We start from the raw sequence: 283275 nt of genomic DNA on the forward strand, positions 1-283275 counted from the left end.
TATCTTCAATGCTACATGTAGGACCTAGATGTAGATAGCTCCCCGTTTCAGATTTAAAAAAAAAAACATTTAGAAATATTATTTAAGTATTGACATTTTTTGGTTTCAATGTTAAAGACCCATAAGTGGTTAGCCCTTTACTGTCCAAGAATGATCAGCCTCAAAATTTCACTTAGTCAATACAAACACATGAATGTCAAGCAAATTCTTTCAACTAGACAAATGCATAGAGACCAATAAGTTGAGAATATATGTGTTGCTAATTTATGGGGTTAAGAGAGTTGAATTCAAGGAGCTTTGTTAATTTCTAAATTTTTATGGTAAATAATTTATGCTGGGCTGTCACTGAGGGACAACTACCCTGGCTGTTATGAGATTGAACCATAAATACTTTGCTTGCCATTCAAGTGATAAAAGGTGCAATAATACAATTACTGCTGATACATGGTAAAAAAGGTTTTCCCTTTGTTTTTTATTATATTTTCTTGAGTACCGGTAGATGTTTCTAAAGGCCTTTTTTTAATTGCGGGCTTCCTTGTAGATTGTATCACAATCCATGTTTACTGGGATAGCTTTTCACCTATGAGATAATATTAAAACCTTATTCTACTAAGCTTATAACTATAACTTTTCCTAAAAGCAACTCTTTGTTAATAATCAATTTCTTACTTTGTCATTCTTTTAAAATACAAAAAAAAAACTACCTGACTCGGAAATAAAAATTTAAAAACAGTTTGCAAAATTGAAAATAATTCCTGATTTGGGATATTTCTTACGCTGAAAACTTGTCAACAGTATAGCATTATTTGATGTAAAATATTATAATAATAATAATAATAATAATAATAATAATAATAATAATAATAATAATAATAATAAAACCTTTATTTGAGTGTCAAAAACTAAAATAGCAATAATAAAACCACTAAATGGGGACACTTTAAAGTAAAAGAAAAATAACAAAATCGAAATATCCTAATAAATGTTAAAATTGGTTAAACTATTTACAATATAAACAAGTTAAAATACAAGATAAAATATTTTCAATATATACAGATAAAATACAAGCTAAGAACTTACATTAAGAACTACATAGAATACAATTAGCGCAGCGGGCTTCCTTGTAGATTGAATTTTAAAAGAATGACAAAGTAAGAAATTGATTATTAACAAAGAGTTGCTTTTAGGAAAAGTTATAGTTATAAAAAACAACTTAAAAGACAACTTCAGACAGTGATTAGAAACAAGTAAACAAAAGTTTTGGAAACATTGCATATTAAAAACCTTTCTTAAATCCAACAGGCTTTCTCAGGAGATTTGTGAATATCTCCTTTGCTGTAATGATCCAAGCAAAGAACAGTTGCTTTAAAGAAGAAGAAATTGTCCTCACCATGCTGAAGTTTTATCAGGAGTTTTGTGAATATCTCCTTTGCTGTAATGATCCGAGCAAAGAACAGTTGCTTTAAAGATGAAGAAATTGTCCTCACCATGCTGAATTTTTATCAGATTACACGTTGGATTTATTCTTTGGATGTCCTTGTGAAACCGAAAAAAGTGATGATCCGTGAGAAGCTCCCTCGCCTTTTTTACAACCAAAAGTGGTCCAATATTTTCCTTACATCTTAGAAGATAACGAAGGAGCATTATTGGAATTGAAACTTACGCTCGTTTCCCCAAAAACGCGAAAAAAGACGAGCTAATTGCCAAATCTCACTGTAATGTGTCAGTCAATTCCAAGACCGCCCATCCCCCCCCCCCCCCCAGGCATACCCTGTGCATTTGACTTGAGGTTAACTGCATATGGTGGGGCATTTGACACAAAACTTCGCCCACCGGGTCGGGCATTTGACCATCGTAAAACATTAGTCAGTGGTCACATACTAAAGAGTTTTGTCCTGGTTTCATAATCCATTCACTCAGTACAACACAAATGTTAACAGAACACCTGTCATTTCACGATTCCACCTCTGTTTTGCTTGATAGCCTTTTGCCTTTTATTGCTGTGTTGATTCATTGTCACAAGAGATTTTATTCTAATGTTTGTTTAATATAGGTAAGCTTGAAAAAACGTTTTCAAGCTACATGGAGCAAAAGTAACATCACCATTTTCTTTCTTTCCTCTTTAAAATCTGGAAAGTGTGAGGGGATTTGACCCTCTTTGAAGCCCTAACCGGTGGGGCATTTAACCATGTAAGCTGTCAGCATAGTGGGAAATTTGACCAAAATTATTTAAAAAAGGTGTTTGCCCGGGAGGCCACGGGCGGTTTTGGAATTGACTGATACATAACCTCTCTTCACGCTCAAACACGAGTCAACTCTATCCTCGCTTTCATGTCTGCACGGTTACTATTCCAATATGGTGTCGGGAAATGTAATCAAAAGCCCTCTGGGCTTAGTGTCTCGCAAGTGCACAAAGTTGTGCGCGCTCTTTCGTGATGAAATGAAACAGTTCATAATACAGAAATAAAATAATGCCATTTACACGATACTTGGCGATTTTCCCGGCAATTTTCAATCAATAAAAAATTTGACCTCAAATAACCAAAAATATACGTCTAAACCCTGCTGGATTAATTTATAATAAAGTTAATAAATATTTTTCAAATCAAGTTTGGAGTTAAAGTTTCGACAAATGTTTGGCTTCAGGACTGGTAATTCTGGTCGCTGCATTGTTGATGAGATAAGTAATATCTCTTGCAGCGCCCCAACATAATGTCATTCCCCATCTATAATGACCATAGTCGTGAAAAATGCTTGGCTCATAAGGATCTTGCTCAATTCGAATGCCATGTTTCCTTGCAGGGCGAATGCCAACAGTGACCTGGACATCACTGTTTTTTAGTACTTCAAGGCGTGGACAGAGTTCCTTGCACTGTCTCAGCATAGACTGGACATATGGAGCAGAAACAGTTAGATTAAGGTCACCTCGATTTGGCTGATAAAAAGAACCAAGCATCAACCTGTCTTCACCTGTATGTATGAAAAGGAAATGTTAGGAACTAATTAAAATAGAATTTTTTTTAATTTAAATTATATGTTTTAAAATAGAGCTGCATTGTTATTGCTGTTGCTGTTTAGTGAAGCTCCCTGTAGTTGGCCGAGCTGTTTTAACTTTAAAAATCGTTAACGTCATATTTTACTACAAAATAAACGTTTCAATATGTTTCCAATGTCTGCAGGTATAAGAAGACTTCGCTGGAGAAGCGCCATTCCTGTTGTAATGAGCAGTTACGTTTGATAATAAATCAGGATCCTATGTGTACCTCTACAAAGGCTCTAGGGAAAAGATATGTAGTGCCGTGAATCTCCTGTCCTTTCTCGTCAAGACCAAAGCTAGTATGATCCCCTTCAACACAAAAGTCAATCTTGGGAAACAGACTGCCATCGTTTTGTACCATCAGGAGAGAACCTTTCAACAGAATGAAAAGATTACAGGCACTATAACGGCCCGGGGAGTATTCCCATAATAGTACTATACTCTATGGGGCGGCTCTGTCTGAAGGGGTAATTAAGTGAAACATTAAAAAAATGCAGTGACCCTTCTGTGGGTATGTGAAAAGGGTGCCATTTTCTATGGAAGGAATATAAACGGGTTGCCTTTTCGGGTACATGAAAGGCTAAGGGTTTGGAACTTGGGCAGAGCTTCCCAGTGAAAAACTATTTGTACCCCCTCTCCCCCCCCCCCTCAATATTATGGCGGGAAAAATGTAAGAACCCAGTAAGTTATGACTTTGTAGGGCTTAATGGTATCATGTAATTAACTTGGCAAGAGCAGCCTTGAGTGTGGAATTTGCACGTCAGTGAAAAATTAATCAAAATCAATCACAACAAGACCAATGGCAAATGAATTTATACTTTACGTGGAAAACGACTAAAGCACAAAAAGTGCTGGTGAAATGCATTGCACATTACAAACCTCTTACAGGGTACATTCCTTGATCTCCTGCTAACTCTATGGAGCCCAACCCAGAACAGTTGACAATAAACTAAACACCATACGTCATCTTAAGTGCACCAGCTTGCTCTGTCAGCAATCCTCTGATGGCACCTTGTATGAAGTTTGCCCCTTTTCTTGTGCGCTGTCCACAAAAGCAATAAATCAGTTATTAACTAATGTGAGCTCGATTGTAAACATATTGGTCAAGTTCTTTTTTTTTCGCATCTTTTAAAAGATCAAGCTGAAGGCAATTTATAATGCCTATCAATTGTTAAAAAGAGGTGACATGTGGCTCATGTTAGTTCTAAAGTTCTAAACAAACTATAAATGAACATACATACACATCTAACTTGTTTCAACAAAAGGTGCCAGGCCGACTGAAAAAGAGGCTTGAAATTCACCAACAGCCACCCTCCCTCCCCCTGAAGTCCCCTGGCTAGACCAGGACCAGGGGGGCCGAGCAGAGTGCCTAGTCCAGCCCGGTGACAGCCAAGCTGCCACAGGGCTGCAGCTGCCTGACAGTCACAAGAAAATACTCATTAAAATACCATGACCTTGCTGTGTCTGGCTAGGTCTGGTGGAAATGACACAAAAACACCACTATGCCCACCCCCCTAGAAAGGCAGCAATTCAACCCCTGACCCTGGGCTCCCTAGTGCTGCTAGCCCTACTACGCAGCTACCCGGCACAACCTTCCAAGACGTTGCCCAGCCCCACCCCCCCCCCCCCCTCAATTTTTTATTGTGGGACTGGCTTAACGTCGGCCTTCAAGCACGGTTCGCGGAGTCCACCTTTTGTCAAATCAGTGTAGACATACATACTTTATTTGATATAGAGTAAATTAAAGGCAGCCAATAATATAATAATGCCCATGCACAAGCCAAGTTATCAATCGTTTAAAGGAGGGTAATATGTCAGCATTTCAAGAAGCCAATCATATATGTCAGTAAGTTTGAAGGGCTCCTGGTTTGAAAGTATACTATACGTTCAGTGACTCGGTATCATCAGTTGTTTGACAGCTTTTAAAATGGACATCAAATTGAAATAATTTTCCTTAGGGAAAGGTTATAATTTATGATATTGGTCACATTTGGTGTTAACTCTCAGCTTTGGGTACCCCTCCCTGTTACGTTTTTCCATGGGAATCCGAGCGCACTGCCACCCCACCCTGCCCCCCTCCTCCTTGGGGCCCAGGTGATCAGTCCAACATCCATTCTCGTCCCCATAGCCCTTTCGTTTCTCTTAGCCGGCTGGGCCTTGGCACGAGGAAACAAAGGGCTCTGGGGACACAGGATTTCCAGTCCTAGATTCTAGGACTTCCGGTCTTTATGTATGCAGTCATGACGTTTCGAAAGAATGTATGAGAGAGTCGTTACGTTTACGACTTCCATTTAGGAATTCTTTGTTCCAAACAGCCAATCAAAAAAATTCGAATTAATTCAAAAATCCTATGTCCCCAGAGCCCTCCGTTTTCTCGTGCCAAGCCGGCTAAGAGAAACGAAAGGGCTATGGGGACGAGAATGTCCAACATCTGCAAAACGTTGCTAAGGGTATTATATAAAGTACAAACCTTTCTCCCTTATCAATAAAAAAGAATGTTGAAATCCTCTCATTTGCTTGTAACACTCCAGAGTAACTAAGTCTATCTGATAAAAAAAATAATGGGTTTACCAAATGGTTGACTGTGAGAGATGCTAGTCTTTTACATCTTAGAGATAGGTTTTTATTTGGACAAAAACTTGAACTAAGAAAAAAAAATTTGGACAAGAACTGATATTCCAACACATTCCAAAAAGGTTTGCGATAATTAACTCGCAGAGAAGTAAGAAAATTTTCATTTTCAAGTAAAGAATATTGGACTTCCTGAGTGGTGCTGTCATTTCACAAAGAGACGAAGTTTGTTTAGGAACTCGTACGAACATATCTACAAATTTGTCCGCGATTTTTGACAAGTAAGCCTTATCCCGCCATACCCTGCGGAAAGAACCAAGCATCATCACTCGCCAGTCCCTGACTTGGAACCCCCAGGGAAAGAGAAGGAGAAGTCGCCCCAAAAACAGCTGGCGTCGCGACACGGAAGCAGAGCTAAACTTATGGGTTTCGCTTGGCAAGATGTTGTGCGGAAAGCCCAAGGTCGAGCTCGCTGGCGAGCTGTTGTCAATGGCCTATGCTCAACCTGGAGCGATGGGCCTAAGTAAGTAAGCCTTAGCCCGGCAATACCATACCCGGCCATACCCTGCGGAAAGAACCAAGCATCATCACTCGTCAGTCCCTGACTTGGAACCCCCAGGGAAAGAGAAGGAGAAGTCGCCCCAAAAACAGCTGGCGTCGCGACACGGAAGCAGAGCTAAAGTTATGGGTTTCGCTTGGCAAGATGTTGTCAATGGCCTATGCTCCACCTGGAGCGATGGGCCTAAGTAAGTAAGCCTTAGCCCGGCAATACCCCGATTTACCAGGCACAAACTACTTGAACGGAGAAAAGTCTTTATCAGTCCACTTCTGGAGGAGATTTACTAGATGATATGCGGCATCAAAGAAAGAAATTCAAAAAAATATCGAGATAAGTGTTTAAGACTCGCGGCAGGCGTTTGTATTGACAGAGGTGAGAAATTCTTTCGGTATCCTTTCATTCTTAAAAGTTGATCATTCTCATGTCATTCTTTATGCTTGGGCTCTCGGCCCAAACATATAAAAAAGCAGCTGGGCTCAAATGGTAAAATGTTTTGCCGTTTCTAAAGTTTATCCTCGCAAAGATCTAGACTTGCCACAGTGAAGCGAGTTCGAGTCCGCAAAGCAACCCGGCCAGTGAGCGACCAGGTGAGGGACGGAGTCGCTAAAAACGAGCGACGTAAGTTGCGAGAGGTAGACCTTCATGAAGATGCTGCAGTCCCGTTCTTGAAATTAAATTTACGTGATCATTAATCTTTCCGAGTTTTTGCATAATTTTGCTTTGTTTTGTTTATTCACTTGACTTTACTAAAACGTATGTTCGAGTATGTCCTCTTTCCACAGGGTGGTAGAGGGGGTTCTCAATCACGAATCACGTACATTTTTTGACCATTTCTCGAGTTAAGTTTTTGGGTATTCATCATTAAAGAAAATGAGCTTTAACTGATTAGTTAATTCGTGTCGCATTTACCTTTCAATAGCCAAGTAGCAAACTGATCTCTTATGCGAGTTTTCAGTGTAAAACAAGACCTAAAATGCATTAATTGAGCCAAAAGAACATGTCCTTATACAATGTCAGTCTTTGGCTTTAAGATTCTTATCAATTTTGCTTTGATACCTTAAATTGATTTTTGATTACTTAACGGATCCAGGAACTCCTGAAAAGGGGGGGGGGGGGTTGTACACTTTTAATAGGTTTCGACATTAAGTGCGTGGATAGCGTGCACCACAGGCGTGATCTCCTAGGGGGGTCCGGGGGCATGACCCCCCGGAAAAATTGTTCCGATTTTACCCTCTAAAACGCCACTTCCAGCATTTCTAAGACTCGAAAGGCGTTTGTGAAGGCATGAAGTAAAATCTGGAGGTTACCTTTTCAACAAGAAAACCAAAATGAATAACGCATAAATTAAAAGTAGTAAAAACGATAGTTATAAGTCGTTTTATAATATGCCTTGTTAATCGAACAATGTACAAAGCCCTCGCATATCTCGTCTACCTCGAATCTCTGAGAGTAATGCATAGCAATAACAACGAGATATGAGAAGCGCTCTTTAGACAGTTTCATGAGCGAAAAAGACCACTTAGCTTTCGCACTACTGACTGGTAGGGTGCATACGATGAGGAGAAGACGATGGATGTTTGGAAAAGCATTCTCGTCACAGACATCAAGTGCTAGCAGAAGATTGCTTGGAATGCCATCTTCGGAAACTAAAGAAACGATTTACCCACCACTCACAGTGCCGTAGCAAGAATAAAATAAGTGGAGGGGGACGCGAGCGCCGGAGGCGCGGGCCGCTAGGGGGGATTTGGGACCCCCCTAGAAAATTTTGAAATCTAGAGGCTTGGAAATGCTATTTCCAGCATTCTCCAAGAGCTATTTGTGATTCACGCATATCGCGAATTTTTTATTTCGTACACCGTCTCAGCAAACCAATGCACATTGAAGAGAGTATAACACTTGCAACGTCAATTACAAAATAGAAAACCGACTGTCTCTGTATCTTGAAACCAGCAAATGTTTTACCTTTCAGAGTCATCTTAGTAAGTTCGTAGTTATTAAACTGTCTGAGTTGCCTTAGAGGCAAACATAGACTTCATAGGCAGGTCATTTTTTGAAAATTTCCCAAACAGGTGCTTGCTCCGCTGGTTGTCCCCCACAAATAAATTGGCGACCGTCAATAACATCTGCCAATTCCTTGTGGACATGCAGAAGCATGCGGTGGTTGAGCCTGCCCTCTCCCTTGGTTGAACGCAGGTCAGTAGGTCTTGACTCGCTTTAAGGCGGAGAAGGAGCGCTCGCTGACGGCATTGGTAGCTGGCATGACAAGCATAAGCTTACCAAGGGTGCAAATCTCACTCAGTAGGAGTTTGCGAGCATTTCCGAGTGACTGAAAAAAGTCCAGCAGATCAGTGATGTCGAATCGGGAGGTGTCGTACCCCATTGCCTGCACTATTTCTGGAAGCAGGGCTGGGCTTCTAGCTTGTACTGCTGCAGGTCAGTATCCACGTACACGGCCATAAAAGTTTTATTTGCAACCTTTTATATCTTTATACAGGTCTGATTTTATTTGGGAAAAAAAACTGAAGGGCACGGCACTGACTCAGTTTTCAAGATAGAGGCACTTTGTTAAAGAATTGCTCGAAAACCGATGGTATTCTAGTTGTTGCTCATATTGAACTGTCGCGAAATATACCCTATCCTTTCTTAACTTGACAATCAGTCAATTATTAGTGGAAGTGACACAACTACGTATGAAACAATTTTGTTCTATTACTTTTATGAAGAGCCAAACAAATAAAACAAATGCTGCTCAAAGGGGTGGTTGCAGCCCCCTCCCTGGATCCGCCTCTGGGTTCGTTTTACGCAGTTTTCGCTGTGGGACATTTCAATTTTGCCGAACCCCAAGGTAAGATCAAGACCAACCTAGACCTTTAGAACTTAGGGAATGGATATGAGAAGCCGCATGCCAAGTTTCATCACTTTATCTCGAAGCAAAGGCCGTCAAACCCGACAAGAAGTACGGCTAGCTAGTCACACCTACTCAAACAAAATCGGGCTCGTTTTATGCAGTTTTCGCTGTGGGACATTTCACAAGGTAAAATCAAGACAAACCTAATCATAACGTGGCAATCAAGACAAATTTCACAAGGTAAAATCAAGACAAACCTAGACCTGTAAAACTTAGGGAATGGATATGAGAAGCAGCATGCCAAGTTTCATCACTTTATTTTCACGCAAAGGCCGTCAAACCCGACCAGAAGTACGACAAACACTAGCATGATGGACTAGTTTTTTCAATTTTTTAAACTTTACATTTCCTTCAATTCAAGGCCGCCTCCGAAGTTGTTTTGACAGCTTTGCGCAAACTATATACAAGGATTTAAGAGATTTAGAATTTTTGGGATATATTTAGACTAATTTTGACGAATTGGGAAGATAATAGGCCATTTTCATAAATTGCTGTCTCTTCCGCAAGTTACATTTTTACTTCCGGTTTTAGGATGGTATTTCACTTCCGTGACCCTTAAGGTGGCTCGATCGGATTTTTGAGTGACGATACCTTTCAACTTTGAGCAACTTGTATGTCACCGTAAACAATCCGACTGAAAATCGATCAGTACAGCTGTACTAAAGAAAGATGAAAGTTTCGAATGAGATAAGTTTCATCGAAATCGGAGTAACTATAGCAACATAATGACGTCACCACCTATTTTACACGAGACCGATTTTCTTCTAATAGAGGGATAATTTTGAAAAAGGGCTTCTAGATCTTGGACTTGACATAGTTTTCTCAAGGTCTGCAAAGTTTGAAGAATTTTTATGAGAGCGTTTTCGAGAAAATTTTGGATGAAGTTTTCAAGTGCTAAAATACAACAAAAACAAAGCAGTCTTAAAACATTATTGAGAAAACGTTCACAAGGCCCGATCAAGTAACATTTTGGCCTTAAGTGAATCTTGTACTATCTAATTACCTTGGGAGAAAATCTCAGAGAAATCGTTTCATTTGATTTCTTGAAACATCGGCTTGAATATCAACTGGTATGAAGTGTTATTGCGCTCTTTTATCGAAAAAGGGCCTTCGCTTACTAAAATGATCGGAAAATAAAAAGCGCTCGATAGAATTTTTTTAAATTCGGCAGTCAAAGAGAAGAATATATATGTAATGAAATGTCCGACTTTCAAAATAATTGAAACATTCTAAGGCAGTTAATTTAAAGCCTTAACTCAGGTAAACATTGCGCTGTTTTTCACCCTACATCGGATTGCTGCCTCATTATAAGTCTCTATTGTGTCGTGCCCCGTGCATTTGTAAATTTTAGCACATCTTGAATATGTATAACAACTGCTTGTTTTCCGAAAACTGCACAGAAACAAGCTAATTTAACAAGCCAAAATACACTAACAACGAGGAATATGCTAGTAAAGCACTTGTATTATCTTCAGTCTCCTAACCAGTTTCAAGGCCAAGGCAAAATTGTCACAGAAATCTCCAGTAATAAATAATTAGTAATTCATGATCTACTGGAATTTACAAATGCACGCGGCTTGAGACAATAGAGACAGATAATTAGGCAGCGATCCGATGTAGGGTGAAAAACAGCGCAATGTTTACCTGAGTTAAGGCTTTAAATTAACTGCCTTAGAATGTTTCAATTATTTTGAAAATCGGACATTTCATTACATATATATTCTTCTTTTTGACTGCCGAGTTTAAAAAAATTCTATCGAGCGCTTTTTATTTTCCGATCATTTTAGTAAGCGAAGGCCCTTTTTCGATAAAAGAGCGCAATAACACTTCATACCAGTTGATATTCAAGCCGATGTTTCAAGAAATCAAATGAAACGATTTCTCTGAGATTTTCTCCCAAGGTAATTAGATAGTACAAGATTCACTTAAGGCCAAAATGTTACTTGATCGGGCCTTGTGAACGTTTTCTCAATAATGTTTTAAGACTGCTTTGTTTTCGTTGTATTTTAGCACTTGAAAACTTCATCCAAAATTTTCTCGAAAACGCTCTCATAGAAATTCTTCAAACTTCGCAGACCTTGAGAAAACTATGTCAAGTCCAAGGTCTAGAAGCCTTTTTTCAAAATTATCCCTCTATTAGAAGAAAATCGGTCTCGTGTAAAATGGGTGGTGACGTCATTATGTTGCTATGGTTACTCCGATTTCGACGAAACGTATCTCATTCGAAACTTTCATCTTTCTTTAGTACAGCTGTATTGATCGATTTTCAGTTGGATTGTTTACGGTGACATACAAGTTGCTCAAAGTTGAAAGGTATTGTCACTAAAAAATCCGATCGAGCCACCTTAACTGGCAGAAAGGTTCTGCCATTCGCTGTTTTCACCGTTCCCATAATACATCTTGTTTACCCCCTAAAATTTGTGCAGAATCATTGTTTTCAAATTCTCTTTATGACGTACAATCGTCCCAAAAGAAATTGAAAACAATGCTTATGCAAAAAATTTGGGGGTAAACAAGATGTATTATGGGATTGTGAAAAAAAGCGAATGAAAGCTGAGAGTTTCACCCCTTGTCACTATATACCACTCGTATAGTGTGATCGGATGTCGTCCCGGGAATTAAAATTTCTGACCGTCCCAGACCCCACACCTTTTTCGATTCCAGACCTCCAACCTGCTAGACCGAGTATTACAAAATTCAAAATGGCCACTATAAAGGTAAAAACGCGACACTCGAAAGCAAGATTTTTTTATTTATTGTCATAGCTGACTGTACACACTTATTGTAAGCAAAATCACGCCTTTTTGGCTAACATTACTTGCAAAAACCTCCCAACGATTTTAATGTCGGACAGTAGAAGTTTCCGAAATAAAACTGTCCGGAATTTTAAGCGTCTGAATTTTTTACAGTAATACTTAAAAGTACGTACTTTCTTGGGCGACGCAATTAGAACTAGAACTCGGAGTAGGCTTTATCAATTCTTTTTATCATGTTCTCTTTTAGGTTTTTAGCCTATTTGCTTTCAGCTTTCGTCGTTTTACAAACTTGTCCTCCCAGGCTCATTTAACAATCTTCCGATTTTATAACGATGTCACTTGCAGAGAAAAGTAGGACTACCGTTATGATTCGATTTAGCGCCCGGGGCGCTAATTTACTTTTGACACCTCGAGGGAGGGCGATTATTCGAGACAGGGCGCTTATTTAATTTTTTGAAAAAAACAACCAAATGTATCTAACAATAACAGAAACTGTAACAATTAGAAATTGTTAAAAGTTCAGTTATTTTTAAAATAATTGTTCATTTTAGCAGTAAATATATACATGAACTGTACGGTGAACGGTCAGGAGTTCATCTATCCACAATAGGGGCACTTATTAGAATAGGGGTGCTTATAAGAATGGGACGCTTATTAGAATGGGGGCGCTTATTGGAAGGAGGGCGCTAAATCGAATCATTACAGTAATCAACCTACCTTGCAGATAACTGTTTTTCTTCTCATTTCCTCTTACCCCGAACTCTTTCTAATAAATAGTATTTTGTCCTAGATTGACTTATAGGTAAATTCTACGGTGTACGATGAGTATCATGCGTTAAAATCTTGAAAAGTTACATGAAATCTTGAAAAAATACATAAAATCTTGAAAAGTTACATGATATCTTGAAAAAATACATTAAATCTTGAAAAGTGACATGAAATCTTGAAAAACACGAAAAATCTTGAAAACAAAGTGAAAAATCTTGAAAAACGCGAAAAAATTTTGGAAAACGCGAAAAAATCTTGAAAACGCGAAAAAAATCTTGAAAAACGCGAAAAATCTTGAAAAACACGAAAAATCTTGAAAAACGGTGACACGGTGAAGTGACACAACTACGTATGAAACAATTTTGTTCTATTACTTTTATGAAGAGCCAAACAAATAAAACAAATGCTGCTCAAAGGGGTGGTTGCAGCCCCCTCCCTGGATCCGCCTCTGGGTTCGTTTTACGCAGTTTTCGCTGTGGGACATTTCAATTTTGCCGAACCCCAAGGTAAGATCAAGACCAACCTAGACCTTTAGAACTTAGGGAATGGATATGAGAAGCCGCATGCCAAGTTTCATCACTTTATCTCGAAGCAAAGGCCGTCAAACCCGACAAGAAGTACGGCTAGCTAGTCACACCTACTCAAACAAAATCGGGCTCGTTTTATGCAGTTTTCGCTGTGGGACATTTCACAAGGTAAAATCAAGACAAACCTAATCATAACGTGGCAATCAAGACAAATTTCACAAGGTAAAATCAAGACAAACCTAGACCTGTAGAACTTAGGGAATGGATATGAGAAGCAGCATGCCAAGTTTCATCACTTTATTTTCACGCAAAGGCCGTCAAACCCGACCAGAAGTACGACAAACACTAGCATGATGGACTAGTTTTTTCAATTTTTTAAACTTTACATTTCCTTCAATTCAAGGCCGCCTCCGAAGTTGTTTTGACAGCTTTGCGCAAACTATATACAAGGATTTAAGAGATTTAGAATTTTTGGGATATATTTAGACTAATTTTGACGAATTGGGAAGATAATAGGCCATTTTCATAAATTGCTGTCTCTTCCGCAAGTTACATTTTTACTTCCGGTTTTAGGATGGTATTTCACTTCCGTGACCCTTAACTGGCAGAAAGGTTCTGCCATTCGCTGTTTTCACCGTTCCCATAATACATCTTGTTTACCCCCTAAAATTTGTGCAGAATCATTGTTTTCAAATTCTCTTTATGACGTACAATCGTCCCAAAAGAAATTGAAAACAATGCTTATGCAAAAAATTTGGGGGTAAACAAGATGTATTATGGGATTGTGAAAAAAGCGAATGAAAGCTGAGAGTTTCACCCCTTGTCACTATATACCACTCGTATAGTGTGATCGGATGTCGTCCCGGGAATTAAAATTTCTGACCGTCCCAGACCCCACACCTTTATCGATTCCAGACCTCCAACCTGCTAGACCGAGTATTACAAAATTCAAAATGGCCACTATAAAGGTAAAAACGCGACACTCGAAAGCAAGATTTTTTTATTTATTGTCATAGCTGACTGTACACACTTAATGTAAGCAAAATCACGCCTTTTTGGCTAACATTACTTGCAAAAACCTCCCAACGATTTTAATGTCGGACAGTAGAAGTTTCCGAAATTAAACTGTCCGGAATTTTAAGCGTCTGAATTTTTTACAGTAATACTTAAAAGTACGTACTTTCTTGGGCGACGCAATTAGAACTAGAACTCGGAGTAGGCTTTATCAATTCTTTTTATCATGTTCTCTTTTAGGTTTTTAGCCTATTTGCTTTCAGCTTTCGTCGTTTTACAAACTTGTCCTCCCAGGCTCATTTAACAATCTTCCGATTTTATAACGATGTCACTTGCAGAGAAAAGTAGGACTACCGTTATGATTCGATTTAGCGCCCGGGGCGCTAATTTACTTTTGACACCTCGAGGGAGGGCGATTATTCGAGACAGGGCGCTTATTTAATTTTTTGAAAAAAACAACCAAATGTATCTAACAATAACAGAAACTGTAACAGTTAGAAATTGTTAAAAGTTCAGTTATTTTTAAAATAATTGTTCATTTTAGCAGTAAATATATACATGAACTGTACGGTGAACGGTCAGGAGTTCATCTATCCACAATAGGGGCACTTATTAGAATAGGGGTGCTTATAAGAATGGGACGCTTATTAGAATGGGGGCGCTTATTGGAAGGAGGGCGCTAAATCGAATCATTACAGTAATCAACCTACCTTGCAGATAACTGTTTTTCTTCTCATTTCCTCTTACCCCGAACTCTTTCTAATAAATAGTATTTTGTCCTAGATTGACTTATAGGTAAATTCTTCGGTGTACGATGAGTATCATGCGTTAAAATCTTGAAAAGTTACATGAAATCTTGAAAAAATACATAAAATCTTGAAAAGTTACATGATATCTTGAAAAAATACATTAAATCTTGAAAAGTGACATGAAATCTTGAAAAAATACATAAAATCTTGAAAAGTTACATGATATCTTGAAAAAATACATTAAATCTTGAAAAGTGAAATGAAATCTTGAAAAACACGAAAAATCTTGAAAACAAAGTGAAAAATCTTGAAAAACGCGAAAAATCTTGAAAAACACGAAAAATCTTGAAAAACGGTAAAAAATCTTGAAAAACGCAAAAAAATCTTGAAAAACGCGAAAAAAATCTTGAAAAACGCGAAAAATCTTGAAAAACACGAAAAATCTTGAAAAACGCAAAAAAATCTTGAAAAACGCAAAAAAATCTTGAAAAACGCAAAAAAATCTTGAAAAACGCGAAAAAAATCTTGAAAACGCGAAAAAGCTTGAAGATTAATAAAGGTCAAATGAGATATTGATCTCACGTGAGACGACGTGCTTGCATGTTGAATACATGTCTGTTAGGCCAAACACTACTCCCTTTGAGCTGTTTCGGTAAAAGTATTGGTTGAGATTTGCGTTTTGGAACTCAACTAACTGCCTCCATTTTTTTATTCGTTTTGTCTCGTTACTTGCATCCAACAAATAAACTGAGAGATCAAGAGAGAGATCAAGATCTCATTTGACCTTTTCATGATAATTTTCAAGCTTCCAGCGTTTATATCAACATTTTCGCGTGATTTTCAAGATTGTTTGGCGTTTTTCACGTTTTCTCGCGTTTTTCAAGATTTTTTCGCGTTTTCAAAATTTTTCGCGTTTTTCAAGATTTTTTTGCGTTTTCAAGATTTTTTCGCGTTTTCAAGATTTTTCGTGTTTTTCAAGATTTTTCGCGTTTTTCAAGATTTTTTTCGCGTTTTCAAGATTTTTTCGCGTTTTTCAAGATTTTTCACTTTGTTTTCGAGATTTTTTCGTGTTTTTCAAGATTTCATGTCACTTTTCAAGATTTTTTATGTATTTTTTCAAGATTTCATGTAACTTTTCAAGATTTTATGTATTTTTTCAAGATTTTAACGCATGATACTCATCGTACACCGTAAAATTCTATTACATATGCGTGCTGCTGACAGCAAAGATAATTTACAAATGAGTGTTGTTGGTTTTGTTTATTCCCATGTTGCTTCAGACGCTGAGTTTGGCTTAAAAACGTACAGCAACCTAATTATAAAAAAAGCCGTCTCTTGTTAACATTTTAAAGTCCGATTTCAGTTCATTTCCTGATGTGAACAACTCCATTTTCCAGTGATATGCAGAGATAGTTTTTTTCTCGCTGTTAGCTGTTAAAGTTGCTTAGGATCTCCAAGTAGAAATTCACATCAGCTGCTGTGTCACAGTTACACATGTAGTCGATGCACCTGAACGGAGAACCTTTCTGCTTGTTCTATCTAAAGTCCACCGCTATGTGGAGCCTTGAATGATTTTTCTAATTCTATCTGAGTCCCTTTGCAAGTCTGTGTTCTGTGGATCAAGTTTTAGAGCTGATTCATAATCCTGAAGAGCTGTAAAGAAAAACAACGAGTATCAGCATGTAACCTGGCCGATAAACACCTTGACGTGGAAAAAAATAAATCTATAATTATAGTAAGCTGACGTCTCGTTAGCCTTGCTCAATGCAAATCCCAGGAGACTGTTTAAGAGGCTGTATCTGTAATAGTGGTCTGCCCGATCTGGCTTGTTAAATAGATTTCGCTCTTTTCTAGTGTGTTGCAAGACTTTCATGTACTTATACTAAAAACACAATTCACTTGACCGGATCATTAATTTTTTTCGAGTTTTTAAGGATTTTCGGTTCACCCGAACGAGCACTTGTAACGACCACTGTCAAGGCTTAAATTTACCACAACTTTGAAAATTAATTAAAAAAGAACTAACAACTTCTGTACCAAACAAATACTACAGCCTGTTAAATTATGTCTTTTTTATTTATCACACCAACTTTCACGAACATTGAGCTCGAATCAAGCTAGCAGCAAAACATTAATGACACCCCTATCATACACCTTGATGAAACACTTGAAAACGGCTCAGATTCAAACTTTATTTTTGAAAAAGTGAGGCGGTCTACTTCAATCAAACCAACGCAGCCGAAAAGTAGATGTAATAGAAAATGTTCCTATCGAAAAAAACCTTTTGGTATCGTCTTAATGAAATATTTACAGCTGTGTAAACTTGCCCAATTTCGAAGATCTTCATGTTTGCAGCCATTTTGAGGGACTCGTCGGGACGAGGAGTTTCATCAACTGGCCTCGCAGACATACCTCACACCTTCAGAAATAAACTAAGATTAGATATTAATGCAGTGCAGTTCAACTGAAAGAGAATAAATCGTGTTTAAAAATGGAAGCTCGACTTACATTTTGACTGTTACGGACGTCTACGGACGTACGGTTGTTACTATTGCAATTTCGCTCGATGATTCCACTAGAAATAACAATATTTGACATACAAACTTCGACTTAATGTAACCTATGAATCAGCTCAAGGCAGTATCTTTGTGCTTTTCCTTCCTTACTGGCGTACAGCAAAGATTTTCCATCGCAAAACGTTGAACGTCGAAGAAACAGCTGAAGAAACGGCCTGTCGGTCACTACTTCATGTATGAGGCACTATACGGTACACATACGGTACACAACGGTACTCCATACATGAAGTATATAACCGACCAATCGATAAACATGTCAGTTTGGTCTTCTTTACCTGATGCTTGCTGTTTTGTCGTGAAAACAACTTCGCTGTACGCCGGTAATGTAGGGAAAGCACTAGGTTACTACCTTTAACTGATTCAAACGCTACATTCAGTCAAAGTCTGCGTGTCAAATATTGTTATTTGTTGTGGAATCATCAAGCGAAATTCGAACAAGAATGACCTTACGCCCGTAGAAATCGTTGAAATGTAAGTCGAGCTTCCATTTTTAAACACGATTTATTCTCTTTCAGTTGAACTGCAATGCATTTATATCTAATCTTTGTCTATTTCTGATGGTGTTAGGTATGTCTGCGAGGCCAGTTGATGAAACTCCTCGTCCTGACGAGTCCCTCAAAATGGCTGCAAACATGAAGATCTTCGAAATTGGGCAAGTTTACACAGCTGTAAATATTTCATTAAGACGATACCAAAAGGTTTTTTTCGATAGGAACATTTTCTATTACATCTACTTTTCGGCTGCGTTGGTTTGATTGAAGTAGACCGCCTCACTTTTTCAAAAATAAAGTTTGAATCTGAGCCGTTTTCAAGTGTTTCATCAAGGTGTGTGATAGGGGTGTCGTTAATGTTTTGCTGCTAGCTTGATTCGAGCTCAATGTTCGTGAAATGTAGTGTGATAAATTAAAAAGACATAATTTAACAGGCTGTAGTGTTTGTTTGGTACAGAAGTTGTTAGTTCTTTTTTAATTAATTTTCAAAGTTGTGGTAAATTTAAGCCTTGACAGTGGTCGTTACAAGTGCTCGTTCGGGTGAAACGAAAATCCTTAAAAACTCGAAAAAAATTAATGATCCGGTCAAGTGAATTGTGTTTTTAGTATAAGTACATGAAAGTCTTGCAACACACTAGAAAAGAGCGAAATCTATTTAACAAGCCAGATCGGGCAGACCACTATTACAGATACAGCCTCTTAAGTTTCATGCCATCTTTGTATTTGAAAGAGGAAAACGTGGGATGGTTAGTGTACTTCACTCCGGATTGAGCAGTCTGCGTTGGAGCCTCTAGCGGAGGGGTTCGTCACGAGGGTCACACCCCCCCCCCTCCCTCTTGCAACTTTTTAACTCGCCGTTTTTCGTGCTTATCTCGCTTTTCGCGCTGCTTCCCAAAAAACCGAATACCTCTAACGGGCTTTGTGTTCTTAGGCTTGTAATTTAAGTTACTCTTATTAAGTGCCTCTCTCTTTAAAGGTGCTTGGAGGGGGGGAGGGAGGGTAAGAAAAAGAAAGCATCAGCCACGTCACGGACTTCGCATCTTAAAAACTGGCCGTCTTTCGTTATCAGATTCGTTATCGGTCTTATAACCCATTTATAGCACAACTTCTTTAAGTAAACCAAGTTTAACCAATAAAAATCATCAAAAGAAAAAACTGAGAGGCTGAATTTGACTTGGGGTGCAAGTAGGCTCTAACTTGTGCTTCCATTATACTAAATTTAAAGTCGGCAAACCGCAGAGAGAAACTTCTAATAATGAAGAAAAACAAAGGAAATCAAATTTAAACATTGTTTAACTAAACAGCTCTTAAACTTAAGCTTCAGTGTGAATGGGGCATTTATCTTCCTCAGTCTTATTTATTATCTGTGTATGACTACTTCTTTTCGATGCTTTGGTGTTTCTATCCGACGCAGACTTACGGGTAACGCTGTCTTTATAAGCCAAATACAGAAAAATAGACATTCGTCTTAGGGAATTTGCGTTTTAAAAAGGTAATAGTTTTAGAGGATACCTGTTTTCTCTTAAAGACATCCGTTTGAGAGAGGCATCAAGTGATCGCTTTGTTGCATAACAAGTGTTGCTTACCTAAAACGTATTCTTGCAGTTGCATGTAAGCAGTTCCTCTTCTAACATGCGCCTTACATCTGGATGCACAATTGGCCTGAACTGGCGGCACAAGGAGCTCTAATGACTGATGAACAAAACAAATACAACTGGAATTAACGAATGTATGGAACAAATGAACGTTTTTCAAAAAAGAGAGCTTAAGTAAAGAATCTTACACTTGTACAGTCTTGTATGCATTCTTTGTATTGTTTTAATTGAAGATGGCAAGCTGCTCTGTTGGAATACAATCTTTAAAAAGTTAAGGAAAAAGTCACTCTTTCACCTAAACTTGCTCCAAGTTGGTCGTTTACAAATCAGGGCACGTTGGATTTGCTTGTCAGACGTGCAGGTTAAAAAACGTGGAACACGTGCGCCTGGTAACGAAGCATCTCCAAGCCATATTGACACGCCTATTGCTCGAAAGATATATTTTAGCCTCTCGCGTGGCATTGACATCAACAACCTTCTGCCCTAAATAAGACCCACGAGCTTCACTCTAATAAACCATTGTACCCATTTATAGAGAGCTAATAACTTGGAGCAAGTCTTGCTTTCACCACGATCAAGCCATTGTTTGGTTAAATTCTAACAATCTAGTTAAAAGTCGGTGACCCTTTTCAAAATACCATCCTTGTAAGAAAATAACAAGCACAAAGTTATAGTGTTCATTAAAAAAGTCTTACAAAACTACTTCTCAAAGGAAATGCAACAGACAATTACTGGCAGTGAGTATTGGCCCAGGCGATGGCCATTAAAAAAGCTACTTTTATGCTCTTAAAGTGTACCTCGGCTGTAAAACAGTTCTGGCCAAAATAATGTTTACCACAGTCTAAAACCGTTTTGGTTATTAAAATTCGTGGACACGTTTTTAATTCGAAGACTGGGCCTTTGATTGGTCAATTTTTGTGCCAGCACGGGAAATTTTTTCCCTTGTCCAGTATGATTTGTAATTTAGACATTATTTCAAACAGCTCAACGTCAACTTGCCTCAAGAGCAGAACTTCCTTTTAATCTTTCCCCTTTTTGTATCCCAACCTCCCCCCCCACCCCCACCCCCCAAAAAAACACTTTGAGCAGTGTGGAAATAAAGGATACGATGGAATAGAGTCATCCAGGACAATGGCTGCAGTGAATGCGTTAATTGCTGCTACAAAGTTTCCTGCCTTGTAAAATCCACTGTTGAATAAAAATCAATAATAAGTCAGACCATCATAAAAGTGGGTTCATGACTCTTCATTAAACTGCAAACAAATTCCTTCTTCCATTTCAAACTTTCTATTATGTAATTATGCTTCAGAGATTTAGAATATTAGAGCGGTTTTCACTTGAGTGTCGAAAGTAAATTGCGTTAGCTTTGGATTTGCATTGCTACGCTCAGTGATTGCACCACTTTCTCAGCGAATCAGAACTAAAACCAAAACCAATCGCGACTAGCTCGCGCACGTTTTCCTGCCCTTTGTGCCGGCTACATGTAGTTTCTTCGAGTTTTGATTGGTTTACTGGATTGTCTGTGTCCTCTGTGATTGGCCAGAGTAATCACTTTGGTTTTGGTCTTACGACACTCAATTGAAAATCGCTCTATCTTCTGGATTTCTTTATCAAAGTCCTTTTTTGTTTACCTGATTTTTTGTTTGTTTCCTTTCTTTTACATTGGCTGTTTCATTTGCTTTCTTGAATTAATTTATTCATGTGTTTTCCCTATTTACCCAGCTCCATTCATTATACTGATTTGAGTGTACACTGAGGCAAATATCAAGAATTTAAACTCATCTAATAATACCTATTAGTCTTGCACTTAAAACCAACTCACATTCCTTTGTCTTTCAGCCATACTGGGTTCATTTCTTCCATATCAACAGCATCAGTGTTAGTATTATCTGTTTTGCGACCAGCACTGGCCATCTTTTTTAGCCACTAAATGAAAAACAAAGGTAGTTGTGTTGTTTATGGTTGCCCTTTAGTTCATTGTGGGTAACTGGTTAAGTTATGTAATTTAAATCTTACTTCTTTTTTCTAACATCTGATTAGAAGGGAATTGCTTAAGGTGCCCATGAAGTAAAATATAATTGCTGTATATTTTAAAGGCTTTTCAAAATAAAGTGGAAAGGGCGTTTTCCTTTTTGCAATATCTTTTTTAGTTTTAGAGATATTTTCGTTTTTGTATTATGCAAATGAGAAAAGTGATGATTTTATTTATTGTTCCACAAAAAGAAGAAGCACTGAATCAATAATATCTCTAGGAATATTTGAGCTGTGTTCATCAAACTTGGCACCATTTTTTACACCACAAAAGGCACAAAATGACACCTGTCATGCCATTGCCATGGCAACCATTTTGTTGCAAATACCTATTTTAATTAATACTCACATCCCCAGTTTTTGCTTAACTAAAGATGATCCACTCCCAACGAGCTAGTGAGGAGAGTTAGGGTAATATGGGCATCATGTGTGCTTCAAGCCGGACCCTCTGTCCCACATTTAAGGGGTGCAAATGGAGATATTCAGTTTATGAAAGAAAGAGACTGGATCCATGAGTGTTGCCATGGTTATGTCATAGTATGAGCAATCTTGCACATTTGAGGAAGGTCACTTCCGATGCCAAGTTTAAATAATATAACTGTTTTATTTTCAGAGAAATCTTTGATTTTGTGATGTATCTTTCAGTGGAACAATTTTATGACGTTATCACTTTCCTTATTTGCATAACATAAAAACTTGAATATCTCCTGAACGAAATAAGATTTTTCAAAACGGTAAATGCCATTCTTCTTTATTTGTAAACGTCTTTCAAATAAGCATCAATTAAAGTAATAAAGTTTCTAGATTTGCATTCCTATTTTTCTAATTCTATGGCAACAACCAGTGGAAACTCTAGAGATGGGCATTTTCTTGCTCCAAAAAGAGACCTAAAAATTTTCTGGGCCCTTAAAGGCTTGTCTTTTTCCATATCATAATGTCCTTGTGAAGTGAGGAGGGGAGAAGGGGAACACACACTGAAACACTCTCCAAATGCATCCCTGCCACCTGGTGAGTTATGCCCCGTGGCATCAAACATTGTTTCCAGGTATGGTGTTGTTCCAGAAAACTTCCATACTCTTTCCATGGGAGGTTAGTTGGTTTAAGTACCCCCACCCCTCTGGAAATTCCAGTTAAGATCCATACTTTCCTTTAAAAATTTTGGCATTTGAGACCCCACCCCCAGCCAGTCAGAATTTCCAATGACCTTCCATAGGGTGGGTATAGATACAGCCCATTCTTGTGATCTAGGACATTACGGACCTTCTCAAATTCATAAAAAGAAAAAATTAAAAAAAAGTGTACCCCCTTAACAAACAAAGAGGAAGGGGTATAGATGTCAGAGATGTGAGATGTAAAACAAACCTCTTCCTCTTCTGGAGCTTTTGACTCCCTGGCAGCTGTTTTGAAAACCCTTGGAGTGAATGACACTGAAATTGAACCTGATGACCTGGGTTCAGGCACTGGCTTCTCAAACAACTCTTTCCTTTTACCTAACAAACAAAATAAAAATTGTGAATAAAGGGAATGAAAGGGTTACTGAGAGAATTATAGACCGTAGGTATTGTTCATACCATTTGTTTGTTGTTTATTGTGAATTTTCTTTGCCGCTGGTTTTTTGTTTGTCTTTTGCATTTCTTTAGTTTCTTCAATGCTTGAATCAACATTTGTTTTCGACATGTTGACTTCCTCTATTTCAGTAATTTCTTGTTTTGATCTTTCTTGTTCTTTGCTGGATTGTACTTGTTGGTTTTCTTTCCATCTTTCAATTGCTTCTGTGGCCTTCTTACGTTCTTCTTCCTTTATAGCATCTATTCTGGCTCTTTCCTCCTGTTCTAACTGGTAACAAACATACGACAAGGGAATAAAAACATGAATTTAAAAAATCAAAACACTGTCTTATAAAGTATTGAGACAAAGAAGTGGACTAAAAGATTGCCTTCAAGGCATGGAAACAAGGGCTGGGAGTGTTTTGTTCCATAAAATATCCATACCCTTCCCACGGAACGTTCTTCGGTTAAAATCCTCCTCTCGAAATTCCATTTTAGCTTCATACTTTCCTTTAAAAAATTTTGGATTTTATACCCCCACTGCCCCACTCCTCCTCCTCTGAATTTCTAATGACCTTCTTTGGGGCAGGGGTGGATATTTTTGGAACCACGCAATTTCCCTTAAGCAAAAAAAATATATATCCCCCATTCTGTTTTCTCTTTCTTCCATCCCTGCCTTCCATTCCTCTCAAAGTCACTTTTGACTTCAGATTTTGTTCACAAATGATTCAACTAAGAAAGCTTCACCAAGGAGGGATAGAGTTCAGTGTTGATTTACATGCCGGCCAGGGATATATATGAGACAACCTTTTGAAGAAATTGCAGAAAAAATTATTTTAATGGTGGAAATTAAATGTACGTACATGTACATAGTTACAAGAAAGAAATCTGCCTCTGGATCCTATTAAAAGGGGGCTGATGGCTGGAGCCCAGCCTAAAACTTTCACTGTGGAGCCTGGACGCCCCATTGTTTTGCTGCTTGGAGCCCTTTGTTGCAAAACCCTGAGAATGTTTGTCACAGAACCTCAAACCCCATTTTTTGCCAGAGTGCATTTTACGTAGGTTTCGCCGAAGATCTTTAACATGGATTTCAAAATTGCGCGGAATACTGGCATATGATCATAGTCGGCACCTTTAAACTGTGGTACAGATGACCTTTTTTGTATGAATAAAGAAGGACCTTGGCGTAGACCTATAAAAAAACTTGGCGTAAACATGGAATGCAACCTGGCATTTTTTGGGTACCTGGGGCCTTGGAGTGCGGCTTCTTTGGGCCTGGAGCCCTGCCTCATATAAGACATAAAAAGTAAACTTGTCAGTTAAGATAATAGCTGTTAACGATTAACATGATATTATTCAGCAACAAACCTTCATTTGCTCTTTAAGTGCCAATTTCTCTTGTTCTCTTTTCTCTGCTGCTTTACGTTCCTTTTCTTCTTCTGCTCTCTTGTGTGCTTTACCAACAGCTTCTTCTCGTTTTCTTTTCATGAATTCTTTGTCCTCTGATTCAGAGACCAGTAACTGGTTCCATTGCAAAGGGCTTTTCTTAACCAGTTGAAATTTGATAACTCCATTACCAAAAGTCGCTTTACTTTTGGTGTCTTCAACTTCATTAAACAGACAGACTTCAAAAATATATGGTGGATAGCTAACCTGTGAAAATATAATATCAACATTTTAACCATTTTTATCCAAAGAAAGAGTAGAAAGCTGATCTCAATTTGTGATTTATTTATTGGCAAGGCAATTTGGCCCAATGCTAACTAACCTTGATGTAGTCATCAATCGAAAATATGTCTACTCGATTTGGGGGCACTCCTTTCAACGGAACAGTAATTAAAACTGTCTCACCGCTCTCCTCCCAATCGTAATCTTTCACCTGTATCGGCATTTTACCACATTTTAACTTCTAAAACAAGGTAAACGCTGTTTTTGAGTCATATTTCTCTTCCCTTACACAAAATCTACCAGGCGCGTTTCTAAATGGTTCCCAGACCTCTTAATTTTAGTCATATCGCGCCAACTTCGAATCAAACATGGCGGACAAGAATGTACGGCGTAAAGTCGGTGTTGGTATCGGTGTGTTTATAAGCTCTCCTGATCATCCAAACTGTGTCATAGTTGGACAAAGAAAAGGATCTTCTGGAAGTGGGCAGTATGGGCTCCCAGGGGGGCACTTGGAGTTTGGGTAAGACATATTCACAATATGTAATGCTGGTTACGCAGGGTTACGTGAAAAACATCAAGTTTTTGCGCGCATTTATTACCTTACTACATGAAATTTTCGCGACACGTTAATTTCGCGATTTTGAGGTGCACATATTTCGCAACAATTAAATTTCGCGATTTTGCGAAAATTTTGTATTTTGAATCACTTTAATTTCGCGTTTTTGAGTGAGACACAATTTATATTTTCTTGGCAATATACAGTATTTCGTATAGTGTGATCGTCCGGGTGAGAGTAGTTCTGAGAAGAACTGTTGTTGGTGACTGACGTTTCGACAACCTGAGCGGAAGTCATCTTCAGAGTCAAGTGAAAAGTTGTTGTCAGTCGATGATGTTATAAGTCTGGTCCGTTGAAGCTGATTGGTCAGTTAAGCCGTGATGTTATTGGCTGTAAGACTCGTGTAAAGTTTGTCATCAGTAATTGGCCGGTTTCGATCCGTCTATTGTTAGTCTAATTAAGTCGTTCTGTTTCGTCTATTGTTAGTCAAATTAAGTCGTTTTGTTGGCGGTTTGTTTGTCGCTTCTGTTTACGTCGTGAATAAGTCATTTGTAAGGTGCCGGTAGTTGTTGACATCTGTTGATAGGCGTCTGTTCTAAGTTTGTGTACCAGCTTTCCAGAGTCAGTCGTTGAAAATAGTTAGTACTGTAGGTTAAGCATTCAGCAGAGTCCCAGTCGATTTTGATGACTTCCGCTTAGGTTGTCGAAACGTCAGTCACCAACAACAGTTCTTCTCAGAACTACTCTCACCCGGACGATCACACTATACGAACTACTGATACTCCTGGGTTCAAACCATTTACTGTAATATACAGTATGTTGCCCTATTTCCCGGACACCCTAGCCTGAGTATCAGGCTTTTCTAAGGGGTAGGGGGGAAAGGAAGGAGCGCGGACGGAAAGAAAAGCCTGACACAGACGCTTTAATTCCAGTTTTCCACCCCTCACGGCGTGATAAGCGTCAACCAATCAAATTCATTTCCGGTTGTCACTTGCGAAGCCGGACCAAGATATAACTGATAAGACACAATACATCTTGCAACAATATTTATAATGCCGATCCCGGCATCAATAAAATGCAAGTAATCAACGTTTTCACGGAACATATATCTTGTCCTTACACGGCGAAAATTTCGAGAGTTTAAAGCATATCTTACAAATAGAATTGAGCAAAAACAAACTAGCAAAACATGTGGCAAAGAAGTGTGAAACAAACAGGAAACCACGCAGCGCAGACTATTATGCAATGACCTCTAGACATTTCCTTGGCCACAATCTTATAGCTCTATTCTGTCTATTTAATACATAATGCCTCTAAATAAAACAGTGCCCCTCAGAAAGATGTGAGAAGCAAATTACATTGAAAAACCGAATTTAACACAGAACGGCAAGGGTACAAATGTCACAAACGTAGGCCCGTCACCTTTATTTTGCTAAAACTCCGAGGACGTCGACTTTCCGTTTCACAAGCAGCTTTCGAGGCATAATTTCTGTCCTCTATTACGTCTAATTCCAGGAAAAACTGTAGAGCGCCTTCACGAGCCGTTTTGAAGTCGTCGCCTTCCATAAATACACTGAAATAACGCTGAATAACGTCGAGCGAAGTTTTCGTTCACTGTTCGTTCGCGTGGACATCGGTTCATAGAAGACGCCGTTATGAAATCTTTATTTCCTGCCGGTGGTGTGACGTCAGGGCCCATTGTGAATTACCCAATCAGCGCCACATCCAGAATCTGGATGTTCGACATGATCCAATCAAAGTGTTTGTGTCAGGCCTTCCTCTCCTCTTTCCTTCCCTACCCTCCCCCCTCCCCTTAGGAAGGCCTGATACTCAGGTTACGGACACCCCTATTTCCGGACACTTCGACTTAAAATTTTCGTATATCCTCGTAACAGTAAAATTAAGTTAAACAAAATTATTCATTCCTAAGCTTATTTAAGGAGAAATTTTACTTTCTGAGTCTTTAGCGCGAAATATACCCAGCAAAAAGTATTAACAATGATTTGCGAAGGCTCCACGCAAACGTTTTCATAATGACCTCGCGCTGGAATTGAACAAGCTTTGAGCTTTTTGATGTCATAAATTGGTGTTTCTGATGGCTTTGCGATCAAATTGCACGTGCACGCAAGGTTGTGTTTGGAAACAGTCATAAGCATTACCAGGATTTCACTCGCTGAGAGAAATCACATCTTTCACATCTGAAAATGTGAAAATTCGAAACATTCCTACGACCTTCCGTTCCGTTCCTACTATTATTCTTATTCTTATAACTCTCTTCGCAGCACTTTACTTGCTATCAGCAACTCCTAGTAACAAAATATATGGAAAAAAACCTTGATATAACAAAACCTCGATATAGTGAACACATTTTGTCAGTCCCTTGGCCCTTCGTTATATCAAGGTTCCACTGTACCTGGATGAGAGAATTCCCTACCCTTTCATATATCTAAACTTTCATATACCTAAAGCATGAAAGAGGTACCACTTTTGGGTGGAGCCTCCCCATATAGGCCATTATAGGGTGTACCCCCCAGACCTTGAGGAAAAAGGTATTGTACAAGAGGTATCCACTCCACTGTGGGTGTACATGTGGGTTGACCTTCTTTTTACAAGCATCACGTTTTTTATCCTCCTTGTACAGTGAAGAGTGGTCTGAATGTGCAATAAGAGAAACTTTGGAGGAAACAGGGCTTAAGATTAAGAATGTCTCATTTGCAACCATTGTCAATGCAGTTGTCCCTAAAGAAGATTACCATTATATAACAATATTCATGAAAGGTGACATTGATGTCAGCCACTCAAGAGAGCCAGAAAACACGGAACCAGATAAGTGTAACGGTAAGGAATAGCAATAAGGAAAGAAAGATGGAAAAGTTTAATTTTAAATGAAAATTTTTCAAAAGAAACTTAAAAATTTGGTAATGAAATAAAAAAGATATAATGTTCATCTTTGGTATTGGTTACCATGAGTCTTAGTGATTAGAGTGTCCATCCAGTGTTTGAGAGGTCATGACATTTTAATGTCAAAAAAAAATCCAATTGGGGAATCAGATTTTTCTTTGTCCTGCACTCATGACATGATGAACATTGCACCTTTCTCAAATCCCATTTTGTCTAGCAAAAAACACAACTGCAAGCATTCTTTTTACATAATTAATTTTATTAGATGTATCAACTTTAAGCCTCATTTTCAGCTGCCGCTTCTAACTCCTGAGAAAGAAAGCAATCAAAGGGGGGCAGCTGAAATTCAGGCTATCAATTGTTATGAAGCGACTGTCTGTGTGGGGTGGCCAAGTTTTGATAGTATACACATGGATCCAAGTTGCGCAGGTGTCAACTTTCTTGCATGTTGTCCCTATCTTTGATCACTGAAGGTTGTGAACAGGTTCCCTTGTGGGATTGGGGCAAGAGCAGAGCTCAACACAAAAATTGGCAGGTGGAGTGAGCCAAGGGTGGCCCAAGGGTGTAGCAAGATGTCTCTCCAAAGACCATGCTTGGCTCCCTCTGCCTGGCCTGGTCACACTCTGCTTGCTCCGCTTGCTGATAGTTTCTTTGTTTTTACCCTACATTCCACTCAGGAGTTTGTTTGTAGTTTTGACGCTGATTCTTTTTTGATGCTCACAGTTGAACAATTGGTTTACAAAGCCTCTTTTTAAAAGTCATTCTTGTTAAGCAGCCTCCTAAATGGATAGAAATTATTCCTGTCCATTAGGGAGGCAAAAAGAAATACAAGGCAAAAGAAATACAACAAAGTAGGCAGGCTCACAATAACGTTTATTGTTCTGTTGTTTTCAATAGGTTGGGAGTGGTATGACTGGAACTCTGACACATTTCCAACTCCACTTTTTGAACCTCTCAGAATAGCAAGACTGCAGGGTTTCCAACCATTTGACTGTAATGCACACGGACACAGCAACTCTACACTGTTCAGCATTTGTCCTCAGTAGAACCAGACAATGTGTTGACAAAACAAGAAAAGCGAACACTGTTTTTCTCATCTCCTTGATTACGAATCATATAAAAATTCTGCAGATGAATGAATGATATAGGTGCTTTTATAGCGCATTTACAAAGCTCAATGCGCTTCACAATTAGAATTTTGGGATGAGATCGGACATCAGATCGGACATCACAATAGTTATGAGTATCAGCTACAGATAATGCTTTTAAAAAAAACTTGCTACTACACCATGTAGGATTTGTTTTGTGTTAACATGGTACATTTGTTGCCAAGAAGGCAAATTTGGTGACCATGAACATTTTGCAAAAAAAAAAAAATAGTTATAACATTAATCGATGTTTCGACGTATCAAACATCATTTTCAAGATGAAAAAGTTTGAAAAAAAAACTTGAACACTAACAAACTTTTTAATCTTGAAAATGATGTTTGATACATCGAAACGTCAATTCACATTATTACTAACTTTTCTTGTAAAGTGCACAAGCAACTCATCATCCGATCAACATTTTGATCATCTACCGGTAATACACATTCTGAAAAGAATGCTATTTAAGCCTGTCACTGTAAATATTGCTGTTTTCAAAAAATCTTTTTATAAGCATTGTTTAAATAACAAGAATAGTTAGGTTTAATGTTATAAAAATTAGATTTTCCTAGCCATAATAGGATATCAGTCCTGAATAAAAAGGCAGCATCCTCTGTGATGAACACTATACTGAGCTGGGATAAGCTTGGTTTTGTTGTCATTTTTTATTTTTATTAACTATTTCCATCTGCTCCACCATGTGGTAATAAAGTAAAGTCCACTACATGACCAAGTGCAAGAGAAATCTCTGATGATAGTAGATTGTGTAGGCAGACACTATCATGAGTGTATATCCAGGAGCCATTTTGGAAATCATATCTCTTAGGTCCACTGAAATTTAAGAAGTAAATTAACATTATTTTTTCACTTCTTGGTAACATACTGCAGTAACTGGTGATTTCTTCAACTGAGACACTTAAGGTAATAATAAAAAAAGAACAAGTATAGAGTGGAATCCCAATTTCTTAACCTCCAAGGAAAACAAAAATTATTTGGAGAAATTAGAAGTTCGAGAAATTCGGGCCAAAATTGCAGTGTTGAACTAAGTGAAGCAAATCCAAGGGTTCAAGAGACGTATGGTTTGAGTTAGAAATACAAATACAAATGTTATTGATAACTCCCTGAGGGATCCCAGGGGCCTTTTATGTTATGAGGAGGTTGGAGAAATTAGGGTTTCACAACAATAAACATTTTAGTGAAGAAATTATTCTACATGACACGAGCGTGGGACAAAGAAAAAAATCTGAGTACCCGACGGGAATCGAACCCATGGCTTCCCAGATACCGGTTGGGCGCTTTAGATAGAGCGCCCAACCGGTGTCTGGGAGTCCATGGGTTGGATTCCTGTCGGGGACTCAGATTTTTTTCTCTGTCCCACGCTCGTGTCATGTAGAATAATTTCTTCACTATTTATCACCGAGCTTAAAATCTACCATCTTTATTATTTACAATAAACATTTTATGTTTACCTTGTAGGAGATGATAACCATATTTGCTTGTTAGGGCTTTGTTTGTTGATTACATAAGTACCACGTCCTGCTAAAAGTGTAAAAATGCAACAAATTCAGCCCATGCTTATCTTATGTATTCTTTGTTAGAAAAGAAGTGAAGTAGGAAAGGTTAACTATATAAAAACTACATAAAATTCATAATCACATTAACTGCAACAATTAAATTTTGTTAGACTTTGGCAGACCTCTGTAGCATATCAAAGGTGCCTATGAAAAAAATTGATGCAAATCAAACAGCACAGTTTTGTAGGGGATGATGCTCAGCTACACATGCTGTCCCACAAATGGTAATCAAGATTAGACCTCAACAAATCAAAATTAAGCATAATCCAAAATACAAAAAGGCAAACACACAAAATTTTTAGTAATTACCTCCTAAATTAACTGTAAGTACTCCATCCTAGAGGAACATTAACCAAGAGAAAGTAGATGTTAAATTTCACAATAACTGGGGTTAAATAACATAAAACAGAAGAAAGAGGACAAAAACAATATTCACTGTTTGATTTTAAAATATTACCAACATAATAAGTGTATGAAAGCAAATTACTCTAGCAAACCCCTGAAAGTACCATAATCTTTGGTTTTTTAAGGAAAATCATGAGCAAAGTGAATGCAGGGGTAATAACTTTGGCTGCTTGCACCCGTACTCACTTCATGTGATGGATTAGCCCCGGGGGGAGAGGGACGGGGAGCCGCGGGAGAACCCCAAGAGACCAACAGGCGTGGCCAGCAAGACCCCAAAGACCAAGAGAAGAGACCGGCACCCACGAGACCGACGGCAAAAAGTCGCACCCCAGAACACCCAGCGAGACCCAAGCGACGGAGACGCGAGCCCCCGCCTGGGAGTCCCCCCCGGGATTAAGCCCTTCCCAAATTTGCTTTGAGCCTCTGTAGAGAGGAAAGCCCCTATCCTATCATTAACTTACACTCAAATGAACATCATAGTCTGTGGGACTTGATGGACTTTCACCAAGGTCTTCAAATAATTCCGCTATAGCATCAAGTGTCTCATCTGCAATATTGTGATATGATAGCTCGTCTAAGGTGCTGAAAAAGAAAAGGAAAATTCTTGCATTGTACAGAGAAGATTTCTTTCTAGCCTGATACTTTACCCCCTCCCCTCCCCATCTTTTTGTGACACAATTCCCTTGCAACAACTGTGAGTCCCAACTGGACACTTAGCTATTTCAGTGACAAATACACCAAAATATAACAGGAATAAAATACCTTGCAGTGCAGAACTTCTTTTCCAAAGGGATTCCACTCTGGTAGAGCTGGGAGGGTAAGATATATAATTACAATAAAGTAAGAAATACCGAGCAAAAAATAATATGTAAGAATCTATCCGTCACGGATATGTCACGGATCCATCACGGACATAGCCTTCACGTGTTTTACCAAATTTGACCGTCACGGGTTTTACCAACAACTAAAAATGTTTGCAAATATAAGCTAATACGAAGGTCTTACCTTAAGTCTTGTTGAGAGCAGCGAATGATGTGATCTTTTGGGTGTCGTTGAAATTAAACTCTTTTTATTCAAAATTGAAGAACAGAACGCAAAAGTCTTCACGTCGAACTTTCTAAGGAGACTAATCCGTCGAATGGCGAACATTGCGGAGGGAAGCTTTCATCATCAAATGTCGAAATACGTCAGGCATTCCACGAAACTGGCAGCGGGGACCTGGATTCTATATTAGTACGCGGCCATTTTGAAAGAATGAAAGTCAAAGTCAAACGTAAGTTATATTTGTTGCAATATTCTCACGTTATTAAGCTGTATATCTTCTTAATTACCGAATAACTGTTGCGAAAAAATGAACTAACTTCTAATGTATTTTTTTTTCATGATCGCCGCACCGTTGCTGTTCAATCAAATAATTCTTTTTGCCTCTAGAGTGAGTACAAAACGTTGATGAAATCTGATCGAACTCTTCTTTGGACTCATTAGTACTTAAAATAATTTTGTAAAATTTGTACCACATGATCCCATGTGTTTATATTTTTTTATTACGTACCTACACTGAGCATCCTTGACGTGGACGCTGCAGGGCCATTCATGGTCAATTTATGAACATACCCCACCCCAAAATATTTGCTGAGGGGGGATCTCACATTTAAACCGTAGTTCCCCACAGTGACGTGAATTTACATGTGGATTTTTCAGGTGGATTGGTGTAGCCACATGGCGATGGGTGGCTAATGATGACAACTGTGGCATTTGTCGCATGGCATTTGATGGTTGCTGCCCTGATTGTAAAACACCAGGAGACGACTGTCCTTTAGGTAAAAATAGTCATGGTTGACGGGGTCAAGGCATTTCTGACAAACTATACCTTGCTGGTGCACGTTTCTGCGTCTATTCTATTTAGAACAGTCTCGGGCTTGATTTCCTCAAATGTAACTAGTATTACCAAGGGGGGGGGGGGGACTCGCATATAAAAGGGACGGGGATGCTCATCGGAAATTTTGAAAAAAAAAAAAACTAAAAGAGACCAATCTGGGTGTGGCTCAAGCTTTTCTTGACCCCTAAAAGATACCAAAAAAACTAAGTGTGGAATTTATATTTGTATATTTTTTCGTGTGCAGCCCTAAACGAGACCATTGTGGCTAAAAATTTTGGCGTTTTGCCCGGAACACCCTAAGCGAGACCAAAAATCTGAAATTTACACCCCTAAGCGAGACGACAAGCATCCCCGTCACTGTCATATGCGAGTTCCCCCCCCCCCTCCCTGGGTAGTACCGTATTTATTCGATTTACCGCCCTGGGCGCTTATTAAATTTTTGGACCTTGAGGGTGGGCGCTTATTCGAGGTGGGCGCTTATTCGAGGCTGGGCGCTTATTAAATTTTCACCATTTTAAGCAAGTAGCACGTTTATTTTGCAAGAAAACAACAATTATAATAACTAAATGTGAAGGTGTACGAAAGCTGAAATTTTTCGGGATAGTCATTTAATAGTCAATTTTAATCTCAACTTCAACAATAATCATCCTTTCTTTTGTGCCCTCAATTTAGAGGGGTGGGGGTGGGCGGTTATTCGAGGCTGGGCGCTTATTAACCCTAACCTAACCCTAACCCTAACCCTAACCCTAACCCTATTTGAGAACCATCCAGAGGTGCTCAAAAGGAGGTGTGTGTGTGTGTGTGTGGGGGGGGGGGTGCTGAAGAGAATTTGGGCTATTTCCTTGCTCAAAAAGCATAAGAGGTGGGGGGGGGGCATCAGACCTCAACCTTCTGTGTACCAAAAAACTTCAGGCATGGAGATTCATTAAACAAGACAGTAGAGACTGAAATAATGTAGGACATTTAACCACGAATTGACAAAATGTGGTCTTCTCTTTCAGTTTGGGGTCGTTGTTCTCATGTGTTCCACATGCACTGTATTCTCAAGTGGCTCAATTCTCAACTTCACCAACAGCTGTGTCCCATGTGCAGACAAGAATGGCAGTTTAAAGAATAAAATCTCATAAAAAAGCTATATTGTCACACTTCCAGGCTGGACCTTTGTATCTTTCTTCTAGAACTTTATCACTACATGAACAAAGAGGAAAATCAGGAACTGACACTTTGTATATAGTACATTCATGTAAGCAAGATCATTTTGTACAGTAGCAAGTCAAAATAAAATGTGGTGTAAATAAGTCAAATAAATATCAAAGTTCTTGACTTGTGCTATTAGATACCACAACATGTAAGTTGCGGTGAATGGAAAATGCTGACTTGTTTACTAACCTGTCATAAACACGAGAGGAATGAGTTGTGAGAACTTAAAAGTTTGTGTGAGGGACTATCAACTGTTTCCAGACTCACTAAGTGTTAGCATCAGAACATGAAAACAAACATCAGGTTTAAAGGTATAACTTCAGTGTTCTCCCTAGATACTTTAGGCCAGACGGGTCGCCTAGCTTGATTCACAGGAAAATCGTTGCCGCCTGGCTTAAAATTGAAGATAAAAAAAACGTTACCTTAAGTTGAAATCTGGAACTGGGAATTCCTATCCATAAACAACAAAGAAGTCGATGAAACTTTTAATACATTGATTAATTACCCTTGCATCAATATATGTTCAATCCTGTGATCAGGGTCTGGAAGGGTATTTTCGGGATCCGGGATTTGACTAAAATACAGTGCGGGATTCGGGAAAACGCAAGATATCTTGACGGGATTCGGGATTTGACTGCTCTCCGGGAAGTGGGATTAACTGAAATTTAGACACGGGATGCGGGATTTTTAACCTTTCTGTCGGGAAATCGGGAAGTCGTCACGACACAAATGGTCGTTCAAGCAGCGAACGCGAATCAAGCGGGCGTGGTGTCTCGCTTCAGATAAGACGCGGTCGACACTGTAAACTTCTTTAGTGCTCTTTCATCATACTGATGTATGAAAAGCTATTTTCGTTTTTTTTACACGCGTAAGTTCAAAATATCAGTCGAAAGCGCCAATCTACATCTTACTTTTTTTTTTATTGGGGGGGGGGGGAGAGGGGCTAAGAGAAAAAACGGGATTTGGGATAGCCATTTTAAAAAATGCGGGATGCGGGATTTTCTTAAAAAAGGAGCGGGAATGCGGGATCAGGACCCCCCTTCCAGACCCTGTGTGATGCATTCGTTTTGTTGGTCGGCAGCTATACCAATTAATCAAAATGTCATAGGAACACAACGGCACTTCAAGGTGTCGTACAAGTACGTGGGATACTAAACGAAATTCCCGCGTTCGTGGAAAGAATGGTGAACTCAGTCGACTTGGGTTGCTCGGAACAGAAACAAAAAGCTTCTCAAAGCCTGACGCAAAGTAAATAAGTTCATTTCTTACTCTGGAAATGAGACAGAAAACGTGTGGAACAAGTTCCACAGATCAGGTTTTGACATTTTAAAATCACAGTCAGAATACCCCCTGGCCTTCACAAAATCCTAGGGAGAACACTGAACTTGTCAAGCCTGTTTACATACAGTGGCTGGTAATCGAACCTATGTTTACATAATTTGCATTGTACAAAACATCTACTGTGGCCAAATTAGAGATCATGTGGATATGATAAAAATTTACGCAGCGACTCACCTCCAATGTCAAGCCATTGTGGTCGCTTACAGGTAGAGATCGCACCGTGGGGGAGTCATTTTTCGAAACAGAAGCTGGTTAATCAAGCCTAATGCAAGCAGTAAACCCCAAAATGCTTTGTTCACCATTCAGAGGTTCTGTACTGTTACCATGTACCAACATGCACTCTAGCGTGCAAACAGGCTACCTTGGAGGGGGGTATGGAGCAAAAATTTCCGAGTGGAGCAAGCCAAGAGTGGTCATAGAAGATGCTCGGCTTCAATATTTTTTCTCAGCTTCCTCCCAATGCTGATCCCACCTCCTCCACCATTCCTTGTAAGGGAGCCTGTTCACGGGCTGGTCACTCATGAATGAACTTTCATGTGTGTAGGTGGAACTCTCATGTGTGACCATTCAAGTCAAAGCTACTGAGCATAACTATTGTTTTCTAACATTTTAATATTCAAACCCATGAAGGTGAAACTGCCCTTTTCAATAACTGAAGTGTGTGGAAGAGAGGAATGATTGGACCTTTTCAGTTTGCTCATACTTTGCACTCTAACAGCCAGGGCCATAACCAGACCTTTGCCATAGACGAGGCAAGATCTTGCTAGATGGTTCTGGGGCATTCCTTTCAGAAAATTTAAAAATCCAAAAGCTCTGAAACTTTCAGAGTCATTTTTCATAATGTTTTCTTTATAGATTCAAAGAGGTCTATGACCTACTCGTGAATGTGTTAGATATATTTGAATCGTTCCTTTGAACAGTATAGTATCGATGGAAAATATTCATTATAGGGATTAATAATAATAATCAACTAATTATTTAAAAGAGGGTGAACATATAACAGGTCGCTTAGGTATAACAATTACTTTTTTTGTCATTTTAATTGCTTAGCAAACCGATGGCTCAGTGGTACAGCTCTGTGTTCTAAAGCCTGTGACCCGGGATCGAGTCTCATACCCTGTGGCTAAAATTCTTCTTTTCTTCTTATTTTTTTTCCACGGATGTTATATACATATCTGTCTTGTATAGAGTTTCGTTACTCCTTTACTGATTATCCTTTAATAAATCGTGCCGTGCTCTAACCTTCCCAGTCTTTTTATAACACATACATAAAGTCACTGGTTATCGTTTCCGAATGTTCGCGGTTGTTATATAAGAAAAGGCAATATTTCATCGTTTGGGACACGATTGTTTCTCATTTACAGGGGAAAAGTATTTTCTACACTTATTTCTTTGAAATGATACCTTTGTAAAGCTGTATTTTTATTCACAGCCAAGGGAAACGAAATTTAGAAGGCGCCGTGAGCATACCTAATTAGCATAATGTTAACAACTATGGAAAGATGGCTCAACTTCCCCACTATACTCGTTCATTATGCATTCACGAGTAAAAATCAATCTTGTTCATCTGGGGATTATTTTCCCAACAAAAGGTATTTTGTTTTCAATTTTGCATAAAAATCTAGACAGGCAAGTGCCTCGTCTTGCCTCTTGCTAGTTATAGCCCTGCTAACAGCTCAAAAAGAGGTTGCTTGTAGTGGTTTCAATCGCGTTTAAAATAAAAGTCACAAACTCATTGTAAATTATCCGTGTTTATTTCAAAGATTACAATCTGTAAAATGCTTGCTGTGGCTACCTAAGAAAACATTAAATTATTGCAAAACACATTTACATGCCTGTTGTAAGGGGGCCTGTACACATCATTTACATCCTAAAAGGTTTTGAAATAACATTACTCTTGGGAACACAATTCACACTAGTTTAGGAGGAACAGACCAGCACCGTATCAATATTACACTGCAAACTATCCTGTTTGAGCGCATCACATTAAGCTGTTATTGCCATTCAATTTGTTCCAGACCAGAAAGGCGATCCTTGGTAGCCACCTTGATGACCTTTATTTTGTCCCTGTTTAGGCCCCTGTACTTGAGACCCTCTCTGGGATGTTCCAGGCTGGCCTGCTTCCATATGATGGGCCATGTGGTGATGGTAGTGGGACGGCGGGTGGTGTTGCTGGACAGGGGTCATCATCGACATGAAGGGGTGTCCTGTATGAGGATAGCTGCTCAATGGACCATGTTGTCCAGTCATGGAAAGACTTAACGCCGGTGGTGGAGGTGTACCACCAATGAATGGTTTGTTTTCATTGAACTACGTAAAGGATCAACAAAAAAGAAAAATTTATATAACAGTAATTCACCAACAGAATCAAAGTGCACTATTTGTAATAAGACTACATAACTTCTATATCCCTGCAGTCCAGGGAGAGCTTAAAGTATCAGTAACTTACCTTTCCAACTTGAGGCTTATAAGAAGCTCCAGACAGATCTGAAGCACTGCTTACAACTGCACCTGTAGACAGATAAAAGAAAATCTTTATAAGCATTAACATGATCAATGGAAGGGACATGGTGGAGGTTTTAGTACAACTATCATAGTCTGATAGATAGATATAACTTTATTAATTTATACAAGATCGTAGTTAAGGCTGAAAGCTTATGGGGTTGTGTGATCATTTGAAGCAAGATGTTACAAACCTGCATTAGACTTGCTTTGTGATGGGGAAACTGACGTATGGTAACCAGACTTTCCAAAGTCATGACTCTGACCTAAATCGTCGTATCCTGTTAGAAAAGGGAAAAAATACAACTTTGCTAAGAACTAAAAACAAAATAAAACATTATTGTGCAATCATGTCTGTGTTTTATCATGAACTTGGTCATGTTGTTCAGTGTGAATGTTTTAACCCAGTGGTATTTGTTTTGATAATCAAGGTTGCCCAACAACTTAAATAAATCTTGAGACCAGGAATTATCCAATTGACTATTATACTTCATATTACAAACATACCTGATGCAAAATTATGAGTTCCATGTTGACCTGAGGTGTAAGCTGATTGGTATTGAGAAGCATTCCCATGTGTTTTGGTTGGCATCTAAAATAATGAACCAATAATGAGAAATGGAAAATAAAAAAGCAACTAAATAACAGCTCCCTGTTGTTGAGACGATGTAAGTAGTAGTCTACCTGATACATGGGCGTGGTGTAAGCAGGGAAGCCCCCAGCCATCATACCAGCTCCAGGGTAAAATGCTAGTCCACCGTAACCATAAGGGTGTGGCATTGTCGTAGCATTAATGTAGGCTTGCTGTTGCAGATGTGCCTGTGGAAGTGTCACAGTCTGGTTTAAAGATGTTGGAACTGGAGATGATGCATCGGTGCGTCCAAACTTCTGATCACCTATCAAACACAATAAAACCACAAATTATTTGAATTGTAAGAGAGAAAATCATTGTTCGGTTATCACGTTTGTGGGACAGGTTTGCTTTGGTCTTAAGAGTGTCTCCATCTACAGGTCAGAGTGACTTGCTTTATGAAACTTATTCAAATAACCATGTAACAATAACAATTCTCTATATGCACTTAATATATCACAGGCCATGTATGCTTACCATGAAATGTTGTAGACAGGCCTTCTCTTCCAGCTGCCTGGAAAGCAGGCATGTCATAGTAAGGAGACTGCAAGGAAAAAATGGATAATCATCAGCAAACAGATATCACTGACTGGGTTGCAATCCTCAGTCATATGCAGGACATTAGGTTATGATGAGAGATGCTTCTTGATATCTAAAACATTCCCAGGAAACCACTCTTTGACCCCATCTGTGTCACTAATAGGTGGGGGGGGGGGGGGTTCTTTTTCAGTGAGCATCAAATCCTTTTCTCATTTCTGGCATGAATAAGGTGGGTAAGGCAAAGTCTGTGTTTGGCCCATCAGGCCGCAGCTTATCCTGGTTTCAGTAGCATGAAGGGACTGGGAATATTTCTACTCCCACCTCTATGGGATGCTAGTCCATCAAAAGGTTACCCCCAGCATTAAATTCGCCGGTACCCATTTATACACCTGGGTAGAGAGAGGCACTGTGAGAGTAAAGTGTCTTGCCCAACAACACAACACAATGACCCCGGCCAGTGCTCAAACCCATATTATTCCACCTGAGAGTCCAGCCTACTAACATTCGCCTTCCATACCTCCCTCTGACATGAATGAACGGCATGAATTCAGAACTTAATTGTAGAAAAGAAAATGACAATACCATTGGTAACCTCTGAAGATCTTCATAGCCATATGGCAGGGGCTGCAAGGGAAATAAAGAATGCAATACATTTAAATTTACACACAGGACAAAATAATCAAAAGTGGAAAACTTGAAAAGCAATAACCAAGTACTAATGAAATTACTTACATAAGCATGAATAAGGCCTTGCTGCATGCCATAAAGAGTGTTCAGTGGCAATACTCCTGGAGGTAATGACGGTTTGGCTGAAAATTAAGAAAACAAGACACGCCAAACTTTAGCTGGGGAACAAAAATCGACTTACTGAACTGAATTATCATGATGCCCAGAAGAAGAAGAAAGGTACACATTCAAAAGTAATTACAAGTGTTTTTAGGAAACAATGTATCTTTATGTCATGTAAACTTACTAGTGTGCGACACTGGTTTGCCTGTGCCTGACATGGTGACTGAAGTGAAGCCAGATGATGTAGAGCTAGTAGCCTGATTCATTGTGAGAGGCACAGACACCCCAGGTGGAGGCTGAAGTGGTTCAACAGAGGACAGGTCATTCCTGGGAACACTGGTGGACACGACAGAGCTGCTTAGTGAACTGGTACCAAGCTTATCTTTTGTTGATGGCACTGTTGGCTGGGTCACATGATGTTTCTGTAAGTTTAAACATTGCATAGAGTGTAATTGAATCTCTTTAATAGTGACTGCATGATGGAGGTGCTGTATTACAGAGGTAGAGATTGTATGACCAGTTGAACTGTCCAATATAGGGAGGTCCATATTGAAGGGTATTCATAACTATAAGTATAAATGTACTTCAAACTGCAAAAGTGAACAAATACACAAAAGTCCCCTCAAAACAAGCAAACAAAAAAACCAGTGTGGATCTAAAAGATGGTATGATTTTTTCCATTCACGTGCTGGTTTTGTCTAGTAAGTTTAAACTTCAACAGCCCATTGAATAAGATTTACCTGATAAGCTCTTGTCTCTAGAGTGATATCTTTCTGCATCGTGGAAGACAGTGCTGGTCTCAATGGTGATGAAGAACCAGCTTGGTTGAGATTTGTCCCACTCAGAGAAGGCGATGGAATACCAGACTGTTGAAGACTGGCTGAACTCTGTTGATCAGTAGAGAGTTGTGGCTTGGTTGGAATGGAATTCTCTCTTGAATCCAGCTGAGGAGGCAGTGGGATTGGCTCTGGTGTGATTTGCTAAAGGAAGGGAACACAACGAAAATTAGATATTAAGTTTTGCTGGATTTGTTCTTTTTGCCAATACTTTTATTATTACCTAATCCTACAAACCTTAGTTACTTGAGGCACAAGAGGCTGTTGTTGTGCTCGAGGTGACGGGTGCTGGAAGTGCCGCGGTGAACTATCCTCTAATGTTGTCACACTTGCTGAAGCTGATGCAGTGGTTGCTATGGTAATGGGTGTGGCCATAGGAGAGGATGACAGACTTGTCACGACATGCTGTGTTTCCAATGGTGGACTTGGTGACTCACTGCTAGTGGTTGAACTAAAAGTGTTCATACTCACAGTTAACATAACAGCTACTGATAAAAAAGTTATCAACTTCTCATTTGACTGATATTAGAAAAATAATTCACCTTTGCTCATCAGATCTGGTGTCTTCTACTTCAGGCAGAGGTGCAGGGAACTCCTGGTAAGTAAAGAAAACAAACTGTCAATGTAGACTCTATGAAATTTCTTTAAAAAAATATCTACACATATACTTTTACCACATCTAAAGACTAACTGAATTCCAACTCACCTCCTTTTTCCGTGGGCTACTGACAGAATCACCACCAAACTCCAAATTTCCAAACTAAAATCACAACAACATCAAAATTTAATATGTTTGTATCAGTAAAAAATCCCACCAGTAAAACAAGTTAAAGAAAACCACTCAATATGTTTAGCATGAAAGCATGAAAGTCTTCAGGCCAAATTCAGAAATCTTTGGAAGACCTGTTCAACTTCTGAAGCATTCTAAAGTCTTCAGATCAACTTAAAAAAAAGTTGGGGACTACTTTTGGAAACCTTCAGAAGACTTCTTGTCAACTTTGGAAATCTGTCAACTCAAATGGAAAGAAAAGTAATAAGCACTCCTAGGACATACAATTTGAGATTTATTGTCCTGCCCTCCTCCAATCAGAATCCAGTTATTATGTTAAACACTTACTTGAACATCAAGACTGTCATTCATTGATCCAGGCATCTCCACAGCTTGAACAGGAATCTGGGAACACACATCAACATCAAATTACTTTGTTTGTCATCAAATGTATGTACATACATAGAGGTATTGCTGAACAGATTCTATAATGAATTTCTACCCATTTGGGAAGGTTACCTTCCATTCATGACAGCAAACTCACTGCATGGACATGTATGTGAAAAATTTGCTATAATTATTGTAGTTTAATAAGCTAAGTTGCTCAGAACACGCTTCCAAAATAATGATTAAATCTGACATCTCTTAGTACTTACTTGGCTTTTTTGTGACTTCTTTGTTCTGCTTGTCCGTGGCTGTCTTTGAGGCTGAGCTTGAACTGTTGTCAAAGAATTCTGAGGTGACACACCAATAGATGAAGACAGATTGACTTTGTCAAAGAGCTTACTGAGTGAGTCTTGATGGTTACGTATACCATGCAGCTCTCCAGGAAGTGGAATGCGAGGCATAGAAAACTCAACTGCAGAATACTGATCTTTACTTGTAGGTTGACTTGAAGCAAGTTTGGAATGTATTATTGCCATGTCAACACTAAAAAAAGGAAAAAGGCAAAGTCAGCCAGAAGTTACTACAATATTGGCCATAAAAAATGCAACACTTCAGAGATACACTCAAAGGATAAAGGCCCTCCCAGGGTTTTCAGCAGTTTTGTAAAGTAGCGGACATAGTTGAGAAAGCACCGGACTTGGAACTTTTCTTGGCGACGCAATGCGCTTCGCGAGTGCCGAAGGTGCAAGCACCTAGGGGGAGGTCTGCCCCCACGAAATTTTTAAAAAAGAACACTCAGAAATGCCGTTTCCAGTGTCCAGTGTTTCTGGAACCCAGGAATCAGTCTTCCAGGCAGGGCTGCAGTTAATAATAAAAATAAAAACTTTATTTATCCTGAAGGGCCAATCAGTGGGAGGGGGGAGGGGGGGGGGAGAATGGCAACAACAGAATTTTGAGTTGTTTATTATTGCAAATTGTTTCTGTTATCCTCTAGTCAGTAAGTTCATGAGATGCTTAAGTAAAAAAAATATAATGTTAAAAAAAACCCCAAACATTGTTATCAAAGTACTGGACGTGGAATGGGAAACGGCCGGACGATATGTCCGACCTCCGGCCTCAAACGAAAACCCTGAAAGTAACTGCAATGTGCCTAGGGTATATACTGTGCCTATACTCTCGGCACAATGCAGTTATTCAGAGTGACCTTTATCCTTCTGAAATTATCAACAGGAAATGGGTTTAAGAGATAGACTTGATTTGCTACTTTCTTATCAACATTGATCAGTTTCTTAAAATCAGGAGTCAAGAATGCTAGCCAAAGTTCACCTCTCTGGTGTAAAGTGAGCGGTATTCTCAGGAACCTTCTGTCTACTGTCTGTAGTTGATGTTGTAGGGTCTGTCGAGTTACTGACTGACTGTGTGTCCACATCCCATGAGACTACAGAGCTGTCGGAGTTTGTTGGCCAGGAATGCGAGGATGAAACTGCATTGTTAAACAACGTATCATCTGTGCTTGATGTTACTGACTGTAAAAGATCATTACATGCAGTATATTAAACAGCTGGATTTGGAAACAACAATGCAGTTGGCAGCAAATCAAAACTTTTAGCAGACAGAATATTCACTATGGAATAAAACGGCTGATCAAACCATTACTAGTAACATCAGCATTTTAATTAAAAGTGATTATAAAACGAACTTTTTGATTTTGAAACTTTGAGGCTAGCTATATCTTGACATTACCTGTTCCACTGGAGTCCATTCTTCAATTCCCCACTCTTCAGTGGTTGGTGGTATTAGATCTCCTGTGTCTGTTGATTCAACAACAAACTTGTCACAAATAAATTTTCCTGTCTTAAACCTGGTTTCTTTAGAATGTGCTACTCCTTATTCCCTTTAGTTGACATTTTAGAGTGGCTTTCAACTGAGTGTCAAAAGCAATCAGAATTTGCTTTGGGTCAATTTCTCACTAGTTCACTGGATTGCTTGTGTCTGTTGCAATTTGCCATGAGTTTGGTTTTTACAACACTCAGTTGAAAACCGTTAGATGTTTTTCACTAGAAAAGATATCAATATTTAAATGTCCAGAACAAATGAACCACAATGAAAAAAGTATCGCCATCAGGAAAGAGAAGTCTTTTACGCATTAGAACTGAAAGCGTATCTCATAGAGCTTGTAAGAAAGTCTCTAAACCATCCAATATATCTACTCACGTTCTGTCTCCTTCTCTTTTGAAATGTCATCTTCATTATCTCCCCACATCTCAGTACCTGGTCAAAACATATAAAACATTTATAAATCTTTTTGTTTAAGAACAGTATTCACATGTACAATGTAACTTACCATTCACTGATGGTCCATTTACGGCTGTGGAATTTGAAGCATTTCTGTTTCCTCCACCAAATCTGTTGGGTCGATCTCGACCACGAGATTGGAATGATCTCCTAAACATTTTGTGAACAAAAAACAATGTCATCAAACAGTGCATAATAGTATTTTAAGGGCCCTATCAACCCTCCAAGTTTACTTTTTTCCTAAGTGGCCATTTGGCCACCAACTACTCAAGTTTTGGTCGCCAGTGAAAAATTTTAGTCACCAAATTAAGCTGATGCTTTCAATCATTCCTCTCAATTTTAGTCGCCAGGCTGGCGCCCTTGGTTCAAATTTAGTCGCCAGCTCCAAAGTTTTAGTCGCCATGGCGACTAAAATGGTCTAAAGTTGGAGGGTTGCCTATGGGTATCTTACAGATTCAACATCCTGTATAATATTCAGCATAAAGTGATATCAGTCAAAACTCTGGCCCATTTCCTCTTTTAAGTGCATGGGATACTTATTTCTTTTGTATGCGATGTATCGAGTGTTTTCCCATGTTTGGTACCAGTGACAGCTGTAAATGAACCTGCTTCATGTTCTGATTGAATTCATCACATTATTATTATTATTATTTTTTGTGATCTGCCACATGTGGTTACTTTGCCATTGGTTCTTTGCCAGTCATGGAAACTGCTTTAAAAACAAAACACCAAACAATAAACAAAAGTAAATAATAAACAAAAGCCTTCTCACCCTGGCCTGCCACCTCCTCTTCCACCCCTCCTTGGTGGGCCACCTAAAATAGAAATGAAATCAATCGGTCGGTCGGTCAGTCAATACAGTGCCATTCCGATTTTTCAAAACCACTGATTTCTTGAACCCCCAATAACTCGCACCAAAAGAGTTGTTTCCCTTGGACTTGCTTCACTCAGTCAAACACAACAATTTTACTCCCAATTTCTAGAACCAATTTTTGTTTCCCTTGGAGGTTTAAGAAACTGGGACTCCACTGTATTTATAGAATCCAATCTGTTTCCAATACTGAGGATAAGTTTTGTGATAAACCAAACAATGGCAGTAGAGATACTGTTAAATAACAAACTTTTTAGCCAAGGAACACTATCATAGTTATAAGAAAGCAAGGTACAAGATACGTACCTCTGCCACCAGGTTTGCGATCATTCCATCTATCCTCCCTTGAGCCTCTTCCACGTCCACTCTCTCCAGCATTTCTGTCATTGTTGTTAACTGTTCCTTCATTCTTATTATCTTTTTCTGAACTGTTTTTGTGCTCTTCAGACTGTCTACTCCTCCCTAGGTACAATGCAGAACAAAAGGTAATAAAAGTTAACAACCACGCAGATAGCAAGCCAAATAAATACAAAAACCAAGGCACTGCAACAAATATGAAATACAGAATTTGTCCTTTAAGTAAGCTAATAGCTACAACCATAAGACCAGGGGTCACCATCACTTGAATTTTTTCACAGGCAAAAAAAACATTCAAAAAAATGTTTAACTTATTGACGTGCACAACAATGAACCACTTTTTACCAACAGCTTCCTAATAAACACAACTTTAATACAGTTTGAAAGACTAACAAGTGTTTCAAGTGTACCTTTTCCTCTAGGCTGTCGCGGCCCTCCTGGTTTAGATGATGTTGGTGCTGTAGTCGTCGGTGGTGTTGTCTGTGATGTGGGGATGATTGTATCTATGCCTTGAGTGACAGGAGTTTGATGTTTCTTCTTTTTGTTTGTTCTCATAACCCATTCAGTCTGCAAAAGGTAGGAATAAAAAGACTGTGCTTAAGCATAGAGAACCATCAGGTTGGTGCTACATGATCCCATGTAGTTCTTTTGAGTAAGTCGCTGTTAGCAGTGGTTCAACCATAATTAGCTTCAAGATTTTAGCATTAAGTATAGAGAGCTAAAAACTGCACATAGCAAAGATTGACTGTGTTTGTTATATAAAAGGAACTGGTACAAATTTAAAAAATGGAATGAAACAAATTGCCTAACATGATACATTGCAGAGAAGAAAACCTAATTAAGTTGAGGTGTCCAAAAATCAAACAATATCCCATACCTGATCTTGTCGTCCTTCCAATAGAGCATTAATTGCAGCTTCAGTGTCAAAATTACAATCATGAAGAGCAATGCTCACAGTGTCGTAATTAAAACCTGTCACATCAGACACCTAACGGAGAAACAATGTAAACAATTCTTTAGCAACTGCACAAGTGAATTTGACAAGCTGAGTACTTTTTGATTGCAAAGAAAACACATGGTCATGGGTGCACAATTAAAAAACAAAACTGGTGAAGGTGGCACAATGAAGCTTCATTTCCCATAAGTATGTTAGTTCTCTCTTGTCAATATTGCTAATGATGGACAGCCAAAGTAGTATCCTACAGAGTTGCTTACATAAACCACTGTGGAAAAATGCCCTTTGACCTTCTTTACAGGCCCTATTTCCCAGTTATGATTACTTGTATTGTGCTGCACCACTATCAGTTTACCTGCTTGATCTTGTCTTTCATTGCTTTGGAATCTTCTGTATTTAAAAGCTGGGCATATCTGATTTGTTCTGCAGTAGGCTGTAAAACAACAAAAAACCCTAAGCATACCAACAACACTATAGTATTGTCCATGGTACTTCTCAGATGCGCTGAAAACTTTGTAACTAAAGATGGTTGAGGCCTTTGTAAGCACAGTGCTACCAGCTCCTTATGAACTCACTCACCCAATCCAGTTATTTGGAGACAAGTTCTACCAAATAGTGTAAATCAACTCACGATATGACTAAAAACTCATGAACTGACTGGTAAAATCCCATACTGAATTTCAGTTGAAACATTGATTTCTAACTCCTTGCTTTACCATTTTTGTGACATATTTTTTGCATAATATTTTTAGGGTGGAATTCACTTGTCACACATGAATTTTGCTATAGTAATGAACAGATTACTGTATCATGTACACCAGAATACAATACAATTGTAAAGAATTAACCTGATGGGGGTAGACATAACTTAACTAAATGGTAGAGTATTTGGCTATTCAAACTTCCTAGTAGATGTCAGTATTTCAAATTTATCTTTGGAATAAAACCACAAAAGTGGTTGATATTTTCTGTTTTGTTTACATTAATGGATTAATTTAAAAGCTTTGAAGAAAGCTTATATATTCTACCTGTAATGAAGAAATTTCAAAGCAATTCATAAATTTTACAATAAATTTTTGGTTTTGTGAAGTTATCAAGTGAAGTGTCTGTGAAAATCAATTTATAAATGAAGTATAATTAGATACAACATGCCATCAATTATTATGACTTAGTAACCACCATCAAGAATGGATTTCAATATAGCTTAACTCAAGTTTAGTGAAATAGCTCGAATTAAGGCATGTGGATTAAGGGAACAGGCATATTTACCTTTTTAGTAGTCATACCGTCTGTGTGTTTGGTTTGTGATGTTGGTACTGCTGTTCCTCCTTTCATTTTGCTGGTTCCCTATCTGTACAGTATATACAAAGTATGTACAACGTTCCTGTAAAATAAAATAAAATACAAAATATCGAATGAGGACGTTCATAGGGTATTAGACATTAATTTCAAGGTTATATGGATTGAATTCTACCCTCCTGGCGAAATTCAGAAGTGAGTTGTTAGAACGGAAGTGCACACATACGTCAAAGGCATATTTAACAGTTCACCTTATTCCTTGCGAAATAAAGGCAGTCCTTCAATTTTTTTCTCGTGATTAAGGGAAAGGATATTATTCTATTTTAAAAGGGATTGAGAAAACAAGAAAATCTAGGCGTGTAGTCCACAGAAAATGACAACGAACTACGATTGAGTCACAAATCCAAAATGGTGAATGACTACCATCAAGAAGCTAAGTACACTCCGCCACGATGAGACATAAAATTCGACTTTTCAGGCGAGTCAAACCCAATCCAGTCATCCAATTCACTGAACATTATCCGTATTTAAACGGAAGGGGTAGCTATGCTCTTTATAAAGTAGAAATATCGTTCAAAACATCAATAAAATGACAACTTGTGAGTCCCATTGCATTGGCATTTGCCTTGTACATGTGCCGATCACTGAAGGCAAACTTTCGTTTCTTCGCTCCTCGCTACAGACCTCCACATTCAGGACGCGCAAGGCAATCAACAGTACAGACTTCAGATGAAGATTTCTTCCCATACCGAGGCAGGGTGAAATGATTAGCAAAGGATACGTCCTTATACGTGTTTCCTGCGTGGAATTAAACCCAGGGTGTACGACAAAAATGCAACAATATTTCTCCGCCTCGCGGCCGTAAAATCGCAAGATCCATGTAAAATACGTAAACTTCTCGGTTAACACTTGGTTATCGTTTAAAAATCCATGAACATGAAGAGATACTTACGTATAATTTTGCTGGAAATTAGAAGCGAAGACTTTTGCCGCTGCACAAGACATGCAGGACACAATACATGCGTTTGGCGAAATTTGTGAGGTCACGTGCTACATAATTTTGGCGCGCTCTCGCGGGAAACTGGTACCGAATAATCATCAGCAGGAAACATCACTGCATCTCCGGTATACCGGTACCCTCCCCACAACCCAAATCGCTAGTGATTTTTTGCTGGCTTCCGTTTTTCTCGGAAAACAATGGTATATGCGCCAAAGTTCCAACGTCTTGTGGGGTTGCAGTTTCTGCTGTGGCTGTGCAATCATATCCTGGAAACGCGCTTAGACATGTGCCTAGCTGTTCGGGTACTAATGTTGTCCTCTGCCTAGCCTGCGAATACAACCGCCTCTCATTCGCTCCCGCTACTACGTTCGCTCTTCGTAGCGGGAGCGATGAGAGGCGGCTGTATTCGCAGGCTACGAATACCCCCCCCCCCCCTCCCCCCCCCCCCCTCCCCCCCTCTTCGTAGCGGGAGCGAATGAGAGGCGGCTGTATTCGCAGGCTACCCTCTGCCGTTTACGCTCTCTCATCCTCTCGCTTGTTTATTAAAATAGCGCTTACAAACATCTTTGTCGCGTAACAGAGGCCTACCAGCAGGTCGTGAGCCTGTGGCAAGCTCACCGTACAGCATGTCCTTCAGGAGTCGGTTATCTATAATAAAACGGGTAATTTGATTCATATTCGAGCGGAAACTTAATTGTTTCGCCAATTTCTGTTGACGAAGAGTTAGTCCTCATGCAATCTCGTTCCGATCCCAGCACCACTTCCACTAATCATTACGTAGTCGAACCTTCAAACGGGTAGGCATTTTTGTCGCCGATCGTCCTCAAGTTGCTGAAGTTGCATATTTCACCCTTAATAGAAACCTCCCCGCAACGGCCCCTTATGGGTCCTTTGTAGCTTACGGTCTAGACTTTCAATAAAGTCCGCTTCGCTCGCTTAATTACCGTGTAAACTACTGTGAAAACTAGTGAGGTCGACTTGTGGCAAGTCTTCTTACGGTCATGCAGGCCAAGCTACGCTCTGGGACATTGACAAAGGGGGCGTGATAAAACCAATCAGGTTTGAAAATTTTGCTGATTCTCAAACCCGCAAGAGGGATTGGCGTACCATGGGCTCGTGTAGCCTGAATTTCAGACGTATGAACTATGCTTAACATACAGCTTCCTCAATGTCTTGGAAGGGGTGCTCGTGGGCGGCATCTCTGATTCTCAGAGATGCGTGCAGGCTTTCCCCTTTCATTTTTGCTCCGCCGGTCGAGCGCTACGGAAAGCCTGTTCGCAGGCTAGGAAATATTGTACCCTAGTTACTGAGCCGAAATGCGTAATCAGCCGTCAGAGGCTTTGTCTACTGTACTGATTTCCAGTGATATCAAGTCAATGACCAGAAGACATCATCACAGGGTTTTTAATGGGCCAAATTTGGGCACGGTTGATAACTACAGAATTAGTGGATATCACTGGGTGTCTGTACAGGATATGTAAAGGCACATTTGGAAGGCATCTTAGAAATAACCAACGCACACAACTTAAAAGTTGACGAGCTTTATTAAGTTTGCTGCAAACGGTCGTTTTAATATAACATCTCAAAGGCCTCAGCCCAACGTAAAGACAAAAAAAAAATGTTAAAAAAATTGCACTAATCACTTGACTATGTTACACATGATTTGGCGTCTTGCAGTAAAGCTTAATTTGGAAATCCTTGTTAAAAATCTGCGTTTTCCCCTTATATTTCTAATAAGAGTCCTCTAATGTTCAGATTTGATACACGAAGCGGACAGTACTTTAAAGATTCCCTGTTTTGTGAGAAATAGTGAAAGGGTATAATAAAATGAGCCAAGGGTTTAAATGACGTTTTCTTAAAAGTACGTTCTTACTAGTAAGAGGAGTGTTTAACATTCTTTAAATTGCCTCTTTCCAAAAAAAAGTTTAAAACAAAAAAACACGATTTTTCAGAAAAGCCCTCAGTAAATAGAGAGGATAAACAATTTGAGGTCTGGAGTCCTGTACAACTAAACATGTGACGGTAAAGATTCTTCCGCTGATCAGTCTCTAATAATTCTTGCCTGAATACTGTCGTACACTGCAAAACAAAAACAAATATCCTTAGTTGTACCTTACAGCTACACAGTTATCACAAAATACAAGTACAACTTACAATTAACTATTTCTGTCATTGATAGCATTGTCTAACTCAAAGTGGAATGAAAGCTGTTACCCAAGTTTAGCTGAAAATTCATTACTGATGAAAGTTGTTGCTATAAAAGTCTGTGCAAATTTATTTGTAAGTGCAGTCAGACCTCCTACATCCAGGAACCTTTGGGTGCATGGTTAAGTGTACAAGTTGAAAAAAAAAAAACGAAAACGAAAAAACTGTGCACTTATAAATGATCAAACAACTCAAAAAAGTTTATGGCAAAGATGTTCAGCTTAAGCCCAGGCCAAATGAGGATGAGAGTTGACAAGAGTTAACTCTCATGAGAGTTTTCGTCAACTCTCACTGACTGTCATCAACTCAGGCCAAACGAGAACGAGAGTCTGTTAAACTATTATCGACTCTCGTGAAAATTTGAGCATGTTCAAAGTCGATGAGAGCACATGAGAGTCGATGAGAGTGCATGAGAGTTCCATACCAAATGAGAGCAAGAGTTTGAACGCTCATCAACTCTCGTCCTCGTTTGGCACGGGCTTTAGAGAGGAAAGAGAATGAGTGCCACAAACAATCATACCCTCACCTTTGTTGGAGGAGAAACTGTGCAAAATTAATCTGTGATTGGTTGCCTCCAATGGTGATGATCCTGTCATTAGAGCCTGGAAGAGGATCATCGATCTTGATGTTTGCACCGCTACGCTGTCTGTAAGATAAACCAACAAATTAGCAGTGAGAGGAGTACAAGCAGATGCACTAGGTACTGACGTTATTTTCTTACCTTATTTGTTTGATTCTTTCTCCTCCTTTTCCGATAATGGATCCAGCCAACTGTAATAGTCAATAAAATACACATCACTGATGATTGCAGTTCAAAGTTCTTCATACACAATGTAGTCTATTCCATTTTACCTTTTTTGTCAGACACCACACACACAATGGTGAATGTAATTCACAACAAATTAAAATTATAATGGAGCAAACAAAAAAGGCCTACCCATGCATGACAGAACAACATAATTTAAATGGGTATATTTCAGATATGATGTGACTGAAAACATGAAGGTGAAGGTGCACCAGGGAAACATTTGCATCTGAAGTGAGTTGGTTGGTATTGGACTTTGAAATGTAACTATGCTAAACACTGTCTAAAAACATTCAAATTTGACACAATTCTGTAAACCAAACTGCTTTTGGTTGATAGTTACAAAAGTTTAACTATGCTACTTACATCTTTGGGGATGGTAACTTGTGTTGAAGTTTGTTCCCCTCCAGGTTGCACCCCACCTCCTCCTTGATTCCACTGACCTTCAGCCAAACAAAATAAAGAAAATAATAAAAAACACACATTCAAGGAGTTGCAGTGACCATTTTTCCTCTACTACGCATGTGCAAGTTTATTTTTTCCCGAAACTACAGAAAGATGTATCAATTAAACCAAAAGAATAATTAAACAAAAGCATTATCAAAGCAACAGAAACAATCTTTACCTCCCATATCTCCGCCCATGTTTGCACCACCACCCTGCAAGACAAAAAATAATTGCAATAAATATCTACAAAAGGATAACATCATAACCTAATAAGGGCACTTTTGAGATGACTCAACATCCTCTTGGAGAATGTCACTTTTGAATCTCTTAGAATGAGAAAACTGCAAACTGTGGAAATACAGAAAGGAATGTAACTTACAAAATCTTGTGAGAAGTTTCCTCCATATCCCATGTCGCCTCCGCCAAAATTACCACCACCGCCTCTTCCACCACGACCTCCACGTCCACCACCCCCTCTACCACCTCTGTCTCTCCCTCCACCCCTTCCTCCACCTCGACCTCGTCCACCGCCGCCGCCACCAGCTCCATAACCACCACCATAGTCCCAGTCATTCCCTCCTCTGGATGGATCATACAAAGACACTGGCCCTTTTAAGGGTGTCTAAATTGAAAACAAAATAACAAAATACATTTCAAAAACTATACGAAAACATTAGACAGGTTGTGAACTACATGCATCTTCTACAACAGGTAGTTGGCTAAACAACCATCTACTTCATGCTTCAACCATCTACTTGTGAAAGATAGCAACTACACTAAATTGTTGTAAGAACCCTTTAAAGCAATAGGAACGTAAATCAAGTGCAGCAACATCGTTAACATGTAGCAATAAAAGCATCAGGTTGCTTGGTCCAGCAATAACGTCATGAACTGGACACGAAATCCATACAACAGGGGGTAGAGTAGAAGGTTGTGATGCCAAGCTTGTTTGTTGCAAGTTGATTGCTATGAACAGAGTAACCAGCAACATTCACCAAGTAACAGTCGCCAGCTTTTTTGAAAACCCCGATACACTGCGCTCACTTGCTGAACTTGTAGCATGACAGTCTTTTGCCATGCAGATGTAAACAAACCTTTCAGCTAATACTTATAGTCAAATTAATTTGAAGAAGAAGACTATTGTGTTGTCCTTGACAAATCAAACCTGCCTAATGGATTAAACTTAAATACCACCAGTTTTCTTGCTAGAAATGCTTACTTCATTTAACTGGTTAATCACTTCCCGCGTGCAAGCCACTATCACATCATCAGTACCTGTAGAAAATAATCCCACAGTGTAACATCAGATAAAATAGAACAGCAAACAAAATGCTATAATAGCAATAAATTACTTTTTCTAATGTAAGCAGCACAACTGACAAGAAAAAAGAACCCACCACGAATAGAGACAATTCTTTCTGTTGAATTTGGTAAACAATCAGCGAAAACCTAAAAAATAATGATACAGAGTGCTTTATTGTTAACGCATGATGGTTTTCTGCAAACTACTTTGACTTTTCTGTTGGCCACACAATATTGTATACAGAAACCACTGAAGTTGGAAGAAATGCTCACCTTAATCTGTGCTCCAGTTTGCTAAAAAAAAAAACAAAGTGTTATTGTTATTTCGTTAACTATTTGGTAATGCAAACAATTTTTAAGAACGTATACAAGAAAAAACCTTCCTTCATTCTTTCTGCAAATTTTTTTTCCCTGTGCATAAATCATTGTCTTTTGTTGGAAATGGGGCTAATTAGTAGGTTTTAATTTTATTTATCTTTACTGTGTCATCAGTCTTTTTACGTTTAGTAATATTCATATTAAATAAAGTCTTTATCTTATTTGAAAACATTTCACAAACTACAGCTGAAGAGCAAAAATGTGAATGTCTGCATGAATGTTACAAACAAAATCAAATTGGTGTGATTTCTACATTTTGTTCAATGGTTGAATGTTACAAATCACATTAGCTACACAAGACTCTTCATTCTTTACCACACAAAATGTCTCGGAAATAAGATTTGTTAATATTCAAGTATGAATGCATGGTTCAAGCCATAACCTAAGTACCTCTCTAGTTTCCTTGATTTTATATCCACCTCGTCCAATTACACTCCCAACCTGACTTCTTTGGACAAGCATCTGAATCTCTTTGCCATTGGGATTTTGAGTTTGACGCTAAAATCAGAAAATATGGCAAACTGTATCAAATAGAGGTATTTACAGATAATTCAAGTAACAACTGACAAGAAATCCATGACTTTAAAGACTACATCATGAGGTATAGAGTTGCAGTTCTGTAACATTTTCTGTTAGTACTGGTGGTTTCTGTACTTGTTCAGTTACTGTTAGCAGTATTTCTGCCTGTATTCTTTATATCTTTGAAATCTCCTTTCTGACTGCCACACATATTTAGTGAAACATCAAGAAACCACCTTCTGGTAAATGTATAATCTTGTTATTGGCATCCTTGACATAAATTGAAAATTTAAGAAGAAATAAGAGCAGGGAAAAATTAAGAGAGGAACATCACTTTCAACGAGTGTTTTTGCATAAAAATTCCCATTCTTCTTAAAAAAAAAAAAACAACAACAACACAGAGGCAAGGGAAGGTACCGTAGTTATTCGGTTATAAGGCGCACTCGGTTATAAGACGCACCCCAAACTTGGCAACATTGTTATGCTAAGTTTACAAACTGAAAATTCTCCAAAAACACTCGGTTATAAGACGCACCATGAGTTGAAGAGTTGAAAAGATGTAGTGATCAATTTAAGGACAGTTTTTTCTTACAAAATTTGAATGTTTGAATGTTGTTCATACTCCTTGGACAATCTTCGAGTAAAAAGCTAACATTTCCTGCTAAAAAATACGTAATTCCACTTGAGCAAAACATCTTTCCATCGTTCATATCATGCTTCGAACTTAGCTGCTGAGTAACCTGGCAGATGTGTAGTTACCAGTGGCCACTGAGTTTGTAGCTTGGTTACCAAGTCCTCAAGCATGCTTCGTATCGCTACGAACTTTGTTTATCGAGTGTTTTTCAAAGATTCTCAAGCTTTTTGCTGTTTTCCTTGTCTTCTAAAGTCATTTTCCACTTTCCACGCTTAGAAGGTTTGTTTCAAATGAGTATGCTTGGTTTTTTTTGTCTAATTTCAACAAAATGCTGGCATATACAGGTGTTACTTAAACTCCTTTTATATATCCGCGATAAAAAACTTTGCGTTTAAACTAAATGTTTCTTATATCTTTAATACTGTAAAAGTCAATAAACAACATTAAGTGTTTTCATTTCTCTTGTTTTAACTGTAAGTTCCAGTAAAATGGCGGTAATAAGATTTTGTTGGGCGAAAATACTCGGCTATAAGACGCACCCCAATTTTCGCATGAACTTCCCACAGAAAAACAGATTTTTCTCGAAAAAACCGTGCGCCTTGTAACCGAATAACTACGGTACACTATATACATTTATTACCTCTCCAATCTTTGGTAAGCACTCTTGAAAAATACTTAAAGCGTCTTCTAGGGGAGCAGTTATTGTCAAGATACTGAAAGTAAATTGATAACGAAATGAGAAAAGACACATGGCTACAAAGGCTTAATAATACCTCAACACTATGTCACCTATGGTACAATTTCACAGTAGCACACTGAGTCTATTAAGCTATAGAGCCATGTTTGTTTTGAAAATTAACCCTATGTTTGTATTGAAAATTAAACCTCAACTTTCAAGAGTCCTGGTGAAAGGTTTAATTGAAGCATTCCAAGCCAAAATGTGAATGAGTCATAAAGATTTGTACTCAACAATCAGTTTATACTAAGGATTTCTTTTATTACAATATTAATTTAAATGGTTAATATTATTCACGCAAGGCATTTCAAAGATACCACATTGTACAACACATACACATCCACCACTGACATCGATCAAACAGTGTATAGTAGCTTTTAACACATTGAAACTAACTTTTAGGTTACTTCGGTTTATGATAGGAATTAATCCCGTTACTTAAATCAGCATTACACCGTAATGTCATGCAGTGTAACGTTAGGGACGGGAAGGACACACATTAACGTGAACCATGGGACATACCGCTCAGGGGAATTGGTATCCGGGACATTGACCACTGCTTTGTACTTGGGTGAGATCACGACAGGGACCAACACAGGGCAGGCAGGTGGATGGATGGACGGACAGACAGTTGGGCAATTGGGAACGGGTGGCAAGGGATGGGAGCAAGGAGGGAATAATAAGAGAAAAAACAACAACTTAGCAGGGATAACTATTATTCCAAGAGGCAGAACAGAGCATCTGACAACTACAAAGGTTCTTGATTAGCTGGATAAACTACAAGGGAAAGGAAGGAGTTAACAGCACGCATTTCAAAAGCCTTGGAAAATGAAGTATTGTAACTTCAAAAGTGACAATTCAATAATACATTTAAATAGATACTAGAATGGAGTGAACTTTAAAGATGACACTACCACCAAGATTTGTATAACATTTTGACAGATTAATCTTTCCCATCACTGTAGAATGCTCTTTGCAAATACTCATCCCTTTGCACAAATTTGATGTAACCTTGTCAATTATGAATACATGATCAAATTTTGCCAGTACAACTTATCTTGAGAGTTCCATACATTACAGGGATGCTAATGAATTAGAAGTAATGAAAATGTAACCAACCCTCAGCTTTTCAAATATACAAAGTGTCAAACATTGTTCTTTCAGTGAAAGAAGAACAGAATTATTTTATCATTCTGTGATTAAACTTCAATTGGAAAAAACTGTTTCAGAGTAAAGTATGTCAATAGATACTGGATAGCATGTGGCAAGTAAAAAGGGTATTACTTCATACCTCACTTCGTAATCTTTTCACATTCTGTCCACCCTGATAAAATAGAAAGTAAAATGTTAAATAGAACAAAAAGTCAATGCTTCTAAAAGAAGAAAAGACAAAGATGTTGTGATCAAAAGCAACAGGACTTAAATTAACAGACTCTGTGATGCACTGTATGAACTAAAAGGTATGATGTATAACCACTGATCATCTGCGTTAACATTCAAGTTATTTATATGTACATTATCATTACCAGAAACCTATCTGGTGATTTTTTTATATAAAAGGTTATTGTCAAACATCAACAAACAGATAAGAGTTATATCCAAATACTCTATCAGGAGATACGATGGTTTTAAAATACAATGCATATGTTGTGGTTTAATTGTATCTATGGTTTAAAATTTTTGAAACCAGTTTGATTTTTATTTCCCTTTGTTTCTGATTATGATAATGAACATAAGACAATGAAAAATAAAAATCAAGCTGGTTTGAAAAATTTTAAACCAAATATAAAATTGAACCACAACACATACATGTGTGATATCACTCAAATTAGTATTACCTTGCCAATAATACCACCAGCATCCTATAACACCAAAAAGAAATTTAAAGGTTAACATTAAAATTGAATGTTATTAGAAGTAAACAAAAACAAAGATCAAACAGGTTTGATAGAAAGCTACTTGACAATCAGGTCAGACAGGTATGAAGAATAACTGGAGAACGGTAGGACACATTTCGACAAAATACTTTATTAGGTAGAGTGGTTAATCTGCCACTGTTGGAGCTGCTGGTATAATATTAGTCTGACCTTGCTCTCAAGAAGGAAGCGTAGCGTTGCTGACTGGCCTGATCCATCTTCCTCGTCCTTTGATCTCTTAGCATGAACATTGCTATTGTAGTCCTCCTCTGCCGGTCTCTTCATCCCCATCCCTGTATTAGGCAAAAACAACAACAACACTAAATCAAAGACAGCTAGATGATAAGCTTTTTCTTTTATAGGTTTCCAGATTCTCCCCCAGTAGGTTAGTGGCATATGGCTACACATTGCTGGCAGTGAAAGAGCTTCTAAGATTATAAACTTTACTTTTAAGCACTAATGCTTGTACAACACAAGTGAACTGCACTAAAATACAACATATCCACATAATTACCTTGATCACCTCCCACATAATTACCTTGATCACCTCCGTGTTGTTCCATGATGAATGGCTAAAATGTGCGTTAGACAATCCTTGTCCTACAACAATAGCACAAAATAAGACAACGATTTTGCCAGGGGAGAAAATATGGCAAAAGTAGCACACATTACGAATCAAAAACATTCTTGTGTTTCAATAAAACTATAGCGGCACGAGTGAAGTTTCAGAGAACAAGAATGCTGTACAGCTTTTTGACCAAAGCCTATTATTTATACTGCAAAGATGCCAGGATCGGTTGAGATACCAAAGAAGTAAATTTCTTTTGTTCATGTGATCAATACATCAACTGCTCACAGTAGTTGTGTAGTTATTTTCTATTTCATGGCATATTGAAATTTCTACTTAATAATAACAAGGGATCACTCTGCAGCTTGCACTGCATTATAACCTATATTTCAAAGCACCTGGTAAAATTCTCAAATAACAAAACTACATACATGTATCTTTTAGCAGCTTTTAGTAACTTAACTTCTTCCATAACGCAGATACGTTTTAAAGCAATGCAAGGAACCAAAAGAAGCAACTCGACTCTCCTTGTGGGAAAATCAATTGTTTGCAAGAAAACATACGCGGAAAATTTCCATTTAGAAGACATGATTCAGCATACATGCATGCAATGGTGGATAAAGACGAAAGCATTAAGTGATTTCTGCAGGTGCTTACGTTTTCGAATTAATTGATTGCCACTCCAGTATTACAGAAGGGGCAAAAAACTCTAAAGAAAATAAAACTGTAGCTTTGCCAAATGATTTTGACCGCTTTTATCATACAGCTTCGGCGTGCACACAAATACAAATTGTGTGCATGCATACGTGAGTATTTTCAGAGGCGATTTCCAACAGTTTACGACGAGAAGCACGTTCTTTGATAGTTCTAAAGGCGGAACAAGTATTCAGTTGACCTTTTCATGCTATTTCTTTTCAGGAAGATGCAATAAAAATGTCAAATAACCAAAGTTCTACTTACCGAAATTTGCCTTTTCCGTTCCTCGCCAAAACACCTGGTGCACGCGTTTTGGGCGCTTGCTAAGCACTATGGGAATAACTCCCAGAATGCGTTGCCAGCGCGGGCAGTGTTTGTCACGTGACTGTTGAGGGCTCATCTTATATATCCCTCTAATCAATCAACACTGATTTACTTCGGGGATTCTGGTTCCTTCCCCTGGTTTAAAATACGCATGTCAGAAACATATGAAAAATTCATAGCGAAAATAAGTCAATACCAGGCATATCCATTCTTCCCAAATCTTTCCGGATCAGTACTATAAATAGCCGGGGATGACCCCCTTGCGTCACACTGGCTTGGTAACCATCCACGTAGGCTGTACATTGATTTCATGCAAGAAAGCAGGGAGTAGTGTAGCTTCGGCTTTCGGTTTTATTATACGTGTCAAATTTTGCCATGTCGCAGAGCGGTATTTATAGTCTGTTTTACTATCATGGAAGACAATGTTCTTACCGTCCAGTAGAAGTGCTTTTGCTCTGTATAACTGGAACGGTTTGTCTTCTAAGTTTGAACATTTACGATGCAACACACTTTGCAAGTCAGCAGAACGAAAGTTCCGGCGAAAAGGTCAGTGCTGTTTATAGTGGAAGTTTACCTTTGATTTACCTTCTACTGAGGTCCTGAGTAAGCTTTTGTATCAGTTTAGAGTACTACTACAGTCCGAGGTCCAGGACGGATCTGTAAAACGCGTTTTTAAGTGGAATTAGCTAATTTCGTTCACTGGACAGGATAAAGGAAATTCGCTTGGTGACACAAAATAATTTATAGTTTTTTCATGGAACTTTATCATCTTAACAACTTTTGTTTCGCAGAATCTAAAAGCAGCTAAAAGGAAATTTCCCTTTACACGCGTAAATTCTTCGGAAATATTTAGAATAGCGTGAATGTATTCTGATAGTTAATCGCATTTGCGGTGTAGTTTAGAGACTTGTCGACGGAAATTCTTCGTCTACGGTGTAAATACAATGCACCCCCACAAAGCTGTGTGTTATGTCAAAACCACAGAAAGTGATTATTTAAGTTCATAAGTGTAAACAGCCTTTCTTCCTCCCAAACATTTTTGTCGGTACTACATTAGCAGATGGTTTCCACTTACCAAACAAGGGAAAGACTCAAAACCACAGTCACAAGCATATTGGCACACTTGGCTAGTCTGGCACGAGATCTGAAACTCATATCTACAAAACCAGAAGTTGTAGTTATTTATACTTTGTTTAATATAAACTTGGTAAATAAACAGCCGTTTAGGATTAAAACAGCTGAGATGTCTACAGCATTTATCAGGCTTTATCCCAGCTCACATTCAAATGTGAGGTAATTTAATTAAAAACCCAAAGGAACGTTAATCTGTCACTCTTACAAAAGTCATTTAATCAGACTCGCTAATGGTTCATTCAGGAAAACAAAGGAAATTGATGTTTAATGTTAGTGAATCCGGATTGACGTAATTTTTGCCAAGAATGTGGCTTAGTACATGTAAATGTTTCATGTGTCAAATAAGTTTGTGTCCAAGTTGTAGCATGTTTACAAACTCTTGACTTTGACTGGAGTCTGTAAATCCAGTACAACATGGCCACATATTTACCTATTTGGTGTTCATGTATGCAGATTAATACATGTATTTGTATGTTGTAATTAAAATGAATAATTTTCAGGTCAAAATGATTTCAAAGTACTTTGGAACCATTTTGACCTGAACTTTATTTTAAGCTACTCTATGTACAATATAACTTACATAATCGAGACAGTTAAGTATACAATATTGCTGTGTATGATTTTTATGTTTATCGGTATGTATTTTGAGGAGTCTAAATGGCAAGTCAAACCACAAATGACAAGTAAAAATATAAGGGGTGGTGAATGGTCCTTCAAAAAATATGTGTCTTGCAAAATTTTAGCAAAATTTCAAGGATCTCATCCTCTTCAAGTTTTCTTTGATGCCTTCTCAAAGTCTTGATTTCTTTTGAAGGGCTAAAAAGGTCTTGCTGTCTCGCAAAGTCTGGCATTTACCATTCAACTCCCCTAATATATAGCAACACTACATAGACTTACTTATCTTCATTGGGCCCATGAGGACTGTTGGAGCCGGAGCAACACTACACACCAAAATATCAAGAAATAAATAATTTACATTTATGTAAGTGCATTATGTTTTGTCTCTGTATCAGATTTCATTACCAGCTGGCTTACATGTGGGTCCAACAAGTTACTTCTTTGCACTTGTGTGTATTTATCTTCAATGTAAAAAGCTTATCCATCAAGGATCGTCATATATATTAGGTAAGATAAAAATATTGTTAATTAGCTTTGCAATATAACTTGTCTACTTAACAGTAAAAGCTTTACTTCACTGTTAAGTGAAGTCAAATTGATGCAATATTTTTAATGCAAATGCCCAACTACTAACAAGTAGATTTTAGTCTCCAATTTTTTGACATACTTATCACCTTTGTAATAATTCCAGACAACAGTCTTGGTTTTCTTTTTATCCAAATCAATCATGTTTTTCCTTATTTTATTTTCAGGATTTGTATCTGTATTTGCAATGTTCTCTTGTGTGGTTTTCAGCTCTATAGTTGCCAATTTATATGGCAGGGACGTTTGGGTTGTAAGGTAAAATGCACTAATTAAAATAAAATGGTTGGAAAAACTATATTATTATGTTTATATCTGACTTCTTGTCTTTTGGGATTGAATTTTTTCTCAACTTGTATGGGATGTTTCTAACAGTGTAATGAACATACAATGTAGCTAGTTACATGTATGTTGTGAAACTCCTACAAATGGTATGAAATTCTGGTGAAGGAACAGGCTTTTAGCCAGGATTTAAGGCCTGACTTTGTCCCCATAGAAGGGCCTGAGGAGCATGCAAGGTGTTTCTCTGCAGTTATGAGTGCAAAGGTATCTCAAGATTATCAAATTTTCTATATAAAAAACCCTTGGTATACAGTAATTCATATTCCCTAATTTCCTCTGAAAAGTGGCCGTCCATATAGTACTCCTGGACTCCTACCTTGCTAAACATCTGTGTGGGAATGATCTAGTTACGACTTCTGTTTGGAGAATATTTTTTCCAGGTGGCTTGTGTAACTGACTGAATTAACAAATTTGTTTTTCTACTTTCTGTTTCAGGGAAGCTTTGCCATATTTCTTTCTTCTGAGTGACTTTAATACAGCTAGCTCATTAGTTAAACACACTCTTCAGTCTGCAACATATGTGAGTATACTTCACAGCATTTTACATTAAGACAGACATAATATTAACAAAGAATTGGTTTCCTTATTTTTCGTTGTTTGTATTGCATAAAAAGCTTGCACCATTTTTTCCTCACTTGATTTACTAATCAATCTTGTGATGTGTTATCAGGATGCAGTTCCTAACAGAATAGCTGAGAGTATAGCATCCCTTGGTCCTACTGTCACTCTTAATACCCTTGTTGGAACCTTGGTTATTGGTATAGGAACACTTTCAGGTTTGTACATTCTAACTTAGATAAAACAATTATTTGATGTAGAATCCAGTTGTTATCTTTTTACTATCACTGGTTATTATAATTACTTATTTGTCCATTTTTTTTGCTGTTGTTTTGCAGGAGTGACAGAGTTGGAGACCATCTGTCAATTTGGATGTTTGTCGCTTATTACTCATTATTTGATCTTCATGACCTTCTTTCCGGCCTGTCTGTCATTGTTTCTAGAGGTACCTGACTTGTATGATTCTAAAACTGCTGGAGCGATCTGTGGTCATAGCTTAAAATATAAAAATGGTTTATTTAAACAGATCTAAAAAATATAAAAAGGATACTCTAAATTTTCGATCGCCTTCTGCGGTCTTCTTCAGAGAATGATGGATTTTGCAAGGTTCGCAGAATTCTAATAAGTTGCATTGACGTTATTGTTCGTTGCCCCCCCCCAGGGAGCAACTAGCGATGCGTAAACCCTTGGGAAGGGCGCTCTTTCGTAAATAGTGTTTTTGTCAAGGAAAGAATGTAAAGACTCCAGAAACAGTCTTTTGTTCTTGCTGCTTACACCTGTTTCAAGAATTTCGGCGTAATTTGGATGTATGTCGTGGCCGATTTCTGCATGATGTTTAATCGCGGAGTTGATATTTCTGTTTGTTCCGGGCTTGTGTTCGGCTCCTCGTGCTTTCCAGCTTCTTTTGCTTTCCCCAACGTATGCAAATGAGCATGTCCTGCAAGTCACTTTGTATACAATTCCTTTCAACCGCTCTTTATTTGGTTGGTCCTTGGGCTTTTTGAGGATATTTCCTAACGTTCGTACTGGTTTAAACGCTGTCTTGATGTTTTTGCGACTCAAAAATGTATGATTCTGCATATTTATATCTACTCCTATGATGTGAATTACATTGTGTGATTTGTGTGGCTATTTTTCAGCCTTCTGTTGTTGTTTCAAGAGGTATAAACTAAATGTTTCTTACAGCACCCACTTGTGGTAATTTTCAACTGTATGTAATATTTTGCTTTGTTGTAGTTGTGCACAGGAAGAGGGCACAGCAGACCCAGGTGGCAGTTAGAAACCACAGATGTCCCAGTGGATGAACTTGAGCCCAACCCTGTGGTACAGGGTGTCAAACTTATCATGGTACTAACAGCTGTTCTTGATTATTAATCTGTTCTGTCCAATGGGCACAATATTAGGACAATTTTTTCCTTACATTATCTGAAATTTGATTTTATGAACTTACTGGAACATCGAGACAATATTCCCTAGTCGTCTTTCTGTTCTTATCACTTGTCTGAATGATCAAGTTTATTTCTAAGAAAAATGAGTTTTTGGTCAATATTGGGAATCAACAAACTATTAGTCTTGGCATCATTATGGTTACTGTGCTGTCATTAAACTTTATTTTTTTAGAAAGTCAACAAAAATTGGCCCAGTGATCAAAGTACATATATATAAAGGAACAGTTGTAATTAAAGTGGGTACATGTGTTGAGATTCTGAGGAGTAATTTTCTGGCTTTTGACATATTAGTCCACAGGTCTGATGTTTATTCATGCCCACCGATGGTTTATGGTTAAGGCTGACAACTATGAAAATGCTCCTGACTCCACTGTTGAGGAAAGCTGGTTTAAAAGGTACCGGGAAAAGCAATGTGCATCAGTTACAAAATCAAAGTTACTTTATGAAAATAAAAACTGTAAAGTGCCATATAAATAATTTTATTATAATTCATGCAGCTACATATATTTCTGTTAGTTTTGATATTCTCGTAACACCCTCAGGCTGAAGAAATGTTCATTTGTCGCAAGCATCGGACAAAGACAAGAAAAAGAAAAAATCTTAGTCCCTGACAGGAATCAAACCCATGACCTCCCTGATACTAGTTGTATAGATTTCCCAATCTCACAAAAACTTTCTTTATTCTTTACAGGTTTTTTGAAGGAAATACTGAACAGGTGAGGTATTTATAGAATAAAGAGTAAAGTGAAGTAATGATTGTTTATAAAACAAGGTTAAAAGTCATTTTTCTTATAAATCAGTTGCATGACTGCCTTGTGAAATTTTCTTGCAGATTGTTGTTATAGTGTTTGGTCTTGGCCTGGCTATAAGATACTTGTTATTGGATAATGAGGACAGAATTTATGATCATGCCGAGCAGAAAGAACACAAAGTGTCCTTTACTGTGGGAGCTGTTGACCAAGCTGACGGATCTGAACAAGCTTGCTCAAGCCAAAACACAGATAAACAAGGACCTTCTGCTTTATTATCAGAACTAAAAAATGCAAGTGAAAAAAGCATGGCTTCAGAAAAGGTTGCTGGAACAAGCTCTGAACTAAATTGTTTGCCAAGGAAAGAGACAGTTGATGGAGTCTTAAAAAAAGACTCTTTGACTAGTGCTGTTAATGTGAAAACAAAGGTGTTTGATAGAAGAAGAACAGTGAGTGAAGGCCATTGCCCTGATGACAATCAACCAAGTGATGACAATCTACAGCTCCTAGGGCTTATACGAGTAGAAAGCAGCCCACCAAGAATGGAACATAAAGAACGGAGTCTAGAAGAGTGCAAGTTGACGCTTAAGCAATCGGTATGTCGTACCTTGATTTCATGTCTGTTACTACCTGTATACATCTTAAGAGCTTCTCTCTTTCTTGTCACGCACGGCCATTTACCGGTCCTTTTGGACCGGTAGCGCGAAAATTCCTAGAAAATTTGCCTTACTTCGTTTTTCTTTCAAATTTGGAGAACAGGAAGCTGATATAATTAGCCAATTACAGAGCAATTTTGAGCCAAGACACTTGAATGTGCCTTACATGACCAATTTTTCCAAGCTTGACACGTGTTTGTTTAAAAATTCCATCATGGCGGCCGAAGTGGAATGAAGTTAAAACAGCTTTTAACAAACTTCAATAAACTATCTATCTATCTATCTATCTATCTAAAACAGCTTTTAAAAGGCGGTGAAGATGTTTTTTGAGGAGGAAGTTGATCCAGAATGTTTTTCAAGTCTCAAACAAAGTTATTTGGACAGTTAGCTTGAAATTCGAAGCGAAAAATTGAGGTAAATGATCTTTTATTTTGCTTCGCACATGTTTGCGTCTGTTCGCGATTTAACACATGTTCTGCAAAATGCGATAAAAAGCCGTTCGGATCGCCGTTTTTTATGTTTAGAAACTCGCCTTTATCATAAACAACTTGTCATTTGTCGAATTTGGGAATGTAAAGCTCAATTTCTTTGATAATCAGTCGTTTTGAAGGGATTATGCAGTCGTGAATAGCCGCACGTAACTTGAGCTCTGATAAGTCATTGCCATGGAAACTGAAATGCGATCCTTCTGTTTACGTAAGGAAAAAAAATAATAATTAATTCCCTGTTTGGAATTTTTTCATCCGGTTTTCGGGAGCAATTTTGTCTTAGAACACGGAAAATGATTACTTGGACCTTAAAATTTACCCAGTGGAGCGTTTTTGCACTATTTCAGTTTTGCCTTAATTTTGTGACTTATTTTTACTGATTTTTTGTGATTCAAAATTTTTTTTGAAACGTTTTAAGTATGCATGAAGGAGTTTATATTTTTCCTAGAAAGCATATTTTGTGCCCTTTCAAATGAGATATTGGAGATTTTATAGCTGTAAATACTTTTGGAGTTATTAAATAAAACGTGCGACATGGTCAATTTTGTATTATTTTTGTTGTGACAACAATGAGTTAAGTCTAAACATTTGTTGCTCTTCATGTATTTCTTCTCAGGATGGAGTGTTTAACTTAAGCGACAAAGAAATACAGATGTTGGTTGAATCTAAAACCATTCCTGGGCATCAGCTTGAAAAAGTTTTAAAAGATCCAGCTAGGGCAGTAAAGATTAGGTAATTATAATTATTTCTGGTCTGTGATTAAAAAAAGAAGCATTCCAATGGGTTTCCTGAGCAGTCTAAATTTTGCAATAGGGACTCCTAAGATGGACTGCTCACAAGTTATAGTTTCTTCTGCTTTGCTTTCTCAAACACAAAAACCTGTTTTATGTAATATATCAAACATGAGAGACAGTATTAGTGCTTCAGGGCATTTCCCAACACCAAGAAGAAAGTTGAAAATTCAAAGTGCAGTGGACAGTATATTTGATTAACTTCCAAGTGTCTGAGATATCTTCTCAATCGAAACTTAACAGAAGGATATACACATGTAATTGACAAACAAAAACGTAAAAATCAAATATAAAGAACTTAGTTAAATTTTATGCTATTTTTTAGACGCAATGTGGTATCAAAGAAGCTGCCAGGTGCTGTAGATTTGGATGATCTACCCTGTGATTACTATGATTACTCTGATGTAAGTTTTGCCATTAGCTTTCATATACCTTTTGTTGTTGATGGTATTTTTTTTAAAATTAGAGATATAATTTATTTATGAAATATGTATTTGACCAACTGTCGGCCGGGCTGATTCATGTTTTAGGTTGTGGGAGCTTGTTGTGAAAATGTTATTGGTTACATGCCAGTCCCTGTGGGTGTCGCTGGACCTCTTTTGCTTAATGGAGAGAACTATCACGTTCCCATGGCAACCACAGAAGGATGTCTTGTAGCAAGCACCAATCGAGGATGCAGAGCTCTCATGGTACATTTTTCCGTGATTAATTGTGTACATTGTTTTTTTTTTTAAACGTTCTCTTTTGTGAAGTAATGTAAGCAGAGCAAGTCTTTCTAGTCAAATGTTATTGAGATACTGTTGTGTGAGCATAGATCTGAAAAATTATAAATCATTGCCCCCTGGGTTTTACGCATGTTTGTAGAAAATGTTTTTTTTTTTTTTTCAAACTGAGATTTTTACCCAGGAGAGGTGTGCTAATCCCCAAGAATAATGATAGTTTTGGAGCTGCCATAAGGATACAGTGTGTACACTTACATAGGATTTATTTTTTTTAATGATTCCATTTCCTTGCAGCTGAGTGGAGGTGTAAGAAGCTCTGTGTTTGGTGATGGCATGACACGAGGGCCTGTTGTAAGGTTTCCTTCAGCACTACTTGCCAGGTAAATCCTTGATGATAGTTTAACACCATATTTACCTCTGCCAATATATGTACAGAGCTATAAAAGCAATGTAAGGCATATGCCTTTCAAGATACGGGTCCTGTACGTAATGAGATTTAGTGCTAAAAAGATTAATTCCACCTTAAATGAGGAGGTGAAATTTAAATCTCAAAGCTAGGATATATGTAAGCTAGTCTCCAGTTTTAATATTTGATTTTACTTGTACTGACAGTGATGTTAAACTGTGGTTAGAAGAGGAGAACAATTTTATGGAAATCAAACAAGTGTTTGACAGTACGAGCAGGTGGGCGAAGCTACTTTTTAAGTTTAAATAATTTAAATTTTATTTTGAATTCGTATTTCCAAGATGCCATCATTGTGACGGTCTAGAAAAAATGCTTACTAAAACATTGGTTGGGACACTTTTGTGCTGATATTTACTATGACTTCATGTGCTAATCCTTTGTAGATTTGCAAGATTGCAGTCAGTGAAAGGGGTGGTTGCTGGTCGCTTGTTATTCATCAGATTTGTAGCGACAACTGGTGATGCTATGGGCATGAACATGGTGTCAAAGGTAAATTCTTTCATCCTTACTGATGCAGGAAACAGTGTATTATTAATAAATTTGCTTTTAGTGTATTAATTTTCTGTTTTTGAATATTGTCACGCAGACAAGTCATGTGTATGAGAACCATGACATTATTTGGATAAGCCTGCAGAGAATGTTTAGCAAATGAGTAGTACAAGTTATCATTTGTGCAAAATAGTTCAGTCTCTTTACAAAGGAAGTGGAGGGGGATAGGGGGCAGAGTAGGGGTATGGGAGAAATGAGATTGGAAAGTCTATCAGTTTCTGAAAAAAGGTGGGAAGTGGGTGGAAAATGCAATTTTTCTGGAGTAGTAGAAAAGACTATGAAAATCAAAAGTGTTTTACAACCATCCCTTTCATTTCCAGGCTCTTAATCCATTCCCCCATGGGAAAAATAATGACATTTATTTGACTATAGTTTTTTGAGCTGGTGTAGCCAGTGTATAAGTGAGTTACTTAAGGCTGATTCAATTTGTATTTGTGCCGACAGGGAACAGAGAAAGCACTATCTTGCCTACATGAACACTTCCCTTCAATGGAGGTCTTAAGTTTGAGTGGAAATGTTTGCACAGATAAGAAGGCAGCAGCGATAAACTGGATTGAAGGCAGAGGGAAGTCTGTAGTGTGTGAGGCTATTGTACCAGGACATGTTGTACAGAAGGTAAATGAATTACTAAGCTTACATATTAAATGTTATTTCATGCTGCGCCTACCAAAGGCCAGTACTACATGTCAGGTATTTGGTATAATGTATATTTGAGAGTTTGAAATAAAATCATGAAAACCTATGCTAATTAAGGGTGTTAACCAGTTGCTGGAAAGAAAAGAAAAAAAAACCGGTTGGAAAAACCATTGAATAATGATAAGAATTATATAAAGTTCTATATTGAAAAAAGAATTCATCAACAGAAAGTGATAATTACTTATTTTCTCTGTTAGGTTTTGAAGACAACAGTGTGTGCACTTACAGAACTCAATGTCAGTAAAAATCTTGTTGGTTCTGCCATGGCTGGGGCCATTGGAGGATTTAATGCTCATGCTGCTAACATAGTAACAGCGATATTTATAGCCACAGGCCAGGACCCTGCACAGTGTGTATCTAGTGGCAACTGTATCACTTTATTGGAGCCATGTGGACCAACTAAAGAAGACTTGTACATCAGGTAAGAATCAACCAAACCAGCTGTAAACAAGCACACTTAGCTAGGTTTGATTTCTGCTGCTCAGTTTCCGCCCATCTTTATTTCTTTTTGACAAGAAAAAAATTCGAATGAAGGCAAATTCCTGGACATAAATTTAGCAAACCTGCAGTTGTTACTCAGAGCAGTTTGTAGCATAAGCTTATATCTGATAGCCAAAGTCAAGCAAATTTTACTGGCTTATAACTAACCTTGTCATTGGCTAGTGGAGGGCAAGTTCTACATTTCAACTTCTTTGCACCCTGTATCAGTGCAGGTGGTCAACACAAACATGTATATGATCTTGTCAGTAAAGATATCTTGCACTTTTCAGAGTGTTTTGACAACTTTGTTTTAATGTCTCAATTTGTTTTCCATCAGCTGTACAATGCCGTCATTGGAGGTTGGTACAGTAGGAGGGGGAACTGTTCTTGGTCCTCAATCAGCCTGTCTCAAGGTAATGATTTAGTGTTTCCTTTGTGCTCATAATAACACACTTTCTTAAAGCTATATGAACTGAGCAGTGAACTAAGGGGACTGAAGTTTTAAACGACCTAATATAACATGTAGAAGGTGCATGCACTTACTGAAAACAACAAAGGAGCTGGTATTTTTCTTGGAGTGGGCCCAAAACATGGCATGTAACAGGGTTCACTGGGGTCACATGTGCTATTATGGTGTGATATATGGACTGGCAAGGGGAAACACCGCTTTTATTGTTCAAGAGATTACTTTCAGTGTGAACTCTTCTCAATCAGCGGCTTTGTTTTTATTACCATCAATTATCTGGACAGAAACAGAAATTTACTTCAACAGGAAGCGAAAACACGATCGTTATTTGGATTTTGAAAAGATCATGTATTATTAAAAGGCTGAGTTGTTTCTGTAGTATCCAACATCTGTTAGTAACAAAACCATTGGAAGCTTTCACTTGGGCAAATTTCTGCAATGTGTACTGATTTGTCTGTTGAAATGGTCTTGTTGTTTATAGTTTCGTCTTTTCAATTTTCAGATGCTTGGTGTTCGTGGGGCTAACAAATCTGAACCAGGCAAGAATTCAACAAAACTCGCACAAATTATATGCAGCACTGTCCTCGCTGGAGAGTTATCACTGCTATCAGCTCTTGCTTCCGGTGATCTTGTGAAAAGTCACTTAACACTAAATAGGTATTAAAATGTTCTTGTATGTTTACAGTGTGTATGCATGCCCTGCAGGAGATGTGTTCTTATCTGCCATAACATAAGAGTTTGGCAGTAGTTCAATAGAACAATAGTTTCGAATCCTGAGTAACTGTAAGCTTTATTTTGACTTGAATCGTCTGGGTTTGAGGGGCGTGCTTTGCCTTGAAGAGAAATGTGGATTCTCTTTCACCGCCGTGTCTTTGTAATCAGATTAAGATCACCATTTTATGATATTCTAATAAATTTACATTATGTTCTTTTCTTTTACTAGATCAACAGTAAATCTCTTAAAGGAAGATGCCAGCAAAAATTGTGCAGTGTTGTAGGAAGATCAAGGAAAATTTGCTCTTCAGTGCAACCAGGGGATAGGCTTCTTCTTTTCGCCCCATCATCGACTGGAGAGCCTGTTCACAGGCTAACCAGGGGATAGCCTTCTTCTTTTCGCCCCATCCTCGACTGGAGAGCCTGTTCACAGGCTAACCAGGGAATAGCCAGTGTCGCAGAAGAACTGCAATGACAAGAGCTTTACATATGGAGCCACTGAGTTAACATTGCCCACACCCTTACTGCTTGTAAGGCCATTACATTCATGCTCCTTTCATTGGATGACAAGCCTACATCTCATCGATATTTTAAGGCCTGTTCTTAGTTCTCTTACGACTTTTTCACGTCCATGATCAACCTATTTCAAAACCGAAAACAACTTTCATTTCCACACTATTGAAGTGAAAACACCAGCACATAAACATATCGTTCAATAGTTTCTATTTAATGATCACACACTAGACTTCATCTACAAAATTAAAAAAGTCGGAAGCTGGCCCCACCGCTAAAACTAACCAAGCAGAATTACCAGTCCAACTAGGGTTTGGAACCAGGTAAAGTTTCTATGGCAATCGTCTTTTCAGTACCTCAGACCTTGCTGCACTTCTGTACTTCAAAGACTGAGGCGGATGTTCCTCCAGGACGACCCACGAGCTTTGTTGATAAGATGCATTAACGCATAAAGACAGTTAGTGCTAGGCAGTGGTGCTCTTCAGCGATCACACACATCAGACGTATATGCTGATAAGTAGAACCGGCCTTGTAATTCATGGTGGTGGGGCTCGGGAAGTGAAGACAAATCTCCAAGGCCAGATATTTGTTGTTACATCATCTTGAATGTTTGAATAAGCTTTACATAAATTACTTAATTTAAAAATACAACAAAAAATATAATTTATAAATAAACATTCTACGTGTTTTAAAATTACATACATGTCATGACAAAAGATTAAATCATCTGCAGAAATTCTATTTATTAACTATAGTTTTCATTTCTTAAAATGTACTAGTGATAGTGTATTTTCAAAAGGTTACACAAATTTTATTTCTACAAGTTAGAAAACGTTAAAACTTCAATTAAACCTTTATAGAAAAAATACTTCTTGAGTGTTTGTTCTTGAGCTCTGGTTCTCCACTTAATTTACAGCTCCTTCAGCACTGAAAAAGCAGTGTACCGCCACAAATAGTTAAACCCTGCATCCAGATTTACAAGCATTTCAAGTTTTCTAACAACATCCAAACCGTTGAAAACGTGTTGTCTGTTGCTTGAATAAAAGCGGGAAAGTTTTCTCTGATAGTCAAAGAAACAAAAGTTTGCGGGAACTGAAATCGTCAACACTATTGAACGGTTTGTTTTCTACAACATGTTTCTTCTGTTTCTGTATAACTTCATCCTTTTTTTTATTTTCAATACAAAAGTGAATAGTTATTAACCGATCAGCCAAGCAAGGCTTTGAACCAGTGAGAGCTGTGCTTTCAGTCCAACACTTTGCAGTGTCTTTGTTCTCGCACTTTCCTTGTGTTTGTAAGAAACGTCCTCTCTTGTCCAGTCCTGATTTTCACAACAGTCAAACTTAACCAGAGGTTTCTGACGAACTAAACAAAGAAAACAAATAATTATTCAAGTTATTTAATTGGTAGTCTGCGTTCGCAGCCGAATTTCCGGCTGTTGTTTGACGCCGCCCTGAAATACATCTCGGACGCCCGTCTGCGTTCGCAGACTATTTCTCGGCAGCAAAATTCTCTAATGGATATTGTCAACATAACTTTTAACCTGTAAAATGCTGGTTTCTTAATATTTTTAAAAGTAGAGGACATGTTTGAATAAGAGATTTTTTTAAAATAGGCGTTTGGTTCGGAGGGTTTGATTAATTCATCAAATTCTCTCTAAAACCGGCTCCATGCATTATATTCTACGCCTGGAGAAAAATTTCACTATAAACAGCTTGCGATTAAGTTGATCATGTCAGATCATTCTTTAGATGAATACTTCTTGAAACAACATTTAAAATTCCAATTTTATTAAACGTGAAAAATTCACTGTCGTGGATCTTGAAAGTTCTTTATAAAACCCAGAGCCTCGTGTTTCTCGTCGCCTTCCTAATTTTTCTGTCCCTCCTCCATCCTCTTCCCCAGGGCCACGCGTATTTTTTCTCCTCATACCTTATTGCTGGTCCTGATGATGAAGATGACGAGAAATGTTTATTAAAGTCAATTCTAAGCAGCAGTTGAGCAAGATGAGGGCTGGCTTGATGACTCCGAACACTTGACAAGATTTGAAACAAAAGGATTGTCTGTCTTTCATACGTCTGCAAAAAAGAAAAAAACTTCCCCACTTAGTTTTTAGTAGTTCTGTTTATTTTCGTTGATTATGCGATCTCAACTTCAAATTGGCAAAGCAAATATTAGCAAATATAATTGGCAAATATTAGCTTGTCAAGCTACTCTGAAATTCGAGCTTAAATAAAGTTTATGTATGTAGGTAACAAGCAAGGGTGATTTCCAAGCATTATAAATTACGTTTTTATACAAACTGAAATAAATTTGAAGGTAAGAACACGTTTTTTAAGTTAACAAAAATGCAATCCATTTTAGTCATTTTAATCTTCTTCAGTTTTGTCCATCCATGGCTAGTTGGTCAGTCGCCGTTTTCACACAAGAAACGGATAATCCGTCCTAGTGTCAAAACGGAACGGTGTTCATTTTAGTCGGATAATCCGTCTGATTTTCTCGTCTGATGACGGATTTTGAGGACAGATCATCCGTCTAAGACGCCGGATAATTTGCAGGTCTTGAATTCACATAAGGACGGATAAACTCATCTCATGCTGTCCTGAAAAGCCTGGGACTAGAAACTATCAGTAAGCAGGTTACCTTAGTAATGTTCTCAATCTGTGTCAGTTCTCTTTGTGTCAGGCTGGTACTGCCTGTTTGAAGTAGAAGCGAGCTGAATGATTGACACAAGTTCAGGATTTCATCAAGGCAGTGTGACACCTGTCAATCAATCAAAAGCGACAGGTGAAAAATATTGCTTCAAATTACACATCACACACTTTCTCAAAAATTTTGTGGGCAACTAGTCCGTAAGTCATAAAGATACCATTTGAAGCAGAGGGGAAGCCACGAGCCATGCGGCCCACACTACCGGAGCTTATCCCGGTTTCGTAGCATTAAGCGGCTAGGAATATTTTTACTCCCCCCTGAATGGGATGCTAGTCCATCGCAGGGTTCCCCCCAGCATTATGTCGCCGGTACCCATTTATACACCTGGGTGGAGAGAGGCACTATGAGAGTAAAGTGTCTTGCCCAAGAACACAACACAAGTGACCCCGGCCGGGACTCGAACTCGGACCGCTCGATCCGGAGTCCGGCGCGCTAACCATTAGGCCACCGCGCCTCTCTATTTTGAAGCAGAGGCAACCAGTAATTACGTTACACTGGTTATACAAGAAAGATGAGTTTGATTTCAGTACTTCCATCTGTTTTATGTTCCTGCGGCCTGTTACTCGAAAGTCCCTGAAATTTTTCGGGCCTGCAAAGCTTTTTTTAGTTACAGTGGAACCCCGATCTAACGATATGCCAAGGGGGCAGTAAAATTATATCGTTATATCGAGGAATCGTTATATCGGGGTTCCGTCCCATACATTTTACTATTGCCGGTGTCACAGCGGATTTTGTCCCCCCGCCGATTTTGTCCCCCCGGACCAAATCCGCTAGCGTATATTGTCCCCCCGGACAATATCCGCTAGCCGATATTGTCCCCCCTTCGCCGAATTTGTCCCCCCCCCCCCCTCAACAATTGTTATTTAAGCTTTGTTTCCCTCTTACTCAGTAAACTTTCCATTTGCGTTCCCTCGAATGACAACACAAAACTTGTTATAAGTCTGCCATATTTATTATAGTAAATAAAGTATCTTCTTAAAATGGCGATGCAATTTTGCGTTCTATGCTGGTCTCTAAGTTATTTCAGAAATTTACTAAAATTCATTGCAAAGCTTGTCGTAAACAAAAGACCTGACTAAAGACAGCGTCTAACTACGATTTTCGATTGGAAAACGTTGCTTCGTGCCGTGTTGAGAATAACATAGCTTTTCCAATGCGGTGGTTGGTAAACACCGAGACTTACCTTGTCTATTTCGTCTTTTCAATGTTCATGAAATATTCGTATTCACATTTAATCGTCTTTTCTTTTATTCGTTTACGACTCCAGGAGTACGATAGCGAAGTATGATCATTTTTGACGGGGGGACAAAATTCGCGAAGCCGGGACAAAATCCGCTAGCGAATACTGACTCCCGGGGGTCAATATCGGCTAGCGGATATTGTCCGGGGGACAATATCCGCTAGCGGATTTGGTCCGGGGGGACAAAATCCAGGGGGGACAAAATCGGCTAGGACACCGGGACAAAACATATTCATCGTTATATCGGGAATATCGTTATATCGAAGATCGTTATATCGGGGTTCCACTGTATCTGTATCTTAAAAACAAAGTAGCGTATAGGGCTGAAACTTTGTGTGAAGCGAACCTCTGTTCATATGGGAAATCATTGGGTTTGAAATTTTGGGTAAGGCTTTTCAGGTGCGAAAACGTTATGGCACCCTTGAGGAACGGGCCAACGAAAACACAAAAAAGGCTTTTGTTTATTTTGCGTTCCTCCCCCAGTAAAGACTCGCGAGTTACTTGATCAAAATTATTTTTGATGAACAATTAAAATGCAATATTTGTTATTTTAAAGCGAAAAATCAAGACTAATTTTCCCGTTCAAGGGCGACGCACGCGCGATCATGTTTTACTGATTAGATTCGCAGATTTCCAATAGAACACCCTGTGTATCTACTAAACTTCAATTATTGTAGCTTACATCCTTAACTGAATGTCACACGATGTGTTACCGGTTTCATGAGTAAGAATGACTGGGCCATCAGTGTGGTAATAAAGTGATCATGTGCCAAGCGGATTGATTCAAAGTCACGTGTACTGTTTATCTTCTCCAACAACTGACTGTACTGCGCTTCTAGCACATCAACCTGTAGAAATCAAACCAAGACAAGGAATGTTTTGATACTAAAAATTCGAGTGCGGTAAGCCCTTCCGCCCAAATCCTAATATATATTGATTCCTCCTGGTTAAATGCCAGCTATAACAGTAAGCCCCTGGCCTATTAAATTTGAAATGAGCGTTACCCGTCCGTTTAAAACACTTTCTCAGTTACCACCCTTCTTTCTCGTCTCACTGAGAAAAATTTACTTAATTCAGATGTTACATTTCTTGTTGTAATAAAGCCTTCCTAATTTAAAAAGTTTAAAAAGCCTTGGCAACGTGCTACATCAAGAAAAAATCCGTTCAACTCTTCATAAATAGAAATTCTCTTATGTAATCCTTTTATTTTCAAGAGGTTTTGAATTCCTGAAAAAAAATGAACCGGTTTAAATTTTCACAGGAGAAAATAGTTTACTGTAATGTGTGACGTGGAAAGGCACCAGGGCATGGCCAGAACGTCGACAATGATGTTACTAAAATTATTTACCTGGAGGTAATACTGCAAGTTATCCACCAGGAAAGCCATATGCATCCTTGAAAGCCAGATCTTTGTCATATTTGATAGCTGAGCAGTAGATAAGTGTTTAGTACCCATGTAGGCTGCCCAGACTTGTTGAAGATCCAGCTGTGTCCGCTTCACTTTTAACAAAAATCTAAACAGGTTGTTATACCTACAGGCGGAAAGAAGGGTACATAATTAAAATATACAATCATTGCTTTCCATGTATTTAAAAACATTATTTTAAAACAAAAGATGGGATAGTATCTTTCAATCGTTTATAATGCAGCGAATTATTTATTATCAACTTCGACCGTCTTCCTGACAGAAACTTGACATGATTTTGGATATATTGGACTTTCCAGTGGTTTTGAAAGTTCACTTTGCTTAAAACAAAGTTTTTCTATTTTCACTTTCGAGAACCGAGCCAATCTCAGGGCTTGTTGACCAAGGTACGTTATAAATTTATTTTTAAAGACAATCATGAAACCCAGGGTTTTGGGGCTATGTTTTGATGGTTTAAAGGTTCATTTGTGTTCAGTCTTTTGTGTTTCACAGTGAAAAACAACTCACTTTTCTAGCACAGCCGGCTGGAACAGAATGTGTAATGGCCATTGGACATCATACTGAAGTTTAACACAATCCCAACCAGATACCAAAGCAGATGACTGGTCTGTGAAACATCAAAATTAGATTACTCTAGACCATTTTTATTCAGCGGTAGCAATGTTAACAAACACGGGTAGTCTTCTAAATGTAATCATGTCTCCGAAAATGTAACAAGCAAGCCTGTTGTTTCTGTAACTTAAGAAAGGTCTGTTTGCCAATTTAAAGTTAAGTAACAAAAAACTCAAAATTACTCACTTGCAACAGTGCACGGTGCCCTCACAAGTCCTTGTGCAAAATAACTAGCCTAAGTATAGATGTGCCTAATCTGGGCTGGGGGGGGGGGGGGGGGGTTGCTGCACATAGGCTACATGTGGCTACTAGACTACAAAATAACCAGTTTATGTAAAGAATCAGAACCTTACCCTAAAAAGACCAACAGAACCGAAACATACACTACCTGCTGTATTTGTTTTCTTCTTTTTCTCGTGCTGAGTAATTTCTTTGTCAATCACAACAGTGAACATAGAAGCAGCTTCGTCGTCATCAGGAAGAAACTGAGCAAAGCGATCACAAAGATGATAAATGACATAAACGTTCTATCAAGCCCATTTTACATCAGGCTTCCACTGTTTTAGAGTTTTTGGAGTACATGTCAAACTCTTCACTCGCATCACAGTCCTCAGAAAGAAATAAGACCCCGACCACCTAATGGCATGTTAGAGTTTTTACAGAATAATTACGTAGATCGCCTTGGATGTAAATAACCAAACACTTCGCCTCAAAATAAAGCACTGTGGCCCATATCTGACACAACATACCTTGCTAAGAACTTGTAGAAATGCTGCATTGGCATCTGAAACAAAGATGGACTTGCCATGTTATAACAACAACCACAACACATGTTTTATCACAAAAGGAGCCAGAACTGAAACAAAGAAACACCCTACCATGAGATGTGTTATCTGATGGAGGCAGTTTAAGTAAACCTCTGGCATGTTCTATAAATGCTGAAAATAGTTCTCCTCTTCCCAACAAGAAAAAATCTTTCAAAATCTACAAGGAAAAAATAATGACACTCAAACAACGTGATTGTGGGTGAACTGTCTGTCTGTCTGTCTGTTTGTCTGTCTATCTGTCTGTCTGTCTGGCAATGTCAACAATCAATTTGGAATTATACTAGTTGTAAAAGAGCAATCTATATGGTGGGAATTCAGCATGAATTATCCCATTTATATAACTATCCAACAACCTTTACTGTATTACCTGTAAATGTTTCAGTAGGTTCACATCCTCAACAACAAGTTTCCAGAGATGCTAAAAGAATGGTTCAGTGGAGATGTAAATACAATGAAACATTAACACGTTTCAGTGTTGTATTCACTGAAGTATGCAATAAATGAGATAGACAGAACTGTCAAATGGATTCTTCGCCATGTCAACTGCAAAGAATAGATAACAAATTTCCTATTTTGATTAAAAGCAGTCTTAACTATTGGACACTGACGCAAGTCTCAGTCATATCACTGTTGCTTGTGAAACAATCCCAGGAGACAAAACAGACATGAGAAGCTATAATATTTTGTCCCCAGTGAAACAAAAGACCAGTGTGATACTTGCAGAATCAATAGATATGACAGCAGATATGCCATTATCAAGAAGAAAATTAAGAATAGATGGCATGCCCTTGAGGGCAATACTTCCTTTTGTTAGTAAGCACATGTTTTATGCATCCTGGAATGGTTGTGAAGGGTTTTTAAGGTTTCTTGAGGTTAAAGTGTATTCTGTTCAGCCTATACAGGATAATTGACATTGCTAAAACCATGTCACCTACAGTAAAAGGCTGTATGAGAAAGTGTAACTGACTGAATGCTGCACAAAAAACAGGAAAGCAAAGATGCGCAGAGCATGTGTGCACTACAACAAGCCAAAATACTAAAAATTCTATCTGTACGAATAGCAAGGCTACATACTGTAACTTTAACACAGTTTCTTTTGAACCCAATATTGTTTGCCATATCAAGTTAAACTGCTAAACCAGGAGGATTTCCAAGTCATTCTTCTTCCATGCGTGTACCTAATCAATCAGCAAATGAGTGGAGCAACAATTTGTCTGAACTAGGATACAACATTTAGTTACTTACCTCAGCAACACACAACCTGATCTTGTCAATTTCATTTTCGAACAACATCAAATTAAACTTGGGAAGCTGTTGCAGTGAATATAATGACATGGTAAACTCTTGTTCTTTGTCCTGAATAACAGAACCTGCAGAATTGCAATAAGGAACCGTTTATTATTGGCTGACATAAATATAAAAGTTAAATGAGCTAAGCATTACACATAAATGACACAAACAAAATTTATGTGTAACATACTTCTATAAAGAGAATTTTTAGTTTTCTTTGATCCTTTAAACATTCCAACAGATTCACCAATGAACAAAACCTAACAAGAAACAAAAATGCAAATTAAAAAATTAAATTAAAGCTAAACAAATCCAGACCCAAAACAATGGTGGCCACAGAAACATTAAAAATCAATTGAGAATACAAAGCAAATACATACAATTAGAAGCAGCTAATTCAAGGTATCTCAACCAGAAAAAGTGCACGGTGTGGACTCAGTCTGGTAGCAGTGCTAGTCAAGAATGTTTTTGTACCTCAACAAAGAACACCTTACAAGGACAAAGTTTCTAACCTTATCAGCTACTCTTGTAGGAATGTAAGATGGCAGCATTTCTGCATTTATTCTAAACTGCCATCGAGCAGGCAACTGCTTCTTCGCCTCACCTTCCTGCCAACGAAAATGAAACAGATTGATATTCTTGCATTAACTACTGACACTGACTTTGTCTAACACCTTGTCTGAATAACTTCTAATTTGCACTTGAATTATTTCAGCCATACTACATTACTACTCAGTGAGTGCTTAGATCAAGTGGCTCGGTAAAACATGTCCTTGTAAATTAAATGTTTCTCCCATGCACTGGTGACACCAAACAGCACAAGACAGCTCACCAGCACCTAAACCAAATGATTGCTGGATATGTTGCCATCTGTGATCCCATCCAGGTAAAAAGGTAAAAAGTCCGTGTCCGAGCCAAGTGGCCCATACAGTCGGAGCTTATCCCGGTTCCTGTAGCATTAAGTGACTAAAAGTATTGCTTCTCCCCCCTGGATGGGATGCCAGTCGATTACTGGGGTTACCCCTAGACTTTCAATAAAGTCCTTCGTCTTGTTTATTATGGCGCACCGGGACGAGGACTTTTCATACTTGAATCGCGCCACTTTTAGCGACCCAAAAACGGGTCGCTGAGCTTAGACCAATCAGAGCAGCCCTTAGAACAGAAGTGTCAATCACAAGGGATTATGCGCAGTGAAACATGACTTGCGGTCAAACATTCAACATGGGGTCAATTTCAAAAGCGATAGATAATGTTGTCAAGGCCACCAGTTATTCAAGTTTGCGTTTTTGCGTCTGCTCCAACTGGAGCTGGAAAAAGCCTCCCTATGAGCTCGCTCCGTACGCATACGACTCCTTTCTTGGTACGGGTTCCACTGATTTCTTTAAGATCAAGTTTCGAACCTTACTGCCTCTGAAATTCCAGCTTTGTATGTTGGCGACGACTGCTCTGAACAGCAACTGGCGGATAATTTAGATTTTAAATCTAAACTGGTGTTTGGAAGTCTGGTGGCGATTCTTAATAACTATCGGCACATTTTTCGTCAGTTAAAAAAACAATTTAAAATGTGTATTCATTGGCGAGAGTCATTGCATTGCCAAATTTGCTCTTTGGACGCAGGAGAAACGCACACACGCTCGATTGTTTTCGTTGGTCAGGAGTTGAGTTGTTTACGTTTTGCCATTCGAGTCAAGGACTTGCAACGAAATCCGAGATACCAGGCGTAAGTCACGCAACAGCTAAACTCCACCCCTTGAAAATTGGTACTCCCCATTTTTGGCGCGAAACGCAAACGAAAACCCTTCAAGCGAGACAAGTCGACCTCTGGCGACTTCGTCACTCCAGGGAGGAGTAGAAATACTCCTAGTCACTTAACGCTAAAGAAACAAAAGGATGCAGACTTTTTAACAGAAATTTGCTTTAAGTGTCGCTCGCTCATTTTTGAACCAACTTTCACATTAAATCCTTACCAGTATTTCAGCAAGTTGTCTTCCTGTAATCCCAGGTATTCCAAGGTCACTGCCGCTACTTGTGGCACCTTCATCTGTTTTGGTAACTGTTTGATCGTCAGCTGAAGTGACTTCCTTAATGAAGAACTCATTGTGTTTATCAATGTGAATCCCGTGAAGGACCCAGGCACTGAGTTGTTGATACATCACACCATGACACACAAACAGGATTCTAAATAGAGGAAAATGATGACATCCAATTGCTAATAAAAGGAAGGTTGCACAAAATCTTGCCTATCACCATGTAAGCCCACATTCAAAACATATCGGTACATTGAAATCGCAATTTTCAAACCTCTAAGGTAAAAGAAAATTAGTTTGAGAAATCAGGGAGTTAAAGAAGTAAAACTGCACTGTTTGATTAAAGGAAGGGAAACCACCTTTGGTTCAAGTTATCTGGTGTCACACAAGCTAGGCAGCATGAACAATAATCTGGAGCTTTTCTCCAACAAAAACAATGCACAACTGCCACATTTCGCAAATACATAGACTGCCACCCAGCATATAGGTCAATGAATTGGTTTGACCACACCATTTAGAATTTAGATTTGAGTTACCTCTCTAATGCATCTCTCACATCAGGAATACCGCAGTTACAACTTTGGTGCAATATATCCAGGATTTGACATCCCAAGGCCTGCTCAAGGAAAAGAAGCAAGTCTTAATCAATTCTTTCAGTTACTTTTTACATTCATTGAGGTCTCACAATTCATCAAGTGAACTGAATATATTCCAAAGAGTTGTAGATTATAAAGAGCTCTTCTCTCGCTAGCTGATCATTTAATTAGATGTACAGCACACTGTCATATTCCAATGTAATGTATAACAATCGAAACTCAAATTTAATGGTCATACAATGCACTTCGTTAACAAAAGTTAATAAATACAAGCATGCCTACAGCGTATGTAATTTATTTTACCCTTGGGAAAATCTGACATTTTTCTTTATTCTGCATTCATTGTCATATGTTACCATATAGCAAAACAAAGGAAAATACCAAACTGATTGTAATAAGTGAGAATTTAAGCCACAACAGGTACAATAAAATGTATCACTGGTATACCTTGCTAGCTTGGATCTGTTCAATAACTGACCAAATGGCAGGAAATAAAACTTGATACTGAAAAGGAATATCAAGCACCATTTGTCAGTGGTCCTTGGCACATTTCATATTGTTTTGGTTACAATATATCTCAATAAATACAATTTTAATAATAATGCCAAACCAACCTGTTCCAAGCTGTGTTCAATGTAAGTAAGAGGCAGATTGGGATCTTCAAGAATCTATGGTTTACAGAAAATTAAAATTATTTAATTTAATTTCTGCTGTTCACAACTGTACACCGTGGTTGGTACAGTTTTAGGCAAACAAAATTCAAGGACTTGTTATAAATAACCGGCACGCATACATGCATGCACAGGCGATAACGCTTTACAATGATCCCAGAAATTGCATTTTTCTTATTCATTTTAATTTTTATTTGCCTTGACTACAAAACGAACCTCCAATACATTACAAACCTACAGCATGACAAGATAAATACATTAAATCATTATGAACTTCGTCATTTAGCAACAGAAAGGCCCAGATTTGATTTCCACCCCTAGTCGATACTGAAGATTGTGTGAAATTTCCGTATTGAAATGGTCTGAAATGTAATGAAGTCAACACCGCTTACTAGAATCACTTACATGCATTTATGCAACTTATCAAACAAAACATTTTAGATCAGCTAAATCAGCAATAGGGTAGAAGTTCTTTCTGAGTGAACTCTGGCTTCTCGTAAAAATAGGAATACGGATACCGTCACTGTGTTATTTTTAATGGCTTACCCGAATAAATATTATCAAAAGCAGTAAAAGGAAGATGGCGAGTCGCGAAGGGAAAAGTTAAATATTATCGACAACAATGCACGTCAAAGCAAACAATGATTTCAGATAGCTCACCTTTGCAATCTATAAATCAAGATACTGCTGCCATCGGTCTCCCTTTTGGAAAGGTTTCAAAAGTTATGACACTAACCGGCCTTCACTCGTCAAATTCAACATCAGTCAACTTAGTCTGCCATCACGTATGCCGACTTCGAATACACGTACAACGGTAAAAAAGTTCTTTAAGCGAGCTCACAATTATCCAGTACATCATTCTCCCCTGACCCCAAAACTCCGTTTAACTGTACGTTAGAAATCAAAACTGAGTAAACAACAAAGTGCCTAGTTCCCAGTGCTACTCGGTTGGAGTAATCTTTCACTCCTCACACGGCCGTCCACCGGGCCATAGCATATAGGCGTTACCGCCTAAAAATAAGGGAGGGAAGCAAGATTCTCAATGGGGTGGGAACCTTCTGCAACATTGTGCAATATTTTGCAAAAATAGAAATAACAGGAAGTGGCAGGAACCACTAAGAAATGGGTGAGAACCAGGAGTAAAGGGTACAGGAAGGCAGAAGTTCAGACCCCCCCCCCCCCCCTCCCCTCCCTCACACACACACAAACGTCACACTAGATGGTGTACTATGTTTGGTTCAATAATGTTGTTTTAAAACTTAAGCATTCTTCCATAGCGTGCATCTAACTTTGCATGATGCCTTTCTTCACTGTGCTTTAATTCACAAGTTTTATGTGTGGCTGCCTTTCTTAGAGCATTAGACTTAGCAACAAGTGTACATGTAAGCTTTCAAGTTTCTTTAACAAACACTAAGAATGCAGTTTCAAATTTCAAGGAATTCAGTCAAGTCTCATTTGAAAATTCAAGTTTCTTTTCAAGAAATTTGGGCAGGCAGATTTAAGATACCGGTAGATGGCAAATTTAAGGGCTTTTCGACATTGTACAAACAATACATACATGTAGTTAAAAAACTTTGCATGGTTACTAATTCTGTCAAGGGTGCTTGCAATGTCCACAAAAAGTTAGTCTTCTTGGGTAGAACCTCATTTTCATTTGTCATTTTCTATTTTCATGAATATTAATTCTTAATTTTGCGAATTTACAGTTTCATGACACAAATTGAGCCTAAATACAGGACTAACTGTAATTTTATACCTTATTCTTACTTATTTTTGCGAGTACTAATTTTCCCGATTTTTGGGTTAATACGCGCTAAAAAAACATCGCATGAAATTTAAGCGCGCGAAATTAATACCATATTATAATTTATATCAAAACAGTAAAAATTTTAAATGTTTGGAGCTGCATCTATTTATCCTTGAAAATATATTTCCGTCTTGTTTTCGACTAGAACCCTTCTTCTGACAAATGTTTTCTTCAGCTTGTAAATTGGCCACCAAAGTTTCTGTTTGCAGACTCCTTGAAATTACATTGAACAAGACCTTTGTATACATGTATGTCTAGCAGTTCCTTAGTCTTTGATGACTGAGCCATAACACTGACAAAATCGCGAAATTTAAAGCACTTTTGCTCTAATTTTACGAAATTTCGAGAGCCAAAATTTCGCGAAATAAAGTAAGCGCGAAAGTAAGAAATAAGGTATATTACCTGTTTTTCTAAATCAATCAAGCTTTTCCTGTAGGAATCAAGAACTTGATCTAATCCAGTACAGAATGCCTGGATGTACAAACCAAATGGTTCCTGTGCCAGTGTTGTTCCTAAATGCAGTAGAATTTCCCACAATCAGTAACATTTGTACAGAACATAAGACTACATTGCTTTGAATTGCCCCATTCTGCTGAAAGGGTTCAGCCTTGAGCCAAGTGGCCCATACTGCCAGAGCTTATCCAGGTTTCGATAGCATTAAGCGGCTAGGAATATTTCTACTCCCCCTGAATGGGATGCTAGTCCATCGCAGGGTCCCCCCCCTTCTTCAAGCATTATGTTGCCAGTACCCATTTATACAATGTTTTGCCCATGAACACAACACAATGAACCCGGCCAGGCCTCGAACCCAGAGTCCGGCGCACTAACCATAAGGCCACCCTGCTGAAGCTTATCCCAATTTCTGTAGCATTAAATGGCTTGGACATTTTTTATTCTCCAAAGGTGGGATGCTACTCCACTGCAGGGTTATCATCCAGCCTTTTTTTTTTTCTTGGCACCCATTTACAATCCTGCCTGCAGAGAGATACTGTGGGAATAAAGTATCTTGCCTCACAATGCAATGGCCCCTGACAGGGCTTAAACCAAGACCACTAATCCAATGCGATTAGGCCACTAGTGTACCTCCTTAGAGGGCTAGAGCAAATTACTGTCTTAGTATAACTGTGCAATAAAAATAAAAAGTTGTAATGAGCAGACAATTATAGCAGCTAGGTCAGAATTGAGCATCCTTTAATGCAATGCTCAAAAAGGAAAATAAAAAAAATAACATTAAAATAAAATATAAATATTCAGAATCAATTTTAATTACTGTCGAACTGGGGAGAGTGATTCAAACTAAGATGTATTTTACATGGAATTTACTCACCATCATTGGAGTTTTCTCTTATAAAGGGAGAAACTTGTGAATACTTTCTACAAAATATCTGAAACTTTTGGAAGTAAGACCCAAGCTTGCAAATTCTATTCAGAAGATCAACCTCACTTCCATGGATAAATGGCAAGTCAGCAGCAACCTACAAAACCAATCATTACTAATTATAGTGGCATTCTGATTTCTTGAATCTTCAAGGGAAACAGAAATTGGTTTGAGAAAATTCAAGATATAAGGAAATCAGGGGCAACTTGTGTTTGACTGACCAATGCAAATACAAGAGAATTAATTTTGTTTGAGTTATCTGAGGTTATGAAATAGAAGGTTTAAGAAATTAGGATTCCACTGAACCAGAATTAGTATGAAGGAATAAAGTACTGTGCTGACTTCACTTGCACACACTTTACTGAGCCCCTGAATACAGCCACCTCATTGCACCTCATTGCTGCTAGCCAGTTCAGCATTCTCCCTAATAAATGCCAAACGAACTGGGAGAGATGAAGGGCAGCTGTATTCCCAGGCTACATGCATTGTGAATAGTATTATCTCTTTATAAGCCATCAAGTAAAATTTACCTTCAACCATTCGTTGTTTAGTTATGTAGCACTTAGAAAATGATGACAGAACTCGCACAAGAAATATTAAGGAAGAATACAGTCCTCTTTGACCTCTTTGCACAGTTTGATTTTTTTTTCTTCATGCACTTCACCCACTTGTCCTTTTAAAAACGCATGGTCGAAAATTTCTTCATTTCTTAAACAATTATAGGAAACTTAATTTATGGATATTTAAGCTAAAATTTTTATACGCCAAAAAATAGTTTTTGAAAATATTGGCGCCAAGGCTTGCACTAAAAAGCTTCTATGATGCGAACACAAACCTGAATTCCAGCAAACTTTTTGTGTACAAACACTCCGCCAGAATCTCCAGATAACGCCAACAGAAGTTCGTGTAACATATTTTAACAGGTTTTTAGAAGAAATCGCAGATTATCGATGTGAATATTGATAAAATTCAAATACATCCCCTCTGTCCTCCATCTTTGTTTTCGAATGTACAGCGCATGTGTAGTTTTCAGTCCCTCAGCTGAGCTGAGTCCCCATAATGCAGCTGGATACCCTCGTTCACTCTCTTTCCGTCGCTTCTTTAGCGGTTCTTCTCATCGAAGAGAAGACGAACGATGAAGGTAAAAAAAAATAACATTGCATCGATAATTATAAAGAAATGCTTCCATAAAAGAAAACACTGATCATCTGTCTCTTCAACTGTGACTTACTTACAGACAGATGGGTTTTTTTGACCCTAGATTTTCCAGATTAAATTTAGGGGTAAATTGATAATTGCAACCCTGACAGTCGTGGTTTTGGCCCAAGTATTGAGATCGCTGGGTAGCATTTGTTTTCTTTGGCGTCTTTTTATAACGAACTGTACCTTTCAAGGAAATGTCATGTCCTGGAATTGCAGGACGATAAACTGACTCGTCGTGTCTGAAGAAATTGCACCTCAAGTTTTGTGGTTTGTTATTAGTGTTACATGTGGACGAGAAACAATTTCAGTTGGTTCTAGTGGACTAGGGGTCACTGTTCGGAATCTGCCCAGTTTGGCGTAATGATCCCTTCCCATGATATCGATCATTAATTATCCTTTGCAAGAAACAGTGTCCCAAGCTCTCACTACCGCAACTGGATATAATGTGCTCTGGGGATACCTTTTTTTAGCCATGAGTTGTTAAATCTATCAATTTCCTTTAACAGTGTGAACTTCAATTGCAAACCTAGTCCATTTCCCAATCCATATCCATTTTTTATAATAACTCAATAGTTAAATGCTGTTTATGTATATCCCTTCATTTTCAAGGCATTTTGAACCCAGGGCCCTTACATATGTAACTGCAGAATACCCTGCAAATGAGGTTCATCTTATTCAATAACAATAGTTCCTATTGCTTGCTGCCTTGTTCTTCAAAGAGTTCCAACTCAGTGAATCTCATTTGCAGGGTATTCTGCAGTTTCTCCCTTTCAAGGCTGTGCTCTAAGAAAAATTACAAGGAGCACAAAAGTTCCAAACTATGAGATCCAGGGTGCCCAGCATAAAGCTTATATGAAAGAAATAAGATTATCTGGTCGCCCAAAGACAAAAGTTAGTCGCCTGAGGCACCCGGGCGCCCTTAGAGCACAGCCCTGTGACTTTTGTCTTTAACTCCAATAGCCTTTTTATAGGTTTTAGTAAACTGTTTGGTGTACTTCATAGTTTCTTTGTTTCTTTGTAGCTCAACATTTCCTTCCCGGCAAGTGGGTGCCAGAAGCTCATTGAAGTTGATGATGAACGAAAGCTGTAAGTATTTTTCTGCGTGTGGCCCTTAATTGCTAATGCCAGATGATCAGTGTATTCAACCTTATTAATGTTTATTCCAGGCATCCTGCCAGGCATAACTATATACATACATATACTTTATTATCCTTGAAATTTCCAGAGTAGCTGTATAGAGAATATCTTTGAGAAAAAAAAGTGATAAAAAGCAGTTAGGTTTATATTTATGCAACCAGCCCCTGCTGTTTGCTCACTTAGTTGTGTCCTTTATTGGGAGTAACAATTTCAATTGCAACTGCAAGTAGTCTAGGTTTGTTTGGATGAAGTGCCCTCATAAGGCACTTTTTCCAACCATTTTCAGTTCATAACCATAAGGCTGTGTATTGGGATCAACTGTTTCCTGTTTGTTGGGTTGGATGGTTTTTGTTTTCTTTTTGCATTCAATTAAGGTAAGGTATAAGGTAAGGTATTTTATTTAAAGTGGTGGGGGTGGCCTTGGGGGGGTGTAAAAAAAGATTTTAAAATAAATTTATTCAAAATTATTTAAAATAAAAAAAATAAAAAAAAAATAAAAAAAAAAAAAAAAAAAAAAAAAAAAAAAAAAAAAAAAAAAAAAAAAAAAAAAAGAAAAAAAAATTGGAAAAAATCCATTTTCAGTTGATTTTGTTTAAGGGTTGTTGAAGATTTATCAGCATGTTTCACCTGTGAATGGGTGGAAAATTGTTCTGTTGGGAGACGTAAACCAAATCAACTAAATTTGATGCTCGTTGATCTATCTAAACCAATAAAAAGAGCTCATAAAAACAGTTGATCCAAAAGAACACGGCATATAGTTGATATACATCGAACTCAGTTGGTAGAGCATTGCATTACTGGTGGTGCAAGAGAGTTTTTTGTCTCTAACCAAAAGTTCATTGTGTGGTTCCAGAAAATATCCATACCCCCCAGGAAAGGGATTTGTCCTATGACCCCCCCCCTCTGGAAATTTCAATTTAGCTTCATACATTGCTTTAAAGTTTTAGGTCTTTGTGACCCCCCCCCCCTCCTCCCCGGAATTTCCCATCCCTTCTGTGGGTGGAGTATGGATTAGCCTGCGAACAGGCTCCCGAGTGGGGTTTTTTCGGGGGCGAGGGGGGGGGAGGGGGGGGGATGGATATTTTCTGGAACCACACATTTTCTCAAAACTCGCTGGCTATTACTTCCCTCCCCGGCGGGGCAAAGGCTATTACACTGTAGTTTAAATTTGAAAGAAGTTGTTCTCATAACAAGTGACTAACTTTTCTTTTTAATTCCAGCCGTAACTTCTATGACAAGCGTATTTCTGCTGAAGTCAGTGCTGAATGTCTTGGTGAGGAGTGGAAGGTAAGCTATCCTCTACACCAGTCAAGTAACAAAATATGTTATGTCGCTAAGGTTTATCATGTTCAAATTTAGCACCCAGGATGCTTATTTGATTTTGAGAGAGCACTTATTGGAGACAAGGTGCTTAGTCAGGACAGCACACATATTTCTCTGTTGATATAATCAACTGAATGTTAAAAGGAAAGAAAGATCCTTTATTTGAAGGAATTGTGCCCTTGCATGAAGTAACAGTCAAGACCCGAAAAAGACCAGTTCTTTGAAAAGATGTGAATAGTTCAGAAGAAAGAGGAACTACTTACAATCTCAGTGAACTCCAACAGCACTGTTATTGAAACAGATTGGGAATTTATTGGGACAGGGACATAAATAAACGAAAATGCATTTAAAAGGGCGCTTTACAGTTGCATTACAGTTTTAAGAGAAAAAGTATCTTGAACAAGATTGTGTAACTTCTTGGTCAGATTGATACAGTACTGACTGATTACATTTTCTCCATGACAGGGATACGTGGTAAGAATCTCTGGAGGAAATGACAAACAGGGATTCTCCATGAAACAGGGTGTCATGACAAATGGTCGTGTGCGCCTCCTGCTCTCCAAGGGTCACTCCTGCTACAGGCCACGTAGAACCGGTGAACGCAAGCGCAAGTCTGTGCGTGGCTGTATTGTGGATTCTCAACTCAGTGTGCTGAATCTGGTTATCATCAAGAAAGGTGATAATGACATTCCTGGGTTGACAGACACCACTGTGCCACGCCGTCTTGGACCTAAGAGAGTTGGCAAGATCAGGAAGATGTTTAACCTGTCCAAGGAAGATGATGTGCGACAGTATGTCATCAGAAGAACACTCCCAGAGAAGGAGGGCAAGAAGACCAGGACCAAGGCTCCCAAGATCCAGCGCTTGGTCACACCTCTAGTGCTGCAGCGCAAGCGTAAAATCTTGGCCCTGAAGAAAATGAGAGCACAGAAAGCTAAGCAAGAGTACGCTGAGTACACAAGGCTGCTTGCAAAGAGAGCTAAAGAGGCCAAGGAGAAACGTCATGAAATGCTGAAGAAAAAGCGTGCTTCCTCAAGTCATCGGGAGTCACTGAGCAGTGCAAAATGAGTTCTGTATAAATTTTGAAACAGCTAATAAAGAAAAATAGCATTGTGCAATTCTGGAGTTTTTCTTTCAGAGTATGAGGTTGTTGTCAATGCACCCCCAGTAGTTCCATTATCTTTTTCCCTTGCAAAACCGATACTTCCAAATGGCGTAAGGTGTCTCCAGTTGTCTTCAATGACAAATCAATAAAAGCATAGGATGATGCTCGCATCATCCCTAGCCTCCTATGCAGACATCATTCTTTTGGTTAGTCACGCACAGTGTTCGGGAGTACCGTGACGAGTGGATAAAATGTTTGCATAGAAGGCTAGATCATTCACTGTATAATTATAACAAAATATTTTGTCACGAAAGACAACTGAGAACAAGTCAGGGAAAAAGGTAGGTTATCTTGTCACATGAAAAGACAACTCGTAAATATTAAGGCAGAAAAGGCTTTTTGATATATGAAAATTCAGCTTGATAGCAAGGCCTAGAGGACACAAACGAAACCAATTTTTCAAGTGTGTATAAATCCTTTTGTTCGTGTCTGCTGCACCTTGCCATCAAGCTGAATTGTAATGTATGAAAAGTAGCCTATTGGCACATTGCATCGCAAACATGCCATTGAACCCTGAACCACTGTTCACTACATTCATGCACCTCACAAGGATGTCACCAACTGGAGTTGTGGGTGGAAAAAGAATGATGTACAAAAACTCATCCTTGGCAACTACAAATGGCATTCCCGGGCGGTTAATGTTGGGCTACTTCTTTCAGCTCTGGCTAAAAAGGCACGGTGCCGTTTTGTAAAAAAAAAAACTTAAGAAAAGCAGACACTTAGAAACACACAAGCCGTGTTTGCGTCAGTCACGGGAGTGTGCGTGACATGAATTTTCTTCATCACGTCATCTCTTGCTTTAAACCACATGCCTGGCCGGATAAATTTCTGCTTACGCATGCAGTATTTATTTTGTTCCGAATGTTGAATAAAATAAACCCAAACCAGTTGAATGGCATTAAAAAGAAGTCCATTTCACGCCAAAATAAAGACTAGACTAAGGGCCTCTTCATATGATCCCGGTTGACCGGGCGGCCCAGTTACCGAGATCTTTCACTCCTATTTTCTTGTAAAATTTTGGATGTGTTCATATGAGAAGGTGGGCCAGCCCGGTTACCGATATCTCGGTTTCTGCAACCGAGATCTCGACAACTGGGAAAAATATTTTCCCATATGAACGCTTTCGTAATTGGGTGGTCCAAATGGTTTAATTTTGCCTTGTATCTATTTCCACTCAGAAATATGCGAATAGCTTTATTAATAAAGTTACAAGGGTCAAAGTTGCAGGCGAAAGATGCAACTTTATGTGTCGCCATTTGCCTTCGTTTCTTGAATTTTATCCCCGTCAACCGGGCTAAAATTTTCCATATGAACAGAAGTCAAAATCCGTCCTGGTAACTGAGACAGCCCGTAAACCGGGCTCATGTGAAGAGGCCCTAAGGCCATCCCGTTGTATTTCTTCGTTTAGCGACATCTGATGACTTTTAAAAGTCCAAGGTTTGCAAGAGTCACGGGGTTTGCGTGAACTGTAGCAGTGAGCGAAAATTCCCTTACTCACGTCATCCCTTTCTTTAATAAACTTGCATCAACAAATTCCTGCCTGGGCTTGCAATTTTTTATATTGTTCCGAATCTCAAACAAACTACACTCAAACCCGGGGGGGTACTCCCTATAATGGCCTATAGGGGAGGCTCCGCCCGAAAGGGGTACCTTTTTCAGGCTTCAGGTATATAAAAGGGTAGGGATTTCACGCGTTTAAGTATATGAAAGGGTATGGAAATATGTCATTTGGCTATTTAAAAGGGCCTTTAATTAATATATTTTAAACATACGCAATTCATGGCTGTATTATTTTAATTTATTAAGCGCTACATAAAAATGAAAGAAAACGTCCTATTTTAAGTCCATGCCATGTCTCTTAGGTATATGAAAGGGGTACCTTTTTTCAGTTAAAGGTATACGAAAGGGGTACAATCGTCAAAAATGGTATATAAAAGGGTAAGGGGTAGCTTGGGGGGAGCCTCCCCGTACAAAACTTTTTGGAGTACCCCCCCCCCCCCGGGCACTCAAACCACTTGAATGGCATAAAATTAAAGAAGCTTTAAAATCAAGTTCTTGAAGTTTAACTGCTATTTCCCTCAAAAAAAACACATCTTTCAGAAGCATTTGGGAAGTCGCATGATTCGAAGCACATAAAATAGAGCATATCTAACTGCGAGATTCGCTAGGTAATTCCCCTTTTTGTGATGACGTGTGTCCTGTGCCTTGACAAATTTTTGCTGGGTTTGCAATTTTCGTTTCAATTCCAAAAATAAATTCAAAACACTTGCAAAACACACGAAAAATAATTCATTTTTTCATTTTAAAATAGTTTGGACATGTCAAATCGCAACGTGAATGTTCAAGCCCAGAGCCAAATGCTTGAATAACAATTAAACAAGGGATCGCCAGAAACATCAAAATTTGCGTGACCATGACCTCCTTCTGGAACGATTTACCGACCAAAAAATGAAACCCCGGGCAGATTATGAACCGGGCCCAGGCCCCCCCCCCCCCGGTTAATTACTCCTGTCTGTGTGTGTGCCTGCTTCTTTTCACAGGCTAATTAGGTTATGAGCTCAAGATTTCCATCAGGTGTTAGTTGATGAGGCCGAAAAAATTGAGTGATTACATGCTGAAGTAAAATACTAAATTTCTTAAGCTTTCAAATTATGAATTACAATTATCCAGTTAATAATATACATCAAAAAATTTCTCGAATCTGATTGGCTTAGAGAACTGCAGTTTTTAGTAACTTGGATGCAGAAACGAGGAAATTCAGTGCAAAAAAGAGAAACAAACACGGTATTCTGATTGATTAATAAACTAAGGCAGCCATAGACCACGAGCAGTCCCTATTTTTTCGCAGAGTCAGTCGAGCTAGGTGTGAAGCGAAAAATTTTTCGCAGAGTCCGTCGAGTGTGAAGCAAAAAAATAAATTACGATGGACTCTTCGAAAAAAAATTTTCACTTCAAGCTCAACGGACTCTCCAAAAAAATAGGGACTGCTCATAGTCTAAGGCAGCCACATGGGGCCAATCAAATGCTTCCACACAATCTATAAAATGGTGCGTAATTTGGATCTGCTTCGAGATGCGAGTTAAGAAAAAATGGCTGGCATTTTGAGCACAGTATGAGGACCAGAAGACAGCTCTAAATAGCATAGAACTGAAAAGCACTGGTTTTTGGTTCTCATTTTGTAATAACTGGTTTCCTAAGAAGGAAATTGCAAATAGGAACAAACAAAATGGATCAAAATCTGCCAATCATGAGGACCAAAAGACAGCTCTAAAAAGCATAGGACTGAAAAGCACTGGTTTTTTGTTTCTCATTTTGTAATAATTGGTTTCCTGAGAAGGAAATTGCAAACAGGAACAAACAAAATGGATCAAAATCTGCCAATCACAACTGTCAGACATGGCCTTTTGAACTGTTTGAAGTGAAATTGTTTCCTGAGAGGTCTGCTTTGATGATTGACGGCAGCAAAAAACATAGCTCAGTTGACTTGAGCAGAGTTTGTGTGTTATCATGAGGTTCAGAAACAGAAACATTGCAAAATGACTACTAGCAAAAGAGGAGAGGGATGGGCAGTGGTGAGAGCGCCGCCTCCCACAGGCCCGGGTCGACCCGGACCCGGCGTCAATGTGGGTTGAGTTGTTGTTGCCGCCTGCTCCGAGGGTTCCCGGGTCTCCGGTCCCCCCCACAAAACCAACACCTCTAAATTCCAAGATCGGGAACGAGGCCACAGGTCTCAGTCGAAAGACGGTCAACCCTCGTTAAACAAAGTTGATTTATAAAAATTGCTTGAGAAGCAAGCAAAAACAAAACACAGCAATTATATATAGCCTACATGTCAGTTTTATTCACAAAACATTCAAATTTTAATTATTTTTTTAAAACCTTACTACATTCATGTTCTTTTGTGCTGCATCTGGTTTATTTTCCCGTGCACAGTTAAAATGAAGTACTTCACATGGTATTGCATTCAGAATGCTGGTTATCTTTTAGATATTACAAAATGTTTTTTTTTTCTTTTACAGCAGTACTATACTAGGTTAAATTTAAAAAACACTGACCCAACTAACTCCATCAGTTCAATTAAGAAACAAGATACACATTTCAGAATGGTTTCATATGGGGGTACAATATAGGGAAGAGAAAGTCCTAACCATATATGACTAGGTATGTTCAACACCACTTGTAAGATGCCTGATGTGGAAGTTCACCACATACTCTGCATTAGTTTTCTGCACTGAGATAGCAAACGGGTAAAGTGGGTGAAATGTGAAGGCTACGAGTCGCTTTCCTGTGGGTGGAATTGGACGTCCCAAGAATCCTGCATGAATTTTAAATTTAAGAAGCCCCGAGTCTCTTGAATAGAACCTGTGGAGAATAGAAACAATAACAGTTTGTTAGTTACATCAAAGGCTGGCACTGTGTGGTGGCAGAGGTCACATGGCAATGATAATACCCATAACTGTTGAAGAGCTTTTTATTGTAAAGGGCCATTCTTTGAATTATCCACATTCACCAGTGGTATTCTTACATTTATACCATGCCATAGAAAATACAGCCAATCAGAACACAGGAAAGCCATTGCGATTGTATTCTCGACAAAATTTAGTAAGCGTATTTTCTATGGCATGGTATGAAATAGTTACACAATGCTTTCTCATGGTATAATATGGAATATCCCACTTATCACTTGTATTTTCTTGTTATACACACTCGCCTAAAGGCTTGTGTGTATACCTAGAAAATACAAGTGACTCATGGGATATTCCATAGTATACCACTTGAAAGCGTTGCATAACTAGTATATATGTGTAAAAAAAAGTGTTATACATGTAATTTGGTCACAGCCATTTTGATGAATGACATCAATCAATCAAAGCATTTAACAAGAAAGCTCTCATCCAAAAATACAGTGGTTTAGAAGACAAATGAGAAGGCAATGGAGCAAAGATTTGCCTGGATCAAGTTGATTTTAATTAACTTCTACTCCTTGCACTGCAATGTCTGTATTTTTGACCAAACCATTGTCAGAGCCTTGCATGGACATTGCTAAATCTGCCATATTGTATGTGTACTAGAGGAAATACTTTACCTGATTGGATGATCTCCGCAAGCCTTGGGCCTCTCCATCACAGAGACCCACTTGTCGTCATATTTAAACAGCGACAAGTCCAAATAAGGACTACTGCTGTATGACTGGGAGCTGATTGGAAGCTGAGCTAGAAGCCGTTTGACAGCTTCAGTGTAGCCTCCATATTTAGCATTGACAATAGTGTGCTTAAATCGTCTTTGAATTTGCCGAGCAAAAATGTTGCTTGAAGCTGAACATGTGAACTGTGCAGGTGAATGCAACATTGCATTCCGAAATGAGTCACAGAATTGTTCAAAGAGTTCCAGCAACTTCTCAGAAGTGTTTTCAAACACAGCCAAGACTTTTGTGGTCTCCATGTCATACACAATGAAGAATGACGGCTGAGAGTTTGGGTCAGGGACCCTCAATGTTACTACATCTTCACTAGCATACTTAATCAGCAAAATCCTGCTATCAAAAAGCTGCATCTTCCACATTCTCAGAGCCCTGAACAGCTCTACATGCTGATAAAACCTGCCCATGGCTAAAGCACTGCCTTCATTATGTGCGCATCTCCACAAATGTGCCAGGATACGATGCTTGAGTCCATTGAGACAGGTTTCCATATAAGGCCGTATTGGCTGGCCATTAGCATCAACATTCCTAACACAGGTCAACATGTACTCATCATCCTCATAACAGAATCGACCAATAGAACGCACATCGATGAACCTGCCGTCAGAAGTCACCTGAAAGATGTGAATTACCTGCTGTTGAACAGACAAAACAGCAAGAAGATCTCTGTACAAGTATAGTCCCTGGTTGTGCGACAGAAATATTTTATCACATTTGAATGTCCTAGAATCAGACAACATGCCCGTTTTCATGTCAACAATGTGGATTGTGTAATCCTCTAGAGGGGACCGAGGATTGGGGGACACTGATTCATTGTTGCTGTAGATATCAAAGAAGTAGGGATGTGGTTCCTCTGGCACATAACAAGCTGACCCCACAATCACATACCGGCCATCATCAGTAAATAAACTACACTCTCTGTTCAAATGCTCTCCATTCTGTGCCACAGTTACGACAGATTTCAGACGAAAGAAACTAGTGAATAATCTACTTCTTATAACAGTATCTGATGGTTCTGTTGCTAGCAATTCCTCCGCGGCACTCGGCCCTTGAAACTCGTACACTTCAACTGAGCTTTGATCTAGAGAAAACGCAACGAAATAACGTCCGTCGGGTGAAAACTTTCGCAGGTAGCACGGTGGTGTTTCCACGTTGACAATGGTAAAATTTGGAAAGATGTTTTGAGTGAAAGCTCTTGCCTGATGCCAGTGGGTTCCAGGTTTTGGAAAACAAGTCTCTCTCTGGCGCAGCCTCCAAACCAAATTCTGGTTTGGTATTCTCCTTGGCTTAAAATGCAACTCAGACATCTTCTGTGTGAGCTGTAAACAGTTGAGATTCTTTGCACAAAATCAATCCAGGACTTGACCTTTCGGCCGCCATTACAAGAATGGGTCATCCGGGAATGTGAACATTTTGGCACGCGAAGTACTGGGGCGAACAGCTGAGTTGTCCTCTTTCCTTTGGAGTATTTTCTTTCAACATGGGTAAGAGATCTTCGATATTTTTCTTCAACTACTGGGTAAAACTTCCTTTGATCTTTCATTAATGCCTTTCATTTGAATCACAGCTCTTCCATCGTACACGTCGTTTCTGTTTGCGACCACGTTAACCGTGCTGACTTTCGCTGGAATGCAAATGTTCAAGACAAACTTGGCGTCCAGTGAATGGATGACCATTCTTGGGGGATTTATAGGATCACAGCTTTTCGTTTTCCTTCTTACTGTATCCTTTACAAATTTGCTTTAATTTGGTTAAAAAATTACTGTCGAACTCGTATCCCTAACGTTTTATTTAGTTCTTTTCTTCGCCATTTTAAATGTTGCATGCATTCAAATCAATTCACAGAACAAAGAGCTTTGATTTGAACAACTTGATTTATTTGGCTGTACTTTCACTAATTCACGTTTAATACTCTCACGAAAATGTTAGCCGAGAGCCGCAGATTATTATCTACCCATAGTTATTTTTTATTGGTGTGATTTTGTCCTTTATTTAAAATATTTTTATAAGCTTAGATAAACACTTAGTTTTAAGCTAATACTTACTATGCTCAGCTAATATAGCTGGTTTGCAATTGTGTTTTCCTTGACTGAAACCCATCAGGCTGTAGGAAATTTAGAGACTTCTATGTTTGGACGTAATTTCCAAACAAAGTTGTTCCCAGAAGGTAAATATTCTGAGCTGGGTTGAACATAATTCACAAAGCTAAAGTAACCTCTCATTGGTTGTTTCTTAAGTCACATATCGGTAGTAATGACCAAATCAGTGTATCCTTGAAAATCAAAAATATGAATATTATTGAGATACGCTGAATGAACCTATCAAGCATGAACCCAGCTGAACCTGAACTGAGCTGAACATCTTGTTGCGCTCCTCATTTTTTGAAAGCAAAGCAGAAAATACAGTCAACCCCCTCTTCACGGACACCTCCATAAGACTGACACCTCTGTAAGTCGGACAGCTGGAGGCAGCCGAAGGTGTCGGTTCAAGAGAGAGTTGACTGTATGCTGTTTTAAACAGACTGTTGAAAGAACCATCGGGCTTTTGATGACTGATTTTTTGAGATTACTGCTAATTAATATTTATAACAATAATTGGGACCAGAGAAAAAGTTTGAATAATCAAGTACCCAGTTTCAGTACTCCAGGGAAATTCCTGTAGTGGCCTAGCATGCCATCTAGGGGGAGTAGCATCATGCTACAAAAACCAAGATAAGATCTTGCAGTGTGGACTGCTTTTCTAGGGACAGGCGCTGATCCAACACTGGGTACAACACACTTGATACCACACATGTAAAAATAAAGTCAATCAAGTCTGTTTCAAAAGATGAAACCATTGGTTGAATTTGTGTAGTTGTATTCATTATCATATAATAAAATATTGTTCTCTCTCTCTTCCTTTATCTTTTAGTAATACTGTGTCTGGTAGTTGCAATGTTTGCCTCAGGTCTAGTCCACCGAGTCTGTGTAACAACCTGGTGAGTTATCTTGTTTTATTGTACAGAACATCATTGGTTCTGAACTCTAGAGTTAGCGGTGTATTATGTGATGGCCGTTGGTCAGTCTCAGTCTGAGTTTTACCTACCTCATCAGGACATGTGAGCTTAACTCTGTACAGATGATGTAGCATCACTGAAATCTGTGTAGTTCTCTAACTATTGTTCAATTATGATTTTTCTATACCAAGTCATCAACAACTAGACACTATGCAAATGTTTGTGGTGTTACATCCTCAGTATAAAAATATTTAAGTATGAATTTCTGATGTCTGTCTTAGGGAGGATAGCACTTGATGGGAAATGTCAGTTATCTCAGTGTTATAAACTGCCAAACTGGGAAAACTGGTATGAGGAAAAGAACTGAAGAAAGATCAACAAAAACAAGCATAACTCTCTTTCATTAGCCCTGAAATTCACAGGTCAAGGGCAAAATTAAAATGAAATTCCTCAAACTAGACAAGTTTAATTTTTAATTTTGCTTTGTGTCAGAAAGTGAAAATGAATATGAGACAATGAAAAATAAAAATAACTGGTTTGAAAATTTTTCAACCAAAGGTAAATTTAAACCACATCACATACAGTATGTTACATGATATTGACAGTAATGCGCATGGTATTTGGCTTCTTATAATAATCCTCGGGTTAGTCTAACATAATAACCACCTCAGTTACTGCTAAAAGAAATGTGCACCTGCCTAAGGAATTGAAAAGCTAACACAAATGCCTGATCCATTCACTTCACTCACACATCCTTCCTGTTCTGCAGTTTCCTGTTCTCTCTGGTAGCCATTTACTACATCAACAAGATTGCTGCCAGCACACATGCTCCAACAACAAACCAAACCCCACAGGCACAGTTGAAGACCAAGAAGAGTCGCTAAACTTCAGCTCATTGCTGATCAATTATTAGTATTAACATGTAGCAAAATTATGTAGGCAAGCCAGACACAATAAAGATCAGTTTCTTTTTCTGAAATATTGTTATTTTATTTTGTTTAAAACAATCTAAAAAATGCTTTTCCAGACATGAATTAAAGTTGCCACTCACAAGGGTACAATGATAAGCACCAACTGAAAGAAATGAGATGCAAAACAAACAATTTTAGGGTTGCTTGTCCCTCTTAATTTTGAACCTGCTTGAAGTTGTGAAATTAAACCTGATTAACCTTGAACACTAGAAATTATTACCCATCTCTTTAATGTCAATTTTATTGTGTTGTACCGATCAGTCCAAGGCAAGGTAAAACTATATGAATGAGTCACAAGCTGCTAGAGTAATTACTCTGAAAAATAACCATTATACACAAAATCACATGTTGGTATCTTTCTTGGGAGTCACTGATGTTGGTTGTCCGTGATTAGTGTAGACCTGACCCACCATCCGAACTAAGGAAACGCCGAGGAAGCACAGCAAGATCCGGCGCGCGGACCTGCGTTGCCCTTTCTCATCGTCCAGGCACGGCCAGATGCTCTTGAAGAGTGCTCGCTAAAATGGATCATAGGTCCTGGACAGAAAATAATGGGGGCAAAATCAGTTAAAATCTGTGACATAGTCCCTTTAAAGGTCCCTGCAATATAGCAATTGCAGCATGGCAAATGTTAAAGGTCGTTTTGATGCAGTTTATCCATGATCATGTATCATGAAGCTTGAGAAGGGCTTGGGCTGTAGAATGAAAAGGAACAACTTATATCAGGTATTTAGATTGGGCATAAAAAATCGAAAACAACATCCAAGGAAATGTGACCTTTTTACACAAATATTATTTAACAATGATATTTGACCTGAAATGCCATTAAAAAATTAACTGTTGTTGGTTTCATTCTCCTTGTTGCTGCATGTGAGCCTTGAAGTTAGAAATGTAACTAATGACAAAATCACTAACCAGCCGTCTGCATCAGCTGCTGTCTCTCAGCCAGATTCTCTTGCCAGGCCTCCATCAACTGAAAATACCTATTGAACAACAATCAAGACACATTCCAGAAGTCAGAAAATTGGTGCATCATTCTGAAGGTAGAAAGCATTACTGGCAGAGAGTTTTACTGGACTTCCCTTGTATAAACAGCATTAAATGTGCAAGTACATTATTATTTTGTTATTTTCCTGTACCTGAACAGTGTGTCCCTGGGCCACAGGGTTTCAACTGGATGATTCTTAAGATGAGTCAGATTTGCCTGGACTGTTGTGATCCATTCTGAATGCAGAATTTAATGTTACAGTGTAAGGTTACAAAAATACATTTAACTTGAATGCAGTCAAACTTCTAAGAAGTGTTCACCCTGAGTGATATTGATTAGGTCAGAGTCTTTCCAATTCAAGGTGCCACTATAATGCACACCTTCTAGACCACAGGGGAAGCCTGTAATAACTAGTTATTTCCAGTAATTCTTATTCACTGGGACCTCAACTTCTGTCCACACCAATGGGGATCCCTAATAGGGAGGTGTCCTCAAGGCACAAGTTGACATAAGTTCTGTAGCATGAGGCAACAAGCTAGCATTGCTATTTCTCTTCCTACAGCTAGTCACCCCAGTGTGCGAGCAAATCCACAACTTTTCATCCGAACGCTTCGGAAGCTTAGGTGGAAAGCTGTTGGACGTGTTGAAACTATTGCAAACACAAGTTCTTGGTGGGTCAAAATCAGTGTTTCACCCAAAAAGATTTGGATTTGCAAAATAGATGTCCCATGTGCTAAACAGAACTGTACTTCAGTAATAATTTATTACAAACTGACCATTTGTTAAATCTTTTGCTCTGTCATGAGGAAACTCTTCTTGTAACTCAGGTTTTGCCTGCTGGTCACCTGCTGTCTGTTCACTCAATGTGCTGTAACGTCTTGTTTCCCTTAAAACAAATCATACTGTCATTTGTTATGATTTCATTATTACCTATACCTATTGTATTGTTTGGGGGTGATAGTGCTAGTATTCTGTAGCTCCCACATAGCTTTCTGCATTTCCCACTGACATTCTTTTGTTGAACAATAATCACTGTGATAAGAATAAAGAAATTAGAGCAGTTTTCACTTGAGTATCGAAAGTAATTGCGTTGCTTTGGGCTCACTACGCTTAGTGATTGGCTTAAAAATCTTGCACCAGTTTCTCAGCCAATCAGGAGTAAAACCAAACCCAATCATGAATCGCTCGCGCACGTTTTCTCACGCTTCATGCCGGCTACATGTATTTGCTTCTAGTTTTGATTGTTCACTGATTGTTGTGTTGTGATGGCCAGAGTATACTTGGTTGGTACGACACTCTTGAAAAATGCTCTATATCAACTGGGGAATTACTGGTAATTGATTTACCTGAGTTTAGCAAGCTTATCTCCCAGGGCAGCCAGAGGATCAGCTCCTTTTGTATCTGGTGTTGGCTTGTCTTTTCCTTCCTGCAGCAGAGCTGAAGGTTCTGTACTCTTCTCAGAGTCTCCAGGCTCATCTTCTTCTTCTTCAGTTTCTACTAATGCTGACATGGGCTCTAGACGTTTACCTCGCTCCTGGAACAGCTGAACACCTATGCTGCTGGTTCGTCTACACAGATACAACAGGGTTAAGCGCAAGCCTCATTTCTCTCATTTACTTTCATATTTGGCTCATTTTCCCAGCACATTAGCAATCGAGGATTAACATAGGCAGTACAAGAATGCTTCTCTTCTTTTATAAGGAATATACCTTGTTCTAGCATGTAATCTGTCCTGCCTTTCCAGCTCTTCTGCCAAGTGAGCCCTCATTTGTTCTGCCTCCAGGGCCTCCGTTTGTTCCTTGACTTGCTGGTTAAAATCATTGCGGATGCTCTGAAAGTTCATCACTACAACAAAGACAGATAACTAGTAACATACCATACCATCATTTTTGCATCTCTATCTCTCTAAAAGTTCTTGTTACTGATCGCCTTGTATTTTTCTCAATGTACAGTTGTGAGAATATGGTAGTGTAGACTCAGTATATATTTACACCAGTAAATTGGGCAGCATATCAAATAAAATATCTCCTGGTTGATGATTATCTTTGTTTTTTAACTGTCTGTTTGGCAGTGTAATGACATTATGGCAAATGAAATAAATATGTAATTTAAATAGAAAATTCTAGGGAGAAATCAAATGAGACATGTTCTTTCAAGTTGCACCCCAGGGGAATTTGAAATTTTTTGGAATCCAGAGTTGAATTCCCCACCCCTGTGCACCTAGTGAATGTCAAATTTCACATGTCTCCTCTAAAAATTTTAACCCAGCAGACCATTTTAGACATCAAAATCCCTACCCTGGGAGAACTTACGATGTCAAATTCCCATGGATTGCCCCCCCCCCCCCCCCATCCGGGGACAAACCATTGATAGGTGCATTAGGTCACTCACCCATAATGCCAGCGAAGATATTTCTGAAGATGAAAGCTCCAATGCAAATCCACAGGATAATATAGATCTTTACTGTGATAGAATCTGCCACCTTGATAAGATCTCTTAGGATATCATACCAATGATCCAAGGTGAACAGTTGAAACAGAGTAACAAGTGCATTGCCAAGGGTACTGTGTCGGTATAAGTACACAATAAAGCTCATTACAAACTGTGTTTTCAGTTCTATCTACTGAGGCTCAATAAAACTGTCAGCAATAAGTTAATGGTTGCCCTTTTGATCTTAGGCCTTACTGTAGTTGCACAAACACAAAGGTTTATTTACTGATATTTACAGGTATTATAGAGATGTAGAAATGTCTACATTTTATACCTGAAGCTTTGTTTATACTTGAGGTCTGTTCGTGCAGACTTGGAGTATGAGGAAAACATAACTGTTCCAGCCACAGCGAAAATGTACATAAATGTCATCAGCAGGATCAGAATAAACGCCATTGACTAGAGAGTAAGATAATAAAAAATTGATAAAACATTAGCTAGAGTACTGGCAAGCCTGTTAATCTAACAAGCAATAGGCCATCAAGTTTTGACTGATCAAGCTTAGACTAAAAATGTTGCCATAATTATAATGAGGTAATAATACAAACAAGGTGGCAAAGAGGCAGCGACAGAGGTATTTTGGAGAATGCAGAATGATGGAATGGCGCAATGACGGAACGGCGATAGTGTAATGCTCTAACCAACAAATAAAACCCAAGCAAACTGGAGTGAAAGGAAACCGCAAGCAAACCCCTGACCATCATTCTGCGTTCTGCAAAATACCCCTGACAAAGAGGCAGGGTTACAAATTTTATACTTGCCTCCCCACAGGTTTCATTACCTTGAATGCTTTGAGAATTGTCAGCACAATGATCCTAAGCTGAGCAAATCTTGAGACCTAAAGTGGTTCATAAAACACTATTTTAAACACCATATAATAACATATAAATAACTGCCGGTATTTCTTGCCATATACAACTAAATTTTAAAATCTGCTCACCATCTTCAATGATCGTAAGATTCTGAAGACTCTCAAGTTTTCAGCAATGACAGCAAGTTCTGCTGTGTTTTTACCTGATGAAAGCTCAATTATCTCTGGCACAAATGACTACAATTCATAGAAAAAGAAACATTGTCAAAAGAATTTCAATCTTATAAATGATCTAAAAAGAAGTAAATGAAATATTGAGCACTATCAGAATACAATGGGCAAGGTTCACTGGTCAGGGCTGAAACCTGGACCATTCTATCTGGAGTCCAACACATTGACCATAAGCTCACTGCACCTCGGCAAACGGATGGTGATGGACTTGTTGGCTTACATATGTATGGATGGGCATAAGATTAAGGGTGCCACAGGCATCAGAAGAAAACTACCAGCTAAAGCTAAACAGGGTCGTACAATCTTGCAGCAGTCCTCAATCATGTTCATGTCACGTAATCCAAACCGATTTTAATTACATGAAGAAATCGCATTCTTACTGAAGAAGCTTGTGATAGAAGCAAAAGCTTCAAGTGTTTTTATTTTCATCTCCTTAGAACTCAACTTCTACTTTATTGCGGTTTTCAGTGAAATGCGAACTCTGAAATTTAAAATCCAACTAACGATTGCGTTTTTCGCTGCCGTCAATCATAATTATTTAGGCAGCTAACGAACCATGAAAAAATGGAAACAAACAAAATGGATCGAAATCTACCAATCACAACTGACGGACGTGACCTTTTGACCCGGTTGAAGTGAGCATCTGTTTCCCGAGAGGTCCGCTAAGATGATTGACGGCAGCAAAAAGCGTAAACCGTTGATTGAGGATTGAATTTCAGAGTTCGCATATCACTAAAAACCGCAATAAACTCATATCAAGTTAGTACTAACCATAACAGTGACAACAAAGTCAAAGATGTTCCATCCATTATTCCAGAAAAACCAAAACCCATCAATCCACTTGAGAATTATCTCCAGCACAAATATGGTCAACGTGCAGTAATCAAAAATTTGTAGAGTGAGTTTCAGACCATAAAAAGAGGGGTCCTTGACTTTAGAGATTTCTGGAAAACAAAAAATTGATTTCAAAGAATAAAATAACATGTAAGACTAATATTATTTTAAGGGTTCTAAAATATACAACTCACCAGCCTGGACTCCTAGAACAATAGAATTTGTGATGATCAAAATCATCATGAAATTTTGGAACCTTGGATCTGTTGGCAGAACTCAAAATCCATGGTTAGTAACTTATCCATATCATAAAAGCTCCCCCAGGGGGAGGAGGAGGCTTACACCTTATCAAGACCTTTTGAGGGGCCCAGGGCTAAATAGAGACAGGAACTTATTAGAGAGGGGGGCTTGCCTTAAGCCATATATCTGTTAAGCTCAGGCCAAACAAAGATGAGAGTTGATGAGAGTTCAAACTCTCGCTCTCATTTGGCATGGAACTCTCATTGACTTTAAACATGTTCAAATTTTTCATGAGAGGCGAAGAGAGTTTTCTTTCATTTGGCCCGAGTTGATGATAGTCAATGAAAGTTGACAAAAACTCTCATGAGAGTCAACTCTCATCAACTCTTGTCCTTATTTGGCCCAGGCTTTAGTCTCATACAAAAGAAACACGGGTAATGTTGTAGTGCTGATTAGTAACACATTTTCACAAAATAGTAACTATAAAAAGAAAATGTGGAGGATAAATAACTTTAGAACGTAAAGTTAGCTTGTTTTCTTGTTCACAAATTGTCATGACCAACCATCTTGGAAAGTGGAAAGCTTACTAGAGAAGGGACTTATTAAAAAAAATTAAACTGTCAGGGAGGGGAGGGGGGCTTAACTTAATAGAGTTTACGGCATTTGCTTCATGAAAACTACGATAAGAAGAAATTTGTAACCTATCTTTTTGCTTATGTTCAAAGTTAAACTTATCACTGAGTAGCAAAACTGCATGTACAATTCAAAACACGTACCCTCTATAACAGTGTGTGCCCATGGCCCAAGTGGAATAGCATTTTTGTTCTTGACTCTGTTCAAACGACGATCAGTGAAGCGCTGCTCATCTTTCTTGGAGTACATTTGAAACTTAATCAATCCCTGGGGCGACTCTCTTAGAAGCTGCTTCATCACTTCGTCATCTGAGCAACAAATGCAAGCAGACATTTTTGTTGTGATCATTTTAGACAGCAGTGCCGTAGCAAGGGGGGGGGCGGGGGGGCCCGCGCCCCCCCCTTTTTTTTCCCAAAAAAAAAAAAAAAAAATGTAAAAAAAAATAAAAAAAAAAATTTTTTTCCGGGGGGTGTAAAAAAAAAATTTTTTTTTTTTTTAAAAGGAATGTACAATCAATTAAAAAAAAATATACAGGTATAGAAAGTCACCCCATATAAATCAAGGTCTCAAAAGAGCAACTGGGCTTTAAGCTCAAAAGTTCTTATAAAAAGCTTTGAAATGATTTCCAATATTAAGTTGTTGTTTGTTTGTTTTTTCATAATCAACACGACCGTTAGCCTTAATTTCAGACGTCTTCCTCTGGTCGCTTTCCTCCGAGAAGAGACGACGCTCTAAGCTCACGTTTCGATACAACTTATCTTGCCCGTTTGCCCGCCTCGAGAAAATGCGAGACAATTGAAGCAAGAAAGATTAAACAGGGTGTTAAATATTAATACCTGTTATTTCGTTGGAGTAATACTTTGGTGGCTCAGCACCGCCTCTGTTTGCAATCATGTCGATGAGCTGAAAATCCTCGATGAGCTTTGATCTGAAGATCTCCGCTCTTGGCGACAGCTCGTCGGGAGCTTCGTCGTTCATCTTCACTAAATCCCTTCCCTCGTTATTGTTCTACTTTTATATTCGACAAGCTGTACAACCTCTTGTTCAATCTTCATGAATGTTATACAAATATACTTACAGCCATTATAAAGGTGACTCAAAGTCACAAAATGGCGAATTTCTTGCTGAATTCCTTTCTCGTTCCCAGAGCCACTTGTCCCTCTTAGTCGGCGGGGCCTGGGGCAAGAGGCAGTTCCTTGTGCTCTGTGCTCGTCGGGTTTTAGTTCGATTTCAAGAAGTTCAAATTTGGAGTACCTTCATAAAAATAAAAGGAATCCGGTAATATTTATTTAAAAAATGTTCTTGGAAAATAACAGTTACCCTTTCATAATGAAGTGAAGGAACGGACATCTCTTAACTCTTGTGTCGTTGCTTCCGTCCGACGCATTAAGAATGAGACAGAAGTTTGAGCGCAGGCTACGAATTGAGGATAAAAATACAGTGGCGGATCCAGACCTTCAGCTAAGGAGGGGGCCGCTTTTAAAAGCTTGACTATAAATGTTGAATTCTGCGTAGATAATTCCTGCACTTCAAAGAAAATGCGCCCCTCTCCTGGATCCGCCACTGAAATATATTACAATATGTGGGAATGGCTTAAAAAACCGTTAAAAGTCTAGCGTTCTCAAGTTTAATTCAGGTTACTTTGTAATTTCAATTTTTTAAAAAAGGTGTAACGGAGTTGTTTTCGTCAACACTCGCTTCCTAAATTTAAAGTGAGAAAGTGCGTCCGATACACGGAGATCGCGTTCCTTTGGTCAGCACTAAGACAAACACAAACGCTGTGGCAAACATGCGCAGTACGGAGCCGAGGATTGATGCCCAAACAGGAGAGTGAGGTTAGTGGGAGAAGACCACACCACCACTGTGATCCCCGGCCGGGGATCACATTACATTTTGGCTTTTCGCGTTTCGTGGTTGTTTCTGATAGTAATAATGTTTTTTTTAGTGTTTTATGTTATGTATGTACGCGGTTAGATACAAACACGAAAGTTAGATTGGAAAGATGACGTGTCTGTACAGGCTTGGTTTTTTAAAGTGATACTATCTAAACAATTTACGCCAAGAGAGCATTTTTATTTTCATCACAGGCAGTTTTCTTGAGTTTTAATTACTCCACCATGCCTATTGCAACTTACACACTTGACCGCCCACTGAGCAGAGGATAATGACTGCAGATACATTACATATCAGAAATTTAAAAACAAATACCATTAAGTTATAGGCTTTTAAACTTGAGAGCAAAAGGTAAAGTAATGAACTATGTACATATAATTATTATCATACAGCTTGGAAGCATGGCATTCTAAAAAATGTCTGACGTGTGTTGTAGTCTTTAAAGAAATCAGCGATCAGTTCAGAAAAAGAATGGTTTCGTTATTTTAAACAACGCATATGCTGCCACAGTGTCACAAACCAAGGCGCAACCAATCTTGATATAGCGGTACACTCGTGCACTTGTGGTATATCGTAAAGCGTTTCGTGCCGATTCAGGAATCTTTTCCTCCCGCGGTGTCGCAGCTTTCTCTTCAGGGAGTCTCTTCACCTTTTCGCTCAACTCTCTAAAAGCAGAGAAAAGCTTGGCTTGTACTTCTGCGTCTCTCTTCACAATCTCTTTTCTTTCGTCCGCCTTCAGTTGAAATCTTTTTATGTCCGTCCGTGCTTGCTCGCACATCTCTTCAACATTCTCCAAGTTCTGGAAATACTTTTCAGCTCGGTATTCAAGTTCGCGGAGTTGTCTTTGTAATATGTCAACAGTACTCTCTTTTTCTTTCGGTGGAGGACAAACTGATTCCATGTGGCCTTTAACAGCAACAGAATCCATTTAAACTTTATGATTCTTCTTTCGCTTTTTAAAACGGTGTTCTTTGTCAGTCGAATTCACGAACTCTTCCCTCTAGTTTGCTAGCAAAAAGCTTTTTACTCTATGTAACATTTGCCTTTACTGACGTAACAATTGAACTGTGAAAGCGCGCGCTTTTTTTCGACTGGAGGCGCGCGCACACCTATGTAAGAAAGACGGCATACGATTGCGGACACGCGTTGCAACATTGTGCGAAATGTCTAAATTGAGTGCATCGTGTGCCCTCCACCAGAATTGCTACACCAATATTGCGCACAATTTTGTTCTACTACTGCAGCATTACGAGCGACAGTTTCAACGTGTCTAAAAATTGCTGCGCACAACGTTGTGGCAATGTTAAAATGTGTATTCTGTATAAGGTCGAGCCGGGGACACACGCTGCAACCAAAAGACGCCAACATACTTTTTAAATTTCTTGAGTAATTGCTTTTGTAAAATATTTAAGCTTCCTAAAATCGGTATTTATGGCTGCGTATGTAATAAAAGGAAGTAAAATTTCTGTATTTTTTCGGCGTTTTACAGCACGCGAGAGAAGTTGTCAATGTTGCGCAAAATGTTAGAAGTGCGCCACGTCAAGAGAGAGACTGAACTCCTTGTACAAAACTGCGCGCAGTGTGTTTTTTATAACATCCTGAAAAACTTGCGACTCTATTGTCTAGGGTGCAACCCTAAGATTCGTGCGCTTGCGTTGATCGTCAATTGCGACGACTTGCGTTCACTTTGGACGGGTTCAAACTGAAATGGCTTTTATTGCAGTTTGCATACATTTGAATGTAAACTTGCGGACTATTTGCAAATTACTTGCTCCACCGTTTGACCAGGCCTCAAGGTCGATACACCCTGCAACATTGCACGCAATCAATTGGTCTCAATAGAGCCGAGAAACACGCTGCAACTGCGCGCCACATTTTCACACGATCTTGCTACAAGCTCAACTATTTCACCCAACAGTGTTATGGCGGCAAGCAAGTTTTGATGTTTACAACAACGTAACCAAAATGGTGACGGTAGCCTGAACAAAAAGCTAACTAGAATAAACAGCATCTCTTTAGTGCTTTTGCTTTGAGAAGAAAAAATCGAAAAGAAAATCAAATCATTGTGTTTTGATTGGAGATAAAGGACAGAAAGCAAAAAAAATGGCTGGGAAATTAGTTGAAAGTAGTACTAGATTTCACTTTTACAACTTTGCGCGCAAATTTAGCCTAACGATTTCAGGAGTGAACACAAGGTGCAATTTAAAGTTCAAAATCACACTTGTTTTTTAACTGTGCAGCGCTGAATTATAAAATATTCTTTTCTCAAATTCGAAAAGCCATTGTCAGTCACAAACAAGTGTCACAAAATTGTGCAAGAAATTATCAAGGATTGCTTGATTCGGATTCATCCAATTTTTAATTGCTACGTGCGAAAATTTCAAAAGATGAGAAAATACATCTTGGCCGTCCAATCAACGGTACAGATTGTCTCCGAAGGGACAACATTTTCTAAGAATATAATGCCATGAATAAATTGCTCACATGGGTGTGACAGACTATATAAGATTCATTTTTCATGCGATTTACTGTTAAGTTTGTGTCGCTTGTCATTGCTGCTAGTTCGAATTGAAACCGTTCAAGATGGCCGAGGAAAGCGAAGTAGTTCTTGCCAAGCCGCTGCCTGTCAATTCCAGACCAGCAAAGCCAAAGAACCCGAAGTACACCGAAATGATAGAAGAAGCTATCAAGTTTTTCGACGAGAAAGGCGGCTCTTCTCGACAGGCCATAGCAAAGTACATCACAGGAAAGTACCTGGTCGGCGAGAAAGCAAAGCATCAGATCAAGCTTGCGCTGGTTAAAAGTGTTGCTAGCGGACGTCTCGTGCAAACCAAGGGAGTCGGCGCTTCGGGTTCATTCAAACTTTCGAAGGAGGTGAAAGAAGAGGCGAGAAAAGAGGAGAAAAAGAGACTAAAACGGGAAAGAAAAGCTTTAAAAGACAAGGAAAATGCTGCGCCTGAAAGTGACAGTGAGGCAAGCAAGTCTAAAGCAAAGAAATCAAAGAAAGAAGGCAAGGACAGCAGCGAAGATAAGGAGAAAAAGAAAAAGAAAGCGACGACAAAGAAAACCAAAGAGAAAGCTTCCAAGGAGTCCGGAGAGAAGAAATCTAAAACTAAATCGAAAAAGTCTAAAGACGAAGCAAACAGCGATGAAGGCGTGAAAGAAAAGAAGACTAAAAAGCCCGCGGTAAAAGCGAAGACGAGTAAGAAATCTTCTGCTGGAAAGAAAGCAAGCGGTGAAAAGAGCAAGGACCCAACGAAAGTTCCAAAGCCAAAGAAAACTGCGGAAGCGAAACCGAAAGCGAAAAAACAACTCGCTGCAAAGAACTAGAAAGTAAGAATTCAGAATTATTAGAACGTGTATTGTAAATAGTTAAATAGTTTTGCTTTTGTTTTTTGATTGCTATTCTAGTACGCCGGATCACACCAAACACTCAATGTAACTGTTATGTTTTCTTTGCATTTTAAATCGTTCAATCCAATTTTGAACGCTTCTCAGTTTTTATTCATTTTCTGTAGAAAAATATTTTGCTTTTCATTTTTAATGACTGTTTCATAGAACCGTTTGTTGTAAATAGTGTAGCGCCACCGAATTATCACATTTATCACAAAAGTTGTTAACAAAGATTAACATTTGTACTATAAAGATCAATTAATTCTCGAACGGTTCAATAAACACAAGTGTTTAAATTATTTGATTTTGTTTCTTCTATCAGGATTCTTCAACTCTCTATTTTTCACCGATTATGAACTATTTTGTCTTAACTTACTGCAAGTGTCATTCACAAGAGCAGCGCAGTGCAATTTTCCAACAAAAACAAAAATTAACTTTGAGACTTGCACCTTGAGCCTAAAGAAAACTTTCATTTGTGCAAAACAAGCTGGTTATCAAAAAACAGCAAAGAAGGCGTGCGAGATTTTCACGTGCTAAGGGTTCATGAATGTCTTGCTTACCTGACTGATTAATTTTTTTTTTCGCCCTTCCTTTGAAAAAAGACGAATAGCGAAGCGCGCAAGTGACGTCACTACTCAGACAAGACTCAGACAAACAAACCAAAATGGCGGACGGTTTTCCTGAAACACTTTCTTAAAAAGCCTGTGTTCTTAAAACACTTTCATGAAACGAAAACTTTGCCTAGATTCCTTCTATTTTTCTCAGAACACGCTGATGTTTTCTGCGTTTCGTGGGGGTTATATTCATTTGTATTCTACCAGTTATTATAAGACCTCTCGCGCTTCGCTATTCATCGTGCAGATTTCAGCAAAAGAAACAACATAGTCTAAACGGTAGCAAAACGATGTTTCTTTCTTGATGTTGGTGAGCGGAAGTCGGCTTGGCTTGGTTAATATATTTGTTTTGAAACGAAGTCCGTTAGCTTCTTTTAAAATATTAGATTGTCGGGTCAATTGCAAGCATGCCTGAAATTATATTACTAAAAGTCAAGTTTGCCGACATCAACTCTCCAGTAAAAAAAGAAGAAATATAATTTCTTTCTTTTGTTATATTATTTGTGGAACAAAGCATTAAGCCTGGTTCGCACCAGCAACATAACAGCATGGACATAACAACATAAAGAAAAATATATTTTTTATTGTGTCGATATGCTTATGTGAAGATGTTCCTGCTATACTAATAGCCTGGTTTTCACTACATATAGCAACGCAAGCACAAGCGCAAGAATAGCAGCTCTTATTTCACCGTGAAAACGGCTTCGATTCAAGCAAAGGCACAAGCGCATTGCAGTTTTATGCTTGTGCTTGTGCTTGCGGCAAGCACAAGAACAAGGATCAAATTTGTCCTTTTTGCGTGATTGCGCTTGTGCTTGCGTCGCTAGTGAAAACCAGGTTTACAGGGTCATGTAGCAGCTCTCTCTACTATTTCGTTTTGTTGTGTTGTTCCCACTGGTGACATAAAACATCAATGTAAGGGACCGGTCATTATTTAGAGAGGGAAGGGCAAATCGAGGGAGGCTATGTTCAAATTCTCCTGACCCTCACGTTTTGTAGAACACAGTTTTTGCTGACCCTCCCCATTCTTACCCACTCACTCCCTAATATGCGTGCATAAATTTATGCGGCGCCACTTTTCCCTGCATTGAACCCCCCCCCCCCCCCACCTAGGGAAAATTTGTTCGCTTATGCGAACTGTTACCATGCTTAAACAGCCTTAGCCTGCTAGGAACGATTTCCCGCACCGCAGAGCACCATACATTAAATATGCATACAAACTATAGCAAAGATATCGTTGACGTCGCTTATTGTTATTAATGTGCCAACCAGAAAACTATTGGCTGGCGAAACAAAGAGTTCTTTTGTTCAACTTGTTGGACATTTAAATAACAAAGACAATGTTTGTAAACAGATATCTTCCCTGTTCAGTACAACCTTTCACAGACAAACGACAGTCATGAACAGAAGGGGAGTTACAAAACTGTACGCAAAATAAATGTATGGTGCTCTGCGGGAATCTTGCCGTCTCCTCCCCCGTAAAAGTTTTGCGCGCAAAAATTATATTCTTTAGTACCCAACCTGATTCACGATTGAAGTTAACTATGTACGCCTATACGGACCTATTTCTTAATCTAGACACAGCAATTAGCATGAGAAAAGGAAAACTGAAAAAGATTCTGGTGGGTTCTGGAAGGTTCAATGACATCACAGAAAAATCGCCTCTGACGTGCCGAACGAAGTTATCTCTAAGAGCTCGCGGAGTCATTTCGAATCAATTTGACACAAATTCCATTAAAACTTGAAAGTCAAATTCATCAAGATCCGCAAAAATCTAGACTGAAAAAAAAAATTTGAAAGTAATTCTGAACAGCCCTGAAACGAACGGTCGAACAAGTCGCAGAAGATTAAAAGATGACGTCACAATCATAATAACGCGCCTCTTTAATGAAAGAACTAATACGTGACTCGCCCATGCGCATGAACGGAGACACACAGGCACATGAAAAAATTACTGGAAAAATACTGCAAAAGATTTCTGCGGCCAGAATAGAAAGCAGTTTAGCAATGGATAAACAGCATATTATTCCTATTGTAGAACAGAGAACATCGTATGTCGATGCCGAACATTCAACGGTAAGTATGTCAAGTATCTGGTTTGGTTTACTCTCCATATGCTTAAGCTTATATTGTGATATTTCAGATGCAAGTTAAACGCCCCAATCATGGTTTTTACGTTCATTTTCATATGTTAATGCGCCTTATAAAAAGCTGGGGCAATGTTCTCATAACCATTTTAACCATTTAACAATATCTTTATCCTAAAAAAAGGTGTAATTGTCGGCGTAAAATTGCACCGAAAAAAAAAATTAAGCTTACGCGAAAGTAAAATCTTGCATGTAAATTCAAAAGGAATAGCATTTATATTACAAGCGAAGAGTCTTTGAAACAAAACGGATAACGTTTATACATCATTAATCAGGTTTGCCTGGCCTGAAAGAACTGGCTTTCACTGGTTTTGATTGTAAGGTATAACACTAGTATCCATTTTTGCAACAATCAAGAAAGTGCGTAACAAATTCTACAGCTCTAAAGCCCTGGCCAAACGGTAACGCAAGTGGACACAAGTAGTTGCAAGTTGAACTTGCGTACAAACTTGCGTTGGGTGGCCAAACGGTCTCGCAAGTTTACTCGCAAGTGCACGCACGTTGTCAAAAAAGCCATTTAAATGCAACTGCGGGCGCTGCAATTCAGTATTTGAAGTAAGCAGCAAAACTTGCGTTGACTTGCGTTGGGTGGCCAAACGGTGAAAAACTTGCGTGCAAATTTGATCTCGACCAAAGTGAACGCAAGTCATCGCAAGTCAAGGCCAAACGGGGACGCAAGTAAACGCAAGTTTTCAACTTGCGTCCACTCGTGTTTCCGTTTGGCCAGGCTTTAAAGGCGATGTTATACGGGACAACTTGCAACAACGACTTTTTCGCGGAACAATGTTGCGCGAAAAATCGAACACCGTGTAAAATACCGGGATTGATTTTCCGCGCAACTCATTGACTCGGCAACAAGTTGCAAGGTTTTGAACACAAGTAAAAAACCTTGGGTTCAAAAAAGCTCGGTTGCGCTAAAAAGGACTAAATAATATTTTATTTTTTCAGCTTCGCCAGTATTTGCAGAGTTTTTCTTGTTCGTTTCTTTTTTGTATAATTGTCTTTCTTTTGCCGGTAACAAAATACCTGGTAATATGGTGGCATAGTTTAAAGCAATTGATCTTATCCCTTTGCATGCAAATCTTTCTTGTTCTTCCTTCTCTTTCTTTTCTAAGTAATCATCCATTCCATTGCTTTAACTAAACACCGGTTTACGTCATTCAATCGCTGAATAACGTATAATATGTATGTTGTCTAATTACTTGGCAACGTATAGTGCCTTGTATCCATGATGCAAAGAGTAACAGGTCACCTGCTGGTTTGAAGGGCAGCATAAATGTTAAAGAATTGAATGTACGGTGATTAGAGCTGCAAGAAAACTTCACTGTTTGAACGCATTCTGGCATGCCATTTAATCGTTGAAACGACAATATAGTGTGAACTAGAGATCCATTATGTCTAATACTTACCGTTAAAGGAAAATTAGGGTACGGAGTTCTGTCCTTTCGAGTTATAAATTTTACTCGAACCACTATTATGGATTTCATGGCATTACATTGAAACCAACCACAAATGGCTATGCGCAAAAAACTCAACCAAAATGGCCACTATTTGAATTCATTTTTCTAGCAAGTTTTCAGTTAAGGTTCCATTTCCGACAACATTTTTTAACATTGATTTCGGTTACGGTTTTTCCTACCTAAAGTTGCTGCGTCTTCCATTTTTGCATGCAGGATTTTCAGGTGGAAATCTCATCGTGTTCGTCAGACGATTTGTTGAATACGTGTCGCATCTGCAGAGATGAAACAGTTCGCGAATCACTGATCAGCCCGTGTCATTGTTCTGGAACACTTGGAAAGTGTCACGTGCACTGCCTGGAGGAGTGGCTTTCTAGAGCCAATAAGGACTCTTGTGAAATTTGCGGTCACGTGTATCACACCATGAGACGTCCAAGGTCTTTTAAAGAGGTTAGTTGAACACGAGTAACTGAAGGAGTTGAATAACCACGACTTTGAAGATTGTTGATGCCTTTGAGGCGTTTTCATTTAGTTTGATTGTCGGAGTCAAAACAGGTCCACATAGATACGGAGAAATTAAAATTGTTGGAAGAAAACGAGAGAGCGTACGTAAGTCGTGTCATCACGTTCAAACTCAAGGCAACATTTTTTAGATTTATATACTGGCTAATGCACGACTTGTGCTGACATCACTACATCTCCCAATAGTGCTTATGGCGGACCCAGTACAATAGGCAGTTTAGCGGAAAACAGCGCAAAGCGCCATACGCGGGCATCAGGGCAACGAGCAAAGTGTGGTTTGTCTCCCGCCCCGCGCTCGTGTATCGCGCTTTTCTCTTTATCTCGCTACACCTCCTGTTACGTAGGCTGCACTCCCAGGACTACATATACCACTGGTTTGTCAAGGAGAGTGCCAAGTCCCCTTTTCTAAACAGGCCCTGTACAAGTGCATTGAATCTCTCACTTTATTTTACAGTGGTTCATTAAAGGCCGAAGTCGTCATGAGCGGCGCTATCTATTGGGAGACTTGATCTGCTTGCTGATCCTCAGCCCATTGGTGATTGCGAGCTCGTATCTCTGCGCTAAAGGAGCCTGGCACTACATGATCCTGACCGATACATGGACTGGGGCGGGGTTGATTATTCTAAGCTTGTTTTTGTGGTGTATATATGGATTCTGGTTGATTGTAACGATACGCTTTCATCAAAAATGCTGGCTTGACTGGCGAGAGCGAAATCATGTAGTAAAACTCGTGAAAATTGATAGGTTCGATGATATAGAATTAGAAAGCCAAGGAAGCGATGCTTGTATGGAAACTACGGTGTAATCAGAACTGGTTACTTTCCCGAAAAACACCATTATCTTATAGGAACGCCATTTGTGTTACGTTCAACATTTCTGCGGTTAATAACCAGACTTGTTTTGTAAATAAATGAACAGGGAGAAGCCCAAGGGCTAAATAAACAATACTGTCTCAACTTTTCTGGCGTTTATGTTATTATCGAATGGCCGGATGTTTTGTCAGAAAGGTCCACTGTGCCCGGGCCACTGTGACGGAGGGGGAGGGGGCTTGTTTTAAAAATATGTGTGATCAGGAGACAGTTCAATAGCGGGAAATCTTCGATCGCCTTTTTTACTCACTAGGGGAGATACAAACCAAACTCAAAAGATTCCATAAATTTAAAAAAGATATAACACGTTTTTACTTAAGTTATCATGATTAAAATAAAAAGTATGATTTTGAATCCCTACTTTTGTTAAATGTTGGACAACACGCCCGGTTGAAACAAATCAAAAATCAGAATCGGCTAAATTAAAACCTTAATATAAAGACAGTCGGAAGACATTAGCATGTGGCATGTTAAGGCATTTTTTTTTATACAAATCTGATAGCAATATCCATATATTTTTAAAACATATGGATATAAAACATATGGATATTGCTATCAGATTTGTATATTAAATAGTGGCAAATCAGACTTGCCAGGCTCTTCTCGGTCTCTCAGCCGGTGAAGCCCAGGCACTAGTAAATAAAATCATTACCAGTCCTCATTGGTAATCAAACAAACATGGCTTCCAGGGTGATCAGTTCGCTTGTTGTACGGGCCGCCGTTTTGCCTCTTTATCGAAGAGCTGTGGTCAATTTACCTGTAAGTAGCTTGCAAAATGTGCGTAAATGGAATTTTGATTCTTTTGAGTTAACAAAAACGTGATTTATATTTTATTAATCACAGACAAGGAGTGGAATAACGACATCAGCCGCAGTGTGTCAGGTAAGTGACTTGCTAAATCGATCTTGTTTGTGTATAAATCTTGTTTTTCGTGTTATCTGCTTTTTATGGCGTGCAGTGTAAATTGTTCAGTGTATAGCTGCGTCATTTTAAGATTTTTCGGTTTCTTCGTTATAATTTCTGGGTAAATTAAGTTATGATATTTTTCGTACATGCAAGTTTGCATGTTTTCCGTCATGCATGGTTGCTCTTATGGATATGACGTGACATGGGGCCTGTTTATATGGAGGAAGGAAGAACCTTGCACTAGGGTCAACTTTTCTTTCAGCTTACTGCTTACATGCAGAATTGCATTAACAGTTTTGATACCAGAGCAGTTACTAAGGGCCTGATTACATGAGCTGGGCTGGCTCGGTTTGCCGAGATCTCAACAAGTCTATTAAACGCAACAAAAATCAACCCTCGCGATTACATGCTAACTGGGCTGAAAATTTTCCATGTAATCGCATTCACCGGGCCAGCCTGGCTAGACGGGCCAGCATCAAATTTCTCCTCCGAGCACAATATCCGTTGAAAAAATCAATATTCCTCCTTTTAAATAGGATGTAGAGGTAAAGTAACCCATCCAGCTGTATAAGTGCAAAAAATTAACCCCCAAATTGCCGAAAAAGGTGATCAAGATCATTAGTGCTAAAACCGGTCTGAAAGTCATCTTAGCAAACTGGGCCGGCCCGGCTAACCGGGCTCATGTAATGCCGGGCTGAACGTCATCTCGGCAAACCAAGCCAGCCCGGCTCATGTAATCAGGTCCTAAGTGATGGAAAGCAAGAGGGCGGCAGCAACACTTAGCACTGAACATTTAGTTTGGGCACTTCCCTGGGGAAGTATATTATTTTGGGTGGGGGTGTGCCGCTGGGACTCTGGAACCCTTACCCTATACCAGACCGAGACCATGTTAAGACCATGCCCCAGGGGCACTTCTCACTTAAGGCTTCTTGGAAATCTCCTATGTTTTTATTTATATTGATTTCTTGTTCTGTTTTGAAGGGTGTTCAAGAAAAACTATGGAAGCTTGGGAAATTGAATCATGTTGCAATTGCTGTTCCTGATTTGGGTAAATCACCAAAGCCAGACTGAGCCTGATTTTTAGTAAACATAGTTTTAAACTTTCAGTAAACAGATTTATGGCTAGAAAAAACATGACTTTTGTGAATTTATTGTTTATTGTAAGAGGAAGCTATCATATTGATATTGAATTTTAATTTGTGTGATTTTTTTCAGACCAAGCAAGTAAAATGTACAAGAATGTGTTAGGTGCAGATGTGAGTGACGTATTGGTGAGTCAAGATTTATTTTTGTATCATTGGTCCACAGAGGCATTGTTTGCTGAAGATTTAACAGCTTTTCTTTGTTGCTTTTTTTAGGATCTTCCAGAACATGGAGTTTCCACTGTTTTTGTGAACTTGGGGAACAGCAAACTTGAGGTACAATGAGATAATGTATTATCTAATACAGTTTTATACTATAGTTGGTGTTACACCACAGGCAACTCTCTGATAGATCTGACAACAAGCCTTGCAATAATTTACAGTATTATAAAAGGTAGACATACAGTACATTCCTAGTTTAAGTGATATTAAAAGAAAACAGAAAACAGATTTATGTTTCATTGTGTTTCTTCTCAGCTTTTACATCCCTTGGGAGAAAACAGCCCAATAGCTGGATTTCTAAAGAAAAAGGCAGATGGTGGAATTCATCACATCTGTATTGAGGTCAGACAATTAGTAAACATGGTTTTGTCTTGTGGGTGTTTCTCATTGGTTTTTGTTGCTGTTGTTGTTTTGTAGCATAACGAGGATGATAAGACAAGTAACAGTAGTCTATTGATGCATCAATAACCAGTTCTAATTGACAGACATTACCATCATGTACTAGGCTCTAAAACATTGTACTATTGTTAGAGTCCACAGGGAATTAGACGTTTTTTGATACATGCATGGAGAAAGCTAGAACTAGGGCATTTAAAAGTACTAATGTTTAATGTACTACCATATCTCAGGTTGACGACATAAAAGCAGCAATGAAAGATTTGAAAGAACATAATGTAAGAGCCTTAAGTCCAGAACCCAAGGTAAGGTCAGTTAAAAAACCTGATACGATACTGCATAACCCGCAACATACTTTGACTGTAGAACACAATTTTTTTTTTTTACCAAGCAGTTCAGCTTAGAATTTCTTTGTGACCACCTCCTTTTCCAATGAACCCAAAGAATTCTTTGGCTATCCCTTGTATTTTGACTCTTAATAGCAAAACAATATTTAAAAGATTATTGGAATAATACTGAAACCACTTGGACCTCCCTCCTCCTTAACTCTGTTGTCCCCCAATGCAATTAAATAATTTATACATCTGCTAATAGACACAACCCCTAGGTCGACACCTCTCACAAGTGGACACTTGGTCATGGCCCCAACCATGTACAAACACTACCTTTTTAACCTTCCATAAGCAGACACCTCTCTTAAGTAAGGGATGCCTTCTCAGGTCCCAAACCTGAATGTCTGCATATGACAGGGGCACTGTAATTGCAATGCAACTTTAGTTTGTTTGCCAAGGTTAGTGGTTATTGAATATTTTCCTCTCTGTTTTGACAGATCGGTGCTCACGGCAAACCAGTGGTGTTTTTGCACCCTAAAGATTGTGGTGGAGTGTTGGTGGAAATGGAAGAAGCATAAGATGCTGCAAGGAAATCCTAAAACTACAACATTTTATAATAGAACCTGAAAATCTGGATTTTTTTAACAGTAGTTAATGTTCAAAGCTACTCCAAAATTTTCTTTTTTAGGATTATTTATAGATTTTGCAGCAAAGACTTATACACAAAACAACATTAAATGGTAGAGTGCAACTTGACTTAAATAGTTTATCAGACTCATCCTGGATAAATGATTATTGATGATTATTTTATTGATTTATCAGCACCATTGCATTCTGCACTATCCTTTAAGTCTCTAAGTCTGGTTTCCCTCAGAGTGATATGCTAGTTTTACATTCATTTCATAGGGCTTAACGATCTGATAAGGTTTGAATTTCCCTGAACAGACTATAAAATTATGTCATAAAACTAAGTAACTGATTTGCAAAAAAATGGAAATTTTTAAGAAATGAACAGTATGAACTCTGAAATTATTTTGATCATGCATGAAAACTGTATTAAGTATTCCAAAACGATAGTTTTAATATAATTTATATATAAAGTTTGAATGCATGTACAACTAAATATGTAAGATCAGTACCATGATTTATCATGGCTTATGACCTCTGCCAACAAAGCTGGATAGTAAACTAATATTTCAATTGAATCTAGAAATGGCCCTTCGCATAGTATCTCACGTTAAGTTTAGCGTAGGAGTATATCCTGTAATTTAATGAAAGATGCTGTTGTTTGCAACTCAAGAAGCAAATCGAGGCCAGTTTTGTTATCAGTGGACTGTCAATAGGATTCCCCTAAATTTTGTAATTTACTTTCATTGTGATATTTTCTCAGTTCTGTGTTTATGTTAGTAGCTCTGAGTAGATCAGAGCTTTTGTCGTACATGTAAGGTAAAGTATTAGTATCAATAAAGTATTGTTATCAGTTAATGAATATTAAACTAATGATCTTGAAGTTATGAGGAGGAGTCGGCACGGCAGCTGGACTTCAAATCTAGAGTCTTCCAACGTTCTACCATAGTTGGTTCTACTTGCTGGAATTTTTGTTCAGCTATAATGAAGACAACTGGTCAGCCCTCCAGGGTGTTCCTTTGGTGGGAAACAGTTTTATTGTAAGATGTCATGTGACCTCAAAGTTGCCAGTGAGAACGCGTGCGGCTAGGAAAAAATTCCAACTTTAAAACAAATAGTGTTCACTTAGTGTCCTTGAATAACACAGCAGTGCTAAAGACATTTTATTTTTTACCGTATATTATAAAGGTCTCAAAGGCGGATCATTCTATTAGTGGGTGGCTCAGTTAAAGCTACTGATACATTTAGTTTGTAAAGGCTCTGCAATCAGACAATGTGCGAGACCTCACTGCATCACGTGTGCGGCGAACGCGCACGCGGTCGACATTTGGAGAATCCTATAGGTGTAGGAATAATAGAATTTGATATTCTAAAACAAGGTTGTATGCAACATGCCTAAGTAAGTGTACCCATAACGGATTCCTAAGGGTCTCCGTTGTAGCCTGATCCAAGCATTCGGTTACTACTGCTTGTGCGGCAGCGCAAAGAATGGTAAGTCAAAAAAAGACTCCTAAACCCCTCGCCATTTCTTCACTAACCGTTCTTCACGCGAACCCTGTGAAAGGTAATGTTTATACACAAATTACAACGCAGCAAACGTTGGTTAACCAGTTGTCAAAAAAAATTTCACATGTAACATGCCATTTTTGCAAGCTGCAATGCAACAAATGTTGCCGATTGCGAGTTGCAAGGAAAGTAGTATCTTCTACTTTTCGCATTTTTTTTTAAATGCACCAGCCAGTCAGAGTGCAGCGCTGCCTTGACTCGAAGATTTCAAGATGCTGATCTACACCTAGGTCTAGCCTCCTACGCAACAATGGAGAGCAAAAAACAGTGCAAGTTGCAGAGAGGGTGTCACACGCTCGAATTGTTTTCTCGCACGCGAACGCTGTGGGCGGGCGACGAGCCCGAAGAGCGTCTGCTATAACGTGAATTTTTTTGGCTACTGGTAATGCAAAATTCGTTGCGTTGCAAGCTGCAAGAAAAATTACAGCGGGCCTTCTCCTTATTTTTGGTAAAATACTTTTTTCCAATGACTCCACCCGCTAATAAAGTTTTGGGGGTACACACAATAATCGATCCCCCACCCCCCTCCTCTATAGCAAGGTTTGTATCCGACAAGCACGAGGGTCAGCGCGAGATTTCATGCAACTGGGCCAAGTCAAGGTCAAAACCGATAAGCCTTGGCTTTGTTTGGTTAGTGTTCAGAAAGAAAGGAACATTATTTTATTATTTGACAAGAATGCCAAGCTTTTGTGCCTGTTGTTTGAAGTCTTGAACAAATGTTTTAACTTTAATATCCTCGGATGACAGCCGGTATTCTTTAACTACGCACACAGATACCGGTAACTTTAAAAAGGGCTAGTCTATTTCTATTTTAAACAATTGTTTCAGCCTTCAAGAAACATATGTTTTAAGAAACATAATTAATTCGTCTTCTAATAATAATCACATTAATATTAGCCTTTTTGTCATGCCAAGCGCCAGAAACCTTCTTCAGTAGTACTTGAACTTTGATCATAATGCGATGTACTTACCCACAGCTTTTGACTACATTAGAAGAAGAGGGGAAAAAAAGCGATCATGTAATCTGTAATATATTTTGGCAACAAACAATGATCGCTGCAAAACAACAATATAAACACATCAGTATTTGTGTGCCGTTTCCCGTAGCAACAAATATAGTGACGCGACTTCCGGTGATCGAAATGATTTTCACGGCTTGGCGGTAATTTTGGCAAGAATAATTTGCTGGCCGGTTCGCCGCTATTTTCTACGGACCACGAGCAGTCTTATTGTTGTAAGCTGTAAATTCAATTTGACTAAATCACAAAGGTTAGTCAAGCTTAATATAGGTTTTTCATAGCGTGTTCTAAGTGAAATTACTTGATGTTGTCAGCGCCATATTTGAACTGGTGTCGATCCCTTGGATCATTTGCTTTGTTTATTCGTTGAACGCAGCTGGTATTTTGTGAACTGAAATCTACTTTTCTGATCAAGATTTTGCTGTTTTTTTTTTCAGCAAACAAAGAAGACGTTGCAAGAGAAATATGTACCTTTTATCTGTTGTTTGGTGAATATTAATGCTGTTTTAAGCCGATAATTGTGAAACTTTCTGTATTAAGTCTTATATCATGGATCGAACATGATATGCAAACTCAGTGGATGGAAAATTTCTCTCCGGACAATATTAATCTGGCACTTGAAGTGAATGGAGAGACAATTTACTTCTCTCGGACCACGTAATGAAACGGAAAGGTTATTATATCGATCAAGATAGCATCTACAGTTGACAAAAGCTGTTCTGTAAAGCAAACCGGTTAAAAAACTAATTGAAGCACGCATTTCACGAAGCACGGAAGCAAGCCGGGACGCAAGGGAAGACTTTGCAAGAGTTCTCGATGTGTGGAGCGTTTCGAGGACACAATCAAAACAGGATTGCCCCCATCACAGATCTAACATCTGAAAGAATTGAAATCCGTAAAGGCCGTTGGTTGAGAGTTGTACACTACAAGCCTCGCTTGTCACGATCTGATAGTGGATTTAGCCGCGAAGATATTCAGTCGAATCGTTCTGTACATTCTGCGACTTCTGCGGTTTCTAGAACAAGTGATCCAGATTATAAGAGGATTATTGTCATATTTTTCATTCACGGAGTTGGTGGAAGCGCTGATCTTTGGTACGAACAACTACAGTACTTTTGCAAAGCAGGATACGAAGTAGTCGCGCCTGATCTGCTGGGACATGGGCAAAGTTCGGCCCCAAATAATCCTGCAGATTATGAATTTTCGGAACTAACGTACGATTTGATTTATTTATTTGATCGCTATCATAAGAAGAGGAACGTGCTGGTTGGACATTCATATGGGTACGTCTGGTCATTTTCTCCGTCTTGTAGTACATGTATTATGGTGTCCTGTATGGTGTATGTATATGTAACATTCCTTTTCCCCTGTAAAGACATGGACCCCCGGCAACGGTAAGGGTGGGGGGAGGAGGGAGGTTGGATCCCCCGGCTATTTATATATATTTCAGAGATAAGGGAGATACCCCTGGATTCGTCACTGGTTCCCTGATATCATATGTAAGTGTCCTCGAAAACTGCTTGCCTGTATTCATTAATAAGCTTTCTCAACTGATATTGTGCAGATCCTGGAAATATCCATACCCACCCTGAGGAAGGTCATTGGAAATTCCGAAGGAGGAGCGGGGGGTAGGGAGGGGGGTGGAGTGAATCCTGCTTTCCACCCTCTCCTTACCCCCTCCCCCAACTGTCAGAGCAAACTGACAAAATGCCAGGAGCAGGAGTTATCACCAACACTGAAAGGCCATTTCAGGCTTAGAACAGATCAACTTTATTTTACTTGTTATCTGTTTACAGGGCATCATTTTGTGCAGTAATTGCATGTGAGCGTGCACGACTGGTGTCCAAGATGGTTCTTATAGCTGGTGGAGGTCCTGTGCCCCTTGTGGGTGTTACATCTTGTGACATGTTTTGTTTACCAACACCTTTGCTGTCATGTATCAAGCCTGTGTTTCTGTCTGTTTATGAAAGGTCAGCTCTCAATTGCTGTATGTTTTACTTATTATGCCATGTCCAAATAATTGTGCTGGAAAAAAGCTAATATATCACTTGCCATAAAATTCTAACTGCCAGTGAGCAGTTAGAATAATTGTTTTGTTATATTTGGTCTAAAAAGGGTTACAAAAATAACTAACTAGGTAAATTTGACTGTTTTAAGTGTTGCAATGGAAACTAACTTGGACATTTTAAGGGTTGTATTTTGTTAATAACATAAGATAGTGATCGATACAAGTTTTTCTAAAAGTGCCTCTGTAAGCTTACCATGCTAATGTGCTGAAATGCTGTTTTCTACAGGAGAGCGTATAACAGTCAGAAGGCAAGATCAATGAAGAAGAAGGTCAAAGCTTTTAGTGCTCCACCATTTGTATTGAAAGCTGTAATGGCTGGCCAGGTTGGTGCAAGCCTGCAAATAATTTTTGTCTACAGGCAGGTCATTTGTCAGGCCAGGACAAGTTTGACCGGACAAGAAGCCAGCGGCGGACATAAATAATTGATACTGTTAGAGATTAAATATTAGAGAGAGTAATCTATTGATGTACATTCAATTTGTAGTCTGCAATTGTCCCTTTAAAAAAACAACCAAACTTACTTGATTAAATAAATAATTAATTAAAATCAGTTCATTAAATCATTAATTAATTAATTACTTTTAAATTAGTTTAATAAATAAATCTTTCAAAGTCATTTTTAAATAATGAATTTAACCTGTAATGTCAGAAATAAAAGGGTTAGGTCTTTAGCTTGGATCTTTGTAATACCTATAAGCAGTAGTCCATATGAAAGAAAGACAAAAATCCCATGTTTCTTAAGTTAAACTGGTTAAAAAAACATAGAAAAACACTGTCCTATTTCCTTCTGTCCTTGTGATAATTTCCTTGACAATCTTTTCCAATTTATGACTTTTCATGTATGCTATATGAAGCACAAGAATCGAGAAGACTTTTTGTTCATACAACATGACATAGGAGGAAACTGCTGTCTGTATTAAATTATGCAGGCACGGGTGAAATTGTACGCGTGGAACACGATCGAAGACAACAACGTTTTGACTTCACAGAAGGTGTGAATTGATCCATTTTGCCTTGTAAACTTTAATTCAACACAAGAAATGAAAGAGAGAAAGGAAATTTATTGTGTTATCATCGCTGAGGTCTGCAGTTGAAACCGGAAAAGGAAGATATTTTTTCATTGACTGTACCGTCAGAATGTCCGACCACGCCAAGCTTTTGCCGGTCAAAATGCGAAATTTACCGGACAATTGTCCGATGACCGGCGCTATTTTGCAGGCTTGTTGGTGAATCTCATCTTTTGGGTAATTAACTGCGCTGCGCAGTTCTTGCTCTGCATGGGGTTTATTATTATTTTTTGTTTTGTCGTTGACCTGTACCAAACCTCCACTCGGTCAGGCTCATGTCTCGCGATGTTTAGAAGCTACAAATCAGTAACAAATTGAAACATTTTCTTATTTTTTGTCTTTACAAAGAATATTTAGTGTGAAATATTCGATTTTGAAGCGTTTTATTCAAAGGAAATTCTAAATTTTCATGCGTCGAAAGAAAAATATATTTCAGCGGGCCAGAATCTGTGAATAAATACCATTACGTTGGTGTAAAAGAATGTGCTGACATGACAAGTTTCACTTTCGATCGGCTAGACCTCGAGTCACATAATTTTTTAAAGCTATTATCAGCTACCTTTCAAATCTTTGCGAATCCATTAATCTTTACTTACAAAATTCAGTGTGAAGTATTTTGAAGCGTTTGAATCGAAGAAAATACTAAAATTTCACGCTTTAAATAAATACGCTTTAGCAGGCAAGAATTTACATTTATTTACATTACGTTTGTGTCCTGGAATGTGCTGGCGTTAACAAATTTTTACCTTTACAAGGCACTGATCGGCAAGAATCACGCAATGCTCTGAAAGGTTTAAATCTGCTACAAACGGAAACTAAACAAATCCTCTGGTCTAAACTTAGCATGTTAAGTGTGAAATATTCGACTTTTCAGCGTTATTTATTTTTGGAGCTGTGTCATCTATAGGATTTCTGAAATCTGATGGAAAACCACTGAGACAAACATGCCCTGACTTGCAAGGGCTACGTCATTTGTACATTAATTCCCCGGGGAATTCCCATTCAGCAAAACGCAGGTCTAGTGTTCTTCTCAAATTTGATTAAATTATTTGCTCCAATATTCCATTTTCGGAGCTGGTTATTCAATCTTTAAACGGTAATTCAAGACAACACTGGATGCTGATTTAAAAGATTTTTTTGTTTCACGGATCACGATCGTGGGAATTAAATTTGGCCACCACTAGCACATAAGAAGAATGTTTAATTTCGGATGGAACTAGTCAACCATGAAATGTCACGCAAGGTGTTTTCTTACCATCTTGTTTGTCAGTCGCAACATTGTTCGACGCAGGTAAAGGGGATAAGATGAGGGGGGTGCATTTTTTGTTCCCCCCACATGGCTCCCCTAAAGTGCTCACGAGACCAGCGCAGTTGTAAGCTCTAAGAGCTCTTGTTAATGTTAGATGTGTTCATCATCATCATCATAAACTTTATTTAATCTCAAATTTCAGAGTAGCTTGACAAGCTAATATTTCTGAGAACAAAACATTTGATAACGAAAAATTAAAAATAGAAAGTGCTATAAAATTTTACACATTTACAAATTGACTTAAATTAACTAATTATAAAATTGCCATTTACATGTTTCATGCCATTTACATGTTTAATTATAAACTGGGTATGTGGTTTCATTTAAAGTGGTAGGACACTGAAAAATGGTATATTTTGGGGTCAAAAAAGGCTTGACCCATGCCAAGATTGTCTCCTTTAGGGGTAAAATTCAATTTTTCTCATGAGCATCCCCGCCCCTTTCAAATGGGAATCCCTTCCCCCCTCCCCCAGGCCTCAGTACTCAAACCAACAAACAGTGGACACAAAATTTGTTGAAATAAAAATATTAATTTCAGTAACAAATACAAAAACAAGGTATTTATCTGAAATGTGTCTGCCTGCAGTCACCTCTCGTCCTCTTATCCAGCAGTTAAATGTAAAGTCTACTTCTTGATGTACAATATGTCAGTGCTTTCTTATAATATATCATGATATTTATGAATATCTTGCTCAATGTGATGACCATGACTTGTTTTGCAGGTATGGGAAGAGGGTGATGAAAGTTATCACCAGGAGCTGATGGTCCCTGCATTGTTGATTTACGGTGCTCAAGACAAATTTGTAACTCTTGAGGAAGAGCAGTGGATGCAGGAGGTCAGTGAATTAACAAAGGTTAACATTTTCACTTCATCTTCATTTGCCAACCAAGGCAGACACAGGAGTTCCTTGTCACTGTGACAGTACTATGTTCTTTATGTATGAGGCTGGTTTTCTGCTTTCAGGTTGTTTTCCCCTCCCTCCCTCCCTACCCCGTTTCCTCCTGTTAAAAAGGTGTACCTCGCTAGAATGCAGAATACGCCATGGCAAAATGCCGAAAACACGCCCTGGGCTTACTTTTCTGTGCAAATGTTCTTTTCAGGTGGGCCTATTTTTGGGGAGGGCTCATATGTGGGGAGGGAGACTTATTTTAGGAAGTGGTTTTTGAGTCTGAGATTTTTTTTCTAGGTGATATACAGTTCATTGTTCTGAGTTATTTGTTGTTTTGTAGGTGATATACAGTTCATTGTTCTGAGTTATTTGTTGTTTTGTAGGTGATATACAGTTCATTGTTCTGAGTTATTTGTTGTTTTGTAGGTGATATACAGTTCATCGTTGGAGGTTATTCAAGATGCAGGACATATGGTCATGGTAGAATCTCCTGCAAGGTCAGAATTAAAATGCTTCTTCTAATACACACTGTAATGCCCTTTTTTGCATGTTCAATGAATGCTGTCTTACCACCATGCCAGGAGGGGGGGACTTAGGTTAAAAAGTGATGAGGATGGGTGAGGCACTTATAAATTACCTCCAAAAGTTCTTCTGAGCCAAAAATAGACACAGAAAACCCACCCAAAAAATACCAAGCCTTATTTTAAACCAAAGAAAGAAACATACAAACAAACTACTGAAATAAATCATAATTTCAAACAACACATTGGTCTACAAATGAAACCAGTGCTTGGGAGAATATTAGGCTGAGATTTAACAGTAATTTATTTTCAAATGACTGACAACAAATTAAAGTATTTTTATGTCTGATTTTATTTATATACTTTTTTGCATTATAGGGTAAACTGGTTAATCCACAATTTTCTACAGCGTGATCCCACCACTCGATCACTACATGGACAGTCATGTGATCTTTCCTCAAAAGGATCTCTTCACGTTGCATCAAACAGTGATGGAACTAATACTCGAAATGAAGCTGAGCCTCTCCAGACAGTCTCAGAATGTTTTCATGAAGAGACCAGGAGGCATTCAAGTGGAATGATTTTAGAACCTTTGGATGAGAGCTTGAGGGATGTCAGAAGAAGCTCCCGATCATCTCTCAGTGTGCCAGGATCAGCAAGAAGGTTCTCTGCAGATGATGTTGAAGAAGTTATAGCATCAACACCAAGAAGCTCAGAAATATGTTTGAAAATACCACAAGTTGACGACACTGGTAAAAATGCTCCGCCTGCAGATACTGGAGATAATGTTATTCAAGCTTCAGCAAGTGATATTCATGATTCAGATAGTTCATCAAAGAGTGAAAGAAAGACAAATGGAAATGTCAATGCATTAGTGACTAGCTCATTATCTCCAAGTTTAGGAGCAGTTCATTTTATGAGACCTTTAGCAGGTGTGGCATGGACAAAGAATAATACCAATGCCAGAGCAAAGAGCCGATCCTCTCTAAGATCATTTCTACGACCAAAGGTGCAGGAAACTGGCTCAAAAAGTGTACCATCAAGTCCAGCTAGCAGTAGATCTGCTAAGTTTTAACTTTTTTTTCAATTATTATAATTACAAACGATCATTTTGATGTGAGAATGAAATTAGCTCACACTTTAATGCACTATCAATTCAAGATAGCAGTAGATCTGCTACATTGTAACATTACAAATTTTTTAAATTAATTAAGATTATAAAGTGAGAATGAAATTGGCGCAAGAAGTGTCCCATCAAGCCCTGTTGCACAATTTTAACCAAATGTTTTAGTTATTGGTTGAGACACGTTTCCCCTGTTGCCCTTCAGACCTACACTAAAACATGTAGGTCAGGAGTGTTTAATTTGCAGCGGAAGTCAATCATCACCTGAAGTGATGTGTGCATCTTAATAATATTATTATTGTCTCATACCCCTGTATAAAGGAGCAATCAGAATGTAAATAGCATGGTCGTATTTTTCCATTGTCAGTAATAAGCATTTAACTCTGGAAACATGGGAAAGGACGCTTTATTAATGTCTTATTGTAATGTTATTATAAATAATTATTATAATTATTATTGGAATATTATTATTATTAAATGCAAATAATATTTATTAAAATTTTACACCTTATCATCTTTTGACATGCTACTTGTATCTTGAACCTGAATGAATGAGAAAGCTTTAATCTTTCATATACCTGTCAAAGCATTAAAAAGGTACCCCTTTTGGGCACAGCCTCTCTGTATAGGCCAACATAGGAAGTACCCCACCACCCCCCGGGCTTAAATTTAAGAATTGGTAAATGTGTTGCGTGTATATATTTTTTTAGTTTGGGATACATGAGAGCCTGAGAGAAGTGTAACAGTTGTTTGAGGCATAGCCATAAGAGCAACTCTTGACTAGCTTCTTGAGTGCTCTCCAAATTCTCAAGTGCTTCCATTAGTCAACAGACCTGAGGCTAAAAGCATGAAAAAATTTAGTGAAATCCTGATTTCTTGAAACCTCAATTCCTTGAACTCCCAGTAATTGAAACCAAGTTTCTCAAACTCCGATTTCTCAAACCAAATGAATTTTCATGTCCCTTAGTGGTTAGAAAAATCTAAATTCCTTTAGCACAGGGTTTGTATGGGTCATGGAAACCCTGGAAAGTCGTGGAATTTTAGAATTTCATTTTCTAGGCCTGGAAAGTCATTGAATTTAAGTGTGGGTCATGAAAAGTCATGGAAAATGGTATTGATTGTACAAAATAAATTAGGCAGGTTATTTTTTGTGAAGAAAAGGGTAAAAACGTACCCGAAATCAAGATTATTTTGAAAATTTCCAAGAAAAAAACTGTCAAATTTAGGTCATGGAAAACTTTGAAAAGTCATGGAAAAGGCCATGGAAAGTCATGAAATTTCAAAAGCTCAAAAGAGTACGAACCCTGTAGCAGTTACTTTTCGGTTTTTCCTTCCTGTCTGACTTTATCACACTAACAAGTTTAACTTTTGCAAAATATTCCTTTATTTAACTCATAATATTCCAGATAATACAAACCATGATCATCTCAAATGAAGGTCTGACAAAGTAAAATTATATACAGGTTTTGAAAAATATTATACATTACAGTCAACTCTCTCTTAACGGATACCTGGTGTTGGTTCCGTCCCTGCCGTTTTTCAGTCATTTAAACTGTAACTAAACTCCCTATAAGACAGACACCTCACTAAGATGGACAGTTGGAGCCTGTCCCATTGGTGTCCGTTTTAGAGAGAGTTGACTGTATAATAAAAATCACTTTGTTTTTTAAAAAAATAAATTGCTTTACTGTATTTAGCACTGGTGCACTGTTTATAAATAAATATTGTAAATCAAATAGGAACTTGTTAAAAATCCCAACCGGCAGGAGGCTGACCAGTTGGCTATTTACAAAGCAAGGGAGGAGGATTTGGCTTATTAATTATTTTTATTGCAAATTGATGAATGTTTTCCTAAAATAGTGGTTACCACCCTGCTTTAAAACAATAATTATTACACATTCTACAATGCCTATGGCATCTGTTTCAATTGCATAATTTAATTTTTGTTTGACAGATGTCAAGTCTACCTGTACTGTAGGTTACTTGACTGCTATTACTGTTACAGTATCTTTACTTGCCTGTACACACTGCCAGCACATTCTCTTTAGAACGGTTATAATTCACTGACACATTGCACTCCTGATAAAACAGGAGAGAAATATGGCTGTCTGTCTCAATCTTATTCAGTTGAAGTGGGTGGCCTTTAATTTCTCAAATGTTTAATCTAAAGATTGTTGTTCTTGTCTAACTAACTTTTGTTACCGGTAAATGTTGGTATATATTTCATGTTCTTTTTAACAATTGACTATTCTGGAATACTAAAGGAAACATGCCTTACTAATGATAACATTACACATTCAACATGCACAGCAAGCCTTGTTTATGCGAAGTTATTCTCAACTCTATGCCACCTTCATGTGCCTTTCACGTGAGTTAATTCTTTTTATCTCTACTGCTATAAGTGTGCATTTATGATAAAATATATAAGCTTACACTTTTATAGTAAGGCTTAGTTGTGAAATTAGCCAGTTAGATGTAAACTAGCATGCAGTACAGCTGCCTGTCCATGCTCTGGCCACTCAATGCAGTGTGGTGTAAACATGCATGAGAGCTATTGCATAATTATATTCATTGAAAATTCATGATGTCACTTTTGGTTGCTAAAGCTCCCTACTTTTTACAAGAAGTACATCTTAGTTCTTACTTTGCTTTGATGGAAGCACGGGGGTTACAGGCACGAATTTATTCGCCTTTAGCTCTACTGCTGATGATCACTACAGCATATTCCACCAATACAATGTTGTGTACCTTTCACAGGTTTACTCTGTGACGACATTCCTTTCTTGCAACAATGTGCAACAAAAGGAAGGAGCTAGCTATATAATGGTACATGAATTACAACAGCTTGATCCTTTCTTTATCCTGACACTATACAGCAAAGTGTAAGCATCCTCAGATGTCACTGAAGACAGATCGCCATAGCGATTTTCCACAATGTATTTGCATTCCATACAGAGCCAGTCTTTTTCTTGGGCTCCATCAAAATTCTGCCGGTATGTATTAGCTTGGACACTTGGTTTAAAGCTGCACTCCACTGCGGCACCTCGCATAATGTCCTGGCCACACCCTGGGCATCTGATGGCGACTGTGGCCATAACAACCAGTTATCAGGAATATCAAACACCGTGCCAGTGTTTATTATTGATATTCACTTCGGACAGATAAAGCAACCACCCTGTGTGACCTGAGAGTCTGAAAAGGATGTAATGGTAACCCTAAACCAATATGTACTTAACTTTATTGCCCTCTTAAATCTCTACTCAAAGATCATAAAATAAAAGAAAACTGATAGCAGGCTTTTACCCAGATGTGTTTTCAGGCTTCCCCTGGATGTCCACATAATAGAGACACTCTATCAATAGAGTCTCTTTTCTGGTGTGGGAAACACTTTTTTTACAACTTGACTTCATTCAACCTTAAGCATCCATCTCCCCCACCAATTCCCCCCTGCCACGCCTGAATTTTTTTTTTTTAAATCACTGGGGAGTTGGGGGGGGGGGGCTTTTTAGTGTCTACTACAGACCCCAGATCTTTATATTTAGCAGCTTAAGTTATGCCACTTCCAGGGGGGGGGGGGTAACTCCCATATATGAGCTAATGGTATATGGGTATTTGTTTAGTTTAGTCTGAGATAGGGTATGGAAATCAGAGAGTTTTGGTCCAGAACAGTCCGGGTATCATTTGCCTGGAAAAGGATCAGTGGTATGACAAATTAAGTTCAGAATAAGAATAGAAACTCGGAAGAGAAAGAGGCTTTCCCAAACATAAATAAAATCATTGTGGCAATGCAGCCTTGTTCCCAGGGTCTCTCCCCCCCCCCCCACCCCTGACCCTGGTGGGTGGGAAAGAGAGACCCTGGGAACCAGGTTCCTGGCAATGTTGTTTACAGATGGTTTTTCATAAAAAAACACTGATAGTAATACAGCTCTAAAGGTCTGGGATAGGGTAAGGATTTTTGGTGTCTGGTCTAGTATAGGGTTGCAAAATCCGGCTGAACATGGTCTGGTACAGGGTTAGGGTTTCAAAGTCACAGCGGCACACCCCCACCCAAAAGTATACAAAGTGACCCCCCCTCCCCGCGCGCGCGCCAGGATGCCACTCCACTCTCCAGCGCAAGTTTTAATTTCCACTGAGGACCTCTCAGGATCCCAGTGATAATGGTAATAAATTACGTTCAAAAATCAATTTTCCGTCTAGTTTAGGTTCCGATTTAATCAGTTTCGATATTTGATACGTTTTGCAAATAAGCGGTCTTGACGGCAAAAAGGCTAGTTACGGCCATTTATAGCCTTCGTTTCTATTTAACAATCGTCACCAAGTGCTTTTACCGCCATTCCTTTTTGAGCCGATTGGTGCAGTGAAGGAATGCATTAAATTTTGGCCACAAAGAGGAGATAAGAGTGTTCGTAGCTTGCGAATACAGCCACCACCCCGGGCAGTTTGGCGGCGCCTCCGAGAGCGATGCGGCCGTTGTAATATGATATTGTCAACCTAAAATAACAGTTCTGTGACGGAGTAGCTCGCAGACGAAAAATAAATAGATTACCTTCCTCCTCAAACATTTGTTTAGGTCAGGAAAGGCAGGGAATCTCAAAATAATCTTCAGTACTCTCCTCTCCCTCCGTTCAAACAAGTTGTTTACTTCTCCTCGAGTTACTTTGCCGGTCGTGTTTTCTCAGATTGTTTTGATTGGTTGACCATTGCATTCTAAACCAATCAAAGCTCAAGATCGCTGAAAGTTGACGCTGGTCAAATTTATTGCGGGAACATTTTCTTCATCCAATATGGCGACGACCATGTCTCATATGGCGGGAAGAGTTTTCTAGTTTCGATCCGTAATGTCAGTTCAACAAAAGCGAGTCGCGTCTCTCATTTTAAAAGAACACTATGGAGAAATTGTAGAAAAAGTTGGCACTTACTGTATCGGAAAAGGACCTCGTCCTTTGCGGGATATTATTGGAGACACTAAGCTTCCTCGAGATCAAGTGCAGAAGGCATTATGCTGTCTCATTCAACATCATTTTGTTACATTTGAAGTGAACAAGAAGAACGTGACATTGTACAATGCCTGGATTTCCAATATACTTCTTCGCCCCCGTGCTCCGCGTTATATTTACTGCGCAAAGACATTGTTTGGGTATACAGGAGAACTGATCATTGATGAGATTTTTCAACATGGGGCAGTGGCTATGAGCGCCCTGGTGGAAAAAGTTTTGAGCCATTTAGAAGAAGATAACCTTGATGTGGATGAATATGAAGTTAAAGCGACCTTTGCCGATCTTGTAAAGAACCATTTCCTCCAAAGAGTGAAGCCAGTTCATAATAATGAAGACAATGCGGATATGAACAGTTACAATGATGACATGTATGCTTTGCCTCCAGGAGTGACTTTACAAGGTGTTTTATAGAATTCTGTACATGTCTGTACTGTCTGTGTTTGTAAGATAATGTTAATGTAATGTATCAGTCAATTCCAAGCGAGATCATCCCCCCCCCCCCCCCCGGGCAACTCCCGGGTATTTGACTGCTGCTGAGGCCCAGATAGTGGGGAATTTGATCGAACAGAAGCCCAGATGGTCATAAACTATAAAATGCTAGCGAGCTCAAGTGTGTGAAGTAAGTATTTTGTAACATTACTGTAAAGTACCTAGTTTCAACGTATCTATCTTTTCCTATGAAAATTGGCTGATAAATAGGGCATGAGTGTCCGTTTAGACCAAGTGTTAACGAGAACTGGTCGTTAGCAAATTCGCTCGTACTGATCGATCGCAATTCAATGAGAAAACCGACTCACAGTGACATTTAGCCCCGACTGGTGGGGTATTTGACCGTGAAACTGGTCCACATAGTGGGGAATTTGATCAGGCATTTCCAAAAAAGTCAAATGCCCGGGTGTTTGCCCGGGGGGGGATGATCTCGCTTGGAATGCACCTAGTGTTTAGCTGCAGGGGGGATGGGGAAGGGGGCAGCCAACAGGTAAAGGGTAGGACATTTGAATCTACAAGCTGAGCTTTCCTGTTCAAATGCCTCACTCCAAAAGAGGCACTTAATGTTATTGAGAATTATAAAGCAAGTCTGTTAAAATGGTTTAAAGCCCATTACAGGTAGGTTATTTCTGTTCTATCTCCAACCTTTATTTTGAACACGATGTTGAAAAATTTTATCACATCAGAATCACAGAGATCTATTTATGGTTTGCCACTTATCAATTTGTAGAGATTCATTTTATCTTGCATCACATTCCATAAATGGTGTACATTGTACTAGGTTTAGTGGGTTCAAAAAAAGAAATAAACTTTATCCAGTAGCAAATTATCCCTACAAATTTGCTTGGAAGCTGAAGTTTAGTGGTTTATAAATATTTCTGTAGGTCATGGTGCAAAACGAAAAAGAAGTATTGATGATAAGGGCCAAATACCAAAAAGACAAAAAACAGGAACAAGGTTGGTACTTCTTAAGGTTGGCAACCATACTAAGCTGGTGGAAAGAATACAGTCTAACCTTCTCTATTACAGGGCTTGCAATTAGATTTGAAGTAGGTGGCTGCCTGTGTGCAGCATCTGTTGGAAAGCAATATAAGAGGCTTTATAAATCTCCCCTTTGCAGGGAACCGCATGATTGAATTTTAGCTGGTGATTCACTAGAGAACATCAGCTGGAGCTCCGGCAGGTCTTTCCCAAAGCCCCACCCAAAGCCCTTCTCTAAGCAGACACACTTGGGATAAGAAAGAAAGCACGAGTTTAGGTGTTTTATTGCTTATTGGATGGTACAAATATAGCATATGTAAGTGGCTGGGACTGCAATTAAGTACCCTCTTATCGGAGGTGTCTGTTGGCAGAGGATCCATTGTAGATGTGCACTATAAGCCGTAAAGGAAGGTACCTAATAGAGCCTTTTCAGTTAACAACCCCCCCCCCCCCAAACCAGAAAAACACACATGCTACATGCATTTTACAACAATAGATGCAAATTTCAACTGGCAAATAATGCATATGATATTGTATCAATAAACTTAATTTGTTTACTTTTTCTTTTTAGTCAATCTGTCAGTGGTAGAAGCTCTGTAAGTATTAGATCATGAATCATCATTCTTGTTTCTTCTAATAAGGATATATTTTTTAAACATTGCATTCCTTCATGCAACTTTATACTCTTTTGTTATTTAACAAGCAAACATGTATATTTTTATGGCTGGCATGTTGTTTATTTAGTTACCGGTACTCTCTGTCAACCAGATAACTAGGTATATAGTGGGTCGACACTGGCAAACTTGCCAAACTACAGATGTGCTTTTTATTGAAAGCAATGTTGTGATCAGTGAAAAGTCAGATTTTTTTTTCACTTGATAGGCAGGAGCCTCCTTAATCCTACCAATAGTCCGAATATTCTACACCTGACCATTTTCATCTGATTGTTTTCATTCTAATTCAGGAAATAAATGATGAAGGGATTTTATGGCAAGTGAATTTTTCCAGGTTTCATCAGCATTTCATTGATGAGGTAAGAATCAGGATTTTTTATAACAGGCAAGGTTTCACCCATTACTTTGGTTGTCAACTTAAGACCGGCAGCGAGAGAAATGATGTTGATCAGCTGTAAAACTTTAAAAAAAAAAAATTTGCTCTAGTTGCATTTTTAGAATAGCATAAAGTGATTTTTAACTTCAAATGAATTTTAGAAAAGTATTCTAATGTTCAAGAATGTATTTTGAATTGGGGGAATTTTATTTTAAATCAACTTTTTCTAGCTTGATCTGTTTTTTTATTCTTAATACCTACCCAATTGACAAAGTAAGGAAAAATAACTATTAGTGAATCTTATCACTGCTGGCATCTTAAGAGGCTCCGACCGAGAATATGAAGAATCGTTGGACAGGCTGGGGAAATCGAAAATCTTGAAACTTTGCCTGAATAACACCTTTGGGGTTCTATGTTCGAAAATATTATTCTCATCTTCTAGGAATTTATGGTTTTCGAGAAATTAAGAAAAAACGAAAATAACTGTTTTAGCTCATTAAATATGCAAAAAATATGCGTAAAAATGGCAAAGTTCTCGATATTCCTATAAGAGCAATTTTCATTGCTTTGAATCGAAATAAACTTAGAATAATAGCTTGACCTTTCTTCTTTCAGGCAACATAAACTTTTAATTTTTTCCGGCTATTTTGAGGTTTCCTTCGCCTTTTAAAATATTGCTTTATCAAGCACTTCGGGAAAGGGCAAAAATTGAGAAACTTTGGAGGCCAAAAAAGCACCTTGATATGTCCGATATCGAGTCAAAATAAACACTGTGCAAAAGCTCGATGTCTCTTCTGTTATAATATCAAATAAAAAATCTGGGTACTCAAGATTCGCACAAATGAGAAACGAAAGTTTACGACCTCCTCGTGTCTAATTTGCATAAAGCTAATTTTTGAATTCGTCCTCCGCTAAGTAATCTGGTCTGCTAAATTAACATTTGGTAGCTATGATTTGCACAAAGAAAGCAAGTTTAAACTTTATTTGATTTTGTTGACGTCTTATTCCTATCAACAGGTTATATAGACGCGAAGAAAGAAGAAAAAACAGTAAAATCATCGACTGAGGTCATTGCGTGACCTGCGTCACGTTATGAATTTTCTTGTCAACAATTGAATTTGATTTGTTTTTTGGGACTATTGCATTTCAAATTTAAAATATCATTCACTTACCTGAAATTGGGAATGATTTGTATCTTTTATTTTTAACTTACGTCAAAGCTATAACTTGCGTAGTATTATTAATTTGGAAGTTGACTTCAGTTATGAACATAAACGTACATAAATATTATGAACATATATCGCTGTTAGTTTCCGTTCAGTTGTCATTTATAATGGAAATAAAAATACCAAAAGTTTCTCATCTTGCTTTAAAACAACTATATAAAAGGTTTCGATCGTGCAAAAACCATTCATTCATTCAGATGCACATCACAAAATTAATTTAATTTATAATTCCCTTTAAAGAGACCGAACACGTACACAGCGACAGAACTCGGCGCCAGGACATTTAACACAAAGCACGAAATTATTCGGCTGAAATTTAAAAATAGAATGACCCTTAACAGTTGTGCCTCTCTTGTTGGTGGGGCTTGGAGTCCAAGCCCAGAAAATCCAGAGTTTGTCCAGTTTGTAAATTACCATGCAAAAGCACACTTCAAATTTGGTTACATCTTGTCTGACAGATACTGAAAGCATCGATAGCGAAGGAAAATTGTTAGTTGCCCGTGCAGATAAGGTAAAATATTTTTTTTTTTCTTTGAACCACTTTTATGTTTAGTTAACTGAATTAATACAAGCTAAACTATCCAATACCTTGGGATTTTTGTAGCGCAAGAATGCCAAGAACATATGACAGTTTGCCATAAATACAAGAACACGCTCTTTCGCTGGCGGACTCAGGAGAGCAAGATGTTCTATACCAATGGAAATTGCGAGCCATAAGCCTTCTTTTACTCGGGAGGATCGCGGAATAGCAAGCAACCCCGCTCTGTTTTACAAGAGACGGGTATGCTTGTTCCAGCTACAATCCTAGACAAAAATCCATGGGACACTTAAAGAAATAGTGCTCAGTGACCATTCCCTTTGCATTAAGAACGCATTGTTTAATTTTCCGAGCCCCCCTTTCCCCCCAAAACAATGTTGAGATATTGTCCCACGGTATGATGGATAGAAACCAACATTGAATTGGGGGTGGGGAGGGGGAGGTCAATACAATGTCAATTTTTCGTCAAAGTGGTTAAGTGTCCCAGGACTTTTGTCTTGGATTGTATTTGTGAGCTCGGTACTGAACTCGCTATTTTTGGCTATAACGCAATTGCACATGTATTATTTCAATGAAATATCAACGGTTTTAATGCAAATGTAGGTCCACGGCATAAAAGACGTGACACGTGACATCAGAAAATAAGGGGGGAGGGGTGGGTGAATTATTAAAAAAAAGGGCAGAGAAACAGGGCTTATTTGGATTTGTGGTCGCTCTAACTGTATCTTTGTATAAAGAGGACAGTGTTTTGTGACAAAATCGATTAACTCATCACTTTTTGAACAGATTCGAGTCAATAGGGATAAATATATTGCCTTATCAGACATGAGGACTATGTCTGAAAGCCCCCAAAACGATATCTTTATCGCAACAAAACAAACTTGACATGGTTTCTACAGCGATTTTTCTTCTCAAACAGGCAAATCTCTTTTTGGTCATTGAAAAGAAACCCCATTCTTTTGGCTGTTAATAATTGAACATGTCTGTTCAGCTGAAATTTGACACGAAGATAAATGCCACTGTTCGGTTGTAATGAGATAATGAGATACGCTAACATTTCTCACAACAGTACTCGCCACTGTTTTCCGCTTTTTTATGCCCTAGCTCAGAAATATATGCGTGAAACGCAGCTATACCGATTGAATATTCAAATAGGAACCCTTTATGAAGTATTCATAAACGATGCTAAACGTTTTGCTCAATTTCTCACAGTACTCGGTGAACAAGCGTTGAGATAAATAATATATGCTAATTATTCTACTCTTGGTTTACGAGTGAGTACTGTTAAAAAAGTGATTAAACGAAGAACCAGTTATAACTATCGAACGTAATAGCATTGAATACACTATTCTTGATATGCTGAGATGAAAATCCAATGAAAATGAGCACGTTCTAAATATTTTAGCTCAAAGAATCATGCGAGTACTGTTGCGTTTCCGGTCGAGCACTGTTCAGGGTACTTACAGTTCTGAGAGGAAATATGATGGTTTTGAACACTTAGGCGCTGTTTCTTGGCAAAGAATAATAAAGATGGAAAGAAATAACGATCCCTGACATTAGTGTACCATGTTATACTGAAAAGAGTTCGCAAAGCTTGTATTTGGGCGCTCAAAGACTCACAAAAGAAAGCAACAGAAATAACAGTCAATTTCTCCCAAGGAACGGATTCCATCAGCTACACTTTGTGGCTCGAAGATAACTCCAAATAGAGCTTTCTTGTTACATGCTGTAACTGTTCACAAACATTTGTGCAAATAACTGCTAGAACAAACATATTTTAAACCTATGCAACCTTCTTTCGGACGCAAAGACAATCCCGATTTTTTTCGCACACAAATACAATCCTAGACAAAAATCCATGGGACACTTAAAGAAATAGTGCTCAGTGACCATTCCCTTTGCATTAAGAACACATTGTTTAATTTTCCGAGCCCCCCTTTCCCCCCAAAACAATGTTGAGATATTGTCCCACGGTATGATGGATAGAAACCAACATTGAATTGGGGGTGGGGAGGGGGAGGTCAATACAATGTCAATTTTTCGTCAAAGTGGTTAAGTGTCCCAGGACTTTTGTCTTGGATTGTAGATCACGGAAGTATCAACTTTCTTGGTGAAGGTAAGGTAAATTTATTATTTGTTTTTTTTTTTTGAACCACATTATTTTATAAGGTTCACACTAGCGACATAACGACATGGACATAACGGTCTTTCCTTATGTTGTTATGCTTATTTATGTTAGGCGGTTGTTCACACTGGTGACATAAAGCATCAACTTGAGGTGTTTTTTGCATTTGCGTGACCTTGCCGTTATGTCGTTATGTCGCTAATCTGAACCAGGCCTTATAACTGAATTGATACAAATAAACTATCTCATACCTTCGGATTTTTGAAGCGTTAGAATGCCAAGAAAACATGACTGTTTGCCTGAAATACAGGAACACCTCGGTATTAACTTTTAACACTTTTCCTCGATATTGTAAACATCGCTTTTGTTTTTTTATAAAATGCCATTTGACTATATCCATTCCTACTATCAATCAATCAATCAATCAATCAATCAATCAATCAATCAAAGACTTAATTAACATGTCAAAAAAGTGCAAGGAAAAAACACCCTATACTAATTGGGGACACTTAAATTAATATCAACCTACAATATATAAACTAAGAAACGGATAAAATGCTAAAAACCATTGACTAATCATAACTTCATTCACCAACCTGAAATTGGGAATGATTGGGAATGATGGGGGGGGGGGGGGTTGGTAGACCCTCCAAATGAATTTGTGGTTGGGGCTTGTTCGACCCCCCCCCCCCACGTTTAAGTGCCGAAAATATCGTGAGCCAAGCATAAAATTAGTTTGACAAGATATTCCGTCTTGTGAGTAAGTCATTGGAAGTCTTCGGGAAACGTATGGCCTACGAACAACAAACGGGAATCTTCGGAAATCTTCGGTCTAGAAACTGCTGAGAAAACAAGAACAATTACTTGAACAGATAACAGTTGATCCAAATATGAAAACCTGCCAAGTATTTTTGGGCCAGACTAGTTCCCTCCAAGTTCCAAAACGCTCCGCTGCCTCTGGTTTGCTTCCAACATTTGGTATATAATTGCCAGAACGAATATCTGGCAACACTGGCTGAAAACCAACGTCTGTCACTGGCTGAAAACCAACGTCTGTCACAGAACGAGTGGTTTAGCGCGGCACGGATAAACAACTGTACCACTTAGCAATCGCGTGCGCGCTCTTGTGTTTGCACTCGCCTGCTCGCGCGTTCACATACGCTTTCTATCCCTTGAGCAACAGCGCTTGTTCTGAAGGCTAGTAGGGTTAGGTCAACTGTCATTTTATAACTTAAAACCAAAAGCGATTTTTACAATATTAAAGAAAGTGTTTTAACTTAAAAGTCCAGAAAATACTATAGTAATCATCTAGGCTATTATTCATTAAATTTTTACTTGGAAGTTGTTACTGTGGGCTTAAAACAAAATTAAGTAACAGAAAGTTAATGCTTATGTGATCTAGCTCAAACAAGCATACCCGTCGCTTGTAAAACAGAGCGGGGTTGCTTGCTGTTCCGCGATCGTCCCCGAGTAAAAGAAGGCTTATGGCTCGCAATTTCCATTGGTATAGAACATCTTGCTCTCCAGTCCGCCAGCGAAAGAGCGTGTTCTTGTATTTATGGCAAACTGTCATATGTTCTTGGCATTCTTGCGCTACAAAAATCCCAAGGTATTGGATAGTTTAGCTTGTATTAATTCAGTTACCCATACATAAAAGTGGTTCAAAGAAAAAAAAATATTTTACCTTACCTGCACGGGCAACTAACAATTTTCCTTCGCTATCGATGCTTTCAGTTTCTGTCAGACAAGATGTAACAAAATTTGAAGTGTGCTTTTGCATGGTAATTTACAAACTGGACAAACTCTGGATTTTCTGGGCTTGGACTCCAAGCCCCACCAACAAGAGAGGCACAACTGTAAAGGGTCATTCTATTTTTAAATTTCAGCCGAATAATTTCGTGCTTTGTGTTAAATGTCCTGGCGCCGAGTTCTGTCCCTGTGTACATGTTCGGTCTCTTTAATCTAATTTTGTGATGTACATCTGAATGAATGAATGGATATTGCGCGATCGAAACCTTTTATATAGTTGTTTTAAAACAAAATGAGAAACTTTTCGTATTTTATTTCCATTAATGAGAACGGAACGAAAGCTAACAGCGATATATGTCCATCATAATTTTAATAACTATGTACGTTTATGTCCGTAAAAAGTAAACTTTCAAATTAATAATAACTACACGATTTATATTTTTGGCGTAAGTTACGCGAGTAAATAAAATATACCGGTACAAATCATTCCCAATTTCAGGTAAGTAAATGATATTATTATCTTAATCTTTAATCTTAAACTTGAAATGTAAGAGTCCTAACAAACAAATCTTTCCTCCAATCTTTTTAATTCAATTGTTGACAAGAAAATTCATAACGTGACGCAGGTCACGCAATGACCTCAGTCGATGATTTTACTGTTTTTTCTTCTTTCTTCGCGTCTATATAACCTGTTGATAGGAATAAGACGTCAACAAAATCAAATAAAGTTTAAACTTGCTTTCTTTGTGCAAATCATAGCTACCAAATGTTAATTTAGCGGACCAGATTACTTAGCGGAGGACGAATTCAAAAATTAGCTTTATGCAAATAGACACAAGGAGGTTGTAAACTTTCGTTTCTCATTTGTGCGAATCTTGAGTACCCAGATTTTTTATTTGATATTATAACAGAAGAGACATCGAGCTTTTGCACAGTGTTTATTTTGACTCGATATCGGACATATCAAGGTGCTTTTTTGGCCTCCAAAGTTTCTCAATTTTTGCCCTTTCCCGAAGTGCTTGATAAAGCAATATTTTAAAAGGCAAAGGAAACCTCAAAATAGCCGGAAAAAATTAAAAGTTTATGTTGCCTGAAAGAAGAAAGGTCAAGCTATTATTCTAAGTTTATTTCGATTCAAAGCAATGAAAATTGCTCTTATAGGAATATCGAGAACTTTGCCATTTTTACGCATATTTTTTGCATATTTAATGAGCTAAAACAGTTATTTTCGTTTTTTCTTAATTTCTCGAAAACCATAAATTCCTAGAAGATAATAATAATATTTTCGAACATAGAACCCCAAAGGTGTTATTCAGGCAAAGTTTCAAGATTTTCGATTTCCCCAGCCTGTCCAACGATTCTTCATATTCTCGGTCGGAGCCTCTTAAGTCTGAATACAATTGGAACTACACAGTTACTACTTTAAAAAATGTTGTATGATCTTGCATATTGTAGCCAAGCAAATAATGTCATGTTTTAAATATTTTTCTCTTTAGGATATTGTCTCAGCTGTAACCAAGAAAGTCGACAAGGTAAATAAACATGTTCTGAACATTTGCCATCAAGTAACTTAAAGTTAAATTACCGGTATTACTTAAACAGTAAAATTAATATTCTCCTCAGGCTTTGGGAGGGTCCATACCTTGAATCCCCTTAAAAATCTTGAATTTTTATTATCGATTTTCAAAGAGCAGATAAGAATTTACATTGCTAAAAGAGCTTAAAAAGACAATGGTTCCAAACACTTAACAGTATTTTCTTCGGAAACAGTAAATATTAAAAAATTGGCCAATTTAACAGCAAACACTAAACATTAAGGGTAAATAACACTTAACACTAAACCCCATTCAGACCCTCCTAGAAGGTTTTTGAAACCATAACACAGAACACACCAATATTTTTAGATGCATCATTTGATAATGTTGTTCTACTGTGGTACTTAGTTTGCTGGAGAGATTGTAAAGACAATGTTAAAGTCAAGTGAGCTAGAAAGAGATCCTTTATCACCAACATCACAGACAGTGTCACTGTATGAGGTAACTTAAATATTATAAATTAAATTCTATATAAATTAAATTCAGCAAGTTAAAATAAGAGGAAACATGGGCACATCACTGCTTTTCATTCTGTTACATGTGCATGACATGAGTAAAGGTAAACTTGGATCTGAGCCTTTTAAGCAACACTTTCGACATTCTTTACCGAATGTAGCGGAAATGGAAGAATCTTTGGCCAGTATCAACATCCAAATCCTAATGATCTATTTAACTTTAACTGAAATAAATGGCTGCTTTACCTTGATCAGAGGGTGTGTCAAGAATTTCAAAAAGTATATAACTTACATGTCCATTCAATTTTATACACAGATCTCACAAAATTTGCCAATTACTCCCAAAATGGAGAAGGCACAGATCACCCAGTACCTGTCACTACTAACAGATGAGAAGGTAACTATTGCTTCAGAGATACAGTAGAAAATCCCGAATTTTTGAACCTCCAGGGAAACAAAAATAGCTTCAAAACATAGGGAGTTTCTAACATCTATTAAGCAGCCACTTACCATTTACACAAGGGTGGCCGCTTAATAGGGGTTTGAATGTAGTACCTTGAAAAAGTTGCTGCTCATTTAATAACCATTAAAATGATTATTAATATTAGTTACACTATATATTTTTTAACCTTCTTTCAATTTTGTCCCTAACAGGAAAGTTTGGTTTCCAAAACAGGGGAGAGTGGTGGTGGAATCTACTGTATAAGTATCCTTTACTCACTGAACTAATGGAAATGGCAATGGCCTTGTTATGGTCTACAGATCAAGTGGGTCTGTGTTTCAGCCTTGGCTGGGGACATTGCATTGTTTTCTTAGGCAAGACACTTTGCTCTCACAGAACGTCTCTCCACCCAGGTGGATGTTAAATGGGTTCTGCCAGATTTAATGTTGGGGGAAACCCAGCAATGCACCTACTAGGGGTGGAGGGGGTGGTAGAAATACTTGGACATAGTAGCTTAATGCTACAGAAACCCCGCAGGATAAGCTTTAGTGCCTATGGGTCACTTTGGCCCAATGCCAACAGAGGGCCTATGCTTACAAAGTGACTTCCTCTTGTTATCTTAGCAATTATACCAAAAGGAAAACTTGAACCACTTTGAAAAAAATATTGTTTTGTTTAAAAAAAATGTTCAAAAACAATTAAATTGTACCAGTGTAAAAATTGAATTACAACTTATCCTTTATAACTGAAGTATTATTAGTAATAGGTTTGCTAGGTTTCATTTTCCTTGTGCTCTGTGAGCTTGATGCTGTTCTCCTTGACAGTTTTCAAGATATGCAAAAGTGTGTGGATATGCTTTGTCAAAATGTGATAGAATCTATAGTTCAAGAAAGGTATTTTAATTTGTTGTTTGCATTTTGTTAGCAATGTTGAGGGAAATGAAAAATGTTTAATCAGCATTATGTCAACAAGCTACAGGTAACTGGTAAAAGCTAAACAATTTTTTGTTAATTTCTCTTTCTTGATTCTTGATTGTGACCAGGTTTGGTTCAAGATGTTTTAGAATCTTCAGATTGTTGTTGCTCAAGAAACACATGGAACAGAAACAGGTGGGATATTTAGGAATAATATTATCAAACAAATTATTAATAATTTTCTATTTAGTGTATTCTAAGAATTAATGTTAGTTGAATTAAACAAACAAACAGCATTGTAAGATGGCAAAATACTGGTTATACAACTTGTTCCAGGCATTGGGTTTGTTGGGGTGAGCAGCGTGAAAAACAGGATTAGTGAAAAGTACAACAAGTGGATTTTTTTTTACTCACTGTTCTTCTCCTTGCTCCCCAACTACCAAATGCCCAGAACAGGCTGCAGTCCGACTGGCTGACTGACTGGCTGACCAATAAAAACCCAAGGGACAGATAAACAGATGAATTGGCTTATAGAGCCACTGACTAACAGACTTACTGTTCTGACTGACAAAATTAATGTGCTTTTTGTAAGTATTGTGATTTTTCTTTCTTGTCTGTGTCTCATGTGTAGATAGGTGAGCTTGCAATGATTCCATCTAAGGATGCCAAAGAGCTCTTGTACAAACTGTTTGCTGAGAAGTTTATTGCATTACAGGTAACATCAAAAATACTACTGGCAAAGGTTTTGTTTATTGCTATTTTTAAAAAAAATATTTAATTGGTTAAAGAAACCAATCATGTTTTGATCATTTTTGTTTGTCAACAGGAAATTCCTCGTGCTTCAGACTATGCACCATCCAGAACATTTTACCTATTTTCTGTGGATCTGCCACAGCTTAGTAGAATGTTGATTGAAAAGTCATACCAGGTAATAGACAGACTAAAGCTTTGTAACTTGAACTGCTACTAATAAACAATTATTGGATGAGGTTTTTGAGATATCCGGAATAATCAAGGTCGAGGTTAGTGTTATCAGCCGAAGCCAAAGGCTTCGGCTGATAACACTTACAGAGACCTTGATTATTCCGAATATCACATAAACCGAATCTAATAATAATTGTTTTATTATACGTTGTTTTTCTGGAAAAGTAAGTAATGACAAACGATTTCAACCTGTTTCAAAACTTGTGCTAATTCCGGCTGGTCGTCCTACTAAATTGTGGAATAGTTACTTCCCAATTTTTGTTAGTCATTTTTCGGTGTTTTCCAAGACTTTATGTAGCAATTTTTAAACTTTGGTTTTTAAGGGGATTCAAAGCCTGAGGAGAACATTGCTCTTGGAAATCATGCATTGCGCACGCAACCTACAGATTAGTGAATAATCTGCTAGCAGATTATTCACTAATCTGTAGGTTGCGTGGGGTTGCGCGGATTCCCAGAATTAGCTGTAGGCTCTTAGCCAATGAGAGGACAGCTAGTGACTACAATGTATTAATAATGTATTATAATGGCTTTGTTGGCAAACGACCTGAAACACAGGCCTGGTGTTATAATATTGTGGAAGGCTTTCAGTTGAAAGATGCTAGCAGTGCTTTCAACAAGAGCTGATGGTCAATGAAAAGCATTGGTTACATGTACTTCACTCTACTTTGCTCAGGGGCTGGATTTTCATTTAATGCTAATGTTAACTGGCTGCCTGGCTCCACTAGCCCCTAATGGTTATTCCAGGCAGCCAGTACTTTTGCTTTATTTAATTTCCTCCCTGTATTAATCTTTTCGTGTAAGTGCAAGAGTAAATTAAAGGTTGTTGTCTCAGAGAAGTTGGCAGAAGTAATTAAACAAAGATTGTCTCAAACAGTCAGTTACTTACTCTATGCAAACCAGCTGCATACTTCAAATTTTATTTGAAACCCCTGTTCTAGAGACAACCACTTAAGGCAAAAAAAGTGTCTAAGTTGCAACAGAACCAGTGCCAGATGACAGAGGTGAATTGCTGAGTCACTGTCAGCAGCTGAGACTACTGCATGCCGCCCTACAACATCATCCTAGTCATTGTCACTGCAACCGTCATCATCATACTTAGTTATGGAGGAAGATATATTCTCACAAGAGGAGTGTTTTATAACTGGTTATGCTTTTCCTCATAACAAATTTTCTTTTTTAAATGGCAATAATGTAATGTTCTCTGCATTTTCTTTAATGATTGAGTTTTCTTGGGTTAGAGCCCTGCACTGGTATCGCAGAGGTCAGGGTTCAAGTCCCGGCAAGCCTGATTTTTTCAGGCTTTATTTTCGCAACTGCTTAAGTTGTGTTGATAACTGCGAGGATCTTCTCTTCATTTAATATCCTGTACATTGACCATTCTTTCATACATAGGCCCTTGGAAACCTGATGAGCAGACGACAGACTGAAGTTCAGGAACACAGGTAATCAATACTACAATAGATGTACTGCTAGCGAGCAGTGAACTTTCTGCCAGCTTTCATGATATTTATTACCTTTTATTAGGTAATTAATAGGTATTTATGTACGGAGATCCAGTTGACTTTCTACATGGTAGCCATCCCCATCTCTTGCGTTCATGTTCAAAGAATTGTTAATGCCCTGCTTTTTCTCTAGTAGCAGATTGATATTGTATGTTAAAAGGTGCTCAATAAGTACTGTTGGTAAAGATAATGACAAAGCCTGCATTCTGGCCTAGTGGTCCATCAGGCCAGAGCTTATTCCAGCTTAGGTAGCATGATTACTTGGAGTTTTTTATTCCCCTTGGATGGGACGCTAGTCCATCGCAGGGATGTAAAACCTGTTTTCAATCTATTGTCTGATTCAGACGTCTTGTGGAAAAGGAAGAGAGATTGGAGGCCACAATAAACTCACTGAAGGCACAACACGGTGAGGAGACATCAGCAGAAGCTGTAGCTGAGCTTCAGGAGCTGATTATACCAGCAGAGAGAGAACAACTCAGGAAACTGAAACTAACTCTTGCCAAGTAAGCAAAATGCCAAAACATCACAAGGGCAAAGGTCCTTGTTTCTTTGTATATCACAAGAATAAAGAAAATCATCAACTGGGGAATAAAAGGGAGTTAAACAAACCAAGACCAATGCAGCATCAGAAATTCAGCTAAACAGCACAGTTGGATAAGCTGATAAACATTTTCTGAGTGAAAAAAATTATTTAAACATCTGTTTTATGTACGGTAGCTTTATAGCTAAACACACATGGAGGTTTTGGAGAACTTAACTCCAAATTATTTGGAAACACATTTTACAGCATTTCTCATTGTAGCAGTGATGTCCTTATGACATCTGAACATCAAAGATGTTTCTCTTGCTGTAAAAATAACGCTATCGATTCATGGATAGCTAAATAATTATGGCCAGAATGAAGAAATGGAAAAAACCCAGAATATTTAGGTAGATAAGATTTTGGTTCTAAAGGACGCATAGAAATGGCATGTCCTGGACCAGAGAGGGAGCCAATTGTTAATGGAGGTAAGAAACAGACTAACAGTATGACTGCTTTGCTGATGTCAAGTGTTAACATTCAAAACACTGTGAATCAGAAGTTACAAACTTGAGTCTAGGCAGATCAGAAATTGTTATTAACATTAAAAAATCATAGTTTTTATTGATCAATGTATGATTAAGGTAATTTAGAAGTAGGCCGTCTATCTTGGAGTGACATGAAGTCACAGTAGACATCAGTGAAAAGAAGCTTAGTTTCAGATTCAGTGTGTTCGTAAGAGCTAGGCTAACATTTTGTTGGAAAACAACAAGAAAATAGTATTCTGATGCTAAATTGGTTACTGAAGTTTCTTTTCTTTGTCTTCAGGTTGGAACAGAGTGAGTTGCAAGTTGATGAGACTATTTTCAATCTCTCACAGTACATTGCTTCACATTAAAAAATCAAGGCCACCTGTATTTGGTAGATAATCACATGACACACACAGTCACATTTAATAACAGATTTTGTTGGCTAAATTTGTGGTGTTTTGGCATGTGAAAGTTTTAATGTTAAAGGTCAGTGGGAGTTACACTGAAAGATGACACCAACAAGATGTCACCTGAGAGAACCTGAATTGATCGTGATGCTACATGATATGGAGCAATTCAAAGAACAGTATTTAGCTTCATTTTTAGAAGGAAGCTCCATGATTCCCTCAGGATGCAAACTTTTTTCTGCAGTCTTGTTTTCCCAATTTAAAGCCATTAAATGGAGATAACCAGGCATATTCAAATCTAGGAGGCTGAAGCCCAGTTTAAAGCAGAGCAATCAAAAGAGGTTGATTTGGACACTAATTAAATCTATATTTATTATAGACTTAGAACAGAAATTCTGAAAACTGCTATCAAAACTCCTAGTCAAGAGTGGTAAAACTGCCGTTAGAAACTTGAATTCCACTAAACAATATTTTTTACAGAATTTGTATAACAAATAATGATGCTATCGAGCCAACAGGGTAAAAAAACTCATGAGGTGAAAAGAAAAGCAGGTTTTTGTTTAGGTCTAAAGGGCACCAAGCTGTTTTACAGCAGAAAGTATTTGGCTTTCCTGATTTCCACATGATAAAACTTGTTAATTGACGCAGAGCCAGATGAAATTTTGAAAAAGCATTTTACCACTCTAGTAGTAGGTATTGACAGTTACTGATGCATTGATGTGCAACATTGTACTTTTAGAAAATACCTTGTAAGTGCTTCTACAGACCACTAAATGTGATATTAAAACACAGTACAAAGAACAAAAACAATGAAGAGTCTGTTAACTTTTATTATAATGTTTTGCATTGTAATTCACTCTTAAGGAAAATAAGTGACAACCATTTAATTGTCATATAAGGAATGCAAGATAGATAATTATGTTCATCACACAGCATACATAACTTACAGCAAAAGAGAATATTCACCATATAAAATGTTTCATTCCTATGAATTAAAATGGCTGAAAAATGCATTACAAAAAGCTTCAAAGAGAAAACAATAACAATGAATATGGGAATAATTCCCTTACCATTATACTATATTTTATAATATTATTATGCCACAGTCTTTGTTCCTAATTCTACAAATGCTACAGGTCACAGAATTTCAGTCCATGACTGAGATACCGGTAGATGCAAATAGCGAGTAGAAGCAACCCTTGAAGCAAATGTTATAAAGTAAATTTTAATTTTTTATTTAACCTTGTTTGCCACCATTCCTTTAAGTATTACACAACAGCATTTTGTCATTCATTTTTCCATTTCTAAATTGATATAATCTCAGGGATATATTGTTAGTAATGGAAGTGTCTTTAAAATAATCTCAAAAGTTTTGTTTCTTAAATACCTGTCTAGGTTAATACTGATGTGTAGTTTTGGAATGGTAGAATTAAGCTTTTTTAAAACACTATTCTATATTATATTATAATTTTTAATATATACTTTACATTATAGTATACTTGCATACTTAAATAGTACTTATCTACTCTTATTGGTTACTGGTACAAAAATAATATATTTAAACTAAAGAGTATTAAAATATTAATTAATACATAAGTTTATTATAATCACACCAACAATGCTATAACACAAAGTAACTCCATGGCACCTGTAACAAATGTTTTCAGGCTTTATATTCCTGGATAAACAGACAAAACTCTGCAGACACAGACTTAACTTGCCCCCTAAGGGGGGAGGGGGTTAAGTTGGTTGAAAGCAACTACACTGTAACAAGATTAACTGCCTGCTTTGCACATCACATGACCTTTACTACCCAAGACTTGCGATCGAGCGACACGGAAAACATTTTGCACATAAATTATTACATTTCTCAACTAATGAAACGTTTAAAATCCAAAAATCTCCAGAAACACATGCTTAAATAATAATACCAAGTGTGTTTACTAATCAGTAAATTAGAAGTTCAAGTTCTCCTTTCAGTGAAAATTTCTCTTAAACAGTGGACTGTTTTGGTGCTCCACCTTTCTTTGCCCAGAAACATTCTGAATTCTCTTTCCAGTTGGGTTCCCCTTGTTCATAAACTTCCTGAAAAGGACAGAAAAAAAGAAATTCAACTCCTTCAGTAATCCAGCAGGTAAAGTCTGTGTTCCAGCCTAGAGGCCCATCAGGCCATAGCTTATCCTGGTGTCTGTAGCATTAAGTGACTAGGAGTATTTCTACTCCTCCCTTGAAGGGATGCTAGTCCATCATGCAGGGTTACCCCCAGCACCTCCCTTGAAGGGATGCAGTCACAGCAGGGACCCCGCCCTCCCTGAAGGGATGCTAGTCCATCATGCAGGGTTACCCCCCCCCCCCCCCCAGCATTAAATTTGCTGGTACTCATTTATACATCTTGGTGAAGAGAGGTACTATGAGGGTAAGGAGTCTTGCCCAAGAGCGGCAACGACCCCAAACATGGCTCAAACCTGGACTGCTCGATCTGGAGTCCAGCGCACTAACCATTTGGGCACCCCACCTCCCAAATCCTGCAGAAGGCCTTGGAAATGTCACTTTTTTATTAAGTTGTTGTCTTGTAGGCAATGGCAAAACACAAATTGAAACCAGTTTAATTAAATAACATTAATTTTTTTAAGTATAAAAAGGCAGGATGACAGAAACTTATTTTTACCTTTTTCCATATCGGGACTGTTGCTTTTAAAGTGTCTATACAGTACTGCACAGCCTCAAGAGAATTCTTTCTGTGCGCAGATGACACTGCAATAATTACACTTGCCTCACCAATGGGGACCACTCTGCAATTAAAGTGCAAATTGTGTTAATTTATAACTTTTTTTAAATATATATTTAATCTAGTTCTTACTTTAACATAAGTGTTTGATCATTCAAATGAAAGATATTGAGCAATACTAAATTTTAAGTCTGTAGTTAAAACCCTGAAATAATAGCTACTGAGCCAGTAAAAATTAGAATTCTTATTATTAAAAATTAGAATTATTATTTTATACTTTCATATGCTGCTGTTGGTTTTAAAATTTGGACTTTTTGACCTTAGTTGTCAAAGGGTTTAACTCACCCAATTCTGTGAAAAATGGCTATTTTTATCACTTCCCATTTTTCTCGCACTTGTTTACAAATCTTGCGCATCTCTGATCTGGCCATTGGTATATATGCCTCATATTCTAGACGGACTACTGTTTTTCCTAAAAGCAAAATAAAAGAAAACAAAAAAAGTTGACAAAAAGTAATTAATTGAAATAAATGCAAGCTAACTGTGTGACTAAACCTCAGTGTCACAGCTGGACAACAAACTAGAGCCTTATAACAATTGGTGACATCACACTGGCTGTGATGATCGCCCTTACCCTACTTAATGAAGGAAATGTAAAACATTCAATTATTCAAATGGTCTGTAACCTATACAAAATTTCAGACTCTTTTCAGATCTGGAATCGGTGAGACTTTTTCCAAATTGAGGGCTTTACCGGTATATATATCCTGCAATGATGACATTTGTGGGTTGCAAAATGTCGGAAAAATTATAAAGACATTTAATCTATTGGTGTCATGGCACCATGTTGAGATGATGATGATAATTTAGCTAACAAGGAATCCACTTCTTACCTTCAAAATTATCTCTTGTTGTACCTGTAGAGGAATACAAAAAAAAATGACAGTTTGATGTACCTGGTTAGTTCAGTTAGTAGGGTGCTTTTAAAACCATTACTATTTTCAGTAAATTATAAATTGAAAAAACTTTTTAAGGTATTGGGTCATATACTACACCCTGCTCATAGTTTTCAGTTTAAAAATGGATACAAGGACATACCAGCCATGTTAATGTATGTTATTTTATTGCTGTTAGGCAAATTAAATTACCTACAAACAGGGAGATTGCTCCAGCACTAGGTGCACCAACAATGTCTGTGACTTGATCAACATGAAGATGATCTGGAGTTATAACAATGGTATCATCAGCCATGTGTAAACTGGGTGTCTTTGCCTTACTGAAAAAAAGGCCAGCAAAATTATTTAATATTAATAAGGTAAAATAATGATTGTAGAAATGATTAAAATAATAAATATTAAATACATTAAATACTGTTGGTTGAGCCCATTGTAAGTTCTCGTCAACACATTATTGGGCAATAGGGGGGGGGGGGAGGCAGTGGGGGCTGGTAGTGCGTTGACGTGTACACCTTAACTGAGGTGGGGAAGGATGTAAGAAGAAAAGATGAGAAGAATTTTTCGCTGTAAAATACAGTCTGTGGTAACAGCTAAATTGTTCGTTTTTCTGAAATATCAGTGATTAATAGAAACAGTAAATATAAAGCTAACTAGTTTGTTTTCAAGACGAGTTTTAATGAATGACTGTGAACTTAAATTTATTATTCAAAATCAGCTTCCTTAAAGAATTCATATAAAATTTCTTAATGTCAAAAATGAAATCAAGCAACTGTTTTCTTAGCATGTGTTTATTCAATATTTATCTCCATATTCAATATCGCATTTACAACCCTGTCAGTTAAATGAAGCCCTTTCTCGGTGCTTCTGAACCAAAGAAGATTAATGAAATTCAAAGGAAGAGGAAATTATTTATAACAATTATTACAAGCATTCTCTGAAAAAGGAATGTATGACTGTCATGTGAGAAATGCCTAGGTGTATAATAATATTTATTATAAGCTAACAACAAATGTAATGTCAATCAAAGTGCTGTAATCTTTCAGAGGATAATGTATTTTACTCATGACTGTCAGTGGGTAAGTTTTCCCCTTTAACTCTGGAAGAAGTTGAATCTTTTAAGCTTATAATCATAATATAATGTTTAAACAATGTAGAAAATAATTGATTGTGTTATAATTTTAATTATAATTCCACACTTGCTTTAGGAATAAATCACTTTGAATATATAATCAATGAGAGTTTTACATCCATACAGTCATGCATATCTTACCTCATTTTTCTACACAGAATTGTGTTCCCTAACACAAGCTGCCTGGATGTTAGTGTTAAACAGTTGTTTATTAGTTAACTTTTCTTTTTATGAACTGAGAAAGATTCCTTACTTACAGTGAATATATACACATGTTCAGCCTGCGTACAAAGAATATTTATGAGCATAACATGCATGCATTTAGTTGAATATTATCAGCTTTTAGTGGCTCTATGCAAATTTATTCAAGGGTATCAATTGTCATAAAGAGTGACAATAATCAAACACGTTGTTTGTACACCTTTAGGTCTCTGTGGAAACTTCTGAAGTCAGTAAATAATTAAAGTAAACTTGCAAGCTGTCTTTACAATCTTGCTTGTTTAATAACTTCCTATATAAGCAACAGCGCCTTGCTGAAAATTCAAACAAAACAGAAAATGTCTGACTTGAGATGTAACGATGTGTTGTTTACTTTGCAATTTTACACCTTGTGATATTCCAAAAAAGTAAAAAATAAATGGAAATACAGATTAAATTTATAGTATTATAGTGTGTAAGACAAGAAGTATAATAATATAAGACAGGAAGTGGATTCATTATCTCTAATCACTGAAGCAAAAATGAAAGCTTTTTCATAAAAACAAGGTACATTTTAATTAAAATAAGTTAAGAAAACTTATAGTAACTAAGTAAACACATTGCCAGATTTTCAGGTAAAATTAACAGGGAATTGGGTGTATTATCCTAGCAACATTTTTTGTCTTGTTTGTCTTGTTCAATCATTTACTGAGTCCAATATTTTTGGCCAAAAGCCATTTTTCATTTTCTCCAGATGAAAGCTGTCTAGTAAAAAATAAATAAACTGTGCTGTTTTAAACATGGATGTTTTTTGTGAAACCCAAAATTTACAACACATAAAATTTTAAACCATTTTACAAAAAAATGCATATTAGGGTATATTAATTGAAGCCATATTTATATTATGGAGCTAAAGAACTTATTCAAAATAATTTCGTTTAGTGAGGTCTCTGGACATTGTACAATATCTAATTAATTATAGTGACTAATTAAAATAAAAAGTGAATCAAAGTAAGACATCCTCATGGATCTGAAAAATCTTCAGAATTATTCATTGGAAAAAAATATATTTCACATCAGCAGCTGTAATGAACGAGACATCATTAAAATGACAAAAGCCAGTGTCGCACCATCTTAATCATCCAATTCAAACTGTCATTTCTTCAGCTGTTAATTTGAAAGTCTAAAATTCGTCTTCCAGACAAAAATATAGATAACCACCATTATTAATATTGCAGCATTAGACAAATCATCCACAGGCAAGTAATGAGGCTTTGGACATAAAAAAATTAATACCGGTATACAACTCAAATCCAAGCTCAAAAAAATAAGGCTCTGGACAAAACGCTGGTCCACATAGGGATAAAAAAGTGTTGTCTGGACAGTCAGCCGGCACAAGTAGATTTTCCTGCCGGGCAAGTGACATTTAACTCTCACTTTCCTGATGGGCAAGTGTTCCCAGGCAAGTTATCTGTCGACCTAATTATAAAAAAAGAAAACAAGCAAAGCATACAACTGTCCATGGCAAGCACAGCTTGAGAGTGGATTGTCCAATGCGCAAATGAGGGGTGTCGAATTGTAAATGCTAGACTTTGTAGGACGGCAAGACAGATGTCTTTTCTGCGAGCCCAAGACCATTCTAGCCTTGCAAAAGAAATGGAGACTCCGAGGAAGACGTCAAAGAAAAATTCAAGATGACCAGACCCCTGAAAGATGGCTAAAATTTTGCAACACGCATTTTTTGAAGGACCATTCACCACCCCTCAAACTGGAATTCAATTTTTTTTTTCAAACCCTGTCCACAGTCCATGTTTAGTGGACTATCCAAAAATGAAAGTATATGCTGTAAAATTAATAACTGACTTGCTTCGAGCTTCATATCGTTATGTTTAGAGAGCTTTAGGCCTTGCTTTGAGCTTCATATCGTTATGTTTAGAGAGCTTTAGGCCTTGCTTTGAGCTTCATATCGTTATGTTTAGAGAGCTTTAGGACTAGCTTTGAGCTTCATATCGTTATTTTTAGAGAGCTTTAGGCCTTGCTTTGAGCTTCTTATCGTTATGTTTAGTGTTATTGGGTACACCAATAAATTGAAGCAGTCTATGGACTAGGGTTGGTATTTTAATTGTCAACATCTAAATGTTACAAGCCTAGAAGCTTTCATTTGTTGATGAATGGTCACACAATAATTCTAAATCCAAAGAAATAGAACTGCATGATATTGAGTCCTAAATAATAAAATAGATGAAGAACTTGACTGAAGTCATGGGTATTTAACTTGAAGAATTTATCATATAACTCCAAGATCACGAGGATAAGAAAAGTTTAGTTTGCACTTCATAATTTATCTGAATCATCCGAATTGACCATTTTTTGTTCCTTTATGATGCAGTATTAATAATGGTGTCTTTTGATGCTTTTCTATCTAACTAAAGTAGTAAACTAGTTATTGTTTTTAGGTTTTATTCTGTCATAAAATAATTTCACGTCACAAAAATGACATAAATATTGTCATATGGCACAATAAAATGACTGTATGAATTAAACTATTGTCTTAAGGTTTTATTCTGTCATATGATAATTTCACATCACAAAAAATTATGACATAAAACTTTTCATATGGCACAATAACATTGACTGTAGGAAGAGAGAGTTTAATATGCTGCTCTGGTGGTTTGGAGATACATCAAGACAATATTCCCTTGTTGATGATTTTCTTGATTTTTGTTAGATTGATTTAGTATATCATGTTCATATCCTCGGCACTTAACTTTTAACATCGCAATTCAAGTGAATCATATTATTTATTAGCAAGAACTGCATCGAAGGACGGTATTTTATTATTTAAAAATAATATCACTTCCAATTTTAGATTAAAGAGTAGCTGAGTAGTGGATGTATTTTGATTCCCACATCACATTATGCTCTTTTAAAGCTATCACCTGTCTCAATGATAGACAGCTGTCAGTCAATCCTGGTTACCGAAAATTCATTCTACTGAGTCATATTCCAAGTCAACTGATAACAAATCAAATTTGAAGTGATGAACAGGGCACCAACAGAATATATGTCAGTTATGCACCTGCTAAATGGAATTGTAGATTACTGCAAACCATTGGTCAAGAAATCAATTTCAATTTGTCAGACACTTTATAACTGTGTGTATGTTTTTATGTTATCTGCAATAGCTAGTGCAGCTTCCTACTGATTATGGCAGATTTGCCATGAAATTAAATTGCTCAGCTGCCTTAAAATTGGAAATTTAGCACAGGGCATTGTTCAGTCCAAAATTAAACCCATTGTCAAAATGTGTGCTGATCGCAGGGATTGCAAACCGTATGTTTTAATTATTTGCCCTTTAGTATTGCCTTACTATACAAGCTGCTCTACTTTACACGTAAAATAAATCACTCCTGTGATAATAATAGCATCTATTTTAAGTAATACCTCTCTTCTTTCATTTTATCCACCGCTAATTGGTGGAATGACTGCGACTTCTTCGCCTCCTTCAAAGTTAATCTCCGAATCCTTTTCAATATAACTCTGATTAACCGCAATCACAAGGTTCTCTTGAATAACTGCAAGGCTTAACACAAAGATCGTGTACAGTTAAAGAAAGAAAAACTTACCGCAAAAAAACTGTATGCCACCACTGTTAGCATCAAGGGAATGAAGATATTTTCAAAATTTAATAATAAACTGACAGAAAGTTCGTAATCTAACCGCGCTTAAATCAACAAGAACATTAATTTCAAAACCGACTACTGAACCACAAAAATTTATTTTCAGCTTACCTCGGAAAATTGCTGAGAATGTTGTGGATCAAATCTCTCCCGGTGAGTCGCTTGCCGATTAATATTTGTGCTGAACGCTGTTCAACTAGTTCACGGCTTTTGGCGAAGAACAAAACAGTGACCTGAGAAATAATGAACAATAATACACTTTTCTGGCATCCAGAGTTACTATTTCGACTTATGCAAATACGCTAATGTAAACAAATTTAATCCAGGCAGTTATCATTCGAAACGCCGACAGAACATGTACACACGCGTACTAAATTAAAACGAGCTCACGGTTAAGTCTTTTTATGAGCAAATGATTGTAGCGACAAATTCTTTATTTTGTAAAGTTTCATCGAGGAAGGTTAGTTTGGAATTCACTTGGCGATTAATTAGCGGCAGTTCGAGAACAAGACATGTTCTTTCCTGATCACAATAAGTCAATTTCAACACTATCTCGATAAACGTGCACGGCCTGCCTTCTTGATTTTTCTTCGCGGCGGGAGTTTTTCCGCAGGGTTAGCATTCAATCGTGGTGTTATTATCATGTACACTGAACGAAGGATATTCTAATGTCTACACAAGCACACATGATTACGTTTCCAAGGACATGTAAGTTAGATATCGGAAGTTTAGATCTTATGTTTTACTGTTTCCAGAAGTGCATACTTTCACAGCAAGATCCAACGAAAAATGTCGATTTGCTTACCTCTACTTGTTCTGTCGTGTCATTATTAACGTGATCCATCAATGATTTTCGTAAAAATTAAGTAAGAGAGCGCCCTGTTGGACTGATATCTGTTATTAAAATTAGATGAAAATTAGTGCAGCTTTTTATACATACAAATTGCAAAATTCTACCAGGCGTCAGTGATGACTGACGTGCAACATTCTAAGGAAGTGTTTGATTGGCTGGTTAATTGTATCCAATGAAATGCTTTGTAATAAAAGAAGTCGATGTAAAAAAATGGCGCGAAGATTCGATGTTGAAAATCTTCGTAGTTTTTGCTGTATTTCGCGCTTAAAAGCTCAGAAAGTAAAATTTTTCTTTAAGTTAATTTAATAATGAACTGTTTTAGTGTTTGGTTGCTTAAAAAGGGCAAAACAAAGAATGTCGAATTTTGGGTTTAAGCTGACTGGGTTCCCAAAGGCCCCCAGCCCAAAATCTCGTCTTCTGAAAACTTGTGTGAGGTAATATGGCTTTGTTCGATACGTTGTAAGTCAGTGCGTATTGCGTAGAACTTTGTTTTTAATTAACAAATGGTAAACGCCATAGCGTACACTATCGAGTTATGGATGTATGTGGGAGGTTGCTAAGCACGAAAGAAGCGTAAGTCTTTTTAATAGTCGCACGAGGCTATCGCCTCGTGCGACTCTAGATCGCCTCGTGCGACTCTAGCTTCTTGAGTGCTTAGCAAGCCTCCCAAGTACATTCATAACTCAATAGTGTACGCTATGGCGTTTACCATTTGTTTTATAGCACAACTTTTAGGCGATTTATTACAGTTTTTTGAGGTAAAAATGCGCGCGTTAAGGTATTTGAAATAGACTACAAATTTTTTTTCTTGTTTTTTTTGGGATTTTTTTAATAAGGGGTTAATTTTTTTTTTTTTTTTTTTCAAAAAAAAGAAAGCCCGCCCCACTTAACAAATGCGTGTAGTGCTCGCGTAAACGCTGACGAAAACCTAAAAGAAAAAATAAGCAAACTTTTTGAATTTTTGATTTCAGGCGTGCCTTATGCCTAAAAGTCTTTCAGCAATATGGAGAGATGGATGTTCTTAGGTTTAGTTTTTCAAATTCACAGGAAAATCGAGAAAATATGTATAAACTCGCGAAGTAGACTACTGGTAGTCTGTCTTTTCTCTTAGGGTCGGAGCGCGCGGTTATATCAGGAACGCGAGCAAACTGGTTGAACTGGCGGGTGGATGAGAAGGGGCTTGGGGCGAGACGAGAAAAGACAGACTACGGACTCTTTTGGAATAGCCGATTCCCTCTATAGCGCGCGCCTGCAGGGAATCACGGTAGTTGTATTCATCAAACCATGCGCGAGACTCAGCAACGATGCACGTTGCTGAGTCTCGCGCTCGGTATTCTTGAGGATATCCGTCAGCTCTCCGTTGGTCCAGCAACGGAGTTGCTGATTGGTCAGTTCATACCAAATTACGTAACTTTCGCGGGAAGCGAAGATTGCGTAATAGCATAGCATTTAAATTAACCTGCCCACTGGTTTTGGAATAACTGCAATCTTCCAGTTGTGAAAATACACGAAGACGAATTCGCGTCTGTCTTAGGGCCTGTTTATATGGAGGAGAGTTGTCCCTGGTAGGAGGGTAACCCTTTCCCCCGAGCTATCTTTTACCGAGAGTTTATATGAGAAAGTTGTCCCTATTGACCGAGCCAAACTTGGCCCTCTCGGTTCAAAAGACTGGCGAGAGTTATTTTGAAATATCTATTAAGGCTGTCTTTTTAAAATCAGGAACGCTGAAACATCGACGAAGACCATTTTAGACAAATTTTCCGCCAACTTGATGCTGTTTTGGCCGATTCTAGCATTTGCGCATGCTCCGTGTGTGTCAACTTGTCCCTTGTAGGCGAGGCAAAAATAACCAAACTGTTTATATGGAAAAAAGTTGGCTCGCTCCCCAGGGTCACCCTACCATCAAAGCGAGTGACCCTCCACCCAGGGTCACCCTGCCCCCCGAGCCAACTTTGCAATTTCTCCCCGGGGGGGTACTCCATATAGTGGCCTATGGGGAGGCTCCGCCCGAAAGGGGTACCTTCAGGCTTCAGGTATATAAAAGGGTAGGATCACATTTAGGTTATAGGGTATTAACCTCTTTAGGTTTTTTAAGGTCCTGAATAAAATTTTCCAACAGACGCACTTTATGGCTGTATTATTTTAATTTATAAAGCGCAACATGAAAATGACAAAAAAAAGGTCCTGTTCTAAGTCTATGCCAAGTCTTTTAGGTATATGAAAGGGTACTTTTTTCAGTAAAGGGTATACGAAAGGGTACAATTTCTGTGAAAGTGGTATATAAAAGGGTAAGGGGTAAGAGCTTGGGGCGGAGCCTCCCCGTATAAAACTTTTTTGAGTGCCCCCCCCGGGAATTTCTCATATAAACAGTTCGCAGCTATTTATAAAGAAACGTATGAAAAGCTCTCTCGCCCGGGGTGGCTCGGTATGGAGGGTAACCCTCCTACCAGGGACAACTCTCTTCCATATAAACAGGCCCTTAATCATGTGGTCGACAAGCAGCTGCAAGCATCGTCGTGTGGTTCAAATCAAGGATTTCAAAGCGCAGAGCTTACGAATGCTCTCGCCATCAACTACCGTTCCGTGTGCGCGTGCTGCTTATTGATTATTGCAAATACCCTTTTTTGCAAACCAAAAGATAGATTTCACTATTTAGATTGTCCATCTTTACCACGAAATTAATAAGAAGATCTCAAGTGGTGCGTGCTTATATTGAAGGAATTCAGGCGCTCTTTTGAAAGGATTTTTTAAAACAAAAAACTATGCTGACGCAAACACGTACACTCCGTTACGCCATTCGCGCGCGCAACCTACGAATATAATTTCTCTATAAATGTTACAAGTAAAACTCTATTGTAAAACAAATAAAATAGCCTTGAACGTAAAAGTAACTCCGAAGCGAAGATCGTGGACTGCAGTCGAGTATGTGCAAAGTTGCATTAAAGAAGCGGAACGCTCTCAGCCATTCTGTTTCGTGAAAGTGAATTTATAGCGCAGCCGGCTTCAGACTCCAGTGAACGCTGGAAGCACATGTCGAAATCTCCATCGCCCACGGAGAATCTAAAGTTCGCCATGATTCCTTCTTAAGTCGGTTACCAAAGGTTACTCCCGCGAGAACCAAGTTGATTGACAGGAAGCTCGTGTCCTCAAAAAGTTTACAAGAGTCCGCAGTCTGTTTTTCCTCGATCGCGCGCGCACTCTTGTCTCGCCCCAATCCTTCCTCGCGCGTCTTAAAACCCTCCCTAGTCTCGCACTCCCTTACTAAATTTCGAGAGAAAACAGATTGCAAGCAGTCTACTCGTGAAGTAGCAGCACTTTCTTGTGCCATGTCGCATCAGATCAGCGCGCGCGCTCAGGTTGAAGACATACGTCAGCGTACACCCATGGGCAAATAATAGACGAAAAGTAGACGGTATTTTAACCAATCAGAGCGCGCGCTTTACCTTAGTTGTGCTCACTTTGAAAATTAAAAACAGTAATCCTATTTGCCTGGATGCGCAATCGCTTGTACAACTCTAGAAGCCTTTAGTATTGGACAAGTCATTTTCTGCGTGAGGAATATGACATTTGAATCTCTGAAATATTCAGCATCTTACCAAGGGGAGGTGGGAAAAGACTGGGAAAAGCTTAGGTGGCGTGGGACACTGGTCAGAGTGTAGCTCTTTCCCTCGACCACCCCCCCCCCCCCATAATCTTTGGGTCTTGAATTCTGATACATCTCGCGCACTTCTTTTCTTTTTTCAAATATTCGTTCATTTTGCATTTTTTAAATGTTTAAGGATACGAGAAACTTTATTCAGTGTGCCCAGAAGAATGCTCATCAGGAAATTGTAATTAAACCCTTAAAGGGGGTAGACCAATCTGGGTGTGACTCGACCTTTTTTTCGACCGCTAAAAGATACCATTTTCATGCCATATTGATATAGAATACCAAGTCAGTGTATGACGGTGTTATACATTTTTTTACGTGCAACCCTTAACGTAGTCCAGTCCCTGAACTCTCTCTTCCGCGCGCCCTTTATAGGGGTTGAACCCAGGCATGCTCTCTTCGCGCGCCTGGGTTCAGCCCCTATAAAGGGCGCGCGGAAGAGAGAGTTCAGGGACTGGACTACTCTTAACGAAACCTAGCAGCCTAAACTATTCGCTTTCTTTACTGAACACCCTAAGCGAGAACAAAATCCTTAATTTACGTTCCTAAGCGGGGCGACAAGCATGCCCGTCCCACCTTTCCCGGCCACAGTAGAATCTACCGTAAGCAGACACCTTTAGGACCTGAAAACGTATCCATTAAGGAGAGGAGTTCGGTGATTGGAGATTACAAATTCAGTGTTTGTGTGTACTGGATCCATAACTTAGTCCAGTTCACACTAATCCGGATAGATTTTAAAACGGAGTTTTTGCCCCGAAAACGGATAAAATGTTTTCTGTCCACACTTCACTTCACTTCACTTGTCCCCTGGCGCCAAGTTGGCGCATAGGGCCTCTTTCTGTCCACACTATTGGTTTCAAAATTTTCACCGTTCACACTAATCCGGATAAATTAAAAACGAAACGCGGCATCGGCCCCAGATGGATAGAATAGATGAATAAACTCACTTACAGCTCAAAGACGTCTTCAAAAACTTCTTCAGTCTAAAATGAGGCATTGATACAATGTACGTTAATTGTTGCGCGCACAATGGCGTGGATGCGCTCTTTCAAAAGAGAGGATATCCTCGTAGTGTAATCACCCACAGCCAAAGACGAACCCAGGAGATCAACCGCGAAAGAGCATTGAGAAATTCAGAACGAGGCAACAAGACCGACCACTCAGAGAAAGTGCCCCTAGTCCTGACTTACCAGCCAAAGAACCAGGAAGTCAAAAACATTCTTCTCAAGAACTTCCGTATTCTGATCGATGATCCCACCACAAAGGAAATATTCAACGCCAAACCTTTGTGTGTCTATCGGCGGGATACGAGTCTCCGAGACATCCTGGTCCACAGCACTTTCTCGTCTGGCGCTTCTCATGTTCAAGCGGAACCACCAGGAACATTTGCTTGTAACAGACCTCAATGCCGCACTTGTGACTTTACGGGAAGGACGGCAACGGTCACCTCCGCTGACGGGGGTGTTCGCCTCAAGGGAGGGTTCGACTGCACTGCGGCCGTCGTAGTCTATGTTATCGCGTGTCAACGCTGTCACAAGATGTACATTGGCGAAACTGGTCGCAGGCTTTCTGACTGTTTCGGTGAACACCTGCGTTCAGTGGAGGGCTATCATCAGCACCCCCGCTACCAAGGGGGTGGCTTTCCCGTTGCCGAACACTTCAACCTTCTCGACCACAATAACATCCAAGACACGAGAGTGTCCGTGGTAAAGAAAGTGAACGGAGAAACGGCAGTGCATCAACGCGAAGAGAAACGGCTGATCTTCCAGCTGAAAACACTAGCCCCTGGTGGCTTGAACGTTGACTTTAAATTTAGTTTTTCTTTTCGCTTAGGCTCGCGCGCGCAACACTTTAAAGCGCATCCACGCCATTGTGCGCGCAACAATTAACGTACATTGTATCAACGGCTCATTTTAGACTGAAGAAGGGGTTTCCCCGAAACGCTTCTATTTTGTCAACAACAAATAAGCACTTTTTTGAAAAAATTGTTTACACGAACGTTTAATCCAAAGTGCTACACAGGAATACTTTATTTATCTTCTAGAAATGTTACCTCGATTTGCCATGGTTCCATGCCGCACGAAAACGCGGAATGTTTCTGCCGTGTAGCACAAGCAAATTTTGCTTCTTGGAAACAAAAATTGACGCTGGAAACAATACTTCCCGTGTGGCAAAACGGGGAAACATTGGGGAAACATGACCGCGCTACGGGTGTTCCGGAAACATGTTTCCTCGTTTTGCCAGGCCTTTACACCCACCGTCACGGTTTAAAGGCCCATCTGATCAACTAACGTTTTCAGTTCTCATTAGCTCACCAACGTTTTCACTTAACGTTGTTCTTCAAATAGAAATAGGGAATGAATAAGTTCCCAAATGCAGAGGAGGTAGAAACTAAACTTTGAATCACCATCTAATACATATTTCTTATCTTGTCAGCTCATTTCTAAACTCTTTCTTATACCGCTTACACCCCCCCCCCCCCCCCCCCCCACCCCCCCCCCCCCCGAATAAAGCTCCCCAAGTTATATTTCTACTAACAACCACCTAACAAGTTGTAAGAGCCCAGGTCTTAGAACTGAAATTTTACGATATAAATTACAAAAAAGTAATAAAGAGTTCTCTGGTTAAAATTATTAAAAATTGTAAGCTTTCGGCAGCCAGTCTGCTGTCTTTGACGGATAAAAATATATGTTTTTTTTAAAATAGACCTAAAAATTTGAATACAACAAGCGAATCGCATAAATTAAAGCTTAAAATATATGTAAAAACGAATTTTATGAGAATGCTTTGAGTGTTAAAATTAATGTTGTATTTACTTGGAAGAGGGCACGAATTGTTGTTGGTCTCAACCGTTTTCGCTGTGTGCCATGATTCGAGCGTCTTTTTGATGCGGTTATTACCTTTTAGCATTGTTGAAGTCAATGACATGATCAAAAGTCAAAGCATGTTTCGCAACATTGGAACCATTAACACAAGGAATTTAATAAATAACTAATAATTTAATAATTTATTGGGATATAAATTACCCTGCGGAAACAGAAACATTCTTTCAAAATCAGCGATTCAGCAAGTGCATGTTTGAAGATTGTAGCTCTCACTTTTAAATTTCAAAAACCAAAAAAATTTACTCAATTTCTTTGGGTGGAAGAAAACGTGGAATAAGAGATAAATTCAGTTAACACTGACTGGATGACCACTTTGAGCGTTAACTTTTAATAAATATCAGTATTTTTAAAAAATTGGATCCTTTGTGGTTACAGAGATTTAGATCGAAAACCAGCCACGAAGGCGACTTAGTGCAGAAGATATCCCTTCCATATAATTCGGATTTTCGTGAGGTTTCGGTCAGAAATACTTTACCTTGACCCAGCAAAGTTATTATTAATTTTTTAATGTGCAATTACGTAACTTTCACATATTAATATCAAGGGAAGCCATATATCACCACAATTTTAATAAAATCACCAAAAGTTAATCAACATGACAATTAATTATTTTAGGAAGAAGAACATTTTGTTGGATCTTGGCGCTTGAGCCTTCCCCTAATCGCAGTGGCTTCGGCAATGGTTAATATCCACCAAACAAACGATCATTAAATCCCTTTGGGGTGGAAGGGGGGAGGGTTGACCAAATGTAGGTTTGGCCTCTCTGTATTATAAAGGCCTGGTCAAACGGTGGCGCAAGTAGTCGCAAGTTTAACTTGCATTCAGATTCGAATCCCTTCGAGAGCGCGCTACATGCAATTCAATTCTTCAGGTCTCTTCAGGAAACAATCAAACAGTGCTTGGCCAAACAGTAACAAACTTGGCTTGCGTCCACTTGCGCGCAAATTTGATCAGTTTGTCCTCGGATCCCGATCCCGATTACAGTGAACCCAAGTCACCGCTAGTACACGCGAGTTTTCAACTTGCGTCTGCTTGCGACTCCGTTTGGCAATTTGTTTTCGGATACTCAGCAACAATAATAGTCGCTTCTTCCCTGTGCACAGAGTTTTCTTCGATCTTCCTTGAAAAATCGGGAGTTTTCTTTGATCTGGGTATTTGTGTTTGAAAGAAACTATCGTTATTGTGTATAGATGCGCGCTTTTTTTGACCCATTAATTTTCATATCATAAGTGGGAATCGCATTTTGTAAGTACCTAGTGACATTTCACGTTCGTTATTACTTTACTTTATTGCGGAAAAACCCATCAAATTTTATGCTAAGTTGAAGCTAATACCCTCCAAATAAAATTTTCATTTGAAGTCATGACGTTAAATGATTGATTTTTGTGCTCGCCGCCAGCCAATGGCATAATCTAATTGATGCTCGAGTAAAAGCAAGCAGTGAATACGAAACATATTAGCAAATTAAGTTATCCTTCAATAAATTCTACCGCTTTTAATCAGCACTAAATCTATTTAATTTATCTATGCTAAGTGTTTTAACTTTTATCTTCAAAGAGTTTTTGGACTATGGGGGGCTTTAAATTAAGTTCTGATAGTCAAAACTACTTTGGATTTCTTGGAAGTGACGTAGACGCAAAGCGAAGCGACGAAAAATTACATTTCCTCTAGGATAAACAAGCATAATGATTTTATTGAGCTAGAGAATGTGTGTGTGGAATAAAATGCAAAGACAACCGGAAAAACCTGCTGAATTCTCTGAGGGCTTTATAGGAGAAGAAAATATTAATATTTTTGCCATAAATTTCCATATTTTTAACATTGATCGCAGTGATCCAGTTTCTAATCGATTCCATTTTATCGTATTTCCTTGCAGATTTTCAAACATCCATCCATTCTCGTCAACGATATCCGATACGGTTAGTTTTTTGTTGAACGTAGCATTTTTTTTTCTCTTCTTCTCTGGGTAAAATTACATATTTTTTCAGTCTTGAACGAATTTTTTTTTTGACCTTCGGTCCAAAAGAGTACCGAAACTTGTTAAATGAGTTATGAGAGAGATTTTGTTGTTATACGACACATTGATTTCCACAATCTGACAGCGCAATTGGTACAGTGGCTTTTGGGAATATTTAAATTTAAACTCTATATGATTACTTAAAATAACTCGGTTCCTAGACAAAACAAACTTCGTTTGTTTTGCCAAGCAAAAAATATGAAGGCGAAAGCTCTTATAAAAAATATGGATAAATTGTATCGGAAGTGCGAATTAGTGTTAGAATACGTAATTTTTCGTAAAGGTATCCATTTTTTTTCCTTTCACACGCAACCGACACCGAAGGTTTTAATTAGAACCACTATAAAAGACGAAAAATGTTTTTTCTGAAATATTTACAGTATGCAGACTCCAAGTCAACGGGGTTACTGCATATGAATCGGTTCTTTTATCCAAGCTGGCCGTACGTAACATCAATTCCTGACGTATTTTGTTGATTATCAAGAGAGACAATCTTCAAAAAAGCTTGCAGTCTTTTCCTTTTCAACATCTTGATTATTCGGAATTGGAATATAAGAATTTTTTTCTTTATTCCTTTTTCAGCGAAAATACCTTTCTTTGTTTTGGTTTCCTGTTTATTATCATTGAAAAAAAAGTTAACGAAACTTAAGTAATTTATAAACCGCACATAAGTTTTTCGTTTGACTATAAAATTAGAAACCTATCAGAACCACAACTTTTACAATGAAACGATTTAATTTGTGAGGTGAACCCATTAGCGCGGTAAATTCTAAGTTCCTTTGCTTGTAGTTTAATATAATATCATCTAACTTGGCAATTTGATTGGTGAAGTGAAGGCCTACTGTCGATTAAAGAAAGACAAGATTGTTTTAATTTTTTTGCGGCGAATCATTTCGTTCGCCCACCCGAGAAAACCTTTATATTATCCAGTAAACTTTTATTAGCGGGCAGACTAACTGGTCGTCTTAAAATAAAGTCATCCAAGCCTAAGAAATAAGAACCGTGTCTCAGTTGAAATAGATATCTTATGGGTTTTCGTTTTGTTTGATATAGGGACGTTTAAGATTGTAATCGTGGAAATTCATTTTTTTTTTCCATCACAAAAACGCTGATAGCAGCGGGATGAATAGCTCTTATTGTGAGCTCAACCCGTTAATGTTCGTTTTCATTTACATAAATTTATTTTTGGCGCTTCAAACCACCTGCTTTACTGAGCAAGTTGTCAGAGCCGCCTCAGGAGATTAAACATGAAAACAAGTCACTAAAACTCCGCCGGTCAACAATACATCACCCTAACATTCGTGCGCTCATAGCAACTGTGTGAACATTGAGCGCACTGTAACAAGCTTGAAGCATTTCTCTGATACTCTTAACCCGTCAGTTACTTTGACACTCGCTTGTTGCCAGCGCTCAACTTAAAGTTTTAATAATTGAACATGAATTAGTAAGGCTACCGTGAATTTTACGCAGCAAATGATTGTTTAGCGTTGTGTGCACGGGGAGAAGCTAAGAATATTTGATGTAGAAATCACTAGAAAATACATCTCTGAAGAGCGTCTGAGGCTCTGTGTGACACGTCAAGAAAATTTTGTCTTAACTTCGCCAATTTGTGTGGATGGCTTCATCTATTTGGGTGAAACTTCACTGTTGTGAAGTAACAGAGATGAAACACTGAGAAAGTCACAATGGTGAGGTTCGCTCCAGTTATTTCCAGCGCAGCTGTAGCAAGAGCTCAGGTGAACAACCAACGAAACAGAGCCGCACGAAATAAGGATTTAACTTCACTGAAAAACGCGCCTGGTGGAAGAGTTAAATTGCCTTCTTTGTACCCTGCTGTATCACTACGATCTTTACACTCAAGAACAGGCAATGGAGGGAGTCAGCAACAGAAATCGATCAGGCGACAGGGACACGTATTACCGGACAATCATCTCTTGATATTACTGAACAAGACAGGACAAGTGTTTTAAGAGAGTTGCGCGAAAGAAACGGTGGCTCATCGCCAAGAGTTAAAGGTACTCCGTTAGTGGTTGGTGCTGCCGGCATTTTGCGGGCAGCAACGGCTCTCGCGGTAGATAACACAACAGCAGAGACAACAGTGCAACAAGCCGAAGAACAAATAGAAGAACCGGAATGCGAGGTAAATAACTTCCGTATCTGCATTTCTAAATTTCTTTATCAGCTTAAAATGCATTTGTAGTTTTATCTTTCGATTTATTAAGGACCCTGGCCGGCCGGGGTGCATGGCAACTCTTTCTAACGAGAAGTAAAATTTATATTGGAGCTTCTTCTTGTTCGCCAAGCAAGGTGACGATAAATAGGATGTACTTAATATCGACATTTATTCTGTCAGCTGTTAATATTGGGTTGTTCACTCTCAGCTTCAGACGAATAACAGTAATATATAATTTCTATCCTTTTCTCATAGATGCTTTGTATTCAACATCCGATTCTGAACAGTAAAAACTGTCTGTCAGCTGCCCTGAATATTTTTGTGTACATCACACTGTGCTATTCATTTGGGTTTCCGTTGTAATAATGCTCGCAACTACAATCATTTCGCTGTTTTGGTTCAGTAATACCCGCTTCAAGGCTAATCAAAGCGCAAATATATCTTCTCATTTCGTCACGTCGTCCTACGTTGATTTGGCTTTACATGTTTACAATTTTGTTTTTGTTGTGTGACAAAGTCGCTTATCAAATAAAAGTTTACGAACAAGAACCAAGCGATGTGAGGTCTTCACGTTGACTTTAACGATCAATTTCTCAGGCTGTTTTAACGATATCACCCCGGCTTGACTTTGTTATCGGAATATATTCTACCTCGCATGCATATAGATTTTGGTTCGAAACAATGACCAGTCAAAAGGATGTTTTTGTTCAGCAGAGCAAAGTGTATTCGAAAAGGTAGCGGATTTCATGAATTTTTGCAGAAGTGTGGTATCAACATTTCAATTTTACCAAATTTAATTTAGTCTGTGTAAAATATTGCGCTTCGGATTGATATTCAAATTTTCATATTTTCTTTACCGGCCGGCGTACGTGCGCTATTTGAATTGTCAGAAAAGTCCTTCTTTCTCGTTTTAAATAAAAGTGTTTATTGCTAAATATTAAATATTCGCTTGTCTGTAAATGAAAATTTGCGTGCGTGATTGAAAATTCCACTCGATGTTTTTGATGTGAACTTGTGTCCTTCTCTTGGTTGCCATGGTAACGTTGTGTTTGGGTTTTTTGAGTTTTTCTTCACTATAAATTGAAATTTGTCTTTTAAGCTTTTGTGTCATGTTTTAAGCTTAGAGGAAGCGGCAATAGCCAGCTAAAAACTTGTTTAAACTTCCTCCATTGAAACCGAATAAACTCTAACATGAAATAACAGGTCTCCTAAAATTCCTGTTTGGTTTAACGAGTGGCCTATGGACTGGTCCACATTAACAAAGAGTATTTTATAGAAGGCCTAATTTTTCAAGGGACAGCTTTTCAAGAAAAAGGAAAATGTAATTGACAATGTCATGCGAAATGATTGCTGTGTTCGAGAACCAACGAATATTTATTGGGTGAAGTAGATTATTTACATATCTACTGTTTAAATTTAAATTAAAGTCGGCTGGAATATCTTTCGTCTTTGTTCTTGAACACGATGGTTGAAGTTCTTCGAGTTTTCTTAAATGATTTTTCAACATTGAATTTTCTTGCGTTTATATTTTGCTCGCAAAAGGCATCTATTGGTCCTCAAAATATCGTCTGCATGCCTCGTCACTTCAAATATTTAATTAATTTTGTTAAAATTTCTTTTCGCATGTTAATTTTTCATGTCTTTACCTTAAACACGACATGGCTTCTGTTTCACTTACATATTGAAATAGATTGGTCTCATTCGTAATGTACCGTATCTTTGGTCATCTTATATTATTTTGCACAATTCTTTTACAAAATTGCAGTCTGCGAAAGAAATTGTGTCTTTTTTCCGCCGGGTATTTCTCGCTGTATTTTTATGCAGTTTAAATAACAGGTGGAAGCCGGCTGCTTTCACTTCAACAAACAGCCTTCGAGGGCTTACAAAGTTGCGTGTATGCCAATGAAATGTAGACTAGAGATCTCACATGTTTTTGCTTTTTAGTAAAAAAGATAAAAATTTTAAAATATGTCTGCGGAAATATGGGTAGATATATGCAAGTAACAGGCTTGACGTGGTTGTGGTTTTATCAGGGTAAATTTGTCATTTACATGCATATTTATTTCGATACTTGGAAGATATTTGGTTTAATCTCATCGATAGTGCCGACAATTTCGACGAAAATGCGCGCGCTGACAACACAATAAATCTTTTGAAAACGTTTATTTTCCAACATATTTTACAGGTTTTAATAATGATAGCAATCAATAGGAAATGATAGCAATCAATAGGCAAGAACTCCACAGACTTTTTCAGTCTTGGTTTTTATGGTTTTGTTAGTCGATAGAAAGCTTGAGATGAGCTCACAGCCTTGTTGTTAAAAACAAATGCTAGTGTTCCGTCTAAAGTTAGCATATACCAGGCGAGAGGAGTGTACAGGTTCAGTGTCTATAGTAGCGAGAATATAATCACCGCCTTACGATTAAAAGTGAACAGTTGATTCTGCACTGGTAGAAAGATAACTGTAGTGAAAAGGATGTATCATTTGACTGTGAAGGGGTACTTTATAGGATAATACAGGGTACTCTTCACATGAGGAGACTTTCAGTTTTAAAAACTAGCTCTCCTCTAGAGAGGATTTTTCTCGAAAGATGATGATTGTGCGCTCTCGTTGGCCCTCGTGCCCTCTCGGCGACTCTCGTGCGCTCTTGGCGACTTTCTTCGACTCTCGTGCGCTCTCGACTGCTCTCGTCGCCTCTTGTACGATCCTGTCGAGTTTGAACCTACTCAAATTAATTTTCTGAGAATCGACGAGATGTTTCTGATGTTTGGCTACGCTTGGTGGGCGCGTTGATGAACACTTTCGTGCAATTTTCATCGTTTAATTCTCCGCGACTGTCATTCTTGTTTAGCCCGGACCTTTTCATGATAAACCCCTCTATTATTTTCTAATCCTGAAAGACAGTTTAGATCAATCTTAGGTTTAACGACAGAGGTTACTTGATTTGGTTATTTCCGCCTTTTTCAAAGCCCCTGACTTCCCTTTTTTAAGAAATTAGAATTTTTGTTTGATATTTAATGTGTGTAAACTGAACTCCTAGTAAAGAACCGTACATATTTGGTTTAGACAATGACTGTAGATTACTGTAAGGCTGGTTTTGAAGTGAAATCATTTATTTCGATCTAGAGCGTATAGTTTATTGCTATAATAAATTAAAACTCCAGAGAATATCACTTTTCTCTTTTCCTAGACCTGTCTTATTGAATGTGCCTGTTGAATATCCTTTGTACACAACAGAGAAAAGTTTGAGTGGCTCAAACTCAACTGCATGATGAGTGTAGAACAAAGAACATATTCAATGAACTGATTAAACCATATTTATAAAGGTTGGCAGAAACTGTCGACATGTTGGTTGGTGGGAGACGCGGTGGCATGATGGTTACTTTTTAGACGATCAGAACCAATCGCTATTTAGCTGAGGCGCGTTCTCCCGCGCTTTGTACTCGAGCTGTATGTTTTCCCGCGCTTTGTCCTTGAGCTGTATGTTATCCCGCGCTTTGTCCTTGAGCTGTATGTTATCCCGCGCTTTGTACTCGAGCTGTATGTTTTCCTGCGCTTTTTACTCGAGCTGTATGTTATCCCGCGCTTTGTACTCGAGCTGTGTGTTTTCCCGCGCTTTGTACTCGAGCTGCATGTTTTCCCGCGCTTTGTACTCGAGCTGTATGTTTTCCCGCGCTTTGTACTCGAGCTGTATGTTATCCCGCGCTTTGTACTCGGGCTGTATGTTTTTCCGCACTTTGCACTCGGGCTGTATGTTTTCCCTCGCTTTGTACTTGAGCTGCATGTTTTCCCGCACTTTGCACTCGGGCTGTATGTTTTCCCGCGCTTTGTACTTGAGCTACATGTTTTTTCGCGCTTTGTACTCGAGCTGAATGTTTTCCCGCGCTTTGTACTTGAGCTACATGTTTTCCCGCACTTTGCACTCGGGCTGTATGTTTTCCCGCGCTTTGTACTTGAGCTACATGTTTTTTCGCGCTTTGTACTCGAGCTGAATGTTTTCCCGCGCTTTGTACTTGAGCTACATGTTTTCCCGCACTTTGCACTCGGGCTGTATGTTTTCCCGCGCTTTGTACTCGAGCTGTATGTTTTCCCGCGCTTTGTACTCTTTCTTTTTTTGAGCTTTATGTTTTCCCGCACTTTGCACTCGAGCTGTGTGTTTTCCCGCGCTTTGTACTCGAGCTGTGTGTTTTCCCGCGCTTTGTACCCGGGCTGTATGTTTTCCCGCGCTTTGTACTTGAGCTGTATGTTTTTCCACACTTTGCACCCGGGCCACATGTTTTCCCGCGGTTTGTATCCGGGCTGCATGTTTTCCCGCGCCGTGCTTTGCAATTTGAGCGATTTTTTCAGAACAAGATTTAGCGACTATTTAATTTAGAGATTTTCCGAAAAATTTAAAAAGTTGATGATATCGTGTAAACCAGTTTTCAATGAACATATAGCTTAGATGGAAATAAATGTTCAGTAAAAGAACAAACTCACTTAAAATTGAACTAATTTTGCATTGCCAGAAAGAACAAAGTTATTGGCATCTATTTTAAAAAGAATTTTTCAAGTCGACTATAGTTAAATTTGACCGAGTCAAATTTTAGCCAGCACTAAATTTAGCAATTTTTGCTAAAATCGCTAAAATTAGTAGCCGCTTACAATAGTAACCTTAAGGTAATTGCAAAGGGTTGCATGTTTTCGCTGCAAGTTCTGATTAGCTTATAGCTTTATAGTTGGCCATGAGATAATTTGGTCTTGGTTTCACCACAGTCATTAGAGAAAACCACTGTGGTCCGCAAAAGAGTTTCAGTGTACTCATGACTTTGCCACCAAGTCGTATCTCGTGCGGCTAATATATGGAACCATGCAGTGTATGACGTGTAGTATGTGCTCGTGACGTCTTTCTTGTCTTGGAACATTAACACCATTGAATCCTATTCACTATAAATTATCTAATCTTACTAACAGCTCTCTAATGCTAAGACAAAAATAGACTTTCTTAAAAACAGTGACAACAATCAATCTTTTCTGTTTCAAATAATCTCGGAAACAGTTTTTACTCCTACGGAGCTTGTGAATGCCAACGCAAAAATGGACTTTCTTTAAAACAATGGGAACAACCAATCTTTCCTGTTATAAATCTTCTCTGAGACAGCTCGTTAATACTCCTTCGGACAACTTGTGAATGCCAAGGCAAAAATGGACTTTCTTGAAAACAATGGGAACAACCAATCTTTCCTGTTATAAATCTTCTCTGAGACAGCTCGTTAATACTCCTTCGGACAACTTGTGAATGCCAAGGCAAAAATGGACTTTCTGAACATGGAAAACCGATTAAGGGAAAAAAGCATGTGGTATTGTTTGCGAATAATGGACTCTAGCAAGCTGCCAGGTTTGATTGAGAACTTGACATGAGTTTATTATGAAATGATTGGAAATAAATATGTTGATTTTGGCGTCAGAATTAGCGAAGATATTCACCATTTTAAAAACTAGCAATGTTTTAGGTTTTTTACCTGCTTTAACTTGTTTTTTATAAAAGGGATAGCTCTTTAGTAAAGCCTGGTTTTCATCAGCGACGCAAGCACAAGCGCAAGCATAACAGCCCTTATTTTACCATGAATACGGCTTCGATGCAAGCAAAAGCAGCACAAACACATTGAATTTTGATGCTTATGCTTGAACTTGGAGTGTGTCAAGCAAAAGCACAGGGGTCATTTCTTTTCATGTTCGCTTGCTTGCGTTTGTCTTGTTTTCTTTGTGTTTTTGTTTTTGTGTTTTTTGTTTTTTGGCTGGGTTGTTTTGCTTGCGTTTGTGCTTGCGCTTGTGCTTGCGTCGCTAGTGAAAACCAGGCTTAAATATATCTTATCAGATATTTTAGTGTGTAGTATTGCTGTAAATGTTAAGTAAAATTTTGGTGAGTTTGTAAGGCAAGTTAGAATGCGAATGACGAGTAGAGATGTACAGCATACTACAATGTCTGATAAGAGGTTTATTATCGAACGTTGTTCTTTCCCGAGGTCCTGACTTTCAACCGCGTTTGTCACTCTCGAGCGGTCAGAGCGAATAAAAGGTCAACAGAAAACCTGTTTAACCGGTCTATTATAGTACAAATACCGTGTGATATTTTTGCTCGTTTCGTGCGTTACTTATACATTATTGAGCCCAATTAGATAATAACACTCTTTTACCGCCCAGGAAGCTTAGGTTTATGCCTGATATATGCCTGGCTTTTCAACAAATTCTCACATTTATGCTTGCAGTTATTTTTAGTCACTTAACGTTTCTTCGAAATTGTGAAAATATTGTTTTCTTTCATTCCCCATTATGGATTAATTTCTGACATTTCTTAACCACTAAATTATCAAATTAAAAAAGTTTTATTAACTTAAAATCGAATTCCTCCAAGAAAATAATTAAAGGCATTGCATGAAAAAAATATAAGAAGAGTTTTGAAGGTGATCTTGGGTTTTCGAAATTTGCACTTGGTTAGTAATTCAATATTTGCCTAATGGGCGTGTATTACTCTAGTTGTGAACAGCTCTAGCAGGAGTGCTTAAAAGGCGCGCGGGAAGTTGAAATGCCGCTAATATTACCACAGGTAACACAGTAAAACACAGCTGTCATTTAGGATTTGTTAGTTTAAAGATATGATACGAAATACTTGTATTTATCGACCACTGATATAAAACCTGTGAAGTTTACAAATGACTTATTTCCAAAGTTATTAGATGTACCAGTAAATAATCTACTTATTTTATGCAGGTGGACCTTTTGTAAAAAAGAAGCGCACCGCTAAGAAGATATCAACCATCGTTTGATAAGTTTGTTATTTCATGCTGCAAAATGTGACAAGTTAATAAGCTCAGAGTAAATTGTGAAAAATTGAGAGTCGGTTAGCTGTTCAGTTAAATTGAATATTTTTTGGTACAAATAACTGAGTTTGCTTAGTAGATCGTAAAGTTATAGCAATTTTTCACTGTTTTATCACCAGGGAAACATAAGTCACCATGGAAGAATGCCAAATTGACAGTTTTATCAGATCAAAATAATCGCATTTCCCACCTAATACGAGTGTTAAAAAAATTGAAAATGAAGATTCTTTTTATTGTAACGGGTTTTGAAACCGCTAAAACAAGACTTGTTTTGCTTTTTTCATCGCGAGTGGAAGTCAACCGCAATGGCTTTTTTTAGTAACTGTGTTTTTCAATTGCTTTTCGAGTGCTGATGGCGCGCGCGCTAATTTTCATGAGTAATTAGCATTCGATTTTGTGAAAATCAACTCGAGCGACTTTCGATTTCCTTGATTTGTTGAATAGGTACCCTGTAACCGCTCCCAGCCTTTTTAAGCAACCCTCTGGCGTGTATCGTAGCACACGTTTGTTTATACGTGCACAATTAATTCGACTAAACCTCGATATGCGAAACATGATTAAGAGCGAATTCCCTCTTCGGCAGGTGCTACGAAAACAAAGGTTTCCATGGTTACGAGACTCTGATACGTCATATAATTTTGACACCAAACAACCTTCGTGTATGATGTATAAAGTTGCACAGAATTCCGAGTGCCGCTAAACCCGAAAGAAAAAAATTAAGGGCAAGAGAAAATTATTCTGGTTGCTTCTGAACCTTTTTTGTGGCACGCCTGTAACTCGCTGAAACCCTAAGTGGATAATCGGACTGCGATGTATTTTTAACAGCTCCGAACGACTGTCTAACCATGAAGCGTGCTTTTAATTTGTTTGTTGAGATGCAGTGGAAGAGGAAAACATTGTTAATTTTGTGATTCGATTGGCCGTCAACGATAGAAAGGAGAGACGTTCGTTCAAGAAAGCATCTTGGTTAAGCATTTTAAAAATGCAAATTCGACATCTTTGCCACGATGAAATCAAGCGCGAGTTTTAGAATAACACCAAAGTCTTCTAGTCAAAACGCGACAGCAAGTAACAGGAACATCAATCATAGCTCGTCGGGGACTTCTATTAATGGAATCTCTCTTAACTCGAACTCAAGTGAATCTCAAACACACACCTTCGTGCCAATATCCCCGGAATATCTACGCCAGCCGCTGGAAGATTTCGATTCGCCGCAAACAAACGTAAGTCAAATAATTTCGTTAAATATTGGTCTAATATGAAGTTTAAGTTAAATGCTTTCCTGCTTCCTGTGTTTTTAACACCGATAACAGCACAGAATTTACCGGCCCGGTCAATATGACAAATCCGGGCAAGCAGTGGACTATGCGGGAATGATACTTTTAATTTTTTGCGTCAATCGTTGGATAGTTTTTATTCGCCAGAATTCCCTTAAAAACAGTTTTTTTGTGGCGCAAAAAGTTAAGTTCCAATTGCGAACGAGTAAGACAGGAAAATTATCTCTCCTTTTGGAAATAAATTTTTATTGTCGATTTCTGATTCATGATTGGTTCATGCTTTGTAATTTTTAGCTGAAATTAAGACTGTATAAACAGTAGGTATTTCAGTAACTTTTATTATTGAAAATAAACACTCTTCTCTAAAAAAAAACTGATTTACTCAGAAGTATGGATCACCCGCGATGAATTTATGTGTAATTTAAAATGGTTTTCTGTGAAGTCAGAAGCTAAAGATATTTCAATTTCGCGGCTATCGAATGTTAGGAATTAGGACCTTAAGCAAGGCCTGTAAATACGTCGAACGTTTATATTATGTTATATTGCTTGTTACAAAGCAATGCGCAAAATTAATTGTAACAAATTTTCGACGCGTGTAAAGAGCTAGTTTAATGCCAAAAAGAGTTTCGTATTTAGGGAACCTTTCTTGAATAAAATCTTTAATAATTATCTATCCGCTCAAATTGAACCAAAACAATTTTTGCTTTTCAAGTTAAGCTATTCCGGTTCTAATGTAAGACTGGCAGACGGCATTAAGTCAATTTGACGAGCTTCAACTTCGGCGTAAAAATAACTGTTGAGCGGTGTTAGGTAACATTAAACGATAATTTCAATATTTAAATACTTTGCTAGATCCTGAGTCATTTCAAGAAACGAAGACATTTCGGAAATTAATCCTCAAATCCTTCTTAAAAATAAAATAGGTAATCCGAGTTTGTAAATGTAATCCAACGTTTATTTTTCTAATGTGTGAAGAAAATCTGCAACACTACAATAGCACACAACAAGACATATTTACCTCCGACAGTACTGACAGATAACACAATTAAAGGGATTGATAATTTAGATCGCGAATTCACATGCAAATGAAATACTTCTGTAAATTGTAAAATATTTATAACCATTGCGTCTGAAAAGATGACCCCTTAGCTTTTCAGGATAATGAACATGCAAACTTGAAATCGAATATTCAAATTTTCTTTAGTGAAAAACATATTTGATTTAAACTTTTGAAATAGAAAAACTTATTTTCCCCGAAGGTCGAGGCAAATAGAAACTGTAGTCAAATCCTGATATAACAAACATTGGTTAAAACTTGGTATAAAGAAACCTTTCATTTTTTTAACATATACATCAATTCACTGTTGTATTTACGAAATGAAGAACAGTTTCACTGAAGTTTTTGGCGCCAATCATGAAAAGTGTCATTTTCAGTTCACCGGGATTACACACACAAGGTCTCATTTCAACTGACTTTCGCCCAAGCTTGACACTCACGCGCACGCATTGAACCTCTCACGAAACGAAACATTTTACGCACTACAAGGATCGCGCGCGATTGAACGAGTGTGAAATAAGAAACGTCAAACTTTTCAAAGGCTACTTTCTAGTTGTTGAGGGCAACGTTAGCCAAGAAATAAGCGATGATCAATTTGTTATGACCGAGCGAAGCGTCTGATTGGCATGGCAAACATGCTTAACCAAAACCAAGTTTTCATTAAAAAAGAAAATGCGGAAAAGTTTGTCAAAGAAAAAAATGAAAAGCTAAATGTGGCGTAAGTTTTAATATAAGTTGCCCCTGTGGTCTTGTTGTGGAAATTTTTCATCAATAAACTTCAGAAAGCTTTTTTATGCGTACATTAATAAAAAAGTCTAACAGTAGAAAAAGCAATTGTACTGAACATGCGCACTGAACATGCATGTTCATTATTTTGGCGCTTTCCACCCTTGGTGTCGCTTGCATGATTCTGATTCAAGTTTTTATCCATTTTTTTCACGAAAATGGCTGTAAAATAATGAAAGGCTATAAAATAGTAAAATGGCCTAAATGTTCTTGCGTTAAATACTAAATAGCCTAGAGTGAGTGTCTTTTGAGCGATTGGAAAAGAAATGGCAAAAAAATTCAATTATCATTGTTTAACGACAAGTAGTTATTCTTTATGACGCCGGTTAAAGGCTAAATTTAGGGCTATTTTACGTTTGAAAGTTACAGCAGTTAAAAAAGCTACTCTAATACACATCCTGAGATGTTTTCATAAACTACTCAGTTTTGCGCCCGAAAAGCAGAACAGCGGGAAATTCTCGGCACACCTGTTTCGCACTTCTTTCCGCTGTTGGTATGCTGCGCTCATGGTCCGGCCTATCCTTTATCTCATCCGCCGGGAGAGTTTCCCAGCCAAATTTTATAAACCAACTGTAACGTAGAAGATCAACGAACTAAAAACCTAAAGTAAACACTCCATTCTTGTAGAAAGTCATTTAGGAAAGATATACTATATTAGTAACTACACTGTTTAAACTTGTGATTTGTTTTCTCTTTCAGACATTTGTGATCGTAGCTACCCGCCTTGGCAGGCAATACGTCTTTAGATTTAGCAAGGAGAAATCTTTATTTTTATTTGGACCATTAAATGCAGTGCGGAAAGCAATAATTATTCTTATTACAAATCAGTATCCTTTTAATTATTGAATTTTAATCTTATCGCTGCCTTTTAGTGCGTAATGATGTTAGCAGACCGCGTGTATGAAATGGTCTTTCCTGCAAACTTTTAAAGTTTACATTAAACTGACCCTTTCACACTTGTCTCTCTTGAAAGTAATCTATTTTAGAGGTTTAACAAAATTTGCAAATGAAAGGTAGGGGTATACTTATGGGTCAGAGAATGCCTGCGCCAGCTGGCCAATAGAAATGAAGTCTCTTCTCTATAGAATCCATTTAAATGCAAATCTAAAACGTTTCACGAAGAGAACGTTTGTAAAGATTGATTCATGCAAGGAAAATCTACGCCCGATTGATTCAAACGCTTAAGAATCGAAAAAGACGAAATATTCTGATCTTAAATTTCACACCTGGCACCCAGGTTGCAAAATAAGCGAACCAGCTCTATTGTTGTTGATCTTGTGGTTTGTTTTCTATTTCTAGTCTTTGCCTTATTAGAAAAATAATTTCCTTAACCCTACTGTAGATTTTTTGAATTATTTATACTTCTAACAATAATTGTAAATTGTATTTTTCTTGCCATTAAGAACGCTCCAGAGGAACCAGAGTAAGTAACAATTGATTTTAAAACATGTGTAACATTAATTCAAGAACGCTGTTTTCTCAGTTCCGTGTGTTATTTCCGTCCAAAAGTGGCTTTAGTCAAGGGCTTTTTACCTTATAAGGCCTGGCAAAACTAGGAAACATTGTTGCGGAAACATCGTTGCGGAGGCAAATGTTTCCCCGTTAAGCCGCGAGGGAAACACATGTTACGGAAACAAATTTCGTTTCTCGGAAACAAGAAAATGTTTTTGCCTCAGGTCAAAAGCAATGTTGACTAGTTTATGCGCATGTGTGACACTCGTTTAGCCACCCAGGCAGCAAAACATTTCCCTTGCTTCCCGCCAATTTAGCCACCTAGGATCTCATGCATGACAAGGAACAGTGTTTCCTAGTTAAGGCAGGCCTTAATTATAATCACTAGCGATTAAGAAATGCGAGACATTGGCGAAAACAGGGGACCTAAGGAGCATGGCGACTCGCCTTCAAGAGAACGAGAACACGAGAAATTACTCTGGGGAGATTTCTTTAAGAAAGGCCAGCGATGTCCAACGCTTCTTTGGAAACCATCCTCGTAAATACTCGCCAATCACGGCGTGAAGCAACTTAAAGGAACGATGTCAATTTGAAGAAAACCTCAAAATAATAGTTTTCCAAGGTAGAAAAACACCAAGGAAGTAATAATAAACCCAAAATAAACAAAGATGGCTACGATTGAGGAAAAATAAAACAGATTACGAACAACAAACTTGCAAAAATGGCCACTGTTTTATGTAACTGTTTATTTATTTATAATCAATTTAACAAGAGTCACACCACTAGAAGCCCTAAAATGTGATTGTGATGCCTTCGTGTTTTAATCAATGATTGTTTTTGTCTACTACTAGGTACGTATTTGCCGCAATATACACAGTTGAAATGCTTCTTAAGATTATAGCTAAAGGATTTTGTATGCACAAATATGCTTATCTCAGGGATCCGTGGAACTGGCTAGATTTTGTTGTTGTAATTTTGGGGTAAGTTTGACATGCTCTTTTGTAAACTGAACCGTTTATCATTTATTGTTCTTTACTGAGTGGAGAGTGGGGGAGAAAGCTTAAAAGGGGGAACAAAAAAGTGCTTATTGTTTGTCCTAGTCATCTATCGTTCGTGGATGCTATAGCAAAAAGTTGAGAGTGAACTGAGTTTTTTACTTATCCGATCAGCTTGACTCGGCAAATGCAAGTGTCTCTCCCAAGAAGTTCATTTCACACGACACATTTCAAAACTGAAGCAGTTTTAAACGTTAACATGGTTAAAAATTCATCTGCGCAAAAAGGGTGCTTTGTGAGATCTTTACCTTCCTTCACAGCTCTCGCAATGTAACGGTGAGATCTTTTAACTTGATATGAAGTCCAGGATTCCAGTTTTTTCTGGTTTATTTTAGATCAGTTTAAACTTGTTGCGTTCAGTCGGCTCAATCTGTTTGGTTGACGTGAATAATATAAAAGATTGGGTGACGCCACTAAACTAAAACACTAACTTGGAAAGAGGATTTATTAAATTTCTGCTTCTAAAACAGGGGGTATTGGTATGGGGAATTAAGGAGAGGTAAGCACACTCAATATTTCTTCTTTGTCTTCCAAACAGGTATATCACTCTTTTGCCTAATGTCTACAACTTGTCAGGCATTAGAACATTTAGAGTTCTTCGAGCTCTTAGAACTATTTCCACAGTTGAAGGTGAGAATAGAACGACGTCGCAAGACAGTTGATCTGTGTTTATGGTGCAATATTTCTTCGCTAGTAATCCTCGTTAACCCAATATATAGTAATAATTAAAGTAATCAGTCAGGACATTTGCAACTTTTGCTAAATGATGCATAGGATTGAAATTCACGAAGTGCATTAAAGAATCCAATTTCATACCTTTTAGTTTCTTTTCTTTCCGTCAGTCAGTTTTTCAGTCAGTCAGTCCGTCAGTCCGTCCGTCCGTCCGTCCGTCCGTCCGTCCGTCCGTCCGTCCGTCCGTCCGTCCGTCCGTCCGTCCGTCCGTCCGTCCGTCCGTCCGTCAGTCAGTCAGTCAGTCAGTCAGTCAGTCAGTCAGTCAGTCAGTCAGTCAGACAGTCAGACAGTCAGACAGTCAGTCAGTCAGTCAATCAATCGATTTTCCATAGTAGTACTCGTAGCAAAATATACTACAATTGTGATAATTTCTCACTTATTCGTACGCCATGAAATACTTAGGATATAGATTAAAAACTGAATGAATTATTTAATATTCAGTCCTCTTGATCCATTTACTCTCATGCTCGAAATCGTAATTCTCCTCACTGGTTTCCATACATTTCTTTTAATGTTAGTTCTGAGAATTTGGTGTGACGCCATGATGCATAAATAGCATGTGCAGCAAGCATTAACGAACGCTCTCACTTTCTTTGACAGGTTTAAAGACAATGGTGAACGCTCTCCTCAAGTCCATGACCATGTTATCCGATGTGTTGATTCTCACACTGTTTTTCCTGTGTATCTTCGCCTTGGTTGGAATGCAGCTTTTTGTTGGACAGCTGAGAAATAAATGCATAGCCACGCCGCCGCCACATGGTTCGATTGGCTATGAGAAATATATATCCAATGAAAGTAAGTGACACCTGCCAATCACAATCTGTTGCCAAATCAAATCGTTTCTAAGACATTGGTGTTTCTGCGGCAATTGGTCACGTGACAAAGTCAGTCGTACGAAATGATGCTGTTAAAGTCAAAAATCTAAAAATCTCTGAGATATCAGCTCTCATCAAAATCAGTTTTTAAAGATATCTTCCCTTAAAAATACTTACGCTGAAATATATAACCCCCCAAATCCGAAGCTCCCATTCCAAACAAAACGTTTAGGAATGGAAGAAACGACACTGAGAAAGAGGAGAGGATGTCAAATTCAGCTTTGAGGTCATATTTTGCCCGAAAACCGGAGCAGCTTTGTCCACAATTGTAGGCCTTATGGCGGACTCGCTACGCAGTGTATTGCTTAAACTGGCAATAGGAGAAAGATATTACAGAAACCTTCAATTTCTGTTTCCTTGTAGGTATGTGGCTTAGAGGCAGCGACGACAATCCTATGGTTTGTGGAAATTCTTCAACTGCAGGGTAAGAATACAAACTAATTTATATAGTACATGTTTTTAATCAGAGCCTCCATGCATTAAAATGGCTAATACGAAAACTATTTATTTCAGTCCATGTCCTGCGAACTACACGTGTTTGTCTGCTGGTGATAACCCTAATCATGGCTACACTAACTTTGACAACTTCGCCTGGTCTTTAGTAACGGCTTTTCAACTTATTACAATGGACTTTTGGGAAAACGTCTTTAACTATGTAAGTATTGACCCCATTCCTTTTATTTAATATGATTTTTTCTTTTTCGCGTTGACATATTTTTTGACATATTTTCCTATCCAAAGTGCTTTTTTACGTGTCCAATTCTGTGGCCTTTTAATCAGCTCAATTATTTTCGCGCGCTTCTAAGACCAGTTTCCCCCAAACTATCATTATGGTTTTTCGCGCGCTTTTTACATCAGTTATCTCCAGACCAATGGATCTTTCGCGCTCTTTTTCAACAGTTGCCTACGTTTTACGTCTCTCAGTGAATAAAACTAGTATATCCTGTTTTGCAGGTTCTTGCTTCTATGGGTTCATGGTACGTGTTTTATTTCATGTTCGTGATATTTTTTGGTTCGTTCTATCTCATTAATCTGGTGCTTGCGGTGGTGGCGGTCTCATATCAACAAGAAGTAGTGGCGATGCAAGAAAGGGTAAGACATGTGGGACAGCATTACTAGACTTTTTGATGTTTTACAGTTAGTGTGATGTACCAGAATAGTACTACTAGTAGCTAAAGGCTACCCAGGCGTGTGTTGTGTATTACTTTTATACAGTAATAAAATTAATGTTATTGTAAAAAGAAAATAAATTCCTTGCAACTTCAACTGCACAGACAACAGTAAAATGGAAATCATGTCCTTGTCAAGCGTAATTTTTTTGCCCGATCGTCGATGTGTTATGTCGCCGGTACGTCATGTAAGATTGTATATGGTAAACAGTCATTACACATTGGGCAGCCTTCAAAGCTCAGCCAATAGTAGTAAGACAGTTTTGGAATCTGAATCGGATTCCAGAAGTTAGTGTTTAGAATCACACGCATTTCACAGTTAACAGCTATGGATGCTTTTCTGGATGAGCAGAAACATGTTTCCGTAAAAAAGGAGTTTGTTACGCTTCAGAAACATTTTCTTGTTACCGCGGAGCAACATTTGCTTCAGGAACAAATGCAGCCCGTGCGACTTCAAGGAAAAACATTTGTTTCCGCAATGATTATAAATAAAATAATTGTTTGCCTTACAGCCCGTAGTACCTTCCAGTAATCTCCAGTGTTTCCCCTATATGAAGTTTATTTTATTTTCCCGGCTTTTTTATATTTATTTACAGGATAAAAACTATGAAGAACTCAAAGCTGTTGTGTCGTCATATTCATTTCACGGGCGTGCCGAGCCGAAACTTCTTACTGAAAATGGAAAATCAAAACCAGAAGCTTTAGTTACAAAATGCAAGCTTTCACTATGTCTTCCTTGTTTTAAAAGCTCTGCGAACTCAAAACCCGCTAACGAAACGAAACCTGAAGGAAGTCACGTGAGTTTGCGTTACTCGCCAAGTGGTTCTCACGTGCTGGAAATGAACAATGTCACGACAGAGCATTCTGCGGTCACGGATAGAAATGAAAACGTGTCAAGCGAGAAAGCATCAAATGGAGCAGACATGCAAATACGGTTAACTCCAATTATATCAACACCCAGTCACTCTCAACAGCCTAGGACGTCTTTAGTAAATGATTCTAATTCAGAGACTGGTGGAAATTCAAATGCGAGATTTTTAGAAGTAAAGCCATCTTGGACAAGAACGTTAACTGTCATTAGTGAACAGGAATCATCAGATCATGATAATCACTCTGTAAACACAGATGAATGCAACGGAATTAAGAAAGTGAAATTCCCTGGGATATCTCCGTTGCCATCACCCGTGGCGAGTCCTCGGGGATCAATGGGTTGGGAACCCCAAGGAAAAGACGCTAAGCACCGGAAAGAACAGTTATCCCGACGGAAAAATATCAGGGACCGGATTTCTAAATTAACAATGGACCCCTTATTTGATATGTTCATTACGTTTTGCATTCTTGTGAACACTGTGTTTTTGAGTTTGGAATATCATGGAATGAACGAACAATTCAGGTTGGCCTTGGATGTTGGGAATATGGTAGGTACCAAGAAATACACTTACCCCGGTAGTTTCCGTAAAAATACCATGACCCCCCGGGGAATGCTGGTCAATGCAATGCCGGGTGTTCTGGTGGGTCCGGGGAATCAACAGGCCTGTTGCCCGTTTTGAAAGTCAGGGAACTAACGCTAGAAATTAAAGTCAGCCATATAAAACAAAAGGGGCGGTTTCCTCAATGATAATAAAAAATACAAATTCTGCGCTTCAGACTAGTGACCCATTGGGTCGGCAATTACCTCCGGTTTCCCCCCCCCCCCCCGGATGAGATGCTAGTCCATCACAGCGTTACCTCCGAGCATCTTAGTCGCCGGTACACCTGGGTGGAGAGAGGCACTATGAGAGTAAAGTGTCTTGCCCAAGAACACAAGATATTGACCCCAACCAGGGTTCGAGCCCGGACCGCTCGATCCAGAGTCCAGCACAGTATCCATGAGGCCTAAGTGCCTCCTACGTTTATTTTAAAGCAGTGACTAATTTACCTATCGAAATTTTTTAGGTTTTCACTTTTGTGTTCTTGCTGGAGATGGTGTTAAAGTTGACTGCCCTGGGTCCTCGTGGTTACGTGAAGAGTCGATGGAACATATTTGATGGTTTTATTGTGTTGATCAGCATTGTAGACCTTATCCTTGAGCGAGGGGTTAAAGTTGGTAATGGCGCGGGACTCAGTGTACTTAGGACCTTCAGATTGGTAAGTGATCGGTTATGTAGCTTAGCTTTCTCGTGTTCTCAGTTTTGTCCTCCGTGAGAGAATGTGTCGTGGTAAAACTATAACAAATGTTGGCCCCCTTGTGTTCATAGCACCATGACCTAGGAAGACACTGGAGACCAAGTTGGATTCTTATTCCCTGAGAGCGATTTTCGCTTGAGTACCTAAAGTTAATCGCATATCATAATTCGTAGTTCTAGTCTTTTTCTCAGCTCGATATATAATGTATGTATTCTTGACATTTGTATTTTCAGCTACGTGTTTTCAAACTTGCGCAATCATGGCAGACAATGAACATGTTACTTAGAACAATAGCGAGCAGCATCGGTCAGCTTGGTAACCTCACCTTGGTTTTGGGGATCATTGTTTACATGTTAGCAGTGGTCGGAATGCAGCTCTTTGGAAGGTAATCATATGAAAAAAATTTTTAGTTAATAGTTCAATCAGTAAACTCAAAAAATATTTTTCCCTTTAATAGTGTCTACACAGAAGAGAAATTTGACGGCGACGTTCCTCGCTGGAATTTCAATGATTTTGGTCAGGCGTGCATGATGATATTCAGAGTACTATGTGGAGAATGGATTGAACCGCTGTACGACAGCATGCGGGCGACAGGTCCTGTGTCCTTCCTGTTTTTCCTCACAGCTCTGGTGATCGGGAACTTTCTGGTGAGTCACGTGACAGATTTGAAAATTACATGCATTAATTTTGTTTTAAACACCACCATTATTTTGTGCTACTGCATACTATCGCATAGAAATTTTCACTGACCATTAACAGAGTTTTTTTAACGAAAAAGTTAATTAGTGGCAAGAAAATATTTATGGAAATGTTTTCAATGTACTGATGGATATCTGAAATTCAGAGCTTTTAAGAGCCTTTTTTCTTGGACAACCTCAGGTTCTAAATCTGTTTCTTGCTTTACTGCTTAACGCCTTTGCACGCGAGTCTCTGCAAGATGAAGCAGAGAAAAGAGGGGAGACCCGACCAAGCAAGTTTTATCAGGGGGTCCAGCGACTCAGTAGAGTTCTGCGCCTCAACAGTATGATACCACGCCGAACACAAGTCAAGCCTTCACTTGGACCCCAGATCCCCGCTGACGACGGATCGGTGAAAAGTTCAGATAGCAAAGGTGATTTTATTTATTATTTTCATATACCCTATGTTGTTGTTGTACTGTGTTATAGTATACGCGGATTTCCAAAATATTTAGGAACATTTCAGGTTATTATCGTGTTTGTGACGTGCGGAAACATGCCTTTTGCAATTAGTTTAGATTTTAAAATTGTGTTATTGTAGAAAAACAATTAAAATTGCTTTCTCAATTTTTAAAAACAGATGCTGTTAACGGGACTCCTGCACTGATGAACGCGGTGACAGCTTTTCAGAAGAAAGGAAAACTCAACAGAGACACCGTTAAAAGGGTAACTGAAGACAGCATTTTATACAACATAAATAAATTACCTTTGATGCTAATCTTCTCTGTGTCATTGTTGTGCTATCAGCTTTCCATCGCAATCGAAGCAGCCAAAAAAGACTCTACAACTTCCAGCACCGTGCTAAGCTTGGCTCGTTCATCGGTAACATTCTCCAGCCCGCGGCAAAGTGTCCAGATGGACCGGTTGGGCGAACAACCCGCGGGCGATCCCGTTATGACCGAGGTGCAGGAATGCTGTCCATGCTGGATGAAACGCTGCACGTGTGACTGCATTGCAATGTGGAAGGCGTCCAGCGGTTACCGTGCTTGGAGGCGCATGCGGCATAAGATAAAGAAACTGGTCGAGCACCGGTACTTTGAGTGGGGCATTCTGGGAATTATTGTAGCCAGCAGCGTCACACTAGTAAGTGTATACGGGCAATGCTTTTCGATCTCATCGAAAAGTAAGCCCTTCGGCACAGCAAGTTCTCTTTCATAAACGGTTGACGTAATTATTGCTACAATTAGAAAATTTTTACTATCATTGAAAATTTTGTTACAAAGAAATGCGCGTCACACCCAAAATGGAACCCAACTACTACACCACCGTGTTTTGATCTGCCTTTAAGCCCCCGGAAATTTAATTATATAAGATGCCTTTCTTAACTGCCGCATCTATAATATAAGACCCTATCCCTATCTCTAACCTAAGTGTGAATCTAAATTAGGTCTAATAATCGCCTTATCTAGAACTAATTTTATTGACTAATCAGAGTACAGTTTCGACCTAGTTCAGGCGTTAGGTAGAGCAGAAAAGTCATCGTCCCTTACGAAAGACTTCATTTTCGAATGTTGGCATCGACTGTTTACAAAAGGGAAATCAGCGTCAGTACCCAACCAAAAATATACCGTAACTGGAAGGTCTTAGTTTTCAGTGAGTTCTATATACTGTTGAAAGAAATAATGTTATCTGGTCCTGCGTGCGCTAACTTGTAATTGGGCTATTGATAAATTAAAAAGTCGCACGTGACGAGGTTTGACAAAACAAGACAAGTCTTGTCGGCCAATCAGGTGTTCTTGCCGAACTTTACGGTAGTCGACGCCGGTTGCAAGTTTTTTTGGACGGAAACTTCGTGGACGGCGATTTAACACAACTCAAGCAATGCGCAACTATCCAGATCCATTCACACTATCTTCTTCTAGCTAAAAGACTACGTTAAAGTCCAAATAGAACAAACTCTTCACTAGGAAAACGTTCTTTGTAAAAGAGTAAAACCCAGAACTTGGTCATATCAAGTTGTCTTTGAGAGGTCGACTAAGAAATGTATCAGGATGTATAAAAACAAGAAATGTTTTCTTTACTTTTCAGGTTTTTGAAGATGTTCATCTTAACAGCCGCCCAACAATGAAGAAAGTTTTAGATTATCTAAACATCGTATTTGCAGTGGTGTTTACTCTGGAGTTTCTCCTTAAAACAATCGGTTTGGGTTTTGTAACATACTTCAAGAATGCCTGGAACTGTTTGGACGTGGTTATTGTTGCTGTAAGTACAGAGATTTGAAATGAACTTGAATGAAATCAAAAGGCATTAAAACGCCATAGTGAAAGTCGTGAAATATGATAAAAATTTGATAGAAGGACTACTTTCAATCTGGCTGACTGTAAAAGCTTCGCTCCTCTTACGATGAATGAAGTCTGGTGCATTTTTATACACGAAACAGGCACACGTATAGGGTCAAGAAATCTAAAATAATACGCGTGCTCCTTAAATCGTTTCTAGGACTTCTTCCCATGTAGCACTTCTTCCCATTTGCCAAATGGATGTGCTTAGGACGTTGGGCGAGCACTGGGGAGGAGTTACTCTTTACTGCCACTAAGGAACTCTTACGCCTCGTCCCTCGTGATCTCCCAACTTCCCGCGTGCTCCATAAGGGGTTTCCCGGAGGGGAGAAAGAATTAGTACCATCATTTTGCCTTGTAAATCCAATGTTCTTCATGTACCTAACAAAAGTCAATTTTATATATTTTTACTGGAGAAATGGACGCTTCCGTGAAGTTCTTCACAACACGGGACCCCGCTGTATAGTGTTGCAATGTAGTACCTTATTGTTATTTATTTTCGCGGGAACTTCGCGAAAATGGAACGGGAAATTTCGCGAGACTAATTTTCCGATTTGGCCAAAAATACGTGATAGCATAAAAAATACAAAACAAATCGTTGAAGATAGCGCGGGACTTATTTCGCGTTTTAAATCGCGAAAATTAAGTCCGCGAAAATAAGTAACAATAAGGTACACTGTTTCTTCAATCCTTAACTTAGTGCATCGGCCCCCACTTTCAAACAGCGCCCATTTCTCTCATTAAGACGTGTACTTAATGCTGCTTCAGTCTTAGACTTGTTCGTTGCAGGCGCGTTTTATTGAGCGAACTAGGCGTTTCTGGGAATTTCAGGTATCCCTTTATGGGCATATTGTGCACATATCACGAATAACATCTTTGTTTCTATTCAACCGTCTTCACAAAGTACTTAACTGACAAGCTGTCATTCATTAACATTCTTTATTTTCAGATCTCCATTCTCACGGCTGTTGAATCTATCGAAGAACTAAACTCTGTAAGAACAGTAAACAAATAAACTGATTGTATTAAGGCTAATGTTCGTTGAATTTCTTTAAACCTTAAACAAATCCAAAGTAATCAACACTTTATTTCCCTTTACAATATTAAATAATAAAAAACATCAACTTAGGGATTTGTCTTTATGCACCGCTAAATTATCGAAGCTAACACTAAAAGAATGCCTGATAATAAGTAAGGAGAAATAACCAATTGAATCTCGTTGAAAACTAATGTAGGTACTTTTTAATTAACTGTCTTCGGAGTATTTAAGTGCCTTTTTTAATTTCATAACTACCTCATTTGAGAGTTGTAAATATGATCGCTTTCTCCTCTAACTTATGAAAGTAAAGTGCACAAACTTTAAACTTGGTTGCCAATTTGTGTTTTTACAAAAATATTTAGTCCGAAAAATCTAACAACTTTTAAGGAAGTGATAATTCAATAATTTAAAATGAGAAATAAAAACAGGACTAAATAATTCCGATGATAATTATTTCATAAATCAGTAATTATAATGATCATAAATTGGAGGCTATAGCGTCATGAGCTTGTAACAATAAGTTGTTATAATTTTGGTTTTCCGAATCAGAAGTTAAAATTATTGTGAATCATCAGGAATATTTTAAAATGTGTGTTTCTCTTGCAGATTTCCATAGCAACTGTAAAAAATCAGACCACAGACAATGACAGTAGCCTGGCTTCATTTCGTTCCCTGCGCACGTTGCGGGCGCTCAGGCCCCTGAGAGCTATCTCACGCTGGGAGGGTATGAAGGTAAACAACTACTAAACAATCACTTATTAATATGGCGCGCAAGCTAACTGTTCAGTTTTCTTCACTCCGAGCAAGTAGGCTTCTTTTCAATATAAAGGCTGTATATATAAAACTGGGACCAAACATTTTAAATACGTTTTGGTTCATTTGGAGTATTTTTTAAACATTTTCTTGTCGATAACTGTGTTAAAGTTCTGGTAGAAAACGTTGGTCAACTCTTCCGTTAGAACAGGAAAACAACAACAAACAAACAAACCCTACCCGATGGGCACAATATATGCATTTCGTTTCATATGTTAACTGCTCAATTCAAATAACATAATCTGTGCAGAGTTTTTTCTTCATCCATCAAAAATATTCATTCGTACACACGAATATGATAAAATCTGAACAAAGCAATTCTATAAAGTCGCAACACGTGACCTGAAATGGGGAAACAGACACACAAAGCTGAGGGGCCTATATGAAACGTTTCTAAATTTGACTGTTTCTTCTAAGGTTGTGGTGAATTCGTTGCTGTTTGCCATCCCTGGGATCGGAAATGTGTTGTTAGTGTGCATGGTGTTCTGGCTTATCTTCAGTATCGTCGGAGTTCAGTTTTTTGGAGGACGATTTTACAAATGTGTCGACGGCCAAGGAGAACGTCTGCCTATCAGCATCGTGCAGAATCGAACTGATTGTGACCGGTTGGGATATCGGTGGATAAATTCTAATATCAACTTTGACAATGCTGGTAATGGATTTATCGCTCTTTTCCAAGTGGTGAGTTTATTTTGTTTTGTCAGGCTTGGATGTTTGAGTATTTATGGCTATACAGCAACTCAGATCTCATTTGATTTATCTAAGGATCCCCTATCCCCCGGGCTTTCCCACAGATTTAGACAACGTAGTTCCCAGAGGATTTTCCCAAGGATCACTCTATCCCTCCGGGGTTTTCCCACAGATTGACAAAGACAACTCAATTACCGAGAGATTTACCTCTAAATCACCTTATCCTGGGCCAATCCGGGCTTTTTCCACAGACTGACCAATCCCAGGGGTGGAGCTAATCCCCTCGTACATGGACTGACTCCATGTTGTGTTGTTTGTTTAGGCGACGTTTGAAGGATGGATGGAGATCATGAGGGATGCTGTTGATGCCAGAGAGGTAGAACATACTACTTACAACCATCTACGTTTTCAAAATGACTTAAAAAACTCATTAATAATTCAAAAAGAAAATACAAAAATTAATGTTTAATGAGTATCTTTATATCTGATAAAGACGCGGCTAAACTTTACGTCCAATTTTCTAGGCCAAAATAAACCCAAATCTAAATATTAGTGCAAGAATGAGTTGATCTACATCAGAAGATTTTTAAGCCGTTCAATAAATTCGCAGTTCGTGTTTTATCAAGTCTAAAACACTCGGCTGCGCCTCGTGTTTTAAACTTGATAAAACAATGCTGCTCATTTATTAAACATTACAAGATATCCCATCCGTCATCAATCACCTCTGAGTAGGCGCACACTTAGTCATGATCCCAGCCACATACAAAGACAACGTTCAGTTAACCTCCGATAAAAAGGCGCCTAAGCAGACGCTTTAACATTAAGTAAGATCGACTTTATTTTTATGCTGATTTTTCTCCTTTTTTAGGTTGACGATCAGCCAGAAAGCCAACACAGTTTTATTCCTTATTTTTACTTTGTTGTGTTCATAATTGTCGGTTCATTCTTCACATTGAACCTTTTCATTGGAGTCATCATTGATAACTTTAATCGATTAAAGAAACAGGTAAAAACTAAAGATAAAATACTTTTTGATTTGTCATTCACACTGCTATGCATTTGTGTACTATTTTGCAGGATTGCTGACAATAAAGCTAGTTTCTGCACACAAACAAAATGACAAAAAATCGAGTTAAAATCACAGTTATAGTTACATACAGACCGTTACACAGCAAGACAACAACAACAGCATCAAAAACAAGATAATCGTCTGTACTCTGTATTTTCTGTGCCTTTAGATAACAGCTTTAAGGTGGCCCGCGGGTATTTATGAGGCTGACAGTTCCCTTTTTTAAGCGCGTTTTAAAACGGGAAAACGTGAAGCGATTGCTTAGATTTTTGAGAATCTGAAAAAATAATGCTTAAATTATATAAAATGATAAATTTTATGGCGATTTAACGCGATTTGTTAAAGTTATGAGCGATTTTTGGAAGCCTTCGTTTTTAATAAAATGCGATTATTTTGAAAATGTCACGGTGAATTTTTCTGTAATTACCCCAAAACGCTGCCAAACAGTTGAAGTTTACTCACAACAACTTACAGGAAAATCCACTCCGTAGATTTCCTGAACGAGCGACATCTTTATTTTGCCTTTAAAAACTGTCGTGTTATGCGTCTGACTTGACCGTCGCATAAATTTGATACTTACACTAACCCAGTACCAGCCAGTTTTGAGTCTGATGTCACCTTAATCTTGTGTGTAAAATTTAAAAAGATCGTGTATATACATCAAATGTTAGCAGTCAATAAAGATGGATGGTTTTCAGTCGAATTTTTGAAAATATCAAACAAATGACGTTATTTCAAATTGCGAAAAATTTGTCGATTTGTTTTTCATTTTTTTAAAGCTGCAGCTAGAACAGGATATTGCAAAGATTTGTGCCGAGTTTCAGCGTGTTCCTATCATACGGTTTGAAGAACCTTAACTTCAAATGCCAGTGTCTTAATTGTTGTTTCGTTCTGATTCATTATATACTGTCACATAGAGGTAAAAACACCGTTCGTCAAGCGGAAATAAGGGCGCCATGTCCCATGTGCAGGTCATAATCTTCCCATTTGCAACTGACATTTTTGTGACTTATTTCTGCAGTACGAGGACAGTGGAGCGTTAGATATTTTCCTGACGCCGTCCCAGAAGGCGTGGTTCAACACTCTGAAAAAAGCTGCCAACAAGAAACCAAAGAAAATGATCAGCAGGCCTCAGGTATGTACTTTATGTAAGCTGCATTTAGTTAGCTGCATAACTCATTGGCGAGAAGAAACTTCGAATGTCTGTAAACAAATTAAAAATTCACATAAAATTGTAAAATTACTACGAATTACAACGGTTTTCATTATAAATGGTCACACAAAGAGAGCAAGCTCCACCCGAAAGTACTGCTCAGTAGCTTCCATTTAAATGGTCAAACACTAGCATTTTATCCATAGACGTAAAAGTTAGAACCATCTTGTACAACATAATTAACAGTACCACATGAACGTATTGCTCAGTAACCTTCATTTGAATGGTCACACACTAGGGTCGGAGCAATGCAGAGCATAATAAACTATGCCTCATGAAGGTGCTGTTCAGTTGCTATTATTTTAATTGTCAAATATTAGGGCTGTAAGTGTTACTCAACAACACAACAACAACTGAACATGTGACTGTATTTCTCTTTGGGTTTCAGGTAAAGTGGCAAGCTCAGTTGTTTGATATCATTCACAGCTCAAGGTTCGAGACATTGATAATGGTGATGATTTGTCTCAACATGCTTGTCATGATGATTCAGCATCACGGACAAAGTGAAGAAGTCGTCTTGACAATGAATATCCTTTCAACAGGACTGCCGCTCTTTTTCTTACTAATGCAGTATGGAGATCGAGTCTTGTTGTCATATTGTTACATCCTGATTAATACTAACAGACGATTCTATGATATACACCTTGTTTTAAGATCAAATGATACCCGAAGTAACTTTTTAAAATAATAGAGAAAAACAAACATACTAGCAAGCCAAAAAGGGCGGTGTAATGTAAAAATAAATCTACAAGATTAGAAACAATTGCGCAAAGCGTCGCTTAATTTAATTTCTTGCTGGGCCAGTTACAATGAAAATATTTCTTTAAGGTTATAGAAAACAGAAACGTTTTCTTGAGGCTGCTTTTAAAGGAAATAGACAACACTTTCCTTGTTATTGTAGTTTAATTATAGAAACACATGGTGCGTTTTTGAGGAAGTTGAAACCCCTACGAAGCCATCTTCCTATATTCTCTTTTTTGTTTCCCATACATTTTAATCCTAGACTTTGACCTGTTTTTCTAGCTCTACAGAAACACAGACAAAATTTTTAATCATAGCCAGTGCCAATTTAAAGTTTTGGTTTTATGAAAATGCTTGTTAAATCCTTATATGAATATTTCTTTTCGAGAACATTTTATTCCTTAACTGTTATCCCGACTTCCCTCGGGTCATCACATATAATAAATCTCGTATTCACTGCCATATTTACCCTGGAGGCTGTGGTCAGGATTGTTGCTCTCCGTCTACATTACTTCACGCAGCCGTGGAATATCTTCGACTTCACCATTGTGATATTATCAATCATAGGTAAGTATTGTAAAATAACTACAGCAAAACAAAGTAAGTTATGATCGTCTAGGATTAACTGTTGCTTGCGCGCAATTCGATCGACCGTATAGCGAAGCGCGCGAGTGACGTCACGACTCAGACAAAACTCAGACAAACAAACCGAAATGGCGGACGATTTTTCCAAGACATTTTCTAAGGCAGCCGGTATTCCTAAAACACTTACATGAAACGAAAACTTCGCCTAGATTCCTTCTATTTCTTTCAGAACACGCTGATGTTTTTTGAGCCTCGTGGCGGTTATATCCATTTGCATTCTATTTTGAGACCTCGAGCGCTTCGCTATTCCAGACAGCCGCCATAATGGTTTTTACATAATAATGCAAATTAGCCATGCAGTGCAGACATTGTTAAGGAGGTTATTACAACAAAGTAATTTTAATAGAAGGTGTTTTGACTAACCTGTCATTCATTATACTCTCCCTAAGTGGAATTTGATTAAACAAGTTATGTAAAGACAATACTTTGACAGGAAGACATTCAGACAAATATTTTTTTATATATCAAAGTGAAATGCAGCGTGCCACAACTCATGCACGCGGACATGATTATATCCTAGTGTAATGTGCTGTATTGCACAACTTTAGGAGGACGCTAAAGACGAAGGTTGAAGAAATGAATCTCGACAGGGAAGATTCGCACAACATGTATCGCTTGCTTTCGTAGGTTACCCCAAGTTCCCTACGGTCCATGCAAAATTTTGAAAACATTATTTGTCAGGTCGATGACTTTATCTTGCTTGCTGAATATTCTAATGGAACAAAATTTCGTAATGCATTTCAAAATGAAAATAAGTGATAAAAAACGACGTTTCGATGTCATCTTGACATCATAATCAAGTTAATAGCTTATTTTCGTTTTGCTGAATATTCTTCCATTTTCGATCACCTCATTGTATCGCGGGGCCCCGGAGGTCCGGATTCCTTCTTCTCTTCCACTTCCTAATGCTTCTAATCCCTGGGAACCCCCCTCCCCTGTCCAGCAGTTCCGTTTGTTGGTTAACTGATAATTTATGAATGGAGACTGCATTAAAGACTTAACCCAGTGTCTTTTGCCAGAGAACAAAATACGAACTAGAGTCGATGGAATACAGAATGCAAAGATAGACTTCTAGACCATCGCTTTATCTGTGATATTGTTCAACGCCCTGCAAGCTTTAAATACCGGTAGAGCTCTATTAACATGTATTAAGCCCCCTTCTCTCTTTAAGTCCCCCTCTATACCCCCCCCCCCCCCGTGTGCTACTCAACAGCACTAAAACATTAAGAAGCCCACTTTATTCAGTTATATTTAGCCTTATTCGCCTGTCTCGTAAAAGCCACCCCACCCCCGCCCCCCACACACACACACACACCCCTCAAAAGGTGTCGAAAAGAAATAAACCATGCGTGAGACTTGATTAGAGCTTTTACAACATGTATTTGCCGAGTTTAATAGTAAAAGCTGCATTTCACGAATCTGACGAATTTTTTCATGCTACAGTAATTATTGTTTTGATGGAGTCTAAAATTGTGGTTTTTCGGTAGATATAGCACGTAGGTCATATTAAGACCAGTCGTCACATTGCAGGCTTGGGTAAATTCTGCCCTTATATTGGCTTATATTCTACTTGCCGGCAGGGCTTTTAAAAATTGACTTTTCTGCTCGGATGTAGCTTCTCTTTTTGGAAGAGTATTGACTTCTTCATTTGCTCTTATTGGCCAAATTTCTGTAGCAGTGGTTTTTTGCTGCTTCAAGACGTTATGTTGCATTTTGTGAGTAATGCTGCTATTAATTTGTACTGAGTCATGTGTGATTTCTTTGTTAATGATGGATTTTAAAATGAATTTTATTTTTACTCTCTTTTGTAATGCTTATTATTTTGCAATCAATGGCTTAACCAGTATTTGGAATCATCAGGGCCACAGCAAAATCCTGTGCTAAGTGGCTAGACTGTAATTAGCAAGAAAGACACATTTTTTCTAAACCAGTTTTGAATGTGAAAAGTCTCAACTTATTTTGTCATATTTGGCAAGAAACAAATCAGTTTTCGTCAGCAGATCGGAATGTGAGCAACTTTGACCTAGCGATTCTTTCCAAAAATACCTCAATTGCTGTTTTAGTTTTGTGGTGGACTCAGTTGAAAGCCTGTTAACAAAAAACGAACCATCTTCAGATAAAACTGACCAAATTGACTGAAAAAGCGTGAATTGCATACACAGACGTTAAAATGATCTTCTATTTGTGATTTCATCGTAAGAACTTTCCAGTCAAACATGATAGACCGACCATGGGAACAATTTGTTACTAAGACAAAACAAACGTTGTATCAGTTCGCAGTTGAGAATACAGTCAACTCTCGCCTTGCGGACACCCCGCTATTGCGGACACTCGCTATAACGCACAAAATCCAGATCCCCGGTGTAAGAGGTTTGACTGAAAATGACTCCCGCTATTACGGACTTTCGCTATAACGGACACTAAACGACGCCCCGAGCGTGTCCGCTAGAACGAGAGTTGACTGTATTTTCAATCAACCAATCAACAACTTTATTAATGTGTCAATACATTTTTCAGTCATGATTTCAGAACAGTGTTTAACTTTTCATCTTCTGTTTTACTTTGATTTCGGAATTCGGCATTCATACCCTGTCGTTACACTTGAAATCACTTTAGTGTTTTTAAGTGTTAACACTAGCCATGTTGCGTGCATCATGGTGGATTAATTTTGACATCTTTTTAATACCAAATTAATTTTTAAGTGCTTTAAAAAGCACTTAAATGTTAGTGTCGTCTGTTGCGGTGGAATTTTAAGCCCAACATTAATGACGTAAAGACTTGCTGTCACGCTTATTCCTGGCAAGTTATTGCATGCATTACGTCAGCTCCAAACCTGACCCGATTTGTTTGTTTCAAGTGTGATATTGGCAATGCGGTTGGATTTTCAGAAGTCTATACGTAACTCTAAAGAATGAAATATTTCACTGTGTCATTGAGGAAATTTGTTTTTATTACTTTAAACTGACGGAAATTTTTTGTTGCCGTTCATTGCCAGGAATTTCAAGTAATACTTCTTTAAGTATTAGATGAGAACGATAACATGTACAAACTTTTAAATATAGCCTTTTTGCCTACAAAAATATCTCAGGTTTGCGTGACGGGTGACGGAGAACACAGCTTCCAGCTTTGACCCCTCACACTACATTGCAAACTTAAAGTTTTCTCTTAGAAATATTGCCAAGATCTAGTGCAAAGACCCTTTGTAATGAGTAAAGAGCGTTTAGAAGATGAACAAGAAGGCACGCGAACTGATTTAGGCCCTCGTCTCCAGTTTTCGCGCAAAAACTGTCTTTCCCTCCCTTCCTCCTCGCCTGCGCGGAAAAAATGGCTTCTCCTGTATTCGCATTGTATTTTGCATCGATCGTTTTAAATAGTGGATTGTATTTATCAGACGTTTGCTTCACTGTCTCCATTCCCTCCCTGCCACTGAAAATAACAATACTGGCTAGCTCACACTTTTCTGAAGTGACCCATGCGTAACTCCTGTTTTATGTGCAGCTCTAAATACACAGAAGGCCATAAAACCTCTAATGTAAATTAATTTTGTTTTATTTGTTTTAATTTACCATAAAAAATCCAAACCATGAGATAAGAGCTCATTTCATCCATTCGGATCCCTCGAAAAAAAATGTAGACACATTTTTATATAGAGCAATGACGGGACAATATTTCACCAACTTAGACTCTGGAACTTTTCCGAACATAGTTTAATCACACGGCAATATAATAGTTTGCGTAGTTTGGCGCCACTAAGTCTCTTGATATTATAGCTTGCTTAGTGATTTACGAGTAGAAACTTCTGTTCTTTAATTCATGGAGCTTGCCCTCTGTCCGCTGCTGTATTGTAGATTAATGTGACTAAGTTTAGCGCACGGCATGTTTCGTTACTTTTGCTTGTTATTTCACGTTAACTCTACTGAACAATGATCAGTGTTTTGAAATGTTTGGAAATATCCATGAACTTTCCTTTCAACGCTCGGCGGCAAACTAACGAAGCGAGGCAAGCGGCGAATGTTCGGAGAATCTGTAAGGTTCTTGATGTGACCGCTTACCGCCTCAGTTTAAGCGCCATTAACCTCCCCCTCTCCGCCTCTTCCCCGCCCCTCTCTCATGAGCTCCCACCCCTTTCCCAAGAGGGTAAAACAATAATAATAATAATAATAATAATAATAATAATAATAATAATAATAATAATAATAACAATAATAATAATAATAATAATAAACACAAATTAACTCCTACACAGGAAACTATTATAATCTTCATGCGGTTAGCTGATTTAAGCTTTGAAATTAGCCTCTTTTTTCTTGTCATTAAGTCTCGGAAAGAAAATATGCCTGATAGAGCCATAAAGCACCTAAGCCGTAGACACACTGTATGAAAGCGTAGCTAAAGTAGAAAATTGAAGAACGAACAAATTATTTTATTCTCTCGAGCGTGGAGAGTTACGAAAACGAGTTTTTACTTCGTTACAAGTTCAAACAGTCCCCTAGACACAAGTCCGAATACTCCTAACTGAAGTCTATACATTTCTTTTAATGTTAGTTTTGAGTATTTGCTGGTTTATCAATACAATGTATACGCATAGTTGATGATTTTCTTTATTTGACTCTGTTTAACACTGAAGGGTAACACATAACAGTCTTGAGAATGACAAACCTGTGGCCCTCGGATATAAATATAGAATTGTTGGTTTTCGTAGAAAAAAAAAAAAGGAGAAAACAAAAAAAAAAACCCCCGGAGAAAGAAAAAAAAAAAAAAAAAAACCCCACCCATATCCCCCCCGGTTTTTTCCCCCTTTTTGGGGGGGCGCCCGCCCCTACCCCCCCCCCCCCGGAAATGAGAGTTTTCTGCTCATTTTTTGGTCCTAATATTCCAGGCATTTGTAGTTCACGCTTCCCAAAATAACGAGAGAACACTGCCTTTTGGTTATGACAAGGGGAGTGGCCGCGGAGTTAAACTCGGTACTACGGTGAAGAATATTAAATTTTGTAAATTAAAATATTTATTTTCCTGTTTTCTTTGTAGGAATCATCCTGGAGTATTTGGACTACAGGTTCATTGTCACTCCAAGTTTATTCCGTGTGGCTCGAGTGTTCAGAATTGGTAGACTGTTACGCTTCTACAAAGGCGCTCGTGGGATCCGCCGGCTTCTGTTCGCACTAGTTATCTCTCTCCCGGCGCTGTTCAACATAGGAGCGTTGTTATTTCTTGTCATGTTCATTTACGCGATTATAGGAATGTCATCGTTTGGTTATGTTAAGAAGACTGGTGCACTAGACGATGTGGTGAATTTTGAGACATTTGGCAATAGCATGTTGCTCCTCTTTAGACTTTCTACTTCAGCAGGCTGGAATGATGTGCTTGAACCACTGTTAATACAACCGCCTGACTGCGACGAGAATTATTTAGGACAGCCATACGGCAACTGTGGGATTCCCTGGCTGGCAATACTTTACTTTATCACGTTCATACTCTCGACTTTTCTGATTATCATCAACATGTACATAGCCATTATTTTGGAGAATCTAAGCCAAGCGCACCAACAAGATGAAGTGGGGATCACAGACGATGACTTGGAAATGTTTTACGCGCACTGGGAACGTTACGATCCTGATGCAACTCAATATATTCTTTACTCGCAGTTGTCAGACTTTGTTGACGGGCTAGAACAGCCACTGAGAATTCCTCACCCCAACAAATTTGCGTGTATCCATTTGAACATTCCTATCAAACAAGGGGATAGAATTCATTGTTTTGATGTGATGCAAGCTTTAGTGCGCAAGGTTATAGGAGACGTTGAGGAGGAAGACAGCTCTGTAGCATTTGCTCTAATGAAGTCCCGTATGGAACATCATTTTGTAAGCGCGTTCCCAAAGCGCGCAAGATCTCAAACGGAGAGCACAACATTGAAAAGAATTCAGGAAATCCGTGCTGCTACCATTATTCAACGATCTTACAGACAATACCGTTTCCAATTGGAATTGCGGCGGTTTAGGCTGCAAAGGAGTCAACAGTTTAACGAGCAAGGACAAAGTTCGTCTTCATTAAGAGAGGATGGCCCATCAGGGAGCGTCCAGGTTATGGTGCAAGAAAGAGAACCCAGACATGAGCCTCGGAACACGATTGTTACCATCGCGGAGAACAGCTTGGCGTGATAAAATGTTCTTAAACAAATTATTTACGTTTGTAGTTTATAAGAGTCAGCAATAAACCAACATTCAGAACGTTTCATTTCTTTCCAAATTTTACCATCTATTATAACTCACCAAGCAATTGAACTTGACGGCTGATAAAAAATTCTGACAAAACTGGTGTGAAAACGTAGCCCTGCTCAACCACAAATATCTGAAATTCAGTTTAACTTCTTTTCGTTCTTTCGCTGATATCAACTTGATATTTGCAAAAAGATATGAATTTTTAATAAATCGCCCTAGATTACAAATTCCTTTTAAAATGGAACGTGTTTAAATAAAGGAATAGTACTATTTTTTGAAATGGATCGATTGACGGCCTTCCAACGATAGAATTTTTATAAAGACACTGTGTGTGTGCGTACATCACAATTTGTGAATAAAAACATTGTTGTTAAAATTCCTTATGTTTTCTGTGTTCTCGGGTCTTACGCGAATTGAGACAGTTCCCAGTCAAAGCCTGGTTCTCATATGATCGCCCCCGATCGTTTCTATCGCCTCTGTCGCTTCAAAAAGGTTTTCTTGCGATCGGGACGATTATACGAGAACATTACACGACGTGCGCTAACGTCTGCGGCGATTGGGGCGATCACGATCGCTTGGATCGCCCGTGTTCTATCCTTCTAGCTTCTTTTTCCCTTTTTCGCCGTAAAACTGCAATAACTGAGAAGATAGGAGGCCACGAGTTTGGCTCTTTCATTGAAGGCTGCAATTGTGTTGGTTCCAGGGCTAAAATTATTGTTTTCGCTCATACCAGGCGATCGGCAAGGCCTGAATTTCAGACGTCCCTCTCTGAGCAGAGAGGGACTTCTGAAATTTAGGCTAGCGATTGGGACGATCATAGAGAACCCCCGATCGCTTCCAATCGCCTACGATCGTCTCAGTATTTGCAAACGATCAATGTGATAGAAACGATCGGGGCGATCATATGTGATGGTGCATTTTGAATGGTTAAATTTCGTCCTTTATAACCCGTGCTGTCTTAATTCCTCACGGACGGGACAAGTTGAAATAAACGGCATGCAGTGCGCAGAGGCGATGACGTTTCCCAAAGGGGTCACTTATTTTAGGACGTATACTAAAAAGTAGCTAGCTACACTATGTGATGATGTTCAACAAAAGTGTGACACCAATCATACCCGGAGGCCGCCGTCAAGCCTAGTTAGACTACGTCTTCCACGATAACACCATTTCTCTTACTTTGTATCAGTCCCTCAGTCCTGCAGCATCTCTCATGACTCACGCGAGCGACGGCGAGGGAAAAGAAGTGGACACCGCCCACGCCTAGGGCTTGACTGACGTCATCGCCTAAAAATTGGCCAAGTTTTTCGAAGTTTGTCGCGGTTTGTAATCCATCTTAATCTTCCACAGTCGGAACCGTCCTTGTTTATTTTCGGTTTGCTATTATTTCTTTGCTGTTTTTCTACCTAATAGAATTCTTATTTTGAGGTTTTCTTCAAATTAAACGTTATTTTTGTACATCAGAAAAATGACTTAAAATATCGTGACATGACCCCGCTAATCACCGTTAGCCTGTCCGTTTTGGTTTACTGTTTCCTCTCCACGATGTTTTACTTGCTAAAAGGATTATTTTGAGACTTTATTTAATTTTGAGGTTATTTTCTATGTAGCATGATAAATATAACAAATAGCCACTTATTGACTGTTATGGTTAGATCGGAAGGGAAAATATTTGGTTGTTGAAGGAACACCGACACTGCCGGTATTTAGACCATAACATCGAGTCAAATATTTTCCCGTACGGCCCTTGGGCTCAGTCATTAATAAGATATAAGTGCGTAAGAGAATTACTTTCCTTGACATGCCCGCCGCATCTTAATTCCACGGAAACTTATGCCACTTATAATAATTGCGTAAGACGGCGCGCAAACGACATGCACTTGGGTTATCAACTGTACTTACTGACCGGAAGACTGTAGGAAGTCAGTATGATTTGCGGTACTCAGTAAAACGATTTCTTAAGAGTTTTAATGCTCGAGCTTTCATACTCCAAATTTCACTCGAACTGCGGTTGTCTGCTTCATATCTGGCCTGCGACGGAACTCAACGAGTGAGCTATTCAGGCCGCCATGAGAGAAGAGTACGGGGAAGAGAAGTAGAGTACGGGAACTCGTAGATCCTGTTATCCACGTGAGTCTTCCTATCGCTTTCAGTTCTCCATACCCTTCCCCTCATTCCCCCGTCCTTTTCATTCCCCTTCCCCCCTCCGCTCATTTCCAGCTGTACCCCTCATTCCCCGTCTCATTCATTCCCCTAGTATCCCCTTTAGGTCCCCGTCCCCTTCATTCCTCTATCCCCAATTATTCCGCGTCCTTCCACTCCTTTATCTTCTTCAGATCCACATCCCCTTCATTCCCCTGCCGTCCCCGCTGTCCCCTCCGTTCTCCCTGTCCCCCGCATTACACTGTGCCATTCTTCTTTTCCGTCCCCTTCTATTCACCCGGCTTTATGGCGACTAGCGTCCGAGTCACTTGAAAATGCAACGCAACCAAAATAGGTCAGCCTTCCACAAATATTTATGGAAGAAAGCTAAGGCTGCCTAAAGTTTCTTCCATAAATATTTCATCGGCGATGACATTAATATGCTATTTTAAACAAGTTTTGCGTTGTTTAGATCATACGACTTCCATTTATAACCACCCAATCGGAACGTTCCAGTTAAGTCTTTTTTTAACTTGTGTTTATTTAGTATTGGGTTTATCCAGTGTGGGAGGCGGCTTTTTTGTCCATTACACTAATTTATTTACTTTAAGAGCTAATAAAAAGAGAATGCGTATGTAGCATGCTAAATGTTGCCTGTTAATTCCCGTTTTACGGACCCTTGAAGAGCGGAAAAACATATTGGGCCATCAAATTGTTATTCTGCCGCGTGCATTCTTTGGGGCGTTGTAATCAGTCAAACTTGGAAAGTGTAAAGGCCATAATTCATTTATAACGAAGCAGGACATTGTCTCGATATTCTCCTATCTTTTAGAATGGCCACTTTATCGATAACGTTTTGAATTTCTTTCTTGCGTGTCATCGACGCTGGGGACGTGCTCAAAAGACAATGAAAAATACAATACAAACTGTGTCGCGATTTATAGATAACGGAATTTTTGCGTACGATTGTCTCGGAGCCAAGTTCTTTAAAAAAACTTTGTTTCTTTAAGGAAAAAAGAATACCGTTTGTTCTAGAACAGTGAATTTAGCCATGATTCATTCCTTACCTCAAAATGTTTCAGAAGAATAAAGGTTTGTGTCCTCCGCGCTATACATGTGCATGGGGGAGTGTATAGCAGGAAGATTGTCGGTGATAAGGCGACCTTCAAACCACCTGATACGGACATGACACCGTGCGAAATAAGATAAATTACCTTAATACATGCTTATTTGTTCAGTTCGTAAAATAAGAGCCATACACTACAAAACACTGTTTGCTTTCGATGCTAGATGATAAATGGCTACTGAGTTATTTACTTTCGACAATCCAATGCCGTAACTCGCCCCTTTCAACAAAGCTGACCCCGCACAAACCTGGTGGCCTCGCCCGTTAAAATCACACTCCACAACTGCAGAACAACAGAAAATTCCAAATTCTTTAATGCGCGAAAAAGCGTTAAAAAAGCATCTAAAATGAAGCAGAAATAGATTGACTTTATGCAGGGCGGTTGAGCGGTCCCTTTTTACGCTTTGATGGGTCGGTGAGTGAGAGCACCACTCGACACGACATGAAAATGATGTCGGCAGTTTCAGACATAAAACGACGTTAATTGCCTCCGTTGTTTTGTACTCTCTCAGACAGAGCTATTTGAAGTATGCTTTCTGACGTCAATTTTAATACCAAGTAAAAAGCCAAGCAGAATACTTGTACGAGTCAGTCCTCGAGAAGTTAGTAAGAACACGCAGAGAACTCTATCGCTTAATACGTTCCAGCGAAGCAGAGTGCAGAAATCCCAAGTCAGTTTTACTGGTAAGTGAAGCGTTGATATTTTAGTCAACTTCAAGCGATGCCACAAAGAAAGCACTTGCTTTTAAACGTTTATTCAATTGTGTACGGTACGCCAAATTTGTAACCGTGTGAAATACAGAAGAGATTCACTGTCTGGGTTAGACTGTGTAGGTATTTTTGGCATCACATTGCAAACGTAAGTTCATTGGAAGCTAATGAAGTCGTCATGTTTTCTTAGATTGTAACAACAAAATCACATTTTTGCTTCAACGCCACGGCTAGTGTTTGACATTTCACTTAACCAGTCAATTTGATGGTTTCACGTCGATGTGTTACATTTTAATTCGCGGGTGATTTCAGAACTGAATTAGTTTCACAAAGTTGTCTTATTCGTTCTTTTTATCTGCTGTCGACAAAAGATTCCTCGTTTACATACGAACAAGTCTTGGTCAACCTGAAAACATCAAACTACAAACAGAACTTTTCTGTGCGAGAATAAAAACATCTGCGAAAGGTTCGGTAAAGAATAGACATAAATGTATTCTTTTGTGTATCGAAACAATGGAAGCTAATGTTGGCCGCTAGTTTGTTATTTGTTTTTCTTTCTTCTGTTGATTCACTTCACAGTTCGTCGGCAGAATTTTGCAATATTTGCCATGAGGCTTAGACTTTATCAAAGGTGTAGAACACATTTAAATAGATTTATACACAATTGTTTTTTGTCAGATGTCGTCTTGGCCTGTTCACGAGTCATTGCACGGTTCAACACTTGTGACACACTGTGAGAACTGGGCCTTTATCAGAACACAATTTTAATATGTTTACCAAGCGTATTACCTAAGAACCACAACATATTTTGTAAGAGAGACCCCTTATATTGACGAGAATTCGGTCGTTTTCATCCGTGCAATCAAACATCTGCTGAAAAAAGCTCGGGATTTTAAGAAAAAAAGCTTGTTTTCTGGAGTTTTCGTTAATCTTGGGCCAAAAATAGTTAACTTAAGGCCGTATGGAATAAGTAAAACGAACATGTCAGGCATTCACTTAAGCCTCAACTCGATACCAATGTATTTTGGAACTGCAATAGACTAATTTATCAGTGTTAAATGCTGACTGACCGTTCCTGTAATTAAGTCCATTACGCGTTTGGATGAAGGTCAAAAACAACAAAAAATTAAACAAATAAAGACATTCAGTCTGTGAGACTCGTCAAATGCCTGACAATATTCTGGAAATTACTGACAAAGGGACCCGGAACAATACCTACACCATGGCGCTTTACAACAGCATCAACAAAACACAGCGAATCAGGCCATGTCACAGGTTCATCCGGTATAGACTTATTGACGACTCTGTGATTCGGAAAGATGGCTGGACGAGAAGAAAACAGATTTTCACAGCATGGAATAAAGCAAATTGCATATTCTAAATCTGTTGAGAGCAACTTCAGTTAATCTCGCGAAGACTTTTATTCTCAAGTTGCATTGAAATAAATCTGTAGAGACAAGACCCTAATATGAAGCTATTAGGCTAATCTAGAAAACATAAGAGCTCCTCAAAAGATAAAGTTGGAGAATAACATAGTTGTCTAAACGGTGATTGTCTTCAGTAGTAAAACTGTTCTCTTCCTGAATCAACTCACCACCACCCAGACAAAACTCACACGGCTAACTCATTACTAAAACAAATTGTACATGACCTGTTACAAGTTTGAGGTAATTTAAACATCATTTACATTCTATCAGGCTTGGGTCAGTGTATACGATAACATAGCTCTGTAAAACGATCATAGAGTATACATATACCGACATATCGGCCCAGATAAGCGGTCCGCACATTAATTTATGGACTTTCACTCCTAAAAACACCAAACAAACAAAAAAGAGAGCGCTGAATGGCTGAACAGGTTTACATGAGAAAAAATTTAAAATTTAATTGTTGTGTTGTTGTGCGTTTCGTAAGTGGCCTGTGGCGTGCATGGTAACGAGGTCTTAAAATACCCGGATGCAGAGAGAACAAAATGGCCGCTACCGATCAGATCACGTCTGCAGACTTATTGTAGACATTTCTGACCCATTTCTTGGCTCATATTTCCAAAGCGTATGCCGCAGAGCATCTGATTCTGTTAATTGCCTTAGGCAATTGAGAACATCAAAATTACGATTCAATTTCAGGTGTATTCGCTATCAAACAGAACACAAATGAATGGCTAACATAAAAGAGGGTCACCAATATTCTTTTGGTTTTCACCTTGTTTTGCACGTGTTGATTTCTGAAAATATTTAAGTGTTCTAGTTATAATACGTCCTTGTTTTCAGCACTGTGGTTAGGTTTTAATTAGGACATTGCATCCTTACCTTTTTGGCCATGTTCGATCTCGACGGACAGCGATTTTAATTTTAACTGGGTTTTGGATTGATAAGTCATCTAACAGACATAGCAACACTGACCAACACTGCGATCTAGAAATCAAACTTTCTGCAGCTTTTTAATACGCCTTTTGTTTCCTTGAATTGCGTCAGCAACAGATTAGAGGATGTGAGATTTGTTTATTATTTTACCATTACACTAAAAGCGCGAGTTGTCTATGAGCGGATCGATAGGCAATGAGGCGCAGCCGAGTTGACTATCGCTTCCCATCGCTTATAGAAAACGAGGGCGAGTAGTCTAATTGTTTTGGTGTAAACTCTAAAGAATTGCAGTCCAAAACTTACAATTTTATGCACTCTTAAGCCAAAAATCAAGAAAAATTAACCCTTAAAAAGAGCAACGCGCGTGCGAACGTGTTTTATTTAACAATTAGACGGCAAGTTTGAGGTTTCTATCGGCTGTCAACAAAAACCGAGAGCTCTCCGTCTAACTGTTTTAGCATAACCCAGCGGCTGATCTGTTAAACACAGAATATCGCTAGAAGTGATATATTGAAGGTTTTGTTTTATAAAATTCAGCAAAAAAACTGAGCGCGCGCACCTTGCATGCCGAGCCGCTAATTAACAATTAGCGGCGAGCTCGAGGTTTCTGATCGAATGATAGTTGGGGAGGGACGAAGCCCCAAGTCAACTATCAAAAGCCGGTAGAACCGAGAGCGAGCCGTCTTATTGTGTATGCATAACCCACTGACCGATCTTTTTAACTCAGAATATCGCTAGAATTGATTTATTGAAGGTTTCGATTGATAAAATTAAGCGAAAACTAAGCACGCGCCTCCGAGAGCCATCTACCGATCATATGATGGCACCTGTGTAGCCAATCTGATTGCGCGTTTGCCAATAGACGGCCGCGGCCGCTGGGTTATGCTATAAACAGCGATTAGAAAACAATAAACAAATAAAATTTGCGGATTTTCAATAGAAGACGGCTGAGTTTCTATACTAAATGAAATTATCCATCACCTCGGTTCTTATGTTTGCGTGTACGTGAAAGAATTTTGGCTATCATTCGTGACTCGTAAAAGGCCCAACACATTTTTACGTTGTTGCAAAGGGGTATAGACCGCTAAGTAACGTCATTCGTGACCTTAAGAGCTTACTGCTAAGTACTATCTACCTTGTGTATCACGTACACGGATTTCTATAGGCACAAAGAGCCATATCAGAAGAGAAGTATAACTGTACTTACATCGGGGTTACTTTAGGACCCTTTAGCGTCAAGTATACTGAAGAAAAACACATTATGGGCCGACGTCATGTGAGCGAAACGGCAAAACGTGTGTGCGTGTGTGATGGTCTTCTCCCAAAATAAATTCCATGGCCACTCTGTCTCAATTTGAAACGTGTTTTGGCTAGATCTATAAGCTAGAGAAAGTTCTGCCTCTAAGACCCAGGTGTACTCAAAATGAGGTTGGGGGGGGGGGGGGGGACGACGATAATCTTTTGACCTTTCGCGGCTTTATACGCTTTCAAAAGGGATGGGGACACCCCCCGGGCCACGTCCCAAGAGTAGCCACTGATAATGACATCTTTTAGATTAGATACTTCAGTCAAATGCTGACTGATAACATCGCTTGTCTGGCCCTCATGCCGCGGGCTAGGTCAGAATTACTACCACTTTGTTGTTCCGTGTTATGATATTATTCGTCAAAAGATGTAAATTAATTACAACAAAGCTTCAAAAAAGTTTCTTGATGGTGAAATATGCTGAGCTGTCAGTAAAATCTAACTAACCCGTCTATCCTCGCTCTCTCTCGTATCGCCTAATACTTAGCCGACGAGGCCGTCAGCCGAGGGGTTAAAATCAGACGATATTGAGCAAAATAATGGTTTTATTTTTCAACAAGTTGTCAACGAAAAATATTTTGGTGGAGTGCTCAATTTTTTTTATATACGGGGAGGCTTCAATTCCTACCCTTTTATACGTCATTTTTGATAGGAAAGGTAACCCTTTGGTATATACTTTCAATAGAACTGAAATGGTAACCCTTTCACATACCTACAGGAGGAAAACTGCTTTGTTTCGTCTCTAAATGTTTCACTTGTATATTCTTAGATAAACCAACCATTTGGTGAGTCTCTTCATTTGAAACGCCCCTTTAAATACCTGAAACAGTTTCCCCTACCCTGTTCTATACTCCAGAAATCCCTACCCACAAAAATTACACTTAATAGACTGATTAAATTAACTGCGTAGCTAACATAGTTTGTAACCAGCGGCTACTTATTAATTTGTTAGCAAGCAATCCTATACATATATCAGTAGTCTGTGGGTCATGTAGTCACAAATGAGATCAGGCTACGAAGTTTGAGAATATTCTTCATAACATCAATGCGGTATCAAAGAACATTACTTACATTCTCAGACTGTTTAATGTAATCATTGTCATTTGTAAATATGCCTTTGGGCTGTTGTTTCAGAAAAATAGAGAGAGAAAACTTTCAAGCTATGATTCAGACTATTTCTGCACTATAGAGGCATTTTGCGCTGTAATGCCGCATGTATGTATTGGCCGGATGTTATATTGTTCGTTCCATTTTGTCTTTGTACTTTGCGCGCTATAGCTAAGAACAGTGAACATAAAAAAATATATCCGTTACAGCTGCAGCATTGTATAAGTGTATCGTCTTGAGTAACAGTTCATTATCCCGCTTTATTCGAAGTTTGAATGTCCTGTCTTTGCCAAGTTGCAGGAAATTCAGAATTCACTGTGATACAGCGTCAAAAAAATGCCACTGCCAGTTCAGTCAATAAAACTGTTAAGTACTGCCGAAAGATCAAACAAATCGCGGATCACAAGAACTTTTGAACTATTGCGGTATCACGGAAATCCAATCAATCTTACATTGCCAAACACGTTGAAATCCACGGGTAATACGACTGTTCTTCCTGAAGACCACTGGTACAGTCTTAACCTGAATGGAACTTATGTCATCGAAGATTAACATGAATCCAAATTGTCGCCCAAACACTGTATGAACTGGCCGCTGGGTCAGCTACTGTACCGTGTACATTTCTTCACATCTGTTACGTATTTTCATGTTTTTATGATCTTGTTTTTGACGAAAGAGCCACCCTCGATCCGTCATTGATTCATCCGTCATCTTTTCAAAAGTACGCACTTTTCCTTAACATACTGAGTTTACAAAGCCTTTTAAAAAGTTTTAAAGTTAAGCATGCTACCATATTGTGGTAGAACGGTCGAAACGAAAACCATCACGTGACCAAAATATGTAATTCTGATTATGTTCAGTGCGGTCTCTGGGCCCTGTAAGCTTCAAAAAATATTTCAGCAATCCGCAATTTTGACCTGGTTGTAAATGACTTTCAATATTGCCGGCCGGCATTCGTGTGATTGGAAATCATTGAAAGCAATTTCCATACATTCTTTTATATTAATAACGACAATTGAAAGAGAAGTTACGTAATAGAATAATTGATGACAGCATCAGAAATCGTTTGGAATCAATAACTGCCGAAAATCTAATTACACGGAAACATGCTGTCTGTAACAGTTTTAAAATTCCGCATTGAAGCGGTAGAATTGTCAATGTAGCGCGCGACCACTCGAATTGAAACAAAAAGAAAACGCCAACGGAACGAGATTGTATGGTAAAGTTTCACGTCTGCGACAGATCGATTTTTGACATTACTAGTCTTTATTCACAGAAGGTCCATATACAGGCAAGATTTCACGGGCACTGATTTAATCAACACATTTCATACCTTAAGGCACTTTGGACCTGTGTATTCTTTTGCCATTACAAGTTTTCGCTCCATCAGAAACCAAATTCTTGAAATTGGATGTTCTTCCATTGAAATCCCTTCAGTCCTTCAAATATTCAGTTTTTTTCTTTTCAAAATCAACTTTAAACAGTTAGTTCACGAATCTCTGTAAAGACGACAACAGTTTACGACTAGATTTTGACGTGGTTGCAATTATTTGCACTGGTATGTTAGTATTTGTCCACTAATGTTATGCACTTTTTACATTGCAGCAAGACGACTGAAGCCAGCGCGTCAAATAAACATGCTTTCGATGTCTTTGGGAATGTTCGGTCCCGTCACCTTTGTAGTGATTTACGCCTCGTTAATTTGGCCCTCGATGGAAGGTAGGAAACTTGAACTGTATCTATATGTATCTTTCTTATATAAATTGTCAGTTGAGTAGCTGATTAATGACATTTAAACGGCAGATGGAAATGTGATGGAACCTTAATGATTCGCCTTCGGGATTTAAGGTTAAACCACACGTTAAGCCGAGTTAAAGTTACTTAAATGACCATATGGTTCTTGGTTTGTCTACTTGCAAGCTACTGGAAGTCGCGAAAAAACTGATTAATGAGGTTAAATTGGAAATAGCGCAACTAAGCCGAGGAAGCGGTATCCTCAGTCGAATAGGAAATCGGAAGGAATCATAGACATCGGCCCCAGGGGAGACGCTCTGGTGTGATTCCCCCTGGGAACCATTTCCAACTCTTCTATGGATGCACGCACATTTCGACACATTGAGTGAAAATCAGCACATCTTTTCTTAAAATTCAAAAGTATACCCCAAAAGAAAAAGTAATTTCCTTATAATATCAATAAAATGCGCGATAAATCTTCTAACGGCAAAGCAGGTAAAAAGCTACTTGCGCACCCACCCTGTAGATTTCGAGAGAACCTACGTGTTGCAGAAATTCAACTTCCTTCCGCCTTCGTAGTAAATATATATGCAACGCAGGCTTGAGCTCCAACATGGGAATGTTTTATGTTGAAGCAGATGTAGTTGTCACTTTTATGTCTCATTGATGTGATGGTAATTTTACAATATGCACAAAAAAGAAAGTACATTGAACGAACGCTCATATGTTATTTACTGCCGAAAACAAGCAAGCAAGGAAATACTTAAGCATAAGCGCACATCAGATGTATAAAATACAAGTTAGTTTGCAGATATCCATTTTATTTGGCCGGCAGATTTTAGGAAAATCTATAAAACGGAAAGATCGAAAGAAGGAAGAAAGAGTGTGGTGAGGGTCAGTAGGCCTGCTTGCTCGCAAGGCTCGATTCCCAGTTGCTATTCAGTAGGGGCAGAAGGAGGGCCCATTAAGGTTTATTAAAAGAAAGATCGGATGCAGTAGGTTCGACCTCCTTTGCCTCAGTCTTGTCTCAGTCACTTGTTAAAACCGCGATACAAGCGGAACGTGACGTGTTAACAGGTATTTGAGGGAATCGGAAGCAATTCAAACCAGCGATGGAGTGTGAAAAGCCACAATACGTGCGTGATTCCCCAAGAAACTGGCCTCCTTTTGCGAAATGATTTCTAATGGGCGGGATACTTGGCGATACTTCAAACATGCGATATAAATCAAATGACCTTTATGGGTTTAAATTGACTTACTGCGTTGGATTGTAGAGCTTGACTAAGCTTAACTAAGTATCGAGTGGTAATACGCTCACGTACTTGGCAAATATAACAGAAATCAAAGTGTTAACAAAGCCGGGAACCACCAAGTACATCATCCGGGCCGAACTCGTTACCAGTTTCCGGAGACACCATCTTGGCTTTTTCAAGGCACTTTGGACAGCAAAAAATCAGAATGTTTTTCTTTCCACTAAATTACATTTGCCGTTTCGATATAGGGGCATTTAGATCTATGTATTTCAGCAAAATTGATTTTTACTTTAAAAGCACTTAAGGCATAACACGCAATCGAGTCCAGGATGCAACGTTTTTGTCCAATGTTGTGAGCAATTTCCACTGTAGCTGATTCATTTTATTCATCGTAGATCAGTACTTATCGTATCAAATCTTTGTTTTACATAATCTATGGCTAACTCGAGTGCCTTTTTAGCATGCGATAAATTGTACATTTTATTTCTGAGCTGGCTTCGGTTTTAATCAAGTAAGCGGGAGCGCTAATTCGCTAATCGTTTTCAGCTAGCAAAACTACTAATAGAACTCTCTTTATATTATTTATATTATGATAGCTATAATTTTTTTCTCCGGTAAACACACGGAATGAGCCGCGAGGATTATGTCGAGAACATTCTATCACCCATGTCCGTCTGTCTCCAGCGCCGTTAAAAAACATAGACAAAATGGAACATGGCGTTAAGCTTTAATTCGCAGTGTGACACTTGGGCGCCCTGTCGAGGTGCCTTTTCCTTGACCCGAACACACATGCCCCTGTACGGATCTCGTTTCATTAATGTTTACGACACCTTGAGTGCTAAATCACTAAGTTTTGTAAAAGTTTGCTTTTTGAACAGAAAACGTAATCTCTCGTAATTTCAGACATTCTTATGTCTGAGAGTGAATAACCTTGCTTTAATTATCGACCACAAAAAGCCTCAATACTATTAATCAATTCACTAATCTGTTCCTGATTTACAGACAGTCAAGGGCACTGCTTTGGGTACCACTCTGTATCTCGCCGAGTTTTTAACCCTTATTTATTATTATATAAGGATTATTTACACGATTTTGACCTTGCTAATCCGTAATACACATACACTTGACATTTCAGCAACGGGAGAGAGAACCCACTACAAAGGCAAGCGACAACACTGCAAATCGGGCGTTTTACTCAACAAAGTTTTATATGGGGAGGCTCCAACCGAGGTCCAAAACCTTACTGTTTTATATACCATTTTTGACGGAAAATGTAACTCTTTTATATATATATATATTTTCCATGGAAAATAGTTCCTCTTTCTCATACCTACATGGGAGGCGCAGTGGCTTAATGATTAGTGAGCTCCGGATCGAACGGTCCGGGTTCTAACCTTGGCCGGAGTCTTTGTGTTGTGCATGTTTTTGGGCAAGACACTTAACATTCACAGTGCCTCTCTCCACCCAGGTGTATAAATAGGTACCCGCGAATTTGATGCTGGAGGTAACCCTGCGAGTGACTAGCATCCCATCCAGGGGGAGATGAAATACTCATTCTGAACTCCTAGTCGCTTCACGTTACTAAAAACGGGATAAGCTCCAGCCTGATGGGCCACTGGCTCGTACACAGACTTCACCTTTTACCTTCTCTAACTTCAGTACAAATACTGTATCCCTTTTCTACTTTTTACTTGCGTAACCCCTTAAAATACTCAGACAGGAGCCCATCAACTCAGATGAATCAATCATTAAGGGCGTCCGTTCGAGATCGTTTGAAAGACCCTTAAAGACTCCCGGTATATTCCAATATTAGGGGCACCCCCTCCCCCCGGGGGGGGGGGCACCGTAAACGGGATTTAATTTCTGCTGAATCGTAGATCTTGATATTTTTGCCTAATTTATTGGTACAAATACTGAGGTGTATTTGAAGTTTACCGTTTTGGGCCATGTATCGGTGGTAAATAATAAATCTACCGTGACTCCAACTACTAAGCGAGAAAAAAGATGTTGTTAAAACTTTAGCTATAGCGCCACGGCTGTCGCTAAATGGACCAATCAGACGGGTCTATTACTAAACGAAGTAGACATTCATGCTGCTAAATTGACATGAATATTATCTCCTAGGCAATATCGATTTCAAACATTGTCATTTTGCGTGTTTTCGTTGGAGACCTCTATGCCTTGTCTCCGACGCATAAGATCAGGTCCATCTCTTGTATTTACTGTGTCGCGAGATTTGTGAACACGAACACAAGTGGCTCAAGCAGCGTCCCGTAGGTTGTGACGTGACTTGCCCCTGCCGGGCTCGACGCTGTTGGAATCGGAAGTGGTGATCATTTCCGAATTCCCAGTAATTTCCTGTCTGCTTGTCAGATCAAGCGCACCTGGACAGCTATAAAAATTCGAAATCCCCGTAAGCGGTTCATTACTTGTAGTTCGACCGATTTGAAATCTGCTCGGGCGGTTCTGGGCTTTTTTTTTTAAAGTGATCAACGATGGAACTTAAATCTGCACAGGTGTTCACTTGCCTTGCGGCCCTGCTGTTCATTTGCATCTATGTAGCAAACGGTATGTGTGTATCCTTCGTTACTTTTTTCGTAGGTGTAGTGGATGCGTTTGTGTGTGTGTTTAACTTTGTCGTGGCCTTTCGCGAGTTGCTTTACTTTGTACTCTTTGCTTAGTGTCACATTAAGATCCTGTGCATTTCTTTTTCAAAACTTTGTGCAGATTTTGCGTGTCCACCTCGCAATGATTGAAAACAAAAATCGCTCTTATTTCGATACCACTGATGACGAAGAAAACCTTGACCGGACGAAAGAACTTGCTAATCGATTTCTGGGTAAAAGCGGCTTGGCTAATTTAAGACCATAAGTTCTATTGTTATTCATCCGGTAGGCGCGTTCACAACTTTCTCTCGAATGATAAGTGAATTTTGTTGAAGATGTTTATGTCTGCTCTGTAGTTGTGTTGATAGTAAAAGTCACGAGAGCTTTTACCTTGACTAGAGCTGTTCAGTAGTCTTCCGAAGCGTTCAGGTTATTTTAGTGATTGTGACGGGCAAAAGCCTGGGCGCCAGGGACTTTTCTCGTTCGTGGACGTACAAGAGAAAGGAAATTAGAAAACCACAAAACATTGATGACATTGATTGACATTGAAAGCCTTGTAACGTTATATTCCCACCTGCCGGGCGAGCCCACGTGATCGCGGTTATTAGATCAAAGTTCGTCTGCAACAGTATTAAAATCACATAAAATCGCCAGCGACAGACTGAAGAGGCCTGTAATAGAGTAAGCGCTCACTAGAATACCCGCAGCAAGTCCTAGAAAACAGCGGCTTTAAAACGTTATATGTTCCGGTTTACCGGGGGTACTCCCTTACATAAGCTATATAGGTATGGTTTTCGAGCCTTTTTGGTTTGAAATAGGATATGGTTTGTGCACTGTCAGCAATTAGGAATATTTTTTGCAAGAAACTATTTTTTCCTCCCTCTAGAAGTGCGATTGAAGGCATCAGGTCTGAAATAGGGTAGGGAAAATTGTAAATTCTCGTCTGAAATATGGCAGGAGTTTCAGGCCCGGCCGCACATCCCTATCGGACAGTATGACCAACTCGCTCGTTTAGTTCAATAGATTATCTGATCTCCACGTCGTTTGAAACCAACCCCTTCCAAGTTCTCTGATGAGAGTGTTTGCATTTCCTTTAAAAACGGGCTGCTTCAGTTTGCTGCGATTATGAAAGTTTCATTTCCGCTCACAGAGAAGTTGTTTAACACTTAAACCGCGACTGATATGTTTGTCAAAGCGCACTTGAGAGCCCAAGAAAACTTTGCGTGCGTTTTATCACAAAGTATTAAGACCGGACAAATGTATCTTCATTCAATGCTATGACCATTACTGATTAATTTAAAATTGTTTTGTCGGCGTAAAACAACAGAAAAGAAAAGGTCAGAGGACGATTTCACGGGCTACAGAAAACCTCATTGTAAATCGATTTTTTTATGCTTCACACAAAGGTTCCCTGTGGAGGAGGCAAATGTTATTGAAAAAGGATCCAGACCCTAGCAAGCACATGGCGTGAGTTTCTTGAACGAAGACTAAACACTTAATGAAATCGTGACGCTCTTCCTGAGGCAATGGGCGTGGCATCGTGAAACGTGGGATTTTTCATGAACCGTTTGACGCGGGGCAGCGCAACGTAAAGGGACAGTGTGTTTAGTGAGACAAATAGGCTGTTCTCAGCCTCTCTTTTTCTCAACGTTCTCAAGTCAGTACGCGAAAAGAATCACGAGCGAAGCGTGTGAAGCGAGCATGGAAAGCGATGAAGCGGGGGAGGGGGGGGGGGGGGTGAAACATTCGAGAGATGGATTTGCGGACCTCTCGATAGAGGCACAAAGTGTCTACAGTGAGTTGGGATTGTTACAAGAAAATTTTCTCGCGCTTTTTATAAACTGAAACATCCGCATGACACCTAAAAAGTATTCTTTAATATGTCACACAAAAACGTTAAATAAAAAATAAGATCTTCCTGAAGTATTTGAGTAGCTCAGAATGTAACTGGCGAATACACAAAACATGTCAGTTTTGGTTGCATGGCAGGTTTTAAGCATTCAGTGCCCGTCCTCGACGTGTTCCTCCTACTTTGCGTTTAGCAGAAACTTACATGATCGTTCAGTTCTTAAAATATTTTCAAAATATCGTAAGGTGGCGGATAAATTTCACAGCGAAATTGTGACTAAATTAACTGCTCTGATTTAGACTTCTTACTTCACGAGTTGTTGTTGATTACGGTTTGGTATTTACATATAACTTAACTTAAAAACACATACAAACGTCGAACATGCCTGCTGTTTGTTTTCGTTAAGGAAAAAGCAATCAGTAGCTGAGTTGATAGAAGAATATATCAAGTTATATTTTGTCTACAATACAAATGTCAGATGGCGCTAGGGGGTAAAGAAATGAACAAGGTTAACAGCAACTCCCCTGCTAAAAATCAAATACTGTTTTGCAAGGTCTCCTGTGTGTTTCCTCGCTTCTCGAACCTTGATCCTTGTTTGTTCACGCGTGCTAAAGCACTTGAAGCTTGAAAAATTGTTACATGTGTATCTCAAATCGATCTTATAAGTAATTATTAGTACAAGAACATAGTATGCAATATACTTTATGTTGTTTGTGACCGCTACTCCAGTTAACAAATCTGCGTAGCCGAGAAAAAATATCTTGGTGTAGGACAGAACATTCAAGAAAAAAAGGAGCCGTTTTGTAAAGGGTATGGACAGTCAGAATGGAGTAGAAAAAGTACAGAACCTTTTCCACGACGTTATATATCTCAATTTTATGGATACTGATTTTTTTTTGTGGTGCGAAGAAATCTCTGGAAGATATCGATTTCCTGATTTCTTGTTGGGTGGAAAATTGATCTTTTTATCGTTTTGGCACAGTGATTAACCTCTTGATCTGTTGAAACAATATTAAATTAAGATGTAAATATATCTTGGTTATAAACTTGGCCTTCCTTAGCGCCAACTGCAATGGTAAACTGATAGATGTGAACACTGCGCTTCGCGTTACTAAAAGGACTGGTGTTTGCTTTCGGAGTCGGTGGGGAGCTGGGCTACTCCCGCCCCAGTTTAGCTCAGTTTCCTCGCCGTCACAATCCTGCACTGCTGGCGCTTGTGTGTGACCCAACCACAGGCGGAGAACTGGCGGGCAAAATACCGCCAGCTATCCAGGCTGTCAGTATACCATCTCGTTAACGAGTGGACTACATTTGCCATGAACTACACTCTTTTCTCTTTTAGTAGAAACTCAGCCATGTTCTTTTTGAAATCTACGGATCTGATTGGTTCTCTTAACGTTTTCTTTTCGCTGATAGAACACGATCGCGCGTGCTTTGCTCTTTGAATGGACTTTTGGTTAAAAGTACATAAAATTGTAAGTTTTGGACTGCAATCGATCAGAGTTTCTACTAGACTACTCTCCCTTGTTTTCTACGAGAAGTAGTCTAACGTCATAAAATGTTCAAAACTCCAGTGGAACCTAGAGCCGCTAGGCGAGTGGTTTCACTGCAAAGTTTGAGAAAAGTTTTGTACGAGAGTGTAGTCCATCGGAAAATGTGGTCGACTTGTTTATAGTAAAATTTACAGATGAATTACATGGAAAATAAGTGTGAAATCGCGTACGCGTGCAGCTCATAAGATTGCATTTTTGCACTTTTAGCCGACGAATGTTCCAGTTGACAGTTCACAACTCGCTGGATTCTGTTGTTTGAAAAGTTGCGACAATTTCTTAAATCTTTGTGAAATTTGCCTTACGTTACGTCACAGCAGGTGACGTAATTTTCACGGTCTATACTCTTATCGACTATAACCTTTTATAAAGAGCACGCGAGAATACTCTCAGTTATTGTATAATACGTTTTGTCTCTGCGCTAATCCTTGACAATAAAATTGATTTGCAGGTGCCAAGGTTTGTTTCATTAATCGGTCATCTTCTGGCACTCAGTGTAAACACATGAGCCCTGAGTACTCATCAAGCAGCACCGCGGATTGCTGTCAGTCGCCATTAAACAAAAACGGAAACTTACATTACGCCATTGTGAGCAATGACAAACCAATCCCATTACTTCTTCTTTTTATTCAAGCGAGGACCTGTTTACCGTGTCCAGGCACTCCACCCATCGGTAAGTTTAACTCAATGCAGTATTTTTCTTTGCAATTCCTAAACATCGATAAACATGACCAAACATTTTTTGTCTCCGGGCAAAAAATGTAATTTCTGTAATACCGCATGGCTTGCTATCCAGGGGGAATATAAATACTCCTAGTCAAACCGGGATAAGCTCCTGCCTATGCGTCACTACGTCAAATGCAGACCTGACCTTTTACCACAGGTAGCCCAAGCTCCTAAAGGAGCCGTCAACATATAGACTACATATGACATTGCGTAATAATGTTGTTATAAGGGTTTGTATGGGAATATAACGATGGTAAAAAATAATTCAAAATAAAGGGAAAATATCCGATAAAATCGACTTACTTATCCTCTTCTATGTAAATCTTGAGTTTCTATGCCGTTTGGGGGCGTTTTGAAGCGATTCCAGTGGATTTTAGGTAGAGGGAGAACCAGCGAACCTAAAACCCACGGGATCATGAATCGCTTCAAAACGCCCCCAAACGGCATAGAAATACAAGATTTACATAGAAGAGGATAGGTAAGTCGATTTTATCGGATATTTTCCCTTTATTTTGAATTATTTTTTACGATCGTTATATTCTCATACAAACCCTTATAACAACATATAGTCTATATGTTGACGGCTCCTTTAGGAGCTTGGGCTACCTGTGCTTTTACTGAAGGGGTTTTAAGGAAGGAGATCAGGGGCCAGAGAAAATCCGGTTGGTGCGACCGTTGAAATGGTAGCGACCGAGCCGACCAACCGGAGGACGACCCACGCCACCCCACGACGCGCCAAGGCGCAAAAGCTGAAAGAGGAGAAACACGCAAGAGGGGGCCCCGCGCAGGACGCGAACAGAACAGGCAGAGGCGCCCACCACGACCGAGGACGGCAGGAGCGAGCGAATGAACACGAACACCACGTGGAACGAGAGTCAGCACCCAAAGTGGACCAGGAACACCGCGGAGCCGACCGCGCGAGGGGGGGGGGCGCGGAGTGGAGCGGGAGCCCGGGCCCCGACCACCGGACGGGGCTAATGGTAAGCACCCCTAGTTCTATTCAATTAGAGGAATTTTAAGAAATCGTACTTGTGGACTTATCGATGCAAAGGAATCAAACCTTCATTGAGCCTAGCCACTTCAAGGGAATTTTGTTGAATAAATCTCTTCCCACCTCACTTTAGATACGCTGGGAAGCGTGGATTTGTATTTTGTTTTTCCATACAGTTGTCTGTAAATATCTCCGTCCTCCTCTACCGTGCTAATTAAGGCCTGGCTAAACTAGGAAACATTGTTCGTGGTCATGTTTCCTAGGTGGTTAAATTAGCGGAAAGCAAGGAAAATGTTTTGACTTTTGATGCCCGAGTGGCTAAAATAGGAAACAATGTTCTGGGAACAAACTGTCACGCATGCGCATAAACTAGTTAACATTGCTTCCAGGGTGACCAACCTGGGCAACATATGTTTCGGAAGCAAAAATGTTTTTGACTTGAGGCAGAAACATTTTTTGTTTCCGTGGAGCAAAATTTGTTTCCGCGACATATGTTTCCCGCGTGGCTAAACTGGGAAACATTTGCGTCCGCAACAATGTTTCCTAGTTTAGCCAGGCCTTTAATGTCATTTACTGGCAAAATTTTTACAGGCGTAACAACCACAAACCCGTGCGACAACAAGGACGCATGTCCCAGTGGGACCATCTGTAAGGTGAAGCCAAATGGAAAGGTGAAATGCGCATCACTCCAGCCAGTGTGTGGAACGGATGGAAACACCTACAAAAATGAGCACGAACTTCGAAAGAAAGCCCTCCGTGATTCACGGTCTGACATTGAAGTGGCGTATGATGGCACCTGTCAAAGTAAGTTGGTACTGATGTCTATATGTGCCCCTAACCTGCGATCAGGCGGGGTTTTTTTGCGGCGAAAAAAAGAACACCTGATCGCAGATTATATGTGTCCCCTCGCTTCCTTTTGAGGTTTTTAATATTGAATTCGAAAAAGGAAACAACACCATTTGAATGTTACACGCTATTGATTGATCGATAAGCTTGAAAGTTAGGACCACCTTGCACAGCATACTAGATAGCACCAAATGAAAGTACTGCTCAATAGCTTTCATTTGATTGGTCACACACTAGGGTCTCATCCACAGAGCCGCATAATAAACAGCCCCACATAAGAGTGCTATTCAATAGCTTCCATCCATTTGAATGGCCACACACTAAGGAATGATCTTGTACAGAATGATGACCAGTGGCACCAATGAAAGTACTGCTGAATACTTTTAGAAAGAATGGAACGGTCATACACTAGATTTCTAGGGTTACAGATCATATCGGCCGACTCGGTGCAGGTTGTCCGTGTTACGTTTGTGTAGAGACTAGCCCCATAAGTCGCGCCCTGTAATTGCCTTTTAGATGCTTTTTGAGATCAAGAAAGAGACATAACCACTCATGTCGGTCTGATGGTTGCTTATTTATCGCTTTCTTGCAGCCGGATGCGACAATGTGGTTTGCCGTAAAAATGGCACCTGTATAGTTGATCAGTACAACCGCGCCTTTTGCGTTCAATACTGCAACGTTCACTGTTCTGGACTCTTAAAGATGATTGGGCCATTATGTGGCGCAGATGGTGTTGAGTATAAAAACATTTGCCATCTCAGAATGGCGACCTGTAAACAAGGAAAGGCTATTGGTATGGCGTACAAAGGAAAATGCATTGGTGAGTAACAGCTTCCTTGAGAAACATTACGATTTAAAGGTCGGCACACGAGGGTCATGTTGTAGGAGACAAGCCGCAGGGACATGTGGCAACCAAAACATCACATGCTGTTCACCCGAGGGCACGTGTAGCAGCGACAAAATCACGTGCTGTTCACACGAGGGGAGAGGACATGTCGCAGCAACAAAATCACAAACATGTACACACAAGCAAACAATGTAGCATGGACATGTCGCTGGAGCAAAATTTTGCAGGGATGCGATCCCCTCGTGTGAATAGTACATCATTTTGTCACTACTACATGTAAGTGCCACATGTCCTCTCGTTAAAGATGGCAAACCACGAAAGGAAATGCTACAGGGATAGATAACAGGAACAAAATCTCACCCTGTACACATACAAGAAGTAAAGTTCTCATTTCTTTGTTTATTATTTATTACTACATTTCGTGTTCCTTGCGTGATGTATAATAGCCAGGTTTTTTTCTTATTTCAAGCAGCAAATGCTTCGTGCGACAATATCAATTGTGGAAACAAACTGTGTGTCGAGGATGCTTCTGGGAGACCCCGGTGTGTCACGTGCTCATGTGTCGGATCCGACTCAAGTGATGGTGCGCATGGGTGTCCAGAACAGTTCCATCCTATGATAATGTGTGGCTCTGATGGCAAGACTTACATGAACTACAGCAGTTTGCGAAAGAAAATGTGCACAACCAAGGCTTTTATTGACGTGGACCACCTTGGACCTTGTGCAGGTAACAGACACCATAGACCATAGTGTATTGGTTGCATTATGTTGGCGGTATAAAACGTGCTTTGTCGGTTTTAGAGTAAGGTTGTCACGTAGAGTATGGAAAATTTTACATTAACCTGTGAACAGGGTCTCAGCCTGGAAATTAATGGAAAGGGGAAGGGGTAGGAGAGAGGAGGAGATAGGGGTCCTTTTTACAGGTTAATCAGTTACGCTTTTAAAAAGTCGAATATAGGCAAGACTACAGTGAAAACCTAGTAGTAAGGAGTGCTGGATCTTTTGTATATAGAACTGGATCAGTAAAAATCTTGAGATGCTAAGTAAAACACGGTACCTGACCCCAACGGCCAGTGTTTCATTTGAAAGGCTTCTCTCCTGTTCCACATGCACGCACAGCTTGTAAGGCTTCTCTCCGTCCTTGTGTATCGCTCAACAAATTTTTTCATCATATTTAATAGCTTATTACCTTTGAATTACTAGATGACCCGCTGCCACAGAAGGAAGAAGACGTGCCGTGTTCTAAAATTGTAGATCCCGACAAATTGGACTCGGACGACATAGGCAAGTACTACATCAGTCTGAAACATTTTGTGAACATTTTAAGGAAAGAGTTTGGGCTGAATATCACATCACCCAAGTACAAAAGACTCAAACCTGAAAACAGAATAGTGTTAATGAGTAAACTTATAAAGGCATTGAAGAAGAACTGGCGCAAGATAAAATAATGGCCATAAGGCCATGATTTTGATTATTTTCTTTTACACCCGATGCTCGGTGAATTGCAGTTCGTTGAACTAACTGATCCATGCCTGGTAACGAGGGTAATTTGTGTTTAACCTACAAACTGACAATGTACGAAAAGTTTGAGTTAAAAACGTTATGATGAGAGAGAGAAAGTAATAATTTCGATCCAGCCAGGATAAATATGCGATCAATAACTAATCGTAATTAATTTACTGGTTTAAATGGTTTCAGTACTGGAACGCTGGGCGGAAGAGATAGGGGAGGGGGCTGCCACATAAAAGTGACGGGGATGATCTTAACAAAATTTAATAAGAACCCCTAAAAGGTACCAGAACCTCGTTTGGTGGACGTGGTTCGAAGTTATTTCCACCCCAAAGTGGCACCAATTCTAAATAAAACATGAACTGATAGTTTTAAAATGGCGATAAAGATTGCTTCAATTACATTTTTCTCTTAGAATTAAACACTCAAAGCGTTATGAACTCCTCAAAGGTACGATGATCATCGCCTTCACTTTTAAATGCAACAGTCCTCTACTCATCACATGCTTTTAGGTCTGTCATGCTTGATTGATTCCAGATACTGAACCAGTTAGCATGCGCTATGTAATTTATAGCTTATATTATATCGTCGGTGTTTTATTCTATTTATAGTCAAAAGTGGCCAAAATGTACAAATTTATCATTCGACTCCAAAACTGTTGGCTTCCAGGAGATTACGTTACGGTTTGGTCTTCAGTGTTCGTTAGGTTTCTCGTTTGTAGTCCGTCCCAGTCTTCCTTGATCGCCCCCCAGTCTGTGTTACTCTTGCTCCTTTTCGGGTTTTATCGTGGCCTTTTTAAAAGTGTTCTTCTAGCTTAGAACTAAACATTTTGCGGACGTTTTCTTCGATCTGAAGAAAATGATGTACATTGAAACAATGACTTAAGATAGCGCTCTTTTGGACGTATGTATAAGTTAGTGACTCAATCGGAAACTGTTCTATCGAATCTCATAACGGTACAACCACAATAGGAATATCTTAAGTAAAAAGCTTGCTGTAAATCGATGAGGTCTTTTCTTTCTCAAGAAATAAACTTGCAGAATAGAACCATTTATTATATAAACATCAGTGAAATACCAGGAATTTTGGTTTTTTTTTTTTTTTTATTTATTGTAATTTTACTCATGCTGGTTACTTTGAAAGAGTATTCAGTACGTACATTGCCCCAAGCAGCAACAAACTTTTCATGTTGGACATAAGGGAGAGAGGGGTACCCTGTTGGTAACGTTTTAATAAGCAGTTTGTTGCAAAGATTATCTTGTCAAGCTGCTGCGGCCTTTTATTACAGTAATTCAATGAAATTAGTTAACCATCTTGTAGCCGGGGAACGGTGTTTTCCATATAAAGGCAAAATAGGTGCATAATTATTATAACGTGGTTAGTGTGCTACCTCACTTGCTGGCATTGAAAACCTTAACGCTAGTATGAGTGTAATCGCCCATTTGCTTAAATGGGTCACTCTAGGAACTTTAGATTTTACTGAAAAACTGGAGAAGCGTTCTCTTGTGATAGTCGACACTCTATTTAAATAAGGAAAACCGTGCGCGTGTTTACATGTCCCGATCAAAACATGATAGCGAGTGCCGACTACGGGACCAATCTTTTAAGATTGGGATTGTTACGAAGTAGAATGGGGAGTGTGACTTGCTATTTAAAAATAGCAAGTCACACTCCCTATTCTAGTCTTCGTTTCTGCAGAAGGAATAAAGGCTCTGATAAAGAGATCGACAAACTCGTGGCCCAACGGACTACTAGATTTGAATGTCACTGGGGGCGAGAATAACTCACTCGCGCGTTTGCATCTGGATATGAAAACACGCGTGTGTGCTTAGTATAGCTAGGAAATTTCGTGTGACGTCAGAATCTTGTAATATAGCTTCTTGTAAACGTTATATTCTAAAAGTTTCATAATAATCAGTCTGTTTGAGAGTCTTTAATTTATTGTATTTAGCTTTTCTAAGGATGTAAATTTTTACAACACCTTTGTAAAGTTTGCCTTTAAACAAGAAACACGTGTCACTCTTATTTTTCTTATTTTGTCACAATTATATATATATATTTAGTAAAATAAGAAGAGCTATGAAATAAATATAATATAATATAGTACAGATATTACTTGCCATTTGTTTGTCTTTTTGGGGTGCGTTAAAGTGACCTTTTTACTCTATCCCTTGATAAGGAGTAAGATCGGGCATTGGCGCGCAGTTTAGGGCTGGCTCAGGGTTGGATCCACGGGGGTTGGGGGTGGGGTATCGGGTAGTGGGCCATCCCTTTGATCCACCAAAAAAACGTAACATTGTGCATTGACTTTCTCTTGATTTAACTAAACATTCAAGCCGAACCTGTCAAGGACTTTCAAAGACCTCAATACCCCTTTTCAAGAACACAATACGGAACAATTTGTGCTAAAAAATCATACCTATTTCATACGACCATATCAACGTTCCTTTCCGTCTACAACTATTGAATAAATTTCTGCGTCGAGTTAAATTAAATATTCCGTTTCCTTTTGACCATTTCATGGGAGGCGCCGTGGCCTAATGGTTCTGAGCGCGCCGGACTCTGGAGCAAACGTTCCAGGTTCGAGCCCTGGCCGGGGTTACTGCGTTGTGTTCTTGAGCAAGACACTAACTCTCAGTGCCTCTCTCCACCCAGGTGTATAAATGGGTACCGGCGAAATAATGCTGGGGGGGGGGGGGGGGTAGCCTGCGATGGACTAGCATCCCAACCAGGGGGGAATTGAAATACTCCTAGCTGCTTAATGCTAAGGAAACCGGGATAAGCTCCGGCAGTATGCGCCACTTTGGCTCGAAGCTGCCCCCCCCCCCCCCTTTTTTTGACCATTTGTACGAAAACAGCAGATTTCCAGTAGTGTAGCAGTTCTCCTAAGCTTGTATTTTTGCTGGTCCTCTAGTGTAGCAGTTGCTATTGTTTTCGGGGGCTAAAGGGCATTGTTCCTGTTGTTTGTTCAATTATTCTCTCGCAGGGTAGTGAGCTATTCATGTAAAACCTTGCAAGAGCTGCTCCCCGACCCAAGGTCTTGACTTCAAGGATTGTCAGGGTGCATCTCAAAGCCTTTTTAAAATAAAACACACTGAGTACTATAAACTTTACCGTCAAAATACTTCTTTTATTATTTTGTGCACCACATTACCTTTAAGGTTTCACTTTATAAATAAACGGCATGCAGTGCATGCAGAAGCGATGACGTTTCACAAAGGGTCTAACATAATTGAGGGCGTGATAAAGACTGTTATCCAATTGCAGTGTACATTTTTAAACCTAAGAAGCAATGTTGGTGATTGTCTAAAGAGCATAGTTAGGATATGATAGAATTCAATAAATACAGAATTAACAGTAGTTATAAATTCACAGGCCAAGGATGCAAAGTTAATAATACATTTTCTTCGTAGATTTGCTCAATTGAACAACAGTAGATTGCGTTATATTGTAGTGTGTGACTTCCGATAAACGATACGCGGGAGTCAGCTTTTAAGCTGCGAGAAAGGTCAAATGGTCTCTTGCCCACCGTGGCCCTTATTATTATAAGAGTTAGAAATTTCTGTCTACTAATTCTAATAGATCCCATCATATGTAATTAGTCTCTTTCGTTTATACATTGTAGTGTTCCATTCTAACTGCACGGGAGTATTTTGCTTTTGTGTTCTACGCGGCGATTTCTTGTTATCAAGTTAAACTTAATTTCTGTTCGACCGAAACAGACAAAAAGATCGGGTCGGTCTTGCGATGACAATAAGCGATTTCCTGACGTCATCGCTTAAAAAGTAAAATATTAAATTCTTACATACACCGCTTGAAGTTGTAAATAAACTTAAACTTAAGACGTTAACGCGCCCAATGACTAAATATATCTAAAAATTAAATAATACGTTTCCTTTTCAAGTTTAATCCATGGCTTACTTTAAAAGACGGTGCAAATTCAATTCAATTAATAACATAAGGGTGGGCACGAGGTGGGAGTTAAAAGGGAAGGCCGGGGAAGCTTTAAACATATACATCTTTCAGTGAAAACACAAAATTAACGATAAGTACGTGTCTTACGCAGCGTTAATTATAGTTACATAAAAAAACTGTAACATTCAACGCTGTTAAACATTGAATAAAACCTATTCAAAGTTGTTACGGCGTCGAATTTTAGTTTCTCTTTAACACAAAATCATCAATATATGAGAATCTCTAATATTTCTTTACATGCATACTAAATTTAATTTTATCTAGCTAACTAACAGAATTATATTATATTATATTCGAATTATATTGAATTAAGACAATTTTTATTGTAAGCTATTTATTTATGCACGACTTCTTACATTTGCTTCTCACACTCGGGTAGGAAGCAAAGCTTTTCTTAGCTTTTCCCGCGAGGATCCCCTCGAGGAGACACGACGCGCGGCTTTACCGTCGTGAGACGCGTGTCCTCGCGCGAGGGACTCTATGACGGACTCGATGTTTATGTGTTCCCGTTGAAATGTCCTATTATAAAACTTGACTTGAACAGTCTAGCAAGTGGCCATCAGAGTTCGGTGTGTTCACGATCTGTGTTATCAGCGTCTTGTGTTTCCTCAGTGCTGTGACCCGATGTTTCTTCATGTTGTGAGTGTTTTTCCTCCACTGTTGCATCCAAGTTCTCGCCTTCTTGATCTTCTTCTCCTTCTTCGTCCTCCATGTACCCCAGCAGCCGTTCCAGGTCATCATATTTGATTTCGTAAATCTCCTCAGGAGACACATTACCATCCTTGTTGGTGTCAATTTCGTGGAAATTCTGCCAGAACAGGTAAGGAAAAAAATACAAACAATAAACAAAGATGATCTTCACAACTTCCGCGTCTCGCAACTTGCAGTGTTGACTGCTGTGTAACTTTCTCGGCTTGATCAGTTTGTTTGGGAGCAAGATACCCTGGTTGTTGTGTGTTTTCCTCGCGCGCTTTTGCAGACTTCAAAGTGAGAAAGTCAAACACTTAGTCAAAGTCAAACACTTAGTCAAAGTGATGTTGATTAGGTCGTAGGATGTGATGGTCTGAGTGAGAGTGGCTCTGAAAAGAACTGTTGTTTGTGACTGACGTTTCGAGAACCTGAAGTCATCCAGACGACCTACTGATACTCCTGCCGGCTGGGTTCAAACCATTTAATACTCAGTTGATATGGGTTACATTAGATAAACCCCCGTTGCGAATTTTGAAAAGCTGACGTTTCGAGCGTTAACCCATTGAACGCTCGATGAAAACGCTTAAAATAATGTTTCCTGCACGTTGAGTGGCGTAACCATCGCATATACCCACCCCCCCCCCCCGTCCCGCCCTACAAATCGCGCTTAACGGGCGCAAGTACGTTTCCAAAGGATTATCCTTGTACAGAAACTGTTTCGAGAAGTACAAGGAGAAGGTGCTTAAAACAAAGAAACTAGAATAGTAGTAACAGCCTGTCGGGGGGGGGGGAGGGGGGTTACTCCCGTCAATTTAGGATAGGTGTGTGCTGCCAAAGAAAATCGATAATTGATACCCCTTTTAAGGGCCAAACCCAAAAATAATACCCTATTCAAGGTTAAAACGATAACTACGAATTCTGTAAACAGGTTGTTTTTATTTCTTCTCTGTAGCATGGAAAGTTTATTCATTAGCTGGATGTTTACGCAGTGTAATCTTGGCTATCCAATGAGGAACACAATGTCAAAGGGGCAAACAGAGACCTCAGACATACAACCCCCTCACCCTCCCCCAAGCAACATTAACTTAACATTACCTGCTCCAAAATCTCCCTTGCAATCATTGAATCTTCCCCGTCATGAGCAGCGGCTTCAGCCTAAGGAAAACAAAAACAAATTTGCAGTGCATAAATTTGTCATGATCAGTTTTCAAAGTAACTACAACTGTAAAATGCTTTCCAATGTGTGCATGTATTTTCTTTATTTTTTAAAACTTATAATGAACTTCAAATTTACATAGAAACATGATAGTAGCCATGCTGGTAAATAGGCAACTATATATCAAATTGATGTATTGTTTTTGAGCTTCTAAAGAATATACCGGCGTTTTATTTAATTAATCTCACCTGGATGAATTCTATCCACTGCTCTAAGCTTACTGGTTTTTCACCAATACTCTGCAGAGTCCCGTGCCTATTAAAAACATTTCAAGAAGATTTCAACATTCTACGCCAATTTCTGTTTGTATCAAATTTGTTACACAAAGCAATTAATAATAATAATAATAATGGTTTATTTGCATTTCCAACAATATTGGCTCTTCTATGCAAACTGAATTAAAAACTAAGATATAAGACTAAGATATAAATGAAACTATGATAAAAAGTTATGATACGATGTTAAAAAATCTAAAAGTTAAGCCATAGTAAAAATACAATATGTTTAGATAATATGAAAAGAAAATGATGAGATAAAAGAAATTATAATAAGTTGTCTGCGGCTTTCTTCTTAAAATAAGCTTTAGAGAGGCGGTAAAACTTGTTCTGTTCGCTGGACTCTCTTATCATTTTTGGGAGACAATTAAAAGCATTCGATGCGCTATACTTGAAAGTTCCCTGTACATAGTTTGTGTCCATTTTAAATTCACTGCTAGAGCGGAGCGTCCTAGTTGGTACATAACGCTCAAGTTTCAGATGTTCTGGGCAGTGCAAATTTTCACTTGATTATTGAAAGCAATTCATTTTTGCTTTGGCACTGCATTACTACACTTAGTGATTGGTTTAAAAAACGCATCCTACTTTCCTAAACAAATAACAGTCGGTCATCGGAAATTGGCCAAGTGTGGTCGGACAAGATGCAAATCACTTTATGGCAACGATGAATAAAAATCCAACCACAATTATTATAGTATTTTGTTTTGTCTGACCAAGATGGTGTCTTTGTAGGATATAATGTCCTTTCAAGTGAAAAAAATTATTTGCAGCCCTGCAACCAATCAGATTTAGAACCATGCAAAACCAATCCGTATCGCAACTTACTTATACATATTTCCCAGCATTTTCTATGCTCGTTGTGATTGACTCAGAGTGAATTATCTGGATTTGGTTTAAAACTGCTTTTAATAACAGTAAAAGAAATAGTTCTGTTGGCTCTGCCGCTTGTGAAAACCATATAAATGTGACTTATATCACTGACAAAAACACAATTTATCGTCTAAACCTGTATATACCTTATTGCTTCTTGTGGATGAAAGTCAAACTGATGCAGTGGAATTAAATCTTTGTCTTTGTAAGTGCTATGTTCACAATCCAAATAGTTAAACTTGATAAAATGTGCCCACCAAATATTCACAGCTAGGTTGCGTGCTCCATAGGATCGTACTTGGTGAACCCACCTAAAAATTATGACAACAACTCACATTGACTACATTTGTACTCAGTACTACAAGAAGCAGTTAGCTCACTTTTAACGGAACTTGCTTGCTGCACCCCCCCCCCCCCCCCCCCCCCATTTAAGAGTAGGTGAGATGAAAAAAAAATCTCGATGATTTGGTAAGTGCAGAATGCAATATGGAACAATTGAAAGTATGATGTTTTATATATGTTCGTGTTTATTTGCTTTACTTTACTTTCGGAAAAACTGTTCACAGGCTACTTGTATTCTTTCCTAGGTGTTCCTTACGTTAATCTTTGCAAACGTAACACGACACTTTCGTTCGTTTGTAACAAAATACTTTTGTTTTCCTTGAAAATGCCGTAACATGAAACTCTTGTTTTTTGTTTGTTTTACGGCGACATCGATGACATTTGTTTAATTTAATTAAGTTACGGTTTAAACTGCACGAAAGACGATTCTCAAAACTAAAGAACAAATCTAATCAAAAAACATCTTTTTCGAAAGGGTTTTTAAAACGCAGTACAGCTAGGATATTTGTTTCCTGGTTATCAGGTGTTCACGCCGAAAATCCCGGTGCAAGTTTTTGCATACCTAATTACGATTTACGAAAGCGCTGTGAACACGTCACACGCTCACTCAAGCATGAAGCCGAGAAGCACGTAGTGTGAAGATTTCTTTCAAGAAATGTCGGAACCGTCACGAAAGCATGTTCAAACACTAAAGCGCAGAGGTTTTACAAAATAAAACGGAGGTTAGTTCAACCGATGGAGAACAAATAAAAGGAAAGGAAGTGACGGATGTAACATGATATTGTTGTTTTTTTCTCGCAGATCGCTGTGATGCCTTTTAAGTCTAATTAAATTAACGCCACGGATTCTACAGGAATTCAACCGCATTGAAAAGCACACCACGTTAGGCTTTAATACAAAATTTCTAAACACGTCACTGTTATTTTAATTTTCGATAGCTTGAATTTCAGTTTGTTATTGAAACAGCAAACGAGATACTTTTGTTTTTGTCAAAAACATGTAACATACTTTTGTTTTTGTCAAAAACGGATGTAACATGATGTTTATGGTAACGTGATTTATTTTCTGCAAAGAAGGCGACATTGATTATAACACAGATGTTATCAGGTTATCAATTAATTATGAGATGCTAGATCACCTTTTCTAAGAAAACAGCATTGCCATATCAAGAAATATTTCACATGATCTGCTATGACGCCTTACTGTCTAATTCAATTAATTTGTGGTTTTAACTTGGGGCCACGGAGTCTACACGAATCCTTCTGCAGAAGAAAAACGCAATGTTCGTGATGAAGACTGATCTGCGCATGCGTTTAGCACAAAGTATTTTTTCCAGAAAGAATTGTACCACAAGGAGAGCATAGTGCTTTCTGAAACAAATATATACCTTGAGTTCTTCAATTGTAAGTATCGTAATGGACTCCCCGATTTACCAAGGGCACACGGTCAGGTGCTCTCCATCCCCTCCCCCCTTTACAGAAATAATTAATTAATTGATATTAATTAATTAATTGGTGATTAAAAGTTTACACCGCGTTAGCGGTTTAGTGGTTTAGTGGTTTAGTGGTTTAGTGGTTTAGGGGTTTAGCAAACGCCAACCCACCAAACCATCACAATAGTGCATTCTGCACTAAAAAGGCTGGCTGACATTAGGGCAGGAAGTTATAGTTGCTAAACAGATCAACATTACTGTGTTCTAGGCTCTAAGAATAAGGGGAAATGAAAAAGTGTTTAGAGAAGTGTCTGGTTTAAAAAGTTGTTTGTCACTGAGGTCTATATTTTAGCTCACCCCTAAATTTAAAAAAATTCTAAGAGGGAAATGGAAGCCGAACTAGTCAAATCAAAACCAACAAACAGCTTTATTCCACTAATTAAACAATTTATAACTAAATTTAAATTTTAAAAGAAAAAGAGGTGAACTTACTTAGCAGGAATAAACAAGCAATCGCCTGGTTCCATAAAAACCTTGTAATAAGGGATAGTCTGTAACCCTGGATACTTGTACATATCAACTTTATCCACGTCAACACTGGAGAATGCTCCATTAACCTTGTCGATATGTGCTTGCTCTAGAAGAGACTGAAAAACAACAGTAACAACTCAGAATGAAGACACAATGTGCAACTTCACAGAACATCTATGCACACCTCATGAAAGGTCACTGGAATTTCTGAGGGGGTGGGGCTAGGGGGTCTCAATAGCCAAACGTTTTAAGGAAAGTAAGAAGCTAAACTGGAAAATCCTGAGGGGCGAGGGGCTAAAACCAAAAACCTTCTATGGCAGCGGGGTGGAAATTTTCTACACGGGGTTAAATAAAATAAGTGATAATAAATAATATCAAGTATCAGAGGAGGCAGATGACTCATTGAGCTGGTGCTTAATTCCAGTTTCTGCAGCTAACATGAGGTAACTAGGAGTAATTTCTAACAGCTTCTGTGACATGCTTTGGTAGGTTGTTACCATGGCTTGAAAATTTTTACAAAGAAGAACATTTGAATTTCCGTGGCACTGGTTTACCTTCCTGCCTCCATCAGTCCTCCCTAATAGTTTTACTGTTATACCTTTATACACATGGGTTTAGGGAAGGACTGAGAGAGTTAGGTGTCTTGCGCAAGAAAGATGACACAGCAGCCCCAACCCAGGGGCTTAAGTCTACTGAGACTGCTCAAATTCAAATTGAGTCCAACTGATTAAGCATTAACAATTAGACTACCATGCGCTCATATCTGGCCTATGTTCAACCTACCTTGTTAATCATAAGTAACTCTTTTGTTCCATCAAAAAGACAGTTGATGTTATCCACAGCATCGTAGTGAAGAACAGACTTGGTGCCTCCACTGCTGAACCAAACTACGGCGTCTTGAAGCACATCAGTAAAGCCACCGCAACCCATGCTCTTCAACAGTGCATATTCCTCTTAAAAAATACATCACTGTCAAAATCTTTAATTTTGTAAGTTACAATTTGATATTGAACAATACCAGATTGCTGTGAGGATCTAAAAAAAAGTTTTCCAAATGCACAGAGCCATTGATGACAACTAGCAGCCCAGTGGTAGCTTTTGTTGTACCATCAAACAAATGACATACAGTCGAACCTCGATTATCCGGACTCGTTGGGACCAGGCTAAATAGTCCAGATAATCGAGAGTCCGGATAATCGAAATTATGAATGTTTATGAGCCAAAAAAAAAAACACCCAGGGCATCTGACAGGATACGGTGGTGCAGATCCGCATAGTTCGCAAACTTCCGAATCCTCCGCATCTTCGGCGCATTTTTCCACAATAAACAGAAAAAAAAGAAAAGTTGCTTCATAATAGCGATAAATCAGCTGTTAACCATCCTCACAAACAAAAATTCCGAAGACACGGACCATTTTGAGGCAGTTTTTCTCCGAAAAAGGCGAAGAAAACACGCCGATTCGTTCGCAAACAATTTGAACCTCCAGGCGTTTAGGCCTCCAGTCTTTTGGGACCAGAGAGGGAAGTCCGGATAATCGAGAAATCCGGATAATCAAGGTCTGGATAATCGAGGTTCGACTGTAATTTCTCTTTCATAATCCTGAATTGCACATGCTATCATATCTTGAGCTATACCCTAGACATGATAACATGTCTGTGAGTGTTGAAGCATCTCCAAAAGACCAAACCCCGGCGTCATATATTTTTTTTACCTTTTTCTACTAACTACAAATTAATAAGAGATCGTTTGAAGCATTGTTTTGAGAAGTTAATTGATTTCCATGTAAAGAACCTACAGGGCCCAGATAGGGTCATGTAACATTTATTAATGAGGAAATACCTTGACTAAACCACAATCAGCAGCTTTTTTAAACGAGCTTTAGAATTTAAAGATGTGTGTTATGCTTGGTGAACTCAGTGTATGAATAATAATGAAGGACATAATACATATAATTATTTACCTCTCATTTTTACAGGAAGAGATTCTACCATGTAAATATCCTCATTCTTGTAACGCCTGATAAAGTCTTGCAACTTGAAATGAAATGTAGCTAGTGATCTGTTCTCTTTTTTACCTTCCTCAACATCAATACCCTCTTGTCCAAACTTTTCACTAAAAAATTAGAGAGTCCAAGATATTATGTGGAATTAGAGTTGTGCTTAAGAAAAGTCTACAATGAGAATGTACTTAAAATGTGTGGTCAGGAAAGATTCAAAACTTGAAATGTTTATTTTTTTTATTTTTTTTAGTAATGGCCAACACCGAAGGGGGGGGGAGGTTAATAAGGTGGTCTTAAAAGTTAAATTTTTAAAGGAAAAATGTGAAGCTGATCTTAAATTTCCAGGGAGTGGATGGGGGGGGGTTTAAAGCAATAAAAAGATATTATTTTCGGAGACAATGCATTGAATGAACTCAGTGGCTATGTGATTTCTGTAAGTTGCAGATTTTACTAAGCAACATGACATATACAATGATATGACAATATTTTGATAGCACATGTGACATGAGAATAAAGGTGACGTCTTGGTGTTGGGGAATTCGGAAACTATAATTGTTGGTTAGCTATTATGCTGTAGTTTGGATATTATTTATTGTCTTTTGAATTCTTTGTTTTATGTCATTTGGTGTCATTCCATCCAACATCACAAAACTGCCCAAGACTGCTGGGAGTTGTTTTGGAGACAATCACGGGTTATTTAACTAAGTGGAATATAACAGACTGACATGTCTCTTCACAAAAAATTAAAAAAATAAAAACCAATAAAAAATAACTTTTCTCTTCCCTTCTCCTATTTCACAGGATGGAGAACAAATGAAAAAGTGAGATCACTGTCAAACTCTCTGTTACCTGGGTAACATTAACAGACTAATGTCTTTTTGGCAGTTTGCTTAATGTTTATAGTTCATTGTCAGTTGTGTAAGCAGATGATCATGAATAATGAATTACCATGTATGGATCCCTATTGGCTTATTAAAGGTGTAGCTGTTAAATCTGAATCAACTTTAAATTAATTATTCATGTATCAATTTTCAATACTTTTTGTAGTTTTAAATTTCTGTTCATTAATCTTCTTTGAATAAATAATCTCACTTTCCCCCAAAAAATAGTTCAAAAAATATATAGTAACATACACACTTCCTATAAAGTTCAGGCGGAAACCAACAACCCTAGATTTATTATTTTAAGCTTAAGTTTTATTTTAATTTTTAGAGTCACGCCTTATTGGTGAATCTCACAATGCTTTTCAACATGAAAACAAGAAAAAAACTTGTCGAACAAACATGCAAAACAAACCTTTATAGTGCCGTTCACTAAAAACCAACAAGTAGCCACAAAAAAGGCGCTTTATACAAACTCGACCGTTCATAAAAGTAAAAACAAAATTGACCAAGTTCATATTGTGGGGGTTTACCAATTAACCTCTGGAGACAAGTGCAAACTGAATTAGAGCGGAGGGAATTTATTTTATGGTTGGCTTTTTTATTGACTTCCAATTCCTCAGCAAGAAGTTAGTGAGTAAGATATTAAAAGACACCAGATGTTTTTTTTTATCTTACCTTAAATATTCATCTGTCCATTTTGAATAAGCGGGCATCTTTTTCGCTGCTCCGTTGAAAAGCACAGGTTTCCCTGGAAGCGCATATTGTTCGAAGAAATCTTGTGATGAAGGAACTAGATCAGTTCTGTCTATTTCGCCAAGCGGCGGCTGATGAGATCCTAACGGCTCCAAATGACCAGGTGGATGTTTCGACTCAAGGGGAGAAAAGATCCAAACAAAATTTAAAATTAATAGCGCTTTCATGATGCTCTCAAAACAAGGAACTTTCAAGTTGTGATTAACGAAGACCTTGTCACGACTATTTATTGAGCGCTGTACGAGTAATCATCGACATCTTGATTGCTCTACCGAGCACGAGTACCCATACCGATGAGTTATCGATTAGTTCTCGCCTTGACGTCACGCAGTAAACATGGACGCAGTTCTCTAGCAACTGAGAACCTAACATTGTCCTTCATTTCCTTTACAATAGCTCTGACAATAACCTATAGATCTCGAAATAACCGATTACATTTCCTAATTTTTATGGGTTTCAAGTATTGCTCAAAATAGGATTTTGCTCGTTGCTTCGCTCGAACGTGGCGTAAAGTTGATCCGAGATGTGGCTTCTGTAAGTTGCAGACGATTTTCTACAGATTAGGAAGTGGTTTTCTGTGTTTATTTGTCTTGGAGTTATTGGAATTCAGCCGTGTAGGAGGCAAGAGAACTGAAGACTTCCAACTCACAAAGACGACAAAATGATGGCAACACGAAATCCGAAGGTCGCTCCTAAGCGAAAACCTTCGAAGCCGCAAACAAGAGCATCCACGTTATCCAAGGAACAAGGTAATTAATTATTTCAGAAGTTATTTGACATTTTGTGGATAAAACCTTATCTTACATTTGTATATATGCCGGCATGTAGCGAGTGTCACAGTTTGACATTGCAGCTTTTTGCTCGTTGATCGCAAAAATCGATTTATATAAGACTTATTAGCTTATGTCGATCTATTTCGAATCGACCTTGGTCGTTCGAAAGCTGTACTGCGCGATGGCTGATCGAATGGCTTTAGTAGTTGACGTTTTAGAGCCTTTCATAATCTTTCATTTCTTTTAATTTGCTTACATCGTAAGTTGCAGATTTACGGGAAACAGTGCCACTTTTTTGCACTCTATAAATCAAGCGTTGAGATTCCTGGAATTGAATACAGTACTGAGACATTGCCTAATCACATTCAATAATTTTAGGATGTTACGTGAGGCTTGTTCCTGTTCATATCTATCCCTGTACTTGTTGTTCTGTCTGTAGCAAGTAGTGAACACAATTGGAGTAAATAGTTTCATTGAATGCATCACCAACTTCTGTTATGCTTCACTGTAATCAAGTACCAAAACCTAACACTTTAATACAACCTCTTCTCACTGACTGTAAGCAGTCACTATTTCCAATGCATTAGTAGTGCCGGGGGGGTTTTTTTTTTTTGGGTGGGGGTGTGGGGGGTTTTTTTTTTTTTTTTTTTTTTTTTTTTTTTTTTTTTTTTTTTTTTTTTTTTTTTTTTTTTTTTTTTTTTTTTTTTTTTTTTTTTTTCGTAGTAGTGGTGCATGCAGTCATTTACTTGTAATGGCGCATACATGCGATTTTAACCCCATTTACGAGGGCAAAAAAATCAGCACGGCACGGTAAATTTTTGGCACCATGCTGACAATTTTAGGCATGGCACTTCCAATCATCAACGTGTAAACGTTAACAGGTCCCAAATGTAATGTGGCACCAGTGCCCAATTTTTTAGGGGTGCTGGAGGTAGTCTCAGCATCGTGGTACTGTGCCAAAAACAAGTGTGACGCATGCATAGTTTCCTCAAAAGGGGGGGCGATAAATAAAAATATATAAACAAAGATACATTGTATGCATGACAGTTAATTTTAGCACAGAGCATCAGAGGTGTAGCATAACACTATAACACTGTCTGTCTTTGAATAATTCAGCATGGACAGACACAGATGATACAGAGGGAACTAAGGAATCAGGAGAGTCTTCAGATCTAACCAAAGACACAACAACTCCAGGAGAACCACAGAAAGGAAGCTTGATCTCTGTCAGGGAAGCTGACGAAGCTAACAGAGGTGACGCGGAGGATGAAATGAATCAGTCGGACATGAATGGAGTGCATGAGGCGCCGCAGACAACTGACACAGAGGTTCCTCAAACAACAGACACTGAAGGTGTTAACGGAACTGAGACTGATTCTCTTGGCAGTATGGAGAGCGGTGCAAGACGAAGGATTAAAAGAAATGCTGTTTTACCTACAGATGGAGAAGAGAGTGGCCGACAGACTCCTGAATCTAGGAAAGGTAACATTGAACAACTAAACCACAAGCCTGAGTTTTCTGTAAGCAATTAATCAATGACACATAGCCAAGTTGACTTTCTCTTATAGAAAAGAAAGGCAAGTGATCTAGTTGTATTTGGATCTCAGTCCAAAACCTACAATATTACTTATTGAGCCAAAAATCAAGAATAATTTTACATTTTAAGAGTAATGTATGTGCACATGATCATGCTCTATTGATTAGCATATAGACAGCAATTGGAGTCGTCTAATCAAATTCATGGATTTTCAATAGAACACGCTGAATGTCTACTACTCAATACTTGGTATCATAGGTAGTGTGTCTAGGTAGGTGAGTATGTAAATTCAATTTGTTTTTCTTTAAACAAAATCCAGACGTTTTTTTAGTGCCATGAAACACACTTTTCATGACTGTATGAAGTCTGATTATTTTTGTGATATTTTAGGGCTGGGTTGTTTGAAAGCCAATTAACACTAACCCAGGATTAAAAGTTGATTGAGGGTTCAATTTCTATAATTGTATAAAAGTGTTTTAAAATTTATTGCTTAAAATGTTTTGTCAAGTTTGAAATTAGACAACGTCAAAACTGGAGAACTGAGAAGTTAAAAAATGAAATAATACATGTAATTCATGCTTATAAATGCTGGATTAGCTTTAGATCATGCTTTGAACAACCCAGCCTAGACTTTGTGGGTGAAAACCTTTTAGTTTTCTGTGAAAGCTGTTGACTATTCTAGTTGTATCAATCTAACAATCCCACTGAAGAAAATCCAACCAAGGTCCAATTATTTTATTAGATTACATTATATTAAAATTTTCAACTTTTCAATTTTCTCAAGATGCATGGAGCATTGCTGAAACTGATGCTGATGTTGAATCTAATGCTGCTTCAAGCCGACCAAGCTCAGCTCATCACAGAAAACAGCGTCCTGCTACTGCAGTGGCAAGGCAACCTATCCCTGTTGTACCAGTAGAGAGACCGATGACGGCACCAGCCATTGATTACCGTTCTCAAGCTAGACCTGGAACTAGTGGAAGTTCACGACCTAAATCAACAGGATCTCGCCCAAGGTCAAGAGGTGAAGAAGAAAGACTAAGTCGTCCTGCATCTTCATCTTCAGCATTGGCAATTACTAATGGGGTGAGTGTTGTTTAATTGAACACTTTTATAAAGATACAGGTCTCCAGGAGGCAGTGGATTGTGTATACTTATTATTCCACGAGCGCGCGTTGGATATGAGATGGTAGATAGCCAACGAGGCACGTAGCGCCGAGTTGGCTATAACGAACTCATATCCAACAAGTGCAAGTGGAATTATTGTTTTATTAAAAACGCCCAAAGAATTGCAATATTTAAGCTCCCAAGCTGTTTTTGCTGATGCGTATCGGCTACCATATTTGTGGTCAATGGTACATACGCTTATGTACCATTGCCTGTCAACCAATCAAAATGCAGGAACTGCAATATACCATTGCTAGTTTTTAATAAAGTCTTGTATAATATTACCCAAGAGGAGTTAAAAAAGTACTTCATGTATATGTGACTTTGAGGGACTCTTGATGTAGAGTCCACTGCCATTATCACTCTGGCCTCTGTTCCCACATCCCAAAATTGCGAAGGTGGGGGTGAGGAAGTATGAAGTTAATAGAACTCTCAGGGTCAAGGCTGGTGGAGTGTTGAGGCAATGTACATGGAAGTCTCTACTAATGGACAACTCTCCTAAGTAGACACTAAGTCATGGTCCCAGCCACATCCAAACTGTGCTACTTTTTTAGCCTCCTGTGAGTGCTATAGTCCCAAGCTAAGGCTGTCGCTTTTAGGAGATTGGAAAGTCTTTTACTACTAATTTTGTCATTTCTTTATCGCAGGAAATTATTCCTTGGGAAGAACCATCACCAGATTCTAGGGAAGGAATTAGAGATCGAGGTAAGCTTGGATCGTAAGTTGGTCAGCACTAGTTATGTCTTACGTATTTAAGTTTTTTCTGGGAATAAAAATACATCCAGTAGCCACGATCTGTAAAGTGTTTGTAACTTATACGGGACAAAGCTTTTTTTCTAGGAAAGGTATTTTAAACTATTATATTGGGGGACTAAAATTTCAAATTTTTTGTACTTCTCCACAGACAGGGTACTGGTAAGTGGAAATCTTTTAATTTCCTTATGTAATTCACTTTCCCATAATTTTTCCGACTTTGCTGATGCAGCATTTTTTTGTCTCTTTGCAGAAAGCTCCTCTAGTCGCAGCAGTGGTCTTCTAGCACCTCCTCAGCTACAGGGAGAACAGAATCCTTACATTCCGTACATCTATGCAAAAGAATGTATTCAAAGGGTAGGTAACATTCTTAAGCTAGCTTTGTATAACTGCGTATGGAAAATCATGTTGCCAGGGACCATCAAAACACCAGTTTCCCAGAACTGAGCACTGCACAATACATTTGTGTTCAATTATGGAAGACCAAGTGTGGTGTGAAGTCTGATATAACTGTTTGTGGTAAATCTTAGGTAATGGATGACATGAAGAAGATGAAAAGCGGCCATGTGAAGGTTGTTGATCAGATTCAAGATCAATACAAAACACTTGAGGATGATATTCAGGTACATAAACTATGCGTGCCGGTATTTAACTAGTTTTTATGTGACTTGCTATGAATTGTATAACAAATTGTTTCAATTCTTGTGCAATTCTATAATCCTCAACAGCCACAATATGAACAACAGAAAGCGATAGAGGATTAATCAGGGGCAGGACCGAGAGGGAATATGGGAGATATCAACTCAAAGAACCTAGATTTTTATCTTAATTTTTGGAGGCTTATACTTCCATAATTTACCCCTACAAGTAAGTTGTGTCATTTACCACAACCCCCTGTTTAACTGCCCCTGGTGAGCATCTCTATGCTATATGTAAATATATGCTGAATATATTATTATTATTATTATTATTATTATTATTAGTTGTTTATATTGCAAAATATGTTTCGTTTTAGTTTTTTAATTAATTATGTTTCTTTGTTATTTTCTGTTGATGAAGATGCAGTGCACAATCTGCAACTACGTAATAATAATTTATTATTTTAATTCTAATCTTGATCTCTTGCCAGGCTAAATTCAACACTTTTGTTCTTAACTTGCGCAATGAATATTCCAACAAAGTCACCACATTCCGTCAAGTTATAACCATTCATCGTGAGGATTCATTTCGTACTAACACTTACTGGCAAGACACCGTGAAGGTGAGACTCTCATGTTATGCCTTTGTACAGATCAACCCTCCAAGTTATTTTTTTCCTTAGTGGCCGGCCACCAACTGCTCAGTTTGGTTGCCAGTAAATTAGTGCTAAATAAGCTCACGCTTTCAATCCTCCAATATTAGTCGCCAGGCTGGCAACTCTGCCAGTGGCCCATTAGCACATGGCGACTAAAATGGTCTTAATTGGAGGGTTGCAGATCAATATTGTTTTATTTATATAGACAGTTCTAACTAATAAGATGTCCATTAAGTAGTGCTATATACTAACAGTGATTACGTATTTGTCAGAGTCTCCAAAACAAGAACCAGGTTCTGCTACAGGAAAAGAGGCAACTTTTGATTAAAAACAGGGAAGAGTTTGCCCAGCTTGAGGAAGACAAGGTACGTGCTTCCTTAAAAAGCGTTGAAAAAATTGTAAGCTGCATAAGTACACTGATACCCTTGCTGACTGTGGCAAACAGAAAAATATATGAATATCCAAGAAATTTGTCAGTTACTTTTTCTGAGAACTAAAGTTTGGCTTGCTTTTGTTCCTTGTAACACCATCCCTACTGTAACACTCTGTTTCTATGTTCTTATTATTTTTTACTGTAATTAACAAACTAAAATTTGCCATCTTTATTATTTACTAAAAGATTTTCATTTGTGATGTGACATCATTTCTGCCTGCACATACAGATGAAGTCTCTTGAAATGAAATATATTTTCTTAAATGTCTGCCTGCCTACCTCTTCAAGTAATGATTAACCATTGAGTATTTTTTATTAAAAGTCTCCAATTGTACGTGTACGTACAGAGCAATCGTCGCAGGTTTGTTTTTATTTTTTTTTTTTTTTTTTAAATATAACTTTTCTTTCAATCTGTCACCTTACAGGCAACAGCTGTGAAAGACTTAACCAGGATGCTGGATGAACGACATGCTAAATACACTTTGTGTAAGTACAGTGATTTATAATGGTAGTTAAAGCCTACATTCAAGTTGATTAGTGGCCTGTAAGGCCTAGACCTTTCTTCCACTGGCAGTAGCAAGAAGGGACAAGGAGAGATTTCTACTCCCTACTGGATGTGGGTGGTAAGTCCATTGCTGGATTATCGCCCAGCATAAATTTCACACTAGTACCCATTTAATTAAACAGGCTTATTGATTTAGAGGAGGCAAGAACACAGCACAGTGATCCTGACCAGCGCTGAAACCTGGGTCCAGAATGCAAACCATTAGGTCAACTGTGCCTCCAGAGGCCATTTGTACATGTAACGGTCAAAGCTGCCAGCTAAGATTTTTGTTTTTGTTTTTTTTTTTGGGTTAAATGAATAATTTATTAATATTATTATCATTATTATTATTATTATAATTATTAATATTATATTATATACAAATCTGTTAATGAAATTAAATTGGTCTGACTTGTTGCAGTGCTGGCAGATTTCAAAGGCGAACAAGAAAAAGTGAGAGAACTTGAAGAAAAGTTGAAAGCTTTAGAGGAACAAGGTTTGAAACAACAGGAACAGAGCCAAAGCTCCCATGAAGATGAAATCAGTGCACTGAAAGCAAAACATGAAGAAGAAGTCAATGAGTTGAAACAAAAGTTAGAACTTGTTGAAAAAGAAAAACAGGAAAAGGAAGAGGCACATCAGAAGGAACTGAAAGAAAAAGAAGAAGAAGAAACAAAGAAAATAAATGAGTTGACAGAGAAGCATACAAGTGAAGTAGATGCTCTGAAAGGTGAACTGCAGAAACTTCAAGAAGAGATCGATGCTTTAAAGGCAGCGTAAGTTGTTATGTTTTTTGTAGTCTCTAGCTGATGTTTAAAAGTTTAGAACTGGAAAGGTGATTGTTGAAAGATGCCTTTCTGTTAAACACTCCCATGAATGCTCGTACTGCACCTATTTCAAAAGTTTCCACCATTTTTAATTAATTGACATGTACCTGGGTGGGGGTGTGTGTGGGGGGAAGAGGTATCTTCCATATGAAATAGGCCAATTCCGATATATTAATATTCAACTTGGCTCCGAGGCTTGGGGGAATAAAACAAAAGAAATGATTTATTCATCCTGAACCTCAACGTGATTTCTTTTGTTTTATTCCCCCAAGCCTCGGAGCCAAGTAGAATTTTAATACATAGGAAATGGCCTATTGTGGGGATGATCTTTGAAAATTTGAAAGTCCCAAAAGAGACCAATCTGGGCGTAGCTCAAGCTTTTTTGACCCCTTAAAAGGTACCATTTTTCATCTCTTATCGATCTAACTGTCAAAACAGTATAATGGCATTTTTTAATTTTTTTTTCACAATATACAGCCCTAAAAAGAGACCTTAGTGGCTTAAACTATTGGCATTCTTGTATTGAACACTCTAAGTAACACTAATCCATAATTTACATGCACACCACTATAGCAAGGTGACAAAAATGCTTGCAAAGTTTGGATGATCCTGAGCTACATGTAGTTCATCATTAAGATTACAATAACTTATTATAACCAGAAACCCATAAGGGTTGAAACGTGTATCTCCCTATGCTGTTTTATTTTTTTTTTTTATTTTTTTTTATTTTTTTTTTTTTTTTTTTTTTTTTTTTTTTTTTTTTTTTTTTTTTTTTTTTTTTTTTTTTTTTTTTTTTTTAATTTACAAATTTAATGCATTCTTTAAATGTATGCAGTGCAGCAGCAGTTGGTACAACTACCGTTATAACAACAACAGCAGTGACATCAGCATCCAGTGAACCACAGGCGACACCAAAAGAGGAGACACAAGAAGAAGTAAAGGAACAAGCAGAAGAATCAGTGACGGCACAAGCTGTGCCGCTAGCTGCAGCCGCTACAGCAACTGTTACGGTGCTGGATAATGCTGAAAAGGAGCGGCTTACTCTGGAAATTACAAAGCTTCAAGAAGAAATAGAAAAGAACAAAGAAGAGACTGCCAAGAATAAGGAGGAACTTGAGAAAGAAAAAGAAAGGATTTTGAACCTGGAAGAGGAAGTAAGCCATCTTGGCAAGGAAAAGACAAGATTTGAAAAACAAGCCACAGACAATAAACAGGTTTGTAGATGTAGTGAACTAAATAATTTATGTCAGTCACTTAAACTTAACATGTTTACTAATAGACAAATCATTAAAAATGTCAAAATCAAGGACAGAATGGGCTGTTACATGTATGTAGGTGTGTCTATTTGAGTTATTAATTGTATGGGCATTATATAATATCTATCTAGTGTTAGGATTCCTCTACTGTAAACTTCACTTTAAGTGATGGAGCTTTCCTTTAGTAAAAGATTGTTATCATTATTAGGTGGAGCCTTCCCAGTGTCTATTATAGAGAGTCTCGTACATTCCTTGAAATATCTTTATATTATTATATTTTTTTCACTGTATAACAGTCTTCCAAACCTATAATTCATAGTCACTGTCAACGTCGTGAACATATTTTGACTACTTTTATACAGGCTGAAAGCCTTTAGCCTGCAAAAAGGTACCCCTTCTAGGTGGAGCCTTTTGCCCTGAGTAGTCCATTTGCATGTTAGGGAGTGGTCTCTGCTTACTGATGAAAAGCATATCTTAGATTAGGAATCCATTGATTGTTTTCACTTTGCAAGCACATAAATTGATTTAACAGGACACAGGCATTGGAACATTATAATTGTTTGAATTTAACACCCCAGGAGCTTCGTGAAACCAGACAGCAATGCACAGCTCTCCGGGAGCAGCTTCAAGGCTTGCTGGCGGCCACAGCAGCAGCAGGGCAAGTGGATGATAAGGAGACTGAGGAGAAGCTGAAAGCTGCAGAGGCAGAGAAGCAGGCTTTAGTGGATGAACAAAACAAGATGAAGGAGGAGTTTGAGAAGTGGAAAGAACAATATCGGCAAGATCATGAAGGAGAGGAGCCAGCTGAAGATGACAGGTCTGTGATGTTTGGTGCCTATCTTGTAATAATAATATTGTAATTCAGGGGACTTGGTTCTTACAAGCACAAGATTGTAAGCCTTAATAAATATGCAATGTACATGTTAGGTAGCTTTGTGATATTTCCTGTTAGAGAAAAAAAGTTTGTAATTTAACAGACTCTGTCTGGTCAGGCAAATAAGTGGCTGACCGTTTGTTCCTATATAGGACGAACGTACACGTAGCGCCTAAGGAGGGAGCCTGGAATCATGCTCGATATTGACCCGTACCATTCCCCTGGAAGCTTAAAAGTCGCATTTTTGATCTTGAAATTAAAAAAAAAAATTAACTCCAAAAATATATTAATCGTTTTAAAATCTGACCGATTTCCGTAAAACAGTAAAACCGGTCTGCATCCGCACCTGGTCTGGTTAGCTCAGTTGGTGGATTACAGAGAAAAGTGTCAAATGGCAGAATTTCAAATCCCAAACCATGTCCCTATGGCTTTGACCACTTTCCATGCAAGTAGTCTGGTTAACATGGCATTGATACCTTTAACATAAAAAGCATCTAAGTTGGTGAAACCAAAACTTATAATTTTACTGCTAGAGAACAATTTATTGACTGTCAAGTGCTACAGAATACTGTATATTTAAAACTGTATAATAAACAAAAAGCCATACTAAATGCTACTTGTAAGCTAGCTAGTGAATAGAAACAATTCTATATCCAAGCCATATTACCAGCATTAACTAATGTTTGTTTGTTTGTTGTTTAGGAGTGAGGAAGTCCAGGCCATGATGGAGAAAATAAAGCAAGAAGAAGAGAAACTCAAAAAAGCTGAAAATACAATTGCTGTCATGACGATGTTGAAGGAAGGCACTGTTCCTGAAACGGTATCTACCGCAGGTGAGAATTGTCATGGAAAACAAATGGCTGCCATGCTTCATAGTTTTATATTTATCACTTACGACCAAAAAAAAATTAATAAGCATGAGGGTACGCATACACTTTACTAGGTGACATAATATGGGGGTAACTTTGACCCAGCAAAATGGTAGGGCTGTAACCTCGAGGGGGGGGGGAGGGGGAGGCTTTTAGCCAGATGGACATTCAGGTGTCCTATGGATGCCTAAGTTTTAGAGAAAATTAAATGAAGTGTATTAAGTTGTGTTTTAGCAGATTTGAAAATCTTCACTCAAAACTGCAGAAATACACCAAGGTTACATGCTTAAATCTTGCCCTCACACCCTCTTTGGAGGTTGGAGTTAGGCTTTATAGACATTTTTGCATTCCCCAATTTATCAAATCCTGGCTAAAAACCTGTGGGAGTGGGGGAGGGGGCAAGACAATGATCCAGATTAAATAATAAAATACTGGGTTCTAAGTGCAATTTCAGACAAGCACCAGTTAGCATTGTAATGAGTGATACCAGTTAGACTAAGTATTAACACATAGGGAACCACATGGGGCATTACATTAATGATCAAATACATGTAAATACCGGTACATGTTTCTCATTAATGTTTTGGTTTTGCTCCAGGAGTTGCTGATAGCAGTGGCTAAGGTTGAAGAACTCGAAGACAGAATCAGCCAGCTTGAGGCAGCTAGAGATGAACTGGAGGTGTCGGTAGAGAAGTTAACTAAAGAGAAAGAAGCTCTGGAGGAGAAGGTGTCTGAACATGAGGAAAATAACAAGGAGCTGACAGAGAAGAACTCAGAGCTGGAGGAGAAAGTTAAAGATCTGGAGAAGGAGGTTGAAGATTTGAGGAATGAGCTGGATGAGATTGGAGATGGGGTTCCTGTGGCTACTTCTTCTTTGTCTGTTGAAGGTCAAGATGTAGAGGTATGGAGATGTTGATTTGAACCTTTTGTGAATGTTTGTATTCTCCATACTGATTGGCAGACCGTAAATGATCTAATACATGCCCACTCTCAAATAAAAGCCTATTATATGCCCCCCTCTTGTCTAATGGATGCCCCCCTTCAAGAATTGCCTCAAAAACCAAGGTAACGCTCTATAGAGTCTGAAATCACGCACTTTATTTAGTTTCTTGCTTGACTGGGACATTGTAGAGGCCAACGATGCCGCATGGTTGACCCCAATGACAATGAAGACATCAAAATCAAACTATGAATGACATCACCAAGCTTTGCAATTGCGAAGAATAAATTAGTCTCCAACTCAAAAACTCTGTTTTAGATCTTACTCCGTCGTGCAAACTACGTGTCTCATTTGTTTTGCTGAAGTTACTGTATTTATTCGATTAAGCGCCCAACCTCGAATAAGCGCCCACCTCGAATAAGTGTCCACCCTGAAGGTAGGAAAAGTTGATAAGCGCACAGCCTCGAATAAGCGCCCACCCTCACACCATAAAAAAGTGAAGTGCACAAGAGGAGTATTGATTATTTAAATTGACTCAGTACTACTAAGAGACTTCCCCGTAGACCAAGTTTTCTTAGTAATAAGAAACTTTCAATAAACAGTTAAAATTCTGCTTTGGTACATCTTCATGTTTTGTTATTATTTATTGTTTTGTTACAAAAATAAACTAAATACTTGCTGAAAATGGTGAAAAGTTAATAAGCACCCAGCCTCAAATAAGCGCCCACCACGAATAAGCACCCACTCTCAAGGTCCAAAAATTTAATAAGCACCCAGGGCGCTTAATCGAATAAATACGGTATTACATGTACAGTCAAAGTGAAATAAACGCCTCTTTCTAATAAATGCCTCATATCCATTAAATGCCCCCCTGTAGGGCCCCTTAAATTTAATAGACACCCCGGGCATTTATTAGATCATTTATGGTACATTTCGTTTAATGTCAGTTCTGAGAATACAGTGGTTTATCAAGACAATATTTGGTACAAATGTAGTTGATTTTTTCTTTATTCTCATTACTTGTCTGTTTGGTAATGTATGTATTTTGTCAGGAGAAAATATGAATTAATCATTCTTTATAATAAAATGTGAAGGGCTAAGGACATCCATATTTTTTGTAAATGTACACTGTAGGGAATGTCAAGCAAGCTTGCTGAATTGGAGGAAGAACTGGCAAAAACAACTAACAATTTGGAGCAAGAAAAAGCTACAACATTAGCTCAAATAGAGGAGATTGAGGCACTCAAAAAGGTTTGTAATTTATCCTGAGGCTGCTGAGCAGCTTTTTTATAATTATTGTATGGCATAGGCACGTCACCACTGCTGATTTAAGTTGGCACTCAGGTGACGTCATCTTGTAATGATTTCACAGCCAGATTCTTTGAAGTTTGGAAGACTGAGAATAAGTGAGCTTAACTTTATTTTATAGTTGTATGTGTTTTTAGGGGCACAGTACAGTATCTAAGTGCAGCAGGGGCATTTCAGGAGTGTTTATTATTTTTGTTTGATGCATAGTGTTTATGCTTGTTTTATAATTTTAGGAAAAGGCAAGCTTAAAGGAGGGATCTTCTGGTGAAGTAGATGAATTAAAAGCACAGCTGGCATCCACCAAGGAAATTTTAGAAGCTGAAATAAAACAAAAAGAAGAAGTATGTAGCAGGAATTTTTTTAGAGCATCAGGGTCTTTGCAGTCATTTTCATTTGGGGCATGCCTCTTTCCACTGTGACTAGGATTTACATGTAAACTTGGTCCTGTTGCTTTGCCAAATATCTGTGATTTCATGTCTCTTAACACTCTATGGTGGCAAGTGAGTACACTTCTTCAATCTTGGCCTATTTGTTTAATACTTGTGATTGATTTTATGCAGGCCCTGGCGGAGGCAAAGAAGAGAATAGAAGAACTAGAGAAGAAGCTTTTAGAAAATGTTCCCATTGACACAGCCAAAGAAATTGGTGCTTATCAAGCGAAAATGGTCAGTGAATTATTTTTGTTGTTTTCTGTCTAAAACAGAATGTCATCAACCTATCCAGTAAGATCAGTCTCACCTCTGCTTATGGGTGCCTCACAGAGGCAGACTCCTCTACTATATGAATTAGACACTTGGCAACACGTGAACACTGTATTTTGTAACTCCAATAACCAGTCATCTGCCCTAAGTAGACATTCAGCGATGGCCCTGGCCACACACATACATGTACACTACATTACTGTAAGACATCTCTCCAAAGTGGTTGTCTGGCCACTCACATATAATCTTCATTTTTTAACTTTTCATAATCAAACACTTTTCTAGGCCAACACTTTATCTGGCTCCTTGATTTTAAGGTAAAACCGTTATACCAGATTAGACCCTATGTGATGTGGTTTTTGCAAAGTCATTTTTCCATATAATCTTTTTTCTTGAATTTTCCTTTGATGTTTAGGCGGTTCTTGAAAAGGACAAAGAGAAAGCTGTGAAAGAAAGTGTGACACTCAAGGCATCAGTGACAACCCTAACAGCAAAAGTGGAAACATTGAACAAAAATATTGCACTACAAAAAGAGACAGAAAAAGAGTTACAGGTCAGTAAAATTGTGAATAGCTGCTGCTGGTTAACTCCATTAATAGCTAATCAGTCGACTGACTGCCACAACTCTGTCAGTTTAGAGATATTCAAGTCTTTGCCAACTGTAAAATCTTACTGGTTTTAAATAAGTTTCTGGCTAACTGATCAACTCTGACAACTGTCCTATCGACTGACCAGCCAAATCACTGACCCACTGACTGACTGACTGACTGACTGACTGACTGACTGACTGACTGACTGACTGACTGACTGACTGACCAAACAGACACAGTAAATACAGAGTGACTGCTTTCTGACAAACCGACTCAAAGACTGACTGACCTACTGAGCAACCAACCGAGCAACTGAGCAACGAATAAGAAAGCAATTGCCCCACTGTACCTGTAGTGGCATTGGTCCGCCAGTAGACCAACCAATCAACAACCCATACACTGCCCAGCTAACCAACAGACAGATGCTGGCTGGATGGCTGGCTGGCCTATTTTAGCTTGACATTACTATCTACCAAAAAAGATGGACCACAGAAAATTGACATGCCAAAGTTTAAGTATAATCATGGATACTTATCTGCAGTTTTCCTAAAACTTTTTTTTTCATTTCTTTGTAACAGGATGCAAACAAGAAGATGCGAGCTGAGAGGGTCAAAGAACTAAAGGAGGCCAAAGACCAGGCTGAAACCAAATCTAAAAAACAAATAGAAGAAAACAACAAGAAGATACAAGCTCTTCAAAAGAGGGTGTGTTTTTATCAATAATTTTTATAGACAATTTATTATATTTATTGTATTTTTTATTGTCTATAAAAAGCGCCCATGGTGAGGTGACAATAAAATTTCTATTAAATTTGTATCATTGTAAAAGAAACCTATTTACTCTTTTATAGCTCAAAATTCAAATTATTTTTGCTTCATTTTACTATGCATTTCTGAGAATTGGATGTTTTCAACACAAAATTCTGTTTTGATGATTTTCTTCATAAATAGATACTATTAGATGCTAATTCTATTGTTTTCTTTTGTTTACTTTTGACTATTAAGCACTATTTATTAAATGTTGTTTCATGGTTTAAATTAAATCAATCCGTTAGTACGTTCATTTTCCTTGTTTTTTATTTTATTTTTTACATAGTCATTCATGCATTTTATACAGCACTTAATTAAAGAGGACAGCTGATCAATTTTTTCATTTCTCTTGCAGATTAAAGAGCTTGAAGCTGGTGGAGTAAAACCTCAAGATTCAAAAATTGACACTGGTTTAGCTGCAAGTTCAAAACGAAAGGTAACTACAAACTAAATAATTGACCCTGCTTGTTTGCAGCTAATGAAAAACAGGTCATGAGAAACTACCACCATAGAAATTTATGTCATTAGGCAATATAATTTTTCGTTTTCACAAGATGAAAGCAGACAGATTGTTTAATCTATTCTCTCTACATTAAAGGACTCACGAGCAGCCGCTGACTTAGAAAAAGTTAACAAAGAAAAGGAGAAGCTTCAGGCACAAGTTGAAGCATTGAAGAAGGCTGCCCATGTAAGTCATCTCTTACACAATCTCTAAACTCATATTTTCGTTTTTCTCTCCTTGCATTCCTGTGCTCCTCGCTTTCTTTTTGTTGTTCTCGCTCCCTTCCTCCCTTCTTTCTTTCTTTCCGATCTTTCATCCATTCTCCCCAATTCCAGTCTTCCCCCTAACTTATTTTTTTTCTGTCTTTACCTTTTCAATTTTACGTTCTATATTATTCCTTGCTTTAATCTTTCCTTGCCCAATCCGTGCCTGTTTTGTATCTTTTGTCGTCATAAAGTGCATAAAATTAGTACAATTCTTATCTTTTCATCTGCTGACTTTCTTAGGAGGATCACAGTAAAATCAAACAACTAGAAAAAGATGTGCGAGAAGCTCAATCAAAGGCCAAGCCAGCTGGTCCTTCTGCTGAAGAGGTTTGTGTCACATTCTTTTGCTTGCTTTAAGGATTACGTAGTTCTTCTAACAACACCAGACTTCACTGTGAACTATAAGTATTATAGTTGAGTGTCATATTCTAACTTTGGTATTTCTTGATATCATTTAATTTTAATAGAGAGCTGCTGCCAAAAAGCAGGACAAACAACTTAAAGGTGTGTGATTTCATTGTTCTCCTCCATCCATGTTGATTCAAGCTTGTTTTTTTTTGTCATGTAAAATTGTGAACATTGTGAAAAGTGAACGTTGAGGGGATGTTAATTCAATGGCAACCTTTCAATTGCTTTTTAACCTGTAGACCTGCAGAAAAATCTGGAAATGGAGAAAAAGAAGTTTGAGAAAGTTAAAGAAAGTCTAACTAAGACTGAAGAAGAATTGAAAGATCTTAAGAAGGTTTGTTCTTTGCGTTGTTTTATTTGCTGGTTTTATATCATTCAAGACAAATATCAGCATAGAACTTTTTTACTACCGGTCTCCTTGTACACTTTTTATAGCGCAAGATGGGAGAAGTTGTGGTGTTAATTATGTGTTTGGTAAAAACAACTCTTTGGTTTACGGTAGTTGTTAAGTTCTTTAACCAATCAGCACAGCAGCAAATTCAAATCAATCATGAGTTGGTTTTCCCTTGTTCTTCTGCTCTTGACAACATTCCATGTGTTTACTTTTTCTGAAAGCACATTGTGTTATTTAAAGTTGCTGTAGTCGGTCAGAGTAGCAATATCTACCTACTGTCCTTGGCTTTGTTTAAGACAGTCAGCCACTAAAATGATGTTAATCTATGTAATAATTTTTTTTCTCCTTTATAGGAACATGATGCTCTGTTAGCAGACAGCAGAAAAGACAAGGATACTCTTTCTAAACTGGAAGTTGCTGCTCAGGTAAATTTTCCATTTTTAATAATTAAAAAATCCTAATTAGAGCAATTTATACTTGAGTATCGAAAGTAATTCACGTTTTCTTGGGTTTTACATTACTTCTCTTGGAGATTGTTGGTGAAGTTCGAAAGTAACGATTTGCGAAGGTAGTGTTAAAATTGAACTGTTTTTAGGAAATCACGGAAGTAGCAATCCTTCAAAATGACAACCCTCCGAAGAAAGTGACCTCAATTTTAACTTGACTTCTAGGAAATAACAGAGTCAGAATAACATACCAAGGACAAACGTTACTTTGCCGTGCTGCAGGTTTTTTTTTTTTTTTTGCAACAAGCTCTATCATTTGTGTTTTCAAATCTCTATAAAAAAAAATCTAGAATAAGCCTGTTCTTTCTGTCTGAAACAACAGAAACCTTAAAAATGTTACCTGAAACCGCGGAAGAAATTATAATGATATTTTTTTTCACAGTTAATGTTCATTTATGTGCCGGTTGTGTTTATGTTTTTACATCTTGGGCGGTTATAGTAAGAAAGAAAAACCCATCAGTGTACGGAACACGTTTCCGCTCCCGAAAGTTGCAGGCTTTTTTTTGATAGTGATATGATTTGTAGCGAGATATCGGATGTGACATTTTTCATTTTAATATTCTGGCATTTGTATCGTAAACAGGAAGGTTTAGCTGCTCAAGAGAAGGTCGACGATCTGACAAAAGAAGTGAAGGCTCTAAGAGAAGAGAACAAATTTCTTTCAGATAACTACAACAGTGAAAGAGTAAGTACTTCAAACTGAGATTTCGTTCGGAGTACACGTGATAATAAGTCTTTGTAAAGGACAGACTATTTTTTTTTTTTTTTTGGGGGGGGGGGGGTATGAAAAATATTGAAAAAAATTGTTTGCAGGGCCTAGAAAGACAAAATAAATTGTTTGCAAACACGATATGTATAACAAAACAAAGATGGAATTTCGAAAAAAAAAATGTTTGCAGAGGTGCATTAACTAAAAAAAAGGTTTGCAGAGGAATATTTTTCATACCCTCCCCCCCCCCCCTCCAAGAAATTAATGGTCCGTTCCTAAGACATAATAAATACATGTAGCCAAGATAATTTGTGCTAGGTTTATTTTTATTATCACAAGCTCTTTGTTTAGTTTAAAGTATGTTACAATTAGTTGCTGTTTAATTTTTAGATTCTCAGCAATAATCAATTTTCTTTCATACATGACTTAGATGATAACGTTAAACAGTGAATGTTGCAAAATATGTTAAAATCTCCTTCTTTGCAATAGATTTTGCGTAAGAAGTATTACAACATGGTTGAAGATATGAAAGGAAAGATCAGAGTTTACTGCAGAGCAAGGCCTCTCAGTGGATCAGAAAAAGAAAGGGTGAGATTTGGTGTTTTGTATTCAGCAGGGCGTAGCAACAGTGGAACCCCGATATAACGATCCTCTAAATGGCCCGGCAGAAGTTACAGTAAAGTGAATGGAACAGAACCCCGATATAACGATCTTCGATATAACGATATTCCCGATATAACGATGAGAATTTAGCGGACCGAACGTAAAATCTTCCAATAACGTAACAGCAATAGAGTTATCTCCAACGTTTCTGACAACAGCTTTGTACGATGATATACGAAAATGAAACTGTATATTCCAAGCCTCTTTTTCCAGTAAAAAAGTATATGTTAGGTTTACCCCGATATAACGATATTTTCGGTTATCTTACAGCCATAACTTTATATCGGGAGTTTCGATATAACGATTCCTCAATATAACGATATAATTTAACTGCTCCCTTGGCATATCGTTATATCGGAGTTCCATTGTAGTGTATTTGTTGTGATATGCATGGAAAGAGTCATGGGTTCAAATTAATGCTTTTTAGCTGCACTTTCGTGTGGTACACTACTGTTTATTAGGCCGTTCAAGGTGGTTCTAACGTTGACGTCTGTGGAGGAAACCCTAGTGTGTGACCATTCGAATGAATGCTTTTGAGCTGTACGTTTATGTGGTACTGTTTATTATGCTGCACAAGGCGGTTCTAACGTTTTCGTCTGTGAAGGAAACCCTAGTCAGTGTGTGACCATTCAAATGAAAGCTATGAGCAGTACTTATGTGGTACTGTTTATTATGCTGTACAAGATGGTTCTAACTTAAAGTCTGTTGATGAAACCCTAGTGTGTGACCATTCAAATGAAAGCTATCTAGCAGTAATTCCATGCTGTACAATGTGGTCCTAATTTTTAAGTCTTTTTTTTTTTCCACAATTCAGGGTAATTATTCAGTAATCAAGTCCCCAGATGAGTATACTGTTGTGGTGGAAACAGCTCGTGGTCCAAAGGACTTTCAATATGATCAAGTTTTTACACCAGATCACGGGCAAGAGAAAGTGTTTGAGGACACAAATGTAAGTTCTACAGTCAGCATACAGATTAACATTACTGGTCTAAATCAGCTGTACATGGTTTGTAGCATTGTTTGGAGAAAACGGTAAAATCAGTTCATTGTTCTCAAAACTTTTTATTGAAATTTTGAGCTCCTTTAATGCTAATTTTTCTATTTGCCAGTAGAGACCAAATTCTAATTTCTCCATTCATTAACAATACCCTGCCAAACAGACATGTATGGAGAAGACAGAAAATCACCTAATCAGAGAACATTAGCCATAGTATTTTAATCAAATAGATTGTAGTGCATCGCCTACCGCACTGTGCATGTTGGTACTGTCAGCGTTATAAAAGAACTTCACTTCAAACTTCTCGCTTGTATTTATAATTGTACCAGACTCGTACCCAGTCGCTATTTACGTGTTTTGGGGGACGAAAGAAGATTGATACTAGCGAAATTAAGGCGCGCGGGGTGTCATGGGAAGACCATCTTCTTCGCCCCCCAAAACACGTAAATAGCGACTGGGTACGAGTCTGTAATTGTACCGTACCTGGAAGTGGATTTAATTTGATTTAGGAATGCATATTGACATATTTTGTTTTCATCTTCTCAGAATCTTATCCAGTCGGCTGTGGACGGTTACAATGTGTGCATCTTTGCTTATGGACAAACAGGCTCAGGCAAAACATATCCTTTAAACTTGAAACAATAAAACATTACCCTCTCCGAACCCCTTCAGTCTTTTCCTCAGTGGTGGGCTTAAAGGGGCTAGGTCACGGTATTTTAGGCAATTCTATTTAATTTCGTTAATTAATTGGCAGAGCAATAGTCTTTTATTGGCAAAATCACGGCCACTTTTCAAACACGGATGATTTTTGAGCATTGCAAATGACACTTTCATAGAAATTGAGATAAACTTGAAAAAAGTAGGACGAACGTTTTTCAAGTTTACCCGAACGCAATTCGTCAGTTTAATCTTTTCGAATTTTTCCCATCCATGCCCCTTTTTGGCCTTTTTGTGTTTCTTTTGAGTTCTTCTACAGTTTTAAGCTGTTATTGTGATATTTCAGTTAATTCTATGAACAGTTGGCCAGTGCCCCGAAATTGCCTTAAGTTAAAGTGACATAGCCCCTTTAACCTTTCTGGAGCTGGAATTAACAAAGAAGTGAAATAACAAGAACAAACGTCCACTGGAAATGACACGGGACAAATCCTCCTCGAAGCAACAAGATTTTGTTTAGTGTTGTATGGAGTAAACATAACAAATCGTCACAATCTCAAACTTTGACATGGTTCGCACAGGCCTTGAAACGTCTTTGAAAATAAAATAAAAAATTGGTCTTTTCCTTAAAACATCCCTGAATTTTTACCAACAGTCCTTGAAATGCTTGAGATTACAGGAAAAAAACAATTTTTGTCCTTGAATAGTGCTTGAATAGTCCTTGAAAAATATAAATAAATAAAAGGTTCTAAAAGCTGTATGAATAATGGTGCAGGAAATAAGAATCTTTATTTTATTTTTCTTGACGTTTCTTACATACACAATGATTGGAGACAAGGAACTGAAATCGCCTGGCATTGCTCCCCGTGCTATGGAAGCCATCTACCATTTGATGGATGAACAAAAGTGAGTCTGTGAATTATAGTTGCGGTGGACATAATTGTATTTGGACGAGCTACTGTAATGAGGTTTGCGTGACGCGTGATTCAGGCAAAAATGAGTCCGTGATATGCGAAAGGAAGTAAAAGCAATTTAGTCGCGTCACGCGTGAATGTGTGAGAAAACAGAGTTTGATCATGACTAACTTTGATTTGTAACACTACTGGGGGCGTTTCATTTTCTTATGCTGTTTTTATTTTGTTTTCAGGTCCAAATTCTCCTTCAGGGTTCACTGTTACATGTTGGAGTTGTATAATGACAGGCTTATTGATTTACTGGCACCACATGGTAAAGATGTATCCTTTGACAGAAAAAAAAAACAGTTGTAAATGTTGTGTGAACTATATTGTTTGTTCTTATTGCTAGTTTTTTCATTGCACGTGGCGAGTATCGGGGTACCCTCCTACATGAGAGTACTTTTCTAGTTGTAAAGTGTATGTCTTCCTTTTTTTGTCTGAAGTGGGAGAGAGCTTAAATAGGGTATGGGATTTGGAGGTGTTGGGGCTAAAAAAGGTAGGAAAAATGATCTTAGTTGAAGGGTAGGAAACCGTTTAGAAGTCCTCCGAGAGAAGATTGTTTTTACACCTGTTGTTTTGCCAGCGTGAAACAATACGCAAAAAAAATGGGCTGCTGTTGCACGCTAGATTTTAAATAATAAAAATAATCTTTATTTTTCTTAAGATAGAAAAAAATTTCTTTAGTTACATAAAAAATACATATCTTAAGTTACATAAAATACATACACCTTATTCGATGGTTTAACATATAATACGCGCGGATATTTTGCGAGTTGCGTAGTATTTTTCCGAGCCCCGTACGGAGCGAGGAAAAATACGAGCAATGAGCAAAATGTCCGCTCGTATTATATGTTAAACCATCGAATAAGGGATTTATTATTCCACTAATTTTTCCACTTTGTTTGGGCCAGTATTCCGTAAATTTGTCCGCCCGTATTTTTGCCCTGTTCTACTGTGCGCGTTCTTTTGCCCTAATATGGTAAAATGGCGCAATAGTGGAATAATAAATTAAAAATATAAGAACGATAAGAAAACTAGATATTATATTAAAAAATTAGCCTACATGTATAATCTTTTGTAAGTGAACTGTTTTCCTTGACATTCCTAAGCCTGCAAAACTTGACATCAAAAAAGACAAAAAGGTAATTTACTTCTTTATTCTTAAAATAGTTTTAGACATGAATTATACTGTAATTAAAAGGCCAAAACTGCATCTTTGGCCCTCCATTAGAGTGTAAACTTATAAGATCGTCGAATATCGACCCAAATGTGGGCTGCGCAAGGACCACTTAAAAATTCAAGATGGCGGTCATTTAACGTTGGTAATATTTGAGTGTTGTTGTATTGTTTTAGGGTCTTGTGTTTGTGCACGGCTCTGTGATGATGGAGGCGGCGACCAAGGATGAACTTTGGACCATATTTGAAAGGGGTTCAGAAAACAGACACGTCGCTTCAACAAGTAAGAATAGAGCCTGAGGAATCTCTTAGAGCGATAGCTGTATTTCTTTATTAGTTGTACTGAAGATTCAGGGCCTATTAGTAGACTCCAGCCCTCAAACTGAATAGGGTCATCTGTTTCTTACTTTAAATCTAATACTAAATATAAATTAAGCGAAGCCTTTGTAGCCCAAGTGGCGCATAGCTCTTGGCTCTAAATTCCAGATTTTTTATGTGAAGTGGCTGGGAGTATTGCTCCTCTTCTTGGATGGGATGCTAGTCCATGGCAGGTGACTCCCCAGCATTCTGTCAGGCTGCCCCCTCAATTCGTTGGCACCATTTATACAGCGGGGTGGAAAGAGGCACTGAGAGTGGTGCCTTGCCCAAGAACACAACGCAAGTGACCCCGGCCAGGGCTCGAACACAGACCGCTCGATCCGGAGTCCAGCGCACTAACCGTTAGGCCACTGCGTCTCCACGAGATAATACTAAAAGTGAGATTTGATTTTTTTTTCTTCAGAAATGAATGCCGAGAGTTCACGGTCTCATCTTATTCTTGGAATTATTATCGAAAGTACAAATTTAACTTCAGGTGCTGTTGTCAAAGGCAAGGTATGTCAATAGATATTTACTTGAGTCTTGCACGAAGCAAGTTCCCTTTATTTCCTAATTTTACAGGGTTTGGCTGGTTTTTTTATTTTGCGAATTTGTTGGCAAAAACGATACTTGTTCATTTAAGGGCAGCCACGGTCATAAAAGTAAAAGAACTGGTAATCGTCTTGTAGTGGGTGTACACTAAATTAAGAAAGTAATTTTGATGACCATTCTCCCAAATTAGTTTAAATACATGTCCAATGTTTTCTTACCAATCAGAACGCAGGTTTTTTTTTATTTCGGCCAATCAATCAAACCGCGCTTGCCACCCGTGACGTGTTTTCCCGCGCTTTTGCACCGTGACATGCTTTCCCGCGCTTTGCACACGTGACGTTTCTTCCAGCGCTTAGCACCTGTGACATGTTTTCCCGCGCTTGCCACCTGAGGCGTGTTTCCCGCGCTTTTATTAGCACCTGTGACGTATGCCTTTTTCCCGGGCTTAGCACCTGTGGCGTGTTTCCCGCGCTTCGTGCCAGCTGCATGCTTTTCCTACTAGTTCTGATAAGTTTAACCAATGCGAAAACCCCCATGCTAGGTAGGATAGATTTGGTAGAGGTGAGGGCTGAAGTCTTGTGTGTTTTGTTTCAGATCAGTTTAGTTGACTTGGCGGGATCTGAACGTGCTAATAAAACTGGTGCAACCGCTGAACAGCTCAAGGTAATTCCCAGTCTCCCTCCCATACTTTCGGAAACTAGTATCTAAGTGCACAAGAATTCCGTTAGGGGGCGGTTCGTTATCGGTTTTCATCTTCGCAAAACTTGACCATCCCTTTATTTTGACCTCTTTGACGCTTTCCTATCTTAGTAAGCTATTTTTGTAGGTTTTGCACAGCACATTGCATAAAATAACTTACTGAACACTTTTTTTTGTCGTATAAGCCATTGTTGCATGAAAAGCTTACTTAAATAGTTTGATTAAAGACTCCATTGCAGTCACTCTTCTATACAAAAAAACAACATCAACAATTACTATCCCTTTCCTTTGTTATGCATCTTTCTCTTGTTTATATCGTTGGTTGTGTGTGTTTCACAGGAAGCCCAATCCATTAATAAAAGTTTGAGCGCCCTGGGAGATGTGATCTCGGCTTTGTCCAGCGAACAGCAGTTTATTCCATACAGAAACAACAAGCTTACCATGCTTATGCAGGACTCACTTGGTAAGAAGCTGCTTGAACTATTCTCTTTGTGTAAAAATAGTCTTTGAAGTTTAGAGTACATCGACGATCATTGGCTGTATTGTCCGAGTGTGAAAGAGAGTGAAAGCCTAAGTTGTTAGGCGGATAAAAAAATTTGACCGATGGAAGGGAAGGATTTCGCTTTTGCTTTTGACTCGCGCCCCAATCATTCATACGCCCCTTGCGCTCACGGAAAGAAATAACTGCCCTGCAGGAAAATCAAGATCATCCAAAAAGGCAGCTAGTCGGTCATTTGACCTCAACCAAATCGTATGACTTTTGGCCTTGTACTCGAAAAATAACAGAACGCAAAATTTAAGGTTTGCATTCTGAATAACGGCTTGCCAGACAACGGCAAAGGGGGCCAAATGGCAAGTCATGCAAACTGGTTATTTCAACTAGCGTATTTTAGTAGAAACTCAGTCGTGTTCTGTTGGAAATCCACGAATCTGATTGGTTCTCCCATTGATTTCTATTCGCCGTTATAGTTCACCACTAAATTTTCTCCGATTCTGATTGGTTTAAATTGAACACGTGACGCGATAGTGCCCGTCCGCCGGAGGGCACTATCAGCCCATAGTGCCCTCCCGTGAAAAAATGCCCGGATCGATAGTGCCCGCCCGTGACTGTTTTTTGTAAACAAGCTGCCTGCAGACAAAAAAACCCAACCAAATTCACTGCATTTAGTGGGTTTCTCGTCTGGTTTTGTTTCGTTTGTTAAATTTCGGCTTTCAATTGAGTTTTTTATCTTCAAAAGTAAAAATAATTTACGATGCTTGTTTTTGTATGTGCGCGCGGAAGAAAATTTAGTGGTGAACAATAAAGACAATAGAGTGTTTCTGTCTCGGAACTATCGGTCTGATAGTTGCCCCTTGGAAATTTGATGTTCTTAAAACTAGCATATTAGCCCTCGAAGCTTCGCTTCTCGGGCTAATATTTGTTTTAAGAACATCAAATTTCCGCGGGGCAACTATCAGCCGATAGTTCCTCGACAGAAACACTCTACACAATCGCGCGCGCGGTGCTCTTTACAGGGTCAATTTTAATTAATTTTTGACTTAAAAGTTCATAAAATTGTAGGTTTTGGAGTACAATTCTCTACAGTTTCCACTGCGCCTCGTTGACTATTCGCTCATAGAGAACTCGGGCTCGTAGATTCGACAATCGCTGGCTCACGCCCAACAGTCAAAATGGCAAATGACAGTGATTAAGATCTTGGCAGTTCAGTTGTGAAGCACATATCACATATAGCCTCAGGCATAACTTCGCGTAAGAGTGATTTCTCATTTTATAAATAAATGTGGTTTAATTTCAGGTGGTAACGCAAAAACTCTTATGTTTGTGAACATTTCACCAGCGGACTACAACACAGATGAAACGGTGACATCTCTCACGTGAGTCTTCCAAATATCAACTTCTGTATTCTCCAAACTGTTTCTCGGACATTTGCCATCATTCTGATAGGGAGAATTTGGTTGATTTCTTGCCTAATTCTTGCAGGTACGCCTCTCGTGTGAAACTCATTACTAACGATGCTCAGAAGAATTCAGAAAACAAAGAGATCAACAGATTAAAGGGGGTAAGTGATCAGACACTGCTTAGTTTGCATTTTACATTGTAGTGAGCATCTTTTTCGGGACAAAAATTCCCATGTTTTTAGACATCTCAATTGTTCTAGGCATTGCTGAGACAGTTGTGATGCATCCTGTTTTAAAATTATCGATTATGCTAAGACCTTCTCTCAACTTAAAATCAGGGTTTTTTTTCATATTGAACGGTTAAATCCCGAACTCAACAAACAAGTTGGGCATGTCAATTTATCGTTACACTTAGTGGTTTTTTACTATTGTTCTTTTCTTAATTTTTATTGGTTAGTTTAAATAAGTTTGCATTTTACGTATATTTGAATTTTTAAAGGCTCATTGTATAGGCTTTTACATATATAATAACGATCATTCTGTAAACCTTATATATTCATTATGGCTGATGATGATGTTTGAAACATCGAAACATGTTCCGGAAACTGAATAGCGTTGTTGTGCTTTTTTTTTTTTTTTTTTTTTTTTTTTAATAACTACATTGTAATCTCTTTTCCGTTTTTAGATAATCGCCAAGTTGAAGAAAGGAGAAAACGTGGATGACGACGTTATTGAAGAGTAATGCAAACTTGACATTTTTGGCTCAGTATAGTTATTCTTGTCAGTGGTGTTCAGATAACTCGATAAGAATCTTCTACTAAAGTCTGGTACCTTATTGTAAGAGTCCCATATCAGGACATGTGATACTTTATTGCAGAGATCCCAAATCGGGGTTGGAAACTCACTTAGAGAGCTCAGGGGTATGGAGGGAGGTCCCATATAAACGGCCGGTAACCGAACCTTATATGGAAACTCTTTTCTACAGTACGTTACCGACCCTGGTATGTCACTTCCCTGGGCCTAGCGCCACATAACGTAAAAGTCGAGCTTCAGTTGTTTCCAGCTCTCTCAAACGTTTCTGACCCGTTTTCTTATTATCAATATTAACATTTATCTTCTCTTTCCATTCTTTCTACAGGGCTGCACCTTAAGGTGCTGTTTTACCTTCCTTGGCAATTCGAAAACTCAAGTCTACACGAAGGACGATGGTTTTTCACAACGTGACCCGAAATCAATCAATAGAATTAGTGTACTAGATATTTTCTAGGCAGGTTCCTTGAACTGTAGAAACTGTAAATAGCTTTTGTACAAAACGTAGATACTAATTATGTTTTCAAAGATGCACTATTTTTCTATGGACTGTACAAAGAGTTTTTTACTATTTAATATTTATTCTTGGGCGTTTATCAAGTGATCAGACGCTTACTTATGACATGAAAAGTGCTGGGAACTTTAAATTCCGTATTTTGCAGATACAGTCGAGCCTCCGCTAACGAGCACCTCACATAGTCGAACACTTAACCACGATCCCAGCCACAACATACAAACGCTAAATCAGTAAATCTACGTTATTGAAGTCTGTGGTTGACCACTGCGATCTCCGAACGATACTTGCCCCGAGCACTCTATTCGGGAATGCGACAAATATTCTCTCCTAAGCGGACACTTATTTCTTGCTCGCAAAGTTGTCCTTTTACTGGAAGTTCGACTGTATCTGAAATTACCGGTATACTTCTGATTTCATCGTCTTAATTTTATTGTAGAAAGGTAAATTGTCAAACTGTTAGCAACTGTATTAATTACGGTCATACTCCCTTTTCTTGGCATACCAGCCACCGGAGTATGGCTGTCTGGTTTGGGAAGTTCCTGTTCGACAGGCAGTTTTGCGGGTCTTGGTACAGCCAAGCGCGGAGAGTCCAAAACCCCGCGGCAAAACTGCTCCCATTTGATGGCTAATATTTGAATCTTAGACACAGGTTCACTTGCGTAACAAATCGCGGAGAAAACAGACGGGTTTACATGTATAGCAAACTAGAACTGTGTAACTCTGGTGTACTGAAGTACTCCGATATAGAAAGTATTGTTTATCAAACGGGGCTGTGGATTGACACCTTCAACAGGGTTTATTTGTGTCACTCAATGGAATTTTTTTAGTTTCAAGACTTTAGCTCACCTTTAATCTGCGTCTTCCTTATCTAATTCCTGTAGCTGGATCAATTGATAATCGTAGTTCCAGATTTAGAACTAACCCTATTAAATTGCTTGTCGCAATTATGATAATCTTGCCTATAAAGTAATCCTCGTTTTCTCTTGTCACGCAATTGCGTGACAATCCTAAGTATGAGTAGCACCAGAATATGGGTTTCTGGTAGCACAATAGGGACTGTTTTTCTGGAGACTGAGTCATTTTCCTAGATCCTTATTAATAATGATGATAGTAATGTTGAAACGACGGTATCTTACAAAACCATGACTTAAAAAGATATATATATTTTTTTTAACGTGATCAAAGGGGTCACAGCCTCCTTAAAGATATCTTCATAGTTCAAATACTGATAAGCACACACCTTAATAATTAAGGTTCAAAGTTACAGACGTGTCGAGTGATTAGAACAATCCAGGAAATATTAATGTGAAAGATATGTAAATACCTTTGTTCTTATCACATATACTTACGTAGCAATAAAATATTTTGAGGTATTTTAAGTAGCTCTTTGATTGTATATTTCTTTGTTTTCGAATATTTTCCCCTACAATCTGTATTACCAAATCTTCCCGATCTCGATTTAACGCGCGAGCCTCTGCAGACTCAGTGAATTATTCCTTGATTGTAAACAAAGCAGTGTTTATTCAATACTAATTTTGTTGAATTTGATAATTATGGCGCATAGTTTCCCCTCAGACGTGCTCTTTACAATCTCTGACTATCTAATCGTGCAATCTGCAGTAATAAGTCGTTTTCCCTCTTAATTCACGCGAACTTGCAGACGATCATAATTGCTGGGTCAAAGCGTGACAGCAATTGCTTTATCAAATCAGATTGCGTGACTTGACAGACTGGGGGAGATGCATAAATCATTTTTTACATTATTTTCCATCCATAAATTCTTTAGCAGAGATTTGAAAATTCTTTTACTTGCAAGTGCATATTAAATCCTTGTTTGATAAAATTGATTAACCTTAGTGTACATGCCAATAACGCCTTAACTGAGGCCTAGACTGTACATGATGGTATGCGTGCGTTTGACAAAACAAAAACGATGAACATTTTCAGTCTTTCAATACTTTCTTATGTAACATGCCTGAAAAAAGACAAAAAAAAACTTCATTCCAAACAAAACGCTCCGCATATTTACGGTTACGCTGAAAAAAGAAATAAATCCATGAGACCAATGCCCACATGTAAGCATGCAGTTGGATGGGGAAGAGCACATCCAATTTAATTAAGACGGAATCCACTAGGAAGTCGAGTAATATTTATTAAAGTTAGACAAAAATCAATTTCAGAATAATTTAAATCCTATTGCGTTATTTTCTACCCATAAAGGTATGTAAGTTTATCCGTGATAACACCAACAACATTCTACAGAGTAATGATTCAAAGTTTAAGGTATGGGCCTACGTGTAGCTTTTCTCTTAGCGATATGGACGCTTATTGTTTTCATGTTGTTTTAGAAAAGATTTTTGATAATTGAAGAGTAAAAAAAAGTTTGCAAAAGGTGGAATAATTTGTACAACAATCTCAGAGGATGTTAAAGTTCACAAGCTAGGGCCACTGCGAAGTGGACAGCGCCTTCAATTTTTCATGTTTTAAAAGACAAGTGCAGTAACACAAAAGCGCACAGGTGTAACAGTTCTGGTACATAATGTCCAATAACTACTCGAAGTCCTGGCGGATTTCCTCTTAAGTGCACGTTCGTTTTTATGCACTGTACAGCAAAACATATATGAAAAGTAACTAATGAAACAAAAGGTAGATTGTTATAGGAGAAATGAATATGCTAAGCCTCATTTTCAACTTGCAGGATAGTATTTCGTGTATTTATTTGGCAGCAAAAACATTTTATAATTTTATGCCAATTTTTTAAACCACTCGCTCCATATATGGAATGGCACGCAACTGGCTTAGAATTTTGGGAATCAGGGCGTCAGTCGATCCTTCTGTTCATCCATCGGCTGTCTTGTGCAGACTACACACTGTTTTAAGTTTTATATTGGTTTTGGTCGAGTAGTTTCAAACAAACAAAATGGAACAGATCAAGAAGAAGATGGCCGTCCTTCGTGAAAGTCTCGCCGCAGCAGAAGAACGGGCAGACAAGGCAGAGGGAGAATTAAAGGAATCGAATGAGCGAGCTGCAAATGTAAGTCCATTTCATTGTAGTCGGCTTTGTTTTGTATTGTGTTTTAACCTCTTGCTGCGGCTTGCTACGGTGTTGTCCAATTTCCAAGGATCGCTGAATAGCTAGAAGCTCGATTTATACGGAAAACTGGGCTACATTCTTTAAAAATAATACTTCTGCTTAGAAGGTTTTACAATATGCAAATAGACGAAGAACTAAATATGGCTACCGCCGAAATTCCTTCGGTCACCCACGTCAATTTGTAAACGCAAAGTAACCAATATTTTTGCTCGCGATCTCACGTTTTTGCAGTAAATCTATTACTATGTCCCTAGCTAATCTGTTTTCAAGTGTAACTTTAAAACTTACAAGAAGCATTTTAACTTGACGTCTACCATGAGTCTAGGTCAAATGTGATTTATAATGATGGTTCGCTTGGGTTATTTTGGTCCTCTTCTATGGGAAAAGATGTCATAACATCGAGTGTTTCACGATAAAAGAATCTTGCAAAGTTTTTATTGCAAATCGCCAAGACTCCAGAGGAGAATTAACACAAGTAATCTGCGCTGACCTTTTCAGCGTACTTCAACATTGACCAAGAAACTTTATCTTATATTTGGGAGTGGAGAATTAATCTTTGGCGGAACGACAAAGCTAATACATTACCCTCAGCTGTCGTAAAAAAAAATTACATCTATCACTATAGCTTGAAGATCAAGAAGGAACTTCAGAACGTTTTCCGTTTTATCATAAGACCAATGGAGTAGTTTCAATAATATTCCTCCATGTTTAGTCGACCCTTCCCCACCCTGTCTGGGTAATAACAGAGTACTCATTCAATATGGGTCATATTTTATCTCTGGCTGTTCAGTGGAAATAGAGATAATCTAATGGTGGCTATTAATATCATTCTCTACATATTATTTTGAGGGAGCAGAATACCTTGCAAATAAGATTCACTGCACAGAACTCTTAAAGAACTAGGCAGAAAACAATACACTGAATTCTTTTTATTTGATAAGATGAAAATACTGTAAAAATACATCGGTTATAAGCCCTCTCGGATAAAAGCCCCTTTTTGCTGGATGACAGTACTAAACATGGCTAAATGTTGCTTTATTATGACTTTTTTACTTAAAATGTATTTCGATCAACACTGCCGTGGCTTGTTTCAAAACATTTTTCATTCTGCTTATAAGCCCCTCCTTCCCCCCCAGATATACCCCCCCCCCCCTGTTTATAAGCCCACCCAAAACCATTACGAAGTTGTATGAGCCCAGGCTAGGGCTTATAACCGGAATTTAACGATATATAAATTGTAGTAAGATGATAAGATGATAAGTTACGAGGTAGTCTGAGTTTAGCCTTTTTCTTTTCTTCCCCTTGAACACAGTAATTATTACATGTATGAGTGAAAGAAAGAACTTTTACAATATGTGAGTCAAGTACATGTGTTTGTTTAAGTTGAGAGATACTTTTTTCAGTGGTCTATTCGAGATATTTTTAAAAACCTAAATGACAGTTTTTCCTTACCTTTTCTGTACTCCAACTTGTGAGATACCTACCTTTTACATACCTTCAACCTGAAAAAGGCACCCCTTTTGAACAGAGCCCCACTGGGCCACTGTGTTGCTGTGCACAGAGAAACTGGTGTAAAAGGGCTTATATTTGTGGTACAGTGTGTCATTCTTTTTGGGTGTTTACAGCCCAGTGTTAGAATAATATTACACATGTATGACCTTACTTTGATCATTCTTCCAACAAACAGAATGGTTTATTTCACAGGAAAATCAAAAAAATAATGTTGTACTTGACTTGAAAATTTAATGGACCAATCAGAAAGTGTATAATACATGTATCTTGGTTATTTTATGCAATAATGAAAACTGAGGTTATGTTGTTGGACTGTTTGTTTCCAGGCGGAGACGGAAGTTTCTTCTTTGACCAAAGAGTTGCAGCAAATTGAAGATGAACTAGATGCTGCAGAATCTCGCTTAGGTTCAATAACAGAACAACTCAAACAAGCTGAAGCACAGGCAGATGAAAGTGAAAGGTCAGAATCATAATTTTATTCTTATGAAATTTATTGTGTACATGTATGTATGTACTGTGTAAGAGAGTTAGGCATGATGGCCTGTTGGTTTTTATGCAGCAGCAAAAACAATTTAAGCTTAGACCTACCAGCACAGGCCTCATCAAAACTCCCGTCTGGTCGTCCAAAACAAGTAGATTTTCCTGTCAGGCAAGTGACTTTTCATGCTCACTTGCCCGATGGGCAAGGGCCCTAGCAAACCAACAATTAACTTAATTTCCAAAACAAGGATTAAATCAACCTCGTTCCCAGGGTCTCTCTCTCCTGCCCCCTAGAGCGAGAGAAGAGAGACCCTGGTTGGGTCTGGTCACGTGCCACCCAGAATCCAGGTGGTGACAAAAAGATTTTAGAGGGAGGGGCGATAGAATTATTTGTCAATACTAAGCCCACGGGAGAGCGTAAAGTGTTGCCACCATAATAAACACAGATTTCACACACGCCAGTACGGCATTGACGTTATTGCAAATTAAACGGCGAAAAAATATATCACACCGATAACAGACATCCAATGTTGTGGATTTATGTTCTTCAAGGACTTTAAAATTGTAAAGATCTCTTTGCGAAAGCTAACAAGTCAACAAGGAGTTGCTTGCTGCGGCCGAGGATGTATACGGATGGCTAAACGGCTGATGAAAGTTTTTGAATGGCGCAAATTGAAGAACGCAGCTTAACGGCAGATGAAGATTTTTGACCGGCACAAGTCGAACGGCTCGAGAGTAGAGCACATATATTTTTGCCTGAGAGAAACAACAGTTAATAATTGTAATCGTCTGCATTCGTTGTGCAACCATTATTGTTGACAAATGTGTAACGCATTGGAAATGACTTTCAGTGGACATCTCGCTCGTCAGAACACTGCCGTTTGGAATGGATGACACTTGACACAATTTATAGCGAGTACTTCGCGTTTACTTTATTAAATGCGAGTAAATTTTCATTTTAATAAAACGAATTAGCGGGCGGTAATTTGTCAGCCGCGTTGATTTGTCTTGGGAACTTTGTAAAGCGGCCGCAAAGACGCAAGCAGCTTTCGATTTGAAGCCTGTGAATAAACTTCTTTCTAGAAAATGATAAATGAAGAATAGGGAAGCGAAAAAGCAAAGCTCTCCGGAGTTCTCCCAGAGGGAAAAAACCTCACAGACCAGGAACAAGACAGTGTATTCCCACAGGAGATATCTTTGGACCTCAAATCAAAAGCGCTTGATATTTGCATACTGTCAAAGATCGTAACATTTTCGAAAACCTTGTTGAATAAAACTCAAGTCTTGAATAAAACGTGCATCAATAATCGAGTATTATAAAAGCGAAGATGCCTTTGGAGCAGAAAAAGAACCGTGACTATTCATGAGGTGTTTGTGAAGTGACGCATAATGTACTAACCTCGTACGTGACCGCCAGCAAATACTAAGCTTCTTTGTTTGTCGTTCGATGCGAGCATAGCTACTATGATGCGAGCGAGTGGATAATTCTTTTGAAAGGATAACTCGAGTTGTTAGAACGGCTGACGATTTTTTAAACGGATATTTCGAGTTGTTAGAACGGCAAACAATCCCGTTCGCGTCTGTTGAACGGTTTTATTTATTATACGAACAGCTATCCCTTTCCAAACTGCTAGCCGTAAGGCACGTTTTCGCTGCAGAGGTCACAGTTGCGGGACGTTACACATTGTAAATATCTTAGCTTCGGGAAGCGTGATCAGGAATTGCTTGCTGCGGCCAAGGATGTTATGATGAACCTTTTTCACATTGCATCAATCTATCCATTTTGTATGAGCGCGTAGTAGCCTCACTTGGAATGCGACAAAGAACAACACGACAAATTTCTTGACATTAAAGGACCCCTCCCTAATGTTCTCAATTGTCCATGGGACACGTGACCAGACCCAACCAGGGTCTCTCTTCTCTCGCTCTAGGGGGCAGGAGAGAGAGACCCTGGGAACGAGGTTGGGATTAAATTGAAACAAAGCAGTGCATTTTTGGCCTATTTGTCATGGGAAGCTTAAATAAACACGCAGGCTACTTTGAACAAGGCTTCATGACAGTGATAAATTCACCATTCGCAAGCCTTTAGACCTTCATTTTTGGTTCTTATTTTCCATAGAATCAGCCATCCAAAAAAGTAAGGCAATAAAACAACAATTATAATGCATCAAAAACTGTTCCAAGCAATGATTTGATTCGAAATGGTTCTCAATGGTTTTTGGATTTGTTGAAATGTGTTGCCAATGTCTCAAAACCCATTCCAAATGATTTGCAACGGTTTTGAAATGACTTTCAATGGAATTTTCATTTCATTGAAAAGGTCATTGAAATGCATTGTCAGTCTTCCAAAACGCATTGACAATGTTTTCATAATGCATTCTCAATGTTTGAAAATGCATTGAAACATGAAATGGTATAATGGTCCTTTCCTTTAAGGGTCGATTTCACAAGTAGGGTCACAATTTCCCTGGTGTTCCCTTTGGGGGGGGGGGGGTCATGAATTATTAATAAGTAAGGGGGAAAAGTGTCTGGACAAGCAAAATTTGAGAGTATGAGGCGTAATCAGGTCAGAGACTAAAACATTATGAGAAATTGCTAACCGTGCAATTGTCTGGCATCTCATCCAGAGAGGAACAGAGAAACACATAATTGCTTAATACAAATTAGACTAGAGTTAAGCTCTTGGCCTGGCAAACCACATTTGCTTGCCAGGCTGCAGGCATCATCTTCAAGAGAAGTATGTTGCACAATGCATTTGAAGACATTCTCAGATTCAAGGAACTAAACTACAGTCGAGCCTGTATATTTTTAATAATGATTACAATTTTTTTCTTTCAGAGTGAGGAAGGTTTTGGAGAACAGGGGAATGGCTGATGAGGAACGAGTAAGCAATTCTGTCAATTTTATTTTTATATCATGGATTTGGGTGAAGTTCAGGAGGAATGTGTGTTATGTCATGTTTGGAGACCAAGGGGCACTTAGTCAAGGCAGCACAAAGTAAACCAAGCAACACAGTCGGATACAAGAGCATAACTGCCCCTGGCAAATTATTCTTGTAGAGCGTTTTCATATGATGTCACGGCAGCCATATTGGTGTTCCAAAACAAAGGAATGATGGCCATTTTGGTGTACCAAGCCCCTTTATTAACCTCTTTTTTCATGCAAAAATAATATTTTGCTTTAGTAAACCAATATGACTGAGCTGGTATTGGTGAGCTGTATCTGCTCGTCTCCAGTCAGAGTTATTTCCCAGTTGGGCCATTCTTATTAACTTTCATCTCCCAGATTATGATGTTCAGTTAATTTCGTGGTGCTCTGACTGACTGTCCCTGGGTCTTCGAAGATGTCAAATTTTGTGGGAAAATCAGGTTCTGTCTCTTTCTATATACATCATTAAGCTTTAATGCAGGATTACAGTAAGTTTAAACCAGTTTTGTTACTTTCCCAGTCCTCCCAGTTTGAGGCCAAGCTGGCAGAAGAACGAGAACGAGCAGAGAGGGCAGAAAGAGAATATGAAGAGGTTAGACCACTCAACTCTAGGATGATTAGAAAATATGTTATTGTTGTTACAGTTTCAATTGTTTTTAAAAATATAAAAGATAAGTTGCAAACATCACTACACGTACAAATGTACATGTTTTTTGTGCTGCAACTCTCATAGCTACAATGCGGGACATTTTTGTTGGGACACTAAGCACATTTCTGTGCCAAATGACTGCTAACCCCCCTTCCCCCCAAGCAATGTTGAGAATTGACCATCTCATACACCAAGATCAGGGCATATATGTTTGTCAACATTGCTTGGGGGAAAGGGGGGTTAAGAAATGAACAAGAACAGTGCCAAACCCATTTTTGGACTACAAAAAGGTTATTTGGCATGATTAAGAGATCGCCTTCATAAGTGTCCCAAGTCTTTTTGACCTCCATTGTCTGAAATTGACTTTCACAAACAAAATGAAAATTTCCCTATATTTAACAGCGAAATACCGATAGATTCTCTACAGTGAAACGAAAAACGTAGTATAATAGTGAAATCGGCTGTTTTATGCATTAAAATCAACTTTTTACCCAACAACAGGTAACAAAGCCACAATACGTTATATCTCGGTCGTATTGTTTCTTTCTCGTAACCGCGCAAACTTTTCAGTTAGAGTTCTGTACAGCGCATATCGTCAAAAGTTTTGTGTAAATTTATTACCGTCCTGATTTCCCCTGACTGAAATGCCTAATTTAACATTAAAATAATATATGTCTGTGCTTGACAAGCCATTGGAAAACTTTCTTTTTTCAGCCGATCTCGTACCAGGGCCCGCCACAGCGCGTTACGCTACGTGACAAAGCAGGATACATAGCTTTGCATCCCACAGGCCATTCAGGTCGTACCGATGGCATTCCAGAAACAGAATAGGCAGTTTTTGGTATTTTACGCATAACGATTCATTTGCTAAATTTCCTTTTGGATATTGTCGATAAAGATCAGAGCAATTGATGTGGCAAGCTGCTATGTTGCGTGACCTGAAACACTGTGTACAACACAACAGTTCTCAGCCACAGTTCTCACCAATGAAAAGTCATTTTTGGACTGTTTGTTTGAAGCAACTAATCAAAATAACGCTTTTGACTATTTTTTATCATTTCTTCTTGTTAAGGATATGCTTTTTCTTTCAAGGTTTGTACAGAAAATGATTTCTCCAACAGTTCTCGGCTTTTAGAAAATAATTAGCTAACATTCCATTATTCCTTTAACTCTGTTTAGGGCGAGAACTGTTGAAAATCACCCAGCAAGTGTGTTTTATTATATACATAGCACTTCGATAGACTTCGAAGGAATATTTATTACAGTTTTAATACACCGTAACTATAGAACATGTTTCAGTGTTTAGATATAATCACTTAAATAGCCGAGAACTGTACGCGAGAAGTGTTCACATGCACGTGCACAGCAACTCTGTGTAACGCAATACGGCATTCTTTTTGCTTTTCTTCTGTAAGGAAATTTGCTGTATCCGTTTAAATACCACGCTAAAGCTCCCATTCTTGCCACTATTTGAAGAGCTCGGTGGAAAAAGGGCGGCAATGACTTTAGTTAAAAATGAACATTGCGAAAACTTCGCCAAATTTTGCGTGCAGGTTTGTTTACATATGTTTTACAAGTTGCTCACATCAAGTAATACAGTCCTATCAAAGCGCGCGTGGCCGTAAAGGCTGTCAACTGGTGAAAACACTTTCCTGTACTCCAAAAATGGTTTATACGATGTTGGAAATATTCATGGTGAAGCAACGACAAGAATTTATTTACTTTTACAACTCTACGAGCCTTTTTCTGACAGTGGTGAATTTCAGACAATGCGGGACATTTTTGTTGGGACACTAAGCACATTTCTGTGCCAAATGACTGCTAACCCCCCCTTCCCCCCAAGCAATGTTGAGAATTGACCATCTCACACACCAAGATCAGGGCATATATGTTTGTCAACATTGCTTGGGGGAAAGGGGGGTTAAGAAATGAACAAGAACAGTGCCAAACCCATTTTTGGACTACAAAAAGGTTATTTGGCATGATTAAGAGATCGCCTTCATAAGTGTCCCAAGTCTTTTTGACCTCCATTGTCTGAAATTGACTTTCACAAACAAAATGAAAATTTCCCTATATTTAACAGCGAAATACCGATAGATTCTCTACAGTGAAACGAAAAACGTAGTATAATAGTGAAATCGGCTGTTTTATGCATTAAAATCAACTTTTTACCCAACAACAGGGAACAAAGCCACAATACGTTATATCTCGGTCGTATTGTTTCTTTCTCGTAACCGCGCAAACTTTTCAGTTAGAGTTCTGTACAGCGCATATCGTCAAAAGTTTTGTGTAAATTTATTACCGTCCTGATTTCCCCTGACTGAAATGCCTAATTTAACATTAAAATAATATATGTCTGTGCTTGACAAGCCATTGGAAAACTTTCTTTTTTCAGCCGATCTCGTACCAGGGCCCGCCACAGCGCGTTACGCTACGTGACAAAGCAGGATACATAGCTTTGCATCCCACAGGCCATTCAGGTCGTACCGATGGCATTCCAGAAACAGAATAGGCAGTTTTTGGTATTTTACGCATAACGATTCATTTGCTAAATTTCCTTTTGGATATTGTCGATAAAGATCAGAGCAATTGATGTGGCAAGCTGCTATGTTGCGTGACCTGAAACACTGTGTACAACACAACAGTTCTCAGCCACAGTTCTCACCAATGAAAAGTCATTTTTGGACTGTTTGTTTGAAGCAACTAATCAAAATAACGCTTTTGACTATTTTTTATCATTTCTTCTTGTTAAGGATATGCTTTTTCTTTCAAGGTTTGTACAGAAAATGATTTCTCCAACAGTTCTCGGCTTTTAGAAAATAATTAGCTAACATTCCATTATTCCTTTAACTCTGTTTAGGGCGAGAACTGTTGAAAATCACCCAGCAAGTGTGTTTTATTATATACATAGCACTTCGATAGACTTCGAAGGAATATTTATTACAGTTTTAATACACCATAACTATAGAACATGTTTCAGTGTTTAGATATAATCACTTAAATAGCCGAGAACTGTACGCGAGAAGTGTTCACATGCACGTGCACAGCAACTCTGTGTAACGCAATACGGCATTCTTTTTGCTTTTCTTCTGTAAGGAAATTTGCTGTATCCGTTTAAATACCACGCTAAAGCTCCCATTCTTGCCACTATTTGAAGAGCTCGGTGGAAAAAGGGCGGCAATGACTTTAGTTAAAAATGAACATTGCGAAAACTTCGCCAAATTTTGCGTGCAGGTTTGTTTACATATGTTTTACAAGTTGCTCACATCAAGTAATACAGTCCTATCAAACGCGCGCATGGCCGTAAAGGCTGTCAACTGGTGAAAACACTTTCCTGTACTCCAAAAATGGTTTATACGATGTTGGAAATATTCATGGTGAAGCAACGACAAGAATTTATTTACTTTTACAACTCTACGAGCCTTTTTCTGACAGTGGTGAATTTCAGACAATGCGGGACATTTTTGTTGGGACACTAAGCACATTTCTGTGCCAAATGACTGCTAACCCCCCTTCCCCCCAAGCAATGTTGAGAATTGACCATCTCACACACCAAGATCAGGGCATATATGTTTGTCAACATTGCTTGGGGGAAAGGGGGTTAAGAAATGAACAAGAACAGTGCCAAACCCATTTTTGGACTACAAAAAGGTTATTTGGCATGATTAAGAGATCGCCTTCATAAGTGTCCCAAGTCTTTTTGACCTCCATTGTCTGAAATTGACTTTCACAAACAAAATGAAAATTTCCCTATATTTAACAGCGAAATACCGATAGATTCTCTACAGTGAAACGAAAAACGTAGTATAATAGTGAAATCGGCTGTTTTATGCATTAAAATCAACTTTTTACCCAACAACAGGGAACAAAGCCACAATACGTTATATCTCGGTCGTATTGTTTCTTTCTCGTAACCGCGCAAACTTTTCAGTTAGAGTTCTGTACAGCGCATATCGTCAAAAGTTTTGTGTAAATTTATTACCGTCCTGATTTCCCCTGACTGAAATGCCTAATTTAACATTAAAATAATATATGTCTGTGCTTGACAAGCCATTGGAAAACTTTCTTTTTTCAGCCGATCTCGTACCAGGGCCCGCCACAGCGCGTTACGCTACGTGACAAAGCAGGATACATAGCTTTGCATCCCACAGGCCATTCAGGTCGTACCGATGGCATTCCAGAAACAGAATAGGCAGTTTTTGGTATTTTACGCATAACGATTCATTTGCTAAATTTCCTTTTGGATATTGTCGATAAAGATCAGAGCAATTGATGTGGCAAGCTGCTATGTTGCGTGACCTGAAACACTGTGTACAACACAACAGTTCTCAGCCACAGTTCTCACCAATGAAAAGTCATTTTTGGACTGTTTGTTTGAAGCAACTAATCAAAATAACGCTTTTGACTATTTTTTATCATTTCTTCTTGTTAAGGATATGCTTTTTCTTTCAAGGTTTGTACAGAAAATGATTTCTCCAACAGTTCTCGGCTTTTAGAAAATAATTAGCTAACATTCCATTATTCCTTTAACTCTGTTTAGGGCGAGAACTGTTGAAAATCACCCAGCAAGTGTGTTTTATTATATACATAGCACTTCGATAGACTTCGAAGGAATATTTATTACAGTTTTAATACACCATAACTATAGAACATGTTTCAGTGTTTAGATATAATCACTTAAATAGCCGAGAACTGTACGCGAGAAGTGTTCACATGCACGTGCACAGCAACTCTGTGTAACGCAATACGGCATTCTTTTTGCTTTTCTTCTGTAAGGAAATTTGCTGTATCCGTTTAAATACCACGCTAAAGCTCCCATTCTTGCCACTATTTGAAGAGCTCGGTGGAAAAAGGGCGGCAATGACTTTAGTTAAAAATGAACATTGCGAAAACTTCGCCAAATTTTGCGTGCAGGTTTGTTTACATATGTTTTACAAGTTGCTCACATCAAGTAATACAGTCCTATCAAACGCGCGCGTGGCCGTAAAGGCTGTCAACTGGTGAAAACACTTTCCTGTACTCCAAAAATGGTTTATACGATGTTGGAAACATTCATGGTGAAGCAACGACAAGAATTTATTTACTTTTACAACTCTACGAGCCTTTTTCTGACAGTGGTGAGTTTCAGACAATGCGGGACATTTTTGTTGGGACACTAAGCACATTTCTGTGCCAAATGACTGCTAACCCCCTTCCCCCCAAGCAATGTTGAGAATTGACCATCTCACACACCAAGATCAGGGCATATATGTTTGTCAACATTGCTTGGGGGAAAGGGGGTTAAGAAATGAACAAGAACAGTGCCAAACCCATTTTTGGACTACAAAAAGGTTATTTGGCATGATTAAGAGATCGCCTTCATAAGTGTCCCAAGTCTTTTTGACCTCCATTGTAGGCATGAGTCTCTTGTATGTGGGTTGAAAACTTTGATCACATGCCTGCTCATGCTCACAGACCAATTTCTCACACCAAGCTGACCAATTTGAGCTACTACAGCCTTAACTGAAATACATTTGAAAAAATTGTTATGTGACCAATGCAAGAAAAGAAGAGTCCATGTAAATGATGCTCCATATACTCCCTCCAAATTTCCCAATTTTAGAAGGAAAAAGTGCTGGCAATCATGTTGTGTTTGGCGAAGATGATTAACATCCACTACAGCTGTAAAAACTCAAATTTCCGTCAAGCCTTTTTCCTTTGGAGGTTGCATGTGATTAATAACTGCAGTAAGAAATGGAATTTTTAAATCACAAATTGTAGCACCTGTAAAATTACCAAGAGGTTACATAAATTAGTTTAAAAGTCAAAATGTTATGAAATTTTTTTTATTGATTTATTCAGATTGCTGCCAAGATTTCTGTGCTTGAAGGTGAATTGGATGACACAGAAAGCAGAGCTGAGGAGGCTGAAGAGTAAGTTTCATAAAGTGATTTGTTTTATTTAAATCATTTCCTTGTGTAAGAGGGAGAAGAAGCAAACTATATTAGAATAGGAAAAATCTTGTTGAAAAATCAGTTGTTGTTTTTCTAAGGCCACCCTGGAGCAAAATTAACTGGTTGTTGTATGGAGAAACCAGTGCCCTAAACCACGCGGCCTCACGCTGTTTTTTTTTTATATATATATATAGACTAGCCACCCCAATTAGCCCTTAAGGCTAAATGCAGCTTAGCCTGTATATTAAAACTGATATTGTATTGAAATAAAAGTTGAAGTTTTGCTTCATTGTGTAATCCACAGGCAAGTGAAAGTTCTAGAGGAAGAAGTCACTTTGGTTGGAAATAATTTGCGAAGTTTAGAAGTCAGCGAAGGAGAAGTGAGTTTGAAAAGAACAGTGTAACCCCAATAAAAAACGTAATGGAATGCACTATTCTCTAAGGGATTCCGAAAACAAACCGGTTGTACCTCATCCACAAACTAACTAATGTATATGAAAAATAGCTTTAGTTACAGTGGTGCAACTCTCTGGAACAGCCTACCCTGCAATCTCAAGATTATAAAATCCTTTAATCAATTTAAAAGCAAAGTTAGACACGGCATTCATGGAAAACAGGATTAGTTTAATGGATTTACTACTTCTATTTTTATTAATTAGTATTTAGCATGGACCATTAATAGTTTATTTGTATTAATTTTTATTATAATATTGTAATTACCGTAAACACTCGTGTATAAGCCGCACTTTTTTGCTGAAATTTTGGGCTCAAAATCGTGGGTGCAGCTTATCTACGAGACAATTGCTTTTGAGGGGTGTAAATTGCCTAGGCTGGGGTCAGAAAAACACTAAAAACATTGACTAAATAATATTTAACATATTGAAACCTGCTGATGTCGATCATTGCTTTTGAAAGTCTGGCCCCTAAAGCAGCCGTTTAATAATTCCTCAGTCACGAATTGTTCGTCAGTTGTTCTTTCAAAGGATTTATTTGCACCTCTTTTGAGCAGCAAAACTTGAGCTGACATGGATCTCCATTCCTCCACAAAGCTGCCTATTTGCTAAACTCCTATTGAGCAACAATTTTTTATCAACACACAGCTGAAATGGTTAGTTTTCATGTTGTTTACAGGACCGATCACCGATCGAACATGACGAACGTGACTCGACCCCAGACTTCTCTCTTTGTGTGGTTACTAAGCAAACGTTTTGTATCGTTCTCTATCTGTCGTGCTCGTCATTTTCAGTCAAATGTCATTGTTTTCCACATTGGACTTTAGCAATAAAGACAATTTATCGTCAAAAGAGCATCCTTTTTAAAAGGTACTGGGATTTCAAGTCTTAAAGTTTTTATTCTTTTCTCAAAATCAAGCTTCAAAGTTGGGGTGCAGCTTATCTACGAGTGCGGCTTATACACTAGTCTTTACGGTACTAGTATTTACCTGATGATTTTTAACCCTGTATAAAGAAATGTTAAATAAATGAATAAGTGCCAAGGGACTGGGAAAACGTGTTTGTTAAAACAGGGGTTTGTTACACCAGGTTTCTGTTTCCAACATTTTACTGTTAATAACTTTGGCCTGCAGGCTGAAGAATATCATTCATTATACCCAGGACTTCGTGACAAAGGGAGTGAAAGGGGTTTGTTATATTGGGTTCCACTTCAGTGGAAAAGATAAAATGCTAAGTTGAGGACAAACTTGTTCATAGATGCAATAGTCCCTCTTGTTTGGTGTGTAATGTGTTGTTACTGTTTATCCCTGACAGGCATCCAAACGAGAAATTGATTATGATGATAAAATTAAGAAACTGGAAACAGAGTATACAGAGGTATGTTAATTAGTGTCAAAATGTTTCCTTTGATGATTATGTCTTCTAAGGTTTACATGTAGTTCTTTTTAAAGTTGGACATCTTTCAGTTTGACCACGATACATGTCCAGTTGTTTGGTTTTGTGTTGGATTGGATATCATGTTTAATCGTTTTTCACTTTGACAGCAAAGTAATTCTTGACCCTGACGTTATAAGGCGTTGTTAGAAATGACATACTGAAAGCTTTTGAAATGCTGTTATCATAGCCTTTTGTTAATCATTAATTTTGCTATTATTAGACAAGCAAAATAAACAAAGGCTATGATATAAATAACAATTATTACTGTAGTTTACTTGCTAAAATTTGTGCACCTGCAGCTAATATTTCATAGCTGCTCCCAAATGTCAACTTAACTTTGGTAAGGTGCTAGT

At 38.5% G+C, this 283275-nt stretch overlaps 22 protein-coding genes, 2 long non-coding RNA genes and 1 pseudogene across 36 annotated transcripts in view; 14 read left to right on the forward strand and 11 right to left on the reverse strand.

Annotated features, from left to right (window-relative positions):
• Positions 1 to 2617: 2617 nt before the first annotated feature.
• LOC144647814 (D-aspartate oxidase-like) lies at positions 2618 to 4010 on the reverse strand. Its single transcript, XM_078507551.1, has 3 exons — positions 3917 to 4010; positions 3281 to 3409; positions 2618 to 2976 (listed from the first exon to the last, which is right to left on the reverse strand). The coding sequence occupies exons 1-3, from the start codon at positions 3930 to 3932 to the stop codon at positions 2618 to 2620; spliced, it is 504 nt and encodes a 167-aa protein (XP_078363677.1). The 5' UTR covers positions 3933 to 4010.
• Positions 4011 to 16134: 12124 nt separating this feature from the next.
• On the reverse strand, positions 16135 to 25111 carry LOC144651304 (dynein axonemal assembly factor 4-like). Its single transcript, XM_078511252.1, has 9 exons — positions 24898 to 25111; positions 24498 to 24782; positions 23154 to 23418; positions 22945 to 23072; positions 21374 to 21477; positions 20659 to 20739; positions 19740 to 19812; positions 19543 to 19648; positions 16135 to 16542 (listed from the first exon to the last, which is right to left on the reverse strand). Exons 1-9 carry the CDS (start codon positions 25018 to 25020, stop codon positions 16442 to 16444), a joined length of 1266 nt encoding a protein of 421 aa, XP_078367378.1. The 5' UTR covers positions 25021 to 25111; the 3' UTR covers positions 16135 to 16441.
• LOC144651345 (uncharacterized) lies at positions 17072 to 17530 on the reverse strand. The gene is made up of 2 exons (XR_013570298.1): positions 17398 to 17530; positions 17072 to 17308 (listed from the first exon to the last, which is right to left on the reverse strand). It is a non-coding gene; the product is annotated as an uncharacterized LOC144651345 (long non-coding RNA).
• Positions 25112 to 25150: 39 nt separating the features above from the next.
• On the forward strand, positions 25151 to 30074 carry LOC144651322 (nucleotide triphosphate diphosphatase NUDT15-like). The gene is made up of 3 exons (XM_078511274.1): positions 25151 to 25317; positions 27995 to 28191; positions 29152 to 30074. Exons 1-3 carry the CDS (start codon positions 25166 to 25168, stop codon positions 29298 to 29300), a joined length of 498 nt encoding a protein of 165 aa, XP_078367400.1. The 5' UTR covers positions 25151 to 25165; the 3' UTR covers positions 29301 to 30074.
• LOC144651315 (frataxin, mitochondrial-like) lies at positions 29111 to 32592 on the reverse strand. Its single transcript, XM_078511264.1, has 6 exons — positions 32385 to 32592; positions 32142 to 32188; positions 31841 to 31961; positions 31284 to 31311; positions 30870 to 30939; positions 29111 to 30231 (listed from the first exon to the last, which is right to left on the reverse strand). The coding sequence occupies exons 1-6, from the start codon at positions 32526 to 32528 to the stop codon at positions 30075 to 30077; spliced, it is 567 nt and encodes a 188-aa protein (XP_078367390.1). The 5' UTR covers positions 32529 to 32592; the 3' UTR covers positions 29111 to 30074.
• A 22-nt stretch (positions 32593 to 32614) lies between these two features.
• On the forward strand, positions 32615 to 34573 carry LOC144651332 (uncharacterized). 4 transcript variants are annotated; one of them, XR_013570285.1, is made up of 3 exons: positions 32615 to 32652; positions 32813 to 33199; positions 34260 to 34573. It is a non-coding gene; the product is annotated as an uncharacterized LOC144651332 (long non-coding RNA). The 4 variants fall into 4 exon arrangements; XR_013570293.1 differs by having other exon boundaries at positions 32627 to 32652; positions 33081 to 33199; XR_013570288.1 differs by lacking the exon at positions 32615 to 32652 and adding an exon at positions 32668 to 32811 and having other exon boundaries at positions 33081 to 33199.
• A 2961-nt stretch (positions 34574 to 37534) lies between these two features.
• On the reverse strand, positions 37535 to 49099 carry LOC144651353 (uncharacterized). Its single transcript, XM_078511297.1, has 26 exons — positions 48983 to 49099; positions 48001 to 48115; positions 47087 to 47164; positions 46654 to 46764; positions 46187 to 46343; positions 45726 to 45881; positions 45321 to 45363; positions 44598 to 44698; positions 44468 to 44524; positions 43997 to 44064; positions 43580 to 43779; positions 42523 to 42796; positions 42215 to 42271; positions 41804 to 41857; positions 41640 to 41692; positions 41335 to 41548; positions 41002 to 41241; positions 40446 to 40683; positions 40205 to 40281; positions 40055 to 40096; positions 39410 to 39476; positions 38986 to 39197; positions 38809 to 38893; positions 38496 to 38582; positions 38249 to 38310; positions 37535 to 38109 (listed from the first exon to the last, which is right to left on the reverse strand). The coding sequence occupies exons 2-26, from the start codon at positions 48064 to 48066 to the stop codon at positions 37804 to 37806; spliced, it is 3105 nt and encodes a 1034-aa protein (XP_078367423.1). The 5' UTR covers positions 48067 to 48115; positions 48983 to 49099; the 3' UTR covers positions 37535 to 37803.
• A 1456-nt stretch (positions 49100 to 50555) lies between these two features.
• LOC144651394 (heterogeneous nuclear ribonucleoprotein K homolog) lies at positions 50556 to 59595 on the reverse strand. 2 transcript variants are annotated; one of them, XM_078511333.1, is made up of 17 exons: positions 59501 to 59595; positions 58511 to 58572; positions 58144 to 58265; positions 57895 to 57918; positions 57348 to 57380; positions 56579 to 56622; positions 55961 to 56033; positions 54558 to 54665; positions 54063 to 54083; positions 53885 to 53936; positions 53707 to 53762; positions 52867 to 53109; positions 52666 to 52699; positions 52407 to 52483; positions 51957 to 52006; positions 51762 to 51881; positions 50556 to 51109 (listed from the first exon to the last, which is right to left on the reverse strand). In XM_078511333.1, the coding sequence occupies exons 2-17, from the start codon at positions 58533 to 58535 to the stop codon at positions 51079 to 51081; spliced, it is 1113 nt and encodes a 370-aa protein (XP_078367459.1). In that variant the 5' UTR covers positions 58536 to 58572; positions 59501 to 59595; the 3' UTR covers positions 50556 to 51078. The 2 variants fall into 2 exon arrangements, with proteins under 2 accessions (XP_078367459.1, XP_078367451.1); XM_078511325.1 differs by having other exon boundaries at positions 58487 to 58572; positions 59501 to 59571.
• A 227-nt stretch (positions 59596 to 59822) lies between these two features.
• On the forward strand, positions 59823 to 71736 carry LOC144651366 (3-hydroxy-3-methylglutaryl-coenzyme A reductase-like). 2 transcript variants are annotated; one of them, XM_078511309.1, is made up of 22 exons: positions 59823 to 60106; positions 61708 to 61819; positions 62065 to 62152; positions 62672 to 62756; positions 62907 to 63012; positions 63133 to 63239; positions 64031 to 64141; positions 64534 to 64637; positions 64934 to 64958; positions 65075 to 65587; positions 66752 to 66867; positions 67252 to 67330; positions 67457 to 67615; positions 67943 to 68028; positions 68261 to 68332; positions 68498 to 68603; positions 69108 to 69278; positions 69557 to 69780; positions 70177 to 70252; positions 70808 to 70962; positions 71249 to 71346; positions 71408 to 71736. In XM_078511309.1, the coding sequence occupies exons 1-21, from the start codon at positions 59936 to 59938 to the stop codon at positions 71301 to 71303; spliced, it is 2721 nt and encodes a 906-aa protein (XP_078367435.1). In that variant the 5' UTR covers positions 59823 to 59935; the 3' UTR covers positions 71304 to 71346; positions 71408 to 71736. The 2 variants fall into 2 exon arrangements, with proteins under 2 accessions (XP_078367435.1, XP_078367431.1); XM_078511305.1 differs by having other exon boundaries at positions 71249 to 71736.
• On the reverse strand, positions 71728 to 87119 carry LOC144651383 (gamma-tubulin complex component 4-like). The gene is made up of 20 exons (XM_078511317.1): positions 86954 to 87119; positions 86068 to 86215; positions 85143 to 85252; positions 82877 to 82930; positions 82710 to 82766; positions 82203 to 82282; positions 81607 to 81817; positions 80152 to 80247; positions 79830 to 79899; positions 79595 to 79719; positions 78717 to 78767; positions 78401 to 78506; positions 78272 to 78306; positions 77911 to 78007; positions 77418 to 77517; positions 76833 to 77016; positions 76198 to 76332; positions 74176 to 74295; positions 73465 to 73610; positions 71728 to 72897 (listed from the first exon to the last, which is right to left on the reverse strand). Exons 1-20 carry the CDS (start codon positions 87029 to 87031, stop codon positions 72876 to 72878), a joined length of 2025 nt encoding a protein of 674 aa, XP_078367443.1. The 5' UTR covers positions 87032 to 87119; the 3' UTR covers positions 71728 to 72875.
• Positions 87120 to 87185: 66 nt separating this feature from the next.
• Positions 87186 to 90899, forward strand: LOC144651410 (small ribosomal subunit protein eS6-like). The gene is made up of 4 exons (XM_078511345.1): positions 87186 to 87259; positions 88343 to 88407; positions 89679 to 89745; positions 90247 to 90899. The coding sequence occupies exons 1-4, from the start codon at positions 87254 to 87256 to the stop codon at positions 90847 to 90849; spliced, it is 741 nt and encodes a 246-aa protein (XP_078367471.1). The 5' UTR covers positions 87186 to 87253; the 3' UTR covers positions 90850 to 90899.
• A 3874-nt stretch (positions 90900 to 94773) lies between these two features.
• On the reverse strand, positions 94774 to 97551 carry LOC144651440 (DET1 homolog). Its single transcript, XM_078511381.1, has 2 exons — positions 96033 to 97551; positions 94774 to 95308 (listed from the first exon to the last, which is right to left on the reverse strand). The coding sequence occupies exons 1-2, from the start codon at positions 97451 to 97453 to the stop codon at positions 95104 to 95106; spliced, it is 1626 nt and encodes a 541-aa protein (XP_078367507.1). The 5' UTR covers positions 97454 to 97551; the 3' UTR covers positions 94774 to 95103.
• Positions 97552 to 97586: 35 nt separating this feature from the next.
• On the forward strand, positions 97587 to 100120 carry LOC144651446 (dolichyl-diphosphooligosaccharide--protein glycosyltransferase subunit KCP2-like). The gene is made up of 5 exons (XM_078511391.1): positions 97587 to 97630; positions 97714 to 97868; positions 98250 to 98313; positions 99057 to 99123; positions 99911 to 100120. The coding sequence occupies exons 1-5, from the start codon at positions 97627 to 97629 to the stop codon at positions 100023 to 100025; spliced, it is 405 nt and encodes a 134-aa protein (XP_078367517.1). The 5' UTR covers positions 97587 to 97626; the 3' UTR covers positions 100026 to 100120.
• A 551-nt stretch (positions 100121 to 100671) lies between these two features.
• Positions 100672 to 108178, reverse strand: LOC144651421 (cation channel sperm-associated protein 2-like). Of its 3 annotated transcripts, none has more exons than XM_078511370.1 (14): positions 107418 to 108178; positions 106483 to 106647; positions 105661 to 105729; positions 105404 to 105576; positions 104531 to 104638; positions 104372 to 104428; positions 103865 to 103989; positions 103492 to 103664; positions 102810 to 102945; positions 102447 to 102668; positions 101877 to 101986; positions 101252 to 101336; positions 101028 to 101095; positions 100672 to 100807 (listed from the first exon to the last, which is right to left on the reverse strand). In XM_078511370.1, exons 2-14 carry the CDS (start codon positions 106634 to 106636, stop codon positions 100776 to 100778), a joined length of 1512 nt encoding a protein of 503 aa, XP_078367496.1. In that variant the 5' UTR covers positions 106637 to 106647; positions 107418 to 108178; the 3' UTR covers positions 100672 to 100775. The 3 variants fall into 3 exon arrangements, with proteins under 3 accessions (XP_078367496.1, XP_078367481.1, XP_078367487.1); XM_078511355.1 differs by having other exon boundaries at positions 107176 to 108178; XM_078511361.1 differs by lacking the exon at positions 105661 to 105729 and having other exon boundaries at positions 107176 to 108178.
• Positions 108179 to 110560: 2382 nt separating this feature from the next.
• LOC144647743 (uncharacterized) lies at positions 110561 to 111866 on the forward strand. The gene has a single exon (XM_078507423.1). The coding sequence runs from the start codon at positions 110816 to 110818 to the stop codon at positions 111560 to 111562; it is 747 nt and encodes a 248-aa protein (XP_078363549.1). The 5' UTR covers positions 110561 to 110815; the 3' UTR covers positions 111563 to 111866.
• Positions 111867 to 114127: 2261 nt separating this feature from the next.
• Positions 114128 to 117325, forward strand: LOC144647751 (E3 ubiquitin-protein ligase MARCHF3-like). The gene is made up of 3 exons (XM_078507435.1): positions 114128 to 114315; positions 116060 to 116293; positions 116820 to 117325. Exons 1-3 carry the CDS (start codon positions 114154 to 114156, stop codon positions 117168 to 117170), a joined length of 747 nt encoding a protein of 248 aa, XP_078363561.1. The 5' UTR covers positions 114128 to 114153; the 3' UTR covers positions 117171 to 117325.
• Positions 117326 to 117891: 566 nt separating this feature from the next.
• LOC144651457 (ethylmalonyl-CoA/methylmalonyl-CoA epimerase-like) lies at positions 117892 to 121717 on the forward strand. The gene is made up of 8 exons (XM_078511400.1): positions 117892 to 117993; positions 118078 to 118116; positions 119122 to 119188; positions 119356 to 119411; positions 119499 to 119558; positions 119760 to 119846; positions 120134 to 120205; positions 120730 to 121717. The coding sequence occupies exons 1-8, from the start codon at positions 117913 to 117915 to the stop codon at positions 120808 to 120810; spliced, it is 543 nt and encodes a 180-aa protein (XP_078367526.1). The 5' UTR covers positions 117892 to 117912; the 3' UTR covers positions 120811 to 121717.
• A 1706-nt stretch (positions 121718 to 123423) lies between these two features.
• Positions 123424 to 131688, forward strand: LOC144651467 (uncharacterized). The gene is made up of 7 exons (XM_078511411.1): positions 123424 to 123694; positions 123882 to 124727; positions 125241 to 125414; positions 125739 to 125835; positions 128611 to 128724; positions 129205 to 129275; positions 129678 to 131688. The coding sequence occupies exons 2-7, from the start codon at positions 124261 to 124263 to the stop codon at positions 130372 to 130374; spliced, it is 1620 nt and encodes a 539-aa protein (XP_078367537.1). The 5' UTR covers positions 123424 to 123694; positions 123882 to 124260; the 3' UTR covers positions 130375 to 131688.
• A 3438-nt stretch (positions 131689 to 135126) lies between these two features.
• LOC144651476 (DNA-directed RNA polymerase III subunit RPC3-like) lies at positions 135127 to 151639 on the forward strand. The gene is made up of 15 exons (XM_078511422.1): positions 135127 to 135819; positions 136793 to 136865; positions 137461 to 137485; positions 137854 to 137922; positions 145074 to 145109; positions 145521 to 145613; positions 145944 to 146024; positions 146282 to 146333; positions 146902 to 146962; positions 147112 to 147178; positions 147615 to 147698; positions 147810 to 147911; positions 149360 to 149409; positions 149814 to 149972; positions 150818 to 151639. The coding sequence occupies exons 1-15, from the start codon at positions 135261 to 135263 to the stop codon at positions 150885 to 150887; spliced, it is 1581 nt and encodes a 526-aa protein (XP_078367548.1). The 5' UTR covers positions 135127 to 135260; the 3' UTR covers positions 150888 to 151639.
• Positions 151640 to 151749: 110 nt separating this feature from the next.
• On the reverse strand, positions 151750 to 160558 carry LOC144651487 (molybdopterin synthase catalytic subunit-like). 2 transcript variants are annotated; one of them, XM_078511442.1, is made up of 7 exons: positions 160423 to 160558; positions 159382 to 159520; positions 154803 to 154930; positions 154548 to 154571; positions 154000 to 154126; positions 153595 to 153718; positions 151750 to 153011 (listed from the first exon to the last, which is right to left on the reverse strand). In XM_078511442.1, the coding sequence occupies exons 2-7, from the start codon at positions 159393 to 159395 to the stop codon at positions 152919 to 152921; spliced, it is 510 nt and encodes a 169-aa protein (XP_078367568.1). In that variant the 5' UTR covers positions 159396 to 159520; positions 160423 to 160558; the 3' UTR covers positions 151750 to 152918. The 2 variants fall into 2 exon arrangements, with proteins under 2 accessions (XP_078367568.1, XP_078367561.1); XM_078511435.1 differs by lacking the exon at positions 160423 to 160558 and adding an exon at positions 159729 to 159850.
• Positions 160559 to 170264: 9706 nt separating this feature from the next.
• On the forward strand, positions 170265 to 204457 carry LOC144651498 (sodium channel protein 1 brain-like; annotated as a pseudogene). Its single transcript, XR_013570326.1, has 26 exons — positions 170265 to 171161; positions 181875 to 182002; positions 182518 to 182598; positions 183479 to 183607; positions 184221 to 184312; positions 185015 to 185209; positions 185653 to 185713; positions 185803 to 185944; positions 186244 to 186381; positions 187055 to 187876; positions 188394 to 188585; positions 188858 to 189009; positions 189082 to 189271; positions 189504 to 189735; positions 189942 to 190027; positions 190109 to 190444; positions 191390 to 191563; positions 192590 to 192634; positions 193286 to 193411; positions 193910 to 194173; positions 194505 to 194558; positions 195051 to 195188; positions 196273 to 196386; positions 196853 to 196991; positions 197641 to 197772; positions 202879 to 204457. The product of XR_013570326.1 is annotated as a sodium channel protein 1 brain-like (transcript).
• Positions 204458 to 207659: 3202 nt separating this feature from the next.
• On the forward strand, positions 207660 to 227785 carry LOC144651812 (follistatin-A-like). Of its 4 annotated transcripts, XM_078511843.1 has the most exons (7): positions 207660 to 208017; positions 214425 to 214538; positions 222263 to 222484; positions 224120 to 224332; positions 224967 to 225194; positions 225691 to 225948; positions 226425 to 227785. In XM_078511843.1, exons 2-7 carry the CDS (start codon positions 214457 to 214459, stop codon positions 226667 to 226669), a joined length of 1248 nt encoding a protein of 415 aa, XP_078367969.1. In that variant the 5' UTR covers positions 207660 to 208017; positions 214425 to 214456; the 3' UTR covers positions 226670 to 227785. The 4 variants fall into 4 exon arrangements, with proteins under 4 accessions (XP_078367969.1, XP_078367953.1, XP_078367962.1 ...); XM_078511827.1 differs by lacking the exon at positions 207660 to 208017 and having other exon boundaries at positions 214111 to 214538; XM_078511836.1 differs by lacking the exon at positions 207660 to 208017 and having other exon boundaries at positions 214115 to 214538; positions 225694 to 225948.
• A 2054-nt stretch (positions 227786 to 229839) lies between these two features.
• Positions 229840 to 240014, reverse strand: LOC144651513 (bifunctional peptidase and arginyl-hydroxylase JMJD5-like). The gene is made up of 8 exons (XM_078511477.1): positions 239620 to 240014; positions 238022 to 238173; positions 236845 to 237014; positions 236023 to 236177; positions 233903 to 234067; positions 232800 to 232866; positions 232491 to 232550; positions 229840 to 231513 (listed from the first exon to the last, which is right to left on the reverse strand). The coding sequence occupies exons 1-8, from the start codon at positions 239862 to 239864 to the stop codon at positions 231265 to 231267; spliced, it is 1263 nt and encodes a 420-aa protein (XP_078367603.1). The 5' UTR covers positions 239865 to 240014; the 3' UTR covers positions 229840 to 231264.
• An 85-nt stretch (positions 240015 to 240099) lies between these two features.
• Positions 240100 to 267816, forward strand: LOC144651505 (uncharacterized). The gene is given in 41 exon segments (XM_078511465.1): positions 240100 to 240446; positions 241587 to 241952; positions 242792 to 243093; positions 243822 to 243879; positions 244181 to 244284; positions 244458 to 244550; positions 245057 to 245188; positions 245494 to 245586; positions 246080 to 246140; positions 246620 to 246974; positions 247861 to 248239; positions 248860 to 249098; positions 249858 to 249988; positions 250623 to 250642; positions 250644 to 250925; positions 252099 to 252215; positions 252506 to 252613; positions 252833 to 252937; positions 253389 to 253526; positions 254142 to 254267; positions 254728 to 254808; positions 254971 to 255060; positions 255381 to 255467; positions 255608 to 255644; positions 255788 to 255882; positions 256296 to 256367; positions 257032 to 257133; positions 257647 to 257745; positions 258635 to 258769; positions 259364 to 259435; positions 260286 to 260377; positions 260619 to 260706; positions 261537 to 261569; positions 261781 to 261886; positions 262385 to 262476; positions 263107 to 263175; positions 263551 to 263674; positions 265008 to 265086; positions 265193 to 265271; positions 265796 to 265848; positions 266249 to 267816. Coding segments are annotated over 41 exon segments (4995 nt in total). The 5' UTR covers positions 240100 to 240358; the 3' UTR covers positions 266262 to 267816.
• A 1434-nt stretch (positions 267817 to 269250) lies between these two features.
• The window catches only part of LOC144651522 (uncharacterized), a 15763-nt gene continuing 1738 nt past the window's right edge, over positions 269251 to 283275 (forward strand). The window contains exons 1-7 of the mRNA XM_078511488.1: positions 269251 to 269471; positions 271370 to 271503; positions 274362 to 274407; positions 274972 to 275043; positions 280942 to 281012; positions 281338 to 281413; positions 282800 to 282862. Coding sequence (XP_078367614.1) covers positions 269358 to 269471; positions 271370 to 271503; positions 274362 to 274407; positions 274972 to 275043; positions 280942 to 281012; positions 281338 to 281413; positions 282800 to 282862 — 576 coding nt within the window. The 5' untranslated portion in view covers positions 269251 to 269357. The remainder of the gene's footprint in view (positions 269472 to 271369; positions 271504 to 274361; positions 274408 to 274971; positions 275044 to 280941; positions 281013 to 281337; positions 281414 to 282799; positions 282863 to 283275) is intronic.

Source organism: Oculina patagonica, chromosome 1, assembly GCF_052425735.1.
Source record: "Oculina patagonica isolate OP01 chromosome 1, crgOcupat, whole genome shotgun sequence".
NCBI classification, from domain to species: Eukaryota; Metazoa; Cnidaria; class Anthozoa; order Scleractinia; family Oculinidae; genus Oculina; species Oculina patagonica.

Coding starts and splice junctions, on each gene's coding strand:
- LOC144647814 (XM_078507551.1), bottom strand. Junction 2,977..3,280: donor CGGCACTACATATCTTTTCC/CTAGAGCCTTTG, acceptor TCCTTTTCATAC/ATACAGGTGAAGACAGGTTG.
- LOC144651304 (XM_078511252.1), bottom strand. CDS start 25,020: ATGCCGATACAGGTGAAAGATTACGATTGGGAGGAGAGCGGTGAGACA. Junction 24,783..24,897: donor CGATTGATGACTACATCAAG/GTTAGTTAGCAT, acceptor ATATTTTCACAG/GTTAGCTATCCACCATATAT. Junction 19,813..20,658: donor CTGGATGACTCTATTCCATC/GTATCCTTTATT, acceptor AACTTTTTAAAG/ATTGTATTCCAACAGAGCAG.
- LOC144651322 (XM_078511274.1), top strand. CDS start 25,166: ATGGCGGACAAGAATGTACGGCGTAAAGTCGGTGTTGGTATCGGTGTG. Junction 25,318..27,994: donor GGGGGGCACTTGGAGTTTGG/GTAAGACATATT, acceptor CTCCTTGTACAG/TGAAGAGTGGTCTGAATGTG. Junction 28,192..29,151: donor GGAACCAGATAAGTGTAACG/GTAAGGAATAGC, acceptor TGTTTTCAATAG/GTTGGGAGTGGTATGACTGG.
- LOC144651315 (XM_078511264.1), bottom strand. CDS start 32,528: ATGTTCGCCATTCGACGGATTAGTCTCCTTAGAAAGTTCGACGTGAAG. Junction 32,189..32,384: donor TGCTCTCAACAAGACTTAAG/GTAAGACCTTCG, acceptor TTACCCTCCCAG/CTCTACCAGAGTGGAATCCC. Junction 30,940..31,283: donor ACTTACAGTTAATTTAGGAG/GTAATTACTAAA, acceptor TTACACTTTTAG/CAGGACGTGGTACTTATGTA.
- LOC144651353 (XM_078511297.1), bottom strand. CDS start 48,066: ATGAAAGGAGGAACAGCAGTACCAACATCACAAACCAAACACACAGAC. Junction 44,699..45,320: donor AGAGGAGGTGGCAGGCCAGG/GTGAGAAGGCTT, acceptor CAAAATGTTTAG/GAGATCATTCCAATCTCGTG. Junction 42,797..43,579: donor GCTCACTTTACACCAGAGAG/GTGAACTTTGGC, acceptor TCCTTTTTTTAG/TGTTGACATGGCAATAATAC.
- LOC144651394 (XM_078511325.1), bottom strand. CDS start 58,535: ATGGAACAACACGGAGGTGATCAAGGTAATTATGTGGGAGGTGATCAA. Junction 54,084..54,557: donor AAATCAAGGAAACTAGAGAG/GTACTTAGGTTA, acceptor TTTTTTTTTTAG/CAAACTGGAGCACAGATTAA. Junction 53,937..54,062: donor AAACTGGAGCACAGATTAAG/GTGAGCATTTCT, acceptor ATTATTTTTTAG/GTTTTCGCTGATTGTTTACC.
- LOC144651366 (XM_078511305.1), top strand. CDS start 59,936: ATGTCGCAGAGCGGTATTTATAGTCTGTTTTACTATCATGGAAGACAA. Junction 67,331..67,456: donor ATTACTATGATTACTCTGAT/GTAAGTTTTGCC, acceptor TTCATGTTTTAG/GTTGTGGGAGCTTGTTGTGA. Junction 70,253..70,807: donor CTCAATCAGCCTGTCTCAAG/GTAATGATTTAG, acceptor TTCAATTTTCAG/ATGCTTGGTGTTCGTGGGGC.
- LOC144651383 (XM_078511317.1), bottom strand. CDS start 87,031: ATGTTACACGAACTTCTGTTGGCGTTATCTGGAGATTCTGGCGGAGTG. Junction 82,931..85,142: donor TGATTGATTTAGAAAAACAG/GTAATATACCTT, acceptor TGTAAACCATAG/ATTCTTGAAGATCCCAATCT. Junction 81,818..82,202: donor GTGAGAGATGCATTAGAGAG/GTAACTCAAATC, acceptor TCCTCTATTTAG/AATCCTGTTTGTGTGTCATG.
- LOC144651410 (XM_078511345.1), top strand. Junction 88,408..89,678: donor GTTGATGATGAACGAAAGCT/GTAAGTATTTTT, acceptor TTTTAATTCCAG/CCGTAACTTCTATGACAAGC. Junction 89,746..90,246: donor GTCTTGGTGAGGAGTGGAAG/GTAAGCTATCCT, acceptor TCTCCATGACAG/GGATACGTGGTAAGAATCTC.
- LOC144651440 (XM_078511381.1), bottom strand. CDS start 97,453: ATGTCTGAGTTGCATTTTAAGCCAAGGAGAATACCAAACCAGAATTTG. Junction 95,309..96,032: donor TGCGGAGATCATCCAATCAG/GTAAAGTATTTC, acceptor TATTCTCCACAG/GTTCTATTCAAGAGACTCGG.
- LOC144651446 (XM_078511391.1), top strand. Junction 97,869..98,249: donor TTTTCGTTTTCCTTCTTACT/GTATCCTTTACA, acceptor GAAACCCATCAG/GCTGTAGGAAATTTAGAGAC. Junction 99,124..99,910: donor CGAGTCTGTGTAACAACCTG/GTGAGTTATCTT, acceptor CCTGTTCTGCAG/TTTCCTGTTCTCTCTGGTAG.
- LOC144651421 (XM_078511355.1), bottom strand. CDS start 107,317: ATGAACGACGAAGCTCCCGACGAGCTGTCGCCAAGAGCGGAGATCTTC. Junction 106,648..107,175: donor TTACTCCAACGAAATAACAG/GTATTAATATTT, acceptor TTTGTTGCTCAG/ATGACGAAGTGATGAAGCAG. Junction 104,429..104,530: donor TCTTACGATCATTGAAGATG/GTGAGCAGATTT, acceptor GAACCACTTTAG/GTCTCAAGATTTGCTCAGCT.
- LOC144647743 (XM_078507423.1), top strand. CDS start 110,816: ATGGCCGAGGAAAGCGAAGTAGTTCTTGCCAAGCCGCTGCCTGTCAAT.
- LOC144647751 (XM_078507435.1), top strand. CDS start 114,154: ATGCGCATGAACGGAGACACACAGGCACATGAAAAAATTACTGGAAAA. Junction 114,316..116,059: donor TCGATGCCGAACATTCAACG/GTAAGTATGTCA, acceptor TTTTGCATGCAG/GATTTTCAGGTGGAAATCTC. Junction 116,294..116,819: donor GTCCAAGGTCTTTTAAAGAG/GTTAGTTGAACA, acceptor TTTATTTTACAG/TGGTTCATTAAAGGCCGAAG.
- LOC144651457 (XM_078511400.1), top strand. CDS start 117,913: ATGGCTTCCAGGGTGATCAGTTCGCTTGTTGTACGGGCCGCCGTTTTG. Junction 118,117..119,121: donor CATCAGCCGCAGTGTGTCAG/GTAAGTGACTTG, acceptor TCTGTTTTGAAG/GGTGTTCAAGAAAAACTATG. Junction 119,847..120,133: donor TTCATCACATCTGTATTGAG/GTCAGACAATTA, acceptor ACCATATCTCAG/GTTGACGACATAAAAGCAGC.
- LOC144651467 (XM_078511411.1), top strand. CDS start 124,261: ATGTGTGGAGCGTTTCGAGGACACAATCAAAACAGGATTGCCCCCATC. Junction 124,728..125,240: donor CTGGTTGGACATTCATATGG/GTACGTCTGGTC, acceptor ATCTGTTTACAG/GGCATCATTTTGTGCAGTAA. Junction 125,415..125,738: donor TTTCTGTCTGTTTATGAAAG/GTCAGCTCTCAA, acceptor TGTTTTCTACAG/GAGAGCGTATAACAGTCAGA.
- LOC144651476 (XM_078511422.1), top strand. CDS start 135,261: ATGTCAGTTCAACAAAAGCGAGTCGCGTCTCTCATTTTAAAAGAACAC. Junction 146,334..146,901: donor TGGTGGAATCTACTGTATAA/GTATCCTTTACT, acceptor ACAGTTTTCAAG/ATATGCAAAAGTGTGTGGAT. Junction 149,410..149,813: donor ACTGAAGTTCAGGAACACAG/GTAATCAATACT, acceptor TGTCTGATTCAG/ACGTCTTGTGGAAAAGGAAG.
- LOC144651487 (XM_078511442.1), bottom strand. Junction 154,572..154,802: donor AGCAATCTCCCTGTTTGTAG/GTAATTTAATTT, acceptor ATTCCTCTACAG/GTACAACAAGAGATAATTTT. Junction 153,719..153,999: donor GCCATTTTTCACAGAATTGG/GTGAGTTAAACC, acceptor CTTTAATTGCAG/AGTGGTCCCCATTGGTGAGG.
- LOC144651812 (XM_078511827.1), top strand. CDS start 214,400: ATGTTATGCACTTTTTACATTGCAGCAAGACGACTGAAGCCAGCGCGT. Junction 222,485..224,119: donor TCCAGGCACTCCACCCATCG/GTAAGTTTAACT, acceptor AAATTTTTACAG/GCGTAACAACCACAAACCCG. Junction 225,949..226,424: donor CCACCTTGGACCTTGTGCAG/GTAACAGACACC, acceptor TTGAATTACTAG/ATGACCCGCTGCCACAGAAG.
- LOC144651513 (XM_078511477.1), bottom strand. CDS start 239,864: ATGAAAGCGCTATTAATTTTAAATTTTGTTTGGATCTTTTCTCCCCTT. Junction 236,178..236,844: donor AGTTACTTATGATTAACAAG/GTAGGTTGAACA, acceptor GTTGTTTTTCAG/TCTCTTCTAGAGCAAGCACA. Junction 232,551..232,799: donor AGTGGATAGAATTCATCCAG/GTGAGATTAATT, acceptor TGTTTTCCTTAG/GCTGAAGCCGCTGCTCATGA.